A 245,759-nucleotide genomic window follows, 5' to 3' on the forward strand; every position below is an offset into this window, starting at 1 on the left:
TGTGAGATCATGACCTGAGCCAAAGTCAGATGCGCAACCGACTGAGCCGCCCAGGTGCCCCTTGATTGGATTCTGATGACAATCGTGGGTGGGTTCGGTATTTCCCCTCATTTCCCGTCTGGGTACCCAGAACAATGAATGCAGCCAGGGATTCCCATGAGCAGAAAGATGAAGCATTCAGCCTCCCAGATGACAATCTTGGATCTGGCAATTGGGAGGCAGCTGATTTAGGAGAAGATAAAAATAATGAAGAACTGGGAGTCTTAATATCAGCAAAGTACGGATAGTAAACTATCAGAAAGATATTGAGGACATTGTAGATTTGGCTTCAGTGAGGTAGGAGGATCATGGTGCAGAAGGTAATATGGCTGGAGATGATGATGATGATGATGATGATGATGATGATGATGATAATGATTCACCTGATTCTGAAAGTCCAAATGACTCTGAAAGTGGTTCACAGAGAAAGAAGAATCTGCTGAAGAACTCCAAGCTAACTGAGCACCCGGATGAAGTGAAGGATCCCCAACAAAACTAAAAGATAACCTACTCAATGGGAGAAGATATTTGCAAATGACATATCCAATAAAGTGTTAGTATCCAAAATATATAAAGATACTTTATATAAACTCAACACCACAAAGCAAATAATCCAATTAAAAATGGGTGGAAGAGGGATGCCTGGCTGGCTCAGTCAGTAGAGCATGCAACTCTTGATCTCAAGGTTGTGAGTTCAAGCCCCACATTGGGTACAGAGATTACTCAAAAATAATTAATTTTTAAAATAGGCAGAAGACATGAATAGACATTTCTCCAAAGACATACAGATGGCCCACAAACACATGAAAAGATGCTCAACATCACTCATTATCAGGGAAATGCAAATCAAAACCACAATGAGATGGGCTGCCTGGGTGGCTCAGTCGGTTAAGCATCTGACTCTTGGTCTCGGCTCAGGTCATGACCTCACAGTTCATGAGTTCCAGCCCCGTGTCGGGCTCTGCTCTGACAGTGTAGAGATTGTCCCTTCTTGGGATTCTCTCTCTCTCACTCTGCCCCTCCCCCACGTGCTCTCTCTCTCTCTCTCTCTCTCTCTCTAAATAAATAAATAAACTTAAAAAAAATGAGATATCACATCACACCTGCAGAATGACTAAAATCAAAAGGACAAGAAACAAGTGCTGGAGAGGATGTGGAGAAAAAGAAACACTTATGCACTGTTGGTGGGAGTGCAAACTGGTACAGCCACTGTGGAAAACAGTATGGAGGTTCTTCAAAAAATTAAAAATGGAATTACCATATGATCTAGTAATTACACTACTGGATATTTACCCAAAGAACATGAAAACATTCAAAAAGATATATGTACCTCTATGTTTATTGCAGCATTATTTACAACAGTCAAATCATGGAAATAGCCCGATTGTCCATCAATACGTGAATGGATAAGAAGATGTGATAGAGTCACCTGGGTGGCTCAGTTGGTTGAGCATCTGGCTCTTGATCTCTCTTCAGGTCACGGTCTCATGGTCATGGGATCAAGCCCTGTGTCGGGCTCCACGCTGATGGCTGGAGCTGCTTGGGATTCTCTTTCTCTCTGTCTCTCTCAAAATAAATAATAAACATTAAAAAAGAGAGAGAGAGATGTGGTGTGTGTGTGTGTGTGTGTGTGTGTGTGTGTGTGTGTGTGTGTAACTCAGCCATAAAAAAGAGTAAAGTCTTGCCATTTGCAACACCATGGATGGATCTAGAGAGTATAATGCTACGTGATATAAACCAGAGAAAGACAAATACCATATGATTTCATTCATATGTGGAATTTAAGAAACAAAACAAAGGAACAAAGAAAAAGGAGACAAACCCAAAAACAGGCTGTTAACCATAGAGAACAAATTGGCAGCTGCCAGAGGGGAGGTGGGTGAAGGATGAGTAAAATAAATGAAAGGGATTAAGAAGGTTCTTATGATGGGGTGCCTGGGTGGCTCAGTGGGTTAAGTGTCCAGCTCTTGATTTCGGCTCAGGTCATGATCTCATGGTTCGAGGGATCAAGCCCTGTGTTGGGCTCTGTGCTGGCAGGGAAGAGCCTGCTTGGGATTCTCTCTCTCTCGCTCTCTCTCTCTGCCCTTCCCCCATGCATGTGCACGCGCTCTCTCTCTCTCTCTCTCTCTCTCTCAAATAAACTTACAAAAAAAAGTATACCTATCGTGATGAGCACTGAATAATGTATAGATATAGAACTGTTGAATCACTCTATTGTACACCTGAAACTAATATAACGCTGTATGTTAACTATACTGGAATCAAAATGAATATAAATAAAAGCCTTATTATAATGGACAGTGGGGGACTATACAGCACAGACTTTTACATTATAATTACTTAAAAGAGTGCCTGCAGATACTATGGGTTACACTTGTATGGGTATGACTATAACCATTTTGACAGAGTAAGGGTTGTAGAAGATAATAAATACAATACTCAATTTTCTTTCTTATTGGCACCATCAAACTTCTTTGTTATTAAAAAATGTCTAAGTTTATTTATTTTGAGAGAGACAGAGACAGCATGAGTAGGGGGGAGGGAGGGGGAGCAGAGAGAATCCCAAGCAGGCTCCGTACCATCATGCAGAGCCTGATGTGGGGCTCGAACTCACGACACCGTGAGGTCATGACCTGAGATGAAACCAAGAGCCTGCTGCTTAACCCACTGAGCCACCCAGGTACCCCAGCACCGTCAAATTTCCAATCCCATCCTTTTACAACCTTTCAAATACAGTTACAGGGAGGACATTTTATAGTTCGTGGTAACTGTTTCACCTTTTTGGTTCCTGTATATTTTTCTCTTATAAAATCTTATCTGATACTGTGATATGTTCATGAAAAATATTCTTGTATTATTCTTTGTAATAGTAGTACTATTCATCATGGATATTTCTACTGCCAATAGCAATCTAAATTATTGTTGGCATAAGATTAGGTACTGGCCTTTGAACCAAAGCAACACGAAAGGAAATACTTTCACATCTGTTAGGATGGGATGGCAACTGTCATACATTTGGAATGTTACGATCCCAAGCAATCTTTACATAATATGAATTACATAGTGTATTATATTTTTCATGAAACTTGGCCCGATTGGACATAAAAAAAAATTACTTCTCTGATCAATTGGTCTTCTATATGTAAAACTGGATTTTTTAAAAAGGGAATATGTGACCAAAGTTAATTTTCTTCCTAAGGCCTAGATAAAGAGAAAGCAGTTTCCCATTTTTTTAAAAAAAATTTTTTTTTCAACGTTTATTTATTTTTGGGACAGAGAGAGACAGAGCATGAACGGGGGAGGGGCAGAGAGAGAGGGAGACACAGAATGGGAAACAGGCTCCAGGCTCTGAGCCATCAGCCCAGAGCCCGACGCGGGGCTCGAACTCACGGACCGCGAGATCGTGACCTGGCTGAAGTCGGACGCTTAACCGACTGCGCCACCCAGGCGCCCCATCAGCAGTTTCCCATTTTTATTTTATTTTATTTTTTTTTTTCAACGTTTATTTATTTTTGGGACAGAGAGAGACAGAGCATGAACGGGGGAGGGGCAGAGAGAGAGGGAGACACAGAATCGGAAACCGGCTCCAGGCTCTGAGCCGTCAGCCCAGAGCCCGACGCGGGGCTCGAACTCATGGACCGTGAGATCGTGACCTGGCTGAAGTCGGACGCTTAACCGACTGCGCCACCCAGGCGCCCCTCCCATTTTTAAAAAAGAAGAGAAAAAAATTCTTTCATGGCTAATATTTTTCAGGAGTCTAGGTCAGTTGTTTTACAGAATGTCCCTCGATATTTGTCCAACTATTTTTGCGATGATTATATTAATTTTGGGAGAAGTACTGTATAGATGATGATGTGTGTACCACATCAGGAGGCTTGGGATAAGTTTGATCATTTAGTTAAAATGGTGTCCGCCTGATTTCTTTATTGTCAAGTGTATCTCTTTGTAATTAGTGATCTGTGGGTCCATACTTTGGTACTGCCTCATCAACCTTCATCTGTGGGCCTACCTGACCTCTCTCCAGGCTTCAATTTCTTCCAACATCTGATCAACGTCCATAGGCAACCTTCAGAACCATCTTCACACCACACCCTGCCTCCGGGACCAGCCAACACCTGCTTTTGAGATTAGCCCCTTGTGGTCGACCAGCTACTGAGCTCCCAGATTTGCCAGAATTATTCCACCCACGTGGCCTGCCGCCTAATTAACCTGCATCTGGGGGCCTCCTTCCCTACCTCCCTCCCAGCTTCTATTTCCGCCGCGACGGTGTGGCTCTGGACGGCTGGGGCATTTCCTCCGCCGGTGGGCAGAGGACCAGCGCCAAGGCACTGGGAGCCTCTCGATGCCAACCCCGCACCACGGCTGTGCCCTCTTCCAGGACGAGCAGAAGCCTCCCAAGACTGACAGAACCAAACCCTGAACTCAGTGGAAGCCGCCTCAGCCCAGGAGAAAACCCCGAAGCTGGCCCTTCTGGATCTGCAAGCCCCGCCCACACACACTCTGGGTTTTGCCGGAAAACCGGATCCTAGAGGAGCAGGTGAACCTCGTCAGGAAGATGGGGTGCACCTGCCTGAGCTCCGGGGGCCGGGCTGCGCAGCGTCTCTTCCAGAGACTCCCCCTCCTGCCCCCTAGCAGCCTCCGGAGCCCACGGCTTTCGAGGGGTCCTTCTGCACCGGCTGGCGTGGGGGCTTCTGCCAGAGTCTCTACACGCAGCCGCTAGGCAGCTTTTTAACCACCCTGCAGCCCTCTCCCAAGCCCTAGGCTAGATAGAAGCAATAATGCTTTTTGCAGGGGGAAAAAAAAAAAAAATTCTTTATTGGACGGTTCCTAGTTAGTGTATAAAAAAACACAAGTGAGGGGCGCCTGGGTGGCTCAGTGAGTTAAGCGTTGGAGTCTTTAATTTCCGCTCAGGTCATGATCTCATGGTTTATGAGATCCGTCCCCGAATCGGACTCTGCGCTCTCAGCTTGGATTCTCTCCCTCCCTCTCTCTGCCCCTCTCCCACTTGTGCTGCTCCTCTCTCTAAACAAACAAACAAACAAACAAACATTAAAAAAAAGGAAAACAATATGGCTTTAGAAAAACCACACCCACAAGTGATTTGGGGGTCCTTCGTTTTGTATCTCGCAAGGCTACTGAATGCCTTTATCAGTTCTAACAGTTTTTTGGTGGTCTTTAGGGTTTTCTATATATAAAGTCATGTTATCTGAAAACAGTTTTAAGGGTAGAGGAAGATCATCTGAATCAGGTATTCTCAGGATAATTTTACCTTCTTAAGTATTATTGAAGACTCTAAAGAGCCATGTGGGTTATCTCTGTGGATATTTTCACATCATTAAAACTGAGAGATTTAGGGGGTGCTTGGGTGGCTCGGTTAAGGTTTTGACTCTTGATTTCCACTCAGGTCATGATTTCACAGTTGTTGAGTTCGAGCCTCACATTGGACTCTGCATTAACAGTGTGGAGGCTGCTTGGGATTCTCCCTCTCTCCCTCTCTCTCAGCCCCTCCCCCACTCACTCTCTATCCCTCTCTCAAAATAAAAATAAACGGAAAAAACTGAGAGATTTAAAAAGTACTTATGAATACATTTTAAAGTAATGCTAATAAACCAAATAGGACATCAATGTAAGTAGCTTTTTAAATGACAAATAATTATATTTTAAGAATTTATGAGGGGTGCCTGGGTGGCTCAGTCAGTTAAGTGTCCGACTTCAGCTCAGGTCATAATCTCGCGGTTTGTGAGTTGGAGCCCCGCGGCGGGCTCTGTGCTAACAGCTGGGAGCCTGGAACCTGCTTCGGATTCTGTGTCTCCCTCTCTCTCTGTTCCTCCCCCGCTCGTACTCTGTGCCTTTCTCTGTCTCTCAAAATTAAATAAACATTTTTAAAAAAATTAAAAAAAAACAATTATGAGAACAGTGAGATCGTTTTACATTTTTGCAAATCTCTTTAACTTCTGGTTTAAGAGAAGACCACTGTATTCTCACATCTGCTTCTGCATTCAAACTGCTGCCTGTGCTATCTTGGTTGAAGCATATGAAGACGGAGCCTCACACACATATGTAGCTGGAAAGGAAGTAGTTTTATAGCCTTTCCATATATTTGTGATTTAAAAAATTTTTGTGGGGGGGCGCCTGGGTGGCTCAGTTGGTTGGGCGACAACTTCGGCTCGGGTCATGATCTCACGGTTTGTGAGTTCGAGCCCCACGTCTGTCTCTGTGCTGACAGCTTGGAGCCTGGGGCCTGCTTCGGATTCTGTGTCTCCCTCTCTCTCTCTGCCCCCCCCCCGACTCATGCTCTGTCTGTCTCAGAAGTAAATACATATTAAAACTTTTTAAAAACTTAAAAAAAATTTTTTTAATGTTTATTTATGTTGAGAGACAGAGCGTACGCACATGCACAATTGGGGGAGGGGCAGAGAGAGAGAGACTCCCAAGCAGGGTCCCCACTCAGCGTGGAGCACAACGCAGAGCTCTATCCTACAACCGTGTGATCGTGACCTGCACTGAAATTAAGAGTCAGAAGGTTGGGGCGCCTGGGTGGCGCAGTAGGCTGAGCGTCCGACTTCAGCCAGGTCACGATCTCGCGGTCCATGAGTTCGAGCCCCGCGTCGGGCTCTGGGCTGATGGCTCAGAGCCTGGAGCCTGTTTCGGATTCTGTGTCTCCCTCTCTCTCTGCCCCTCCCCCGTTCATGCTCTGTCTCTCTCTGTCCCAAAAATAAATAAACGTTGGAAAAAAAAAGAGTCAGAAGGTTAACCAACTGAGCCACCCAAGAACTCCATTCTTTTTTTTTAATTCTTCTATTTTATGAATATTCTCTTTTTGTTTAGTGTTTATTTATTTTTAAGACACAGAGAGAGACAGAATGTGAGTGGGGGAGGGCAGAGAGAGAGGGAGACACAGAATCCGAAACAGGCTCCAGGCTCTGAGCTGTCAGCACAGAGCCTGATGTGGGGCTTGAACTCACCAGCTGTGAGATCATGACCTGAGCCGAAGTCAGACGCTTAACCGACTAAGCCACCAAGGCACCACCAGAGATTTTGGATTATTGATTCAATCTCCTTACTTGTTACAGGTCTAATCTGACTTTCTGGTTTTTTTTAGTTTTGGTAGTTTATGTGTGTCTATGAATTTGTCCATTTTATCTAGATTATCCACTTTGTTGACACATAGTTATTCATACCATTCTCTTACAATCCTTTTTAGTTTTGTACAGTTAGGAGTAATATCCCTTCTTTCACTTCTGATTTTAGTAATTTGATTCCTCTCTGTCTTCTATTTTAGTTAATTTACCTATAGATTTATTTATTTTGTTGATCTTTCCAAAACATTAACTTTTGGTTTCGGTGATTCCCTATTTTTTTTTTTTCTATCTTGTTCCTCTCTGCTTTCACTTTTATTATTTTCTGTTACATTTGAGTTTAGTTTACTTTTTTTTTTTTTTGTTTGTTTACTTATTTATTTCGAGGAGGCGAGGGGCAGAGAGAGAGGGAGAAAGAATCTCAAGCTGGCTCCTCACCATCATCGTGGAACTGGACACGGGGGTCAAACCCATGAACTGTGAGACCGTGACCTGAGCTGAAACCAAGAGTCCACGCTTAACCGAATGAGCCACCCAGATACGCTGAGTTTAGTTGACTTTTATTTTCTAGTTTCTTAGGCAGTGGAGTGAGATTGTTCATTTAAGATATTTATTCTTTTTGGGGCGCCTGGGTGGCTCAGTCGGTTAAGCCTCCGACTTCAGCTCAGGTCACGATCTCGTGGTCCGTGAGTTCGAGCCCCGCGTCGGGCTCTGGGCTGATGGCTCAGAGCCTGGAGCCTGTTTCCGATTCTGTGTCTCCCTCTCTCTCTGCCCCTCCCCCGTTCATGCTCTGTCTCTCTCTGTCCCAAAAATAAAATAAACGTTAAAAAAAAATTTTTTTTAAAAGATGTTTATTCTTTTTATGTGTAGGCATTTACTGCTATAATTTCTCTCTGTGCATTGCTTTCAGTGATCCCCACAGGTTTTGATATGTTGTGTATATATATGTATACACACAAGCGCGTGTGTGTTTCAATAGACTTTATTTGTTACAACAGTTTTAGCCTCACAGCAAAATTGAGTGGAAAAGTACAGAGAGGCCCCATATACCCCCTGCCACCACCCCCACCCCCACAGTCTTCTCCCCTATCAACGTCCCACATCAAAGTCATATGGTTTGTACAATCCATAAACCTGCACTGACACATCATTATCACCCAAAGTCTACAGTTTACATTAGGGTTCACTTTTGGTGTTGTACATTTTTTGGGTTGGGAATGACATGTAGCCACCATGAAAGTGTACAGAACGATTTCGCTGCCCTGAGAATCCTCTGTCCGCCACCTATTCCTCTCTCCCTTCCCACTGACCCCTAGAAACCACTTATCTTTTTTACTTTCTCCAGTGTTCTTTTCATTCATCTTGAGGTAGTATCTGATTTCCCTCGTGATTTCTTCTTTAATCCATTGGCTATTTAAGATTACATCACGGGGCGCCTGGGTGGCTCAGTCAGTAAAACGTCTGACTTCTGCTCAGGTCATGATCTCGCGGTTTGTGAGTTTGAGCCCCAGGTCGGGCTCTGGGCTGTTTGCTCGGAGCCTGGAGTCTGCTTCGGATTCTGCATCTTCCCCTCTCTCTGCCCCTCCCATGCTCATGCTCTGTCTCTGTCTCTCAATAATAAATAAATGTTAAAAAAAAATTTTTTTTTAATTTTTTTTTCAACGTTTATTTATTTTTGGGACAGAGAGAGACAGAGCATGAACGGGGGAGGGGCAGAGAGAGAGGGAGACACAGAATCGGAAACAGGCTCCAGGCTCTGAGCCATCAGCCCAGAGCCCGACGCGGGGCTCGAACTCACGGACCACGAGATCGTGACCTGGCTGAAGTCGGACGCTTAACCGACTGTGCCACCCAGGCGCCCCCCCAAAAAATTTTTTAATAATAAAAAAAGATGGTATCTCTTACTTTTCACGTATCTATGAATTTTCCAGTTTTCTCTTTGTGACTGATGTCTAGTTTCATTTCATTGTGTCAGTGAAGATACTTTGTATGATTTCAGTCTTATGGAGTTTATTGAGACTTGTTTGGGAACCTAAAGTATAGTCCATGCTGAAGAATATTCTATGTACAATAGAGAAGAATGAGTATTCTGCTGTTGCTCAGCAGAGTGTCCTATTATTGGATGAAGTCTGTTGGGTTTAGTTGATTTATAGTGAGTTTTAAGCCCGCTGTTTCCTTACTGATCTTTCATCTAGAAGATCTATCCATCATTGAAAGTAGGGTAGTGAAATCTCAACTATTACTGTGGAAGTTCTATTTCTTCCTTCAATTTTTCATTGAGTGTCATTGCATGCTTTACATATTTGGGGCCTCTTTGGTTTGGTACATATGTTTATAATTGTTATAGCCTCTTAATTGATTCTTTTATTAATACATCATGTCTTTGTCTCTTATAATGAAGAAAAAATGTGTATGTAACAAAAATATAGAGAGAATGTCTTTCTTTATATATATATATTTTTTCTTTATATATATATAAATGTATATTTATAAATATATAAATGTATATATATATATATGTACATATATATATATATTTATTTATCCTGAGAGAGACAGAGACAGTGTGAGTGTAGGAGGGGCAGAGAGAGAGGGAGACAGAGAATCCCAAGCAGGCTCTGCACTCTCAGCATGGAGCCCGATGCGGGGCTCAGACTCACCAAAGTGTGAGATTATGACCTGAGCTGAAAGCAAGAGTCAGAGGCTTAACTGACTGAGCCACCCAGGCACCCCTAGTGGTGTCTTTCTTAAGCCTCTTTTGACTTCTGGTCCATTTTGTCTGAAACTAGTAGAACTACTCCAGCTACTTTTTTAGTTACTATTTGCATGGAATATAATTTTCCCATTTTTTCACTTTCAACATATTACTGTTTTTGACCTAAAGTTAGTCTTTTGGTAGCCAGTGCACATAGGAACATGGGTCACGTGGTAGGACCAATAAATAAAGAATAATAAAAAGCAAAAATAAATAAATAAATAAAGTGAGTCTTCTGGGGGGTACCTGGCTGCCTCAGTTGGAGGAGCACGTGACTCTTGATCTCAGGGTCACGAGTTCGAGCCCCACATTGGGTGTAGAGATTACTTAAATAAATATTTTAAAAAATAAAGTGAGCGTTTTGGAGGCAGTGTATCCTTAATTATTGAGATCCATACTTGACTTTATTTTTTTCTCTATTCCTTAAGCTTTCCAAAATTGATATCATCCCCTTAATAAGATAAATTCCTTAGTCTAAATTCCTTTACTTACCATCTCCAGTTGCCATCATTTATCATTTTGTTTCAGGATTCTTTTTTTTTTTTAATTATTTTTTAATGTTTATTTATTTTTGAGAGAGAGAGAGAGAGAGAGAGAGAGAGCACGAGCTGAGGAGGGCCAGAGAGAGAGGGAGACACAGAATCTGAAGCAGGTTCCAGGCTCTGAGCTGTCCGCACAAAGCCCGACGCAGGACTCAAACTCACAAACTGTGAGATCACGACCTCAGCCAAAGTTGAACACTTAACCGACTGAGCCACCCAGGCGCCCTGTTTCAGGATTCTGGTTAATAAAACAGCAAACATTTAGACAGTATGCATTATGTGCGTGGCACTGCCCTGAGAGCTTTCCTATGTTATTTCCATTAATTCTCACAACAACCGTATGAGGGTGGCACGATTTTTATGGGAAAACTGAGGCAAGGGGCTAAGAAATTTGCCCAAATCATAGGGCCATTAAGTGGCAGTCAGGATTTAAACCCACTCATTTCTGCTACCTCTCAGAGAAGCCAATTCTAAAGCTATTAGGAAAAAAATAAGCAAGATTACCCAAGAAAAAAATTTAAAACTACAATAATTAAACTTGTGCATTATTTTTTTAAGTATATTTATCAAAAGTTGCATGCTCTATTGACTGAGCCAGCCAGGTGCCCCAAACCTCTGCCTTATTAAAAAAAAAATATATCATTGAGGGGTTCCTGAGTGGCTCAGCTGGTTAAGCGCTTAGTCCAACTTCAGCCTAGATAGTGGTCTTGCCGTTCCTGAGTTTCAGCCCCGCATAGGGCTCTGTGCTGACAGCCTGTTTCAGATTCTGTGTCTCCCTGTCTCTCTGCCCCTCCCCCACTCACGCTCTGTCTGTCTCTCAAACATAAACATTAAAAAACATGTAAACAAGAAGGGAAAAGCTTTAAAAAATTAAAATAAAATAAACTATCATTGAGACAGAATTAAAAATCCCAATAGAAGCCCAAACCCACCTGAGAACTTGTTATATAATAAAGGTGGCTTTCTGTAACAGCCTAGAAAAAGCAGATTTCAGTAAATGGTATTGGAATACTGGCTAATTGGATCCTGCTTCATACCTTACCATAAAATAAACTGTAGGTGGATCAAAAGATCTAAACACAAAAAAGTGGAACCAAAAATACCAGACAAAAGCATGGCAACGTAATCTTGGAATGGGGAAGGCCTCAGTACAACAAATCCCTAAAAACCATACAAAAATAATAAGTTCTACCTAAAATAAATGTATGCTGTACAAAATAATACAAAATAATAAATTCTACCTAAAATAAATTCATGCTAAAGACCACATACGCAGTCAAAGCCTAAACTGGGTAAGACAGATTTAAGTCACGGACTAAGGACTGATTTCCTTAAGGCAGAGAGAATTCTTAAAGGTCATTAAGACCAACCACCTAATAAGGAAAAGGGGCAATGGATAGGGAACAATAGCTTACGGCAAAAGAAAATACAAGCGGCTCTTAAATAAGATGTTCACCCTCAATCATAAAATAAAATCGAAGCCACTTTTTAATTTATCAGTCTGGCAAAATTACAGTATTATTACTGTATTGGTTAAAAAAATACTGTATTGGCTTTAGCAACTATGTAGGGTTGGGTCTCGTCTTGCTTTAAAAAGATAAGAGGGGCGCCTGGGTGGCGCAGTCGGTTAAGCGTCTGACTTCAGCCAGGTCACGATCTCGCGGTCCGGGAGTTCGAGCCCCGCGTCAGGCTCTGGGCTGATGGCTCAGAGCCTGGAGCCTGTTTCCGATTCTGTGTCTCCCTCTCTCTCTGCCCCTCCCCCGTTCATGCTCTGTCTCTCTCTGTCCCAAAAATAAATAAACGTTGAAAAAAAAAATTTAAAAAGATAAGAAAAATCAAAGCCAAATGATTTGTCTCAGGTGTAGGTTACTGACTAGTTCCTAATTTGTTGGACTCCAAAACTCATGTCCTTAATCAATGAGCAGCGCTGCTTCCCATACACATTAAGAATTAAAAAGAATTAAAAGAAGGTAACACTTGAGAATTTAGATTAGGGTTTCTCAATATCACTGCCATGGACATTTTGGGCAAGGTAATTTGTTGCAGTGGGGAGGGTTGTCCCGTGCATGGTAGAATGTTTAGCGGCATCCTTGACATCTATCCACTAAATACCAGTAACACCTATCCTCCACAGCCCCCTACCTGCCAATTTTGACAGCCCCAAATGTCTCCACACATTGCCAAATGATCCCTGGTAAAATTTCCCCGGTTGAGAACTGCTGCCTTAAATATTCCTACCTTCTAATGTAACCTAAGAGATCAAGAAAACAATATTATGCCCAAAGGTAGTCACTGTTGTAATACTGAGAAGCAGAAACATCCAGGGGTGCAATATGGATGAAAGATTTAAAAAAACTATAGCATATCTAGCCAGCGTATTACAGAGTTGTTCACAATGCCCATATGATGATGGAAACTAGAGAATCAAAAATTGATCCTTTAAAAATAATGGCTACAGGGGCGCCTGGGTGGCTTCGTCTGTTAAGCGTCCGACTCTTGATTTCAGCTCAGGTCGTGATCTCAGGGGTTTGTGAGTTTGAGCCCCACATTAGGCTCCATGCACTGACAGTGTGGAACCTGCTTGGGATTCTCTCCCTCTCTCTCTGTGACCCTCCTGCACACACTCTTGCTCTCTCTCTCTCTCTAAATAAATAAATAAACTTAGACATGGAGGAAATGTTAATGCATGTTGCTAAGCAAAAGTGGCCAGGCTGAAAGGCTACATACTGTAGGACTCCAACTACACGACATTCCGGAAAAGGCAAAACTAGGGAGACAGCAAAAAGATCTGTGGTTGCCAGGAGTTACAAGTGGCAGGAGGGATGGGTGAATCTACTCTGTATGACATGTAATGGTGGGCACATGTCATTATAGATTTGTCCAAATTACAAAGAATGTACAATGTCAACATTAGTACATTAGTGAACCCTAATGTAAACTATACTTCCGGTGATGACAATAATCGACATCGGGTCATACGTTAGTAGGACTATATTACTTTGGCGGGGGGTTGTTGATAGTGGGGGAGGCTGTGCATGCGTGGAGCCAGAGTATATGGGAAGTCTCTGAACTTGCTCAATTTTGCTGTGAACCCACAACTGCTCTAAGAAAGTCTATTTTAAAAAATAAAAATCTTCAGGCTTTAAAACGTGTCTGACCTGTTCAAACTTTAGAGAAAAAACATAATCTTCCCATTATTTATTCAGCTTCTTAGACATGCGATTAAGGACTAGAATGATCTTCCTTTGGCAAAATATGGTTCCATCACCACTGATAACCCAAATTAACGGTGCTGAGTGGTGACTTTAGTAACACATTCTCGTATCAGAGCAGTTAACAGCGAGTGCTAATGGGTCAGCCTTAAATTCAAACCTAGCCGAGGCACTTAACACCTCTGAGTCCCTGGATCCATTACGGAGACCTCTGAACTGTCAATTTCATTTTCTTTTTTAAGTAGGCTCCACACCCAATGTGGGGCTTGAACTCACAACCCTGAGATTAAGAGTCGCATGCTCCACTGACTGAGCCAGCTGGGCCGTCTCCTGTGAACTGTCAATTTCTTACTTGCAAAATGAGGTTGTTATCTTAAAAAATGGTAGTCACCTAAAAATGCCTGGGACATAGGGGTCCAAATGTCAAGGGAAAACTAAAACCACAATTGTGTTCTCATGAAAAAACTTACATATACGAATCTCAACTAAGTCCAAAATGTATTTTGGCAGTAGTAGGATACGTAATTTTAAGATTCAAACTTCTGGCGTCCAAATTTTCTATAATAAACATGTATTGTTCATACACAGGAGACATTTGTTTTTAGAGAGAGCAAGCAAGTGCACCAGGCTCCATGCTCAGCAAGGAGCCCAACCTGGGGCTCGAACTCCTGACCCTGGGATCATGACTTGAGCCAAAATCGAGTCGGATGCTTAACCAACTGAGCCACCACGCTGCCCCAGGGAACAAACATTTTAAAAACCATAGCACAAAAACTGTAGAAAAGAATATTTTATTGAAACAGTTTCTCAATTAACAATGGACCAAAGTACAATTTGACTCAAACCTGTCCAACCAGCCTCAACCGCTAGTGAAAGAACTCAAACATACAGGATGGGGTGGGACCCTTAAGTCTCATATCTGCCAATGTGGCAAAAAAAAAAAAAAAAAAAAAAGGAAAAAAGACAAAGGACAGACACAACCAGGTTCCCCCTTGCCCTGGGAGCTGGGTGGCGCTGTGGCTCCTGCTCCAGACGAATACTGGAGGACAGGCTCCCCAACATCGGCATGATGGGTAAAGAGCCTCCATCGTAGCAGAGCAATGCAAGAAAGGCAGGCCAGCCCACACCCTCTTCCTTCACCCACACGGCCTGCCTCAAAGAGGGTGAGGTGGCATTTTTACATTCACGCCATGGTCTCTCCTTCTCCCAGGGTCTTGGGATAGGGGCTCACAGTAGAAAGCACATTTTGGTCAGCCCAGGGGGCCAAGGGACCAGGGAAAGGCCATATCTAGGAGGGCAGAAGACAGGAGAGCAGAGAGGGCCAGGAGTCACAGGGACACGGAGGGACAGGAAAAGGGAAGATGCAGACTCTGACAGTGCTCGCAGGATGCTGGCATCCCACGCTGGTCACTCCACACGCTTTCCTGTGTCTGAGAGGCCATAAGTGGGAGCTCCCGGGTTTTCAGACGTCTCTCCCACAGAGGCGGCTGGCTTCCCTTCTTCACGTTCTTGCTGCCTACTCTGGCCACCGCGGGTGGGGATGGATCTAGCTTTACTGCAGCCAGTCCAGATGGAAAGGCTGGGGCAAGAGGCAGACAGCTGCCTTACTCACAACCGGAAGCCAAGGAAACCAGGGGAAGAGTCGTCACCGGGGATGGGGCCTTTTAGGGAAAGACAAGACCTTGGAGGAGGAAAGAGCATAGATAGGCACTCAGAAACCAGACCTGGTAACCAAGGCTCTGTAGACACTGGCCCCTGTAGGGGCGGACTTGGTAGTGGAAGAGGGAAGCAGGGAGGAGGACAGAGAAGACTGGAGACTCTCTAATAGCCCAGGGCATCCCTCTCCCACCTGCCAGGTCCATCGACCCCATCAACAGCCAATCTCTCACCTACCCACAGGCAAAGAATTAAGACATAATAGTGATTTTCCCCAAACGAGGGCCTGGATGGGTAAGGAACCAGGGGTGGGACTGGGAAATAAAACAATTTCAGTTTTTACCACAGAACCACTGCCGAAGGAACTGGTGAGCTGTCCCTTCCTCCCCCTTCTCCACACCTCCAATCAAGGTGAGAGAAAAGGAACCGAAGCCTCTGAAGGCAGGAGCAACCCCTCCCCCGACCCTCGATGTTTAATAAATAGAGGAGGTAGGAGAAGGGGGAGGGGTGAGAGGGGGAGCTGGGGGGTTGGTTATAATTCATCATTCTTCAAAGTCCGCTTCTGTCCTGTCGGCTGCTCCTTCTGTTCCGGTTCTGCTGGGAGTGGGGAAGAGCGAAGGAATGCCAGCAGGTGAGACGAAGGTAACTGGCCCCGTTCTGGGCAGATCCTCCCTGCTGGGCCCTACTAGGCTTCCCGGGTGCCCCCAGCCCCATGCTCACCTGCTCCAGGACCTTCTAACTCCAGAGGTTCGGTGTCTGCCTGTTCAGATCCTGCTTTTGGGAGGAAGAGGTTAGCCTCTGCAGAAGGGAGGAAGGGACTAATGAAAGGGTTGGCAAACTTTTTCTACAAAAAGACAGATGGTGAATGTTTTAGGGGTTGTGGGCTACAGCCGGCTTCTTTGCACAGACATGCTTGTGTGAATATGTAAGAACCTAAAAACGTAAGGGCTGTTCACAGCTTGTGGACCTTCTAGAAATAGGCTGTGCCTGCAAGTCTGCCGACCCCTAGGCTTAGCAATATCCATATTCCCAATCACTTTCTTCAACTCACCAGTCTCTTTCTCAGGTTCTGAAATGGGCTTCGCATCTTCAGTCTGGCCTGGAGGAAAACCAGGGGTAAAATGTAGTCCCAGGAGGGAAAGGAGGCCTTCTTCCTGCCCAGTGGCACCTGGAGCCAGGCACCCTGCCCTCACCTGGTGGGGGGATGACCTTCTCTGCTTGGTCACTGGCACTGGCATTGAGGGGAGGCTCTGCCCGGGTTGCATTCTTGTCCTTGGGTCGGGGCCGGGGCTTGGTAAACTTGGCCTTGTTGAGCAGATACTGCACCTCACGGTCCAGGGCCATCATCTTGGCCTCGATGTCTTTTGAGAGCAACACGGGTTTCTCTGTGGCGGGAAGCTTGGCCTGCTCGGCCGTGGTCGCATTCTTCCAGGCCTGTGGGTGAGCCCAGGACAGGCTCAGAGCTAGCCCTGGAGAGGGTAGGTTATCTCTGGCCCGGATGAAATACACCCCAGACCGGCCCCAGGCTCTTCCCTCAGATGGCAAACCACTCCACTACTCCTGGCTGTCAGCCCCACGATGGTAAGCAGACTCTTCAGAATGGCATCTGAGGCTCCCCACAAAGGAGTCCCAAACTCATAGCCATGTCTGTGGCTTACAATACTAGGGACCAACTACAGCTGAAGCTCTTGATTATTCCCTGGTCTCTCCACTTCTGAGCTCTGGCTCAATATCACTCTCCACACACCCAAAAGGAAGAGTTTCGGCCTCCCGTGACAAGTTTTCCCTGGCTCACCTTCTGAGCGCAGCTCAAGCCCCAGCTGCTTGGAGCAGCTGCTCTAACCTCATGGGGATGGGCTCTGCTGCTCCTGCAGCCTGACAAAACTCATGGCCGTGACCCTTGCTTGGGGCTAATCAGACATGGCCTCAAATGTAAATGCCTTCTGCCTTCCCGACTGGCTGCCGGGCCAGGAGGCAGCAGCTGCTGAGCCCCGGTTTCTCGGCATCTCCTCTCTGCCCAGCATAGCACACCTTGCCAGGTGAGCATCCCAGTAAGTGTTGATGCAGGGATTACCCAGGTCTCGTTGATGACTTTCTCCAGCGTTGTCATCTCCACCTCAGTGAAGATCTGCTCCATCTCTGGGATGAGCCGGGCGCCCCTGTAAGCCAGGAAGGAGACGGTGAGCCCAGGGGAGAGAGGGATCTGGGGTGTGGGCATGGGGCATGGGAAGCTGATGGACCTCCAGGCTTGGCAGGACCGAATAAGGAAGAACATCGAAAGGGCTGCTCACTTGAGGAACATGCTGGAATGGTTGAGGAGATTATCAAGGGCAGCCAGCCGTTCAGGCCACTTCTTGCGCTCTTCTACCCGAAAAAACAACCCGTGGCATAGCTTCCTCAGCTCAGTCAGCTTCTCCTTCAGCATCTGACGGATGCAGGGTGGGAGTGGGCAGAGGGGGTTGAAGGGATGAGAGCCTGGCCCTGGAGCCGACCCCGCGTCCTTCTCCTGGCCTCACACCCCAGCTCTCCTCACCTTCTCTGACCTTCTGCCTGTAAAGAGCAAAGCGAGGGCTCCCATCCCACCCACCACATCCTGGGAAGCCGCTTACCACTGTGGTGGCCCCGAAGCCCTCGTCCTCCAGCCAGGCAGAGGCAGCGCCGAGTTTCCCAGAGATCTCCTCGCGCTGCTCCTCTGTGGACACTTCCTGGTACTCGGGTTGGTACAGTTTGTCCTAGAGAGGTGCACATGGGCCCAAGCATGCACCGAACCCCAAGAGCAGGGCTCACAGAGGCAGACCCTCCTCAGACACAGGTCCCGGGGCAGCTGTGTCTCCCAGCCCACCAACCTGGGTCTCAAAAATAAAAGCTTCCAAGCTGTTGGCAGCCTTCTCCCGTTCCTGCTTCTCTAGGTCTCGGGATGTCAAGTCTTGAAGTCTGTGGGATAAGAAAAGCAAGCATGAGGGAGAGAGCATGTTGACCTCAGACCCTGGGGCAGACGGCTCTCCCTCCCATGGGTGCCACTGCCCTTACCACCCTGTGCGTGCATGCTCACACAGACACACACACACACACACGCGCGCTGTGCACAAACCTCTACTCACTTTTGCACTGAGTGGGCCAGCTCATCCTCGGGCAAGTCAGGCAGGTCCAGAACCACCAGCTCCACCCCAATCTCCTCTACCATTCTTTGCTTCCGGGCAGGCTTCTGCTTCTTTTCTTCCTCTGGGGCTGGAGGGGCAGCCTCAGACCCTGCCTCCTTTTTCTCACTTGGCTTCTGGTGGGGGAAAGAAACGAGGAGGTCAGGGGAAGCTCAGGTCCTTCTATTCCCCACAGGCAGGCATCTATTCCCTTCGCCTCCGGCTCACCTGGGCCTCAGGCTTTTCCTCGTTTTCTTTTTCTGTGGCCTTTTCTTCCTCAGGAACTGCAGCCTCCTTCGGCTCAGTGGGTGGGGGCGGAGAGGTGTCCTCCACTGGGGCCTCCGCCTCCTCCTTGAGCTCTGCTTGCTCTCCAGGCTCATCCTTGCTCCCCTCAGCAGGGCTCTCCTCTTCCTCCTGGGAAACAAGAGGTCCCCAGCAGAGCCTATGGATGAATCGCTCAGCCGGCAACGCCAAATCCCCCAGGCTCTGCTGCGAAGGGGCCTGCTGCTCCCAGCACAGCCTGGGGACAGGCAGATGACCATACGGTAACAGGCTGTCCAGACTACGGCAGGCAGTCTGGTTGGAGGAGCAGTGCTTCGAGATGGAGGGAATGTGCCCTGGAGCCCGAGCACAGGGACAGCTCAGGGTCCAGAGGAGGGTATGGTTCACTCGGCAAAGGCCCGGGGAAAGCGGGGAGGGCGGGGGTCTAGTCAGTCCTAGGCAGCTGGAATGCCTGCCCCAATCCCTCCCTGCCTCTGTTGCTACTACCCGGCCCCATTCACCATCCTCCAAGCTCCCCTGGCTCCGTGCTGGCCTTACCTGGACAGTGTCTGTACCATTCTCTTTAGTGTCTGGTGTGGTACCACCTCCAAACAGGCTGGAGATGGTGTTGCCAAGTTCTAGGAGAAAAACCCAAAGACTCAAAGGGGCCACAGCAGTGACACCACCTCCTTGCCCAAGGGCAAGGCCTGCCCGCCTCCCCCAAAGGCACACAAGTACATCCTCTCTCACACATACACGCGCACGCACACACACACACTCATCTTACTGGTCAAGGTAGATTCCTCCTCTGGGCTGTCCTCCACCAATGTCTCAAACACAGACTCCACCTAGAAACAGGGATTCGAGGTGACGAGACGCACACGCTAACCCACCTCGTCCCCACAAACGTCCTGCCACAGTGGGTGTCTACTCACACACATCCACGTGACCCGTGGCGGTGCTGGCCTATTCCCTCACCCGCCTTCTTCTAAGGGATCTTGAATCAAGTCATCACTAACCCCCTGGATTATGAGCCCTCCTGAGGACTGGGTCATAGCTCCTTCTTTCCCTCACGGCCTTGCACTTCTCCGCTTGACAACAGAATGGGCCGTGATTTCCCACGGTACCTTCTAAAAGATGTTAACCCCCAGAACTACTTTTTTTTTTTTTTAAGTAGGCTTCATGTCCAGCGTGGAGCCCAGCACAGGGCCTGAACCCACAACTGCGAGATCAAGACATGAGCTGAAACCAAGAGTTGGACTCAACTGACTGAACAACCCTGGCGCCCCCCCCCCCACCCCTAACCGCCCAGCCCCGAACCATTCTTTGAGAACGGATTACTTGGCCATTCTACAGATCCTGAAATTTACAACATCTGTAACTTTTTATAGGCCCTGACCCACCAGGTCCCTGGTTAGCTGTGTTTAGAGCCAGGACTTATCCACCTCCATAAACCTTTCTCGCTTATCATGTTCTAATACCAGGTGGAACTGCTCTGCATAAGGCTGGTGGGGCCTGGACCCTTGCCCTGTACCCACAGTCTCATTCTGCTCTCACCCTGATGAGGCTGAGCACGCCACTCTCATCCAGGTTGAAGTGAGCCTTGATGCCCTTAGACTCGTAGTCGGGATACTTCTTGAAGCTCTCACCCACACCTTTCAGCTTCACTGTGGTCAAATTCTGGGAGCCAAATACCCTGGTTGGGGAGGAGAAAGCAAGTCCAGGGAACTCAGCCAGCCAGCCTCCAGCCTTTGACTACAAGGCCTCCCAGCACGAAATGTTGGGCCCTCCAGAGAAAATGCTCACCCCAATCCTGACTGCGCAGCCCGCTTCCCCCTGTCAGCCCCGTGGCCCCAGATCCTCCCTTCTTGAGCCCCCACCTCGCCCCACCCTCTCACCGAAGATCCTCAGGCCCCAGGAAGCCCAGGTCACCATAGTTGATGTGGAAGTTAAAGTCATGGTTGTAGCGGTTAAAGGTGATGACTTTGCGTTGAGGGTAGGGCCCCATTCGGGAGAAGAGAACACGCTTATTGTGCTTCAGGCTGCGAACCCCAGGCTCCTCCTCCACCTCCCTTGTGAACTCCACCTACACGGCAGGCAGAGAGGAAGCACACTGGAGAGCCAGAGCAGATTCTGGGGTAAGGGTACGTGGAGACCGTCAACTGGCAGAAAACAAGGGTACAGGCTACGGCAGACGAGAGAAACCACCCTCGGTGAGGTGATCAGACAGGCCTACTCACCAGGATGGGGTAGATCACCGCATCTCGCACTACAAATGGCTTCACCTTGAAGGCTTTACTGAGTGCGGCTGCCTGGTACACAGCCCCCATAGCAGCTGCTTCGTCTGCGTTGATGTTCTTCCCCAGTTCCTCCCTGCAAAAGTCCTGCGCTTCAGCACGTCTACTCTGGAGCACCCAGCCTGGTCGCCCTCTCCGCAGCCCTGGCCCTAATGCCTCAGCACCCACACTCACTTGCCCACAGCCTTCAACAGCACCTCCTGAACTTTGGGGACCCGAGTGGCCCCACCAACCAGGATCACCTGCTCAACCTCATCCTACAGACAGAGAATGGGAAATGGAACAGCACATCATCAGCCCTCCTCGGCACTGACACATCTGGTGACATTCCCGCCCCCTCCCCCCCTGCCACCTAACCACTTTCTATCCCACATGCCCCCCACCCCACGCCCACATCTCACTACCCCCTCACCAAATTCATTTCGGCACTCTGGAGGGCCTGCTGCACAGGCCCGGGCACCCGCTCAAATAAATCTGCACACAACTCTTCAAACTCCGCACGGGTCACTTTCGCCTTGAAGTCCACATCATCCATCAGGCCCTCGATCTAGGAGGAGGATGGGGCAAGTCAGAGCACCCACCCAGGTCCTCCTCTTTGGGGGAGCAGGTCAGAAATCGAGGGAATTGGACTTTGGGAGAAAGGTAGGAGGCCTGGGAAGAGGGATGGGCCACACCGCACACCAGGGGCCTAGCTCAGGATGGAGAATATTTGCCCTCGACCAGCCATGAGTGGGCACCTGTGCCATGTGATCAGCGTTGGCACTCAGGACGGTTTTGAGTCGATTCGCCTCCCGTAGCAGCTTGGCCATGGCACGGGGGTTCTCCCGCACATCCTTAGCTCCCTGGCCCTTCCGCTGCTTGTTGAAAAGCCTTGCCAGGTGCTCACGCAGCCGGAGTTCCATCTCCAAGCCCCCCAGGGTGCGGTCAAATCTATCCAGGAAAAAGAGACAGAAAAGCGTGAGGAACACACAGTGTCCCTTCATCGACCTAGGAACCTCACCTTCCTCCCACGTGGCTGACACCTCAGTGGCAATTCACGTGCGTATCCAATCCACAGTACTTACTGGGCATTGACTATCTGTTTGTCTCTGGAGATGCAATTAACAGCAAACAGACAGGGAACCTGCTGTCAAGGAGCTTACAGTCTAGCATCGAACAATTACACGAAAAAAAATGCCAACCACCCCGAGTCATAAGGGAGACAGACAACAGCGTTAGAAGACGTAGAAGGGAAATGCCCCCTCTATTTACAGATGCCATAGAAAGTTCTGTGGAGATGTGATGCCTGAGCTGAAACCTGCAGGATTGAGTGGAGTTAATGGATTGAAGAGAAAACAATCCTAGATGAAAGGAACAGTGTGCATAAAGACCCTGAGGTGAGAAACAGCCCAATGAATAAGTTCCAAAGGACAGGCATGGTAGAACTCAAAAAGCAAAGGCTCTGGGTAGAGACAAAAGGGAGGAGTCAGAGCTCTCACAGGCCACAATAAAGGTCTGGAACCACTGAGGTTTTTTTTTTTTTCCTTTGAAAGAGAAAGCTGGCGAGAATGCGGGCACGTGCGAGAGCAGGGGAGAGGGGCAGAGAGAGAATCTTAAGCAGGCTCCAGAGCCAAAATCAAGAGTCCGACGTTCAACCGACTAAGCCATCCAGGCACCCTGCCACTGAAGGCTTTTAAAGAAATAGACTATACTCAGGTTGGCATTTTGAAAACAACCTTCTGGCTACAACGTGGAGAGAGAACTAGAGGGGGGCCACAGTGAAGACAGGGAGACCTTCTATCGTAACCCTGTAGGTGAGAGATGATGGAAGCTGGGACTAGAGTGGTGGAGGAAGAGCCGCACAGAAAAGAACGGCTCAGAAAATCAGACCACGTCACCAGTAAGTATGCTGAAAGTGACAAGAACAAACAAATGACCACATCTGACACTGCGCATGGTTGGTAGCCCCACGGATTTCCTAAGTAATAGCTCTCGGTAAGTTCCCTGCCTTTCAATCTTCCCAAACTGTCCCCTTCTCTCTCCATCTTTGTCCGGTTCTTCCAAGAGGTACCCTACAGTGACCGATGCTTCCGGAGAACATTCATGCAGGGAGCAGGAAAAGGAGGCAGCTGCCCCTCCAAGAAGAAACCCCCGACCCGAGGGTGTCTCAGCAAGTACCCACTTACCCCACTCCCCGGATCTGCAGCTGTGGCTGCATCCCCGCCTCCTTAGTCTTCACCATCTGGTAGGTGACAATGGTGCACACGGTGCTGCCAGAGCCCATGTCATAGAACATGACGTTCTGTGGAGACACCAAGACAACTGTCACGGAAACCTTCTCTAACTCCAAGGTGCTGTATCGACTCTCCACTGAAAGCCGAAAAGCCCCAACGCTGGCCGAGAGGGGCCTGGTGTTGCATTTTGTCAAGGGCTAGTCGTGCAAACGAGATGCAAAACAGAGTCAAGTGGTCTCCGTCGTCACAGCCAGCCAGCCTCCAAGTCCGGTGAGAAGTTCCTCCCCAGCTCACCTGGGCAGTGGTGTTGATATCTTTCCGGCGGAAGACGCCGTAGCTGAGGGCGGTGGCGGTGTTGTCATTGATGAGCTGTAGCACTTTGAGGCCAGCCATGCGAGCCGCCTGCAGCACAGCTCGGCGCTCGGCCTGATTGAAGAAGGCTGGCACGGTGATCACTGCATCCTTGATGGGCTGCTCTACAGAGGGCAACAGACCAGGGTTCCCACCAGCTCCATACTCAGACGACCCTTTCCGAGTTTTGCTACTAGTGACCTTCTGGGCCAAGTAACTCTTTGCTGTGTGGGGCTATTCTGTGCATTGTAGGATCTCGGGCAGCATCCCTGGCTTCTGCTCATTAGATGCCAGTAGCAGCTCCCCAGTTGTGACAACCAAAGATGTCTTCAAATATGGCTGGCTGTTCCCTGGGAGGCAAAACTGTCCCACTGAGACCCTAGGGAACCTGGCCACCGCTGGCCCCACCTCAGCCACTCACCTGCAAAATCTTCAGCCAGGGAACGTGAGTAATTGAGAACCATGCCGAGTACCTCCTCGGGTGAGAACTGTAGCTGCCTGTGGGGAGGGGATGAGTTAAAGGCAAGGACAACCATGAGCAGGGGAGCCCATCAGGCCCACTGAGCCCACTGTCCCCAGCACAACACTCACGGACTGATCTGGAAGTGCACAGTCTGCCTCTGTGGGTCGAAGCCTAGCTCATGCTCTGGAAAACGGGCTCTGTAAAGGGCCACATGGGGGTTTCCCTCCTGCTTCCCCAAGAGGTGCTGGAAGTAACGCAGTGTCGCCTTTGGATTCTTGATGGCCTGAGAACAGATAAATAAGGAATATGGCGTGAGGTTCCCAAGTCCACCATCACCTACCTCTCACATCAGAGGCTGGTAAGAGAACAGGCTCTGGGGTCTGACATCTCTTTTCTGCCCATCGCTTATGGGAAGGGGGTGGGCTGTTAGCTCACCATGCTTGCTGCACTGTCTCCAAAGAATCTTTCATTTTCTTTCAGGGTCACAGTCACTGGGGTTTTCCTCCGGGATTCCCTGAAAAAAAAGAGACACAGGGCCCAGGTGCCTACAGCAGGATGTGGATTCAGGAGCCTCAACACCCCAAAGACAATCACTTAGACACCAGCCTGTTGTGGGCCCTAGCAAGAACACACACGGGCTTGGAGCACAGACTTCCCTCTTCCCCCACCCCTGACACTGGGGCCGCCCTCACTTGTTCAAGACAATTTCCATGGGCACTCCGGGTTTGACGATGGCCACCTTCATGGACTCGCTGCCCAGGTCCACAGACATCACTGCCAGCGTGTCTGAAAAAGAAAGAGATTTGTTGATTACCCCCTGTTCCCCAACACTCCTGAGTCCCCTCTAACCAAAGCACTTCACCCTCCAAAGAGAAGGAAAGATAGCAAAGATAAAACCGTAGGTTCAGCAACTCAAGAGTCCAACTTCCAACTAAAAGCCTCCTCTCCCACCATAGTTCATTCATCAATTCTTCTTTTGAGCCCACTACTGGGGTACATACCACTCAGTGCCAACAGATCTGCCAAGAGCACAGCCATCAAGGCCCAACAGGCTAGCCTCCTCGGCCTCTGCCTCCTGACGGTGGCTGCCATTGTGCCTCTGAGGGAGGAGAAAAACAACACTTGTAACCGGATGCCCTGAGTGAAGAAGACAGAAACTCATCCCAGTACAGAGAAGCTTTAAGATTCATACTCCACCGTCACCAGGGGGCAAAGGGGCCTACATCCCCCTGCCCGCCCTCCTGATAAGGACCCAGCACTCTAATCACACAAAGGGTCCTGGGCTCCATCCACCACATCCCTAAACAGGGAAGGTACCGGGACAGGAGAAAGGAGACCAGAGCCTTCCGTCCACGGCATAGGCTGTAACTGGCTCACCCTAGCACTGTCCCTGCTGTTAGACACCTGGGGTGCGGCCAGGGATCCCCGCCCAGGGCTCAACTGCCTCCCTACACCTGGAGCTCCCCCGCTGGCGGGGAAAGCCAGGCCGGGCCTGGACGGGAACTGAGAAGTGGTGACGTTGGAGGCTGGGATGTTAGAAGGGCCTGTCTCCTCCTCGGTATCCTTTCGGGTTGTCCCGCCCGCCGCCCGTTCTCCATCCCAACCCCCCGCCCCGCTGCCTACACAGACGCCGTGCCTGCAACGGTAAGATTCCTCGCCGGGCAGGTACCGAGTCCCCCGAGTTCACCTAAGCGTCACCTGGCGAAGGCGGCGGCTCCCACCCCCGGAAACGCGGCCCGGCCCTCCCCTAAAGCGTGGGGGCGCCCCGGGACCGAGCTGCGGGGTCAAGCGCACCGGCGTCCGTGCGGCCCTTGCTCCCGCTACCGACCCGCCCCCGGAGCTAGCACGTTGCCTCTCCTAGGAGGGGTGGCCGGCTCCCATCGCCATCCCCAACCCCGTTACCGCTTGCCTGCGCTCCTGCGGCCCCAGCTCTGGGACAAACGCGGCGGCGGACGTACCCACGAGGCCGGCAGGGCGCCCCCAAGCCCGCGCCCTTCACAACTCCCCTCGGTTTGCAAACTGTTACATTAGCCACCAATCTCTCCGCGGCGTCTCGCGCACCAGCCGGCCCCGGACGCGGCGCGCGCTCATTGGAGCCTCGGCCGCCCGGCCCTGCGCCGCGCGCTGGGCCCCGCCCCCATCGCCGCGGCGCGCTCTCCCATTGGGCCACGTCCTAGGCCCGCCCCCTCCTCCGTCGCCGGCTTCAGCCCGGAGGCTGCCGAGGGGCCAGTCCGCCAGTTGTGGGTGGGAAACGGCCGACGCCGGCCCTGGATTGGGCCACGTCATGGGGCCCGAGGCGCGCCCCGGTGCGTTCCGGGACCTTTCCGGCCTCGGCGCTGGATGCCGGACTCCCGGTGTCGGGAGTGACTCGTGCCCGGTGCAAGTGAGCACCCGGACAGTCCCGCAGTCGGTCCCCTTACTCCGGTCACCAGGGGAGCCCCGGCCGAGGAGCAGGAATGACCGGCATCACCTCCGCAGCCACGCGGAAGAGGCTCTCGCTTGCTGGTTGGTATTGAACTGCTTAGGCTTCGGATAGAAATCCAGAATGGCTACGCTTCAGGCTTGGTCCACCCCCACCTTCGTTTCACCTTAAAGACACCAAGACAGATCTTCGCTGGTGGGACAGAGATAACAGAACTTGGCCTGGACCCCTTACTCTTAAGACCCATTTTTCTGAGACAGAATATTCCAAAATGGAAAGCGCTGCACGCAAAAGACACTTTTGTCTATGAGGCTGTGATCAACTGAGCATAAATGCATCACCTCATGTTTCCGTTCCTTTAAATCTTGTATATCTTCTTTTTTCCTGCTTCTGTCAGAATTAAAGTATCTCGGGCAGGTTTGGCGCTCCTCCCTCCCTTCTGTGTACTTCATAGCCTAATGGAAGTGTGCACAGCGCTTGGAGAGCTCACTTTTCTTTTTTCAACCTGCCCCACCCCCACCCCCGTTTTATTGACCTGAGCGCACTTTTCTTAAATGTGGAAAATCGGTCTCCTGTATCCTCCCTCTTCCGAAATCGACTTCTAGCCTCCCTTCGCAGAAGGTTCCCTAGAAGGTCCTGGCTGTAACGGCCAGGACTTGTTTAAGGAACTCTTACCTGTTCCTTTCCCTACATTTTTCATGATGCTTAGGGAGGCAGGGTAGTCAGGTGTCTGTACTTGGAAGATAAACACATCTACTGGTAGTATCAGGGAGAGGTCTATTTTTCTTCCCTTTGTGGACTGTTCAGTCTTCGCATAGAGCCCTTGGTAGAAAGAAGGAGAAATAAATCCCTTTGATACCATGCTCAGTCTCACTCTTTCTGGAATTATCTACTGTTAACAGTGTGGTGTGTAACCTTCCAGGACTCCTCCTGGGCATTTACGGACATTTGTTGAAATCTGTAGTTTTTGCTTTCTTTTTAAATGATAAAATGTTGTATAATGAAGTTTGTTTGCAGCTTGCATTTTCTCCCCCCTTTTTTTTTTTTTAATTTTTTTTTTCAACATTTATTTATTTTTGGGACAGAGAGAGACAGAGCATGAACGGGGGAGGGGCAGAGAGAGAGGGAGACACAGAATCGGAGACAGGCTCCAGGCTCTGAGCCATCAGCCCAGAGCCTGACGCGGGGCTCGAACTCCCGGACCGCGAGATTGTGACCTGGCTGAAGTCGGACGCTTAACCGACTGCGCCACCCAGGCGCCCCTTCTCCCCCTTTTTTTTGAAAGTAATAATATCACGGAGCGTTTTCCGGATCAGTGTGTAAAGATTCACCTCATTGTTTACTGCTGTAGAACATTCCATAGCACGGGGATTGGCCAGCCACAGTGATGGATATCTAAGTTGTCATTTCAGTTCTATGAGACATGCTAAGTTGTCATTTCAGTTCCACAGAGAAAGATTTTGTTACTGTATGACTGACCCAACTTTTGGGTAGCAGTCTGGTAGGATAGATTCCATTTCAAACAGATTATTCATTTCTAATATTTATTGGGCCTCTGTCAGTTATAAGCATTGCACTAGGTGTGGGATTCCAGAGATGGGGATGACCATGTCCTTGCCTTTGGAAAAGTCGGTCTGTTGGGAAACATGTTTACGGTTTCAGTGCACTTATTTATTTATTTTTTTTTAGTTTTTTATTTTTTGAGAGCGAGAGGGGAAGGGGCAGAGAGAGGGGGAGAGGATCTGAAGCGGGCTCTGAGTCAACAGCAGAGAGTCCAATGTGGGGCTCGAACTCATGAACCTCGAGATCATGCCCTGAGCTGAAGTTGGACGTCCAACCGACTGAGCCACCCAGGCGCCTCTCAGTGTACTTATTAAAAACCTATTGAATGTGTGCAAATTGGGACACTAAGAAGGTCAGTTTGATCTGCTCCTAAATGAGCTCCCATCCTCGGGTTATCCTTGGTGGGAGTACAGTTTTGCTGCACCTACGGTTTCGACTTGGGTATCTGTCCCCTTGGGAGGTGCGGCAGGTGCGAGTGCTCTGGAGAGTCACTTGTTTTGTTTTCTGACCAGAGAGGACCCTAGTGTTTCACAAGAACAAGTTGTAAAATGATGGGAAAATGTTAAGGTAAAACACCTGATTTAGATTGATGAAGGCAGCTGAATTCACTAGTTCTCACTTAGAACAGCATGTTAATAACATTTGAGGACTACGTCACTTCCCCCACCCTGAGCAGAAACCCTAAAGTTGCCATCTGGCAGGACATGTGCAACTGTCAGAAGATTAAAGTGAACACGTTAGCAGGAGCATGTGCATACGTTATAAACCATGCATGTTACATCATGTACTAAGGACAGTGTTAATCAGGACAAACATCCTGGTTCAGGAGAATTTTAAAAATTAGTTGTCGGGGCGCCTGGGTGGCTCAGTCGGTTAAGCGTCCGACTTCAGCTCAGGTCACGATCTCACGGTCCGTGAGTTCGAGCCCCGCGTCGGGCTCTGGGCTGATGGCTCAGAGCCTGGAGCCTGCTTCCGATTCCGTGTCTCCCTCTCTCTCTGCCCCTCCCCCGTTCATGCTCTGTCTCTGTCTCAAAAATAAATAAACGTTAAAAAAATAAATAAATAAATAAAATTAGTTGTCATTCAGCAACTTCCATCTTAGGTTTAGGTAATGTTTATATATATTCACTAAGAGACTGTTTGTAATAGTTTTATTCATAACAGCCCCAAATTGAATATTACCTAAATGCCTATCAATAGTTGGATGGGTAGGGGTGCCTTGGTGGCTTAGTCGGTTAAGCATCCAACTCTTGATTTCAGCTCAGGTCATGATCTCATGGTTCGTGAGATCAAGCTCCATGTTGAGCTATGCACTGACAGCTCAGAGCCTGCTTGGGATTCTCTCTCTCTCTCTCTCTCTCTCTCTCTCTCTCTCAAAATAAAAAAATAGTTGGATCGGTAAATAAATTGTGGTGAATTCACACAATATAACTCTATACAGCAATGAAAACGGTCTATGATTACAGTCTGCGACTTAACTAAAGCCCACAAAGCTAATACTGAGTGAAAGAAGCCAGAAGCTAAAGGGTACATACTTTATGATTTCAGTTATATAAAATTTAAAACCAGGCAAAACTAAGCTATGGTGATAGAGGTGGAGACGGTGCTTACCCTTGTGGGGTGCTAGTGTTTAGAAGAGGACATAACATGCTTCTTGGGGGTGCTTGCTGTGCTCTGGTTACCATGCTGGTTGCAATGGCCTTGTGAAAATTTAATGGGCCATGGTATGTATGCTTTTCTATATATGTTATACCTTAATAAAGTTTTTAGAAGTTATTTTAGAAAATTTTTAGAAGTTATTTTGTGTCACTCAAAAGACTAGAAGGTTTGATTTTGCTGGAACCCTGAGACAGGGGAAACTCACTTTTAGCAGGAGAGGCTGTACCTAGATAAGTTTTTTTTTTGTTTTTGTTTTTATTTTCTATTTCTTCACCAATGGTTTTAGAATTACGAAAGAAATGTGATTGAAGAAAACTGAAGAACATAGGAAAAACAAATAGTAAAATAAAAATCACCCACAATTCCATTTTTTAAATTAAACACTTAGCATTCTGATGTATATGCACACACTTTAAACTTTAATGGAGATAATATTTTGTGACTGCAATTCCGTTAATTTTCCTATGTCATTTTTCCTCTACAGAATTTTCAGTGGCTATTTTTATAGATTTGTATAAAGAACTACAATAATTTTATTTACCAACATTAGTATTTGACAATTATGTTGCTTCCTTTTTTCCCTTCTATTATAAAATTGCAGTAGACACTTTTATTGACAGATATTTATGCAGATCTGTCCCCTATAATCTACTTAGGATAAATTCCTAGAAGTGCCTATGCAGGCTTAAATTCCTCTTAGGCATTTGATACATATTGCCGAGTTGCCCTCCAGAAAAGTTTACCATATGCACTACCAACAGCAGTGAATGACAGCCCCTGTATCTTTAATAATACTGTTAAGGATACAGGGGTGCCTGGGTGGCTCAGTTGATTAAGCATCTGACTCTTGATTTCGACTCTGATCATGATCTCACTGTTCATGAATTTGAGCCCCACACTGAGGAATGCAGAGCCTGCTTGGGATTCTCTCTTTCAAAATAAATAAAACTAAAAAACATTGGAAAAAAAAAAATACTGATGCAATTCTCCAGTCCTGGTATTATGAATTTGAATTGGATGGAGTGAGGAGTGGATGAGGAGACAAAGTACTGGGGACATTTCCCAGTTTGCATTGAGATGGGAATGATTATGTGTCCAGAGAAAGCAAGGCTTTTTGTGTTCTTGAATTCTGTGATTTCACGAACACCTAGAAAATCACTCAGATTTATGAACAAATTTATGGAATTGACTTCTAAAAACAAAAATTTAAATCAAGCACCCAGAGGTGCCTTGGTGGCTCAGTCAGTTGAGTGTCCGACTTCGGCTCAGGTCATGATGCCACGGCTTGTGGGTTCGAGCTGACAGCTCAGAGCCTGGAGCCTGCTTCGGATTCTGTGTTTACCTGCCCATCCCCTGCTCATGCTCTGTGTCTCTTTCTCTCTCTCAAAAATAAATAAATATTATTTAAAAAATAAATCAAGGGGCGCCTGGGTGGCGCAGTCGGTTAAGCGTCCGACTTCAGCCAGGTCACGATCTCACCGTCCGTGAGTTCGAGCCCCGCGTCGGGCTCTGGGCTGATGGCTCAGAGCCTGGAGCCTGTTTCTGATTCTGTGTCTCCCTCTCTCTCTGCCCCTCCCCCGTTCATGCTCTGTCTCTCTCTGTTCCAAAAATAAATAAACGTTGAAAAAAAATTTTTTTTAAATAAATCAAGCACCCAGAATATGGGGCTTCAGAGTTGGATAGACCTGGGTTTGCCTGTAAGCACTACTTCCTACCTGTGTGACTCTAGGCAAGTTGTTTAGCTTTCCTGAGCCTCAATTTCCACATCATTAAAAGCGACATGCTGGTACATGCCTCACAAGGTTGATGTACAAGGGGGTAAAGTGCTTAGTAGAGTGCTTGGAACATCCTAAGCACCAAGTACATGTTAGTTAACCACTTGTTTTTATTATTACTCTGGAGAAATACAACTTAAAAATGGGCACTACTGCAGTTGTTAAAAGCTTGGTTAAGTGCTTTGCCAAGTTCATGGGGAATTTCCCTTCCCTTTTTTTTTTTTTTTTTTTTGGCCAGATTTTCACAATCAATAATGAGCTAATTGCTTCCTCCTGTTTCCCTGTAACTTTGGAACCTGTATGGGGAGACCTCTGAGTTTGTTGCTGAAGCGGAAACTTTAGCTGTCCTGTTGCTAAGGTGGAAACTTTTGATAGCCTTTTAGGGGTTAAGAGAAAAAAACCCAGACTTTTCAGTAGTCTAAAAAATGGTTTTCTACCCAGAGAGCCTCATGAGGCAGGAAAAAAACAACAAAAAAACAAAACCTGATAGAAAATAAAAGTTTGAAGCCAAAACAAGAAAAGTTCCTGTTTTGCTCCACTGAGTATGACTGTTTTATACATCATGGGCAGCATTTTGCTAATGCAGAAAAGAGAGGCCATTGCTAGGCAATCCTGGATTCTGAGTTGCGATCCCTTTAATTTCAAGCTAAAGACTTGAATTGCTTCTTTAGTCCCTTCAGAACTCAAAGTTCTCCAAATGCAGAACTGTAACAATTAGTACATCATTTTCTGTGTAGTTTCTCTGCTTATCTTCCTCACTATACTGAAGTTCCTGGATTCAGACAAGTATAACAAAAAGACAAATCCTGGTGTATGTTCTGACAAGTACAGCCTAGCTTCACACTCCAGAAAAGCATCTAATTAAAGGTTAGGGAACTGAAGAACTTTGATGTGCTTGCCCAGAGAGTTACTTGAACCTCATAGAGACTCCCGTTTCTCACCGGAGATAATGCTACTTCTGCAGATGGTTGCTAGGAAAGTCCATAAAAAGTGAAAGCACTCTGTTAGGTATAATTAATTGTATGAAATTCAGGGCTGGTTACTGGCAGTCATTCCTATGTCTGTCTCCCATGGTGGTGGTTGAGCTCCCTAAAGGGCAAGAACCACCTCTTGTTCATATTTATATTCTGGGCATTTAGTACAATTGCAGGGATAGTGAGTACTTGATACATGTTTGTCTAAAGGAGGAAGGGAAGGAAGGCAGTGAGTCTGAAGAAGTGCAATGGGTCACCAATCCCTGCCTTTGTACCCTCATCAATAAGACCAAATGGGCATAGGCCTTCCCAGGTTCAAATAGGAAGTAGGAAAACTCTGGACCTCTGCCGTTAGACAGTAGGGGGAGCACCTAAGTCAACAACAAAGATGCCACTCTGCTGTTCACGTCTCTATATTTCACATTGCTTGTTTTCTTTTCTTGAAAAGTGACCTATGTACAACCTTGTGTTCATTTCAAGTGTACGTGGTGTTTATATACATTACAAAATGGTTACCACATAGATCCAGTAAACCATCTGTGGCCATACAAAGTTTGTGCAATATTATCGGCTGTATTCCCTATGTTGTACATTACATCCCTGTCTTTTTTTTTTTTGTAAATACCTCTTAATCCCCTTTATCTATTTCACCCATCCTTCACCCCTTGTCCTCACATCACTGCTTTTTTTTTTTTTACTGTAAACTCTGCATCCAACATGAGGCTTGAACTCATGACCCTGAGATCAAGAGTCACATGCTCCACCAACTGAGCCAGCTAGGTGCCCCCCACATCACTTCTTTTAACATGTTATTCATAGTCTTAACGATTGACGTAACACACTTGCAAAAATTCCGATGAGTAGTACAAAATATACTCAGCAGGTGAAAGTGGGTCCAGGCTACTCCCCATTTATACTTCTGCACATGGGTTTAGATGTTGAAACTGTGAAAGAGGAAAGAAATCTGAGCTAGAAGTCAGGAAATCTATGTGCTATACGGTTTCTTCCCCTCACTTATCTCTTTAGCAAATGGACACTACCTTTCCCGTCAACCAGATTGAGGAGAGGCGGGGGGAAGAGGAAAATCATCCACATTTATTCCTTCAACCAAACACGAAGCCTCTACCGGGCTCTGTTAGGACTGGTCATGGTAAACAAAACACAGCCCCCGCGTTCTGGGATCTCCAGCTGGTGGGAATAAAGATAAAATTTTCTGGAAATAAAAGTCTGTGGGGGAGAGAGATGCAAAAACAAACTTCACAGATACCACATGGTCACTTTTTCATATGTCTGTATGATCTCAAAATGACTGTCACTCCTGTACAGAGCTCCTTGTGACGCCAAACTGTTCACCTACAGTTTTCCCCAGGAACACTTGCTTTAGCCACAGATGTAAATGGTGGGTGGCCATGGAATATCTTAGACACTTGCCACTTGTTAAACCACTCAGCTCCCAGAGCTGCCACTTCCAGGCCTTTTCCCACGTTCGGCTTATGTCCCATACCCTCCCACTATGGAAAGGGAAAAAAAGCCCACGTTCTTGAGAGTTCCTGTCCCACAAGTATTTCCTAGCTTCGTTAAGAAACAGATTTTACATGTCTAATTCATGCCACACCGACAGAGGGACACAAAAATGAACGTAAGACACTGATTGTGGTGCGCAATCCGTATCTCGTTGCAGACACAAACTTCTAACTTTATGTCTCCGCTCCTACAGCTGAAAAGCCAGTTTCGTATACATTGGCTTATTCATGCCTCAAAACCGTCGTAGGAGATCATAATCCGCTTGAGCACAGTGGGTTACAATTAACGCGTGTGATAGTCCTCATCTTGATCCTTCAGTGCCCACGAATTTAATAAAGGAGGAAACTGATGCTCAAAGAGGTGAAGGGTCCAGCACTTCAGAAGCACTTCAGCCAGTGCAGGTACAGAGCCGGTAAACAGGCCAACTGCGGGGCGAGGGACCGGCGGGGAGTCCTACCTCACGCGGCCCCGCCCACTCCCCCCGCCGCGGGAAGCTGTCACCTGGCCGCCAGGGCGCATGTGCACTCAGGCCCCAGGAAGCTGTCGGTTCACGTGATCCTTCCGCCCCTCTCACATGACCTCTCTCCCAGAGGCGGGGACCTTCGGCCAAGATGGCGGCCTACCTGCAGTGGCGGCGTTTCGTTTTCTTCGACAAGGAGCTGGTGAAGGAGCCGCTGGGCAACGATGGTGCTGCTCCCGCGGCTGCACCTGCCTCAGGACCCGCTGCGTCTAAGTTCCTTTGCCTTCCTCCTGGCATCACTGTCTGCGACTCAGGCCGAGGGAGCCTCGTCTTTGGAGATATCCTTCCTCTGGAGCTGTCTGTTCCCTCCCCGGATCCCTGAAGAGATCCAGCTGGGATGGAATCTGTCGGTCAGAGGGGTTCGTGTTACGTGACACTTTCCTTTACGTGGGCGCCCAGTGGCTCCTTCTGTGGCCTGAGGGAAGAAAGGAGGAAGTCCATTCTGTAACTTGTTGCCAACTGAGCAGTCGTGGGCAAGGCAACCTCTTCGGGCTTCCATTTACTTCTCTGTGAAAGAGGTGTAAGATACCAGTTTGGCAAGGCTATTTTTAAGATCTATCTAAACAGCGTATGCAGGTTGGCTTTACAAGATGAATGTGTAAGGTGGCATGATCTCTCCTGCCCAAATTGTGGGCAAGGAGATACCTGAGACTAGAAGTTTGCTGCTTTGTTCTTCATATTGTTGCTACTAAACTCTGGTCTCCGTTTTCACTGTTTTTAAGATGGAGAACTTTTAGGAGATAATATGTGGAGAAATTCTTGAAAATTTGAGAGAGATTAAATAATATATGTTAGTAGTTATCTGGGATGTGGTCTAAATAGAAGTCTCTCTCCTTGGAAAGGAGGTTCCTTGACTATTCTACACATATGGAAGGCCAAATCTGGTTCTTGCCCCGCTCTCTACAGCTTACAGGCTTCCAAGCCTACAAACTACGGGTGACACACCTATATCAGCTGAAGCAGCACAATATTTTGGCATCTGTTGGTGAAGATGAAGAAGGCATTAACCCCCTGGTGAGTCCCAGAAAGGAAGTGGGAAAGACCCAGGCCCTGGGAATGGTTGTTGGAGGGTGACTAGTATTCACATATCTGAGGTCTGTTCACAGGTAAAAATCTGGAACCTGGAAAAGAGAGATGGTGGCAATCCACTCTGCACTCGCATCTTCCCTGCCATCCCAGGAACAGAGCCAACTGTTGTGTCTTGTTTGACTGTCCATGAAAATCTCAACTTTATGGCCATTGGTAAGCAGAAGAAGGCAAAACTAACACTTCGTGGTTTTTATAGATTTTCTTCAGAGTTGCTTCTGCAGCTCGTCTTCGTTGTTTTAATGAGACCACTTTATTCTGAACTAAGGCCTTTGAGATAGTAAAGTTTGGAGTGGGAAAGCATTTAGTTTTGTTCTTTGAAAAAGAGCCTGTGTGCACCGATTTTTATGTTAACCATTGGAAGAGTTAGCTATAAGGAGAAAGCTTGTTACTTCTTTTTTTAAGTTTATTTATTTTGAGAGTGAGAACGAGTCAGGTAGAGGGGCAGAGAGAGAGAGAGGGAAAGAGAGAGAATCTCAAGCAGGTTCCATGCTGTCAGCACAGAGCCCGACGCAGGGCTCAATCCCACAAACCATCAGGTTATGACTTGAGCCGAAATCAAGAGTCAAATGCTTAACTGACTGAGCCACCCAAGCACCCTGAAAGCTTGTACTTCTAACAAGTGCCTTAAATGGTCTTTTTCCCCTTCTGTGCTCCCTGATCTTTTCAGCCTCAATGAAGTGCTGTTTCCTGGTCCCCTACAGGTTTCACAGATGGCAGTGTTACATTGAACAAAGGAGACATCACACGGGACCGGCATAGCAAGACCCAGATTCTGCACAAGGGCAACTATCCTGTTACTGGACTGGCGTTTCGCCAAGCGGGAAAGACCACTCATTTGTTTGTTGTGACAACTGAGAACGTTCAGGTATGATGGGGGCCTGCACTGTTAGGGGCAGGCAAGAAAGGGGCCTACGATAAGGAAATGATGAGAGGTAGGGTTCTTAAACTCTTCATCATGTAGCCTTGAGTCATTTGCCCAGCTTAATATTTTGTTTTTTCACTTAAGAGGCAAGGAAGAGTCAGAGTTAGGAAAAGAACAATGGGCTTGTAGTGAAAGATCTGCTTTTCTCCCCCTAACTTGTTAAGTAACATCGGACAAGTTATTTTACTTTGTTGGTGTCTGATGCTCTTAATTTCTAACAGTCTACTCTCAAGTATGGTCTTGGTAAAAGTTCAAAATTATTGCATTTCTTGTAGTGGCAGTTTTCCTGTAGTTAGTGACCATACACACAGAGGGAGAAAATGTGGGTGATGGTAATGGACAAAGCAAGGAGCCAGGGAAAGTGTTAGGGTGCTAAGAGTCAAAAAGAAAGAGAGCCAGTATGGAGATGGGAATACCTTTGGGAAGGCTTAGATGCCCCCTCCTGAAAGGGAGCCTGTTAACGCCTTTCTTCTTGCAGTCCTATATAGTTTCTGGAAAGGACTACCCTCGTGTGGAGTTGGACACCCATGGTTGTGGCCTGCGCTGCTCAGCTCTAAGCGACCCTTCTCAGGACCTGCAGTTCATAGTGGCTGGAGACGAATGTGTCTACTTGTACCAGCCTGATGAACGTGGGCCCTGCTTTGCCTTCGAGGGCCATAAACTCATTGCTCACTGGTTTAGAGGCTACCTTGTCATTGTCTCCCGTGACCGGAAGGTTTCTCCCAAGTAAGGACTCCAGGGGGAAGGGAAAGGGAGAAGGCTGCACTTGTTTGCCAGAATTAGCATGATTTTAAAATCCTAATACCCCAATCCTGTCAGTCTGCTACTTTGGTTTTCTGTACATTGTCCTCACACTTAGATTCAGTTGTAACATTTTTACTGAAAGAATGTATTTTTGCTACAGGTATTTGCTAAGTGCCCTAGAACGCCCCAGGGAATTTTTGACCTGTTTTTGTTTTTTTTACTCTTCAGTCAAAACACACTGGGTGGCGGAACAAGGAAATCAACAGTGGAGAAGCTATAAAGGGCTGGGGAATGCAGGACACAGTATTTTTATTCTGAGCCACCTGAAAAGGGGTGGCAGGCTCTTCCTCATGTTGGAAATGATCCGTGTCAGTGTTTATCTTCAGTCAGCACTAAGCGCAGTATCTCACATATACCAGGGGCTAATTATATGAATGTGTGTTTGGCTGTTCTTAATTTTTTAAGCCACCCCTTATGTTAATGGTAGGATCCTGAAAGGTGCGATCAGGTCTATGTGTTCTCTTCCTACAACTGCCCATGCAATGCTGCATTTATGGGATATGCTGCTAGAGGGGCCACAGGGTGATTTGTTCTGGGCAGAGTAGGCAGCACCAAAGTTGTCATGGAAAGAGGAGCTGGTGCAAATAGCCGGTGCTTTTTCTTTCCCACACAGGTCAGAGTTTACCAGTAGGGACTCCCAGAGCTCCGACAAGCAGATCCTCAACATCTACGACCTGTGCAACAAGTTCATAGCCTATAGTGCCGTCTTTGAGGACGTAGTGGACGTTCTTGCTGAGTGGGGCTCCCTGTACGTGCTGACGCGGGATGGGCGGGTCCACGCGCTGCAGGAGAAGGACACACAGACCAAACTGGAGGCAAGGCCACCAGATTTCCAGAGCTGGCCACGGGCACCCAGACGCAGGTGTAGGAACAGGCTCCTCTTGGAGGCCAAGTCACGTTGGCCAGGGTGTTTCCTTCCCTTTGGGGCACAGCCTTACCTAGCTCCTTTAGGGCCGAATTACAAGGTAAATGGCCTGGGATGAGGTTTTAAGAGTAAAGTAATGGCTGAGAGCCTGAGTCCACTCTCAGGGTCCATTCGTCTGCAGAGAGCCTTGGAAAGTAAGGCCATGTTGGACTTCGGGGTATCTGAGAGGTCTTGCCCTGTCTAGGATCTAGGCAGATCAGAAATCCAGGACCGTCTGGCTTGTGTGTTGTAGCTGCTTTCTGGTAGGGTGTCTCCTCAGGACTGCTTCTAGTAATTTTCTAATCTCTCTCCCCTTGCAGATGCTGTTTAAGAAGAACCTATTTGAGATGGCCATTAACCTGGCCAAGAGCCAGCACCTAGATAGTGATGGGTTGGCCCAGATCTTCATGCAGTATGGGGACCATCTCTACAGCAAGGGCAACCACGATGGGGCTGTTCAACAGTATATCCGGTTAGTATTGGGTGCTTTAGGATATAGCTCTGAATGCAGCCAGATAGACTAACACCTGGGCTTGGGTTAGGGGAGTGGACCCCACCAAAAGGAGCCATCCTTTTTCCCTGCAGAAACTGTGATGGCCTGGGTGAGAAGTTGGTACAGTTCACTGTAAAGGGAACATTTAGGGTCAAATATTACGTGACCAGGGTGCAGTGGAGCTGATGCGTATCTCTTGTTTTAAACTTTATTTTGTTTTTACCTGTGTATCTATATTTTTTAAGTAGGCTTCACACCCAATGTGAGGCTTGAACTCACAACCCAGAGATCAAGAGTTACATGCTCTACTGACAGAGCCAGCCAGGCACCCGTTCTTGTTTAGGCTGGCCTTTGTTAATATTCATTTTTGAGGCACCTGGCTGGCACAGTTGGTAGAGCACACGACTCTTGATTTCAGCATCATGAGTTCAAGTCCCACATTGGGCACAAAGCTTAGTTTAAAAAAAAATTTTGACCTGATTCGTTTGTTTGTTTGTTTGTTTCTTTTGAGAGACACAGCACAAGTGAGGGAGGGGCAGAGAGAGATGAGGACAGAGGATCTGAAGCGGGCTCTGCACTGGCAGCAGAGAGCCCGATGAGGGGCTCAAACTCATGAACGATGAGATCATGACCTGAGCTAAAGGCAGACACTTAACCGACTGAGCTACCCAGACGCCCCTTGATTTGATTCTTTAAAGGGAAAGGGTATTCATCTCTTGGCTTCTACAGTTTCTTCCCTTGAAGAAACCCTAATTCTTGAAATTTTCTGCCCTACTAAGAGGTGGTGTGAACCTGTCTGGCCTCTCTACCTTTCTAGAATTCCTATCTTCAGCCAAGTTTAAGAACCAGTGCTGTGTTAGCCTTGCATCTCATGTGGTCTACAGTCTAGTAGCATTGATATCATCCAGGTCTTGTTAGAAATACAGATTCACAGGCCTCCCCCTAGACGTGCTGAGGATCTGCAAGTGATGCCTAGGCATATGAAAGAGAAGTACGCTGATCCAGATGCTGTTTGATGCACGTGTCTCTCTAGAACCATTGGAAAGTTGGAGCCATCCTATGTGATCCGCAAGTTTCTGGATGCCCAGCGCATCCACAACCTGACCGCCTACCTACAGACCCTGCACCGGCAGTCCCTGGCCAATGCTGACCACACTACCCTGCTGCTCAACTGCTATACCAAGCTCAAGGACAGTTCGAAGCTAGAGGAGTTCATCAAGGTGCAGGGTGGTGGTGGTGGTTGTAGATTCCCCGAGGGCCCCACTGAGCGGGAGGTGGCTTTACCAGGGTTTGCCCCTTTTTCAGCAGATGCAGGGAGAAGAAAGGGCTCACCTTATTTGGGGACCAGGACCCTCTGGTCTATAAACTGGGAAGAGGAATAGCCTTTCCTGCTAGTTCTCTCCTGTCTCCCTCTTGTTTTATGATGCTTGAACTTTTGAGGGTATGTAAGCTCAGGGAATTAACAGTGGTGGGCCCCTGGGTCCCCAGAGGTGTCCCTGTAATAGTAGGGGAAGAGGAAGACTTTAGCTCTTAAAAACTTACTGAGAAGTAGGAGGACCTAGTGTTTTAAAACCATGGACTTTCTTTAATTTTTTTTTTTTGTCTCCAACCCTCCCGGCCTCAACTTTATTGTTATCTTAAGAATCTGTCAGGGGCACCTGGCTGGCTCAGTTGGTAGAACATGCAAATCTAGATCTCCAGGTCGTGAGTTCAAGCCCCACATTGGGCCTAGAGTTTGTGTTAAAAAAAAAAAAAAAAAAAAAGAATCTGGTCTCAGATGCAGGTTTCCTCTCCCTTCCCCAACCACAGCCTTTCTGTGAATGATTTTGTCTGACGTCTCCCTGGCAGACCAAGAGTGAGAGTGAAGTCCACTTTGATGTGGAGACAGCCATCAAGGTCCTCCGGCAGGCTGGCTACTACTCCCATGCCCTCTACTTGGCGGAGAACCATGCACATCATGAGTGGTACTTAAAGATTCAGCTAGAGGACATTAAAGTAAGTGAGACTCTTGACCCAGACAGAGACCTGTTCTTTTTCCAGGACATCCCCGGAATGATGAAAGTACTTCCCGGTGGGAAGGCAGGAGCATGCGCTTACTCTGCCCTTACCTCTCCACAGAATTATCAGGAAGCCCTTCGGTACATCGGCAAGCTGCCTTTTGAGCAGGCAGAGAGCAACATGAAACGCTATGGCAAGATCCTCATGCACCACATACCAGAGCAGACGACCCAGTTGCTGAAGGGACTGTGTACCGACTATCAGCCTAGCCTCGAAGGCCGAGGTGACAGGGAGGCTCCAGGCTGCAGGGTGAGACGTCAAGGAGAATGGCTTTTGGACAACGGGGATCACTTCCGGGGCCTCATGGATACCGCACCCACTCACTCGGCCTCCTCTCTCCTCCCTTGCCATCCTAGGCCAACTCAGAGGAGTTCATCCCCATCTTTGCCAACAACCCTCGAGAGTTGAAAGCTTTCCTAGAACACATGAGTGAAGTACAGCCAGACTCCCCGCAGGGCATCTATGACACACTCCTTGAGCTGCGGCTACAGAACTGGGCCCATGAGAAAGATCCACAGGTGAGGCCTGGCGAAAGCTGCAGCAGATGCTGGAGAAAAGACAGCCCTTCCATCTTTTGTGGTTGCCTTTTGCTGCATTCTTTAGACCAGTGACCCCTCACCCTTGGGGGCTAACTGGTTCCTCTGTGAAGAGGCCATCGAAGAGGCAGTTGACTTGCCTTGTCACAAGAGAGCTTTGTGATTTTTTTCCCCCTTATGCCCAGCAACTCTACCCTCCTTCCCTAGGTCAAAGAGAAGCTTCATGCAGAGGCCATCTCCCTGCTGAAGAGCGGCCGCTTCTGCGACGTCTTTGACAAGGCCCTGGTCCTCTGCCAGATGCACGACTTCCAGGATGGGGTCCTTTACCTCTATGAGCAGGGGAAGCTGTAAGATTTGGGGCAACTTCAGGGAAGGGGGAGGATCCGGTTTTCCAGGGACAGCCACTGAGGTGCGCCTTGCCCCGGCCCCAGGTTCCAGCAGATCATGCACTACCACATGCAGCATGAGCAGTACCGGCAGGTGATTGCTGTGTGCGAGCGCCACGGGGAGCAGGAGCCGTCCCTGTGGGAGCAGGCACTCAGCTACTTTGCCCGCAAGGAGGAGGACTGCAAGGAGTATGTGGCGGCCGTGCTCAAGCACATCGAGAGCAAGAACCTCATGCCACCGCTTCTAGGTACTTCAGAGGGCGGTAGGGAGGGGTGCAGGCTGCCCACAGCTCTGGGGCAGGGGCGCTTCCATTCTATCGAGAGGGTGCTGCTCGGTTCACTGTCTTGTTTCCTTCCGGGCCCAATCTCAGTGGTGCAGACTCTGGCCCACAACTCCACAGCCACCCTGTCTGTCATCCGGGACTACCTGGTCCAAAAACTACAGAAACAGAGCCAGCAGATTGCACAGGACGAGCTCCGGGTGCGACGGTACCGAGAGGAGACCACCCGCATCCGCCAGGAGATCCAGGAGCTCAAGGCGAGGTACTTGGCGACTAGATATGTGGAGGGGGGATAATCTTGTTCTTCACTGGGTGTCATTAAATACTTTTCGTAGAGGATTGTATGAAAATGCGTTCAAACTTTGCATTTCTGAAGATCTGTTTTAATGGAAGAATTCCAAAGAATGGTTTATTCCATAGATCGTTATTTATTAGGTTTTTGGAGGATGTTAACTTGCAGCAGGTGTTTTTCTTTTTATGAGTCTGTATTTTTTTCTAAAGACACTTTTTTTTTTTTTTTTTTTAAGAGAGGGAAAGAGAGAGAGGGCGAGAGCAGGGGAGGGCTGTGAGATCATGACCTGAGCTAAAATCAGGAGTCAGATGGCAAGCACTGATCTTAACACAGACAAAAAAAAGCCCTGCCATGTGGAGCTTACAACATAGAGGTAGGCAGGCGCTGAATACATTCAACAAAATATTATGGTATTTCAGATGGTGATAAGGTCTAAGGAGAAAACTAGTTTAGGAAGGGGAGTGGGGTGCTGTGTGTGTGTGCACGCTCGTTTATAAGATGGCCAGGAAAGTCTTCACTGGAAGGATCACGTCTAAGTAAAGATCTGAAAGGTACAAGTTCCCCAGCTGTGGAACGAATGTCACGGGGATGAAAGGTACAGCACAGGGAACGTAGTCGGTGTGGTAATGGTGCTGTGTGGTGACAGATGGTAGGTACACTTGTGGTGAGCGTAGTGCAACACACAGACTTGTCAATCACTGTGTTGTACACCCAAGAATAATGTAACGTATGTCAATTATACTTCAATTAAAAACAACAACAACAACAAAAAAACGGCGCCTGGGTAGCTCACTCGGGTTAAGTGTCTGACTTCAGCTCAGGTCATGATCTCAAGGTTCGCGGGTTTGAGTCCCGTGTCAGGCTCGCTGCTGTCAGCTCGGAGCCTGCTTCGGATCCTCTGTCCCCTTCTCTCCCTGCCCCTCCCCCACTCGTGTGTGTGTGCTCCCTCTGTCTCAAAAATAAACAAACATGAAAAATTTTTAAAAACCGTGAAAGAGGGGCGCCTGGGTGGCGCAGTCGGTTAAGCGTCCGACTTCAGCCAGGTCACGATCTCGCCGTCCGTGAGTTCGAGCCCCGCGTCGGGCTCTGGGCTGATGGCTCGGAGCCTGGAGCCTGTTTCCGATTCTGTGTCTCCCTCTCTCTCTGCCCTTCCCCCGTTCGTGCTCTGTCTCTCTCTGTTCCAAAAATAAATAAACGTTGAAAAAAAAAATTAAAAAAAAAAAAAAAAAAAAAAAAAAACCGTGAAAGACAATTTAGTGGTGGTTGTGAAAACTGAACCGGTTAGCCGGACTTGCTGGAAGCACGCTGAGACTCTGCAGGCCCGGGCGGCATCCTCATTTCACTCCCTTTTGGTGGTTAAGAGCAAGACCTTGTAGTCCCTCGACAGGGACCCCTCATCGACTCCAGCCACCTTCTCTCTGCACCCGGCTCTTGGCTCTGCCCCCACTCTTTGCCACTCCTTTCTGGTCTCCCTTGCCTGCAGTCCGAAGATTTTCCAGAAGACCAAGTGCAGCATCTGTAACAGTGCCTTGGAGCTGCCCTCGGTCCACTTTCTCTGCGGCCACTCCTTCCACCAGCACTGCTTTGAGAGTTACTCGGAAAGTGATGCCGACTGCCCCACCTGCCTCCCTGAAAACCGGAAGGTCATGGATATGATCCGGGCCCAGGAACAGAAACGCGATCTCCATGATCAGTTCCAGCACCAGGTGGGCATGAGTGGGTAGATGACTGCCCCACTCACGGAGAGTCACGGGAGCATTCGCTTCTTTTCTTTCCTCCTCCTCAGGACAGGACACCTGCAGTTCTGATTCTTCTCTCCTCTTTCCCTGCAGCTCAAGTGCTCCAACGATAGCTTCTCTGTGATTGCTGACTACTTCGGCCGAGGGGTTTTCAACAAATTGACTCTGCTGACCGACCCTCCCACGGCCAGGCTGACTGCAAGCCTGGAGGCTGGGCTGCAGCGGGACTTGCTCCTGCACTCCAGGAGGGGCACTTAAACAGCTCAGGGGAAGGGGTGTGATAGTGGAGGCACAGTAGTAGGGACATGGGGGACAGAGGCAGGGCTGTTGCACAGGAGTCGGGCAGACATGCCCAGGACTCCACCCTGATCTGATGCCATAGCCCTCAGGACTAAAGAGGACTTTTTCTCCCTTCTTCGGCCAGCCCGCCATTCCTCCTGTTGACTTTTTGAGCAGTGTGGATCATTCCAGACCAGCGGGGGAGGGTACCTCAGCAACCTCTGAGTGTGGACAATAGCTGCTTTGTTCTCTATCCAAGGGCACCAGGCTGTGCTTGGGTCCTTGCTCCCAGAGTCTATAAATAAAAGAATATAATGGTTTGGGGGTTGAAGGTTTTGTTCTGGGGACTTCCTGGTGATTCTTAATTGTGCAAGATGTACTTTCCCTCTGCTCTTGTAGAACTCCAATTCCCTCCTTGCAGGGTTCTTTGAAGATTATGTTGACAAGACCTCATTCCAGTAATGGGTGGGGCTGGTGGCCTCCAGTAGACCAGTTTACTGAAGAGCCTCAGTGACGAAAGGCCTGGTACCTGAGCTCCAGGAGCAACCTGGACCAAGGCCCCCAGACTAGCACCTGCTCTGTAGTCTGGCTGGTCTCAGTGGCTCTTGTTTGCACAAAATATTCAAGCAGGAGGCAGATTCTGGTGGGAATCCTGGGGTTTGAGCCTGCCTTCATTATGCATAGGTTGGTGTCTTGCCGGATTTAGTACCAAGTGATAAACAAGATAGAAGGGCCTTGGTTGAAACGCTTTTTTTCCTACCTCTTGGAAGCTGCCCATTGAAGTTTGTGTGGCTACGTGTCTGCCTACAAATGTGTTGGAAGACTGCTCTTACGTGTTACTCAGCTGAAGAGTAACTCGGACATTGTGCTTTAGAGTTTAGGTAGTATGTGGAAAAGGGAGAGTACACTGTATTTGCAGTGGCTACAAATACAGACTTCGGGGCCGCTGACCTAAGTTTGAATCCTAGTTTGATTTAGGTTGTCTCTTACCTCCTCTGAACCTGTTTCTTCGTCTGTACATTAGGAATGACAACATCGCGTATAGCTGTTGTGAAGGCCTGAGGCGCGAATGGGTGTCCAGTTCCTTGGTGGTAGTTAGCACGTGGGCACTCAGTGCATGGTTATTAATACAAGCACTTTCTCCAGCACTTTTCCCACTAACAATTACGTGCCATTTATAACGGCACTCCCACTTGGGTTGTCTTTTTTTTCACGTTTGTTTATTTTTTGAGAGACACACAGTGTGAGCAGGGGGAGGGGCAGAGAGAGGGAGACACAGAATCCATAATAGGCTCCAGGCTCTGTGCTGTCAGCAGAGTCCAACGTGAGACTCCAACCCACGAACTGGGAGATCACGACCTGAGCCAAGAGCTAAAGTGAGACACTTACCCGACTGAGCCACCCAGGCGCCCCCCTTCTTGGGGCATGACCTTTGATCTCTGAGCCAGTCTCCTCAGTTAAGAAATAGGAGTGTTGCCGATTTCAGGGCTGTGGCAGAGCGAAGTTTTAATAGAACAAAGGAAGCACCGCATCAGTTTCACTAATGATGCCACAGCCAAGGAGATAAAGCTGTAGAATTCTGGGTGACCAACTTTCTGCAGCATCCTCTTATCTGGAGGTGTTGAATCTAGTGGAAGGGGCATGGAAGTTACCCAAGGACGCTTTACTTCACACGCAGCATTTTAGAGTTAATACTTTTCCTCTCGGGCCCTGCTAACTTTGGCTTGGCCCTTTGGGTGGCGTCGGAGGGCTGCTCTGCGGGTAAATCTGGGGAGCATCTCTTAGTCATTGACTATCAGTACTCCCGGCTCAGAACGAGGTATATGTAAAAGTAATAATGAATGGTTAATAGGCCCGGGTCTCCAGCAAGAAAGACGGGCGCACAGGGTCCCCAGGGTCCCCACCAGCCGGGTGGAGTAGGGGCGGTAACAGAAGGGTAAGGTCAGGTCTGTCGCAATCCTTCTAATTCCCGCCCCGAGGGTGGTCCTCCCCTCCGGGGGCGGGCGCCGGAAGTGACGGAGAGCCCGGAGTCTGAGGCTGCAGGAGGAGTTCGCACCCCGCGTGCACCTGGTGCCCGTTGGCCGGGACCTCCGGCTTCCCTGTACTCCCGGGGACCCTGGCGGCACCTCCCGGACCTACCTCCTGAGCACAGCCATGTCTGACAATGGCAACGCGGCCGCGACGGCGGTGAGTATTTGAGCCGGTGATCCTCGCAACTTCGGCATTCCGGACTAGCCGGGCAACGATTGGCCCCAGGTTGCCACCCTCCGTCGTCTATTGGCCCGAGCGACTATCCATCATTTTTTTTTTTTTCCCGAAATAGTTTTTTAAAGGACCAGTAGCTGGGTTGCCCTTAGGAAGGACGGGAGATCAGGGAGCTGTGGGGCGGGATTAAGAGTGGAGGGATAGTCTGGAACGAAACCCCCATCCCTGCGAGGATCTGGGTGGGGTTCCGCCGGTCCTGGTATCCACTCTAGACTTAGTGAACAGCCCAGATAAGTTCGTCTACACAAGATCGGGACCCTTTTATACGAGACAGGGCCGAGGCAGCATTCGGCCACTTTAGGAATGTGTTCCACTTCGGATCCTGAGAGGAGAGTGTACCCCAAGTCTTCCACTTGCACACACACATCTTGGAAGTGCGCCTTCTCCCCTTTTTCCGTTTTAGCGGTCACTCAGCCCTGGCCTACTCAGGAGTCCCCAGCTGAGACACACCTTAGGGTTACGATGGTGGGTGGGGCGCCACCCTTGCGCCTTCCTCTCCCAAGCTCGGCGCCGGAGCTGTGGGCTTGTGTAGATGCAGACTACAGCCAGTGGAGGCCACTGCTAGCCTGAGATAAAGAGATGGGCAGGGGCCCCTGGGTGGTTCAATCGGTTAAGCGTCCGACTTCAGCCGGTTCGTGAGTTCGAGCTCCACATCGGGCTCTCTGCTGTCATCACAGAGCCTGCTTCTGATCCTTTGCCCCTGTCATTCTCTCTGCCCTTCCCCCCAGTGCTCTGTCTCTCTCTCAAACATTTTAAAAAATGCTTATCTCCCGTTGTCCAGCCTGCTGGTGAGGAGAGGCATTTTTTGCCATTGCACACATTCTTCTCTTTTTAAATTCTTTTTTTAATGTTTATTTTTGAGAGGGGGGGCGGTGGACAGAGAGAGAAGGAGACTGAATCTGAAGCAGCCTCCAGGCTGTCAGCACAGAGCCAGATGTGGGGCTGGAACCCACCAACCGAGGGGTCATGACCTGAACAGAAGTCGGAGGCTTAACCGACTGAGCCACTCAGGCACCCCTACCATTGCACACATTCTTGAGCATTAGGAGTAGGAAAATTTTCGACTAGGAGTAGGAAAATTCTAGCTCCACAACTTTTTGCCCATTATTAGCTGTGTGACTCTGGGCAAGTCATTTCACTCCTCAGTTGCTTCCATAACATGGTGCTGGAGATCCTGCCCTGTCTAGCTGATAGGTTGTCATGAAAATTAAAAGCAATAGGATACATGTTCAATAAATAACTTTTTTTTCCAATTTTTGAAAAACGTTTATTTATTTTTGAGAGAGAGAGAGAGCATGAGCAGGGGAGGATAGAGAGAGAGGGAGACAGGATCTGAAGCAGGCTCCAGGCTCTGAGCTGTCAGCACGGAGCCTGATGGGGGCTTGAGCTCCCACACCGTGAGATCATGACCTGAGCCTGTCAGAGGCTTAACCAACTGAGCTACCCAGGCGCCCCCAATAAGTAACTTTTTAATGGAATAAAATATGCTGTGCAGAATCGATGCAGGGATTGTTTGAACCCAGCAGTTTCTGAGACCATGGATTTCTTTCTCTGGGCTCCTAGTGGCCCAGATATTTAGGGGCCATATTTAGCATTTCAGGCCTAGCCTAATTTGCTCAGGGTCCCTAGGGTTTATTTATGGGAGATGTGACAGCAATGCAATAGACTAGGGTCCAGGAGCAGCCAGCTGTCACATCCCCAACAACAGAGGCCCCAGAATCCTGCCTGCAAAACAACTCCATGGGTTAAAGATCTCAGAATAGGGAAAGTTGACATTATCTGCAGTGGCTACTCTTTGGTCTAGAAAGAAATAGGACCTGAGACTGAGGAACGCAATTCTACCTACTAGGCACTGAACACCTTTGTCCAGGGTGCCCTGGCAGGAGGAAGAGGCATGTCCCTTTGAGTTCCTAGCTTGGTCACTGACCTCCTGATATTTCCGCTTGGTGAGACCAGAGGCAGCACTCTAGGTGAATGGACAGTAGGCAGCTCAGCCTTTCAGTCTTATAAACATCAGCGGCACCGGGGCGCCTGGGTGGCTCCATTGGTTAAGCGTCCGACTTCGGCTCAGGTCACGATCTCACAGTCTGTGAGTTTGAGCCCCGCATCGGGCTCTGGGCTGACAGCTCGGAGCTTGGAGCCTGCTTCCGATTCTGTGTCTCCCTCTCTCTCTGTCCCTCCCCCACTCATGCTCCGTCTCTCTCCCTCTCTCAAAAATAAATAAATATTAAAAAAAAAAAAATTAAACATCAGCGGCAGAAAATCCTGGAGTCCAAACCTCTTCATTTTATAGATGAACAAACTGATACTAATGGGATGGTATGCTCAAGGTCACCTGGACTCTACAGAAGATCTGTTTGATCCCAGTCCTTTATGTGTACATTCCAGCCAGATTAGGGAATCCATGGTGTGGCACCTGTGGGGTAGCTCTCAGTATCTAGGTGGCACTGAAACTTTCTCCTGTGCCTGCTGTATTATGGATACTGAGCTTGTCCTCAGTGACTCAGCGCAAGTTCCCTCGAGGCCCCGGCTGCCCTGCCCCTGCCTACTGCAGGGCCCACCCTCCCTGTGGCCAGGCTGATGGGCCTTATCTCTTTACCCACCTGGCTGTGTGCAGCACTCCCAGCACCTTAGCCGGGATGGGCTTCTGGACCCAGTGTCCGGTTATTGCAGCAACAGCAACAGCGGGTCCTGCTATTGCTTCCCTCAGGTCTCTGTTTCTCTGGATCCGTGAAGAGGGCAAAAGGTGCTGAGGCAGGTAAAGGGACCAGTCTTGGAGTGCTTTCCCACTCCAGGGCTCAGCTGGCCACAGGCCAGGGGCTGGCTGAGGTTCTTTTCTTCCAAGCCAGGGATTCTGGTTCTTGGACAAGGTGTTGAGGCACACAAGGAACAGAAGGGACTGTGACTTGGGGACTTTTTCTGCAGGAAGAAAACAGCCCAAAGATGAGAGTGATTCGCGTGGGTACCCGAAAAAGCCAGGTGAGTACGGTTACTGGGCAGAGCAAGTTTGTCACAAGAGTTCTGTGCTCCACAGTATTGCAAGCTGGGGGGCCGAGAGGGTTAGGAATGGAGGAAACGGGGTGGGGGTGGGGGGCTGGGTGTTAAATCCCACGCAGAATGGTATATTGCGTTCTGTGGAGAGATAGTCCCCGGGCTGAGCAGATCAGGCCAGGCCCCTCTCCTTCCTACGTGGGCATTCAGCCACCTCTCTGACCCCAATTCCTTCCGAGTCTCCCAAACCCTGTGAGGGTGTGAGCTCGGGGCAGTGCCAGGGAAGGATAGGACTAATCTGAGTGTTTGCCTCCAGCTGGCTCGCATACAGACAGACAGTGTGGTGGCAGTGCTGAAAACCTTATACCCAGGCCTGCAGTTTGAAATCGGTGAGTCTTCTGGACAGGAATGGAAGCTAAAGGGAAGCCCTTTCCCCCCAGAGGGGAAAACACAACACTGCTGGCTTTCCCTGGGCCCAAAGCTTGGTCCCAGTGCCTTTAAGAATTCTTAGCTGTTCCCCCCCCCCCCAAAAGAATTCTTAGCTGTTCCCCCCTCCCCGCCAAAAAAGAGAATTCTTAGCTGTCCCCATTTTGGAGGGCCATTTCCTCCTCTGAATACCTCTAGCTTTGACTCCCTGGGCTAACCTGGCATTTTGCATCTTCTGCTTTGGGTCTTTTTATGAGTGTGTCTGATCTTCCTAGATCATACATTCCTAGAGGGCAAGGAATTGGGCGGGGGTGGGGGGGGGTGCCTGTGTCCATTAGGAGTCTTAGTACAGTGCTGGGCTCAGTAGGGGCTCATTAAATGCCGATCGATGAGCACGTGACTGATTCTCTCCTCAGTTGCTATGTCCACCACAGGGGACAAGATTCTTGATACTGCGCTCTCTAAGGTAACGTATTCCCCCCAATCCCTTTCCCTCCCTTCTCTTTCCTTCCCCCAAAAGATTCACTCTGAGGCTTTTTCTTGACCGGCAGATTGGCGAGAAGAGCCTGTTTACCAAGGAGCTGGAACACGCGCTGGAAAAGAATGAGTATGTGAAAGACGGGAGAGCATGGTTCCGTCCCAGTCTCTCACTGGGACCCCAGTGCACATCAGAGCTGGATATCAGCTAGACTGGGGGGCTTCAACCCTTGGCTAGAAGGAAGCTCATATGTGGGTTTTTCAGACCTCACAAAAGGGGAGTGTCCTGGTTCCTAGCCATCTGGCTGCCTGGAGGGCAGGATTGGCTGGGGCATTGGGGACAGGAGGGAGGGTGGGGAGGAGCGGGTCTCAGGGTCCTGAGGTCTTAGACGTGCCTGCTTCCTAATGTGCTCTAAGCACACCACTGAAGTAGAGGCAGGTGTAGGTAGAGGAGGGGTGGGGGCCTGCTGCTGGGATCCCTTCTCCTAGCCTCCCTCTCCCGTCTCTTTAGAGTGGACTTAGTCGTTCACTCCCTGAAGGACCTGCCCACTGTGCTTCCTCCTGGCTTCACCATTGGAGCCATCTGCAAGTAAGAACGCTGCGAGTCACGGGGGATGGGCAGGGGGGTAGGCATCATGTTGACCTTTGCTTTTCCCTTTGGGACGCTACCCTCTGCCTCTACGGCTCTCTCCTCTGCCCTGAGGGGTGTCAGGCATGGCCAAAAACAGAAAATGTCAGTTAGTTGGCTATCAAGAGACCCTGGAAGTGACCTTAACCGAGATCTCTTTCTCATTCTGTGACTTTTCCTCCATCTCCAGGCGGGAGAACCCCTATGATGCCGTTGTCTTTCACCCAAAATTTGTTGGGAAGACCCTAGAAACCTTGCCAGAGAAGAGGTGAGTGGGGCCCCGATAGACATCCCGGTGGGACATGCACAGAAGACGGAGGGCTAAGAGGAGGAGGAAAGGAACCATGCCTTTCTTGGGTTAAATCTCATTTTACACCCTCTCTCTGAACAGTGTGGTGGGAACCAGCTCCCTGCGGAGGGCGGCCCAGCTGCAGAGAAAGTTCCCACACCTGGAGTTCAAGAGCATTGTATCCTTTCAGAGGAGGGAGGGGGCAGTAGCCAGGGAGGAAGATGGGGTCCATGGGGCCACTTCCAGAGGAAGTGGACCATGGACCAGCAGGTCTGTCCTCCACTGTCTGCCCTATTTGTCCATCTACCCATCCATCCATCCATCCATCCATCCCTAATCCTTTTATGTTTTCTTAGCCCCAGGCCAGTGCCTGGCCCTGGGGATAGTGGTGAGACCAACGATGTCCTTGCTTATAGAGTTTTACATTTTTGCCTGGAGACAAACAAGCATTGATAATACAGAGTGATACTGAACATTGATTACTGGGGAACAGGGGAGGTGGAGGGTGCTTCCATTTTTGTTTCATATTCTACTATATTTTGATGTTCTAAATATATCGAATGTTTCATAAAGCTGATTTTCAAAATAGTACATGTTGAGTGCTCCAGTGCACGAAGTAGGGAATTCTCTAGAAGCTTCTAGCTGGAGTATTGATAAACACAGACTTGGGGGTCAGGGAATGCTTCCCAGAGATCTTGTAATCTCAGGCAAGTTCTTCAACCTGTCTGTATCATTTTCCTCATCTGTAAAATGGAAATAATTATAATACCTACCTCATAGCATTGTGAAAATTAAGTAGAGGTATGCAAAGCACTTTAGATCAGTGTCTGGTATGTAGTAATTAAGTAAACGTTAGCTGTTATCAGTAAGCTGAAAACTAAAGGTGAGATGTTAGTTGGATCCAGAAGGACTCAGGCATGGGGAGCAGCAGCATGAGGCTCCAAACTGCCCGGCGCTTGTGGTCCTTAGCGTCTCTGCACAGCGGGGAAATCTCAACACACGCCTTCGGAAGCTGGATGAATTTCAGGAGTTCAGTGCCATCATCCTGGCTGCAGCTGGCCTGCAGCGCATGGGCTGGCAGCACCGGGTGGGACAGGTAAGGGGCTGTCCCTTCTCCATCCCCAGTTAATCTTCCCCCTGTTCCTGCCTGTATTCTCTTTCTGAACACCCTGCCTCTAACGGTATGCGCTGGAAGTGAGTCCCAGGCTGGGAAGATTGGGGATCAGAGGACAGACCCCCACTTTTGCCTACCTAGGCTTTCTGTGTGGTAGGGAAGCCCCATCTCACTACTGTCTGCTTTTAGTACCCCCAGTTCCACCCTTTTGAGTGCCTATTCTGCCCCTGCAGATACTCCACCCAGAGGAGTGCATGTATGCTGTGGGTCAGGTATGTTTGACCCGGGAAGCCATGTGTTGATGTGCTCTTTTGTTCTCAACCAAAAAGCTGGTCTTGCAACCTTGTGCATAAACATTTCTAGGGAGGGGGAGGGCTTGCGAGATTTCTGGGCTAAAAGAGACCCCAGGGAGCAGGTGGAGGTGGGCTGGTTCCCATCCTCAGCTCCATTGGTTGAGAAAAGATTAGGCCTGATGTCTTAGGCTGTTTTTCCCTCAGGGGGCCCTGGGCGTGGAAGTCCGAGCCAAGGACCAGGACATCCTGGATCTGGTGGGTGTATTGCATGATCCTGAGACCCTGCTTCGCTGCATTGCCGAGCGAGCCTTCCTGAGGCACCTGGTAGGACCTGTGTTCCGGGGATTGGAGGGGTGGGGACTTGAGGAGTTGGGAATAGTCATGGGGGAGATTTCTCAAATTGATGCTCTTTATTTCATGGTAATTCATTCTTGAATGTATAGGCAGGACTGGGCCCCTGCCTGTTTCACTTATGTCTTCAGAAGTCTATCTCTGAGGGTTCTGGTGACAGAGTCCTTGGAGACGCAAGAGTCCTTGGAGTTCACCGGGCAACTTCTCATTGCAGGAAGGAGGCTGCAGTGTGCCAGTGGCCGTGCATACAGCTGTGAAGGATGGGCAAGTAAGCACTGTGACATTTGTCCCCGTGCACGTCAAGTTGTCCACAAGAGCCCAGGTTTCTAACCAGTTCTCTCAGAATATGCTGAGATAACCGTTTTCTTTCCCAGCTGTACCTGACAGGAGGAGTCTGGAGTCTAGACGGCTCAGATAGCATGCAAGAGACCATGCAGGCCACCATTTGTGTCACTGCCCAGGTGCCAAAGCTGGAGGGTGAGGGAGAGGATGAGAAACAAACCTGCATGTTACCTCCTCTTTTGTGCTCACCAAATTCCCCCTCCTTCCCTCACCTAGCATGAAGATGGCCCAGAGGATGATCCACAGCTGGTGGGGATCACTGCCCGGAACATTCCACGACAAGCCCAGCTGGCTGCTGAGAACCTGGGCATCAGCCTGGCCAGCTTGTTGCTGAACAAAGGAGCCAAGAACATCCTGGATGTTGCACGACAGCTAAACGATGCCCACTAACTGGTCTGTGGGGCACAATTGCCTGGGTTGCTATAATGCAGTGCCTGCATCCCAGCCCTAGTGCCCCGGTCTCACTGCTAACTGGGGAGTGATTACCCCAGGGGATTGAACTGCAAGGTCAGAGACTCCCAGGGACTTGCCTCACTTTGGGGCTGTGTGAGTGCCTTGCCTCCTCAGTAGGTGGGGGTTTCATCTCTTTAGAGAAAAAGTTCAAGCCACAGCCTTTGAATGTAACCAACTCAACTAATAAACCAGCTCTGAAGGCGACTTTGCTTTTGGTGGGGTTGCAGTCAAGGATCAACAGAAAACCTTTCATTCTAGAGGCTGGGACGTCTGTCCAAAGTTCTTCTGGGACATTTTTGGTTTCTGCCACCTTAGTTATTTCAAACAACAAATGGTCTCCCAGGGAACACCAAGAAAGCCGTGATCAGACAGACCTAGGACTTGCCCCTCTCTGGCTAACCCGTGTGTCTATCAGGTGAGCCACGTATCAGATAGCCCCCCTCCCCCACCAGCCCCCACGACCTCAGGAAGATAGGCGTCTACAAAGTCAACCCTACAACTCGTACAGAACGACCACAGACATTGCGTTTTTAAAAAACAATCCTTTAATAAACAAAATTAGTCCATCTGAAACTCCCCAATATGTAAGGTACTAGTCTTGGATGGGTTATAGCTGCAAAATTCCAGTTCCGAAGCTATCGGAGGCTCAGTGCAGACGGGGACTCACGGGCCGGTGCTGGTACGAGGCGCGTGGCCCGGTAGAGTAGTCGCCGGAAGCGAAGTGGGGCGAGCGGCGGAGCCAGAGGGCCCGGCGGCGGTCACACCGCGGGCGCGCGCACACCTCCTGCGGTCCCCACGGCCCGCAAACCCGGGCTCCCCGCCCATTCCCCGCCGCGGGCCGGCCCCCCGGGTGAAGGAGGCGGGAGCCGGGGGGGGGGCTGCCAGGACGAACGGCGATCGGTCTTTCCCGCACCGCGTGCGATAGAGTCCCGGCCCTGGCGCGCGCCTCAGCCCTGCGTCAGAGCTGCGAGCTGCTCTTCCAGAAGGCACCGCGGCCTCACCGCAGCCCACCGGCTGTTCCGGGGCCGGCGCGGCTGAGTCACGGGCGCCGCGGAGGGCAGGTGCGCGCCCCCTCCCAGCCGCAGCTCTCTGGTCTCTGCGCCAGGCGAGCGGGGCCGCCCCTCGGCCCGAGACACCGAGAGCGAGGACCCGCGAGCCCGCGCGGGGGAGGGGTGGGCCGGGCGGCGGCGGCGACGACGACAACGCGGGAGGGGGAGCCGAGCGCCGCGGCCTCCCGCCCCGAGCCCGACGTGGCTCAGCTCTTTCCGTGAGGGCTGTGGTGGCCCTTAAAAGGGCCTTTGTGGTGGCATGGGGGGCCGGCTGCGACGCGGGCTCCCCTCAGTACTCCTGAGAGGCCTGGGTGGCCTTCTTGCCGCCCGCCGGCGCCTTCGGCCCCACGGTGGCGCTGGTTTTCTTGGGCAGCAGCACGGCCTGGATGTTGGGCAGGACGCCTCCCTGGGCGATCGTCACGCCGCCCAGCAGCTTGTTGAGCTCCTCGTCGTTGCGGATGGCCAGCTGCAGGTGGCGGGGGATGATCCGCGTCTTCTTGTTGTCGCGGGCCGCGTTGCCCGCCAGCTCCAGGATCTCCGCGGTGAGGTACTCCAGCACGGCCGCCAGGTACACAGGCGCGCCGGCGCCAACCCGTTCGGCGTAGTGGCCCTTCCGCAGCAGCCGGTGCACGCGGCCCACTGGAAACTGGAGGCCGGCGCGCGACGAGCGCGATTTGGCCTTGGCTCGGGCCTTGCCACCCGTCTTGCCACGGCCCGACATGCTGCGCGAGGTAGAGAAGCGGTAAAGAAGGACGCCTACCAAAAGGCCAACGAACAGCCGCCCGCCGCAGTCCAACTGCTGCCGCGCGCGCCCAGGGGCCGCCCTTATAAGCCCCCAGGGCACACCCCCGCGCCCTCCTGATTGGCCCTTTTCTCTAATACCCGCCTCCGGTTGGTTGCAGTTAACCCTTCAGTGACGTGCCACGACTGAGCGAGCGCGCCCGCCGATTGGTCGAATTTGAAAACCTTTTGCCCGGGGAAAAAGGCGAGGAGGAGTGGTAGCACGCAGCCAGCCAGCCACTCCCTGATGTAGCCAATCTATGTGAAGGGCGCCAGATTTAAACGCTCCAGCTGGAGCCCAGAACCGGAAGACAAAGAGGGTGGAGTCTGAGCCACCTCAAGAGCCTCTGGGAAATCTTTGCGGGCCTAGGAGTTTTAACGGCAAGGGGTCAACGCCACTGCCTCCCCTTCCAGGTTCGGTCACCCTCTTTTTTCTCCCTCCTCCCATCCTGCAAAGGTAAAGTTGAAGAGGGAATAAATAAGACTCGCCCGCCACCCCAATTCTATCCCACACCAGAGAGCAGGTAAGTCCAATCTTACGGCCTTTCCTGCTACCTGAAGTAGCGGGACTTCAATATTTATTCAACATATTCTATCCAGTCTCCGTTCTTTGTTCACTTCCCGATACCCTGAAAGAAAAAGGACGGGGCCGAGAGAGAGGCATCCTCTTGAAGGAGGTGCCTCCACCCACCCTCCCAATCTACCCTAAAATGCCCATATAGGAAATACACCTACCGGAACAACAAGAAAAAGACAACACTTTATTGTCACCATTGGAAGCACCTGGCCCCCCAGTCTGCTCTTACTGATCAGAATACTTAATTTATAGTCAGATATCAAGTGATCTTCAAGCCCGTGTCCCTATCCCCAGCCAGGGTTCTATTCTCAGGCCCAACATATTCCTTCAGAGTCAGAGTTGTGGATAACTGCATAAAAGCTGCAGTATCCCACCTTTGGAGGCTGCAAAGACGGGATGGAGAGGGAGAGTGGCAGGTTGAAGGAAGCCATAGCCAAAATCCAATCCACAGTCGTTAGATGTCAATAATCACAGCAGAAAGGAAATGCTAAGTACAAAATCTGGAGGAGAATGAAAGGTGGGAGAGGCCTGGCCAGGAGGCATTTCGCGTCCAGAAAGAGGTGGGCCTGAGTCAGGAACCCTGCAGACCGTGCAGTACAGGGCAATGATCAGGGGACTCAGACATCGTAGAAGAGCCGGACAAGCTGGTACCGAATGGAGAAGGTGACAGCACTGCCGAGGATCTGTGAGGGGAAACACACTTGAGTCAGAACCCTGGAAAAAGGGACACAAGGCAGTGTTAAGCCCTTCCCCAACCACACCTGGAGCAGCAGCAGCAGCAGGGTCAGGTTCCTCTCATGCATGGGCCCGAAGACCTTAAGTACCAAGTTGATGAGGGTCATGTTGTTACACTCTGTGAAGGCACCGTCCTCATTCTCATTCTGGTGCACGGTCACTAGCTGGAGACTCTCTGCTACCTGGAAGGATCAGAGGTGGAGAGAACATCAACCATGCTTCAGCAATGGGGATCTGCTTCATGCTTCCAAACTCCCCTTGGATCTGATGCAGGCCTAGGTTCCCCAGTCCCTGAATTCCAGATGGCGGCTTAGAGCCTTACCTCCTTGTTACCCTGTTACCTTTAGAATAAAGGTGCCCAAGAAAGAGAGGCTCTTGGTCTTGAACTTGGAATAGCTCATCTCCAGTTTGCCTGTCTTGGTATTGAGTCTGCAGGGGGAAGAGAGCTTTATGTGACTGGGCCACTACAAGAACTCTCCTCACTGTGGCCAATTAATAGGAAGAGCACTGAATGTGGAAACCAACCTAAGATCTTCTGGCTCTGCTTACTACTGTGTGATCAGAGCTGATCAGATTATGGAGGTAAACGTGCTCTGTAATTTATAAGTGCTAACCACATGGCCAGAGTTAGCCCTTCTTTGGGCCCACTCCCTTTGCACAGCATATGTGTAAGGCTGGCTTTTCTGCATCCCAAGTGAGAAAGCTATGATGTCCCTTTCAAGCCCCAAAGTGGCTACCTGGGCATACGGTGGCGAGGGCAGGGTATGATATGCAGGAGCTGAGGCAGTGAGTAGAGGAAGTTGAACACCTGGGGCATGAAGAAGAGTAGCATGGTCTTGCTGAAGTGTCCCAAGATGCCCACCACGGCAAAGGTCATGCCAGCAAAGTAACAGAAGGTATCTCCCACAAACACCCGTGATGGGTACCTGTGTGGGGGAGAGGATCTGAGCCAGGGGCAGGAGGCACTACCAATCTTTTCTCGCACATCACGTACCCTGGGCCCTGGGCTAGCCCTGACTCTAGTTCTGGCCCAGAGGAGACTCCAGCACTTTCAGCAACTGTCCAGAACCCAAAGCCCTGAGTTCATTTCTTTCTGGGGGCTCTATAGCACTTGTCCCTAACTATGATTGGATAGAGAGTAATTGAAGAATATTACCGACTAAAGACCCGGAAAACACTCACTGCAGGTGTGTACAGGTGTAGCCTCTCCAGCAGGAGGTGGGTCAAGATCAGGACCATACTTGCTACATATTCAAATAGTTATTACCCCTAGCCGCAGGCCTACTTACCAGTTATGGTAGAGCAATCCCAAAGTGGTGAAAAAAAAGGGTATCATGAAGTAGAGGGAAAAGACATGATCATCCCGATAATCACCTTTGGAAGCAGGGGAAAAAGAAAGCACAAGTTGATAGGTATTTCCCCTGCATACCTTGGTCCTATTTTTATCTGTCTCTTAAGTTCTGTTCCAAGCTGTATTCTCCACCTCTTCCCAGTCACATTCAAGAACACACTACCCCTTTTATGTCACCCAGGCAACTCCTAATATTCCACCTTGTTCATGAACCCCTCCTAAATGAGTTACTGTCTTCAATTGGGTTTAGATCATTCACACCGAGGTTTGATATATCAGCTTTACTTCCTGTGTGACTTTGATCATGACCATTTAAATTTTCTAACCCTCAGTTTCCTCAAATGTAAAATACGGTTGATGAGAATACGTGCCACATGTTACAAAGCTTAAATGAGATCATGTTTTAAAAGTGATTGGTTTTGGGGCGCCTGGGTGGCTCAGTCAGTTGAGTGTACGACTTTGGCCCAGGTCATGATTTCGTGGTTCACAAGTTTGAGCCCCACATTGAGCTTTGTGCTGACAGCTCACAGCCTGGAGTCTGCTTCAGATTCTGTGTCTCCCTCTCTCTGCCCCTCCCCAGCTTGCACTCTCTGTCTCTAAAAAATAAATAAAAACATTAAAAAAAAATTTTTAAGTTGTTAGTTTTTTTTTTTTCTGAAGTTTATTTATTTTGAGAGAACCAACAGGGAAACAGCAGACAGAAAGAGAGAGAGAGAATCCCAAGTAGGCTCTGCACCGTCAGCACAGAGCCTGATGCCAGGCTCCATCCCGTGAACTGTGAGATCATGACCTGAGCCAAAATGGAGTCAGACGCTTAACCTACTGAGCTACCTAGATGCCCCTAAAAGTAGTTAGCTTTATTATTTTTTTTTAATTATTATTTTTTAACGTTTATTTATTTTTGAGACAGAGAGAGACACAGCATGAACGGGGGAGGGATAGAGAGAGAGGGAGACACAGAGTCATAAGCAAGCTCCAGGCTCTGAGCCATCAGCCCAGAGCCCGACGCGGGGCTCGAACTCGCGGACCACGAGATCGTGACCTGAGCCGAAGTCGGAAGCTTAACCGACTGAGCCACCCAGGCGCCCCAAAAGTAGTTAGTTTTAAAAGGCACTTACTGATATCCATCAGCCAAAGACCACCAGAAACACACCTGTAGTCAAAGCTGGGTTTACTGACTTATAATAAGGGAGACATTAGAGACCACACATCACAGGCAACCAGGGGATGTCTCAGTAAGAGGCGCCTATTATAGGATTTAAGTAATTCTGGGCAAAGCAAGGAGGCAGAGCTTTGCCCTAGACTGGGTGCTGTCAGTAGAAGTGATTCTGTGATTGAGTATCTTAATTTTATCTAAGAATTAGCAGGAACTGAGTTATCAGAAAGCAGCAGCAACTGCCCATGTTGGCCAGAAGAGGGAGGTCTTAGTCATTTTTATTAATGCACAGTGTTCTTGCAGTTTGTCTATATTCAGACATGGTTATGGAGGAATCTGGTTTTTGTTTTACTGTGTCATGGTCACAGAGTGACCCTTGTCTGATTCCGAGGTTCTGTGAAATTGCTTACGTTCAATAGGAGAAGACCATAACCTACCTATTAGTGCCAACCCAGCTATAAAGGACAGGGCAGCTATTTTTCTCACATTTAATAAATATGAATATATTGCTTTTTCCCCTAACCTCCCCAAAGCCAGATATCAGGCAAGTTCCTCAACACTCAGACTTCTCTCCCTACTCCCCAATCCCACCTACCTTCCAGCTCCACCAGATTGAAGACAATGATAGAAGCAGAAATGACTAGCGACTGGCCAGCCTCTAGGCCATTAATTCCTGCTAGGATATTGATGGCATTGGTACAGAACACGGCCAGCAGCCCCATGTAGACGTAGTACAGGATCCCTGGGGGAAGAAGACAGGAGTGTGCCACTCATAGAAATGAGGGTTTAAAGGTATTCTTCAGAGACGAGTGGCGAGGAAAAAGTACAGAAGCAACAGAAAGGATCTGAGAAGACACAGGGACAAGACAGGGATACTTAGGGGAGAATCTGGAGCATCAGGAAGGATGCTCTGCTAGGTATCTCCCAGCGTAAGGTGCCCTAAAGTAGAGGCCACAGGGTCAGCAGCGGCAGGGTTACTCACCCAAGTCCAGATGCAGGCCAAGAATCGGACGGAAGGGCTTGGGTACCACAACGGTCGTGTTGCCAAAGTTGGTGAAATAGACCATGAGAAGAGGTAGTGAGGCAGCTGTAGGCAGCAGCAGTTTATGGCGCCAGCGCAGATTCAGTACATCGTCCGCGAAGCCCAGGAAAATCATGCAGCAGATGGCAAGGAGCGCACCTATCAGGGCCACAAACTGGGGGAGGCTCGGGCAGGTCACAGCTCAAGCCTACTCCCACTTTGCCTTTCAAAAATTCCTGTCTTTGCGCACGTTCCTCAGCCCCTCAACCCAAACCCAAATAACCCCGACTCCCTCAAGTAGCTGCCAGCCCCCAGCCAACAAGCAACCGCCCCCACTCACCCACTTACTTCATGGTGCGGGAAGGCTTTACACTGCTCCTCCACAAAGCAGTTCAGGAAAGGGAAAGGGATGAAGCAGAAGAGGATGATAAGGAAAACAGCACCGCTGATCACTCCCTGGGACTCTGGGCTGTGGCCCAGCAGCAAAAGGGGTGGGCGGGGGGGGGGGGGGGAGGAAAGGGGGCGTGGTCACTCACTAGTGCAGGCATCACAGCAATCTAATGGGGAAGGGGGGAAGGGCACCAGTGCTGGAGTGCCTGATACACACGAGGGTCCCCCAAACCACTACATCCCTTCCCGATGTTAACTAGCTCTGCCCTTCACCTCCCGGAGCCCGGAGCTCTCTGCGGAGTTAGCGTTCCGTCTCCGCGCTCAGGCACCCCAGTTCCCGCCGCTGCCCGGCCCACCCTTTTCCTCTGCCCTTGCCTCCCGCCCGGGACCAGAGTGCCGCCGCTCACATTTGCTGCTGGCCGATTTTGTTGAGGTCCTGGCCACAGAGGCGCGCGGCGATGAAGTGGCCACGGAAGGCGGGGATGAGGGTGACTGTGGCCACAAATCCCAGCAGCGAGCCGAACAAATTCACCAGCAGCGGCATCGGCAACTCGGAGAAGGCCCACATGATGACCAGCCAGGGGGCCCGCTCCGCCGCCTCCGCAGCTAAAGGGCAAGCTGGGCGGGAGCCCTCGGCCCTCAGCAGGGGGAAGTGGCTGCGTCTTCCCACAGCCGCCTGAGCGAAACCCAACAACTCCGACTTGAGCCGCCCTCGGGACTCCGGCGGGCCTCTATAGAGCAACCTCGCCTGTGGCCCCACTGCATTTGCCTTCCCACGGTTTCCTCCCGGATCTTGCTCGCAGAGCAACCAGCGTTGTGGGAGGCGGTGGCGGCCATTTTTAATGCGGGCACGAGAGCGGGAACCGGAGTGTTATTTTAAACTTCACCCTTTTATTCAAGAGTTGAGTCACCACGAGGGTATTGGGAAAGTAATTAAAAAGACAAACAAGAGTGGATACTTTCCTAAGACCATATTAAAGGTGTACAGCCCAAAGCGGAAAAATTCCCTGCCCGGTTCCAAAATGAACACCTCCTTGTCCCACGTGTCTGACGCCGCTTTCTGTTGGTTCCACGTCAGTTTTAGGCCGGCCGGCCGCCTCAGGTCACATTTAAAGGGCCAGTACCCCGCGTTTCCTCTGGGGTACCTCTGGAGCCGGGAAGATGGCTCCTGGAGGCAAGGGGAAGGGCAGGAGGGACGAGGATGAGGAGGAGCACCCCTGCTCCTGGTAGAAAACTTGTTGCCAACGTAGTCGGAAGCCAAGGTAAAAGCAGCTTGGCTCCTGGAAACACAACTACAGTTTGGAAGATGATGTAAATTCTAAAGCCCAGACACTTGAAAACTCCCTCCCACTCCATGTTTTTCTTGTCCTTGATTCAGGTACTCTTCTTTCAAAGTCCCACCCGCCTTCTACCCCCACCGAAGCTGTTAGTTGCCGGGCAACCCAGCGGGGCACTTAACCACTGAAGGGACTGAGAGTGCCCTCAGGTCTTGAATTCAACCTGGTACTTGACTTTCCTTAGTCCTGGAACACTGCATTGTGCCAAGCTCCCAAACCTAAGAGGTGGAGCTGGAAGGTGGCATTGGAAAGAGCTAAGGAAGCAGGAGGCTGAGCCCCACACGTGGTTTCCTGTGGGCCTGAGGAACTGCCAGTCAGGTTTCTTCCTCTAGGTTACCATGCCTTTTCCTTGGCACCTATTTCCTTGCAGATAACGGTTCCCCCGTTTCTTCCCTTTCATTCACCAGCAGGCTTTCAGTGGAAAATGATTTACATTCCACAGAGAGGAAATCACCACCAGGGTGTACAAAGACAACTCAAGTATCCCCTCACTTTGTCCATTCTCAAAAATGGTGCTCACCAGGAGTCAGAGGCAGGTTGACTTTTGGGGCCAAAGATGGTCTCTCCTGTCTCTCTAAACCAGGTGTGAAATGTCCCTTCGACTTGAAGGCAGCTGTAATTAGCAAGAAAAAACTCATCTCTGTATAAAATATATTTTATATATATAAAGTAATCCCAGTAATGTACTTGATAGTATTCCACCAGATTGTAAGTACTTGTTATTCCACTGGTAGTGTCTCTCTCTCTCTCTCTCTCTCTCTCTCTGTGCGTGTGTGTGTGTGTGTGTGTGTGTGTGTGTATCGGTGCCTCTTAGACTGGAAACTCCCCAGAGGTGAGTGTTTTCTGTTCTAAGGGGATCCCCATGGGGCTAAGGACACACAGATATCTGTATACAAGGCATCATCACACACAATGAGTCTGGGTCTTCAAAGAGGGTCAAATCACAATAGGAGCACACAGAGCAATTAGGGGGAGGTGAGAGGATGTTGAAGAGTAGCATCTCCAAAGATTTCAGTCGGTGGCAAGGGTGGAAGGGCCTCCCAAATAGGGAAAGTGAGACTCCAGGAGCAGGTGGAAAGGAGGAGCTTGTGGGAGCCTCAGAGGAGGCAGCATTTAGTTATCTTGTTGATCAGGAGCAGGTTGAGACTCCCTGGAGGTTTGAGGGAGAGTGTATCTATTTCCTTTTTTATTAGGAGTTCAGTCCTAATAAATCTTCCTTCCCAACCTGGCATTGGGAACATTTGACTCTTTCTTCTCTAGAGATCATTAGCCAACCCCCCCCCCCCCCCGCCGCAACCCCCACTGGAACAGGGTTGGTTGGGGGGGGGGGCTTGTTCAACGTCAAGACACTAGGGATTTTTCATCCAATATACATGTTTACCATCAGAAAATGGTTACTTGGGTACTTACATTATAATCTCAACATTTTTGTACCCATGATGGTAAATGCCCAGTTGATTATCAGACTAGTTAGGAGAAACAAACACAGGACTTGGCCACACTTGAAATTTTGTGGCTTTCCTGGTTAAAGTTCAAAGCATTTGCCTGAACGCTGAAGCTGGTCCTAGAATTTACAGATAAGGTGAGTTGTCAGTAGCTTCTGCTGGTTTCTTGGGCTAAGGAGACATCTCAGATGCATGTCTCCTACTAGGGAGCCCTGAGCACCTCCCAGTGAGCAAGGCCAATCTATTGTTAAGTCTGATTCCCTGTCAAAGCCTGCCCCAAAAATGTTTTATAGTGCCTACAAAGTCCATGAGACAGCTTTGGATAGTCTGGGCAATGACACTTGCAGGATCCAGGCTCTTTCCAGGCAGCTGAGCTACGTTTTCCTTTTCTTCCCATCTCTCCCCTATCAGTATATCAAAAGTTGTTAGCTGAAAGCAAGCCCCAAGATCTCCCATTCCATTGAGATGAAATGAGTTTTCTTTAAAAATTTTTTTTAACGTTTATTTATTTTTGAGACAGAGAGAGACAGAGCTTGAATGGGAGAAGGTCAGAAAGAGAGGGGGAGACACAGAATCTGAAACAGGCTCCGGGCTCTGAGCTGTCAGCACAGACCCCGACGTGGGGCTTGAACCCACAGACTGCGAGATCATGACCTGAGCTGAAGTCGGATGCTTAACCAACTGAGCCACCCAGGCGCCCCAAAATGAGTTTTCAAAAGATGGAAACAGTATAGAAATTCTTAGTGTTGACATGCATAATGGAATATTTTCTGTTAGACTTTTTTAAATGACAGGGGCGCCTGGTGGCTCAGTCGGTTAAGCGGCCAACTCTTGATTTTGGCTTCGGTCATGGTCTTACAGTTCGTGAGTTCGAGCCCCACTTTGGGCTCTGTACCGGCCGTGCGGAGCCTGCCTGGGATTCTTTCTTCCCTTCCTTTCATGTCTTTTCCTCACCTAATGATTAGAAACATTCTAGGGGCACCTGGCTGGCTCAAGCTGAAGAGCATGCGACTCTTATCTTGAGGGCATGAGTTTGAGCCTCACGTTGAGTGATTACTAAAAAAAATAAAAATTAAATACAAATTAAAAATTTAATAAACTTAAAAAAAACCACATTCTAGGAATCTTTCATTATTTTTGGTGTCCAGTGATGACGCATGCATGGGCAGGACGACAGCAAGGTTAGTCCATTACCAACCATCCCCCCATCATTTCTTACAATGAATTCCCAGCATCCCAGGCTACCCCACCACCTCCATTGGCTCAGGAACCCTGTTGCTGACCTGCCAGATTCTGCCTAACTCTGCAGCCCTGCACTTTAGAAGGCATTGTTTATTCCCAGATACTCCTTCTTTGGACTACTGACTGGATTTGGGAGGGAGATTAATACCTACCCTGTTACCCTGTGTGCTGAACACTTTGCCATATGTACATGGAGAAGGGCCTCTTGGGGAATGGGGCTTCCTTTTAATTCTGTTGCAAGAGTTTCCTTCCTCTCCCTCCAGAAGGAAATGACAAGCTCCTGTCCCATAGGGATGGAATCTACTCCCTTAAATCCAGGAAAAGGGATCGATCCTGAGGCCAGAGTGTACCTATAGCATCATTTTGTGTGTGTGTGCACTTGTTGGGGTATCACATATTTGGATGGCATCACATGTTTTGGCTGAATCTATTGATAGTCCAGTGCTACGCTGCCAGCTCCCTTCTCATTACCACCTCTTCTACACGTGCTCCATGGGCAAGAGCTGTTACTATGGAAATATATTATTTTTAAAAACAGAAGCAGCCCCAGGCTTGGGAAATATCTCCAGAACAAACCCACGCGAGCAAGGAGGTTAATAGGGTGTTCCTGGGTCCTAGGTGCTAGGAGAAGGGAGGTGGTGGTGGTGGAGGGAGATTAATATTCCATGTTCTATTCTCAGACTCTACTAGGTTCAAGTTCTTTCTGGTCGGTGTCTCCTGGACCTCCGCCAGGCACTTCTATGTAGGAGGGATGCTCTGCACCTATTTACTCACCCAGGGCCTAGCTTAGGCCAAGAAATGGGAACCAAAGAAGCTGCTGCACCTAGGGGTGTTGGGAGAAGAAGCCGACGCCATCCACGGAGGTCATGTCCTTAACCCCACATGCGTCCAAACTATAGAAATCTAAGTGCGTAAGGGAAATCAGAGGAGATACCTCAAGTGAGCGAAGTTGCTCTTGCTGTGAGCTCGGGGCGGGGGGGGGGGGGGGGGGGGGAGGGAGTACCCCTTTTTCAGTATGGGGCGGGGTGGTCAAAGATCCCGCCTATTTTCAACCCCGGAACCTCCTCCCCTCGGCGTAGTCCTCCCGCCCTCCTCTAAGCGCTTGGGCGCCGGGCTCGCCAAGCCCCGCCCAGCGCGGGTGCGGCTCCTTTAAGGGCGGGTGGGGGCGGGGCGCCGGCCGTGTTGTCAATGTCGGCTTTGCGCACGCAGCCCTTCCGGAGCCGGTGCCGGTCCGCGAGCCCCCACGTCTCTGCAGAAGAGTCCCCGCCCGGGTCCAGAAGGGCCCACGCCGTGGGAGGAGTCGGGCGCTGGCAGGCGACTAACCCAGGTCGGACTGCCGGACCAACTGAGGAGGGATCCGGATCACGCAGAGAGGGACCCCGGCGCTGCGAGCCCCCAGGACTCCTCTCATCGATCTGTGGCATCCACTAGTTCCGAACACCCATCCCCGCAGAGCCCCCAAGCCCGCGCGCTCAGCCCCGGGGGAGCCCGCCCCCGCCCCGCGGCCCGCCCGGGCCATGCTCCCCCGGGGCAGCGGCTGAGCCCGTGCCGGGGCCCGGACCGGAGCCCGTGCGGAGCATGGATCCGGGCTGGGGGCAGCAGGACGTGGGCTGGGCGGCCCTGCTGATCCTCTTCGCCGCCTCGCTGCTCACGGTGTTTGGCTGGCTGCTACAGTATGCCCGGGGCTTGTGGCTGGCACGGGCCCGCGGGGGCCGGGGGCCGGGACCCGCCTTAGCTGCCGAGCCCGCGGGCTCCCTTCGGGAGCTGGGCGTGTGGCGCTCGCTGCTGCGGCTGCGGCCGACTCGGGCTGGTGCCCCCGAGGAGCCAGGCGTCCGGGGCCTCCTGGCGTCGCTCTTCGCCTTCAAGTCTTTCCGAGAGAACTGGCAACGGGCTTGGGTGCGAGCGCTGAACGAGCAGGCCTGCAGGGACGGGGTGAGTTGGACAGGAGCACCTAGGTGGTTCCCTCAGCCTTTCCTTCCAGGGCGGGGAGGGAGGGACTGCTCTTGCCTGGAGGGCCAGATGGGGGTGGGGATCAACTGGAGAACCCTACGGCTTCTCTTCCCCTCTGGGATCACAGAAAAGGGTGCAGGTGAGGCTGGAGGTTGTAGAAATCTAGCTATGTCCCAGATCCTCTATTCTGTGGTCAAGGTACTCTCTGGCTGCAAACCCAAGCACAAGTTGCTGTTTTCATAGCAACGCTAATCCCTGGGCCCGAGGGCACTTCCGTGTAGCCTGGGTGCTGGTTGTGTCGGGGAGCAAGGATAGAAGGGAAACAGGTGCACCTGCAGAAGAAATTTGCCTGGTCCTCATGCCACCACACCCAGTTAACATTTCATGCCCCAAATCCCTGGTTTGATCAGGCAGATAGATCCCCAAGGAGCCTGAAATATACACCCCCCCCCCAGGCCCTTAGTAATTTCACTGATACAGTCTAACACACCCTTCTTTTTGCTGACCTGCAGTGTATATATTGAGGAAAAGGTGTTAAGGTGGAGAGCAGATTGACAGTCCATGCCCCTCAAAGTAGATGAGTCTGGAACTGCCTCTTGAGGGTCAGTCACAAACCAGCCCAGCCTACTTCCTCCCATTGCACCATGGGCATCTGGTCTCCCAGGAAGTAGGGCAGGAAGCGTGGTCATAAGACTGAGGTGGGGTGGGAGGTAGAGGCCTCCGTGTCATGGGGCCCTCTCCCATCCCGGCCCAGTATTCTGTCTTCACTCTCACAGCCCATCAGCCCCCTACCCAGAAGGTTCTCCATTTCCAGCTCCCACTAGGGCTTTGCTCCACTAGCTCCCCAGATGCCTGGAAACAAAAGTGGCCACGTAAGAAGTTGCTCAGTCTCCTCTGTCCAGCTAGCCAGCAGAAAACCAGATGGCATCTGTTAGTCTACATCTTGAACTCATGCCTCCACCCACTTCTCCCTGTACCTTGTCCCTTGGTCAGGAGAGACTCCCCAGGACAGCTGACTCAGCTGGACATTGGCCTCCCTTGCAGGGGGTGGGGAGATTGGGGTTCCTAGCATCCATCTCCCCATCTCCCTGGGCCTGGCCTTCAAACAAGCCAGCTACAGGCACAGAGAAGTTGGTGTTCTCTGGTGTGCCAGGCACACGGGCCCTGTGAATCTGTTTCCTCCCATCCCAAGACCCGAGGAACGGCTGCCAGCTCAGTGGGTGCCCCTTCTTCAGTTCTCCTTCCCATCCTGCTTTCTGGATGGGACTGCAGTAGGCTGTTTCCACTGCTGTGTAAGAATCAGGAAGCTCTTTCAAGACCCAAGCTAAGCAGCTTTCTGCTGCCTAATACCACCCTGCCGTCTGCCTTGGGGAATTAGCCAGGCCTCTGGAAGCTTGAGCTCTCTGAGCTTGCTTTTCTTGCCAGTGCCTCTGGTAAAGTTCCCCACACCCATGTGGAGCTAGTCCTCAACCCCAAGAATATAGATAGTGTCATACTCTTGAGCCTCTGCATCCTGTGTATGTAGACGTAGGCTTAGCCTCATTTCTCCAGCTCTTATCTTGAATAAGTGGCCCTATTGCTTTTACCTTTAGCTCAGCCGAGTCACTCTCTCCCTCATTATACGTAGGTGGCAACCAACACCTTTATTATTTTTTTTTCCCGGTGCGCACCTTTCTTTGGGGGTAGGTTGAGGAATGAAGAGAAAGGTGGGAGGAGAAGAGGGAGGCTCCTAGTATTCCAGGAGGAATCTAGGGTCTTCAGCTCAAAGTGATCTGGTCTTTGAGGCGGTCTAGCTCCTCCATCCTTCCTAGCAACTGCAGGCCCCAGAGAGGTGTGGTTCAAGGGGAACACTCCCTGTCCTAAAACCCTGAGCCAAGAAGGGGCCAGAAGCCAGCCTGCAGCTGAGGACTCCGCAGTGCCAGGACCCAGCCAGCAACCCAGCAGGCCAGCCCTGTGGGGGGCAGCTCCGGAGACCTGACCCTGTGTCCACATTACTTACTCCCTCAGAGTTCCATCCAAATCGCCTTTGAGGAGGTGCCCCAACTGCCACCCAGAGCCAGCATTAGTCATGTGACCTGCGTAGACCAATCAGAGCGCACCATGGTAAGGGGCTGCCGGGCACTGCCTTCTATAGGCCCCAAGGGGGGCTGGTCCCAAGAGTTCCCTTTAGTCTGAGGGTTCTTGGCCTGAAGTCTGTGAATGCCTTAGGAATGCAAGGATTGGCTTCAGGAGGTCTGAGAATCCCATTAAAGTTGCACGCGAAATGTAGCACACGTGTGTGTATATCTGCATTTTTCTGGAGAGAGGAGTCTTTGACTTTAATTCTTCTATGGGCTTGTGACCCCAGAAGGGTGAAGTCCCAAGAAAAACCCAGTGGGGAGGGCTCTCTACAGGGCAGCGCAAAGCAAGGTTGGGCACCTTCCTCCATGCCTGACCCTCCTGGCCTCCGTGCTTCGCTTGTCTCAGGTGCTGCATTGCCAGCTCTCTGCTGAGGAGGTGATGTTCCCAGTCTCCGTGACCCAGCAGTCCCCCGCTGCCGTCTCCATGGAGACCTACCACGTCACTCTGACACTGCCACCAACACAGGTGGAAGGGGATGTGGGAAACTGAGGTGGGCAGGGGGCGGTTCAGGGCCTCAGCCTTTCAGTTTGGTTCCCTCTGGGACAGAATTTGGGAAGGGAGGGTCCTAGGGAGTAGGAGCAGTTGGAGGTGTGAGGCAAGTCAAGCCAGTCCCTTTGTCCCTCCTCCGCAGTTGGACGTCAGCCTGGAGGAAATCCCCGATGAGGGGCTGCTTGTGTCCTGGGCCTTCACTGATCGTCCGGATCTCAGCCTGACGGTGCTTCCCAAGCTGCAGGCCAGGGAGGTAAGGGGGCAGGGCTCGGCGGAAGAGGCAGAGCAAGGAGGGGGTGCAAAGCTGGGGGCCCCACCTCCTTATTCTCCTTTTCTCCCTACAGAGAGGCGAGGAGCAAGTAGAGCTCTCCACCATCGAGGAATTGATCGAGGATGCCATCGTCAGCACTCAGCCAGCCATGATGGTCAACCTCAGGGCTTGCTCTGCCCCTGGAGGCCCGGTAAGTAGGCCCTCGAAGCAAATAGTCCGTATGCGTATCGTCCCCAGCGTGCTATGTCAGGGATCCTCGCTCGTTTTACCTCCTTCTGCCCTTAGGTATCCAGTGAGAAGCCACCCACGGTGCCCCAGGCGCAGCCAGCCATCTCCAGACCTATCCGGTTGTTCCTACGGCAGCTTCGAGCATCTCACCTGGGAGGTGAATTGGAAGGTGAGAGCTAGAAGCAGCTGGGGGCCTGCCAGGGCTATGGGTGCAGGTGCCCCCTGCCCTTCTTCCACGGGTGTCGTTTCATCATTCCTCAGTGGCTTCCCATCTTTGAGCATCTTCTCATTTCTCGTTCCTCCCAGGCACTGGGGAGCTATGCTGTGTAGCCGAGCTCGACAACCCTGCACAACAGAAGTGGACCAAGCCCACAAGTGCCGGTCCCGACGTGGAGTGGACTGACGACCTGGCACTGTAAGGAGTGACTCCTCCAACCCCACCCCTGCTCCTATGGGCAGACTGAAGATCAGACCCTTCCCGCATAGCCTTAGCACGAATCAGCTCTGCTTTCACTGAACTTTGGTGTGAGCCCCCATCGTATGCCAGGCCCCGGCCTAGGTCCTGCGGATACAGACGTGACCAAGATACACCCCCACCCCTGAGTCGATTGCAGGCTCCAGGCAGACACAGATGTATGTGAAGACGATGGTATAAGGGCTCCAGTCAAGATTTACACAGAATGCCGTGGGCGTGCTTAGGTGTGGGGAGATTAATTCCCATGGGGAATAAAGATCAGAGTAGGCTTCATGGAGAAGGTGGCATTTAAACCGCACCTTAGAGCAAGAAGAGGGTCTCAACAGAGTGTGAGAGAGAAGTGTTTTTGGCAGAGGAAACCGCTTGAGCAAAGGGAAGGGGGTGGTTTGACATGGAGAGACAGGGAGGGCAAATGGGGCAGGATCAGGGAGGATCTGAATGCCTAGCATACTATTCACTGAGCAGAGTTCTGTCCCGTTCTCTTGGGAAGAGTATTTGTTTTTGTTTTTAATTGTTTTAAGATTTTTAAACATTAATTTTAGTTTTTTAAATTTACATCCAAATCAGTTAGCATCTATACTTTTTTAAAGATTTACTTTTTTTAAAATTTTATTTATTTAACTACTCTCTACACCCAAAGTGGGGTTCGAACTCATGACCCCGAGATCAGGAGTCACATGCTCTTCTGACTGAGCCAGCCAGGCACCCTGGGAAGAGACAGTAATTTGGAGGGCAGGCTCCATTGGAGCCCTTATTCCACGGGCCTGTGGCCTGTGATCAGTTCAAGGGTGGATTCAGTTTACTAATCTTCCCCTTCCCTGCCCCACCTCCTCTTGGCCACAGGGATCTGGGCCCCCAGAGTCGGGAGCTGACCCTCAAAGTGCTGAGGAACAGCAGCTCTGGAGACAGTGAGTATGGGGCAGGAAGGAGCCCCTCTGGATGGGTGCTCAGTGGGGCCCGGTCGTGGGCCCAGCTCACAGTGCTCCCCCTTTCCCCAGCTGAACTCTTGGGCCAGGTCACGCTGCCTGTGGGCTCCCCTTCCAGACCGCTGTCCCGAAGACAGGTATGCCCGCTCACCCTAGGGCCGGGGAAAGCCCTGGGACCAGCGGCCACCATCGCAGTGGAGGTGAGAAGCTGAGCCTGGGGAGAAGACGGGAGGACACTGGGGAAGCGCAGTTTTTGAGGCGCCGCCTCTTTGCTCTTCTACCCCTCGGCAGCTTCAGTATGAGGAGGGCTCCCCCCGGAACCTAGGTACACCTGCTCCCTCCACTCCACGCCCCAGCATCACTCCCACCAAGAAGATCGAGCTGGACCGGACCATCATGCCTGATGGCACCATCGTGACCACAGTCACCACCGTCCAGTCCCGGCCTCGTGTAGAAGGGAAACTAGGTAAAGAGAAGGGAGCCCAGCTTGAGCCAGGGGTCCCTGGCTGCAGACCCATGCAGGACAGGGAAGGGCAAGGGAAGACCTAATTCCAGCTCCTCCTGCTTTCCAGCCACACCTTCCTCATCATCTTTCTCTCTCAAGCCTTCTCTTCCATCCCTCCTTTTCCCCGCTGTTCCTATCCAGCTTTAGCGCCGGGTCGGCCAGGCCCTCCTCTACAAGACTCTTGTACTTCGCTCTCTTGCCGTCCCTTCCCCCCTGGCCCCGGTTGCCTACCTGCGCCTCCTTCTACCCTCGACCTCCTAGCATCCTTGGGATCCTCCAACAAACCCAGTGGCCTCTGTTGTACTTCTCCCACTCCCAGGGGCCCTCCAGGACATTTCTCCCAGCTCCAGAGGTCTCTTGGGGTTCCCCCCCACCCCCAGGGGACCCCTGTGCCATCTCTGTGCACTCTGCATTTTCAAGGTGTCTCCCGATACCCTCAGTGGGTCCCATGCCATTGCCCCACACTCCCCTTGCTTCCCGTGCTGTCTTTTTGCCCCCGTGGCATCTTGTTAATCACCCATGTGATTAATTGTCCCTTCGTCACCCCTGCCCTCTGAGTCAGCCAAAGTGTGCATGTCAATAAAGACGGTAGGGGGTGGGGGCCACTTTAAGGCACCTCCTGGCTCACTGACCCTCCCCCACCCACCAGACTCCCCCTCCTGCTCCCCGTCCAAGGTGGAGGTGACCGAGAAGACTACGACTGTGCTGAGTGAGAGCAGCGGCCCCAGCAGTGCCTCCCACAGCAGCAGCCGTGAGTGGGGGATCGGGAAGTATGAGTGGCGGTTGGCACTGGAGCCCCAGAGTCAGAAACCATTTTGGGTGGGGCACAGGAGTCCGAGTCCAAGAAGGAGCCATGGAGGAGTCATGTTACCAATCCTCTGTACCCCCAGCAGGGGAGAGCCACCTTTCCAACGGCTTGGACCCTGTAGCAGAGACGGCGATTCGCCAGCTGACGGAGCCCAGCGGGCGGGCAGCCAAAAAGACACCCACCAAGCGTAGCACTCTCATCATCTCTGGCGTTTCCAAGGTAACAGGGCTCTGAGGAGAGGAGCTGGGATAGGGAGAAAGCCCTAATGGGTCAGTCCTGCCCATTAAAATGTGTCCCTCCTGCCAGGTGCCCATTGCTCAGGACGAGTTGGCACTGTCTCTGGGCTATGCGGCATCCCTGGAGGCCTCAATGCAGGATGATGCGGGAACCAGTGGAGGTCCCTCCTCACCTCCCCCAGACCCACCGGCCATGTCTCCAGGACCCCTAGATCCCCTCTCCAGCCCCACGAGCGTCCAGGAAGCAGATGAGACAACACGTTCGGACATTTCTGAGAGGCCATCTGTGGATGATGTTGAGTCAGAAACAGGGTCTACTGGCGCCCTGGAGACCCGCAGCCTCAAGGATCACAAAGGTGGGGAAATATTGGCATGTCCTCTCCACTTCTTTTTTTTATTTAAAAAAAAAATTGTTTATTTTTGAGAGGGAGAGAGAGAGAAACAGAGAGAGGGAGCAGGGGACGGGCAGAGAGAGAGAGGGAGACAGAGGATCCAAAACAGGCTCTGCCCTGACAGCAGAGAGCCCAGTGTGGGGCTTGAACCCACAAACCTCGAGATCATGACCTGAGCCAAAGTTGGACGCTTAACCGGCTGAGCCACTCAGCCGCCCCTTCAATTTTTTTTTTTAATGTTTACTTATCCCCCTCCCCTTTTATGCCCAGTATCGTGACGTGGGTCCTACTGGACGCTTACGGGAATGGGATTCCCAACCCAGTTTGCCTTCTCCTTCCTCCCCTAAGGGATCGCTACATTTCCCAGCCTATTTCAACCAAGCCAGCGTAGAGAAGGGGCATTTACTGCCTTGGGTCCTGGCCTGGATCTGACAGGCACAGGTGACTGGGAGGGATGCCAAAGGACTTCCCTTTACCTCTGTTCTTCTTTCTTCCTGGGTCTAAGCACACCCCTTCTTTCCTTTCTTCTTTTTTTTTCTCTCCCCGCCACCCCCGCCGACTTCCATTCTGTACTCGCTTTCCTCTGAGTATAAGGAATCCTACGCCCAGTCAAACCTAGAAGTGTCCTTCTAGCAGTGACACAGCCCGTGGATAGTCGTGGTGTTTTCTAACTTCTAAGGACGAGAGGCTTTGCCCCCAAACATCTTTATCCCTCTGCCAACGAGTCCGTCAACCACACATGTATTTTAACTATGATGTAAGCCTGCATCACTTCTTGGGATAATGAGATTCCTAAGTCCAAAGCCTGCTGTGTAAACACTTGTCTCATTATACTGGTCCCAAATTTACCTCCTTGAAGTTTTCCAGATGCAGCTTCCTGCTCGCATCCCGGAATTTGGCCACCCACCTTATCCTTTCATGATTTTTATGGGCTTTTAGAAATGCCCTCTGCTCCGTCTTTTCTTTCCAGAGTAAAGAGGTCCATTTGTCAGTCTGTCCTTACAGGGAAGCAGCCCTGTGACATTCCTCCTCAGCGGCAACAGTTAGGCTTGCCCACAGAATCCCATGAGCGCCACCATTTTTTCCTCAGGAAAGATAAGAGGCATTGTTTTGTCTCTACTTTCTTTCCTAAGGAAGCCTGGCTTCTAGGCGAAGGAAAGGTTCTGTTCTGTATCTTTGACCCCTCCGTGCTTGGTCCTTTCTCTGCTCCCCACCTCACCCCACGCCTGTCGTAAACCCTCTGCCTGCCTCAGCCTCCCCTCTTCCCCCACAGTGAGCTTCCTGCGCAGTGGCACGAAGCTTATCTTCCGCCGGAGGCCTCGACAGAAGGAAGCTGGTCTGAGCCAATCACACGACGACCTCTCCAACACGACGGCCACCCCCAGTGTCCGAAAGAAGGCTGGCAGCTTTTCTCGCCGCCTTATCAAGCGCTTTTCCTTCAAATCCAAACCCAAGGCCAATGGCAACCCCAGCCCCCAGCTCTGAGGGCCCTCCTCACCTTTTGAGCGAGGAGAGGGCAGGAGTCCTCTCAGCCCACCCTCCACATCCTCTTCCATTCCCCTTCCTGGATTCCCAACAGCCTGGGCCAGGGAAGCCCTCTGGGTTCCAGGAAGCCCTGTCCACCCTGGGCTGTGGGGCCAGTTGGAAGGGTGCTTACAACGGGAAGCATGAGAGAGGCGGGCACCTGTTGCTGAGAACACAGAAAAGGGAGTGGGTGGCTGGGAGCAAGAGGAGGGCTCTGCCCCTGCACTTGTGGGCATTCCTCGGAACCGGTTGTGCTGTCGACATTGGCCCCTCAGAGGAGTCCCAGGGTGCTCAGCTCCTCAGCTGGTCCTTCCTCCCCTATTTATTCTCTTTTCTATTTATATGTGTGGTCCAGGACCCTCAGTGCACAGACAAGAGAGGGCATCTCTCCCAGGTGACCCTTCTTTCCTGTCCCAGGAAGGTAGGCAATTCCCTTTGGGACAGGACTCCCATGTCTCCCTCAGGTCCCCACTCTGACCAGCACCAGTGTCTGCCTCTGAGGACATTGGCAGCTCACAGAAAGCCGGGCCGGTGCCCGGGCTGGGGGGCAGGTACTCCCCACCTCCCTGCCCCCCCTCCTGCTCCTCGTCCCTCCCTCCCTTTATTACCGTTTTTGTACTTGATGCCTTCTCTGCGAGCAGTGGCTCTGTTGGAAGGAGGGAGCCCAGAGCTGGGTGGGAGCCTTCCCCAGAGCGATGGCTCCAGGGGCTTTACTAAAGACTGATGATGATGATGGAGTGAGAGCAGGGCTGCACCCTCCGCGTGTTGGGAGATGATGATGTCCATTGCTGTGTGATGGCTTGGAATTTAATTTATTAAATTAAAGTCAAATTGGAGTTTATAAACTGGACCACTGGTTATCCTTTGCAAGGTGAGTGGGCAGCGAGGCTGTGGGATGGGTGGGGTGAGAGGGTCGGAGACAGGGGCCCAGACAGTGAGGTGGAGTAGGCGACCCACGTGTTGGGGCTGCTAAGAAGTTCCCGTGGGGAGGAAGGGACCTAGAGAGGATGAGGGAAGGATGAGGGACCTAGAGAGGGTGAGGATGTGGAGGGTGGGCTGAGAGGACCTAGAGAGGATGAGGGAACGGGCCTTTGAGGGACGATATTGTAGCAAAAGAAGTCCATCAGAGAAGAAAAAATCAATTAGGACAGGCATCTTCACTCCCCTTTCTTGAATAGGCTGTTGCTTCCCTGATAGAACAGAAACCTAGGCAGGGACTCTGGCTCTAGACTGCCTAGATTTGAATCTCAGCTGCTGTAATTACCTGCGTGACCCTGGGCAAGTTACGTTACCTCAGAATGCCTCAGTTTTTTCATCTGTGTAATGGGAACCGTGATAGTAGCTATGGCTTGGTTGTGGCCGAGAAGCAAATGCGTCGAGCGCTCACAGTTCTGCTGGCATATGGTCGGTGCTGAATAAGTGTAACTGTTGCCTCAGAAGAGACAGATTGGGAGGGGGAAGTCTTATAAGGGTTTCATCACAATGAAAAGTCTTTCATTCCTAAGTTTGGGCAAGGTTCAGGGAGCTAGGGATACTAGCAAAATCTACACCCCTGGTCCCTGTTCTCTGGGACCTTCCACAGGACTTGAACTGGGTAAGCTGCTACAGGGTGTCAGACAGAGCCCTGGACCAGGGACAGAAAGCCTGAGTGTGCCACAGACACACCAAGTGACCTTGGGACAGACCACTTCTCCTTTCTGGAACTCCACTTCCTCATCTCTAAAATGAGGAGTGGCCTAGATAACCATTCAGGTCACCTCCAGCCTCACCATTCTGACCTACATCACTGGGGGGTTAGGGCACATGCCTTTGGGTAGGCAGCACGGGACTGGCAATATTCCCCACGTTCCTGTCCATACTAGTCACAGAATATGGGATATTTAGAAAGAGTGGTAGAATATGGATATTTAGCTAATTTGTATACAGTGATACGCTCAACTCTAGGTCAGGAGAACTCAAAGAGATTTATCTATTTCGCCTGATCTAAAAAGTGCAACTCTTAGTGGTCCACACAGGAGCAGCTTGCTTACCAGGATGCCAAGGTAGCCAGACACACTGATCTCGAATTTTTACAAGAAATTTTTGTCACTGGGGCGGTGGGGGGGGGGGGGGTGGCGAGCGTTCAGATTCCCACTGCACCTGCGGATTGAGTGGATGCTAACTGGAAGTTGTACTCAGCTTCTAGTGTTGAGCTACCCAGAGCTCAGTGGAATCATCTATTTTATGGTAAAGAACCTGATCACATTTCAAAGATACAGGTGTTTTTACATGAACACAAAAGAAATACAAAACATCACTTGATAACTTTATTCATTTTACACTTTCGGAAGAGAGCCACAGCTCTTGAGGAGTATGAATTATGCTTTAAGTTTTTGTGGCAGCTCTTAAAGACCAAATCTGAGGATGTGTCTGAATTATCCGGCCAAAATTGTAGCTTGTTTTCAAGAGAAGCAGATTGAGATGGAAGTAAACTATGCTAGACAGCAAGACACAGTCTCAAATTTTGAAGACATATGTGTGGATTCCAGAGCTATCCTGAAATTTTTGCTCTGTAAAAATTGTTTTGAGTCTACATAGTTCTGTGAATGAACTTTTTCTTCATGCAATTGCTAAATTAAAGCTAAGAACCATCTTCAGTGGTGTAAATTTGAATTAAAGTAAGGTTGGCATTTTGTGAAGTATTACTCTATGCGCTTTTTTTTTTTTTTTAAACGTTTATTTATTTTTGAGACAGAGAGAGGCAGAGCATGAACGGGGGAGGGTCAGAGAGAGAGGGAGACACAGAATCGGAAGCAGGCTCCAGGCTCTGGGCCATCATCAGCCCAGAGCCCAACGCGGGGCTCGAACTCACGGACCGTGAGATCGTGACCTGAGCTGAAGTCGGACGCTTAACCGACTGAGCCACCCAGGCGCCCCTACTCTATGCGCTTTTGAAGGAATGAAGTTGATAAAATATATTTTTGTTACTTCTGGATTGTATTTTAAAAGTCCTATTTTAAAATAGGGACAATAATATAATTCGCTGTTGTTAGTAACAAACTTCATGCACAAATTTCAGATTTTACTATGATGCTTATTTTTAATAGTATCTCCTATTGAACATTTAATGTGTTTCCTGATGATATGAATTATATAGACTTATTTTTAGGTTAGGAAATACAGAAAAATGTACCAAAATAAATATCAACCCCAATGAACTTTACTAAGGTACCCTATTTAACAAATATGTCTTGAGCCCTTAATGTTTCAGCCACTAGACTAAGTGATGGAGTATGAAGGTGAAGAACACATACAATCCCTGCCCTCCCTTACTGGAAGACTTCTTGGAAAAAGAAGCATATTCACTGAGACCAGAAGAATGAGTAGGCGTTAGTCAAATACATGCCAGACTGGGGAGAAGGGAAAGACGGTACCAGGCAGAGGAAACAAGTACAAAGCAGAAAAAGTAAAAGGCAGCTAGGTGTGGTAGAGAAACCGAAAGTAACTCGGGGCGGGAGAACAGAAATAGAGGACTAGGACTCAAGACACCATCGAAGTACACAGGACTCAGAAGCTGAAGGTTCTAGAAAGCCTCAGTATAGTTTGGGCGGGGAGGCGGGGGAGGGGGGGGGAGGGGGCGGTGTGTGCCCCGAGGCCACAGAATGCCTTTTAGCGTTTAAAGCAGGGTGGTGGTTTGATTAGGTCTCCGTGGGGAATGGCTTAGAGGAAAACAAGAGTGCACGCAATGGAACCAGTTAGTGTAGACATCCCGGCTCGACGTCGTTAATAGACTAGAGAGGGAGCGGAGAAGGACCGGGAGGAGGGGCAGAGGGGGCTGAATTCGAGAGCTCCGGCGTGTGTTTAAGGACGTAGAATTCAACTTGGAGGAGGGTCGGACGTGATGCACGGGAGAAGAATCAGGGATGACTACCGGGTTTCTGACTTAGAGTGGGTGGATAACATGGTTGCTTACCGAGCCAGGGAACAGGAGAGGTGGGGGGCGGGGGGAGAGAAGACGGCTCAGGAATGCCGATATTTAAGAAATCGGAGTAAGAGAACGAAGGATAGAGGTAGGACCCTAATTTGGGCCGGGCGGGGCTTACAGCCGCGCGCACCCAGCCTCACGCGCCGCCACCGCCGCCTCCTCCTACTCCCCCTCCCTGTGCTCGCGGGCAGCTTAACACAGTAACCCACGCGACGAAGGAGATGCCACTCGGGGCGCAGCTGGAGCCCCGCGCAGGCCCAGTGGGTGCCGAGCGCGGAGCCTGCGCAGTTGGGGGAATTCGGGGCCCCGGGATCCTCGCCCGCACCTCGCCTGGAACCCAGCGGCTGCAGCAAAGCTGCCGTCCCCGAAGCCCGCCGCTCCTTGCTCCCGCCCCTTCCGTATTTTGGTCGCGCACGGGTTCCGTCAGTCGTAGCGGCCATTGGCTGCTAGAGGTATCCGAGAGCGATGATTGGCTCTCGGTGGCCGTCGCTCAAGCGCCCTTCCGGAGATGGTCGGAGGTGGGAAGAGCTGGAGAGACCCGGGAGCGGAGGGACGGTAAATTGGCTTCCGGCTTGCCTGGGCGACTTTGGGGACGCTCTGAGTAGGCTGCTCAAGCCAGGCTCTTCCCTAGTCACCTTGGCGAGGCTTCGTCTTGTAGCTCGGCCACGCCAGTCGGCCTGGCGCCTGCAGCGCCCCTGGCCCTTAGTCCCTAACCCCAACTCGAACCTCCCTGCTTTCTCGTGTGGGGCTTGGCTGCTGCTGAGACGTGGTCACCGCCATGCCTTAATGCGGGAAGCACTACGAGAAACCTGCGGGGCTGCCAGGAGGGTCTCCTTTCTTCTCTTCGAACTCTCCCGGTGTTTCAGGGGCCTGATCCCGGCCGCTCAGGACAAGTCTTCCCCGCTTCGCCTGTGCACTGGGATTTCTTTCTGTCCCGACCTCCCTCATCGGGTGCTTTGTTTCGGCAGTTGTCTTCACACGTCAGAGTCATCTCTTCGGGCAGATTGTGAGTCCTTAGGAGGTTCAGGACATCAGTCCTTTCTTTTCTTGACTATCGTTCAGGGTTAATTTGATGCCTTGCGTTAAAATATATACTCAAGTATTTGCTGGTTGTTTCTTACTGTGACCCCTGATGAAAAGAAGTGTTGGGAATCCGTCGGGTTGTCCTTTTGTTGACCTTTTTGTAGAATTCTGCTTAGATCATCTCACCGTCAGAAGCAAGGATACAAATAGCTGACGCTTGTTGAGTTCTAGGGGTGTGTTATGCTAAGCATTTTAATCTACATTATCTAGTTTAGTCCATAAATCAATTCAGTGAGACAAGTTTAATGATTCCTCTGCTATATGGGAAACTGAGGCTTAAGTAACTTGCCTAGGGCCCCACAGCTAGTAAATGTTGGAGCTTTCTAACCAGTTTTGTTGACTCTAACATCAGCTGTGATGTTAGTATCCTGTTTTACATTTAGAGAAACAGGTTCAGAGAAGCTAGGTGATTTATCCAAAATAACATAATAAGTCATAGATTCACGTAAACATTAAAAGAGCTTGTATTAGGATGTACTGGCCCTGAAGTTAGAACTGAACAGGGCACAGGCCAGGCTTTCTAGGAGCTCACAGTTTATTGGAGGAAACTGACAAAATAGCTACTTAATGAAACATGTTTGGGGTATTGTGTATACAGATATGAGGTCTGTGGAGAGGGAGGAATCAGACAAGGAGTGATAAGATGGCAGATGTAGAAAGAAAATGGAACCAAATTCCCTGGCTTGGAATTCTGTCTCCATCACTTCCTAGCTTGTGGCTTTGGGTAAATTATTTAACCTATCAGGGCCCATTTCCTCATTTGTGAAGTGGGATAATAGTGGTACTTCCCTCAATAGGTAGGTGGTTGTATTAGTGAGTTTTTATATACATAAGATTCTTAGAACAGTGCTTTGTCTACAGTAGGTACTTAATGTTACATTATTCTAGGCAGAGTAAAATCATTGAGACAGGGAACTTGAACCCAGGTTTTCTGACAACTTGTCCATTGCCCTCGCCAGTATACAAGTTGCCTCACTTTGCTCACAGAAAGAGGAGTGGTGAGCAGATTGTCACTGTCCCACTGTTCCCCAGGCTAGAAACAAGTAGGACACAGGCAAAGAAAGTAAAGGAAGCTGGGGGACGACAAAAGAGGAATTCAGGGGGGCGCTTCGGTGGCTCAGTCAGTTAAGTGTTTGACTTTGGCTCAGGTCATGATCTCACGGGTTTGTGAGTTTGAGCCCCACGTCGGGCTCTGTGCTGACAGCTCAGAGCCTGGAGCCTGCTTCTGATTCTGTGTCTCCCTCTCTCTCTGCCCCTTTCCCACTCGCTCTCTCAAAAATAAATTAAAAAAAAAAGAGGGATTCGGGGAGCTTTGCCTAAGGTTCAGGTCGTTCTCGATATCTAGATAACCCATCTCCTGGGTCTTGCCCACCAGTCAACAACAGATGTGTGTTTAGAGCATTTGTGCTCAGCACTGTACTGGACATAGTATAAGGACACAGATGGGTGTGATGCGGTTTCTGCCCAGAAGCAGCTAAGATTGTCCCATTGGGTAAATGAGAATAGAACACATCAAATTACCATGAGTGACCATGGGCAGCATACAAATAGGGTCGAGATTTTCTGGCATTATCTATGCCAGACATAGAACCAAGAGGCAAGCATAATCTGAGGGGTGGGTAGTTTTGGAAAGCTTCCTGGAATGTGATCAGATGCTGACATTTATTGAGTGTCTGGGGAGTACAGAGCTCTGTGCCAATGTTGGGAATAGGCAATGAAGGGGTGATGGTCCCTGCCCTGAGAAGCTCCTAGTCTGGGGGAGACAGACCTTCCATTCCACTGTAGCAGCACCATAGTGAAGGTGTGCACAGTGCTGTGGGGACAGCAGGTAGATATTCCAGCTGCACCTGGATGAATTGGGAAAGAACTCATCAAGGAGGGGACATTGGGCTTGAAGGGTAGGTAGAAGTTTCTCAGGCGGAGAGCTTGAGGAGAACGTGATGTGTTTAAGATAAAGTTCATTGAATCAGAGAGGAAGAGGAACGAATGAATGGGAGAGGAAGCCAGAGCAGCAGCATGGTGTAGAGGAGGAGGGTGTGATCATTGGGTTAGAGTCTGGGCGCTCTCACTTTGAAATGAACTTTGGAAGAGAAGTTTCCACAGGGCTGACTCATGGTAGGCCCTCAATAAGGGTTAGTTTCTTTACCCAGTTCCTGGAGAAGTAAGTTGAGGCCAGTTGAAGAGCTTTGCATGCGGTACTAGGTGGACTTGAATCCCGTAGGCAGAGAGTTAGAGGAGGTTTGGGATGTTGTGTCTGCCTTAGGAAGGTGTTCCCTACTTTTCCTACCCCAATGTTATAAAAACAGTGAACATTTTCTCCTGATAAGGTTCACTGTTAGTCTCGAGCAGCCCAGCAGCCCCATGGACATCCCAGAGTGTCCGAGGTGACTGGCTTCTCGGAGGAGGGGCAAAAGCCTTGGATTAAAAAGGGGTTTCTCTGATAAGCAGTTGGGTATAAGAGGTTCTTGAACTTGTAGTCATGAAGGATTTCACGTGTTTTGTTTTTTCTGTGTTTTTTTTTTTTTTTTTCTTCTCCATGTGTATTAAGTAAAGGCCTTTCCCAGAGTTCCCAGCTCTATCAGGTAGACCAGTGCCTTGCTCCCTTCTAGGGCAGCGACAATCAGTTAACATCCGCCCAGAGGTGACACACCAGGCAGAGTCAAGGCCTCTTAGTGTCCTCTCTTGTCCCTGGACTTTTGCTTTCACTGTTGTCCTCTGTCATTCTGTTTCCTTTTAATGAGGGAAACTATTCTTTAATTGTTCCACAAACTGTGCTTCTGGAACTGCCTGCATCAGAACTGGGGTGCCGAGGTAAAAGGGCAGATTTCTAAGCTTAACCCCAGCCTACCTGAATCTGAATCTCTGGCAGGGTGGCTAGAGAACCCTGCAATTGAATTCATATTAAAGGTGGAGAACCTGCAGGTTCTTATTCAGCTTTCTTCAACAGGCATTTATTATAGGCCTAAGCATGACTAGCACTGTAAATACCCAAGGTACGATATCAGCTAGACAGATAAGGCCTCTTTTGTTCAAATGGAATCTGTACTTGACCCTTGAACAACGTGGAGGTTGGGGTGCCAACCCTTATGCAATCAAAAATCCATGTATAACTTTTGACTCCCCCAAAGCTTAACTACTAATAGCTCTACTGTCGGTTAAGCATCTGACTCTTGGTTTTGGCTCAGGTCATGATCTCACGGGTCGTGAGTTTGAGCCCCGCATCGAGCTCTGTGCTGACAGTGCGGAGCCTGTTGCTCTTAATAATTAAATTATTCTCTCTTTTAATAAATAAACTTAAAAAAATATTGTCTTATGTAAAAACAACAACACTGCAGATGTTACATGTATTACTAACACTAGATGTCAAAAATGAAAAGATGACAGTCTGTAGGTGTGTGTGTAAGTTTTGATAAATTTTAACTTAATAAAAAATTTTTTTAAATAATCTCTACACCCAGTGTGGGGCTCAAACTCATGACCCGGAGATCAAGAATTATATGCTCCACTGACTGAGCCAGCCTGGTGCCCTGATAAATTTTAACTTTTTTAATAGATGTGTATATACTTTATGGTATTAAATAATGAAAGACTGGTGTCTACATATATTTTATGTGTTTGTGACCTACCTTTTTCTTATTTTTTTAAGAGACAGTGTGAGCAGGGGAGGGGCAGAGAGAGAGGGAGATAGAGAATATGAAGCAGGCTCCAGGCTCTGAGCTGTCAGCACAGAGCCTGATGCGGGGCTTAAACTCAAGAACCGCGAGATCATGACCTGAGCCAAAGTCAGACCCTTCACTGACTGAGCCACCCAGACACCCCTAATTTTTTTAAATATTTCTAGGCTACACAGTTCATTTGCAAAGTTTTTCAAATTGTTGCAAACATCCCAAAATTTTCCAATGTATTTGAAAAGTATTTTAAAAGTCTGCATATAAATGGACCCGCACACTTCAAATCTCTGTTCAAGGATTAAATAGACATTTTAGTTCAGAGAATGTCAGGGGAGTGGTGAGTAACCGCTGGATAGATTAGGCAAAGGCTGATAGTATGGCAGTTTGAAAGTCTGGTGGGGATTTAGGACATGATGCAGTGAAAAATAAAGAGCTTCTGGGCTCATCTGTAAGCTGTGTGGAAAGAATATGGACTTTGGAGTCAGCCTGACCTGACCCTACCACACCAGTAGTGTGTGACCTTGAGCAAACCAGTTAACCTCTCTGAGCCAGAGGTTCGTATTTGTAAATGAAGTAAAAAATAGTACTTACCTCATAGGGTAGTGTTGGTAATTCAGTGACATAATATAATATGCTTAGTATGATGCTTGACATATAGTTAAGTGTGAAATTAACAACAAAAGGTTTTGCTATCCCCGTTTTGAAGATGAGGATGTTCAGGAACAGAAGGGTTAAGTTACTTGGCCAAGGTCACACGGCTAGTAGGTGGCGGACACAGGAGTCTAGATTTGAAGTCTCTTCCTTGTCCAGAGCCATCTCTTTGAACCTGTGCGTTGTTCTGCATCCCATTGGAATAATTAATTCCTTCTTGGCCAGTTGCTCTGAAGCTTCAAGAGAAATGGGCCTTTAAAGTTCTTAGCTCAGTGCCTGGCACACGCTCAATAATGTTAGTGTGTTTTTCCCTTCCCAAGAACGCCAGACAGCTTCCAGGGGTTTGAGGAACTGCTACTCCATCCTTATTGAAAAAGCACAGGGTTTCTCAGAGGTCACGGGAGAAGGCGCCTGCTGCCGCCTCTAGGCAGCCTGTCAGCCCAGCCGTTCACCCCCTGGTGGCGTTTGGGTGGAATCCTTGCAGCTGTGGGTTTCTTTCCCCTCTAGGGTGAAGGCCATGCCACCCCCTGGGAAAGTTCCCCGAAAGGAGAATCTGGGGCTACAGTGTGAGTGGGGGTCCTGCTCCTTTGTGTGCTCAGCCATGGAGGAGTTCTGCGAGCATGTCACTCAGCACCTCCGGCAGCACCTGCACGGCTCCGGGGAGGAGGAGGATGAGGAGGAGGACCCACTTGGTAAGGGGGCAGGACAGGAGGGGGAAGGAGCTCAAGGAAGGTGGAACGTCTGACTTTCCTTTCCTAATTGTGCTTGTTTTGCTTATAAAAGCATCGTAGATGGGAATGCAAACTGGCGCAGCCGCTCTGGAAAACGGTGTGGAGGTTCCTCAAAAAATTAAAATAGATCTACCCTGTGACCCAGCAATAGCACTGCTAGGAATTTACCCAAGGGATACAGGAGTACTGATGCATAGGGGCACTTGTACCCCAATGTTTCTAGCAGCACTCTCAACAATAGCCAAATTGTGGAAAGAGCCTAAATGTCCATCAAGTGATGAATGGATAAAGAAATTGTGGTTTATATACACAATGGAGTACTACTTGGCAATGAGAAAGAATGAAATATGGCCATTTGCAGCAACGTGGATGGAACTGGAGAGTGTTATGCTAAGTGAAATAGTCATACAGAGAAAGAGAGATACCATATGTTTTCACTCTTATGTGGATCCTGAGAAACTTAACAGAAGACCATGGGGGAGGGGAAGGGGAAAAAAAAGGGAGGGAGGCAAACCATAAGAGACTCTTAAAAACTGAGAATAAACTGAGGGTTGATGGGGGGGTGGGAGGGAGGGGAAAGTGGGTGATGGACATTGAGGAGGGCACCTGTTGGGATGAGCACTGGGTGTTTTATGGAAACCAGTCTGACAATAAATTTCATATTAAAAAAAAAGCATTGTAGACTCATCATAGAGAATTCATTCAACAAGGAAATGTGGGACGAATCTGAATCCGCCATCCTGCCATCAAAAGGCAATTAATGACATTACTTTAGTGAATGTTCTTTTGACGTCTCTCTGCATGCAATAATAAATTAGATAAAGATGATTTTCTTTTTTAAAAAGGATCATATTATTATTATACAAGCTGTCGACAACCTGCTTTTCTGCTTCTCTGGTAATGCTTCTCAATTTTTTTTTTTTTTTCCCACTGCAACTACTAGATAGGCATGCATTTTACTTCCCAACCCCTGATAAAAAGTTAAAAAAATACTTGAAACAATACTTGCTTTTATTAAATGTTCTCTCAAGTATTCTTATTCTTTTTCATTAAAAAAAAAAAAAAAATGGGGGGGAGTGCCTGGCCGGCCCAGTGGGTAGAGCACGTGACTCTTGATCTCAGGGTCGTGAGTTCAAGCCCCACGTTGGGCCTGGAGCCTACTTAAAAAAATAAAAATTGGTTTGCGCCTCCCTAAATTGATGTATTCAGTCACTAACAGGTCACAAAACAGTTTTTAAAATTCTGTTCTACAGAAAGTACAGAGGCAGCTCTCCTTCCCCAACCTCAGATTCTGTTTTAAGTCTAGTGACTATGAAGCATAAGTGATAGTTTCAGAAGTCAAACAGTACGTACACAAAAGAGAAATTAGGGGGTTATTATATATTTCAAAGTAGCTCCTTTTAAAAACAAGTAAGCCCCTGTAAAGCATTGAAAATGTGCTTCGAGAGAGATGCATGAGAGCCAGGCATTGGACTGCCGCAGCTGATGGCTTTCCCGGAGAGGGTGGATCTCGGGCAGAATTTGGAGGAAAGAAGGACCTGCGGTCCGACGGGAAGGAGTGAGGGGTGTCCAGCTGGCAGCGCACGCCAGCCACACTGTGAATTTGTGGCTCTGGACCTTGCACACACCCTTCCCTCTGCCTCGACCACACTTCTCCATCTAGCTCACAGATGCTCGCCCTTCGGATCTCAACGCAGCGACACTTCCGAGTCCTCCATGCCTACATCAAATGGGCTCTGTTTAATTATGTTGCAGTAACCCGCACCCCCTGCCCCCTTCATACAACTCGGAGCTGGCTGCAGTTTTAGATTTATACGTGGGATTACTTAACTAACGTTTCCTCTCCCTGACTGAAAAGCTATCGTGAGGGCCAGGACTGGGACTCTTTACTCATCACCCCCCCCCCCCCCCCCCCCCCCGTGCCTGGTGCACGATTGGTCGTTGTTAAATGCTGGTATTTGCCGAATGAACTGTGGTAATTTGGTCAGAGTCCAGCCTGCTCGCTCGCCGCTAAGTGTCATAGGTAGAAGGAGAGCTGAGCTTTGGAAACTATCAGACTTTTCCCCCTAAACCCCTTTCTGCAGAAGAAGAATTCTCCTGCTTGTGGCAGGAGTGTGGCTTTTGCTCTATGGACAGTTCTGCTGACCTCATCCGCCACGTCTACTTCCACTGCTACCACACCAAGCTGAAGCAGTGGGGGCTGCAGGCTCTGCAGAGCCAGGCCGACCTCAGCCCCTGCATCCTGGACTTCCAGAGCCGCAACATCATCCCTGACATCCCTGACCACTTCCTGTGTCTGTGGGAGCACTGTGAGGTCAGCGGGCAGTGCTGGGCGTAGGGGTGGAAGGAAGTTGGGGATCTTAGCTCAAGATGCCTTGACCCTCTCAGGGATGCCCTGCGTCTGCCAGGGTTCCTGCTACTATGTCATTTCATTTCCGGGTGGCCCCCATGCTCAAACTTTCTCAGGCCCACCAAGTTAGTTTGAGAGAGCACCAAGAAACCCCCTTTGGGCACGTCGGTGTAAAAGTCCCTCTAGCCACCCTCGGTCCTAACCCCAAGTTGCCCCTGGCACAGAGTTCCTTCGACAACCCCGAGTGGTTCTATCGGCACGTGGAAGCACACAGCCTGTGCTGTGAATACCAAGCGGTCGGCAAAGACAACCAGGTGGTGCTGTGTGGCTGGAAAGGTAGGGCCACTCCTTAACGTCTTGTCCTTAAAGAATCCCTGGGGGTGGTAAGGGGTTGGGGCGGCGGGGTATGGGACCAGTCCCCCTGGGTAAGGTCGGCTGCTGGCCGGAGACTTGATGTCAGAACTGCCTCTGGGCGTTTGAGCCTGACTGGGCTTTCCTTCCCAGGCTGTACCTGCACCTTCAAGGACTGCCGTAAGCTTCGAGAGCACCTCCGCAGCCACACCCAGGAGAAGGTGGTGGCCTGCCCCACCTGCGGGGGCATGTTTGCCAACAACACCAAGTTCTTAGATCACATCCGTCGCCAGACCGCGTTGGATCGTAAGCAATCAGAGAAGAAGGGGAGTGGGTGCAGGCCGTCCTTGCGGTGGGGGTAAGGGGCATGTTCCCGGGAGAGGGGGCCACCGAAGGCCTCTGCAGCCTGGCTACATCTACCTCTTGGACTCAGTCACCTGCCACAGTGTGACAGGAGAGTCATTAGGTGCTCTTACTGTTCAGTGCTTACTGTGTGCCGCATCTCTTCCCAGTGAATCCTCGCAACCCCATGAGGTATGCTGCTCCTCCCCCTTTCTGCAGGTGAAGAAACCGAGGGCCAGGTTAACTCACTTACCTGAGGTCGCACAGCTAGTTAGGGGTCAAGCAGGGATTCTCATTCAGGTTCTCGACTGCAAGCGCCATGCTCTTTCCATGGTCTGTGTCCATCCCTGGTTCCTGAGCTCCCCCTTTCTTGGGTGGTTCTCCTCTCCCGGGCTTGCTCTCCTGTCTGTGCCTCTCCGCCATCCTCCGCAGCCCAGGCTCTCTTCTGCCTGCCCCACTGTAGAGCAACGCTTCCAGTGCTCTCACTGTTCCAAGAGATTTGCCACGGAGCGGCTGTTGCGGGACCATATGCGTAACCATGGTGAGCGGCCGGCGCCCCCAACCTCCTTGCCCACCCTCCAGGTATCCGCTAGGCCCCCGATCACAGCCTCCTCTCTGCTCCTCTCAGTGAATCACTATAAGTGTCCTCTGTGTGATATGACCTGCCCGCTGCCATCGTCCCTCCGAAACCACATGCGCTTTCGCCACAGCGAGGACCGGCCTTTTAAGTGTGACTGTTGTGAATACAGGTAAGGGGAACCAGGGGCCAGAAATCGGAGAACCCGAGGTCCAGGGTCCCCCGTGCCCTCCCACTGCTCCTGACCTCTCCTGGCAGCTGCAAGAATCTGATTGACCTGCGGAAGCACCTGGACACCCATAGCAAGGAGCCAGCCTACAGGTGTGACTTCGAGAGCTGCGGCTTCAGCGCGCGATCCCTCTGCTCTATCAAGTCCCATTACCGAAAAGTGCATGAGGTGAGTTGGGCGGTCGGTGGGAGAGGGCAAGTGCAGGTGTGGGGGAGCCCAGGATGCAGAGCTGGCCTCACTCTCCCTCCCCTCCCATCAGGGAGACTCAGAGCCAAGATACAAATGTCACGTATGTGACAAATGCTTCACGAGGGGCAACAACCTCACCGTGCACCTTCGAGAGAAGCACCAGTTCAAGTGGCCCTCAGGGCACCCCCGTTTTCGGTATGTCTCTGAACCCTGCCCCGTAGGTTCGCAGACCTTCCCCCCCCCCACCCCCGATAACCTTTTCAACAAGTTAACCTTGAATTTGAGGATAATTGAATGTCCACCGTCTCCGTTGAGGTTCGGGGAACCCTGAGAATCAGTGGTGGAGCAAAGATGAGTTTTGTGACCTTTGAATGGAAGACACAGTGCCAAAGCCCTACAGCCAGAACTGGAGCCTAAGGGCCCTCATCCGTAGCCCCAAGGCCATCTCCTGAATCCTGTGACACTCCCACCCTCCAACACAGATCATTTCTTTTTCCCCCTCTGCACCCCCTCCCTCCCTCCCCCCTCCCTCCCTCTCAAGTGTCTACATCAAATTTTCCATTTCGAGTAATGCTCCCTCCCTCTTGTCATTTCTTCTGCGTATTCCAATAAAGACCCCTCTTGGTCTCCAACTCCTGTCACTTAACATCCCAGGGCTTCTCCCATCCCTCGTGTTTGTCCCGTAGCTTGCCGGTCTCTGGACATTTCTGCGTCCCCCTGCGCATGTTTGCTGCCCCCCATGCTCCCGCTTCCCCAGGTACAAGGAGCATGAAGATGGCTACATGCGGCTGCAGCTGGTTCGCTATGAGAGTGTGGAGCTGACACAGCAGCTGCTGCGGCAGCCGCAGGACGGATTGGACCCGGGAGCATCGCTGAGTGAGAGCAGCCTGCAGGGCATCATTCTTGAAGCAGTGCCAGGGGAGCCGGGACCCCAGGAAGCGGCCGAAGAGGAAGAGGAGGGTGGGAGCAGTGACGGCATGGCCCTCTCAGCCTCTCAGGACACTCCCAGCCCCGTCATCCATGTGGTGAACCAGACCAACGCCCAAGGCGAGCAAGAGGTTGTCTACTATGTGCTGTCCGAGGCCCCGGGAGAGCCCCCCCCAGCCCCCGAGCCCCCCTCAGGGAACGTCATGGAAAAGCTTCAGGGAATAGCTGAGGAGCCACAAGTCCAGATGGTGTGAGGGCTGCAGAGCCTGACCATTCCTACCCCAGACCCTGGCGTGTGAGCCAGGCTGGTGGCAGTGCCCCTAGTGGGCAGCCCCTGCCAACGGATGCCTTTAAGGGTGGTGCCAAGAGCTGTGTGGTGCACTCTGGACCTGGCTTGCGTCGTTCAGCGGATCCAAAGGACTTCCTTTTCTGCCAGACGGCGCTTTGTGGGGACCTGAGAAGTTTGGGTTCCTTGAGGGGGATGCGCTGGTTGTGTGTGTCCTTGTAGAGGGGCTGGTATCAGGCTTACCCATAACCCCCTAGTCACTCTGAAACAGTGAGTAAAAGCCCCCGTCAACTCGCACCCATTCCCGTCCTTAGGTCCAGGGGTGACACAAAACCGGTTCCTGCGAGGGCCTTTTCCTTACAACCAGCCAAGGCAGCATGAACCAGGCAGCCATCTCCCTCTAAAGGGCTCCTGCGATCGCAAGGACTTTCATGGTTACCCTCAGGGATGGGATTGGAGGCACTGAGTGTGTGTGTAACGGTTGTTTCGGTAATAAAAGAAACACGGGCTCTTACTCATGTCTTCCTTATGCTTGGTGGCTCTCAACCAGATAGGAGATGCAGCTGCCCAGAAGAGGAGTTGACTCATTAGGCTTGTTCTCCTTTTAGTGACTGGGGTTTGTTTTTGTTTGTGTCTTTACTCTTGCTCCCCTCCCCCTCCCCCCTTGGTGAAACTTCTCCATTTCTTCTCAGAGCATCTGCTGTCTCCATGGAGGTCTCAGGCGTAGACTGTGAGCGGGCAGTAGTAACACTCCCTCTAGAATGCACGATCGGCTGGGAGACAGGAAGGTAGGGCACCTGGCCACGGCCATCCCGTCTGAGTCCTGGTTAGAATCCAGTGTCTCTGGGGCAGGGTCTCTACCTGTGAGGCTGAGGAGGAAGCTGGGATGGGTGGTGGATTTGGAGGCCCTAGGGAATGGCAGGTACTGTAGGTTTAAAGACCAGGTTAGAAAATTGTGTCTGAATGTACAGTTTCCTGGGGAAAGGGTCTGTTTTTCACTAGATTCTCAAAGAGGTTGAAACCCTCCAAAAAGAAGAACCATTTCGCTTGGCCTGTCTAGCCACTTCTCGGCACGCTGTGTCCATTCTTGGGGTCGCTGCCACTCTTGAGGTCAAGGGAATACTCTCAGGGGTATTCGTGGGCAGAAAGCTGCCCCCAAAGGATTTCTGCACCTTTTTGAGAGGACCGAACTTAATTCTTACCTCAAAAACAGCATGTGCCTGTTGCAGGAAGAATTTAGGAAAGAACAAGCTTTTCGTTAATTCCAGCTGCCGTTTACCGAGTTCCTTCTTTAGTCCGGGCGCCGTGGCAGGTGGTAAAGATACAGTAAATGATGAGTAAAACCCAGAGATGAGTGAAACTCTCTGCCCTGAAGAGACTTGGAGTACAGAGACAAGACCAAAGTAAGTGGAGGGTCGGAAGCCTGCCAGAGTTCACTGAGGAGGCTCAGAGGAGGAGGAGACCGCATTACGTGGGCGAGGGATCAGGAAAGGCTTCATCAAGGAAGTGATTAGAGCTACAGGGTACAAAGAGGTGGACACATTGTTCCAGGTAGAGGAAACCAGGTCTCTACACCTGAAGGAGGACTCCGTGGCCTGCAGCACAGGGCAGTACGCCACGGGGAGAGACGAGACCAGGAAGGAAGGCCGGGCCACCCAAAAGGATCCACGTGAGGTTTTAGGACGGTGATTCTGCCAGTGATGAGGAATACAGATTGGAACAGTGAGAAGTTAGGGGGCTGCCGGGAAGAATTCAGGCAAGAAACAATGAGGGCTTTAAGGTTATGCCCGTGTGGATGTTCACGTTGCCTCTACGAGAGCACCTTCGAGGAAATGGCAGTGTGGAGAAGAGAGGAAATGTGAATGAAAAATGTGCTCAAGCAAGGCCATCTCATTCCCAGGCTCACTCCTCTAGGGTCTTGTACTGATTTTGCCACCCACGCCCTGTCCTTCCCCTAAACAAGTATAATCCACTAACCCCAGCAGGCCTTCAGTTCGTCGAAGACAAGCGAGGCTTCTTTGGGCTAAGTACCCTCAGTTTCTTCTATATCTTCTCACATCACTTAATTCGGGGCCCCTTCCACGCCACCTCCTCTGGGCCTGTGTTTTTGGTGGTTACACATTGTGAAGCCACTGCCCTCTAGAACCCCTGTCTTTCCATACTTTGTGCTGCCCAAACCATGCTCCTTCCGAGGTATGCACTTGTTACCTTGGTCTTAACAGCAGGCCCTCCTGTTTGTCCTTATTAAATTTTGTCTTGTGAGATTGACACCTGTCCCCAAGAGGTGGATTAAAAGGTTGAATAAAACAGGGCCAAAGACAAACCCCAAAGGCAAGTCCTTAGAGACCTTTCTCCTAACCATGACCAGATGAAGACTTTGAAGACTCCAAACCTTGAAAACACACGGTGGTGCCCCACTTTCCATATACGATTCAAATACAGTGGATCCTTGAACAATGCGGGGGGTGGGGGCACCAACTCCCCCCATGTAATTGAAAATCCATGTGTAACTTTTGACTCCCCTAAAACTTAACTGGTGATAGCCTGCCGTTAACCAGAAGCCTCATCATTAACGTAAGAAGTTGATTAACACATGTTTTGTATATGTATTAGATGCTGTGTATTCTTACAATAAAATAAGCTAACAAAAAAAAATTTTTTTTTAAACGTTTTTATTCATTTTTGAGACAGAGAGAGACAGAGCATGAGCAGGGGAGGGGCAGAGCGAGAGGGAGACACAGAATCCGAAGCGGGCTTCAGGCTCCGAGCTGTCAGCACAGAGCCCGACGCGGGCTCGAACCCACGGACCGTGAGATCATGACCTGAGCCGAAGTCAGATGCTCAACCGACTGAGCCACCCAGGCACCCCCTTGCTGGTGCTCTAAGCAGTGGCTCAGGCTGCCCCCTCCAGCATCCCTGATGCCGTCCTTTCCTCAGTTGAGCAGTATCTTGAGGATCAAGCCAATCCCTTATGTAAAGTACCTCCCTTACCAGTCTTGACTGTTACACCCACACCAGATCTCATGCTCTGTACCATGGGGACAGCGGAAGAGGTTCTGGCTTGCTACCTCGTGAATCCAGTTCTTCGGGGGAAGGGGATTCTGGGCTCAGCATGCATAGGTTAGAAAGCACCGGAGCTAGCGTGAGGGGTTATTGAATCGAAGCAACTAGAGGCCTATGGAAGGATATCAGAGGCTGGGGCTGGGTCAGCGCAGGACTTTGGAGGTAGGGCGATGACACTGCTAATTTGATTACCTTAGGGTTTCATCCAGAGTCAGCCCATACGTCAGACATCATGGTGTCTGAAGATTAAGGAGACAACCTACCTTACTGTCCCCTAAAGAGTGGGGGTACAAAGAGAAGGCCGGCGGCCCAGGAGTGTAGAAGCGAATGCTTCTTTTCTCTTACTTGGGGCAAGTCCACAGTCTCAGAGAAGAGCACAGGAGAGCTGACTAAGGTATAGAAGAGAAATGATTCCCCAAGATGAGGAGAGGGAGGAATGGTCATGGGGAATCAGGTCATTTCCGTAAGGTTACGACCTATCGAATATAGGTATAGTGAATGGTAGATGAATGGATGAATTTTGCTCAAGGGAAGGAATCCCATGATGCACTTCGGGAATAAGGAGCACAGCCGTCCTGTTCAACAGCAGGAGTTGAGGCTGAGAGGCAAGGTTGGTGGATGTTGGCAACTCTTCACGCTTAATAGCTTTGCATTTCTTGACCGGGCAAGGAATAGAGAGGACAAGTAGATAAATGACACTTGGGGAAGGAATGGAGACACCCCTTTTGAGCAAGGGAAGGAGGGATGAATGGGAGGGGTGAGAAAGCTTTCACATCTGGTTGTCTCTATTTCCTTGAGGAAGTAGGAATTAAAGTTTTGAGGAGAGTGATAAGAATCGCCATTAAAGGATAAAAGAGTGAGATCAGCTGATGGTCGAAGGCCAAGATCAGGCACTGGCAAATTCACCACAACCAGGTACTTTTTTGTAGCAGATACCAGCACCCCTGGAGCAAAAGCAGAAGACAGACCGCTGGGTTGACCCACAGCCAGGACGTGGATGGCGTCGGGCCAAGGAACAGGGTAATTAGAGCAGCTGGAGAAGACTGGACAGGGAGCCCCTGAGAGACCAGAAGGTAGCGGTTAGGATCAAAGCACTGGAGGTTTCAGGGCACCTGGCTGGCTCAGTCGATAAAGCATGCAACTCTTGATCTCAGGGTCATGAGTTCAAGCCCCATGTTGGGCATAGAGCTTACTTAAAAAAAAAAAAAGCCAAAACACAAAGCATTAGAGGTTCCGATGAGGCTTCTGAAGATTAGAGGGCAGAGGGGAATGCTTGTGGTCAGAAAGGGGACATTTTTAAATGGAGCTATTCAGAGTCCACAGTACATCTAAAAGAAGTAGGCTGCTGTGAGGCGCCTGGGTAGCTCAGTTGGTTGGGTGACCGACTTCGGATCAGGTCATGATCTTGCAGTTTGTGAGTTCGAGCCCCGCGTCGGGCTCTGTGCTGACAGCTCGGAGCCTGGAGCCTGCTTCGGATTCTGTGTCTCCCCCCTCTCTCTATCCCTCCCCTGCTCACACTCTGTGTCTCTCTGTCTCTTAATAATAAATAAACGTTAAAAGAAAGAAAGAAAGAAGTAGGCTGCAGAGCGGAGACATGTCACAGGAGTGGAAGAGTCCAAGGGAAACACCCACCTGCAGAGGCCTTTGTGCCCCCTCCAGTGGAGTGGGTCCTATCTCATAAGGGGAACCGACGCCAGAGAACCACTGGGTGACACCCGCTCAAGGCTGGTTCCATGCAAAGGACACACATAACCAAGAGGTGTGGTGGAGGTTCAAGTTGTAAGGGAAGAAACGAGCTGAGACTAAGAGGAGGGGGGTGTGTGGGATCAGAAGGAAAAAGAGAGACTCTTGGGTAGTGACCCTTGACATTTTGCAGCTTTGGAGGTCCCCTCATTTTCTTCTTAGCAAAAGGGAGTGGTACAACATAGCAGGGGAGAGATGGAGAGGTATGTGTTACACTTTAAAAAAATATTTACTTTTGAGACCGAAAGCGAGGGGGCATGCAGAGAGAGGGGGGGACAGAGGATCTGGAGTGGGCTCCATGCTGATAGGCGAGAGCTGAGAGCCGAGAGCCTGACACAGGGATTGGGGCTTGAATGATGCGGGTCTCAAGGGGTCTTGGGGCTTGAACTCTGAGACCATGACCTGAGCCAGTCTGATGCTTAACTGACTGACCCCTTACTTACTACACTTTTTTTTTTTTTAATTTTTTTTTTCAACGTTTATTTATTTTTGGGACAGAGAGAGACAGAGCATGAACGGGGGAGGGGCAGAGAGAGAGGGAGACACAGAATCGGAAACAGGCTCCAAGCTCTGAGCCATCAGCCCAGAGCCTGACGCGGGGCTCGAACTCACAGACCGCGAGATCGTGACCTGGCTGAAGTCGGACGCTTAACCGACTGCGCCACCCAGGCGCCCCTACACTTTTTTTTTTAAAGTTTATTTATTTATTTTGCGAGAGAGAGAGAAGCAGAGCACGTGAATGGGGGCGAGGCAGAGAAAGAGGGAGGGAGAGAGAATCCCAAGCAGGCCCATGCTGTCAGTGCAGAGCCCCACACGGGGCTTGAACTCGGGACTGGTACGATCCTGACCTGATCGGAAGTCAGACGCTTAGCCAACTCAGCCACGCAAGTCCCCCTGTATTTTTATAATTTTAAAAGAATAAAGATCCTTTAGAAAGCAACAGCAGGGGCTCTGCCTAGCAGGTACCCCCCTCCACCGTCCAGATGCGAGCCTACGCCCATCTTTGCTTCCTGCCTTGGGTAGGGGAGGGCTCGGGTCAGCCTCCCTCTTAATCCACCCCTCATTCCCAGTCCTGAGCTGCATTTCCCCCAGTGGCCAGCAGAGGGTCCTTCTATTGATAAATACATTTTAAAACCATTCTTGCCGAAGACGAGAGACTAGTGCCGTGGGCAAAGGAGGCCCCGCGGATGAGTGGCCTGGGGTGGTGGGAACAGAACTGAGTTGGTTCCAGAGTCCCCAGTCCAGTTCCTCCCCCAGTCCCATAGGACACTGCTACCCCCCTTTTGCCATAGGTACATAAAGCTCCTTACCAACTGCTTCTCCCACAAATCCCTGCCCAGAGCACCCGTCTGCTAGATTAACTCCTGGCACTAAGCTGAGACAGGAGTTTTCTGCTTCTGCCTTGTTCCTCGTAAGCCAATTATCATCAACCCTTACCTTTCTGGGTCTAAGGAGCCTGCCCTGTTTGGAGGCTCCCTCTTGGGAAGGGGGGAAGGGTCTGGGATGGGAATTGGGGAGGTCTCAGAGAAAGAAAAGGATCAGCCTCAGGGAATGGAGGAGGACTATTTGGGGAAGAGGGAGCAGGTCCACTCTGAGGGAAAGTCCTTGGTAGGTGATAGGGGGGTTGTTCTGGGAATGATGAGGTCTGGACTGAGGAATGAAGGGTCTCTTGAGCAATGGTTCTCAAAGTGTGGTCTCTAGACCAGCAGTATCAGCATCACCTACGGACTTATTAGAGATGCCAATTCTCTGGCCCCACTGCGGATGCTGAGTCAGAAAGTCTGGGGGTAGGGCTAACAATTTGTTTTAACAAGCCCGCCAGATGATTCTGACATGGATCCCTGGAGCCGTCACATCAACTCATACTTGTACTTGACATTTCTGAGCGTCAGTTTCCTTATCTGAAACACGGGAGGATAATATTGACCTCATAAAATTGTCATGCGGACTGGTTAGACCATTCAGGCAGCTGATAGCTATTGAGTACTTTCTGTGTCCAAGTTCTAGGAATCCAGGGGAGAAAGATACAGACCTAGCTCTTTTCAGAGGTCACGTGGTTATGCCAGGTGCCTAGCACATAGTAGGCATTCAATAAATGTAGTTTCCCTCCTTTGCCAAGAAAATGGGAGCTTCTTCTGGGGGAAATAAAATGAACCATGGTAAGTCTGGCCTGGAGAGTAAGGATGTATGATCTATTCTTGAGAATAAACACTAAGGTCTTGGACACTTGAACCTCATGAGACTCTTTTGAGGCTGATCTGCAGGAATTTTAATCATCTCTATTTCATGGATGAAGCTCAGAGAGGTGGAGAAAGTTGCTTAAGAACACAGAATGAATCAAAGCATCAAAATCAGAAAGCAGATAACTGACTCCAGATTCAGGACATGGAAGATGTGTTCACAAAATGGGGAGAGGGTGCCCTAGAGAATGGGAAGGTCTGTTTCTAGGGAAGAGGGAGGACTTTCATGGGTCCGTGGCACGTGTTCAAACCCAGGAGATGGAAGGTTCAATTAGGGCAGGGGCTCTCGACTTCCTACCCAGTGGGGTCCACCGGGGAGCTTTTTCAAAACACTAAGAGCTGAGTCCTGAGATCAGGACCGACTGGTTTGTGGTACTATCTAGACATATTTTCTAGACATCCCCCAAGTGATGTTTAACACGTAGCCAAGGCTGAGGACCACGGCTCTGGGGCATGGGGTGTAAATCCTATGGTGTGGAAAGCTGATGGAACACTTGGAAATGTTGGTCTCTGAAGCTGGGGAAGCCTGTCCCGAGGAAAGGGGGACACGGTGTTCCTAAGAAAGGGGAGAACATTTTCCTGAGAGTTGGAAAGTTGTACGCCAGGGAAAGGAGGGGAGTGTCATTAAGATGTGGTTATCTTGGGAGAATGGAAGAGCCTGTCTAGAAAACAGGAGGGAGGGAGGGAGTCCATTTGAGAATAGGGTTCTGAAAGGCCCCATAGCAGGTGGGTAAAAGCAAAAACTTCAGGATTCAAGCCCTGTTCTGCTGCTGACTAGATGTGTCCTCTTGGGCACATTGCTTAACCAACATCCTTATGCTTCTTTCTTTCTCTCTCTCTCTCTTTCTTTCTTTCTTCTTTCTTTCTTTCTTTCTCTTTCTTTTCTTTCCTTCCTTCCTTCCTTCCTTCTCTTCTTTCCTTCTTTTAAATTTATTATTTTTTAAAATTTACATCCAAGTAAGTTAACGTATAGTGCAATAATGATTTCAGGAGTAGAATCCAGTGATTCATCCCATATGTGTAACACCCAGTGCTCATCCCAACAAGTGTCCTCCTTAATGCCTCTTGCCCAATTACCCCTCCCCCCCCCCACTCAAAACCCCTTCAGCAACCTCAGTTTGTTCTCTGTATTTAAGAGTCTCTTATAGGGGCGCCTGGGTGGCGCAGTCGGTTAAGCGTCCGACTTCAGCCAGGTCACGATCTCGCGGTCCGCGAGTTCGAGCCCCGCGTCGGGCTCTGGGCTGATGGCTCAGAGCCTGGAGCCTGTTTCCGATTCTGTGTCTCCCTCTCTCTCTGCCCCTCCCCCGTTCATGCTCTGTCTCTCTCTGTCCCAAAAATAAATAAACGTTGAAAAAAAAAAAAAAAAGAGTCTCTTATGGTTTGTCCCCTTCCTTGTTTTTATATTATTTTTACTTCGCTTCCCTTCCCTTATGTTCGTCTGTTTTGTATCTTAAATTCCACATGTGAGTGAAGTCATATGATATTTGTCTTTCTCTGACTAACTTCGCTTATTATAATGCACTCCAGTTCCAACCACGTTGTCGCATGTTTCTTTATTTCTAAAGAGAGGTTGTAATGCCTGCCGCACGAGGACATTGTGAGAATGAAGTCAGATAACGCCAGGTCCATAATGATCGCTCAATGAATGCAACCATTGGCGATGGGGAGTCTATACTAGGGCATTGGAGTTAACTTGGAGAACGGAGGGTCCATCTGGAGAAGGAGAACGTTGGTCCTGAGGAACGGCAGTGATGTAGGGCATGGGGGGGGGGGGGGGGGGGGGGAAGGTAAGGAGGGCTGGATCTGAAACCCACTGAACCTTACAGTTACAGGGTGGAGCCTGGTGATGTCTTGAAGAGGCTGCCAGCCTCGGGGCGCTCATGCGCTGGAGAGGCTGGAGGAGGGGCTGATGAGCAGGGGAGAGGTTTGACTGCTAGTAACCTCTCAACTGCTGCAGTAAGAAGGTGGCTGCAGCACCAGCAGCCTCCCCTCCCATCTGTCTTTGCCCTGTGACAGGTGGGAACTTAAAAGCTCAGGTCACACGTCTCAACTGGCTAACCTACTTACCCCTAGAAGACTGGGTCTGGGGCAAGCAGGGACCAAGAGGAGCAAGAGTAAGGAGCAAAGCAGGGGAAAGCCCCAGAGTGTTCTGGAGACCTGCATTTGAAGGCTTGTGGGGCGAGGGAGAGAACGCACATGTGTGCTAGGAGAGGCAGAAGGCGGTGTCTGTGAGCCCTGTACATGCCCTGGCGAATATGTGCTTGTGTATAAGGCTTGTGCCTGTCTTAAAGGCCTGAATTTGCCTGGGAGAATAAAGATGTCTGAAGCAGGTTGAGCTCTAAGTACCACCTTAACCTTGGAGCTCCTTTCAAGCTCTCCCAAGGCATCCGCTCTCCTTCCCTTCTTAACTAGTTTCCTCCAGCTTAGAGAGGGAAAGTGGGGGTGGTGTGGGGAAAGGGGAGGAGGATATCCCAAGACTAGCTTTCAAAGCCTTTTATCTAGTTTGGGGAATCCCTCGGGGAAGCCTGAGCTCAAGGGCCAGAACCGAGGGAAACTGATGGCGTGTGTGTGTGTGTGTGTGTGTGTGTGTGTGTGTGCGCGCGCGCGCGCGCGCGTGCAGTCTGACAGCTTTCACAATCCCTTGAGAGAGATGGCATCTGCACCCCAATGCCCACCCCCCACCCCATATACGCACCACCGTCATCTAGTATGTAATCCAGGGACTTGTCCCCACTGCACGACTTCAGCTCCTTTCCTGTCTTCAAGTTGGCCTTTCGCCGCCAACCCCCCCAGTCCCGGGGCCACACCTGCGCTGGCTCCGGCCTCCGCGTCGCCGGCACCGCCGTCCCCTTCGCCTTGCTCGCCCCCCGCCGGCTGCGGGGCCGCGCGGGCCCTTTAAGAACAGCGGGACCGGCGAGCAGTAGCTGGGAGCAGAGCGCAGTCGCCCGGCGGGCTCGGGAGGACACAGCGCCCGGGACCGGGCTCCGGGAACCGGGTGTGCGCAGCCCAGCCGAGTCGGGGCGCGCCCCCCTCGCCCCTCCCCATCCTTGTCATCTCTCGGCGGACTGGGGCCCGGGCCCTCCCCAGTCGCCCGCCCCGCCCCGGCCCCGCCCCGGCCCGCGCCGCCGGGACCGGGAGCCGGGCCGCGGTGCCGCAGCCGGAGGCAGGTGAGAAGGGCCCGGAGTCTCCATCCCCGGCCCGCGGCAGCGCCAAGCTTCTCGGTCCGCACCGGCCCGGGGGCGCATCAAGGTGACTAGGCACGCGGGAGATGGGGAGGGGGGAGCCCGCCGCGGGAGGCTAGTTGGCGCGGCGGTGGAGGGGGGAGGTCTTGGGTGCGGGTGTTGCGGCCGCCGGGGCCCCGGGGCGCCGGCGGGAGGGGCGGGCCGGGCGTCGCGCCCGGGGATGGGGAGGGGGATGCTGCGGGAGGCCCAGAGCCTCCTCTTCCTCCGCCTTCCCCCCGGTCCTCCCTGCGCGCACCCGGCTACCCAGACCAGCTAGCGGGCAGCCTCCGCGGGCCGCCCCTTCCCTCCTCCCCGCTCCCCAACCCTCCAGTCCCCAGGGGCTGCTGGCCTGCGGGGTAAGGAGATTAGAGCCACCGCGGGGAGGGGGGAGCGGGTGAGGGCTTGTAGGGGTCGGGCTGCGGCCAGGCTGGAGCCGGAGCTGGGGCTGGCCGGACCGAGGAGAGGTCGGAACCGAGCGTTGCTGCGCCGGGAGTGGGGGGCAGGAGGGGGCAGACGCTCTGGCGGTGGGGAGTGGGGTGCTCTCCGTAGCAGATCTGCCCAGAGAAAGAGGCGGGGAGTGGGGGCGGGGGAGCATTAGAAGGCGAGGGAGGTTTGAGCCAAGGCTTGGGGGTCTCCGCCGAACCGAGCAGGCCCTCTCCCTGCAGGCCGGCGGCGTGATGGCGGAGAAGGCGCTGGAGGCCGGGGGCTGTGGACTAGGACCCGGGGCCGTGGCCATGGCCGTGGCGCTGGAGGACGGGGCGGAGCCCCCGATGCTGACCACGCACCTGAAGAAGGTGGAGAACCACATCACCGAAGCCCAGCGCTTCTCCCACCTACCCAAGCGCTCAGCAGTGGACATCGAGTTCGTGGAGCTGTCCTATTCCGTGCGGGAGGGGCCCTGCTGGCGCAAACGGGGTAAGGGAGCAGTCTGGTGGGGAGCTGTGGAGCCCCCAGGAGTTGCCTCGTGGAGAGCAGGAGGTCTGGGAGTCCCCTGTTCCTCACCAATGGGCCCTGCGGGAGCACTGAAATCTCAACCCGCTGGCTACGCACACAGTTGAGGCGGCGGGTCTGTGCTCCCCCCACACCCGCGAGCACGGTGTGGGACTCTAGGTTCGACTGGCTACTGGAGCTTTCTCCCTCTAAGTTGACATGATGACCTCCGGGGGTTCAGTGACTCTTGCGGAGTTTTCCTTCTTTATTTTTAGGTAGAATTCCTGCCTTTGAGGGCTGGGGCGAGGAAGTGGGGGGCTGTGTTGCACAGGTTCTCCCCAGCGGTTAGCAACATCCTTGTACCCACAGAACACTGCTAATCCTAAAAGATGTTCTCATTCCTGTCATCTTACTCCATGCTTGCTGAAGTCCTCCAAGGCAGGGAGGGTGAGGGTTTAGCAAGAGAGATGACATCCTCACGTCACTAATAAGGAAACTGAGGTCCAGGGAAGTTGAGTAACTTGTCCAGTGCCACACCGCTCATACGTGGCAGAGCCGGGACCAGAAGCCAGGTTTTCCTGCTCTCTGCGTATTGTTTTTCCCCGTCTCGTAACTTCCCTGGTACACCAACTCCCATCCCCTCCTCTTTTCTCTCATCAGCACAGGTGGGGAAGGGCTGGGGCTCTGAGTTCCTTGGAACCCTCGCCATCGCCTGGATCCCTTGCCCCTGGCCGGCCACGGGCAGCTTGAGCTGGGAATAGAGAAGCTGAGGGGTTTATTTTGTTTTTGTTTTCCCCCAGAGCTGGGTGTGGACGAGGGGTGGAGCTGGGACATTGTTCTCTGAGATTTAAGAATAAGTTTGGGGTGCTTCTGAGCAGGACCAAGCATGAGCTGTCTCTGTACTCCCCACCCTCACTCCCATGAGTGACCAAAAGGTCACAGGGCCTGAGCCAATGGCAACTGAGGCCTCTGGGCCCCCTGCCCGGTGCCCCGTCCCTGAGCAGCCTCTCCGCCCCGAGACCAGCTCTGGGCAAAATGAAGAGATAGCCATTATGTCCTTAGCCCTCTCGTTTCCTCGGTTTCAAGGAGATGTGTAGATAAGAAAGAAATGTAGTTAGATGGACCGGTTGCTTCAACCCACCCACCCGTCACAAATTGGCACCTCTGACCAGGTCCTTTCTCCTTTGACCTTGCCAGCCCCATACTCTCCACTGTCCGCTTTGCTGTCTCTTCTGTCCCTTGCCCTTTTCTTTGTCTTCTGTCCTCCTCTCTTTGACTTGCCTTTGAGTCCCCTTGTCTGGAGGACAGAAAGCAATTAGAGAAATTAGAGGTGGGCAGAGAGGAAAAAGAGAGAGGGATGTGGAGAGAGGGTAGTTTCTGCCTTTCCCAGGTAAGGATTTGCCGCCCTTTTCCCCTAATTATTACGGTGTTTCTTGTTTTCAAAACACTTTCCTATTAGTTATTATTAAACACCTCACTTAACATTCACAATAACCCTGTTATGCCTTGGGAGGAGATGTTACTGTCCTGATTTTGACAGGACTTGACAGAATTGCAAGAGAGTTACTGACTGAGGCAGGACTAGAACTCTGATGTGTCTTTATGTCAAGGCCTGGCAGGCCCTTCCCATGAAGAGCAGCCATGGAACAGCAGGGGTTCAAAGACTGGGTTCCTAGCCACCTGTCCACTGGAAGATGACCTTGGGCCATCTGCTTACCCTCTCTTGGCCTCACTTTCCTCATCTGTGAATAGGGGTGATAAGAAATGTCATTGCACAGGCTTAGCTGAGACATTATCTGTGGAAATGCTTTGTGAAAGGCAAGTGTAAGATGATATTTGTATTAGGCATCAGTGTCCAATCTAGTGCTTGGCTGTGATTAAATGAGAGGAAGGTTCTTCATTGCCAGTCTCCTCCCCTGCAAAAGAAATCATTTCCTGTGAGTGGTTCTGAAAGGCATTTGCTAGAGTATACAACCACAGGTCTTTCGGATTGATGGTCATAATGACTGAGGCAGAGGGATAGAACCTGTGACTTGCCCTCTCCCAGTGAAGAACTTGCTGTGTGACCTTGGGTGAGTCACTGGATGTCCCTGGGCCCCAGTTGGCTCGTCCATGTTGCTGTAGCAGCAACCTGGGTAATGAGTTTATAAACGGGAAAGCACTATCCAGTCCGTCGGTGCGATCAGGACCGCAGAGTGGACAGCAGCTGAGCCTCCTTCTGAATGGATGCGTCCAGAGGGATAGCTGGGTGCTGTGGAGGGAGAGTGAAAGATCACATCCCTTCGCTGTCTCTGCTAAGGAGGTATTGTGGAGAGGGAGTGGGGCTCAGTGGGGGTCGGAGGAGGGTGGTAATGAACAAAATCTCCAGTGGGAGATTGGTGTTTCTGCCTCACTGAGGCAGGTCTGCAAGCATACGAGGCAAGGCTGGTCTCATGGGCTTCCTCCTTCCTCTCTACCTTGTTTTCCCGGGTGACTCCCTGTAGTCTCTGACCTCTGCTTCCTGGATTGTGTTCTGTATATTCTCTCACGTGGCAGAGCTCCTCCTTCCAAGGATTGGCGAGCCTCTGACTTTCCTCTCCATTTTTGAGTGCTGAGCATCCTTCAAGACTTAGCTCAATTGCCACTTCTTCCAGGAAGCCATTCTTGATATTTCCCTTGCCCCTCCACCCTCCTCAGTTCCATTTTCTGCATTCTCATTGTGCATTATTTGTGCTTCTATTATAACCCTTATTTTATCTTTCCTTAGATCCACAGACGTTCCCACCATTTTTACCTAGACTATGACTTTCTTTCTTTCTTTTTTTTTTTTCAATGTTTTTTATTTATTTTTGAGACAGAGAGAGACAGAGCATGAGCGGGGAAGGGGCAGAGAGAGAGGGAGACACAGAATCTGAAGCAGGCTCCAGGCTCTGAGCTGTCAGCCCAGAGCCTGACGCAGGGCCCGAACTCACAGACTGTGAGATCATGACCTGAGCTGAAGTCGGACGCTCAACCAACTGAGCCACCCAGGCGCCCCAGACTATGACTTTCTTGAAAGCAGGAAATGTGTCTTCTTCATTTTTTTTTTTTTTTTTTTGTCCAGTGTCTGGTACAGAGCTTGGAATGTAGTGGATATCAATAAACATTTGTCAAATGGAATTAATGATAAAATGTCATTTTTTAAATATACTCTATGTGCCAAGCACTGTGTCATATGCCTTTACATATATTATCTCATTGACTCTTTACAACAACCCTATGAGATAGGTACTATCATCCTCATTTTACAGATGAGGGACCTGGAGCTCAGAGAGGTTAAGCAACTTGCCTGAGGTCTCACAGCTGGTAAGTGTGGAGCCAGAATTTGAACCTAGATCCACCTGACTCCAAATCGGTGCTCTTAATGCATCTGCTGCCTCCCAACGAGTGAATGAATGATATGTTACTGGGCCACGTTAGGGGCTGCAGAGACAAGCCTAGGGGGCCAAGGGAGCACAAAGAAGGCTTTTCCAGAATGAAGCAAAAGCTCTGAGAACACTCACTCCGGGAACACTTACTCCGGGAGCACCTGGTACCTGCCAGACAGTCTCCTGAGGTTACAAAGATGAGCAAGCCACAGACTCTGCCCCCAAGCAGCTCACAGACTAAGAGGCTGGGTGGGGAGGGGGTGAGAGACAGGCGCGTCAAATAGCCACCATGCTGGCATATGCAAAGCGCTATGGGAACACCGAGGACATTCGACCAGCTCCCTCGGGCTGATCATTGGGAAAATCTTCCTGGAGGCAGTGAGGGTCACTGCTGTGTGTATAGAAGGGGAGCAGGGTCGTCTATAAGCTTGACCCCGCTCTCCGCGACCATCCATGAGGTGTGGAGGTTTTTCATAGCCTACCGAAGAGTATGGTCACCTCTGATGCTTCGACATTAGGAGTGGCCATTTCTAGGGGACCAGGATGAGAGGGTGTGAATACTGTTGCTGCTCTGAAGGTCGATCCTCCATCCGAATCAGTTTACCCTGAGTAGGGACTGCCTATTTCAATAAAAGCCATGGCTGCTGCTAAGAGTTTGGGGCTCCTCTGTCCACTGCAACCCTGATCAGAAGTGCCTCCCTCCCTCACTGCAGGTTATAAGACCCTCCTCAAGTGCCTGTCGGGTAAATTCTGCCGCCGGGAGCTGATCGGCATCATGGGCCCCTCGGGGGCTGGCAAGTCCACATTCATGAACATCCTGGCAGGGTACAGGTGAGGACGCGGCTGGGGCGGAAGCGGGGAAAGGGGCCGGGAGGACGGATCCGGATCCCCGGGAGAGCCCAGAAGGGGATCTGAAGTGGCCTTGACCCCCCCACCCGCGACCAATGTTCCTCCAGGGAGTCTGGCATGAAGGGGCAGATCCTGGTCAACGGGAGGCCGCGGGAACTGAGGACCTTCCGCAAGATGTCCTGTTACATCATGCAGGAAGACATGCTGCTCCCACACCTGACGGTGTTGGAAGCCATGATGGTGAGGGCTGGATGGCCGCCTCCTCCTCCCAGCCCCCCCCCCCCCCCCCCCCCCGCTTCTGTCCGCCGCCCCCATCCTCAAGGGGTCGAGGCAGGGCCCCCCTCCCACACACATCTGACCCGCCTACTCTCTGGGCCTCAGGTCTCTGCTAACCTGAAGCTGAGTGAGAAGCAAGAGGTGAAGAAGGAACTGGTGAGTGGGGAAGAGACAAGGGTGAGAAGAGGATGGCTGCCCTGTGTGTGTTTCTGAGTCCTAGAGCCCCGAGTTGGGGGGGGGCGGGGGGGGCCAGTGGACTTAAGGGAAGACCTCTTTAAGTTGGGGTGGTGTGGGGGTGGGGAGGAGCGGAGAATCTGAAGCTGACCTGGGATGGGGGTGGGGCCTGGGCCAGGTGACGGAGATCCTGACAGCACTGGGCCTGATGTCCTGCTCCCACACGAGGACGGCCCTGCTCTCCGGTGGGCAGAGGAAGCGCCTGGCCATCGCCCTGGAGCTGGTCAACAACCCGCCGGTCATGTTCTTTGACGAACCCACCAGGTAGTTCTCCCCCTCGTCCCCCAGCAGGATGCCCCCTCCTCTCAGCCCTGAGCCCCGGGGGAATCTTGCTCCACTGCTGGAGACCAGAGTCCGCTTTCGCAGCCTCCTGGGGCCAAGATAAGGGCTTACTCCTCGTCCGTCCCTGCCAATGCTATTGCCGTAGCAGCCCCATCCTTCATGCAGGCAGAAATCCCACGTCCTCCTTGACTGATGCCTCCCTCTCCTTCTCTTCCCCACAGCCAATCAGTCACCAAATCCTGCCGATTCTACCTCCTTTCTCCGTCTCTCAGATTTGCCCCACCCCCATCCCTAGTGCTCCTGCTTAAGTTCAGGACATCAGCAGCTCTCGCCCGCATTTCTGCAACCGACTCCTATCTCTTTACCTCCAGTCTCTTCCAGCCAATCCTTCCTCCAAAGTGCAGCCAGAGAGAGCTTTCTAAAAGACAAGTCTGGCAATTCTCACTCCCTTGCTTGAAAACACACCCAACGGTTCCCATTTGCCCTCCTAATAAAATCAGAGGACTTACAAGGTCCTGGTCTGAACCTACTTCTCCAGCCTCACATCTTGCTTCATGCCGTCTTATATTTTATGCTCTAATAACACTGAATTGCTTATAATTCCCTGGGCCGGACATGTGTTTCCTGCCTCTAAGCTTTGCACATGCTGTGTCTTGTGCCTGGCATGCCCTTCGCCTCCATGCCTGCCCTTCCACCAGAGCTGGCGTAGCTCCTTCTTCTTCCACATGCACTCGGCAAACTTCTCTGACTACCCTCCAACCCCTGTATGGCAGACCTGAACCCTCCCCTCTTTGTCACGCCACGTTCCACATTATCTCAGGTGATCTGTGCGCCTATCTTTCCCTCCCTCTGGACCAGAGTCTGTCTTAGTTATCCATCACCGTAATCCCAGTGCCTGGCCTTCAACAGGTGCTCCCTGGATATTTGCGTGTTGAACTGAGCGGTGCTCTGGGCCTCTTGGTAACTCCAAACGCCTGAATCGTCCAGTATGTACAGGCTACGGGGATGGCCAGAGTGACTCCCTTCCTTGCCAGCTCCATCCCCTTCATAGCAGCTGCCCCACCCCAAACACTCCCTTCTTTGGCTCTGCCCACCTCACCCCACCCCACCCCCTTTCTCTGGACAGTGGTCTGGACAGCGCCTCCTGTTTCCAAGTGGTGTCCCTCATGAAGTCCCTGGCCCAGGGGGGCCGTACCATCATCTGCACCATCCACCAGCCCAGCGCCAAGCTCTTTGAGATGTTTGACAAGGTGAGTGTCTCTGGGCCTCACACGTGCCTGGCCTGCAATGGGGAGAGAGCAGGGCATCAGTAGAGGTGCTGGTGGGGCCTGCCGGGTCCTCTGGCTGTGTTTTCCTCACCTTTCTCTTTCTGCCTCAGCTCTACATCCTGAGCCAGGGTCAGTGCATCTTCAAGGGCGTGGTCACCAACCTGATCCCCTACCTGAAGGGGCTCGGCTTGCACTGCCCCACTTACCACAACCCGGCTGATTTCAGTGAGTGATGACGCTGGGCCAAACCTGGGGGATCGGGTCATGCACCCGGGCCTCCTTGGGGGCAGAGGCCTCACTGTCACTGGCCTTCCCCACACACCCATGGAGGGGCTGGCTTGCCCTTGGGAACCAAGGATGCATCTTAGCTAAGCGCTCCCCTCTGTGCCTCCTAGTCATCGAAGTGGCCTCTGGAGAGTACGGAGACCTCAACCCCATGCTGTTCAGGGCTGTGCAGAATGGGCTCTGTACCATGGCTGAGAAGAAGAGCATCCCAGAGAAGAATGAGGTCCCCACCCCTTGCCCCCCTTGCCCTCAGGTGAGTAGGGGTGGGGACGGCAGAGAAGGAAAAGTGGGGGAGGGGGGATGGGACAATGGACAACGGCCCTGCCAAAGAGGCTTTCCCCCAGAGGCATCACAACCACTGGGTTCTAGGAAGAACCCAGAACTTGGAGTAGACCTACTATTAACAGCTGTGTGACCTTGGGCACGTTGCTCGACCTCTGAGCTTGGGCGTTCTCGTTCATTTATTTGTTCAGCAAGTTCTTACTGAGCATCTGTGTGTTGTCCTCGGTGCCGGCACGGTGCCACCTGGTAAGCAAAACCAATGCTGTCTCTTGCCTCATGGCCAAAACGTGTCCTACTGTCATCTGCAGCCTGGGGGTGATGACACTTACCTCCAGGGTTATTGGCAGGACTAACTAGATCATCACGCAAATGTCTTTGCACCGTAGGTCCACCCAGGAGAATGCGGAGCTAGTGCTCAAAAGTCCCAAACTCCCCAGGGGCTTGCAAGTGAGGGTTTTTAAGGCCAAAACTTGGGGCAAGGGTCTCTTGAGAAGGTGGATGGCGTTGACTGGAGACCCATAAGGTCATGCCAGCAGGTGCTGTGGTGCTCTTTCGTCCGGAGCAGATGGAGATCTTTCCCACCTCAAGAGAGTTGGAATCTGAAAAATCTTTGTTCTCTATGTTAGAGATTTCATTCGGTCCATCTGGTGCTTATATCTTTAGGGTAGTGATAATTAACCACTTGTGAGCTGGTGGCGTTGCGCTCCTACAATCCCTTGGTTGGTCCAGCTGTGCCTGGAGGCCATATGACCTCTGGTTAATTCTTTCTTCTGAACTGATAAGATGGATGCTGGCCTCAAAACCCAGAAGGATTCCTTACTGTTGCTGCCGTCATTATTATCATTGCTAGATATGATTGTCATTATGCCCTTGGGGTAAAGGTTTCTTGATGGAGTAAAGAAGAGGAGTGACTGATCTCCTAGTAGCCCCCACAGGTGTCCTTGACCTCCTTGCTCTCTCCGGCCTCCCACATTTTTACTTGTTCCTTCTCTCTCTCTCTCTCTCTCTCTCTCTCTCTCGGAATCTCACTCCAGTTCATGACTCTGAGGCCAGCTTCCAGGCACGCCCCTCAATGGTGGGGAATTTTCCATCAGTACACCTGAAGGACCCCTGCCCTGAGGAAGGGCTCAGGGGTTTTCCCATCACTGAGCTGGATGTGCAGTGAGTGGGTGGGACAGGCTCACCTAAGCCAATGTCCTCTCCCCAGGAAGTGGATCCCATTGAAAGCCACACCTTTGCCACCAGCACCCTTACACAGTTCTGCATCCTTTTCAAGAGGACCTTCTTGTCCATCCTCAGGGACACGGTGAGGCATCAAGTTGGGGGAGAAGAGGCTGGTAGAGGCCTGGCTTTGGGGGGCATAGGATCTCAGCAGCTGGGAGGGGAATGTCCCCCCTCCCCCCAGCCCCCACCGCCGGCAGTCTCCCAGTACCCCTGTGTGTCTGTGTGTCCATGAGGGCAGCTCTGAGTTCCTACCCCAGTGTGGCTGCTCATCCCTGGCCTGCGGCCCATCCCCTCTCCTCACCCAGGTCCTGACCCACCTGCGGTTTGTGTCCCACGTGGTAATCGGCGTGCTCATTGGTCTCCTTTACCTGCACATCGGTAACGATGCCAGCAAGGTCTTCAACAACACCGGCTGCCTCTTCTTCTCCATGCTGTTCCTCATGTTTGCTGCCCTTATGCCAACTGTGCTCACCTGTGAGCTGAGCTGCCCTGGGCCGGGGCGGGGGTGGGGGTGGGGGGGAGGCTGGGGGCACAGGGGGTCAGGGTATCAGACAGCTGTGCCTAATCTGCCTGTGTCCTCAGTCCCCTTAGAGATGGCAGTCTTCATGAGGGAGCATCTCAACTACTGGTACAGCCTCAAAGCATATTATCTGGCCAAGACCATGGCCGACGTGCCCTTTCAGGTAAGCCTCTTCCTCCCTCCTATCTGGCTCCTTCCTCACTTGCTTGCTGGTCTCCCTCAACCCTGTCCCCTGCCATCCTTTCTTGTCCCTTTCACTTAGCAAATAGGCGGGGAGTCCCTGCTGTGTACCAGGCGCTGGGATCCAGCAATGAATAAGACAGATGTAATCCTGACCTTGTGGAACTTATGTCCTTGTGGGAACGACCGATGACAGACAGACAGTGATAAGAATAATAACCCCGTGAATGACTCTGTAAATCTTATCCACGGCAGTGGGGGCTGGTGGAGTCCCTGGGGCCTTAGTGCTACTTGGTAGCCGGGAGACGTTGAGCTAGCCCCTGTCTCTCTCTGCTTCCACGTCCCCATCTATAAAGTGGGTGACGAGAGTATCTACCTCAGGGTTGTTTTTGAGGATTAAATGAGTTAATACGTGTAAAGTACTTGGAATAGGGCTTGGCAGGGGTGCCTGGGTGGCTCCGTCAGTTAAACCTCCGACTTTGGCTCAGGTCGTGGTCTCCCGGTTCACGGGCTCAAGCCCCACATCAGGCTCTGTGCTGACGGCTCAGAGCCTGGAGCCTGCTTCGGATTCTGTGACTCCCTCTCTCTCTGCCCCTCCCCTGCTCACACTCTGTCTCTCGAAAGTAAACATTAAAATAAAAAAAAAAAAAAAAAAAAAAAAGAACAGTGCTTGGCATGCACTAAAGTGCCCACTAAATGTTAGCCAGTTTGGGTGTTGTTTTTTTTTTTTTTTTTTTTTTGCCACTGCCACTCTTTTCCAAGCTCCAGGGCCACCAATAATCCCGAGGGCATCTTTGTGCAGACTGGACGAAGATGCCCCTTCCTCAGGGCGGCTGCTGCCCCGCGCCAGGGTGCATGGCTTTGTGGGGAGAGCACAGCTGGATCTCGGCCTCTGGTGGCCTCTTGATTGGGCGCCCCTGTGCAGGGAACAGCCTGCCGTACCGTACTTGTGGGTTTGGACTCCGCCTCCCGGAGCTGATAGCTCAGAGGGGGACAAAGTGTGCTTCCGATGTAGAGTTAATCAACAATACAAAGAGTAAGCTGATCCAGGTTTCGGAGCTCAGATATGGAGAAGTCGCCATGCCTGAACTGGTCAGAGTGGGGCTAATGGAAATGGTGACACCGGAGGAAGAGAATAGGTTCATATAGCCAGGAAGGAAGGGGTCATGGGTCAGCCCCTGGGGGGGGGCGGGCAGCAGACAGAGTGCGGGGACAGGACTAAGCACGGACGCTCGAGGAAGAGCTGTTCTAGGGCTTCTACCGTGCCCCTGGCTCGCGGTCCACTGCCCAGGCCTGTGTCCCCTCCCCAGGTGGTGTGCCCGGTGGTATACTGCAGCATTATGTACTGGATGACAGGCCAGCCAGCTGAAACCAGTCGCTTCCTGCTCTTCTCAGCCCTGGCCACTGCCACCGCCTTGGTGGCCCAGTCTTTGGGGCTGCTGATTGGAGCCGCCTCCAATTCCCTACAGGTGGGAGGGCCGGCACTTGGGGATCTTGAGGGGTGGTGGACAGGATCTGGTGGGAGGAAACAGGGGCTGGCATAGGAATGGATCTGTGGGAAACCCCAGGGCCACCTCAGTCCTGAGTCTATCCTGGTCACTCCTGTGATGGCCCGGTCCCCTTCCCTCCCCTCCAGGTGGCCACCTTTGTGGGCCCAGTTACCGCCATCCCTGTCCTCTTGTTCTCCGGTTTCTTTGTCAGCTTCAAGACCATCCCCACTTACCTGCAGTGGAGCTCCTACCTCTCCTATGTCAGGTCAGTGCCCCTTCCCTCACCATCTGTCCCTGCTCCCCCCACCCCCACCCTCCGGCAGGAGCCCAGGCCCCAGGGCTGAGAGAGTTGCAACTGGGCCCTGGCGGTTTGCCCAGGGAACAGTGACCTATGCTCTGTATCCTGCTCTGATGTCCCCACGTGCCTAGGTATGGCTTCGAGGGTGTGATTCTGACCATCTATGGCATGGATCGAGAAGATCTGACCTGCCTGGAGGAGCACTGCCCTTTCCAGAATCCACAGAGTATCCTCCGAGCATTGGATGTGGAGGACGCCAAGCTCTACATGGACTTCCTGGTCTTGGGCATCTTCTTCCTGGCCTTGCGGCTGCTGGCGTACCTTGTGCTCCGTTACCGGGTCAAGTCAGAGAGATAGAGCCTTGCCCTGGCCTGCGCCCCAGCCCCCGCAGCGGAAGCCCCCAGCCCCAGCCCTCTGGGACTGTTTTAACCTCGTAGACTTTGGCACTGGTTGCTGGTGCAGCCATCCTCCCCTCTCTCAGCTGCTCCACAGGCTGGCTGCTGGACTGCGCTCCCGGCCGTGGCCGTGGCAACCGGGGCTCCAGCCCTCCCCGCCATGCCCAGGAGTCTTCCCCAGCTGATGCAGTTTGTAGCTTCCTCCCTAGTCCCTCCAACATCTGCATGCAAAGACCACTAGGAGGCTGCCGCCCTCCTTCCCGCCCTCGGCACCCTCCTCTGTTGTCTGCCTGGGAGCCCCAGGGTCTCCAGGCCCCCACTTACAACTGACCAAAGTGGCCTCCTCTGGGGGTCCCCGCCACACAAGTGTTTGTAAACTGGACTGTTCTGAGGTTCAGGTTCCAGGGCTGGGCCCTGGTGGGGCCCCCTGGAAGTCCCATTTGGACACTGGAACGGAGCAGGGAAGGCTCTGGAAGTCTGTTCCTCCTCCTCACCTTCTCCCCACCCCCAGACCTGGCCGCCTTGGACAATCTGCTGGGACAGAAGCTGGGTTTTCTGTCTGGGTCGCCCCTCCCAATCCTGGGGATTGGAGAGGCCTGGGGCCACGGGACGCCCCGTTTACCCTTCCCCGTCCCCTTTGGTGGGGGTAGGGTCTGGTGGCACCTCTGCAATAATGTTTGTGTTTCTCTCTCACCTGCCACTGGAACTGGAGAATGCACTTTATTCTGGGGCATGAGTAGGAGAAGACCAAGCTTCCTTTCTTGCTTCTCCTGCCCGGTCCTGCAAAACTCCCTACCCTCTCCAGAGTTAAACGGGCACATACATGCGAACAGGCAATCTCAGACCTACACACACTCGCTGTCCGCCGTGGCTCCGAGGAGCGCTGGTGGCAGTGGTGGCGGTGGGAGCTGTGGGAAGGGCAGTGCCGGCCTCCTCCTGGGCATGCCGCTTGGACTGTAAGGATGAGGCTGGTGCTGCCCGGGGTGTCTCCAGGATCTGCAGGTGTCTACCCCCGAGTCTTCCTTCCCCTCCAAGTCAGGGGCGGCACAAGGCACTATCTCTCTGGAGTTCAGGAGCCAACACAAGCACAAGCACGGGCATCAGTTGGCCTTGGCCGCCTGCCACCCCATGCCCCCTCTCTTGTGCGTCAGGCTGGTATTCTCACTCTCTGACCCCTTCCCCAGCCGCTTGCTGCTCATTCAAACTCCCGTCTGGGTCTCTCCACACCCTTCCCATCAGCCAAGGCGGCCCCTGGGCACCAGAGCGACAGACACAGAACATGTCTGGCTGTTGTGGTAGGTCCAGGCTCATGCTGCTTCTGATTTCCCCTTCCCCCAGGGCTCTTTCCCGCCCCCCTGATTTCTGTACACATACCACTCTTCCTTCTCTTGTCCTGCCACGGATTCCCACCATCACCCAGAGATGCCAGTTGTATTTGTGGGGTTTCACCCATTATTAATAAAACCTATATTTATACAGTATGCGGTGTAGAAATGTGTACGGGCGTGGCACCCAGGACCACGGGCTGTGAGGGGTCTTCGAAGCGCTTGAAAGGAGTCTGCGCGCTTTAGGGAGTGTGTGGCAGTAGGTGGTAAGCCAAGCTAGTACATGTCAAGGTAGCGAACGTATAGCATATAAAGTACCTGTATTATGCTTTATATGTTACAAATGCTTTGTGTTCATTATCTCAAGAAAGTCCGATGCCGACTCTGCATCGTCCCCCATGATAACCCATTTTGCAGATGAGACAACTGAGACATGGGCTAAGTAACTTGCCCAGGGACCCTTAGCTAATGGAGGTGAAGCCAGATCTGGGAACCGGGTCTTCTGCCTCCAGACTCCTCATTCTTGACACTGGCCAATGATGATGATTAGGGCGGACCTGCATGCTCTGTGTGGGTGCCTTGTGTCTGTTGCATGGGTGTGTTCTCGCCAAGTGATACATGTCCCTCTCTTCAGAATTCACTGAGCCCCGGTTGTGCCTGGCGGGGCGGGGGAGGGCATCTAGTCAGTGGTCATAAAGAGCAGTGAGAAGCAGGAAAGACCCCGGAGCCTAAGCGCTAGGATGAGAATACCAGGTACCTCACCGAACTTACCCCAGCTTTCTCTTTTTCTCCCTCTCTTCTCTCCTGCCCCCCACCCCCCAGCCCCGTCCCTGAGCCACACTTAACCGGGGCCCAGCCATCAGCCATCAGGACTGGACGTGGGTTGGTGGTCTGAGGTTTTCAGTAGACAACTGCCCAGAAGTCCTTGGAGGTTGGTGGCAAGGTGACCCAAGAAGCAGCACATTGTCTCACCCTCTTCCTTCCTGATCCTGAAGCTTGGGGACTGAAGGAAGGGACTGACATTGACCCTGCCAGCTGCTAGGACTACCTTGCATGTGCTACATGCCGAGCTAAGTGTCCCGGGCCAGATGAGGGTCTAGTCTATTACTGGTTGGGTGCCTGCCTGTAAATGGACTTTTTTTTTTTTTAATTTTTTAAATGTTTATTTACTTTTGAGAGAGAGAGAGAGAGAGAGAGAGAGAGGCAGAGCATGAGTGGGGGAGGGGGAGAGAGAGAGGGAGACACAGACTCCAAAGCAGGCTCCAGGCGCCGAGCTGTCAGCACAGAGCCCGATGCAGGGCTCGAACCCATGAACTGTGAGATCATGGCCTGAGCAGAAACCAAGAGTCGGACGCTTAAGTGACTGAGCTACCCAGGCACCCCTGGAGATGGACGTTATCGTGAGGGGTTCAGAGTGGTGGTGGGAAGTGGGAAGAGGTCAGAGTCCTAGCTTCTGGAACCCTAGCTAGCTTTAGGGGCCATGCTGGGTGCTGCCCTTTCCCTGGAGTAATGCCTGCAGGTGGCTTATTAAAATCAGAGGGCACAAAATCCCACCATTAAGCCGTCTTTCTTAAGATTCTTCATCTTTACTTTCTCTTTCAAAATGTAAATACTCCGAAAAGAGTAAAACATTTATAAACTCACACACTGGTAAGAGCCCTTGGGAGCTACAGGAGACGAACAGCCATCCAGAGCCAGCAAGGGCCACTCAGGCCCAGAGAACATTTTGTAGAGTGGCTCATGTCTTTGCAAAGAAAGCTCTTTCGATTCTTACAGTAACCCCATGAGGCTGCTGGGATGAGTATTATCATTTCCTCCTTTCACAGAGAAGAAAACCAAGGCTTGGAGAGGCAACTTGAGCAAGCTCTCCAGATCCTGTCCTCTTGCCACTGTGAGCCACCTACGATTTCTCCCACCGGTCCCATCAACCTGCAGGGCTGTGCCCTCTGCCCGTCCAAGCATGCTTAGGAATGGGCCTGCTCTCCCTGAGTGCCATCCTCCCCGGACTCAGAGATCATTTCCTTCAATGCAGCCACCTTCTGTGCCAGGGCCCGTGCAAGGGGCTGGAGGGCAGAGATGATTAAGGCAGTTCTCCATGCTATGGGTCCACAGCACCTGGTGCCCCACCCTGAGGTTGGACGACAGAGCACATGCCCACAGCGTGACTCAGGGTACTTCTGTCCGCGAGATGCCGGTCAAATGATATGTTATTAATAAAGCCGACATGGCTGTCATACCCACCGGGGGTGGGGGAGGGGAATGGTTTGCTCTCAGCCGTGTCCAGTAACTGCAGCCTGCAGCCGGGGGCCCTTCTGCCTCGCACGGCTAGGTAAGTGGAGTGAAGCTGGAAGAGTCCCCCAGGTCTGAAATGTCACCCCTGAGACCACATTCACAGCGTTGTCCCCCCCCCCCCCCCATTCTTCTCCCCTTTCAGAGCTTCTCTTAATATGAAAATGTGCCATTTCCCCTGCTGTTCTGGAATGCCCTGCCCTTCCCTTCCTGGACTTACTCGAGATCCGATTCAAATGTCACCTTCTCTGTCAGAGGCAGTTAGTAACTTCCTGCCCCAGCCTTTCCAAAGGCTTCTGTCTGCCTCCGATGGACCATCATTTGGGCTAGCCGGAGGGGAGAGGCTATGGTCTGGACCCTGCGTGCCTTGTTCCGGTCGCTCAGAACTAACCCCATACCATGTATTCAGTGAATGAACATAGGCCTATGTGTGTTAATGAAATGTCAACACTGTCTTCAGTCCGGATGGACAGTAGGGATCACAAAGCCCTCTTCCCAGCCTTGCCTCAAGGTGCCTCTCTATGGCTTCCCTGTTGCACACCTCTGTTCCGTGCACATCGCACACCTACGTTTGCATGTGGAGGCGGGCCCTGGCTGTGGGCGGTGGGTGGCTGCTCTATCAGCTCCGTGAGTCCTGGGTGTGCCCTGTGTGGAGCCACAGGGATGAGAGTGAGGGCTTTGAGGACCAGGAAGCCCCAGGGCGAGGCCATGACAGGGCGCCAGACGAGAAGAGCAGGTTGGGGCGGGAGCGTATCCCTCATTCTTACTCCTTTCTTGATCAAAGTGACCAGAAGCCATACACAGAGGTCTGGGGGCTGAAGAGGGCCCGGTACAGAGGGAGGGCCCGCTAAGGCCTTGACTCGGCTGTCTGCCAGGAGGTAGGCTGAGGAGGTGAAGAGGCCCAGAGGGAAGAAATGCCCCGGGGACGGGTAGGTGCCTCAGGAGGGGTGAGGCCGGAAGATCTAGGCCGGGAACTCTCATTCCCGGCCCTTCCACTTCCTAACTGGGTCAACCTGCGGGAGTCATCCCACCCTCTGAGCTGCAGTTCCTCGGTCCGTACAATGGGCACAACAGCAAGCCCCGCCCGAGAGGGGAGAAGTAATTGGATGGCACCGGCGCCTGGTAACCTGCAGAGGGCAGTCAGGGCGGCGGCGGCGGCGGGGCCAGCCGGGATCGAGGCCCGGAGCCGCGGAGTGCGGGCGCGAAGGGGGGCGGGTGACGCACCGGGACGTCCCCGCCCCGGGTCTGCTCGCCGCGGCGCCGGGCTCCGGGCACCGTCCCCTTCCTCCGCGGGCCGCCGGGGTCCGGGCCGTCCTCCCCGCGGCCCGCGACCGGGGCCTGCTGCCGGGGCGGGCCGGGCTCCGCGCACGCGGGGCGGGGCGGACGGGACGCGCCGAGCGGGGGCCTCTGGGAGGAAGCGGGAGCCGCCGGAGGCCCGCGGGTGAAGGCCCGGGCGGCGCCGAAGCCCCGCGCCCCGCGGCTGGGCCGCTGCTTCGGGGAGGTCAAGCCCGGGACCCGGAGGAGCGAGCGGGTGCGCTGAGCGGTGGGCTTGCCGGCAGCCTCCCCCCTTGGGCTCCGAGGCCAGCGGGAACTGGGAGAGCTGTTTGGGACCCAGTTTGGAGGGCGGGGAGGAGCTCTGAGCACAGCCCCCGTACTGTTTCTGCTGTGCCCGCTGCTTGGAAATGATCTTTGGAAATTGCCCTCACCGCCGCCCCGCCTGCTCGGCGGCGAGCCCCATCTTGAGGCAGTGGCCCTGGATCTGACTTTCTCCCACTGAGCTAGTTTCCTTCTCAGCTTTCCAGGGCCTTCTCTTAACCCTTCTCCAGCCCCTGGGACCTCGGCTCTGGCCCGGGCCGCTCCACCGGTGGGCCTTGCTGGTGGGTGGGCCCAAGCCCATTTCCCCTGCCCTGAACGTGTCCTGCCCTTAAGGAGCCACATCTCAGGGCAGACCAGGTACCATATTAGCAGCACGCTCCATTTAAGGGGCATCAGGGTCCCAGGAGAGGGGACCTTGGAGCAGGGTCTTAAAAAATTGGGTAGGATTGCGGCAGGGGAGAAAGGCCATTTCAAGCCCAAGAAAATGTATGAACAGTTAGGACAGTTGAGAGCAAGAATTTGGTGAGCCTGGCTACTGAGGTAGGGGTTGGGGGCAAACTGAAAAATAGCTTGTGTGGGCCAGGTGTTTGGGACTCTTTACATAACCCAGGATTGTAGGGAGGTGATTGGCGGCTGAGATGAGGGATTAGGCTGAGATGAGGGTGGGGTGAGACTGAAGGCAGAGAGCAGGGAAGGAGAAGGAGAAGGGGGTCCTCAGAAGTCGGCAGAGGATCTGAGGTAGCACAGAGGCAATGCCATAGGAACAGGCTGGCAAAACGCTGGCACGAGGAGTCGGTAGGGCTGTTTCAAGTGTGTGAAGGGAGAAAGTGTTTCAAGACCCAAGAGGTCAGGTGCGAAGTATAAATGGTGTGCTTGGAAAGAAAGTAATAAAGTAACTAAAAGGGGTGGGGGGGGCGGTGAGGAGTGTATGGGGGAAGCATGAAGCACAGGCAGGATGGCCATATGGAGATGTCAAGTAGGAAGTCATCCATTCATTTATTATTTATGCCAGCCTCAAAGGCGGCTTACATAAAAGTCATAGAATAGATAAAGTGATGAAATCATTAAAACTCAGCCAACAGGACCTGAGAGCTGGGGAAAGTGGATAATTGTTACTTGAAAACGTCGGCTCAGAAAAGCGGTTGAAAATGAACACAGGACTCATCTGAGCCTGCTGGCAGCCAAGCGAAAACGACCCCTAAATAAAGTAGTTCACCAGGCTGGAACTCGAGAGAAAGGCACTCGTGAAGGCTCAGGGGTAGTAGGAGATGAAACGGAATCCCTCGAGTAGGGGGTGTAGGGGAGGGAGTCGATCTGAAGCCAGGTCAAGGCTTTGGCAATGCTGACATTTAAGGGAAGGCTGATGCTCCCTGAGGAGAAAGGCCTTTCTGTGGCCTGCACGGGGAGATGGGAGTGGGGAGGTGTGTGTGTGTGTGTGCGTGTGGTCCATTCACAGAAGTCTTCTTACAGGGGAACAGGATAGAAGGTGGCGTGCTAAGTCCCCCGGGCTCTGACCTTCTTTCCTACCATGTGGTGGGTTTGCCACTTGCCCAGGGCCTCTCGGGGCCCTGGTCTGGGAAGAATACTCCAGTCAGCAGGTGAGCAGGAAGAAGCAGTTTCTGTTTCTATATTCCTCTTCAGGGTCCAGATGGTGTCTCCAAGAGGGCAGGGATCCGGACACCAGGTGTGCTAGCCCTAACTGTGCTTCAGGAGCTGTTGGCCTTGGGCAAGCCACCTCACCTCCCTGAGCTTCCTTTTTCCCATCCTAAAATAAGGGAGTCAAGCTAGATGACCTTTGAGGGTCCCTGTAGCTATAGGAGTCTAGGATCCCTTGTCTGGTTTCGTTTTGCGTTCAGCAGATATTTCTTAAGTATGTGCTATGTGCCAGACCCTGTAAGTATGTACTTATGAACCAAAACAGACGGAGTCCCTGCTCTCATGGAGGGGGTGGGGCAGAAATGTCTGTTAATCAAATAATCACACAACAAGATATAAAATTGCATGGTAACTGCTACAGAGGGGCAGAACACGATGTTATGTGAACAAATGATGGGGGATTTAATGTAGACATGGAGTCTGTGTATTGGTGGGAAAATGTGGGTGGGATCTGGGTGCTATTTCTTCCTTCCCCTTTCCCTCTGTAGATGGACGAACCCCCTTCCTGATCCACTGGAGTTGGCCCCATAAAGGGGAGCGTCCCCTTGGGCTCTCTAGGTGAGGCCTCCATGCCATGCCTTAGAACGCATCTGGGCATAGCTGAGTAGCCTGGGAAGGGGCAGGACTTGGAGAGATCTTGATCCCTCGGGAGTGAGATTGGTTTTCTGAGGATGGGGAGGGTACAGAGTCAGCTACCAGGCCTGAGATGAAGTTGGTTTACATGATCTACAGTACAAGCGACGGTGGGCAGCCAGAGGGAGGATCTGTGGGAAGTGGGTGGAGACTGGCAGTGGCCAGCCTGAGCTCCAGGCAGGCAGTCAGCAGAGTGGTGGTGGTGGGGGGGGGTGGGGTGGCGGGGGTAGAGGGTGAGTGGAACAAAGACCTCAGTCCCCGGGAAGGGTGTGAGAGTCTGATAAGGCTCTCGACTTGGGTATCCAGGGTCAGGCCTGGATCTCAGGAAGCTCGAAGTCCAGCAATTCAGACGGGCCTGGGTTCTGAGCCTGTGCAGAGGCTGAGCCCAGTAGCCGAGCCCCAGCTCAACCCTTCTTGCTCTCAGGGCCTTTATACGTCACCATGGAAGCTCAGCAGGCAGTGGTCCTCCATCCAGAAGGCATGGACAGCTGTTCCAGGACATCTCTGCATCTGGTAAAGAGACTGGCTGCTCAGTCAGCCTGAGGAGAGGGGCTGAATGGGATCCTAGTGATGGGGATTGATGGGGGGCGAGGGTGGGGGGGAGTTGGGTCTGGAGGGAGAAGCAGGCAGGAAGAAGGAGGCAGAGAGGATCCATCAACTCCCCTCACCCCATCGTCCACCTGTCCATGTATCCCTTCCTGCAACACTTGTGCAGTATACTCTTAGCACACTTAGCGTGTACAAAGCACTTGTGGGGGGGATATATCACATCCGCCCTCAACAAACCGGGGGTCTGACATTCAGGTGGAGATTGTGCACAACCATACAACCAGTCAACCCAGGTTTGGTGTCACTTGTCTCACGGCTCACCACTCTCTGCCATGGGCGTTCCAAACTCTCTGGACAGTCTGTTGTCTGAGGGTGTCCTCTATGCACAGCATTGTTCTGGGTCTCGGTATCCTGGTCCTGTGATTTGATTCTGCTGCCTGACCCTACCACCTCCCTGGCCAGCCCTAAGCTCCTGTATCTTCCAGCCCCTCTCCTTGACCCATTCCCCTCGCCTTCCCATCCAGAAGCTGTCCAGCACTATCGCCGGAATCTGACCGAGTGGTTCAGCCGGCTGCCCAGAGAAGAGCGCCAGTTCGGCCCGACTTTTGCCCTAGACACGGTCCATGTAGACCCTGTGATCCGCGAGAGCAGCCCAGATGAGCTGTTTCGCCCAACGGCAGAGCTGGCCCTGGAGCATCAGCCGCCCCTAGCCGGTCTCCCCACACTGGCTCTGTCCCAGCTCTTTGACCCAGATGCCTGTGGGCGCCAGGTGCAGACAGTGGTGCTCTATGGGACAGTGGGCACGGGGAAGAGCACACTGGTGCGCAAGATGGTCTTGGACTGGTGTTATGGGCAGCTGCCAGCCTTCGAGCTGCTCATCCCCTTCTCCTGCGAGGATCTGTCATCCCTGGGCCCTGCCCCTGCCTCCTTGTGCCAACTTGTGGCTCAGCGCTACACGCCCCTGAAGGAGATTCTGCCCCTGCTGGCTGCTGCTGGGTCCCGCCTGCTCTTTGTGCTCCATGGCTTGGAGCATCTCAACCTCGACTTCCGGTTAGCCGGAACAGGGCTTTGCAGTGACCCCGAGGAGCCAGAGGCGCCAGCTGCCATCATTGTCAACCTGCTGCGCAAATACATGCTGCCCGAGGTGAGTGGCCCCCTGCCTCACCACTGCTGCCCCTAACTTGCCTCCTAAAGACTTGTGTGTCCCGAGCCCTCGTGTTTTATTGGTGTGGGGGCATAGGTTCTTGGTTAGTTCAAACCTGCCCCTCCACTTCCCAGCTGTGTGTCTTTAAGCCAGTCAGTAACTTCCCCAAGCTCTGTTCCTTCTCTCCTAGAGCTATACTCATCAACTGAGACACTGCATAGGAAGTACTTTAACACGGTGCCCTGGATCCTAGTGGAGGCTCAGTAATTGTTAGTTATAATTATTATAGTCGCCATCATTTTCTTTTTCTTTTTCTTTTTTTTTTTTTTTAAGTTTTTATTTATTTGAGAAAGAGAGGGGGAAGACAGGGAGAGAGCGAATCCCAAGCAGGCTCTGCGCTGACTTGGGGCTTGAACCAATGAACCATAAGACCGTGACCTGAGCCGAAGTTGGATGCTTAACCAGCTGAGCCACCCTGGTGCCCTGTGGGCATTATCATTTCCATCCTGGGACACTCAGTCTTCAGGGGCTCTCTGGAGAGTGAGGCCATCAGGACACAAAGGTCCTGCTTCACTCTCAACCGTGCTGTTCCCAGGCCAGCATTCTGGTGACCACCCGGCCCTCCGCCATCGGCCGAATCCCCAGCAAGTATGTGGGCCGCTATGGCCAGATCTGTGGCTTCTCAGATACCAACCTGCAGAAGCTCTACTTCCAGCTCCGCCTCAACCAGCCAGACTGTGAGTACGGGGCTGGGGGTGCAGGGATCTCGGCCACGCCAGCTCAGCGTGACAATCTGGTGCAGATGCTCTCCCGGAACCTGGAGGGGCACCACCAGATCGCCGCCGCCTGCTTCCTGCCCTCCTATTGCTGGCTTGTCTGTGCCACCTTGCACTTCCTGCACGCTCCCACGCCGGCCGGACAGACCCTCACGAGCATTTACACCAGCTTCCTGCGTCTGAACTTCAGTGGGGAGATGCTGGACAGCACTGACCCCTCCAAGCTGTCCCTAATGGCCTATGCAGCCCGAACCATGGGCAAGTTGGCCTACGAGGGGGTGTCCTCCCGCAAGACCTATTTCTCTGAAGAGGATGTCCGTGGCTGCCTGGAAGCTGGCATGAAGACTGAAGAAGAGTTCCAGCTGCTACATGTCTTCCGCCGGGACGCCCTGAGGTTTTTTCTGGCCCCGTGTGTGGAACCAGGGCGCCAGGGCACCTTTGTGTTCACCGTGCCTGCCATGCAGGAATACCTGGCCGCCCTCTACATCGTGCTGGGTTTGCGGAAGACGACCCTGCAGCGGGTGGGCAAGGAAGTGGCCGAGCTCGTGGGCCGCGTCGGGGAGGACGTCAGTCTGGTCCTGGGCATTGTGGCCAAGCTTCTACCCCTGCGAGCCCTGCCTCTGCTCTTCAACCTGCTCAAGGTAACGGCCCAGCACCCCGGGCTCTCAGCCCCCCTATCCCCCGTTCACCCCCTTGCTCCTCTCCCAGAAGGAAACCGCTACTTCCTGTGTAGCTGTGAATCTTCTTCTTGACTCTGGTTTCAGATTTGGGCAATCTGGCTTTTAGTGGGATTGAGACATAAGGGAAGGGGGAGCAGGAAACCACAGACTGGGGAAGGCTTGATGGCTGGGAGGAGGATGCGAGGGCCAAGACACTTTAGTCACAATCCTATGACCCTAATGACGGTTTTCTTTTTGCCTCTCTTCTGGTCTTTGTCGGTGGGAAGCAGGAATCGTGCTATAGTCCAGGGTCTGGCCTCTTCTTTGCAGGCCCAGAAACTCCAATGTATCTGTTCCCTTGGAGGTGGTTAGACTCCGGGAATGATGACTCACTCTAACTAAATCACCAGAGACAAGTTTATAAAGCAGATGCCATTTTATTCATTTATACCAGGAGGAGAAATGGCATTGATAATTGGCTTAGGATAGCGCAGGCCTGCTCCAGAGTCCAAATTACAGGCCCAAGGACTGTGCTGTGAGCAGGGCAGACGTGCTAAGTTTTTGAGGGGAAGAAGGATCCACCTTCTGGTGATGGCTACCAGGTGCCTTGTGAATGAAATCTTATTATTATTATTATTTTTTTTTTTTAATTTTTTTTTCAATGTTTATTTATTTTTGAGACAGAGAGAGACAGAGCATGAACAGGGGAGGGGCAGAGACAGAAGGAGACACAGAATCCGAAACAAGCTGCAGGCTCTGAGCGGTCAGCACAGAGCCCGACGCGGGGCTTGAACTCACGGACCGTGAGATCATGACCTGAGCCGAAGTCCCGAAGTCGGACGCTTAACCGACCAAGCCACCCAGGCGCCCCAGAATGAAATCTTATTATGATCCCTTTGTAGAATCCTAAGAAAATCATAAGAGACCGAGGCTCAGAGAGGCTAAGTGACTTGCCCAAGGTCACCCAGATAGTAAGTGGGATAGCTGGGATCTGGGTCTAGGTTTAGGAGTCTGAACCCTGTGCTCTCTCTGCCAAACTTTACTGGTGTGTGATAGATATTTCTGTTAAGCTTTGGTGCCTTGCTAGGTAACCCTGGTCCTCTCTAGGAATGCATCAGTAACTCTTCTTTGGGAGGTAGAACCCTGGTCAGTGCTGGCAAAATTTTAACAGGTTTTCCTCTTTATAGGCACCGGAGCATAATGTTTAGGAGCAGGGATTCAGTAATTCAGCTATATGGGATTAAATCCAGGTTCTGCCACTTACTAGCTGTGTGATCTTGGGCAAGTTACTTAACTGCTATGTGCCTCCAAGTCTTACCTGTTAAATGGGGATAACAGAATCTATAGCATTTGGCCTAATATGAGGAGTAAACGTATTCATCCTCAGGATCTGGTACATCATAAGTGCTATTTATTGTTTGTTAGACAGAAAAACAGGCTCGGGAAGCCCACCCTTTCCCACACCATAGGCTCAGAAGGGAAGGTAATGGCCATTGCTCAGGCCAGCCCAGCCCTTTGAGGATGTGTTTGCCTTATCTGGGTTACAGTGAGAGGCTGTGGTCTCCTGACAGGATTCCAGAAACTCCGGCCCTCTGGGAGGGAGGGCTGCCGAGCAGAATGCTGGTCTGATTTGTTTCTTCACGAGCCTATTGACTCAGCTTCGCAGGGTGACATTTTCTCATGTTGTCACCATGTGACTGGTGAGGGAGGAGCGCTATAACCTCCATGGCAGAGACCTCACCTGTAAAAAGGGAAAAAAGAAACCAAACCAGCCGTTAGAGGAGGTGCCACAAAACAACCTCGTGGCTCCTTGCCAGAGCCACGGGCCCTCCTTGCCTTGCACCAAGGCAAGGACGGGAGACGATGTCCCAAACCTCCTAAATGTTAATTTCCCCAACAAACATTTGAGTGCCTGCTGTGTACCAGGCAACGTGTTAGGTTCTGGGGAAGAAACAATTAACGAAACCCCAGATTTCTGCCCTTTCTGGTCCTCCAGTGGGAACACAAACATGTCCCTGTGACCGTGTGATTTAAAACTATGGTTTGGCACCTGGGTGGCTCAGTTGGTCAAGCGTCCGACATCAGCTCAGGTCATGATCTCACAGTGTGCCAGTTCGAGCCCCCCCATCGGGCTTTGCCACTGTCAGCACAGAGCCTCCTCCTGATCTTCTACTCCCCCCTCTCTCTGTCCCTCCCCGACTTGCGTGCTCTCTCTCAAAAATAAACAGAACATTAGAAAAAATGAAAACTAAAAAAATAAATAAATAAATGAGATTATGGTAAGTGCCTGGAAAGCAAAGTTGCAGGTGCTGTGAAAATGTGTTAAGTGCGGGACCTGATGGGTGTGTGTGTGTGTGTGTGTGTGTGTGAAACACTTCTCTGCAGGAAGGGCATTTAACCTGACCCTGGAGCATAGCCAAGGAGAAGAATTGGGGAGGGGAGTCACCCCAGAAAGAAAATACAGCTTTGAAGGAATGGAACCGTGGTACTGTCGAAAAATAATAATAATGACAAAAGCCGAAAGGACAGAAGCAGAGCGCGTGAGCGGAAGAAGTCTGTAGCCGAAGGCAGTGTGGCTGGCAGGGCCTTGAAGGAGCAAGAGCGACATCAGTCTTTGTTGCTGGGGTGACCGTGATGATGTGGAAGATGAGGATATCTTCGTAGCAGCACCTAGCCTGGTACCAAACCAAATGCAAAATAGATATAAATTCCTTCCCGCCACCGGGCTTGCAAATGTATGGGGTGTCTGGGAGAAAGAATTTCCTAATGTCAGGAATGTAGGACACAAGTATCGAGAGGTGACTGTGGAAAGGTCAAATTGGGGCCAAATTATGACAAGTTTTCTATTCCGCGTGGGCAGTGGGGAGCCACGGCGGGTGCTGCCGTGGGGGAGTAGTATGATCAGACAAATCGTGCTGGGGGTTTAAGAGAGATGGTGAGGCCGGATGGGCAGGGAGAATGCACCTTCCGCTGAGCTTTGAAGGCCGAGCGGGCACACGGGAGGCTGCAGCACCGTCCCTGTGTCCCCTCCCAGGTGGTTCCAAGAGTGTTTGGGCGCGTGGTGGGTAAGAGCCGCGAGGCGGTGGCCCAGGCCATGGTGCTGGAGATGTTCCGAGAGGAGGACTACTACAACGACGATGTCCTGGACCAGATGGGTGCCAGTATCCTGGGCGTGGAAGGCCCCCGGCGCCATCCAGACGAGCCTCCCGACGATGAGGTCTTTGAGCTCTTCCCCATGTTCATGGGAGGGCTTCTGTCCGCGCACAACCGGGCCGTGCTGGCTCAGCTCGGCTGCCCCATCAAGAACCTGGATGCCCTGGAGAACGCCCAGGCCATCAAGAAGAAGCTGGGCAAGCTGGGCCGGCAGGTGCTGCCCCCATCCGAGCTCCTGGACCACCTGTTCTTCCACTATGAGTTCCAGAATCAGCGCTTCTCTGCTGAGGTGCTCAGCTCCCTGCGCCAGCTCAACCTGGCCGGTGTGCGCATGACACCCCTCAAGTGCACAGTGGTGGCAGCTGTGCTGGGCAGCGGAAGGCACGCCCTGGATGAGGTGAACTTGGCCTCCTGTCAGCTGGATCCTGCCGGGCTGCGCACACTCAGGCCTGTCTTCCTGCGTGCCCGGAAGCTGGGGTGAGGACCCGCCTTCAAGCATGGGCCGGAAGTCAGGAGAGGGTTAGGGGTGAAGAGGTGGGAAGAGAAGGTGCTGGGGAGACCAAAGGTAGTGAGGAAGGACCAGGGGGCGGGACGAGGAAGTCTGGGGTGCGTGGAGGTGACAAGCAATAGGAGGGAGGGCTGCGTGGGCTTTGAGAGGCAGGATGGTGAGAAAAGGGCATGGTGGGTGGGCGGGCTCCGTGCTGAACTCCTCCCTTGCTTCTCACCTCCCCTCTGGCCACTTTCCGTCCCAGCTTGCAACTCAACAGCCTGGGCCCCGAGGCCTGCAGCGACCTCCGAGACCTGCTGCTGCACGACCAGTGCCAGATCACCACCCTGCGGTGAGTGTTTCGGGACGTGTGGGGGAGGGCTGGAGGGAGGCTCTGGCCATCCTGCTGGCAGGCTAAGGTCAAGGGTGAGCCTCCCCCCTCAACACACCTGGCGCTGGCCCACCCCTGGTGTGGTGAAGGGGGTGGGGGCCTAGACCCCCGTCCTGCCGCCCAGGTCCAGTACAAGCAGTGGGGTGGAGGAAAGCTGCCACTGGGAATAGGTGCCTCTCTGGTGGCTAAAATCAGCGTGGGTCCGGGGGAATAATAGCCAGGCCGGTTGCCTGGCAACAGTGCCGCTGATGCTCTCCCAGGATTTTCCCTGTCGCCTCACAAGGATGACCCTAATGCTGGGCACTCAGCAGATGCTTCCAAAGCGCTGACTGGTTTACTAGGAACCCAGAAGCCTGGTTGGAGTAAGAGGAGGTGAATGAAGAGGGGGAGGGCAAGGGGCAGGGCGGTCTGGGGAGGAGGTGAAAAAAGGAAGGAGAAGAAAAGTGGTAAGGATGAAGAGAGGTGGGTCAGCAGAAGAGAATGGAAGGAAGGAGGAGAAGCCAGCCCCCACCCTGCTCTGCCTCCTGTGCGCTCTACCACACCCGTTTCTTGGTGCTCTTCTCCCCCGCCCGCACACCTTTGTGTCCAGGCTCCCCCCACCCCAGGCTGTGTATCATTTTGGTCCAAGTCCCGCCGCCCAGCGCAGGGCATCTGCCGTGGGCCCTCATAACGTTGGGGTGCTTGTGGCCGCAGGCTGTCCAACAACCCGCTGACGGCGGCCGGTGTGGCCCTGCTGCTGGAGGGGCTGGCCGGAAACACCTCCCTGACACACCTGTCCCTGCTGCATACGGGCCTTGGGGACGAGGGCCTGGAGCTGCTGGCCACCCAGCTGGACCGTAATCAACAGCTGCAGGAGCTGAACGTGGCCTACAATGGTGCTGGTGACACAGCGGCCCTGGCCCTGGCCCAAGCTGCCCAGGACCACCCCTCCCTGGAGCTGCTGCAGTGAGTCTTGTCCTCGGTGCCATCCCCCCACCCCAGCCCTTCAGTCTCCCTCCTGTCTCCACTGCATTCTTCCTGCCCTAGGGCCTACCCTTTACCCCTGCCTTCTCACTGGTCCTCACGGACCCGCTTCGGAACCGACCCATGCCTTACCCCGCCCCGATTCCCTACTACCGTTTCTCTTCGAGTCCTAGTGGTTCCATCCCTACCGTCCCGGGTCCTGCTGAGTTTAGATGTCATCTGCACCTCCTGTTGGCCACCCCCCTCCATCTCTGGCTCATCTCACACACCCCATCACATTCCACAGCCAGGGGAGGAGTCGTGAGGACCCCCCAGGCTCTGTCCCGTCCACCCTCTGCCCTCCTTCTCAGAGCCCCGCTGAATGGCATCTTCTATTTTCTCTCCTTCTAGCCTTTACTTCAATGAGCTGAGCTCAGAGGGCCGCCAGGCCCTGCGGGATGTGGGGAGCACTGCTAAAGGTGGTGCCCGGGTCGTGGTATCGCTGACAGAGGGGACAGCAGTGTCTGAGTACTGGTCGGTGATCCTTAGTGAAGTCCAGCGGAACCTCAACAGCTGGGATCGCAGTCGTGTCCGGCGCCACCTTGAGCTGCTGCTTCGAGATCTGGAAGACAGCCGAGGGGACACCCTTAACCCCTGGCGCAAGGCCCAGCTGCTGCGAGTGGAGGGTGAGGTCAGGGCCCTCCTGGAGCAGCTGGGAGGCCCTGGAAGCTGAAGCAGTGGCGGCAGTCACCGAGCTATGTGACCCCTGGCCCCAAGACCCTTCCCTCTGTGGCCTCCTGGTTTGCACTACTACTTCCAGAAAGATCCCTGTGGGGCTGGAGGTAAAGGATAGGGCACAACTGTGCCAGTTGCTCTCCCGGGGCGTGTCCAACCATTGCTCCCCCAAGTCTGGAATTGCCAGGGTCATGGAACGTGCCTCCTTCCATTCAGCTAGGGCTGAGAAAGACTCTTCATGTGGCATCTTGGCAGCCAGTCGCCCCGTGGCACCACCAACCTTACCTCCATCCTCTCGAGGAGCTTCCGAGTGTGCCACCAGGGGGCGCACTTCTCCTGCCCGCCTCACAGGCGGTGTTGCCATCAGATGCGTTGGAGGGCCTCCACCTTCTGCCTTTCTGCTCATCAGAGGACACGGAGGATGCCCGGAGCCGCTTTCCTCTCTTGTCGGTGCCTTCTCCTCACCTTCACGCCCCCTTTCTCACAATCGTACTTATGCTCAGTGGCTCCGAGGGGCCTGTGCACTGCCCTGCTTCTATTAAAAAGCTGTGTCTTCTACCTACTACGGCCTCCTTCTTGCCTGACGCTTTCAAGAAGGGGCGCTGTTTTCGGACCACTTTCTGTTGCAGGTGGTTCTTGGACGCTAGGTTCAGAGGCAGCGAGGGCTGGGGGTTGTCTAGGAACAAGATACTGGGGTGGGAGGAAGTCATGCGGGGCGATAGGACTTGTATCACCTTTTCAAACATACCTATCCCAGGCTTGGCATTATCATGAAAAGCAACCTACCTTTGTCTGCCCAGAGCAGAAGCTGGGACCGAAGCAGTCTCCAGAGAAAGTTGGGGCCCAGGAATGGGGGCAGGAGGAACACACATACTTCCCCCTGGGGGATAAGACTCCTCCCGTTAACCATTACCTCACTGCTCCTAAGGCAGTGTCTTTAAGGAGGCGGGACGTGGCAGGTTAGGTGGGAGGGTCAGCTGTTTTTCATGGACCTTGTCCCTACCCTGAGCACTGGGTCACTGATCCAACTATGGAAGCAGCTGCAGGTAGGAGACTGGGAGAAATCCTCTGCTGGGGACTTGAGAGGGCAGTTGAGAGGGCAGATTGGGAGGCCAAGGCTTTGGGACCAGGGTGTACTTGATGTTGGGGCTTGGTGCCCAGAGGCAAATAGATGGCAAGTTAGAAGAGAAGAGGTGAGTGGATAGGTCTGTCTTCCTGGTCCACGCCCTGTCCTGATATGCTCAGATTTCTGAGGGAAGAGAGAAGAAGGGAAGGTCTTTCTGGAGCAGAATGGAGGGGGCAAGTTCTAAATTTGGGGGTTCGCCCAAGTTCTTTCAGTTAATGACCGTGGAAGAGGAGTGGGGTGGGGAGGGAATGCGCCCCTCCTCTCCTCATCCCTTCTTTGCCCAGCAGATCTTCAGGACACAGCCTCGTTAACTCTGTAAGTGCCATGCTGGGAAGGATTGGGGCAAGGGGCGGAGGAGATCCAAGGTGGGGAAGGCCTTCATTTGCACCTCAAGTAGAAACCGGGACCAGAGTCCTGATATCAGCTTGCTCCTACCTGTGTCCCTTGCCTCCTTGCAGGAAGTTTGAGTTTAACCCAAAGCAGGGCATTGATAATCCTGTCCTCTCTCTGGCTGAAGACCTTGACCCCTCCGGTAACCCCCTCGCCCTGGGCAACCATTCCCTTTCCCCAGAGATACCACAGCTCCTCTCCGGCCTCCCGTCTCCTTGGTAACCACTCCACTGGGCCTCCCTCTGATAGCAGCCTGGTGGGGAGTAACTGCGTGGAGGTAGGAGGGGTTTGGGTGTTTTGTCCAAGCCACTCTTCCCACATTTGGGTATTTGGCCCCACTGCCCAATACTTAACTGGGTAGGAGCCTGCCCAGTGCCCTATCACAAGGGTAGCGTCTGCCAGGCACAAGGCGACTTGTATTTGGGCCCCCTCTTCCTCCCCCTTTTCTGTTGCCCACATCCCCTTCCAGATCTCTGGAGCCTGGAACGGCCTCGCTTCTGTCTGCTGAGCAAAGAGGAGGGCAGGAGTTTTGGCTTCCACCTGAGACAGGATCTGGGCAAGGCTGTGCCTGTGGTGTGCAGGGTGGAGCCAGGCACCTCTGCCCAGCACCAGGGTCTTCGGGAAGGGGACCGGATCCTAGGGGTGAACGACCACGTTGTGGAATGTGAAGACTATGCTGTGGTGAGGTTGGGCTGGGGCTTCCCTGTGGCGTAGAACATCCCTTAGCACCTCAAGGAGAGAGAAAGTCACTTCCCTGGATAGATGGGGGCAGTCCCTAAGCCTCAACCTCCCCTACCTTCCAGGATTTAGGGCTGCCCAGGTTGGGATGATCCGGAGAGTTGGTTCCAGGGGGTATAGCTCAGGGGGAGAGCATTTGGCTGCAGACAACTGGTTCCAGGGAGGGGGCGCTGGCAAGAGGGGCCGCTCCCAACCTCCCCCTGCATGCCCTCTCTTTAGGTGGTGCGCCGTATCCGGGCCAGCGGTCCGCGGGTGTTGCTGACAGTTTTGGCGCAACACGTGTATGACATGGTTCAAGCTCGGCAGGGGAACAGTGCCCACCTGTCTCCTACTCTCGGCCCAGGGGTCCGGCCCCGACTGTGTCACATAGTGAAAGATGAGGGCGGCTTTGGCTTCAGTGTCACCTACAGTGAGCCCCGAGGCTCGGGAGGGAGGTCAAGAGCGGGATCTCAGCCCAGTCCTGGGCAGGTGGCAGATGGAAACTTACTTGTTTTTTTTTTCCGGCTTCCAGGTTATCAGGCTCCTTTCTGGTTGGTGCTGAGCACTGGAGGAGCAGCTGAGCGGGCCGGGGTGCCTCCTGGGGCCCGACTGCTAGAAGTGAATGGGGTCAGCGTGGAGAAGTTCACTTATAACCAACTCAGCAGGAAGGTATGGCCGGCTGTCTTCCCCCATTCGGGCCTCACCCCTCTGGGCCCGGGGGCCATGCCTCAGGCAGCAGATTCCTCCCCCTCACACTCATCTTCTCATCTGACCTTGTACCTCCTGCCATCCTTCCCTTCACAGTTCCTGCTAGGCTCTTCTCTCCCCCACCCTTAATGCCTCCTTCCTGGGGCTTGGAGGAGGGCCTGGCTCTGCCCTCCCTACCCAGCTGGTTGATGCCAATGCCCTGCTGGGCCCCTACAGCTTTGGCAGAGTGGAGAGCAAGTGACCCTGCTGGTGGCCGGGCCAGAGGTGGAGGAACAGTGTCGCCGGCTGGGAATGCCCCTGGCTGCGCCCTTAGCAGAGGGCTGGGCACTGCCCACCAAGCCTCGCTCTCTGCACCTACAGAAGGGGCCCCGGGGCTTTGGGTTCCTGCTCCGGGAGGAGAAAGGTCTTGACGGCCAACCCGGTGAGTGGTAGTCCCGGAGGCGGGTAGGGAAGGTGTGTGTTAAACCTGTTCACATTCGACTCTCAGTGCATATAAGTGGTATCCCTGGCTGAACCCCAGCCCTGAGCCTCCTCCTACTGTGTCCCCCCCCCCCCGGGGTCAGTCCCTCAGTGTGCCCACAGTGGCCTGGGCTGGCACTGGGGTTAGCAGGGAAGGGGCCATGAGGATGTTTACGTCCTAGGACAGTTCCTGTGGGAGGTAGACCCAGGACTGCCAGCTGAGAAAGCCGGGATGCAGGCTGGGGACCGGCTGGTGGCTGTGGCTGGGGAAAGTGTGGAGGGGCTGGGCCACGAGGAGACAGTGTCCAGGATCCGCGCGCAGGGCTCCTCTGTCTCCCTCACTGTTGTCGACCGTAAGGCTGACCGCTTCTTCAGCATGGTGCGAGCTGAGGGCCGGGGGCTGGAGTGGGGGCAGGAATGGAGCAGGGCTCCGGTAGGGGGGAGAAGCAAAAAAGAAAGGTTTGTTCTGGCTGCCTCCTTCCAGGTTCGCCTGTCCCCACTTCTCTTCTTGGAGAGCACAGAGGCTCCTGCCTCTCCCCAGGAAAACTGCTCGGCCTCTCTGGTTGAAACCAAGGACCTACCAGTTGAAGACACAGCCATGCCTCTTGTCCCGTGTGGCTCCCGCCAGTGCTTCCTGTACCCTGGGCCTGGCGGTGGCTACGGCTTCCGGCTTACCTGTGTGGCCAGTGAGCCTCGTCTCTTCGTCTCTCAGGTGACTTATGCCCTATGGATCTTTCCAGTCCTTTGCCTCCTAATGAGCCGTCATCTGCTTCCCTCCCAAGGTCTTAGAGCATCCAGCAACTTTTCCACGGTGTCCCATGTTCTGTAACCCCCCTCTTCACCAGGTGACCCTAGGAAGCTCAGCTGCCCGGGCGGGGCTGCAAACGGGAGATGTGATTCTGGAGGTGAATGGGTATCCCATGGGTGGAGAGAATGACCTGGAAAAGCTTCAGCAGCTGGTTGAGGCTGAGCCACCCCTCTGCCTGAAGCTGGCCGCCAGGTCCTGCCGGGGCTTCGAAGCCTGCGATCGCCCAGGGTTTGGAGAGGTAAGGAAGTAGGGACAGACGGGCAGCGAGCAGCCAGAGAAAGAGCCCAAGAGGAGGGCTACAGGGTGAAGCAGTGTGAGGCATGCAGGTTGGGACTTTAGACCATGGTAGGTGGGGACAGAAGGACCCAGGGAACAAGCCACATCCCTGGCCGGTCCAGTGGGGGTGGGGGCAGGGAAAAGGAACACTTCTGATCCTTCAATGACCTTCTGTCTTCTCTCTCTCTGCTCAGGACGGGGCTCTAGCCTCAGAGATGCTGTAGTCCTCCTCTGCTGGACAAAGATCTGCCCATTGGCCTTCCCGTCTTCACTCTCTGGCTTGTGATGGTAGGAGCTGAGAAGCTCTCTTTAAGCCAGAACTGCAGCTCTAGGATTCCGGACACCCCCAATCACAGGATTGCCCAAGGTCTCCCTCCCTTCCTCCCAGAAGAGGGTGTGGCCAGAGGCCTCCGGCAGGCCCACTAGGGGGCCTAGGAGCATCGGGTTGTGTCCCTGGGATGAACTTCCCGCCCGAAACGAAGAATGGTGTGATTTCGTGATTTGTAATAAATTAGACCCTTTCCCAGCACAGAGCTCCTAAAACCCTTGGAATTTCCGAAGTAGTAAGATGACAAAGGTGTCTTCTGTTACTCGTACCAAGCCCCTTTCAACCACATCTGACTTTGTTAATTAAGGAAGTGATTTTTGGAAAGCACCTAGGGTTGGGGGACTGGTTGCCAGGGGAACCTACCACGTGATTAGAGAGGGTTGGAACTTTCAGCCCCGCCCCGCCCCACCCCACCCCCACCCTGGACCTCCCGGGAGGGGAGAGGCACTGGAGGTTGAATTAATCACCAATGACCAATGGTTTCACTGCTCGTGCCTCCATAGTGAAGCCTCCATTAAAAAAACCCCAAAAGGACGGGGTTCAGGGAGCCTGGAGGTGCTGGCCGGGTGGTGTACCCAGAGGGGGCATGGAGCTCCCACGTTCATGCCTTGTCCCGTTCCTACTTTCATCTGGCCGTTCCTGACTTGTGTCCTTTATAAAAAACCGGCAATCTAGCGATTAAAAGGTTTCTCTTGAGTTCTGTGAGCCGCTCTGGCAAATATTGGAACCCAAGGGGGGGGGGCGGGGTCGTGGGAACCTTTGTGTTTTGGCCAGCTGGTCAGAAGCACAGATGACAACCGCTGGCTTTTGAAGTGGGGCCGGTCTTGCGGGGCTGAGCCTGAGGGATCTGATGCTCTCTTCACGTCAGTAGTGACAGAACTGAGTTAACTTGTAAGGCACCCGGCTGGTGTCCACAGAACTGTTAGGGGATTTCTTGGTGTGGGAAACCAACCCCCTGCCCCCCCCCCCCCCCACATTTGACCAGAGGTGAAATAGTACTGGGAGGGTTGTAGTAAAATAGAGGAGAATCCCAGGGTTTTCCCTTTTTAGGTGGGCTGTGGGCTGGCTAGGATTGAAGCCATCTGGAACTTGCCCTAGGCATGACGCCAGGAGACTCAGGTATATTGCAAGAATTTGGAGACAAGTTACACCTTCCTCTGCAACCTGAGGATTGTGCGGGCTGGTGGCTGGTCACTGTTAGTCTATTATAGAAATGGCCTTTCTCCTACAAATCTGGCTGCCTGTGTTCGTGGGGGGGTTCCGGGACGGTGGTTTGGAGGGACCAAAAAAGCTCCAGACCCAAGGCATGGGACCCAGTTTCTCTAAAAGAGAGTTGAGACCTTACCGAATTTCTTTCCTCTCGTTCAGTCTTCGGAGTAATGGGTCAGCCCAGAACCAAGCTGCCCCGTAAGAGGTCCTCACCTCTGCCAAAAAGCCACAGCCCACAGTTCTGCTGAGTTCCACATGGAGACAGCTTTATTGCTGGAGCCTCCCAGAGCCCCAGAGGCTAGAGGCTTACAGCTTCACAGATCCAGGGGGTTGAGTCCAAACTGGCGGAGCCGCTCCTTGTATTTGGTATGAAGTCTCAGCACGGCCCCATCCCACTGAGGCTTCACTGCTCTCAGCTTGGCCAAGAGTTGGTCCAGGCTGCCCTGCAGACACCAAGCTTCAGGCCCCAGGAAGGGAGAGGGCAGCGGGAGGGGTGCCCCAGGCTAGTCTGTAAGCTCTCCTTTGCCAGTGGCTTCATTGAGCTTTTACACTTAGTGGGCATGGTTGCATCCCCTGGTTGTCTGCCCTCAAGACAGAGCAGATTTTGGGGCGCCTGGGTGGCGCAGTCGGTTAAGCGTCCGACTTCAGCCAGGTCACGATCTCGCGGTCCGTGAGTTCGAGCCCCGCGTCAGGCTCTGGGCTGATGGCTCAGAGCCTGGAGCCTGTTTCCGATTCTGTGTCTCCCCCTCTCTCTGCCCCTCCCCCGTTCATGCTCTGTCTCTCTCTGTCCCAAAAATAAATAAACGTTGAAAAAAAAAAAAAAGAGCAGATTTCCTTGTGGAGATGCTTCTTCTCCTTCCCCCGGTCTGTCACTGTCATACTAGTTGGGGTTTGGGGGGATGGGGGAGTGCTGGGTACTGGGGTGGTTGGGATTCAAACAGGGGTGCTTACGTGTAAGATTTCCTCGTACTTGGCCTCCATGTCTGCCACGTGTGCCCGAAGCTGAGCCAGAGTCTGGTCCCGCTCTCTGAGGGCCTGCTCTGCCCCTTCCCGTGCGGCCTCAGCCTCCCCCTGGCACGTCTCTGTGGGGCCGGGCAGAAGGAGAAAGAGGATTGGGTAGTGACACTCTACCTGTGAACAGAGTCTCCAAAGGTACCTAAAAAGCGGAACTTAAATGGGATCATTCCAGACTCCCCCAGTATCACCAATTTTCCCGCAGTCCGTATAAAGAGCGGACATATACCTCTAAGGTACAGTAGAGAGAGTAGTGGCATTGGGACAAGAGATGTGGGTCCAGAGTTTGGTTGTCGCTTATTGACTACCTGTGTAACCTCAGGCATGTCTCTCTCTGAGCCTAAGGTTCTTCATCTTTAAAGACAGAATGATCCAAACCTTACAGGCTTACTGTGAGTTGAATGCAAGCATATAGGGGGACATGTATAGTATATACAGGAGGTGCTCCATAAATGCTGATCGAATTTAAATTCCAGACAAGGCAAGGATGAGGAAGGGCATTCAGGGTCTGCATGGCAGATAAGCAACTCTTGGGTATCTGAGACTATTTTAGGTTAAACTGAGGCTATTTTAGGTTAAAAAAACTTTGAGACCACAATTGTGAAAGATCTTATGTGCACGCTAACATAGCTCAACTGCATCCTGTAACCAAGAGAGAAAGGAAAAACTTCCTGTTTTTTACATTTTTGCTTATCTGGAAGGTTTATTCCTTTATGTAGCAAGTACTTATGTAGGACTGAGCATGCATGAGGCATTGAAGATATGGACGTAAGTCTAGTATCTTTCCTCAGTTTCATTGCGAAAATCAGCTGAGAGGGAGTATGTTTTGCCCATGACAGACATGGCAGTGGTGGGGAGAAAGATCTGGATTTGGAGAGACCATTGAGAGAGGAAGCTGGGGTAAGAGACTTAGGTCTTTTTTTAGTTACAACCTAAGAGGTTTTTGCCATCTTGAACCCTCTGCTCCAATCCTCCATGGTGGGAGAGTTGATGGGGAAAAGGATAAGAGAGGGCGCATGGGTGGCTCAGTCGGTTAAGTGTCCAACTTTGGCTCAGGTCATGATCTTGCGGCCCAGAGTTCGAGCCCCGCTTCGGGCTCTGTGCTGACAGCTCGGAGCCTGGAGCCTGCTTTGGATTCTGTGTCTCCCTCTCTCTCTACCCCTCCCCCGCTCGCTCTCTGTCTCTTAAAAATGAATAAATGTTAAAAAAAATTTTTTTTTTTTTTAAAAGGAAAAGGGTAAGAGAGCCTAGATAGCAGTCTTCTAGAGAAGGACTTTTTTTTTTTTTTTTTTTTTTTTTTTTAATGTTTATTTTTGAGAGAGAGCACAAGCAGGGCAGGGGCAGACGGAGACGGGGACAAAGGATCCAAAGTGGGCTCCATGCTAACAGCAGTGAGCCTGATGCGGGGCTCAAACCAACGAACCGTAAGATCATGACCTGAGCCGTCATCAGATGCTCAACAGACTGAGTCGCCCAGGGTTCCCTAGAGAAGGACCATCGTAAGTCCACCCCTGCAGACTTGGACCTTGTCAGTGCCCCTTGGAGAGATAGGGGTTAGGGAGTGGAAGCCTACCCAGCTGCTCCCGAAGGCCCCTCACTTCTTCTTCCAGCTGCCTGCTGCGGGTCTCCATTTCCTTCCGCAGGACTTGGCACTGACGACTCATCTCTGTGGTGGGGACAGAGGGTCCCAGGTGTGGTTGGAGTGGTGGAGAAAGGAAGGGACATTGTGGGCGGGGAGGGCCTTCTTGGTCCAGTGGGACAGGAGCATAAAGGCCGCCTTGGTGGTTCTTGTGATTCTGAGAGGCTGGCCGACCCCGAAAAGCTGGGGAAGAGCTAGGAAACCAAGCCCCTTCCCCCATTCCAACTCAGTACCTAGACTGTAGCCCTTCTCCCCACTCACTCCCATGGGATGAATGAGATAAAGGCCATGACTGCATTTTTTAATCCACAAAGCACATGGCATCAGGCATCCAGGAAGGTTCCTGCCTGGGATCCCGGGAGGCTGTCCTTCGTTTCCTTCAGGACCCTGCCCAATTCATGCTGAGCTGGGAAGGTTAAAGTTGGGCATGGCAGACGGACATCTTTCTTGTTTCACTTCCTTGTATCCTCTGGCCCTCTTGGCTGTCCTTTTCCAGGCCCCTGTCTCCTGCCCACCTGCCTGACCAACCACACACACCTGCATAGACGGCCTTCCCCTCACTTCGGGCCTCTTCCAACTCAGCCTCTAGCACTCGCAGCCTCCACCTCAGCTGGTCTTCAGAAGCCTTGGCTCGGCGGGCCTCGTCCCTCCTCAGAGCTGTGAAAAGTCCCAGAGCTGTCCTCACGACTGGCTGGGGGTCCCACGTGGCCCTGTGGGCTTGATGGACCGTGCCCACCTCTGGGAACCTGGTGGCAGGCTTCCAGCCTTTCATTTTCCCTCTGGATTGGTCGGTTTGTCCCTGGAATGCCATGAGCTTTTCCTTACTAAGGGAAACCCCCCTCTATGTTCTGCTTATAAAAACTAGCTATCATCACCAACCCTCCCGGCCCAACCCTTCCTCGCAACGTCAGTTCTTCCTCCACCAGAGGATTGGCAGGGGTCGCCTCAGCCTCCCGCAAACAGCTCTAAGCCTCCGAGCCTCTGACGATGTGAAATGCACCCCCCCCCCCCCCCCCGCCCACCTCTGTTGTCCTGAGCTTCCATTTTCTTACCCAAGTGGTCTTGGAGCAACTCCTTTTCCAGCACTGCCAGCCTGTGTGCGGATTTGGCTTCCACATCTGCCCTGGCAAGTTGGCAAAGCCTCGGCTTGGTCTCCTTGAACCTTTAGGACCTTATCATGATCTCAGCCTCCCTCACTTCTCCCCATCCTCATCCCACGCCCTGAACTTTCTTCCTGCAGGAGATCTGAGGACCTTTCAAGGAGGGATTTCTGATGGCAGGGACCTCTGAGTTCCCTGCTGTGTCCTGGCAGCCCAGCCCAGGGTAGGTACTCAGAATATGTGTGATGAATATATAGGGAAGGCACAAAGCCAGAAGGGCAGCACAGAGTGGGTATATGCTGGTTTCCCCAATTTCCCAGCTCCATGGAACGTGGAGGGAAGATATCGGGGGAGAGGGTCCTGAAGGCTCTATCTTGTCATGCAGAGGGCTGAATTCCCTCTGGAGCACCTCTGCTTGGTGTCCAAGCCAGAGAATGGAGAAGCAGGAGGCGCTCACCTCCATCCACCCTGACTCACCAGCACCCACATTCTTTTTCTTCTTCTGTGACCCAGCTTTCATCCCTTTTCCTTTGGTCTTAGATGGCATCTCCTTGCTGTCCTGGGGAAGGAGAGGACTTGTATTTAAGACTGCACATGGGGATGCTTTCCTGACCCCTAGACTGAACCAGGAGTCCCAGGAGAGTTAGAGCTCTAGTCTCCGAGCATGTCTCTTATACCTTCCAGAAGCTTCTGTTCTTGGTCTCCTTGGACCTTTGGGCAAGCCTGGGGTAGGGGGAAGGTAGAGCTGTTTCTTTCTACCAGTAAGGTTCTATGTACAGAAATCATTCCCCTCTACCCTCTTTTGGAGAAAATAAACCTCAGTACTTGTCTCTTCCCTCTTCCCGTCATCCTTACCCTGCCTCGTCCTACCTGTAGGATCCTCTCTTGCTTCTGTTGTATTTCCCTGTAGGGTGACCCACTCATGGAGAGGGGCAGAGAAATGGCCCAACCAGCTAGGAGCCTGAGGAGGAGCCTGGGTTCTGGGAGCCAATCCAGGGTGATAAATTTCCTTTGAGGGCAGGACTGAGAACTGGAAGGTTGGGTTTCGGGAGGCTGAGTGTTGTCCAGGTAACTGGGAAACATGGAGTCAGAGACAGGTGGAATGGGCCAAGTACAAAGCTTAAAATAGCAAGGTCCCAGAGGGTCAATTCTTCAATTCTCTCCTTATCCCTAAACTCTAAATGTAGTTTGAGGAGAAAGGGCTTTGGAGCCCGGTAACTATGCTTCATTTCCATGTAGCACCGCCTGAGGTTTGGAGACTTACAAGTTACAGATTTACACATCTGATATGGTGCTGTTATGCTGAGCGGAAAAGAGCTCATAGTAGCCATTTGGGGCAATTTACATCCCTAGGGCTGATCAGCAAATGACATTATTAGTCTTAGGGAAGGCATTCTGTAGCATACAAGGGAAAGAAATGCAGGAGAAGGGAGTTGAGAGAGTTTCTCACATCGGAGAAAGGAGACACAGAAGAAAGATAGACCCACGGACTCCAAGCTGCTGACATAGAGGCTACAAATGTAGAAGAAAGGATACTGGTTAGAGACAAGAGCCATGGGTTCTAGTCCCCCCTCCAGTTATGTAAACTTGGCAAGCCATTTAATTTTGCTCAGCTTCAGTTTCCTGGTCTTTAAATCTTTGATTCTGTAAATCCTGTAAGGCCTGGGTTTCAACTGGGCATTCACAGGGCTATCTTCCCTTGTGGAGACTTAATTTATTGATCTTCCCCTATTCCCTTATGAGGCTGGTTTTCAGAGACAGGTGCTCAGAAACTACTTTGCTGGGCTCTCTGTGGTATTGGGTTTGTCGGGGCTCCCTCTAGTGGACTTGCTCGGCGTCCCCCCCCCCCCCCCCCCAGGCTCCTAAATTTTTCTACTTAAATTATTGATGGTGCCTCCCTCTTGGGGATACTTTCTAGCATCTTGCTGGAGTCATGAATGGCTGGAAAAACGACTTTGGGGGAAGGAGTATGGTGAGCGACCTGCCCTTGTGAGGCAGGCTCTACCCTCCTTCCAGCCCTGCTGCTATTCTGGAGCCTTGTCATCTGTTTGCCACCTGGATCTCTGGGCACCATTCTGGCTAGAATGAAAACAGCAAAAACGTCAGGGATTTCCCCCTTGTGGATTAAGGAACCTGCAGACTTTTTTAGCTATTTCTCTCTATCTCTGTCCCCCTCCACACTTCTGTTCAATTGCCTGTTGTCAGTTTGCATTTATTCTTCCCCCAGAACCGTTTCCCCCTGCATTGGAATGCAGTAGAGTTTCTTGCACTGGTCCTCCTCATCTAGAAGCCTCGTTGGGGTTATTTGTCACGGAATGATCAGTTTCTCTGTTATGCTGATGCATTGGATGACATTTTGAGGACAGAGTTTACAGAATACAAACGACATATCACGCCTTGGAAGAGCATTTACTTTTCAAATATGTTCAGTCAACCAACCGACATTCAGGTGCAGAATGAGGATGTGGTCTGGGTGAAGGTGAAATGTAATAAAAGTGCCTCATGTCACATGATGTGATGGTACAAACTGAGCCAGCTCTAGAATAACCGAGAATGACACTGTGATCAACAATCCAATCCCATCTTGAGTACACTTTGAAAATAAGCCAAATAAAAATTATTAAACAAAAAAAAAGGCGAAGCTTTCCTTCTTTTTTCATTAACGTTAAAAAAATTTTTTTTAATGTTGATTTATTTTTGAGAGAGAGAGATAAAGACACACACAGAGCTTGAGTGGGGGAGGGGCAGAGAGAGAGAGGGAGACACGGAATCTGAAGCAGGCTCCAGGCTCTGAGCTGTCAGCACAGAGTCCGACAGGGGGCTTGAGCCCGTGAACCGTGAGATCACGATCTGAGCGGAAGTCGGATGCTTAACCAAATGCCCCTGATTTCTTTTTAAAATTCATTTATTTTCTGAGAGAGAGAGAGAGAGAGAGAGACCGAGAGTGCGAGTGGGAGAGGGACAGAGAAAGAGGGAGACTCCCAAGCAGGCTCTGGTGCTGCCAGTACAGCGTCCACGCGGGGGTTCAAAGTCACCAACCTGTGGGATCATGACCTGAGCTGAAGTTGTCGCTCAACTGACCGAGCCACCCAGGTGCCCCACTCATTAACTTCAGTTTAGAAGTGAAAATAGGAACTATCACCAGACAGAACTCTGTCCATCTGGGAGTGTTTAAGGGATATAGAGGAGAGAACTGTCACTCTGCTTTATTCAAATATGCGAGGTAGGTCATTTGTATATTTAAAGAAATATGTCTTCTTCAGCAGAAACAAAGTACAAACTATACAATTTGTACAAACAATACAATTTGATGATGGAGGGGGGAAATACCTTGTGTACCTACACTGTGTTAGATACTGTGGAAGACCAAAGTCAACAAGACAGTATGGCATGAATTAATGTATGGTAGCTGTAAGAATAAATGGTTATGGAAATTTAGAGGAGGAAAGGGTTATTTCTAGCTGGAATGTCTGGTTATTTCTAGCTGAATTCTGAAGAATGGATTGAACTTCAGTAGCACACTTTGGGCAGAGGGAATGCTCTGAGCAATGTGGATGGAAAAAAAAAAAAAGAATTGTGGTATTTTGTGATTTGGTCAGTCACCCAGCATAGTATATGCATTGATATTATATAAAACTGCAACGTAGTTTGGAGTTAGATCATGACTGTTAACTTCATTCAGGAGACCATTAGCAGTGTTTAAAGGTTTCTTTCTTTTCTTTTCTAAAAAAATTTTTAATGTTTATTTTTGAGAGAAAGAGAGAGAGGGAGACACGGAATCTGAAGCAGGCTCCAGGCTCTGAGCTGTCAGCACAGAGCCCGACGCGGAGCCCAAACCCACGGGCCGTGAGATCATGACCTGAGCTGAAGTCAGACACACTTAATCGACTGAGCCACCTAGGCGCCCCTTAAAGTTTTTTTTCTGATGCTGTCAGAACTATAGTTCAGGAAGACTGGTCTGGTGGCAGAAAGGATTGGAGGTGGCAGGGAAACCAGTGAAGAAAAGGTTTTAATAGATCAGGGGAGAGAAAGGGAGGGCCTGCAGCTAGGGTGGTAGATGGGAAGTTTTGACAATTATCTAAGAGCCGTGCTTAGATTTTCCTTTGGGAGATTTCTTCTCTTTCTAATTCTACTGATAGAAAACGATAATGCTGACTCCTTAATCAATCTTAGATAAAGGCCACTGAATTGCAGAATAAGGAGGTCTGACGGATAGGTCTTTGAGTCCAGAGATATTCCCCCCCCCCCCTTACAGGGGCACACAATAAACTCAATTCCTTAATCAGTCAAGGGCTTTGTGGAGGACCCAGGTGGGAGGATCTAAGAGGGAACTGAGTACTTACGGACACACTAGAGCCTGCAAGCTCCCAAAGAAGAGGCTCAGAATTAACAAATTAGGTCAGGGCACTTCCTTCTTCAGGAAGAAAGTTCCCTTTTTTCATAGTTTTTCCAACGAAGCTTTTAGATTAGAGAAGTGGAAATGACTGGGAACTGCTTTTGTTTCATGAGAGAGGTACTCCTCGGGCTAGGGCTCGCAGCTGTCTTTCTGTGGTCAAGGGCTGGTGCTGGGGATGCTAACCTGCGGTGCAATGCGCTGAGCCCGGGTAATCTTAAGCACATACCCAATTCCCAGAAAAGGAACTAGTGTTCAGAAGCCAAAAAAGGGGGAAATGTTTTGTTTTCAGAAGGTCAAAGGGCCTGGAAGAAGAGCTTGCGGCCTAAGTGTCTTAAGCCTTTCTGGAGTGTTCGTAATCAGGCTGGAACAGTCAGTCTGCAGCATTCGCATTCCTGTCCCTCGGTGCCGACTTAATGAGTTTAAAACACCAAAAGGGTGGGGAAATAACTTCCGTTCTTCTCCCACAATGTTTAGAAGCAAATGACTTTAAGCTCAATTTCCTTATTTATCAGGTATGTGGCGGAAGACTTGACGTTAAGTTTCTTTCTACGGCTAGCTGTCCTAATTTAAATACCCCAATCACCCCTCAAAGAGAGCCAACCTAACAACCCGCAAGGAACATGGAGGGCTCGGCTTCTGTCTAACGCGCAGACTCCACCCCAGACCCCGCCCCTTCCTTTCCCGGATTCTCCAGCAGAGGGCGCAGGCGCAAAGGTTCTGTCTGGGCCCGCCCCCGGGGGCAGGGGAGGGGTAGGCGGCGCGGAAACTTGGCCTCGGCTTTCCGGGAGCTGTGGCTCGGGAGGGGGTGGCGCAGGAAGGGTCGCTACCCAGTCGGGACCGGGCCGCCGGCTTCCCGGAGCGCCGTGCGCTCCTCCCGTCCCCGGGCTTGCGCTCTCGGAAGGGGCGCGCCCGCGCGAACCTCGCTCCCGTCACCGCCCACTCCTCCTCCCCGCGGCCGCCCCTCCCTCCGCCCGGACAGCCGGCGGCGGCTGCGGCGGCGGCGGCGGCCGGGAGAGGCCCCTCCTTCACGCCCTCCTTCTTTCCCTCGCTCGCAGCGGAGCGGAGCCGGCGGACGCGGCTGGGCCCCCAACCCTCCCCGGGCCATGGCCGGCAACGTGAAAAAGAGCTCTGGGGCCGGGGGCGGCGGCAGCTCCGGGGGCTCGGGCTCGGGCGGCCTGATTGGGCTCATGAAGGACGCCTTCCAGCCGCACCACCACCACCACCACCACCTCAGCCCCCACCCGCCCGGCACCGTGGACAAGAAGATGGTGGAGAAGTGCTGGAAGCTCATGGACAAGGTGAAAGGCCTGCCCAGGACCCGCGGGAGCAGGGGTGGGCGTGGGCGGAGGGGGCCGAGGGAGGGGAAGGAAGGGACAGAGGAAGCTGGGGGAGGGGACGGGTCATGCGGGGCTGGGGAGGCGAGGAGCTGGGGTGACCCGGCCGAAGGGTGGGGGACGCGGGGGTGAGGAAGAGATCGGGAAGGTGGGGGTCGGCGGTGGGGGAAGGGCTGCGGTTGGGAGTTGGGGAACGTTGAGATAGTGTTTGGGGGTGGCGAGACAAAGATGGGGTGGGGGCTGGGGTGAGGGTTAACTGGGAAGCCACCAGGGCGGAAGTATAATGGGGGGGTGCAGAGTTTGGGGCTCTGCAGGGTCTGGGGATGTGGGTCACGGAATTGGCCCCAGGAGGTAGGAGGGAGGGGGAGGGCGAAGAAGAGCGTGCAATTTACCGGCTGGGGCTGTTAGCTGGATGAGCAGTCGAGCTCTGAGTCGGGAATTAACGTTTATGGGCTCTGGTTGAGAGACCTGGGGTCAGACAACTCCGTAGGCAAACTGCGCTCGGGGAGAGCCCATAGTTTTTTCTCATTAAGATATTAACACCAAGGTAAAAGAAATCAGGATGTTTAAATGGCCGAGGAAGGAACTTTCCTCCACCTCTAGCGCTGGGGCAAATTTTTATTCTCCAAAACATTGGATGTGATCCATTGCTGGTGCTGAGATTAAACCACAAGTTCTGGTTAGAAACATTATCTTCTGAAAGATGTATTAACTGAGCGTGCTAAGCAGCAGATTCTGACTTCTTCCAGATTCTGACTGCTTCCAGAACTTCCTCCTCATGCTGCTTTTAGCTGGGTTCTACTTTTTTCGTGGCCGACCTGACTCCTTGTTACAGGACCTGACTTTTAAGCTTGTTCAATGAGCTTCTTTGCTTACCTTTTTTAAAGCAAGCTTGAAAAATATCGCTTTTATATTTAGCCATTAAGTGTGGCATTTGGGAGAAGTTCACCTCATTATAGTGTCTATAATATAGTAGTCCAGAGTCCTTAAAAGTGTTTAAGCATTTTGAGAGCACCCAATACAGTGTTTTCTTAGTATTTTTCACGCTCATTAATTAATAACTTATTTTTGGAAAATTTCATATTGTCAGTGAAAAGTAACTGGAAGTATCTGGCATATTGTAAGAGAATGGTGTTACTTCCTCCAGAGGAAAATTGGTTTTCTCTGGTTCCTCTCTAGGTCTAGGTTCCTCTTCTGTAAAGTTCTTCATGGATTGTTTTGGACTAAAACAGCTAATAAGAATGATTATGAAACACTTGGCAAATATAAACGTGCTGTATAAATGCTTAATAAGTCCCGTGCGTGCATTAACACTCCTGAAGTGCATACAAGTGGTTTCAGAGCCACTTTTTCAGGGCTGGTGTTTCTCATGTTAAATAATTGGTATTGTAGTTAATGATACAAGTGTTTTCATATTTATTACATTGGCGGTGTAGTTTTAATTTCATTATTTAGAAATTGTAATAAAACCATTACAGAAAGTTAGGCATGTAAAGGAAACTTTAAATTCATTGACACCGTTAAAAAAGTTTTTTTTTTTCTTAAATGTTTACTTATTTTTGAGAGAGACAGAATGCAAGTGGGAGAGGGGCAGAGAGCAAGGGAGACAGAATCTGAAGCAGGCTGCAGGCTCTGAGCTGTCAGCACAGAGCCCTATGCGGGGCATGAACTCAAACCACAAGATCTTGAGATCGTGACCTGAGCCGAAGTCGGAAGTTGGACCCTCAACCGACTGAGCCACCCAGGTGCCCCTCATTGACACCTTTTTAAAAAAATACCAAATGTATTCAAGATCTGAAGTTTGTAGGTTTGCATTTTAGGGATTTACAGCTGAGGACTGAAAAGGTTCCCCTGGATTAAAAAAAAGAATTGTATGTTTAATTAGTTTCTCGTGTAAGATACATGTATGCAATATACCCAAACTTGTATGGATTAGAGACCTTTCCTTAAAAATAGTAAACTTTTCCTCAAACTTTTGAATCTCTATAAGGTAGTTCAAATAAGATCCTTTTTAAGTTTTTTTCCTTCATTTTTTTTTTTTTCCAACGTTTATTTTTGGGACAGAGAGAGACAGAGCATGAACGGGGGAGGGGCAGAGAGAGAGGGAGACACAGAATCGGAAACAGGCTTCAGGCTCTGAGCCATCAGCCCAGAGCCCGACGCGGGGCTCGAACTCACGGACCGCGAGATCGTGACCTGGCTGAAGTCCGACTGCGCCACCCAGGCGCCCCTCCTTCATTTCTTTAAAGTGTGTGTATAGCGATGTGATTTTTTTCTGCAGAATGTTTAGTTGTATGGGGAGAATAGGACTCATTTTGAGTGCTTTTCAGGTTTTGATAGCTTCAAGGGAAGTAGGTGCCCAGCTTTTCCTTTCTAGTGTTGGGAGAGAGGGATGTTTTATTCTTGTGTTGCTTGTCTTAGAAGGTGATTTTTAGTAATGTCTGTGCCCCGTATCACAAATTACTAGTCTTGTTTCTGGTGTATTAGGCTGATAGGTTCATATTGCTCTCCAGATTTCCTGAGTACTTTCATAAGTATTGGATTGAACTGTTTCTTTTATGCTTGCATATTTTTTTCCACGTTTTTATTTGTTAGAGTCTTAAATAAATGTCACTAACCCTTCTTCATGTGGTATGATGTAAGTGGTAAAGAACTTACTGTCAAATCGACAATTGCCCCACACATTTATTGAATTCGGTTCTGAGTCTCTTTCTCATACCTGTTCTATCCTTGTTGAAGCTAGGTGAATATTATTCTAGCTTATCAGTGATCAGTGTCTTGACTTCGTGCTGGGAACTGTTAGTCTCTTCCCCTCCCCCAGTATTGAATGTGTGCAGATGGAGAAGTTGGCATAAGTCATGGGTTCTGGTCAACATAGGCCCAATTTACTAATCCATTGTGGAACTTAAACTCATTGTCGGAAAAATCCTTGTGCTGGGACACTTGTTATTAAACAAGAAACATGGTCAACCTCTATTTTGCCAGCTGAGTATATTGTAATAAATACTTGTGTAAATACTTGTGTGTGAAGAAAGTGGCTGGGAAGAGAGGATTGGGCAGGGGAGTGGAGAGAAAAATCCTATAAATTGCCTTAAATGTAAACTTAGAAGTAGTAAGGTATCTAGTGAGACTCAAAATTCCATTATGAAGTAGAGCAGGAGTTGGCAATCTGTTTTTGTCAAGGGACAGTAAATATTTTAGGCTTTGCTGGACACATACTCAGTCTTGTATTCTTTGTTACTGTTTCACAACTCTTTAAAAAAGTAAAAGCCATTCCTTGCTTGCAGGTGGACAAAAAGAAAGGGCTGGAGGTTGTAGTTTGTCTGCCCCTGAAGCAGAGCAACATACTGGCTATATTTTAGGTCTATGTTATGTTTTTATTTCGGATTAGCTTATATCATTAAAACATTAAGGTGTTGATATTTTTTAATGAGATATAATTTATAAGAGAATTTATAGTTCCCTTACGATTTTAAGGGAAAAAGCTTCCCTTTAAGGCATGAGTTTAAAAAAAGTATTTTCAAAAGGTGATCCTTCTGCTACCTGCCTTCTTCTGTTTGTCCCACCTCTGTCCCACCACCCCCCAAAAAATACCTTGAGTAACTTCCTGTATTTGGGAAGTAAGATGCACTAATTAGAATTTATGATTCAGTGTATTTCATTGGACTACATCCTCCTTTCCTTCCTTCTTCCTTCCTTCCTTCCTTTGCACACTAAGTCCCAGGCATACTGCTAGGTGTAAATTCTTACACTCCAGATTACATTACAGTGATGAGTGACTACGTAAGTATGTAAACAGTGATAGGAGATCTCTTAAGTTTAAACTTATTTTTTCTGTACATATTACTTCTGTACCCATCTTAACCTCTTGAGATTGTAAATTCCGTGAGGACAGCACAGCGACTATAATCTGCTTATCTCCTGCAGTGTCCGGTCATGAGGACTTATACAATAGTAAGAGCTTTGTAAATATTTAAATTGCTTTGTGTGTTCTGAAGGAATAACTGAAAAGAAAACGTGTGGGGGTGGGAATAAATTTTAATTACATTAAACTTATTTCTTGCAGTAGCCCTTTGGCGGTATCATCTCTTTTATAGATGGAGACACTTGGGCTCAGAGATGTTACATAATTTAATTTAGTTAATGGTGGAGCCTGACTTGGAATCCAGGATAACCCACCTCCTTAGGCTTGGTTATTTCCTCCATACAGTACCTTCTTAGGTGTACCACAAAGCGTCAGTAACAGAAACCATTCAGCAAGTGACCTGTGTGGTTACAATAGTCCTCACGACACACGTTCATTAACGCACCCAAGCAAAGTAGACATTCTCTTGAATAATAAGGTAGCATTTAATACCATCCAGTGAAATGTCTGTTATCTGCTTTCAAGTTCAGTGTTTGCATTTCTTCAAATTAATGTCTACTGGTTACTTTGCATGGTGGTCACAGAGGCTTGTACACTTCATTTTCCTCTTCTACTTAATTTGTGTTATCTGCGGTAGTATTTATCACTTTTTCATCCGTTTCTCCCTTCGCTAGAGCTCTTCAGGACCCAAGCTCTGTCTTAATATCAGTTCCTGGGCCTAACATGTGGTACTTGCTGAATGAAGTGCAGACATTTAACAAAATAAAATGAGATCAAAACATAGTCCCTTCTCATTTTTTGTATGATTGATTAGGGGGGCATCAGGTAAGGAATCCCCCCCCTTTTTTTAATGTTTATTTATTTTGAGAGAGAGAAAGCAGAAGTGGGGAAGGGCAGAGGGACAGAGAGAATCCCAAGCAGACTCTGTGTTGTCAGTGGGGAGCCAGACTCGGGGCTCCATGTCACAAAGTGTGAGATCGTGACCTGAGTCGAGATCAAGAGTTGGAAGCTTAACTGACTGAGCTACCCAGGAGCCCTAGGAATCTTCTTGAGTGCTGAATTAAAGTATCATTTACTTAAAGTAGTTTTACCTTTTTCGATTCTAAAGGTAATATACGGTCAGGTAATATACGGCCATTGTAAAACATGATTGTGTTGTTTTTATGCTATTAACTCCCCAAAAGGATGTAAAATTCTTCATAATTTTTTATGAAATGAGCTCACTTGAGCATTTCATGTGATTCATGGTAGAAATTTTGAAAGGTATATAGAATAAAAGTGGGGTTGGGCCAGGGGAGAAGAGAATTTGTTCTGTTCATTTTGCAGCTTTGGCTGAAGTTTTTGGTAATTCTTGCTATAGTAAACCTTGTTTTTTTTTTTTTTTTTTTTTTAAACATACAGTGTAGACTTGGCTTCAGGAGTAGAACCCAGTGATGTACCAGTTACATATAATGACCAGTGCTCATCCTGAAAAGTGCCCTCCTTCATGCCCATCACCCATTGACCCCGCCCCCATCAACCCTCAGTTTGTTCTCTGCATTTAAGAGTCTCTTATGGTATGCCTCCCTCTCTGTTTTTATCTTATTTTTCCTTCCCTTCCTTTCTGATCATCTGTTCAGTTTCTCCGATTCCACATGTGAGTGAAATCATGTGATAATCTTTCTCTGACTTATTTCGCTTAGCATAATACCCTCTAGTTCCATCTGTGTTGTTGCACATGGCAAGATTTCATTCTTTTTCACTGTCGGGTAGTATTCCATTGTGTTTATATTATGTACCACATCTTCTTAATCTATTCATCAGTTGATGGACATTTGGGCTCTTTCCATAATTTGGCTATTGTTGATAGCTCTGCTATAAACATCGGGGTACATGTGCCCCTTCGAATCAGCATTGTTGTATCCTTCGGCTAAATTCCTAGTAGTGCGATTGCTGGGTCGAAGATAGTTCTATTTTTAATTTTTTGAGGAACCTCCGCACTGTTTTCCAGAGTGGCCGCACCAGTTTGCATCCCCACAATAGTGTTCCCTTTGCTCCACAACAGCTGTTGTTTCCTGAGTTGTTAATTTTTGCCATTCTGACCGGTATGAGGTGGTATCTCATTTTGGTTTTGGTTCGTATTTCCCTGATGGCATGTTGAGCATCTTTTCATGTGTTCTGTTTGCCATCTGGATGTCTTTGGAAAAGTGTTCGTGTCTTCCGCCCAGTTCTTCACTGGATTATTTGATTTTCGGTAGTAAACCTGTTTTTAGTATGTTGTTGGTATGTTTTTAGTATACATACACTAAACCTGACATGGGCATGGCAACCATGGGCAAATTGATCTATTCCTCTTTCATTGGAGTTTGTGTTATATTCGAACATAACATAATAACGTTTATGCCGTGAAAAAAACCCCATTTCCCTAATGATTAACCTAGATCATTAAAAGAAAAACAAATTAAGTATTAGTTTGGAAGCTAAGCCTAAGCTTCAATCACATTTTTTAATGAAGCTGTTAATTATGATCTACGTTAGGTTTGTTGAAAGTAGGGGGATTATGACAAGCAAGTCATTGTGAAATGTTTTCATGATTAGCACATTTTGTGCTGGAAGGAAATAGGTGGGAGTAGTCAACCAGGAGCACTGGAAGCCAGCCTCAGCTCTGTCCCCACAATGTTCCTTCCTGCAGCAGCTTCCAAAAGGAGGAGGGGAAAAGGGTGCAAATTTCAAGCCCTGGGAAGATTTGGTGCTACTCTCATAGATGCTCCCGCGATTCCTTCAGAAGAAATCCACAGATGACTCTGGGTCTCCTGTCTGCAGCTTTTGGGATGGATGACGAGTCTTTCTTAGCAGACTCTGCTTCCTGGACACCCTGTCAGAACCATCTCTGGTCACTGCCTTTCCTCTGGCTCTGGGATCAGCCATGAGGAAGTCTTAAAATGAGACCTGCTTATTGGTAGTTCAGTGAATGGGATGGGATCCTAATTCCTGCCTCTTCCTTCCTTAGACCTGCTTTGCATAGGTGTAACATTCTTTATGAAAAACAGTTTAATGCAGAACAAAATGTCTCCCTTTACTCTCATACCTTCAAGTGACTACCTCTCCAGAGGTACCTGGCATCTATAGCTTACAGTCCATCCTTATCCCTTTCCCTAAGTGGCTCTGAGAAGGTTGGATGGACACCTTTTGCCCTTGAAAGATTTATCAACTTGAGCAAGTTACTGACTTCTTAGCATTTACTCCCTAAGACTGATAGCTGAGTTCTAATCATTCCTTATATTGTAGGCCAGTTTGCAGTTTCACATCTGATACATCAAAAATCTCAAAACAGTGTGTTTTAGGAGAATGAAACTGAGATTCAGAGAGATTAAATAACCGAAGTCACCCACCCATCTAATACTTTTGTTTTTTTCTGTGGATCTTGAACTGGTATTCAGATTCTGTTAAGTGATTCTTATAAACAAGTGCTTCTCATACTTTAACATGAATTCAGACCATCTGGGGATCTTGTTAAAAATGTAGAGGCTGAATAGATCTGGGGTGGGGCCCACGATTCTGTAGTCCTGACCAGCTCTCAGGTGATGTCCATGCATTTGGCAAAGGGACTGTGCTTGAAGTACCAAACCTCCATACCACAATTGCTTTTATTTTAGGTAAGCTTGCTGGATTTTTTTTTTTTTTTTTTTTTTTTGGAAGAAATGGCAATAGGATATCTTGTTTATGTTGAAGATTTTAATTATTATGTTCTTAAATTTCAAAAGTAATTTATACTCAGAATTAAACATTTTTAAACCAAAGTGGGATTCTTTTTAATTAAAAGAGTATTTTTTAAGTTTATTTATTTTGAGACAGAGAGAGAGGAAGGGGATCAGAGAGAGGAAGAGAGAGAATCTCAAGCAGGCTCTGTGCTGTCAGCGCAGATCCTGACTCAGGTCTTGATCTCATGAACTGTGAGATCATGACCTGAGCCAAAACCGAGTCAGTTGCTTAACTGACTGAGCCACCCACGTACCTCAAAAGTGGGACTTTAAACAAAAATGGTTCTAGAATTTTTTTTTTTTTTTTTTTTTAACGTTTATTTATTTTTGGGACAGAGAGAGACAGAGCATGAACGGGGGAGGGGCAGAGAGAGAGGGAGACACAGAATCGGAAACAGGCTCCAGGCTCTGAGCCATCAGCCCAGAGCCCGACGCGGGGCTCGAACTCACGGACCGCGAGATCGTGACCTGGCTGAAGTCGGACGCTTAACCGACTGCGCCACCCAGGCGCCCCTAGAATTTTTTTTTTTTATTTGCTAAATTGTGGAGATTTTCCATGTTAATACCATATATAGGTCTTCCTGAATTTTAAGGATTGTATAAGATTTCATAATTAAATACGTTTACTGAATTCATATTAACAATCTTTTGTTTGTTTTATTGTTTCTTTAGAGAGCGTGCAGGGGAGGCACAGAGAGAGGGGAAAGAGAATCTTAAACAGGTTCCATGCTCAGTATCGAGCCCCTGTGTGGGGCTCAGTCTCATGACTGTGAGATCATGACTTGAGCAGAAATCAAAAGTCAGATGCTTAACTGACTGTGCCACCCAGGCACAGTATTGATAATCTTCTAGGTTATTTCTGATTTTAAGTATTAGAAACTGTGCTGTAGTGACTATCCATCTTGTGGTTTCTGAATATTTCTTTAGAATAAACTCCCAGAAATGAAATGTGCCGCGTCAATGGACTCGCACGTCAAAGTTTTAAAAATATATATGTGAGCACATTGCCCTCCAAAAAGTTTGCCTCCGACCACAATCTTTGTCTAGTTTGTTGATTTAAATGATTCCTGGGGCACCTGGGTGGCTCAGTCGGGTAAGCGTCCGACTCTTGGTTTCGACTCAGGTGATGATCTCATGGTTCAGGGACTCTGATAGCGTGGAGCCTGCTTGGGGTTCTCTTTCTCCCTCTCTCTGCCCCTCCCCTGCTTGCTCTCTCTCTTTCTCTCTCAAAATAAATAAACATTAAAAAATATATATGATTCCTTGTTACCTTAGGTGAAAATTATGGTGGATCTGATCGCAATGACACTTTTCCTGAACTCAAGCTATATGCCTGGTGCTGGGGAGTTAAAGATGAATCCGTGTACTCAGACTCTGGTGATATAACTGGAGTCGTACAAAGGCTCTGGGAAACCTCTGTGGGAATCATTAGGCAAACCATGACTTAGTCCCTGAGGACACGAGAAAGGGGACTGGGAATGGGGAGGGCTTTAGAGCAAATTGGTGCCTCTGCGGTATCCTGAGCCACAGTTACATCTCAATTGGGCCTGACATCCAAAAGCGATGCTAAAATCGTCTAATTTCTAGCTCATGCTGAGTATTTGGTTTGAAGTTGCACCAGTAAGTTCGGATAGAGATTTTTTTTTCCTTTTAAAAATAGGATATGTGTATAAAAACTGCATGTTTAAACTATCAGTACATGTAAAGAAACATGTAGTTTCTTTAATATCGTACATTGTGTTGGATGTATTTTTTTTGTGTGTGCAGTTAATGTGATAAATGAAAGTAATGAGATTGGTAATTAGTTATAAGTGGCATAGTGTCTTTAATAAATAGTGTTGGGTGGTATTTGAGAAGTGTTAGGTAGTAATTACAGTTCAAATCCCTGAATGGAGTTTTGATAAATCAATAATGGAGAATAGTAATTAGAAGTAAAAGGCTTTTTTCTTGGGGCCGTTATCTAGTGATGATATGTTTCTTAAAAAAAAAAAAAAGTATAGGTTTCTGATTTCTCTTTAAAAAATATTTAAAAGCTTCACTGTACATTTATACTTGTAAAACTTAAATCTCTTCAAGTTTCTGTGTTGATGAGTTTCTAAAACTTGAAGCTTTAATAAGAAACACTTAACAAGGCTTTAGAAATTAATTGATCACTCTCATTTATAGAGGCAGAAATTCAGATCCAGAGAGGTGAATAAACTTGCCTAATGTCAACAGAGCCAGTTAATGTTGGTCATCAGACTAGAACCCAGGTTCCCAGACCTGGTGTCCTCCCTGCTACATCTCCTGCTCCCTTGAGCAATATGGAGCCTTTTAAAACTGTAGTCAGATTTTACATGTTTTATGTTGAATTCAACATACTGAATACTCATTTAAAAAAAAAAATTTTTACGTTTATTTCTGAGACAGAGACAGAGCATGAGTGGGGGAGGGGCAGAGAGAGAGGGAGAGAGAATCAGAAGCAGGTCCCAGGCTCTGAGCTGTCAGCACAGAGCCCGACGTGTGGCTCCTACTCACAGACGATGAGATCATGACCTGAGCTGAAGTCGGTCGCTCAACTGACTGAGCCACCCAGGCGCCCCTGAATACTCATTTTTAAAGTATAAAGCTTAATCACGTTAAAATATTTTAATGTTTATTTTTGAGAGCATGAGCAGGGGAAGGGCAGAGAGAGAGGGGACACAGAATCCGAAGCAGGCTCTAGGCTCTGAGCTGTCAGCACACAGCTCGATGCGGGGCTGGAACCCACGAACTGTGAGATGACCTGAGCCGAAGTTGGACGCTTAGCCAGCTGAGCCACCCAGGCACCCCTATCATGTTTTAACATATAAAAATGTTTGAAAAAACTTCCATGGATAAGTTGAGGTCTATAGAGATAAAAATACTTAGTCATTCATAGTTCTATATGCTTAGAGTTTTCTGCCTAATTAGAAATTCACATTCCTTAGCGTTAGAAAGGAGTCTGTGTTCAGAGTAGAATTAGGTTTAGGCACTGTTCTTGGTACCTTTTCTCTTTTTATAAATTTAGCTATTTCCAAGCATAATTTTATTCCTCTTTATTGTGACCATAGCACTTTCCAAATTTTTTTTCTATTGACCATTGAGCCTTGGCAGAAGCAAAGGGAGGAGCGAGGCCAATGAGAAAGCTATTATGAATGGGCTGTATGGCAGCTGTACAAGGATGCTGTTGCTTTCCCAGAGCTAAGCACGTTTCTTTTTGGCGTTTTTTTGAGTGACGCTGTAAATGCACAGGCAGAAGTAAACAAAAGGAAGCCATTTTTGCTATTGCAAGACTTGGAAGGCAAAATAAAGTTGGCCAAATGGAGGACACACCAAGCAGGAAAATATTTTATCTTTTTAGAAATTTGGGGGGGAATGTGTTTTAAGCTCAGAGTGTCCATTTATGCTTTAACTATGACTGCTAATTTAAAGTTCACTAAGTAGTAAAGGCAGGTTGTTAGCTTTTGAAGTTTGGTGACTATTGACTTGAATTATTCACAAAGCCTTTTTTGAACTTTTTCCCTAGGGATTATACATATTTAGGGTGTTTCTCTTTCTAGAAGATTTTAACATCAAAAGAGTAGGTCTCTATGTTTTCTTTATGTCTGCATTAGTGTTAAAAACTCAAGAGCTAGTGGTGGAATGCTGATTTCCCTGGTCATTGGAGGATTCATCTCAAAAAGATCTTGAGAAAAGCAGACATTTAATCTACAAATGATCTTTACAAGGTCACATTTGAACGAGGGACAAAAAATACTTGTGGAAGGTACATGGTACCAGCTTGAAAATGCAAGCAAATAAATGTTTTGGAGACATTTAAAAAAAAAATTTTTTTTTTTTTTTAACGTTTATTTATTTTTGAGACAGAGAGAGACAGAGCATGAACAGGGGAGGGTCAGAGAGAGAGGGAGACACAGAATCTGAAACAGGCTCCAGGCTCTGAGCGGTCAGCACAGAGCCTGACGCGGGGCTCGAACTCACGGACTGTGAGATTGTGACCTGAGCCGAAGTCGGCCACCTAACTGACTGAGCCACTCAGGCGCCCCTTGGAGACATTTTTTAACGCATGATATTTTAAATCTGGTATGTTATGAGAAGTGATATATTTTTCAATTAATTGTCATAAACATTTATTGATTGCATATTATAGGTTGGACATCGTATGTAAGACTAAGCAATTTTATTTTCATTTTGTTAGAAGGAAGCATGTCTTTTTTCCAGAGGTATTAGGCAAATACTGCATTTTAACCTAAATTCTGTGAAGTTAATGCATTTACTTTTCTTGTTTTTCTTTTTTTTTTTTTTTACATTTATTTATTTATTTTGAGAGAGACAGAGACAGTGTGAGTGGGGGAGAGGCAGAGAGAGAGGGAGACAGAGAATCCCAAGCAGGCTGTGCACTGTCAGTGCGGAGCCCGATGTAGGGCTCGAACTCATGAAACTGAGATCATGACCTGAGCCGAAATCAAGAGTTGGACGCTTAACCGACAGAGCTAACTAGGGACCCCAGTGCCCTTATCTTTAAATAGGGAGAACATGTGGGTTGGTGTGTATCGCCCTGGATATAAATGGTAACTCTTATTGGGAGCTCTGCTGGATTTGTGCCTTTGGAGGAGTGGTGGTTACTGTAGCTTTTGCAGATCGTAGGTTACCCTGTTCTTGGGTGGCCTGCTGCCTTTTCTCTATCCTTTGGTCATCAGTTAGAGAGCATGCAGGATTAGGAAGTTGGAGTGGCATGAACCAAGATGGTAGAAATAATGGTACCAGTTTCTGGGAGTCATCAAAGGGTGATGTGTTATCTATCACTCATCTTCGGTATGTAATTCCTGCCTACCCTGAAGATAAGCCTGGTCAAGTAGTATGGAAATGGGGAGGGGAACTAACATATTGAGTGCCTAGGGGCGCCTGGGTGGCGCAGTCGGTTAAGCGTCCGACTTCAGCCAGGTCATGATCTCGCGGTCCGTGAGTTCGAGCCCCGCGTCAGGCTCTGGGCTGATGGCTCGGAGCCTGGAGCCTGTTTCCGATTCTGTGTCTCCCTCTCTCTCTGCCCCTCCCCCGTTCATGCTCTGTCTCTCTCTGTCCCAAAAATAAATAAACATTGAAAAAAAAAAATTAAAAAAAAAAACACAACATATTGAGTGCCTACTTTATTGGAAGTTATACAGGCCTTTCATAAGTGTTTATTGTGAGTAGGTATTATCTCTGTTTTTGCAGATATTTTTTTAATTTTAACTGAAAGCTTAAACATTTTTAATTTTTTAAAAATTTCATTGAAAATTTAAAAAGCCTGTATTTTAGGCTTTATTGTAATGTCTCCTTGTTAATTCCCTACCTCTTCCACATCTCTCTCTTGCTCTCTCTACTTTGCTGTCTCCATTTTAGTCTCACTGATGTTTTTATTCTTCAAACAAATCTAGACCTGTTTCACTTTTGGACTTAAAGATGACCCGTCCTCTGGGCTCCTCTTCTGTTGATACTACCTGGCTAGCTCCTTTGTGTAATTTCAACTTTTAGTCCAGATTCATCTCAGGGAAGCTTTCCCTGTTCACTGGCCTAGAGGAGTTGTTCAGCATATTCTTACTATATTACTCTAATTCTTTGCATTGACTGTGATATTTTTATTTATATTGAAGTATAATTGACATGGAACATTCTGTTAGTTTCAGGTGTATAACATGATTCTGTATTTGTATACATTACCGAACGATCACCACAATAAGTATAGTTACCATCTGTCACCATACAGAATTACAAACCTGTCCTCACAAAAATTTTTTTCTTACAATGAGAACTTGTGCGATTTACTCTCTTAGCAATTCTCAAGTATGCAGTACAGTATTATTGACTGTCGTCCCCAAGCTGTATATTACATTCCCATGACTGAAGTTTATACTTTTTGATTCCCTTCGCTCATTTTGCTGACCTCCCAATCCCCCCTCCCCTCTGGCAACCATGAATTTTTTTCTCTGTATCTATGAGTTTTATTTGTTTGTTTTATTTTTTAGATTCTACATGTAAGTGAAATCATACGGTATTTGTCTTTCTCTGCCTTATTTCACAGCAGAATACCTTCAGGGTCCATCCATGTTGTCAAAGACGGTGAGATTTTATTTCTTTTTATGGCTGAGCAGTAGTCTCTTGTGCATATATACCACATCTTTTCAAGTTCTTAGTTCAGGATTACACTTTTTATTTTATTTTTTAAACATGTTTGTTTAATTATTTTGAGAGGGAAAGAGTGCGAGCAGAGGAGGGGCAGAGAGAGGAAGAGAGAGAGATTCCCGGTTGGCAGTGCAGAGCCTGATGCTGGGCTCAATCCCACGACCCATGAGATCATGACCTGAGTTTAAATCACAAGTCAGACACTTAACTGACTGAGCCACCCAGGCACCCCCTACCATGTCGTCTTTATCCATTTATCCATCAGCGGACACTTAGATTGTTTTCGTATGTCGGCTCTCGTAAATCATGCTGCAGTGAGCATAGGGGTACATGTATCTTTTCAAATTAGTTTTTTGTTGTCTTCAGATAAATATCTGGAAGTGGAATTATTGGATTCTATGGTAGTTCTATTTTTAATTAAAACAATTTTTTTTAAGTTAGAGTGAGCGAGCAGGGAAGGGCAGAGAGAGAGGGAGAGAGGAAATCTCAAGCAGGCTCTGCACTGTCAGCACAAAGCCTGATGCAGGGCTTGAACTCATGAACTGTGAGATCATGACCTGAGCCAAAACCAAGAGTCAGATGCTCAGCTGACTGAGCCACCTAAGCACACCTCTATTTTTTTTTTTTTAATTTTTTTTTTCAACGTTTTTATTTATTTTTGGGACAGAGAGAGAGCATGAACGGGGGAGGGGCAGAGAGAGAGGGAGACACAGAATCGGAAACAGGCTCCAGGCTCTGAGCCATCAGCCCAGAGCCTGACGCGGGGCTCGAACTCACGGACCGCGAGATCGTGACCTGGCTGAAGTCGGACGCTTAACCGACTGCGCCACCCAGGCGCCCAGCACACCTCTATTTTTAATTAAAAAAAAAAAAAAAAAAAAAAATTTTTTTTAATGTTTATTTATTTTTGAGACAGAGACAGAGCATGAACGGGGGAGGGGCAGAGAGACAGGGAGACACAGAATCGGAAGCAGGCTCCAGGCTCTGAGCTGTCAGCACAGAGCCCGATGCGGGGCTCGAACTCACGGACTGTGAGATCACGACCTGAGCCGAAGTCGGATGCTTAACCGACTGAGCCACCCAGGCGCCCCATGTTTTTAACTTTTTAAGGAACCTCCATACTATTTTCCATATGACTGCGCCAATTGACATTCCCACCAAGAGTGCATGAGAGTTCCCTTTTCTCTACATCCTTGTCAACACTTCTTTTTGATACTAGACATTCTGACAGGAATATGGTGGTATCTCATTGTGGGTTTGATTTGCATTTCCCTGATGATTAGTGATGTTGATCATGTGCCTGTTGGTCATCTGTATGTCTTCTGGGGAAAAATGTCTATTGAGACTTTTGCCCACGTGAAAATCAAGAGTTTTAAAAAAGTTTTTTTGTTGAGTTATAGATGTTCTTTATGTGTTTTGCATGTTAACCCCTTACCAGATACATGATTTGCAAATATCATCTCCCATTCAGTAGGTTGCCTTTTCATTTTGTTGATGGCTTCCTTTGCTGTGCAGGAACTTTTTAGTTTGATGTTGTACCATTTATTTTTGCTTTTTTGCCCTTGCTTTTGGAGTTTGATCCAAAAAATCCTCATCAAGACCCATATCCAGGAGCTTGCCACCTGTATTTTCTTCTGGGAGTTTTATGGTTTCAGGTCTTAGAACTTTGTATTTTTTTACTTCTTTTTTATAGTTTATTGCCTGATTGCTCTCTGATTCAGGCATGTTGTCTTTTCACTTCTTTATCCCAGTGCTTGGCATATATTTATTGAATACGTGCACTGAGAAAAGGCAAAACCATCAGGAACAGCCTTCAGCTTACTGCCTTCATATCTCTGAGTTTATCTCTGAACCTGCCCTCCCTGCCTTTCTTCTGTTTTAGAGGAAGGGGGTATCCTTTCTTTTAATGGTGTTTAGTGTTTCTAGCTGTGTGGTAGATCTCATTCCCTGTTGTTTGCCAGAAACCTTAGCTTTTCGTTTATCTTTTTCTCTTCTGATTCTTTCTACATATAAATCATGTCCAATTTTCTCTGAAAATAAAACCCTTTAGTTATAGACCTCTTGTACTCTTTGTTGGGTCTTGATCTCTCAGTCTTATTGTCAGACTCTCCTACATCCCTCCATGGACTAACCTAAGGAAGCTCTCATTTTAGTTGTTTTTATTATAAATATACTGTAAAAATATATTCTGAATTATAAACAACTGACTTACAAATGAGGTTTTGGAATGTAACACTTGTAAATTGGAGACTGTTTTATTAATATGAGTTCTTGCTGTTAGCATATAGTTGTCTTCTGAGGTAGAGTTTTTTTTTTTTTTTTCTTGGCTATGTTGTTCCCTTTTGGCTTAAACCTTTGATAGGATGAGCACCTTCCTAAAACACTGTTAAAATATTCATACATCAGATATTTATATTGATGCAGCTTGTGTTTATTTGGCAGGGTTATATGGGACTATTTTTCAAGAGTTCAGGAAATGGTGTACAGAGAATAGAACACCTACCTGGCTTTAAAAATGTTATCGACTTACTCATCGTTTGAAGAGTCATTGATGATTAGTTATTAAATGGGAATTTTACAGTTATTCTAGATGGACCTCATGTTTCCACTTCTGGGGCATCTATCCTGAGGAAATAATCTAACGTACAGAAGAGTACCATGCCCAGTGATGTCCATCACAGTGATACTTGGAGCGGTAAAGACTTGAAAACAATGTAAATGTTAAAACAAATGGGGGGGGGGGGATGTTTGAGATACGTTATGGTATATCCATAGAATGGAATCATTTAAACATCACAGAAAGGTTTATAATGAGCTTTTGTTGACTCGAGGAAGAAATCGGTGTTTTTAAGTGTGAAATAAAAAGCAAGATGTTACACTTCTCTCCTCCGACTGGTACACAATGTTAGGTAAGTTTCAAACCAAATATTGCTGATAATTAGAAAAACCAGAAGACCCTCAAGAGCTGTGAAGGCAGTAAGGAATTATGAGGCCAGGTTCTGGAAGATAAGGAAAGCTTTGAGAAGTTTGCCTGATGTTTGAGGCTACCTTGCCCATGAGGTCATGGCTGATTCTGGAAGTGACCGTTGAAAGGCTGAGCAGACTTTTCAAGATATGGATGTCGAGGAAAAAAAATTGGAATTAGAGCCTGCCAAGGTAGAGAGCCTTGGGAAACTCTAGGTTTTGGGGTTGGGTCCCTCAGGGCCTAAATTGTAGGAGTAAGGGTGAAACGGAAGTAGACTAGTCTTTATAGGGACTAAAGTCCAGTTTTTCAATCTGTTCAATTCTGGATTACATGAAGGTGGTCTGGGATTCCTAATGTCCCCAGCCTGTTTGTCTGCCAGAAGCAAAAGTAAACCCTTTCTGAATAAGATCATCCATGGCCTCAGGTTGTCTCTCTAATTCTTTTTTATAATTTTTTTGCTGTTTATTTCTGAGAAACAGAGACAGTGTGCGAGTGGGGGAAGGGCAGAGAGAGAGGGAGACACAGAATTCAAAGCAGGCTCCACGCTGTCAGCACAAAGCCCGATGTGGGGCTCGAACCCATGAACTCTGAGTTCATGACCTGAGCTGAAGTTGGATGCCCAACCGACTGAGCCACCCAGGCGCCCCTCTATAATTTTTAAAAAATGTTTATTTATTGAGAGAGAGAGAGAGTGAGCGAGTGTGCACACGAGCGGGGGAGGGGCAGAGAGTGTGGGAAAGAGAGAATCCCAAGCAGGTTCTGTACTGTCAGCGCAGAGCCCAATGTGGGGCTTGATCTCACAAACCGTGGGATCGTGACCTGAGTTGAAATTGAAATCAGGAGTTGGACACTTAACTGACTGAGTCACCCATGTGCCCCTCTATCATTTTTTTGTATACAGAGTCCAACATCCAGTAAAAAATAGACGTATGAAAAGACAAAATGCAACTGGAAACCAAAAGGAAAAATTGACAATAGAAATATACCCATAGGACAAGCAGAGATATTTGAGTTATCAGTCATGAACTTAATAAATCTGTGATTAATGTGTTAGAATAATTAAAGATAAAATTGGTACCGTTGAGATTTGAAATAATGAATTAGAAATTCTGAAACCGAAAAACACAAGAACTGATGATTAGGAACTCAGTGAATGGGTTTAATAGCATAGATACAAGTGAAGAGACAATTAGGAAAGTGAAAGATAAAAAAAATTCAGACGAAAGCACTGAGAGGCAGGATGGAGAAGACCGAAGAGTGTATGACAAATGGAATATGATGAAAAGGTCTTTATGTATGAGTAATTGAAGTCCCAGAAAGAGAGGAGAAAGGAAATGTCACAGTAGCAATTACAGGTGTGCCTTGTTTTATTGTGCTTTGCAGATACTGCATTTTTTTTTTTTTTTTTTACAAATTGGGTTTGTGGCAACCCTTTACTCCATTATTCCAACAGCATTTGCTCACTTTGTGTCTCTGTCATATGGTAAATTCCCCCAATATTTCAGACTTTGCTTATTTACGTTTGTTACGGTGATCAGTGATCTTTGATATTCCTATTCTAGTTTTGGGGCACCACGAACCACACCCATGTGAAATGGTAAACTTTTTTTTTTTTTTTTTTAAATAAGCTCTATGCCCAATGTGGGGCTTGAACTCATGACCCTAAAATCAAGAGTTGTGTGTTGTGCTGAGCCAGCCAGGCGCTCCTAAAATGGTGAACTTAATTGGTAAATGTGGTATGTGTTCTGACTACTCCACTGACCAGATTCCTCCTCTCTCTCCCTCTCATATGGCCTATTTCCTGAGATACAACAATATTGAAATTAGGTCATTTAATGACCCTGTAATGGCCTCTTAAGTGTTCGGGTAAAAGGAAGAGTGGCAGGTCTCTCACTTTAAATTGAAAACTAGAAATGATTAAGCTTAGCGAGGAAGTCATATCTAAAGCTGAGATAGGCTGAAATCTGTGCCTCTTGCACCAGTTAGCCAAGTTGAGTGCAAAGGAAAAGTTACTGAAGGAAATTAAAAGTGCTACCTACTCCAGTGAACACACAAATGATAAAAGGAAAACAGTCTTACTGCAGATGTGGAGAAACTTTGAGTGGTCTGGATAGAAGACCAAACCAGCCCCAACATTCCCTTCAGCCAATAAGAGGGTGGGGGAAGCTGCAGAAGAGAAGTTTGAAGCCGGCAGAGGCTGGCTCTTGAGGTTTAAGGGAAGACGCTGTCTCCATAACACAGAAATGCAAGTTGAGGCAGCAAATGCTGGTGTAGAAAGAAGCTGCAGCAGGCCATCCAGAAGATCTAGCTTAGATAGTGAATGTGGCTGCATTAAACAAGTTTTAGTGTAGATGAAACAGCCTTCTATCAGATGAAGATACCGTCTAGGACTTTCATCACTAGAGAGAAATCAGTGCCTGGCTTCAAATCTTCACAGGGCAGGCCGACTCTCTTGTTGAGGGGCTAATGCAGCTGGTGACTAAGTTGAAGCCACTGCTCATTTACTACTCCAAAATCCTAGGGCCCTTAAGAATGATGCTAAATCTACTCTGCTTGTGCTCTGTGAATGGAACAACAAAGCCTTGATGATAGCACAACTGTTTACAACATGGTTTACTGAATATTTTAAGCCTACTGTTGAGACCTAGTGCTCAGAGTAAAAAAAAAAAAAAAAAAAAAATTTCAGGGGTGCCTGGGTGGCTCAGTTAAGCATCCGACTTTGGCTCAGATCATGATCTCACAGTTCATGAGTTCAAGCCCCGCATCGGGCTCTGGGCTAACAGCTCAGAACCTGGAGCCTGCTTCAGGTTCCGTGTCTCCCTCTCTCTCTCTCTCTCTCTGCCCCTTCCCCACTTGGTTTTTCTCTCTCAAAAGTAAATACTAAAAAAAATTATTTCAAAATATTACTGTTCATTGACATTGCACCTGGTCACCCAGGAGGTCTGATGGACATGATGTATAAGGTTAATGTTATTTTCATGCCTGCTAACACCGCATTTAATTAACACCGATTTTCAGGTTTTACTACTCAAGAAATACATTTCATAAGTCTATAGCTGCCCCAGATAGTGATTCCTCTATGGATCTGAGCAGAGTCCATTGAAAACCCCTGGAAAGGATTTACCATTCTAGATGACATTGAGAACATTCTTGATTCATGGGAAGAAGTCAAAATATCAACATTAACAGGAGTCTGGAAGAAGTTGATTGTAACCCTCATGTAGACTTTGAGGGGTTCAGGACCTCAGGGCAGGAAGTAGCTGCAGGTGTGATAGAAATAACAAGAGAACTAGTTGCAGAAGCAGAGCCCAAAGATGGGACTGCGTGGCTGTAATCTCAGGATCAAACTTGAACAGATGAGGAGTTACATTTTACAGGGGAGCGAAGAAACTGGTTTCTTGAGATAGAATCTCCTGGGGAAGATGCTGTGAAGGCTGTTGAAATGGTAGCAAAGGATTTAGAATGTGACATAAACTTAGTTAATAAAGCAGTGGAAGGATTTGAGAGGACTGAAAGATTTTGAAAGAATTTCTACTGTGGGCGTAATGCTATCAAAGAACATCTCATGGTACAGAGAACTCAATCATGAAAGGAAGAGTCCATCGAAGCAGCAGACTTCACTGTTGTCTTAATTTAAGAAGTTGCCATAGCCACCCAACCTTCAGCAGCCACCACCCTGGTCAGTCAGCCGTCAGCATTGAGTCAGGACCCTCCACCATCAAAAAGGTTACAACTCATTAAAAGCTTAGGGGATGGTTGGCGTTTTTTAGCAAGAAAGTATTTTTTAATTAAGGTATGTACGTTTTTTAAGACCTAATACTATTATACTGTTAATAGACTATAGTAGAGTATAAACATGAGTTTTATGTGTACTGGGAATCCAGAATACTCATTTGACTCATTTTATTGAGATGGGTGCTTTATTGTGGTGGTCTGGAATCGAGCCTGCAGTCTCTCTGGGGTATGCCTGTATAGCTTGGATATAGGTACATTTAGACATATTCTGTGTATTTCAGATATATTCTTTGATTCTGTACATGTGTTTTTACTCTTTGTACGGTATCTCGTGAACAAGTTCTTATAAAGTGGTAGAATTTAAGTAGCTTTTGTATGTGTGTGGTTAGTGCTTTTTATCCTGTTTAAAAAAGTTTTCTCTCTCATGAAGTAATGAAGATAATTTTCTTCTATTATCTTTTCAAGCTTTATAGATATGCCTTTCACATTTAGGTCTATAACCCACATAGTTCTTTGGTGTTTTGTTTTTGGTTTTTTTGCTTATTTATTTATTTATTTTGGGGATAGTGTAAGGTGAGGGTTTAGTTTGATTTTATTGTTTTTCTATGTGGATACTCAGTTGTTGCACTACTATTTTTGGAAAACACCACTCCTTTGTGATAAGTAAAGGGTCTGTATATGTGTGGGTCTATTTCTAAGCTTTTCTGTTCCACTAATTTATTTGTTTTTCCCAGACACAGAAAAATCCATGTAAGTGGCGAAGTACAAAATAAGATGGTAGGAATAAATACAAATTTATCGGTCATTGTAACAAATATAAAATGTACTAAACTCACTAGTTAAAAAACAAAGATTGTTACATTGAGTTTTAAAAATACAGCTACCTGCTCTCTAAAAGAAACCTATATAAAACATCAGGACTCAGAAAAGTTGAAAGTAGAAGATGGGAAAAAGAATTATCAGGCAAATTCTGGAGGTCATTTATATGGCAAGGAATGGTGTCTCAGTTCAGCTGCATGCTTTACTGGGTTCAGGGCCGCTGTGCTCCCTCACCCCAGTGGTTGTTAAACTCTGGCCTCTGCATTACTTCCCAGGGTAGCCATGTGTTTGATTTTATATAGAGAGGGGGAGGGGCAGAGAGACAGGGAGACACAGAATCCAAAGCAGGCTCCAGGCTCCGAGCTGTCAGCACGGAGCCGAATGCGGGGCTTAAATGATGAACCGCAAGATCATGACCTGAGCCGAAGTCAGACGCTCAACTGACTGAGCCATCCAGACGCCCCTAGCCTGCTGTGTAATTTCTGAACCATTAGTCTCTTGTACGGTTTTAAGAACCCACCCTTCCAGGGGAACCACTAAAAATGGAAAATCATTGTCCATAGGCAGGGGTGTTACAGATCATCTCTTAGGGTCTTGTGCATTTTTTTTATATTTCTGCAATCGAACACATATTTTGTAACTTTTTTTTTTTTTTAACTTGAAAAAGGATATTGTCCTTAAGATCCTCCCAGTAATAGCCCTTCTTTTCCATTTGTTGCAGGTGGTGCGGTTGTGTCAGAACCCAAAGCTGGCGCTAAAGAATAGCCCACCTTATATCTTAGACCTGCTGCCAGATACCTACCAGCATCTGCGCACTATCTTGTCAAGATATGAGGGGAAGATGGAGACACTTGGAGAAAATGAGTATTTTAGGGTGTTCATGGAGAATTTGATGAAGAAAACTAAGCAGACCATAAGCCTCTTCAAGGAGGGGAAAGAAAGAATGTATGAGGAGAATTCTCAGCCTAGGTAATGGCAAATACCACACAAATATTTATTCAGGTCTGTGACTGCCTGAATGGGTAACACACAGAAGTAATTGAATTGGTTTTAATATTTATGTCAACGAGAATGCAGAGTTGACATTTGATTTAAAAGTGTGCTGTTATTATGTTTATTTTTGAGAGAAAGAGAGGGAGAGACAGTGTGAGCGGGGAAGAGGCAGAGAGAGAGGGAGACACACGATCCAAAACAGGCTCTAGACTTCCGAGCACAGAGCCCAACGTGGGGCTTGAACTCACAAACCGTGAGATTATGACCAGTTGGAAATATTAATTCATCTAGAACAAGTAATAAAAATGTAAATTCTACTTGAACTTTTTAGGTAGTAAATTACTCTCAAGGAGTGACATGAATTAGGAAGGACGGGATTAAGTTAGCATGTGTGATGACTGAAGCAGTAACTTACTAAATGGTATCCTTGTAGCCTACCTGCCACTCCTTTGACTCTGTTGGCTTAGATTCCAGGAACCCTCATCTCTCACTTAAAATTATACCCACATCATTATTCGTATTACCTTTACTATGACAAATTACTCAGGTTTGGTCCAGAGTACCAGTCTTTTCTTGTTAAAAAGATCTCTGGCGATTGAATTCAATCTGTGGGAACCTTTGTAACTCCTAGGTTTATAGGAACGCGAACTTTGTTCCTTTAAAATATTTAAATTTTATGACTTTTGTTAAAATAAAACCCTGACTATGTGGGCTATAGCTAACTGGTGACTTTGTATTGCGAAGTTTTTAAAAAATAATTTTCCTTTATTAGGTACCAGAACTTAAAATTTAATTTTAACATCTACAGTGAACTAGGTTCTAATTGTAGGAGGTGAAAAGGGGAGTTAAGCTCTCAATTGAGGTACTGTGTTAGATCACTTAATAGAGATATGTACAAAATGCTGTGTGAACACAGTTTGGCCTAGCAGCATCAGAGAATTTGGCACAGAGGAAGTGTTATTTGAGCTAGGTTTTAGGAGGGCAAGTAGAAATTTCCTAGTCAGTGAAATGAAGAAAAGGCCTTTAACACAGGGGCATGAAAACATAGGCTCTGTATGTTGAAGGAAAGGGAGCAGTCTACTTTAGCTAGAATTGGGGAAGATAAGTGAGCTGGGAGTACAGGGTGAAGTCAGGTGGTAACTGTTCTATTACTTCTAGACAGTCCCCTATAGATCATACATACGCTGCCATGATTTTTAAGATTTTTTTAAAGAGCACTGTTACAGTGAAATTATAGATTTTCCAGTCTTAGAGCATACTGAATATTTAACTTTTTTTGTCAATGTTTGTTTATTTTTGAGAGACAGAGACAGAGCATGAGTGGGGGAGGGGCAGAGAGAGAGGGAGACACAGAATCTGAAGCAGGCTCCATCCAGGCTCCAAGCTGTTGGCACAGAGCCCGACATGGGGCTCGAACCCATGAACCGTGAGATCATGACCTGAGCCGAGGTCGGACGCTTAACCGACGGAGCCACCCAGGCGCCCGTTAACTTTTTTTTTAAACAATGAAATGTTCATCTCCGAGTGGCAGTATGGTGTACTAGTTAAGAGGATGGACTCTGAAGCCTGTGTTTGAATTTTAACTTGGCACTGAGCTCTTTGATCCCTCAGTTTCTTCATCTGTAAAATGAGATAATAGTAGTACTTTCCTTGTAAGGTTGTTGGGAATTATTGAGTAAAGGTTGAGAGCTTAGGACAGTGATTGGCACAGTGAAAGTGATAAGTGTATTAGCTCTAATTTTAATCATCTTCCTCATTTTCTTCACTCTAAACATAGCTTATTGTACAAGGCCGAGTATTCGTGACACTGCCAGATCCTAATGAAGTATATAGACCGATTTGTCCTAACTGAATGGCCTCATACTATTGTTTCAAGTTCTGTTGCAATTTTTTTTTTAAGCCAAAGTCCATGAGGTTTTTACTTTTTCCTTTTTTTGTTTAAACAATGTGCACCACGATGGTTCAACAAGGAAGCAAATGCTATGAATACGAAAGCTGCAGTTGGCAGTATACCCCATCTAGAACCCAGGGAAGGTGAATTAGACAGAAGTGGTAGTCATTCTAGTTAAACAATCAGGTAACATCATGACGAGTCGGTTTGCAGCATCAAAACTGTCCATTTAAGTTTCTTTCTTAATGATCAGAGGTCCCACGTTGTCTCAAGTCTCTTCATTGCGTTTGTGTGAATCCATCACAGACTGGGAATTTTTTGGACCTCCAGCAATGGCAGTACACGAGCTTTTATTTCCCAAATCTTCCATGTCAAAAGCATGCACTACCTTAGGGTTGTCTTTCTGGATGTGAGGGTTCACCATAGATTTGTGGGATGATCTTTTTTTAATGTTTATTTATTTTGGGGCGGGAGAGAGGGACAGAGTGCGAGCAGGGGAAGGGCAGAGTGAGAGGGAGACACAGAATCCGAAGCAGGCTGCAGGCTCTGAGCTCCAGATCCCGACGCGGGGCTCGAACCCACAGACTGTGAACTCATGGCCTTGAGCCGAAATCGGACGCTTAGCTGACTGAGCCACCCAGGCGCCCCTTGTTGGATGATCTTTAATGTAAAATCTTTTGTGAGCCAGATAATCCAGTCGCAGCTGTACTGGCAGCAATAGTAACTGCTGCCATCCATTCAACTCGCTGGAAGTCAGACACGTGGTGCCGCTGCTTGCAAAGCGTGTGCACGGGACACTAAGCACAAACGGGCTGTCGCGGAGGGTCCTCGTTTGCCTTTTTTTTTTTTTTTTTTTTTTACTTTACTGTTAGTGTGCCTGATACTTTACCCCAGTATTCCTGGGGAATATCAGTTTTATTCCCCATAATATAAAGTTTTTAATATACTATGGGTTTAATACAGCAAGATTTGTACAAGTTATATGTAAACTGAGAATAAATTTCAGTTGAGATTCAGTTTTTTTTTTAATGAAGGAAAATGGCTTTACTGTATGACCTTTGTGATCTGTATTTTGGTTTCTTAGAGGCTTTTTTTCCTAATCAGTTTTGGGTTTTTTTTGTTTTTAGTTTATTTTGAGAAAGAGAGAGAGAACGAGCGGGGGAAAGGCAGAGAGACGATGGGGGACAGAGGATCAAAAGCGGGCTCTGTGGGGGAAAGGCAGAGAAAAGGTGGGACACAGAGGAGGCAAAACAGGCTCTGTGTTGACAACAACAAGCCTAATGTGGGGCTTGAACTCCCGAACTGTGAGATCATGACCCGAGCCGAAGTCAGATGCTCAGCTGAGCCACCCAGGCGCTCCTTCCTAATCGGTTTTTAATTTTTTTTAAAGTTTATTTATTTTGAAAGAGAAAGCATGAGGGAGAGAGAATCCCAAGCAGGCTCTGCACTGTCAGCGAAAAGCCTAATGCAGGCTCCAACCGACGAACTGTGAGATCATGACCCGAGCGGAAGTTGGATGCTTAACCGACTGAGCTACCCAGCGTCCCCCAATCAGTTTTCACATTGAGATGTTAACATATCATAAAGTCCACCCTTTTAAAGCATGTAATTCAGTGGTTTTTTTAGTATGTTCACAAAATTGTGTCACGTCCCCAGTGTCTAATTTCAGAATGTTTCCATTCCGTCAACAAGAAACATCATACTCATTAGCAGTCACTCTCCATTCCCCACTCCTGCTCCGTACCCCTGAACCCCTGACAATCACAATCCTTTCTGTCTCTAAAGATGTGCCTGTTGTAGGTGTTTTACATAAGTGGAGTTCTAAAACATGTGGCCTTTTTTGTTTGGCTTTCATAGCGCATGTTTTCACAACTCATTCATGTTATAGTGTGGGTCAGTACTTCATTCATTTTTAATGGCTACATAAGATCTGCTTGTATGGGTATATCACATTTTGATTACAGACAGCTTCATTTCCACGTGACTATAATGAGTAATGCTGCTATGAACATCTGTGTGCAAGTTGTTGTGTGGCCATGTTTTCTTGGGTATATACCTGAGAGTAGAATTGCCGAGTCATATGGTAACTTTTTTGAGAGAAAGAGAATGCACTAGTAGGGGAGAGGAAGAGGGAGAGAGATAATCTTAAACAGGCTCCAAGCCTAACCTCAGGCTCCGTGAAGCTCCACGAAACTTGGTCATCTCATGACTGAGATCCTGACCTGAGCCAAAATCAAGAGTTGATTGCTCAACCATCTGAGACACCCAGGCACCCTCTACGTTTAACTTTTTGAGGAACTACAAGACTGTTTACCACAGCAGCATTTCACATTCCCCCAACAACGTACAAGGGTTTCGGTTTCTTACCAACACTTGTTATTGTTTTTGTTTCTGATTATAGCCATCCTACTAGGTATGAAGTAGGTATCATTGTGGTTTTGATTTGCATTTCCTTAATGAGTAATAATGTGAACATGTTTTCATGTGTTTATTGGCTGTTTGTATGTCTTTTTGGGGGGAATGTCTATTAAAATCCTTTGCCCATTTTGGGTTGTTTTTCTTTATATCGTAGAGTTGTAAGGGTTCTTGACATATTCTGGATACTAGACCCTTATCAGATATATGATTTACAAAATTTTATTTCCATTCTGTGGGTTGTCTTTTACTTTCTTGTTAGTATCAGTTGAAGTACAAACGATTTTAATTTTGTTTTTTTATTTAAAAAAATTTTTTTTTAATTTTTTTTTTTAAATTTTTTAATTTTTTTTTAATGTTTGTTTATTTTTGAGACAGAGAGAGACAGAGCATGAATGGGGGAGGGTCAGAGAGAGAGGGAGACACAGAATCTGAAGCAGGCTCCGGGCTCTGAGCTGTCAGCACAGAGCCTGACCCGGGGCTTGAACTCACGGACCATGAGATCATGACCTGAGCCGAAGTCGGACACTTAACCGACTGAGCCACCCAGATGCCCCCAAACGATTTTAATTTTGATGTCCACGATTTTTTCTTTGGTTACTTGTGCTTTTGATGTCATGGCTAAGAAACCATTGCTTAATTCAGTGTCATGAAGATTATGCCTGTGATTATTCTGAGTTAACTTCTGTATATGGTCTAAAGGTAAGGGTCCAACTTTATTCTTTTGCAGGTGGGTATCCTTTAGTGCCAGCACTGTTTATTGAAAAGAACACTCTTTCTGGGGCACCTGGGTGGCCCAGTCGGTTGAGCATCTGACTTTGGCTCAGGTCATGATCTCATGGTTCGTGGGTTCAAGCCCCATGTCGGGCTCTGTGCTGACAGCTCAGAGCCTGGAGCCTGCTTTGAATTCTGTGTCTTCCACTCTCTCTCTGTCCCTTCCCCTGCTGGTGCTCTGTCTCAAAAATAAATAAACATTAAAAAAAATAAAAAGAGAAAAAGAACACTCTTCCCCATTGAATTGGTTTGATGCACTTGTCAAAAGTCAATTTACCATATGTAAATTTTTATTTTTAGATGTAAATTTTGTATGTAAATTTAAATTTTTATTTCTGGATTCTTTCTGTTCTTTCCATTGGGTATGTGTCTTTCCTTATGCCAGTATCTACACCATTGGTTTTTTTCCTTTAAAAAAAAAATTTTTTTTTAATGTTTATTTATTTTTGAAAGAGAGAAAGAGAGACAGTGTGTGAGCAGGGGAGGGGCAGAGAGAGAGGGAGACACAGAATCCCAAGTAGGCTCCAGGCTCTGAGCTGTCAGCACAGAGCTGGATGTGGGGCTTGAAACCACGAACAGTGAGATCATGACCTGAGCTGAAGTTGGAAGCTTAACCCACTGAGCCACTCAGGTGCCCCCCTACACCATCTTGATTACTGTAGCTTTGTAGTAAAGCTTTGAAATCAGGAAGTGTGCTTTGTTCTTTTTCAAGATTGTTTTGGTTATTTGAGGTACCTTGAGATTCTTTATGGGTTTTAGGATCAGCTCATCAATTTCTACAAAAAGAGTGGCTGTAATTTTGCATTGGACTGGAAGATCAATTTGGGAAGTATTGCTATGTTAACAATACTAAGTCTTCCAATCTATGAACATGGGATATCCTTCCATTTATTTAGGTTTTTTTTTTAAAAGTCTTCGAACATTGTTTTGTGGTTTCCAGTGTACAAGTTTTTCACCTTGGCTTAATTTGTTCCTAAGTATTTTATTCTTTCTGATGCTATTAAAAATGGAATTGCTCTTCTCATTTCACTTTTGGATACTTTAATGCTGGTTTATAGAGCACAATTGATTTTTATGTATTGATTTTATATCCTGCAACTCTGCAGAACTCATTTATTGATTCTAGTAGGGTTTTTTTAAGTTATTTTTTTTAATGTTTATTTTTGAGAGAGAGAGAGAGAGAGAGAGATAGTGGGGAGGGGCAGAGAGAAAGAGGGAGAGACAGAATCTGAAGCAGGCTCCAGGCTCTGAGCTGTCAGCACAGAGCCTGACGTGGGGCTCGAACTCACGAGCCGTGAGATCATGACCTGAGCCGAAGTCGGACGCTTAACTGACTGAGCCACCCAGGCGCCCCTGTTCTAGTAGTTTTGTAGTGGATTCCTTAGGATTTTCTACAAACAAGATCATGTCATGTGCAAATAGAGGAAATTTTACTACTTTATGGATAACTTTTATTTCTTTTTCTTGCCTACTTGTGTTGTCTAGAACCTCATGTTGAATAGAATTTATGTTGAATAGAAGTGGTAAGAGCAGACATCCTTGTCTTGTTCCTGTTCCTGATAGTAGGAGGAAAGCTTTCAGTCTTTCACCATTGAGTATGATGTTTAGCTGTGGGATTTTCAGAGATGTCCTTTATCAGGTTATGAAAGTTTTCTTCTATTCCTTGTTTAGTGGGTTGTTTTTTTTTTTTTTTTCTTTTTTTTTTAAATCATGAAAGGAAGTTAACAAGCCTTTCATGCTTCATTCCTGGTTTTTCTTCTTTGGAGAGGGAAATCTGTGGACTTGTAAAATTCTAGAAAAAGTGAGTATGTTAAATTGCATTAAGGGCAAGAATGCAAGTAAGCCTGAGGAGTAACTGAAACCAGGGTTGGAAATGTGCTGGGATTCTATCTGCATTCTCTCAATGCAGGTTAATGTCTGAATTAAAGGAAAATCTGACCTCTGCTACATCCAGGATTTACATCTTAAGGGTTTCTGCTGTAGCAGACCATCTGACTCTTAGTTTCCGTTTTGATCTGACTTGCTAGAGATCAGTTGATTATCCCTGAACCAGTCAACTCCAAAGAAAAGGCAAGTGCTGGGATTCATCCAGTGTGGGCCAGGTGTCACCTCTAGATGAACCTGTGGCTTGGGGAGCATACTTATTCCCCTCAAGCTGTATGCACAAGGGAGTTTGTTCTTAGACTGAAAGTTGAAGAGCTGATCCCTTCAATATGCTCTGCATAAGTATATCTATCAATATTTAATATAGTTGCTTCCTGTCTTTGTTTTAGAGCGGATATTGGATGAAGTAACTTCCCTAAAGAGAAATTTCCCTTGTTTTTCTTAGACTTCATAAAAACGATTTAAGCAAAAGCTATAAGCTGCTTTTTTGTCTTTGATCTGTAACCCTGGTTTTTGCACCTGTTTTCTTTCTTGCACAGGATGTTATAGCAGAAGCTGAATGGGATATTGAGATGCAGCTAATTTTAAAACATTACTGTTTTGTTGTATGTACTTTGGAAGTAAGGCTAAACTTTGTTTTAACTGTCCTGCCTTTTTAGTTATAAAGTTAGTATGCCAAATCTCACTGGTAGATGATGGCAGCTTAGATCTTTGTGTTGAGAAGTTTGGGCTTGGTGAGGAAAGATTCCCTCTCAGATTAGGAATGCATTTCTCTCGATTGGGAAGGGGGCAGCACCTCCTTTTCAATGCTGGGCAGAGAAGATGATGAATTGAACACAAAGTTGTGATGGCAGAGAAGGTAAGAAGTAGATAGAACTTGATATGTTTTCAGGCTGGCATAACATGAGTTGTTAATGATGGGCTAGGTTTCTGGTTTGAGAAACGGGATAGATGGTGCAATGGGAAGCCATAGAGAAGTAGAAAAGGGGAAGGACCTGACCTGGTTGTTACTTTACAGTGATAACTGCTGGCTGCTCTGTGGGAAACAGATTAGGCCTGTGGGGGTAGCAGTGATGGGAGGAGAGGCGTACGTGACAAGGTTGTTGCTGTCAGCCACATGGGAGGTGAGACATCCTGGTCTGGGGAGAAAAGTGGACAGACAGGAGATGGATTGGAGCTAGAATCGAAAAGAATTGCTAGTGAATTGGACAAGAGGAGAGCTAGAAAAGATGACAGAGAAGGATCGATGATGACCTATAGATTTCTGTCATTAACTCTGTCAGTGGCGGCAGCATTTACTAAACTGGGGAATTTGGAGTCTAGGTGTGGGAAGAACTAAATCGGGAGTGGGGAGAATCAAGAGTTCCTTTTGGACTTGTTTACTTTTGAGCTATTTTTATGAGCGATCTAAGGCAATAAGTCAACCAGGCAATTAGCTGTGTTGGACGTTGGAATTCAGAGGGAGAGGTGTAGATTACAGTTAGAAATTTAGTGGCTTTCAGAATAATATTTAAAGCCATGAGAGTAGACAGAATCATCTAAGGGGAGAGGAGTTGATGGTGGAGACTGAGAAAGAAAGAAAGGAGAGAGGATAGATTGCAGTAGCCAGCAAAGAAAAATTTAAAAACACACAAAAAAACCCTTTCTCTAAATAGAAAGTTGACAGGGGGCACTTAGGTGACTCAGTCATTTAAGCGCCTGACTCTTGATTTCAGCTCAGATCATGATCTCAAGGTTACTGAGATCAAGCCCTGTGTCAGGCTCTCCCCTGACAGCAGGGAGCCCACTTGTGATTCTCTCTCCCCCTCTTCCTCTGCTCCTCACTTGTTTGTGCAACACACATGCCTGCCCTTGCTCTCAAATAAACAAAAAAGGGCAAATAGAAATACTAAAAAATAATTCTAGTTTGCTAGTCCTAAAATAATTTTCCTTTGGACTAAAAAAATTGGCAAAAAAATGGAAAATTGGCTTTAGTGTTTCAAAGGAGGGTGCAGGAAATTGAGTGCATCCCTATCTGGTTGTGGTAGGAATGAAATTGGTTCAGCCTTTCTGGGGGCTGGTTTATATACAAAGATTTAAACTTTTGCTCAGCAGTTCCACTTTTATTTATTTAAAAAAAAAATTTTTTTTTTTACATTTATTTATTTTTGAGAAACAGAGTGAGGCAAAGTGTGAGTAGGGGAGGGGCAGAGAGAGAAGGAGACACAGGATCTGAAGCAGGCCCCAGGCTCTGAGCAAGAGGTCAGCACAGAACCCGACTTGGGGCTTGAACCCACAAACTGTGAGATCATGACCTGAGCCGAAGTCGGAGGCTCAACTGACTGAGCCACCCAGGTGCCCCCAGTTCCACTTTTAGAGATTTATCAAAAGAAGTGTGAAGGGATTTGAATTAAAATATAAAACCATGAAACTCTGAAAAGAAAATCTAGGCAGTAAACTCATTGGTTTCCTGAGGCAAGAGAAACAAAAGCAAAAATAACCACTTTGAGAAGACCTCAAATTAAAAAGTTTTTGCACAGTGAAGGAAGCCATCAACAAAACAAAAAGGCAACCCACTGAGTGGGAGAAGATATTTGCAAATGATATGTCCAATATGGGGTTAATAATCAAAATATATAAAGAATTGCTACAACTCAATACCAAAAACAAATAACCTGACTAACAATGGGCAGAGGACCCGGATAGATATTTTTGTGTTATCAAGAGTTAGAATAAGCTACCCAAGTACGTGTAGCTAGTTAAGTGCCAGAGCTTCTTTTTTTTTTTTTTTTTTTTTAAGCTACTCTCCCAAATGTTTATTACTAATGACTTTGGTTTTCTTTGAATGTAAAGGAAAGGTAACTATATTCCATTCCATACTATACAAATGATCCCCTTGGAGACCCCACTTTTCAAGTATCTTCTGAAATAGTAAACCACATAGACTTAGAGAAGTTAAAACATTTTTTTAACAGGCATGTCTTTTGAACACAAAAATATTCAGCAGTGCCATTTATCACAGGATTATGTCCTTACATAACAAGAGAAGGTCACTCAAATACTTCTAATTGGACATAAGCTTGATTATGCAAATAGAAGGAATATGAAGATCTCTTCCCTTGCCTCCCCTCAAAGAATCTGTGGTAACTTTTATGAAACCAGAACATTATAGCGAAGTAGGCAGTGAATGTCAAGTAGAATGTGTAAAAGCCTTTTTCTAATCACTTTGCTCTAATAGTGCCAACCAAGGCTTGCTCTAAAACCATAATACTTGTGAAGTGTACAACTGCATTTAAATGAGAACATCTTAAAGAACAAGCTCAAAAGCTGGCTGCAAGAATGCCTTTTTTGCCAGGCTGTTGTGTACAAAGTAGCAAATGCTTGCTAGGGATACCTAACTATGTGAATTCTCATCCTGGCAACTTCTTTTTCTCCTTATACTTACTGTGTGTTGAAATACATGTTTTTCGTTTTGTTTTGTTTTTTTCCGAAAGCTTAAATCCAGTGTTTTAAATTTGCCAAAGAAGTGGACTAAGAAGACTTCGTTAGCATTTTTCTTTCCTCTTTGTTTAAACCCTCCCCCACCTCCTTTTACATGCAAAACACTCACCCAGCTTTAGTGTCTAATAAAATACACCTAGATGGTTGAAATCCAAGTTTAAGTACTTAGAGTTAGTATTTCTTAACTTGTTTCCATTCTTATTCTTAGGGCCTCTTCCCCCAGTTAGTTACATTTGATGTTTATTTTTGAGAGAGCGAGCGAGAGAAAGAGTGAGCGCGCGTGCGCAAGTGAGTGCGAGCGCTTGCAAGTGGGGGAGAAGCAGAGAGGGAGACTGAATCTGAAGCAGGCTCCAGAAACTGAGCTGTCAGCACAGAGCCCGACTCAGGGCTCCAGCCGGGAGATCATGGTCTGAGCCAAAGTCGGCCGTCCAACCCCAACTGAGCCACCCAGGCGCCGCCTCCCTCCGCCCCCAGTTATTTATATTTAGAATAGTTGACTTGTATAATCTTGGTGAAGTTGAACCAGATAATAGTGATCCTTTTCTTTGATTCTCCTGTTCTGATTTCAAACAGCATGATTGAAAAGGGATTTAGGAGAGAGAATCTTCCATTGTTATTTGTGTTAACAGTGAGTGAAATTCTCCACACGAACTTTGCGCAGGGGTCTTCAGGCCTGTGTATGTGTGAATATTGTCTATTTTACTTTTTAATCACTGGATCAAGGTTTTGTAGATTAAATCTTTACTTGCAGATCCTGAATGATTATTAAGGCCCTGTTTTATAGCACAGTTTGTCAGCCATTTCCGCTCAGCGGCACACTTACGTATCAGGAAACATGGCATGTTGAGCCGTGATGTTTTGGCACAGTAGAATTAGGTGCTAAGCGGGCTGACGGTATGTGTGAGCTGGATTGCCCAGATTGGAGTCCTCTGCCATCAGCCGTGTGTAATGGCCTTAGACAAGTTACTGGTCTTTGCCTCAGTATCTCACTTAAAGGTGTTCTCATAGGATTATATTATAATGTTATAATCATGTTATATTAAGTTAATATTATATTATATATAATTATATTTATTATAATTACATATCACAGTCATAATAAATATTATATAATATGTTATTATGAGTTATATTATATAAGTTATATATTGTAAGTTATATTATTTTTATTATATTATAAATATTGTATTTATAATATATCCTATTATATTAGCTGTCATATTATAATAAGTTAATATTTAGAAAACTCTTAGAAAAATGCCTGTACACAGAAAACAGACCTAAGTATTTGCTTTCTTAAAAAAAAATTAGATACACAGTCCTCAAATTATGGGAAGGAGAAAAGTATTCAATGTCCTATCCATTGAATTATAGACTTGAAAATGGTTAAAATAATTTTATGTCATGTGTATTTTACCATAATTTTTTCAGAAGAAATCTCATAATTCAAAAACTACTGAAGTCACTTTTGAAAACTTGACTCTCAGTAGACTCCAGATGAATGTCAGGCTGGAATTCATGCATGGAAGGATGACAGGTACACAGATCCCCCTGTTCTCGTGGTGTCCTGTGGAGAGAAGTGCTTAGGTTGGGGCATGTGACTGAGCTCCAGGAAAGAGACCCTACCTCCCCAACCCACTCCTGAGCTCTCTTTACGGGGTTGAGTGTGATGAGTAAGGTAAAAAGTGGGATTTGGGGAACCACCTGTTTCCAGGAACTGCTGAGAACCAGCTGCCTGGTACCTAGAGACTGTGAGAGCCCTTGGGAAGATGTTTAGGAGAAACTCTTCCTGTCAGGGAAGGAGGAGCCCTTGGTCTTTGTTAGCTCATTGCTAAGCTCGTTGCCAGAGAGCATAGGATGATCAGTCAGGAGCCAGAGTCAGTTATCTACGTGAGATGATGGTGGCTGGGACTAAAGTGGTAACTGGACTGTGATGGAGATAAAGATGACTCTATAGGGGCACCTGTGTGGCTCAGGTGGTTGGGCATGTGGCTCTGGATTTCGGTTCAGGTCATGATCTCGATCTCGGGGTCATGAGATTGAGCCCTGCGTCAGGTTCCATGCTGGGTGAGGAGCCTGCTTAAGATTCTCTCCCTCCCTCTCCGTCTCCGCCCCCCCACGCTTATGCGCACACTCTTTCCCTCTCAAAAAAAAGATGGCTCTATAAAGGGAACCTTTTTTGTTTTTGTTATTTCTGTATGCAGTTGTTAACAGTGAATTGTGGTAATAGATTTGTGATGCTAAACTATCCTTGCATTGCTTGGATCAACCCTAGTTTGTAATGATGTATAAATGCTTCATTGGATTCTATTTAACGATCGTTTACAATTTTTTCGTCTATGTCAGTAAGAGAAACTAGCATAGAATTTTTTTCTCATGGTCTTTTGACTATTGAAGTAATCAAAATGAGTTATTCTCTTTCTGTATTTGTGACCGTTTGCAAAAATAGTTTTTGTGGGGAATATTCAGTAAAAATTCTTCTGTAGTACTGTTATGGTCTAATGTGCATGCTTGTGCATACATGCATGCATAACTATGTCTGTGTGTGAGGGCTGGGGAGGGGGTTTTTGACGCCTACTCTGTTTAGGGGTTGTGGTTTACTCAAGGTTTGAAATGAAAGTCCATTTCCCCTAAACTTAACACGTTTAAGAACAGTGCTCGCCATATAGTAGGCATTCACTGTTTATGGAATGAGTAAATTAGTAAAGGTTATTGGAATAGATTTCATTGTATTCTGTTATTAAAATACCTTCTATATTTTTATTTGTGTCTAATTGTGTTAGATTTTAAAAGCTGGTGCATTCTGAAGATTTTATTTTACCAATTCATCATGATAGGTTTAAGATTTCAGCTTTCAAATATCTTACATTCTACTCAAGACACATTTATGATTTTTTTCTTTATTTTTCTTCATTTGTGAACATACCTCTGCACTTTGACAATGTTGACGTTTTATCATATGTGTCTTACTTTACCAAATTTAATGAACACAGTAAATATGGTTTACTTTTGCATGGTGGCTCTAATATACAGGTTCCATATGATTTTCCTGTTGGGAAATATGAATGGGTGGTAGAACCCCTAAAATTTTAGAACGTAGGGAGATGCACTAGGATGCTAAATGGATTTTCATCAAGTCTATAAAAGATACTGAGAAACAAAGTCTGGGTCCAAAGAGATGGCATTAATTTCTGCCTTATGTGAGAACAAGTAGAAAATCATGATTTTCTTAGAAAGGTGGCTCACTTGGGACACCGGTTGCCCATTGTTTCAAGACAACCTTCCACATGGATTTGTTCTGCTTTTTATAAAAGAAGTCTGCCACTCATGTTCCGACTTCATCCCACCTTCCCCCACACTCCTCCCAAAGGGAGACACACGCTCCACGTTTTTTCAAAACGCCATCATTTCAGTTGGATTGTCCTGTGTGAGGGAAGGAACAGACAGGCCGTTCCATTCCCAGTCGTGTCAACAATCCTGTGCACATCTGCTTCCCTGCCTCTTTCTCAGGCGGCTGGCTAGATGTTGCCGTGTTAATATCTTTCGGACACCTCACACTCAACGTGTCAGAACACAGAATGTGCCCTTTTCACTAAGCAGACCAGCAGCTGCTTTTTTGTTCCTAGCATTGGTATCACATAGTGGTGGTAGGCCTGAACTGCTAGGAATGGTTATAGGCTTTTTCTTTCAGGCTTGGGTTTTTCATCTGTAAAATGGGGATAATGGTTTAGTCTATCTGGCAGGATTGTAAATGAGAATTAACTAAATAGTAAGATACATAAAGTGCCTGACACATAGAAAGCCTTTAATAAAAGTGTTAGCTTTTATTACTATAAAATATTAATATATATTTATTACTATAAAAATGGGAATAACCCTATCCCAGTTGCTCAGGCTCAGAGTTTCCTGTTCACCATCTCTTCTATTCAGTCATCTCTTCTTGATTTTACTTCTGCAGTATCTCTCAAATTGGTCTTTCAAAAATACATACGTATACATGTATGTGTGTGCGTGTGTATGTATATATAAATATAGATTTCCTTTTTTTTTTTTTTTCTTTTAAGTAATCTCCACACCCGACCCAGGGCTTGAATTCATGACCCCAAGATTAAGAGTTGCAAGCTCTACCTACTGAGCCAGCCAGGCACCCTAAATTGGTCTTACTTTACTGCCCATGTTCAGGCTCCCATTACCTTTCTACTGCAGTATATCCTAACTGATGTTCCTGCTTTTGTCATTTCTCCTCTAATTCACTCTTCAATGCTGCTGTTATTTATGGCCTTAAAACCCATTAAATATGACTCCTGATTGCAGACCTTTAATGACTTCCCACTGCATTTGTCCTGTCTCCCACCCAGCTTGCTATATCTCCATTTTGAGTTTTGCCCGCGTTTTCAGTTTTATCGCAGCCTCCCACGGTGGTGATACATTCCAGCCATCCCGGTCGGGTTTACCAGTCTCTGAGCTCCTCTGTGGAGTCTTGGTTCACTCCCTCGGCCTGGAATCCCTTTCTTTCCCATCGTTGGAAGTTTTATGGATTCTGTAAAGCCCAAGAGGTCTCCTAAATTTTACTAGTTTTAATTTGTGGTTCTCCCACCCATGTTCTTATGGCACTGGGTTTTTACTTGACTTTAGTACTTACTAGAGTCTTCCTAAGTGTGCAAGTCTGCTTTGCTAACTAGACAGTAGCGTCGAGGAAGACGTTCTTTCCTATGTCGTAGGAGTTGTCTTTGTTGATGGTTTCTTTTTTTAAAATTTTTTTTTTTTTTCAACGTTCATTTATTTTTGGGACAGAGAGAGACAGAGCATGAACGTGGGGGGGGGGGGCAGAGAGAGAGGGAGACACAGAATCGGAAACAGGCTCCAGGCTCTGGGCCATCAGCCCAGAGCCTGACGCGGGGCTCGAACTCCCAGACCGCGAGATCGTGACCTGGCTGAAGTCGGACGCTTAATCGACTGTGCCACCCAGGCGCCCCTGTTGATGGTTTCTTAATAAAGTATGTTAAGTTTGATAAAATACTGCTAATACTATATACTACATATATACTATATATACACCTTTACATATATAAACTGTATACTAAATACTAATTCGTAATACTAATAGCTAAAATACTAATACCAGAGTTGTACAGAGATACAGAATTGTGAGCTTGAGGATTATATTTCATGGAAAATACATTGAAGAGAATGGCAATGATGAAGATTTCTCTAGTTTTGATCCCTTAGAAGCATTAGGTTCAGATAGTTATAGAAAATTCCATGTTCTTTCCCAAGTTTTGAGGATAGCAAAGTTTAGTAGCTACTCTGTATTTGTTGGGAAAAACCATGTATTTAAATGTCTAATGTCGTAATATATTCAGGAGGTAAATAATGCTAACCAGGTAGACTTTCTGCATATTTGATTAGATTCTATTAGAGCTATCTCCTCAGTATAATTTGTTCTGTCTATAATGTATCCATATATTAAAAAAAATTTTTTTTTTTACATTTATTTATTTTTGAGAGACAGAGCACAAATCGGGGAGGGGCAGAGAGAGAATGAGACACAGAATCCAAAGCAGGCTGTAGGCTCTGAGCTGTCAGCACAGAGCCCGACATGGGGCTCGAATTCACTGTGAGATCATGACCTGAACTGAAGTCAGATGCTTAACAGACTGAGCCACCCCGGTGCCCCATATATCCTTATATTTTTAATTTATTTTTTAAGTTTACAGAATGAGCTTTCTGAAAATTGCCTGGTGGTTTTGTCATTTGTTAGTGGGAGGATATGAGAAGCTTTGGAGATTTCTGCATTATGTTACTTACGTGTTTGTGTATTCTTTAAAGAATTGGTATAGAGAAGTAGTAATCAGTTCTCAGGGTTAATATGCTTTTAGCTGCAGACAAATGCTTCAGTGTATATAATAACTTATATAGTTACTTTTCAGAACTTGGTTGAATAAATTCAAAGGTTATTTTGAAATATAGAGAAGTCAGATTTTATTTTTAAAACTCTTTAGGAAATTTATTTGTTTATTCATTTTTTTGAGTGAGAGAATCTCTCTCTTTTTTTTAAATGTATGAAATTTATTGTCAAATTGGTTTCCATATAACACCCAGTGCCCATCCCAACAGGTGCCCTCCTCAGTATCCATCACCCACCCTCCCTCCCCTCCCTCCCACCCCCCCCCCCCCCCATCAGCCCTCAGTTTGTTCTCAGTTTTTAAGAGTCTCTTATGCTTTGGCGAGGGAGAGAGAGAGAGAGAGAATGAATCTCAAGCAGGCTCCATGCTGTCAGCACAGAGCCCAACATGGGGCTCAATCCCACGAACTGTGAGATGACCTGAGCGAAAACCAAGAGTCAGATGTTTAACCGACTGAGCCACCCAGGCACCCCAGAAATAATTATTTTAAAATATTGTCTCTGGTATAAGTGATCACTGTTTCAGATGAGTTAGGAAAGAAAGAATAGATCTGTGAAAAAGTAAATCTTTTCCACTAATAACTATACAGTGGAGAAGCAGACACTCCCAGCATTAACCAAATGGTCAAGCTTAACATCACTAGTGATGTCATGTGGACTTCACATATCCCCTGTTGTGATGAGAAGGGCACCTCACTTCTATGACATTCTTTCTGTAAACTCAAGCACAGTCAAAAATATGAGAATAAAATCAGCTAAACACCTTGAGGGCATGTGCTACAGAATACCTGACCAGTAACCCTCGAAACTCTAAAGGTCACGAAAAACAGACTAAGAAACTATCCCACACTAGAGGAGAGTGTGGATATATGATGATAAATGTTATGTATCCTAGATTAGATCCTGAAACAGATAAGGACATTAATGGAAGAAACAGGTGAGACCTGAATAATGTCTGGGGTTTACTTAATAGGACCATACTGATGAAGGTTTGTTACTTTTGATGAATGTACCATAGTAACATGAGGTGGTAACATTAGGAGAAAGTGAAACTGAATGAGGGGTATATGGGAACATTCTGTACTATCTTTGCAACTTTTCTGTAAATCTAAGATTCCAAAATAAAAAGTTTGTTTAAAAGGTAAAGTTATATTTTCTAATTCCATTCTACAAATTTATTGAATGCCTGTTAAGTGCAAGGCAGTGTGCTCACTACTGCAGGAGATAGTGTGTAAGACACTTTACCTGCTCCTGTCCCTAAGGAGTTGTTATTCTGTTGGGGACTGAGACAGCTGATACAAAGCAGGACATGATGGAGCCTGTGCTAAGTATTTTATTTTTTATTTTATTTTTTTTAGGTTTTATTTATTTTGAGAGAGAGAACAGAGAAGAGTCAGAGAAGGAGAGAGTGAGAATCTTAAGCAGGTTCCACACTGCCAGTGCGGAGCCCGATGTGGGGCTCAGACGCATGAACTGAGAGATCATGATCTGAGCCAAAGTTGAGTCTTAACAGACTGAGCCACCCAGGCGCCCCATGAAGCCTGTGCCAAGAATTAAGATGCTTTGGGGTCTGGGGTTGGAGAGTAAGACATTAAATGAAAGCTGTTAAATATCCCATGCCCACCCCACCCGATACATACACCAAAGAGACAGCATTTAGAATGAACTTTGGGCAGGATTTTAGTAACCACAGGCATTAGAAAGGAAATATATATCATTCCCACCAGCTTGGGCTCACGACCTGCTCTGCCAGTTACTAGCTCTATGACCTTGGGTGAGTCATTTAATATCCCTGTCTTTGTTCTTCATTTGTAAGGTAGGATTAATGATTCATATCTCAAAGCATTGTGAGAATCACAGGAGGGGTATGCATGTAGTTTAGCAAAGCATCTGACACATAATAAGCTCTTAATGTGAACTATTAGAACTAGAGGGAGGCATGTATTGATGTAACACCATTAAGAAAGGTGTGGGGCCCCAGAAGGTATAGAATGTTTGGGAAAATATTGTAGTATATGTTTAGAAGGATGAATTGGGACCATCTTGTAAGTGCTTTAATTTACAAGCTGAGGAGTTTGAACTTTTTTGGTGGTTATTGGGAAGTCTTTGAAAATCTTTGTGTAGGAGGGAGTAAAGAGATTGCGTCTGAGTTTTAAGATTAATTTGTTAGAAGTGTGAGGGGAGTATTAGAGATTCTCACATGGGCTGCTGCCCTCCCAGTCACTTGGTGAATTACATTAGTGTCCCTTTAGCTTTGAATTCTATGAAACCGGTAGTTCAAAATGCTCTGGATGATTAATGTTGTGTGATGGTAGTCTGTTACATGTAACTGGGGATCTCAAAGGCAGGACCACCAATATACAGATACGTTTAATGTGTGTTTAGTATTATAAAAAAAAAAAAAGGTCATTGATATTTTCAGAGATACTGGTTCAGAACTCCTTTTGTAGGTGATGCTTTTGGTTTTGCACCCCCCCCCCCTTTTTAAAGCAGTTTAAGCAGATAAGAGCTAAACAGTACTTTATTGACTTCCTGTGAAGCTTGTTGAAAGAAGTTCCGTTGTATCTATTTTTAAAGCTGATTACTCTGAGCAGAGGATGCTGCTATTGAGTTATAAATGTCATGTCACTATGTTCTCAGTCAGCATTCTTTGGATGACATTAGTGTTTGCATGTAAGGTTTTTGGAGTCCAGTGACTAGGAAAGCAGCATAGTTATCACTGAAATGGTACCAGTACATGAAGTACTTACAAGCATTGATCAATTCACCGTTCAACAGTATAATTAATTTGTCATCATCTCTGTGGAGTCCTTAGCCCACACCATGGCTAAATGTCAAAAAATGGGTTATATTGGCCTCATTTGGGAGAATGTTTTACAACTCCAAAATGATACTGTAGAATGTTGTGTAGCTGTTTATGAATCATTGTATTAAAAGTGTTAATCACTTTGAAATTTACCCACTGGGAAATACAGGTTCATTGGGTCCACAAATACTAAAATACATTTCAGCCTAAATTATTGGGGTTTCCCCCCAGTGTTTTACTATGAAAATTTTCATTCATACAGAAACATTGAAAGAACTTTACACCAATCCTATACCTGTCCCCTAGATTCTACAAGTAACTAAATTATAAAAGGAAAGTCTTGCTTCCTTTGCTTTAAAAATCAAAGAAACTTCTTTCTGAGTCTTTGAACCATTTTCACGTGAGACAGTATTTTGAAATGGCTGAGATGATTTTTGATGTTTCTGTGTTACCTTTTTTTAATGTTTTTAACACTTATTTAACATTTAATATTTATTTTTGAGAGCAAGAGCAACCAAGGGGGATAGAGCGATGGGGGTAGAGGATCCTAAGTAGGCTCCGTGCTGACAGCAGAGAGCCTGATGCAGGGCTTGAACTTAGGGACTATGAGATCATGACCTGAGCTGAAGTCTGATGCTCAACAGACTGAGCCACCCAGGCACCCCTGTGTTATTTCTTCAGAAAGAAAATTGAGTAAAATAATTCACAGATTCTGGCATTTAGCAAGTCTCTAATGTTAGAATGCATAACAATATTTAAAAAAAAATTTTTTTTAAGTTTATTTTGAGAGAGAGCGAGAGCACAGGCAGGGAAGGGACAGAAAGAAAAGGAGAGACAGAATCCCGAGCAGGCTCTGCAACAACCTCACAGAGCCCGATGGCAGGGCTTGAACTCATGAACTTTGAGATCATGACCTGAGCTGAGATCAAGAGTTGGACACTTAACCAACTGTGCCACCCAGGCACCCCCAAATAGGTAACAATATTTAACTCATCACATTAGATTAACAGGCTCTGTGTCGACAGCAGAAAACCCAGCATGGGGCTCGAACTCACGATCCACGAGATCCCAACCTGAGCCAAAGTCGGTCACTTAACCAACTGATCCACCCATGCATCCCCTCCAGGAAATACATTTTAGATCTATAGTCTTTTTAACTATTCTCACATATATTTTCACATACTCCTTTGTAGAAAGAATAGACAGGCCATGCTTGTGAGTTACAGAATTTATTACTATCAAAATGGAGTTTTTTGTTTTTTTTTAAGGACCGTACTTTAAGTTCATGTATTTATTTTGAGAGAGAAAGCGTAAGTAGGGGAGGGGCAGATAGAAGGGAGCAAGGATCCCAAGCAGGCTCCACACTGGCAGTCCAGAGCCCGACATGGGTTTCGAAATCACGAACTGTGAGATCATGACCTGAGCTGAAGTAGACACCTAACCAACTGGGCCACCCAGGCGCCTCCAAAATGGAATTTCAGAAACGTAACCCTAAGTGAGAATATCTTCATGAATACATTGGACTAACTGTATTGTAAGTCATCATTGTTTTCTAAAAGATCTCAGTCTCTTAATACTTATTTCTAAAAAGTCCTTTTCTTCATGAAATAAATTGTTGCTATACTTGGAAGGGATGGAGCATTCTCATTAAAGCAAGAGTGGTACCGTTCTCAGTATTCCTCTTAAATGTTCATAAATTTTAATATAAAGAGTTAATTTATCTCCCCATACTATGTTTTCTTCATTTCCTCTTTCTCTGCAAAGTACTTTGTGGCCATGAGTTCTAAAGATGGCTTGTTTTTCAGTATTTTGTGTAGTAAGTTCATTGGTTGGAATCATTTGAAGAGTTTTCTGTTTATCTCGTGTTCATATAAAGGCTACTTTCCAACACTGTCCTGTTTGATTTATAGAAATGGTGATTGCAATTCCTATCAAGTTGTATTTATCTTTCTACTTTATTTTTATTTATTTTTTTTTTTTTTAATTTTTTTTTTTTCAACGTTTATTTATTTTTGGGATAGAGAGAGACAGAGCATGAACGGGGGAGGGGCAGAGAGAGAGGGAGACACAGAATTGGAAACAGGCTCCAGGCTCTGAGCCATCAGCCCAGAGCCTGACGCGGGGCTCGAACTCACGGGCTGCGAGATCGTGACCTGGCTGAAGTCGGACACTTAACCGACTGCGCCACCCAGGCGCCCCTATCTTTCTACTTTAGAAGCTAAAGCAGGAGCTATATTGCTTCTTTAATCTTTAATATAGCTATGTATTGGTGGCATAGAAATCTTAGTCCCTTATTAACTGAAACTATACACAGAAAATGTAACCATTATTTTAGGCCTCAGGTACAAAGGTATGTTGGCTTGTAGAGTAGGACCTGAGTTAGGGGGAAAGAGCTGACACGGTCTGAACTTTGAAGACAACTGACACTGTATACTGAGTCAGCATTCGATTATTATGGGGAAGTTGTGAGCTAAGAGAAGAGGAGGAGGGAAGCTAGAGGGTAGAATTTGTGGTTACTTAGGTGTAGATGTTTGGTGTCAAAGGTCATAAAAATGGGAACACCTGGGTGGCTCAGTTGGTTGAGCATCCAACTTCGTCTTGGGTCATGATCTCATGGTTTGTGAGTTCGAGTCCCGCTTCGGGCTCTGTGCTGACAACTTGGAGCCTGGACCCTGCTTGGGATTCTCTGTCTGTCTGTCTGTCTCTCTCTCTCTCTCCCCCTTTCTCTCTCTCTCTCTCTCTCTCTCTCTCTCTCTCTCTGCCCCTCCCCCACTTGCTCCCTGTCTCGCTCTCAAAAATAAACATTAAAAAAAAAATGACTTCCTTCAAATACCTCATGAGTTAAAGTAAAACCTGTATTACTTGCTACTGCTGGAACTTAAGAAAAGTTTTGTCTTCAGGGTATTTATAAAAAAATAGAACAGTTGTGTTCCTTTGTGGCTCTTTGGAGAATTGTTAGAACATATTGTATGAATTGAAGTAACTGCTGACAGAATTTTGAAAAGTATTGCTTACCTCGTAATAAGCTAATATCCATCACGCCTCGTGGTTCTAAGATTACATGTTTAGACGGATTCTGCTGATTAAACTCAGCCTTATACACAGCACTCAACCATAAGCCAGCGGCCTTAAAATGTTATTGAACAGAATTTCAACTCAGATCAGTTACAAAATGCTGTGACCCATGGGCTTTTATAGATATTTAATTTCCTTTTAAGAAGTATGATGCTTATGGTGCACAACTCTGGTGGTTTTCAGAAATGTAAGTTGGCTTTTTGGGGATGCATCCTTGAGTAGGAAAGTGTCTCAAATTGATTTTCAGTAACTATTTCAGTCAGCACTTTGAGCTGCTCTTAGGTGCCTGGTGCCATTACATCCTTGTGGTCAATAACTTTCCCTTTTCTTTTCTTTCTCTCTCTTTTTTTTTTTTTTTTTTTTTTGTGTGTGTGGCTTCACAAATTAAAATACTTTCTGCTCATTATGATTTTGGTGTGTATATTTTATCTCTGATCCAGCATCGTGCTGGACCCTTGGTAGATCTCACTGGAACATTCTTTGAAAAGATGCCAACACAGCTCAGTCATCCCAGACTCCCTTCTTGCCCCTGCTTCAGACTTGGCTTAGAAGTCAACTCTCAAAAGAGAGGTTCCTAAGACGACCCTCTCTAAAACATCAACTCTCCATGACTCTCTTCTCATAGGCTGCATTGTTTTTCTTCAAAGCACTTTTCTCCCACCACCTGATGCTCTCCCATGGGAACAGGAATGCCAAAAAGCCAGATTTTGTTTTGTTCATAGCTGCATCCATCCCTAGAGCCTAGCACTAGTAGGCAGTGTTTTCTGAAGGTATAATGAAGGTTAGAAATTGTGGCAGCTGCCCAAAGGGATGTAAATACCCGTTAGAAATGGATTTAGCTCTCGTGTACATAGATAACGATAGTACAAGAGGGGTTCAGATGACATGAGAGCTGCGGTGAACGTGCTGTGGGTATTTGAGCGGTTTATTACTTCTAGCTGGCTGCTTAGGAAATGACATTTAAGCTGTGTCTTATTTCAGACTAGGGAAACTGATAAGCAGAGTGAGAGGTGGGAAGTGAATAAGGGTAGTATGTATGAGAAAAGATGACGTATTCAGTTTGGCTAGAACATACTCGTGAAGAAGTAAGAAATTAGTTAGAGAGGTAGCTTAGATTCAAGTCAGCGGAAAGTCTTCAAATCAAAATTGAGCTTGGGTTTTGTCCCCCTGGCAGTGTGGAAGTTGTTTTTTCCCCTCCTTAAAAAGGCAGTTATATATGTGGCATGATTCACCTTCACAGGAGGAGACTGAAGACTGAAGTCTGTTTTTGTTACTGTATTTAATTTTAATTCCAGTTGGTTAACGTACAGTGTAATAATGGGGTGCCTGGGTGGCTCAGTTGGTTAAGCGTCCGACTTTTGATTTCGGCTCAGGTCATGATCTTGTGGTTTCATGGGTTCGAGCCCTATGTCCATGCTGAATCTGCTTCGGATTCTCCCTCTCTCTTCCCCTCCCCCGCTTGTTTTCTCTCGGTCTCTCTCAAAATAAATTTAAAAAAACCTGTAATATTCGTTTTAAGATGTACAGTTTAGTGATTCTACACTTCATTCATCACCCCGTGCTCATAAGTGCCCTCCTTAATCCCCATCATCTGTTTCACTGTCTCCCACCCTCCTCCCCTCTGCTAACCATCAGAGTTCCCTGTAGTTAAGAGTCTGTTTCTTGGTTTGCCTATCTTATTTCCTTTACTCATATGTTTCTTAAATTACATGTATGAGTGAAATCATACGGTATTTGTCTTTCTCTGCCTGACTTATCTCACTTAGTATTATACTTTCTAGCTCCATGCATGTGGTTGCAAATGGGAAGCTTTCATTTTTTATAGCAGAGTAATAGTTCATTGTGTGTGTATATACACACACATCTTTATCCATCAGTCAGTGGACACTTGGGCTGCTTCCATAATTTGGCTATTATAAATAATGCTGTTATAAACATAGGGGTGCATGTATCTCTTTGAACCAGTGCTTTTGTAATTTTTGGGTAAATACCCAGTAGTGCAATTACTGGATTGTAGGATAGTTCTATTTTTACCTTTTTTTTTTTTTTTTTTTAAAGGCTGAGACCTAATCATAGGACTAGAGACCACTCCCCTCCTCCTCCCCCTCACCCTAACCACATTTTTTTTTGTAATGTTTATTTTTGAGAGAGACCAAGTGTGAGCAGGGGAGGGACAGAGACAGAGGAAGGCACAGAATTTGAAGCAGGCTCCAGGCTCCGGTGCTGTCAGCACAGAGCCCGAAGTGGGGCTCGAACCCACCAACCGGGAGATCATGACCTGAGCCGAAGTCGGACATCAACCGACTGAGTCACCCAGGCGTCCCTATTTTTACCTTTTTGAGGTACCACCGTATGGTTTTCGACAGTGGCTACAGCAGTTCACTTCCTGCCAACTGTGCATGAGGGTTCCTTTTTCTCCCCATCCTCACCAACAATTGTTTCTTGTGTGTTGATTGGAGCCATTCTGACAGGTGTGAGGTGATATCTCTTTGTGGTTTTCATTTGCATTGCCCTGATGTTGAGTGATGTTGAACATCTTTTCACGTGTCTGTTGGCCATCTGTGGAAGACTAAAGTTTGAATTGTGGAGTAGGTGGGGGAGGGTAGCAACGAACTTCAATTAAAATCATGTAGTTTAAAGGTAGGAAGACAACAGTGGTCAGCAAATTGACAAATAGGTCAGATATGGAGAATAAGGGAGGTGGAAGAAGCCAAGATAACTCTAAGCTTTATATATATATATATATATATATATATATATATATATATATTTCAGAAACTCTTTATTTAAAAAAAATTTTTTTAATGTTTATTTTAGAGAGAGAGAGCACGCACATGCGCTCCTGCGTGCAGGCGGGGAAGGGGCAGAGAGAGAGGGAGACAGAGGATCCAAAGTGGGCTCTGTGCTGAGAGTGGAGAGCCCGATGTGAGGCTTGAACCCATGAAACCGTGGTGAGATCATGACCTAAGTCGGAGTTGGATGCTTAACTGACTGAATCACCCGGGCGCCCTTCTAAGGTTTTGAATTTGTGGGAAGTAAGATGGTGTTGTCATTACAGAGAATATGAAGACAGAACAGATTTGAGAAGGAAGATTAATTTAATTTTGAACATGTTGCTTTGAGGTGTTAGCATGTGAATGGAGAAGTATAGTTGGCAGTTGGAAAGTTACCAAATTTTAAGATTTGGGAATCGCTTGCAGAGTGGTTTCTCAAGCTTCTGATTGTGAAGGAAGAGTCAAGAGATTACACGGAGAGAGAAAAGAAAGTAGCCGAGAGCATATTCTTGGGAAATAGCTCTGTTGAGAGAATAGGAAGAAAAGCCAAAGAAAGACAAAGCTAGTAGGAGAACCAAGAGAGGACAACATGAGAGAAACCAAAGAAAGATACTTTCAGGAGGAAATAAGAGTCCTGAAAAAGCTGTTAAAACCTTGCGAGTGTGATATAATATCTTCTTGGTCATATTATACATATATTACTCTGCTGTACTGTTTAGCATAGTTTGTTTTGTTTTTTGTTTTTTTTAATATTTAAGTAACCTATACCCGCAGTGTGGGACTTAAACTCACGACCCTGAGATCAAGAGTTGCATGTTTTCTGTCTGAGCCAGCCAGGTGCCCCAGCATAGTTCTTTACACATAGTAAGTTCTCAACAATTTAGCATAACTTAAGGAAATCCTGGGCTCTCACTTGTTTCTCTTTAAAGATTAACATTTGGCAGAATGTGATCTATGTTTATTGAGGTTCAGTCTACTGTGTCCCGCTGACGACTTGAAAGTAAGGTCATTGGGAATAATTGGTGCTTTGCACGTTTTCTACCAAGTTCTGTGTTGCAGAATTCTTCTGAGATACATTCGTGATATATTCTTTTTTTTTTTTTTTTTTTTTTGAGTTTTTAAAGTTTATTTATTTTTGAGAGAGAGAGTAGGGGAGGGACAGAGAAGGAGGGAGAAACAGGATCCCAAGAGGGATTGATGCGGGACTCAATCGCACAAATTGGGAGATCATGACCAGAGTTGAAATCAAGAGTCAGATGCTAACTGCCCGAGCCACCCAGGCGCCCCTAAAAATTTTATTTTTAAGTACTCTCTATACCCAATGTGAAACTCGGAACCCACGACCCCAAGATCAAGTGTCGCATGTTTTACCAGCTGAGCCAACCAGGCACCCCATTCTGTGATACAGCCTTGATCTTTATGATTTTTGTTACAACTTTGGTAAAATAGTAAAAGTTCTAGCAAGCCATAATGGAAGGATCTCCAAGTGCCAAGAGGAGAACTGCTGATGGAACTCAGGGATTGGATAAGTGCTTGTATCCCTGTCTCACACTTGATCTATTTAGCATATGAATTATTTTAAGACTGTCTTCAAGGAATATATTATCACTTTTGTAGGTGCTTTCAGAAAACAAATAGGAAACTAGAAAGAGAATAACTTGCTACAAGTGCAAGAAGACATATCAGGAAAGTGGAGCGGATTTGTTGAAAAGCTGACTGGAAAGATTTCAGTAGCATTTTGCACAAGAGTCAGGGCTAGAGAGACTTGGTTACTTTGGTGCAGCATTTTATACATTAAAGACAAAGATGGGATCTCCATTATAACATAAAGTAAAGAGAAAAGTCTCTCTCTATTAAAGAGAATTTTTAGATGATCAAATTTGATTATGAATTGACTTGAAATTTTATAAGCCACTCATGACAAGAATAGACTTTTGAATACAGAAATACCAATGATTGAGACAAAGGGAAGGTAGTGCAGACGGTAGCTGGTTTGGTGCTTAACAGTAAAGCGTCTGTCTATATCTTTTATGTGTGACAGCACATTAAAGATAAGAAAGGTAATCTGATTACAGTATACACCTAGGAGTGCCTGGCCGGCTCAGTCGGTGGAGCCTGTGACTCTTTAATTTTAGAGAGAGTGCTAGCAGAGGGGGTGGAGAATCTTAATGTGTGCGGCTCAGTCCCACGACCCTCAGATCATGACCTGAGCCAAAATCAAGAATTGGACGCTTAACCGAATGAGCCACCCAGGTGCCCCAACACAGTGATTACATAACTCAGTACAGTAAGCTGTGTGGCATCTTTATGATTCCATTCATCAAGCAGAGATTAAAGAGGTTATTAGAATAAGTTCCCTGATTGTCAAAGCAGAATAGTAGCATATTCACTTAGAAATTTTTACATGGTTTGGATTTTAGCACTTCAGTTTTGGTAGAGGATGAGGAGTTGTTTTGGTAAAACTTAACCTCTTTAAGGTCTGATTTAAGTGAAAATATTTGTTAGGTCTTAAGATATTTAAATTGAGAATTGTAATTTATTAATTTATTAGTAATTTATTTTTTAATTTGTGTGAGTTACATGATGATTCGTTTTAAAATCCAGAATAGCTTATACAAAGCTATTCTGATTATTTTGCTTTTTTAGCATTTCCTCTCTTTTGTGAGTAGATTAGTAGAGGTTTTCAAGTAAGTACCTTTATTTGAGTCCTCTGTCATCTTCACAACGTGGATTTGTTCATATTAGTGAATACTCAGAGGTATTTGGCTTGAGTTAGATTAAAAGCCTTAAAATATATTCCTGTTAAATTTTTTCTATTTACTATAGGACATCTTTTGAATGGAGGGAATGGGAGTGGATCTAGTGAGTGCCACGGTCTTTGCTCTGTTATATCTGCATCTTTCATATGATGTTAGAGCAAAAACAGTTTCTGAAGCCCTGCTTTGAACACAGATAGTATCACAGAGTATTTCATATGTCAACAGCACATTTCCTTCCTCTCTCCTTTCCTAGTTTTATAATATCTCTGAATAATATTGATCAGAAAGTATATTGGAAGAGGTTCTTCGTAAATGTATATTCATGTTCATATTAATTACACACCTGACATGGTTGATTTCAGTGAATTTAAAATAAAAATAACTTTATGTGTTTAATTATTGCACTTCTGATCATTTGTAGGCGAAACCTAACCAAACTGTCACTGATCTTCAGCCACATGCTGGCGGAACTAAAAGGAATCTTTCCAAGTGGACTCTTTCAAGGAGACACATTTCGGATTACGAAAGCAGACGCTGCAGAATTTTGGAGGAAAGCTTTTGGAGAAAAGTAAGTGCCCAAATAATTTGAACTATGAAAAACTAAAGCATATGTTTTGGCCTTTTGTGTATTTTTAAATTTTTTATCTAATTTTTAACTTTTTTTCCTTTTTTTTTTTTTTTAATGTTTATTTTATGTTGAGAGAGAGAAAGAGTGGGGGAGGAGCAGAGAGGGAGAGAGAGAGAGAATCCCAACCAGGCCCCCTGCTCAGCACGAAGCCCGACACAGGGCTTGATGTCACAAGTGATCTCACAACTGTGAGCTGAAATCAAGAGTCAGATGCTGAACCAACTGAACCACCCAGCTGCCCCAACTTTTTTTAAGTAAACTCTAACCCCAGTGTGGAGCTCGAAATCACAACCCTGAGTCATAAGGTCTTCTGACTGAGCCCCTACTTATTTTTTTATGAATGGAATAATATGGGAAAGCATAGAGAAAAATAACGAACATGAATGTACAGTAGCCTCCCCCCTCCCCCCCCTTATCTGCAGTCTTACTTTCCATGGTCTCAGTTCCCTGCGGTCAACTGTGGTCCAGAAGCAGGTGATCCTCCTGATACTTCATCAGAAGGTCACTAGTAGCCTAACTCTACATCACAGTGCCTACGTGATTCACCTCCCTTCATCACATCACTTAGGCATTTTATCATCTCACATCACCCACCACAAGAAGGGTATGTACCGTAAGATATTGTGAGAGGGAAAGATCAAATTTCCATAACTTCCATTACAGTATATTGTTACAGTTCTATTTGATCAGTTATTGTTCTTAATCTCTCAGTGTGCCTAATTTAGAAATTAAACTTTATCTTAGGTGTGTGTGTATAGGACGAAACATAATATATATAGGGTTTGGTATTTACCTGCATTTGCAGGCATCCACTGAGGGTTTTTGCAAAGTATCCTTTGCAGATAAGGGAGGACGTACTGTATCTGCTTCCCTGCTTTGGTGTAAATAGTTAACTTTTTTTTCTTTTTGGAGAAAATTTCGCAGATTCAATTGAGACCCGTGCTCTTTGTTTGAATATTTATTTTTTTTCTCCCCATCCGTTCTGCTGTTAATGGACATATGTTTCACATTATTTGCTATCACAAACAGCGCTGAGGTGAACAAAATTATATTCACCTTCATAGGCAGGAGCTTCTTCATAGTTCCATGCTAGGAGCAAAATAGCCAAATCAGGGGGTTTCACATCCTCTGCTTTGCCAGATATTGCCCAGTTGCTTTCCAAAGTGGTTATACTAGTTTATATCCCTGTGAGTAGTGTACATAAATTCCAGTAGCTCCACAGTCTGGCTAACACTGGTGATGTGAATTGGGTGTCTTATTTTGCTTTATAGTCCTGATGACATGGGAGACTGAGCATCTTTTCACAAGTGTGACCAGTCAGGATTCTTACTCTAACTTGCCTATTCCTCTTCCTGACTTGTCCTTTTTACTACTCTTTCCCCTCTTGTAAGATACGGATTGTCTGTTAGTTACTTACATTACAAGTATCTTCTAATCTGTAGCTGGTTTTTCCACTTTCCTTATATTGTCTTTTGATGTATAGAAGTTTTAAATTCGACAGACAGATTCATGAATTAAGCTTATGCTCTTAAGTATTGATATAAATGTTCTTGTATGTCCTCTGAAACTTTGGATCAAGGAAATGAAAAGATAGAAAACAATAAAACTTTTTCATCGAATATACAGATCCTAATGTAAATTTCTTTTTAAATGCCACCTTTTTCAAAATATGTGTAAATGTAAAACATAGAATAATTAGTGATTTATTTTTTTTTAAATTTTTTTTTTCCAACGTTTATTTATTTTTGGGACAGAGAGAGACAGAGCATGAACGGGGGAGGGGCAGAGAGAGAGGGAGACACAGAATCGGAAACAGGCTCCAGGCTCTGAGCCATCAGCCCAGAGCCTGACGCGGGGCTCGAACTCACGGACCGCGAGATCGTGACCTGGCTGAAGTCGGACGCTTAACCGACTGCGCCACCCAGGCGCCCCTAATTAGTGATTTAAAAATCTGGGTAAAGAGGATGGGAATAAGTTTAACTTTGTTTCTTTTAACTTAATAACTACATTAGAAAAGAGTTCAAAATGCCACTTGATGTCTTAAAACTTTTCAAAGGCAATGAGCTTGTATTTTGAGAAATAGAAATCCCATAGTATCTGGTGCTTGCCTTATCTGGGGTTTAATCACTTATATTAATAATTTATTCCTCATCCCTGTCAAACTCTGTTGCTCCTGTGCCATAAGCCTATTTCCTCCTGTCTCATCCTTGAGCGTGTGAGTTCCTCAAAGAACTCAGAATGTATTTCATGCTTTGAAAAAGTTATTTTGGGGGCCCCTGGGTGGCTCAGTCGGTTGAGCTTCTGACTTTGGCTCAGGTCATGATCTCGTGGTCCTTGAGTTTGAGCCCCGCGACAGGCTCTGTGCCTACAGCTCAGAGCCCGGAGCCTGTTCAGATTCTGTGTCTTCCTCTCTCTGTGCCCCTCCCCACTCGCGCTTTGTCTCCCTCTGTCTCAAAAATAAATAAACATTGAAAAAACATTAAAAAAAGAAAAGAAAAAGTTATTTTGGGGCGCCTAGGTGGCTCAGTTGGTTAAGTGTCCAACTCTTGGATTTTGGTTCAGGTCATGATCTCACGGTTCGTGGGATCGAGCCCCATGTTGGACTCTGCCCTGACAGCTCGGAGCCTGCTTGTGATTCTCTCCCCTCCTCTCTCTGCCCTTCTCCCGCTCGTGCACGCGCACATGCGTGTGCAGTCTCTCTCAAAATGAATAAATATTTAAAAAAATAAAAAACTTAGTTTAAACGTAAGCTTTCTGTTCATTGAGGCCTGGCCAGAGGTTGCATTTATTATATAAAAAGAGTAATTTCCTCTCTCTTTCCGTGCTTCCCTAAATGGAACAAATGTGTGAAGAAAGATGAGAAAGGGGTTAGTTTGTCACCTTCTGCCAAAGAATAGTGGAAGAAGATGTCTCTGTTACTAATGTACGCATTAGAAAGTTAAGAAATACATCGTTTACTCCCTTTTCTCTTCTCAATCCAAAATATAGCTTAGCTTCTTTAAGAGAATTGAAATTGATTTTAAGACCTCATGTGGCTTTCTTTTCCTTGGTTGTTTTAGCAATGCCCAGAATTGTCTGTTGTCTCACTCAGTGCCTTCCCTCCCCCCCCCACTCCCCACCCAGGACAATAGTCCCTTGGAAGAGTTTCCGACAGGCCCTTCACGAAGTGCATCCCATCAGTTCCGGGCTCGAGGCCATGGCTCTGAAATCCACTATTGATCTGACCTGCAATGATTATATTTCAGTTTTTGAATTTGACATCTTTACAAGACTCTTTCAGGTAGGATACTAAAAACAGAAAACTAACAACTAGTTGTTGCTACTTTTCTGAAGAGAGAGCTCTTTAAAAAAGTAACATTTGAAAGTTTATTGTATAAAAGTATTTTTAGTCTAGAAATTATAAGCAAAAAACCCTCCACTGCCCTGTATTTCTGTTTATTTATTGGTAAAAATAACTATATGATCTGCTTTGTTCACCTCATATTTATTATCTCATTTTGTTAGTGAGTAGTCTTCTTTTGCGTTGTCTTCATGGTTTTGGAATGTCCAGAAAATGGGTATAATATGATCTATTTAATCAGTTTCCTGTTGCTGGACATTACGTGTTTCCAACTTTTTCTCCTATTGTATTGAAATTCTTGACTGTTAATATTGAGAGCTTCGAAAGAGCTCATTGATTTCTTTCCATAAAGATAACGTGCATGTAGCCAAACTTGCATAAGCCTTTGTTTGCAACTTCTTAGTTGCACCTGCGGGTCCTGCTGTTTCTCTGATTTTTTTGTTTGTTGCCATTTAACCTCACTGCTGTCAGCAGAACTGCGTTAGAATGTCTTGAATTTCATTTTATGAAAAAAACCTTTCTGTAAGTGTATATTTGTTTTTTCTTAGTTTTTGTAAGCTCTTATCTCAACCGTGTTTCCCTCAGAGTGACAACATAATTCAAAATTTGTGAGAGTAAATGGAGAATTTATCATTGAGAATCAAGGTTGTTTTCCTTCTGTTTTACATTGCTCTGAAGTTGGTTTTAGGTCTTGAGCTGAGTGGTCTGATTGAACTCTTGTTCCCTTAGCCGTGGTCCTCTTTGCTCAGGAACTGGAACAGTCTTGCTGTAACTCATCCCGGATACATGGCTTTCCTGACGTATGATGAAGTAAAAGCTCGGCTCCAGAAGTTCATTCACAAACCTGGAAGGTCAGTTCCTTGAAGCAAAGAGGTTTATCCTCCTATATTTTATTCTCTTGTGACCTTTGCCAGAGAGGAGGAAATACGATCTTGTGTTAGTTCCCCAGCGGCCACGTTTCTTTACTGGGATTGCTGTCTGTTCACCAAAGGAATTGACGGATTCAGATCTTAGGGTTTGATAAATGCTTTCAAGCCACTTAAAAATTGAGCTTATGTGTTTCTTGCTTTTGCTCTGTAGTCATCGTAGAATCTATTATTGGTGGTCTTTTTGATTTTTGTCTCTGTCTCAGCTTCCACCCGAACACAAGTATGTAAAAGGTTCTGTTCCTCACTGTTCACAGTTACATTTTCCGGCTCAGCTGCACTCGTCTGGGTCAGTGGGCTATCGGGTATGTCACTGCTGACGGGAACATTCTCCAGACAATCCCACACAATAAACCTCTCTTTCAAGCCCTGATTGACGGCTTCAGGGAAGGCTTGTGAGTATCTACTGTTTGTCATCTGCTGGAGTCTAGGAACTTAGGGGTTGTGAAACTTGATCATCAGTGACTTTATTCCAGGGTTCTTTTACAGTTTAAGATTCAAGGAGCATCTTAACAGGTTATATTGTTTTGACCTCCAGGTTCTGTAGGACTTTTGTTTTTATTTAAAAGGAGTCATAGGGGTTGGCAAACTATGGCTCGAAGCTGTTGTTAGCTATGAGGCTGGCTGTTGTGGTACAGCCCGCACCTAAGACAGGTTTTCCCTTTTCAAGTGTTGCTTAAAAAACAACAACCAGCGAAGAATACATGACACAGACTTACGTGGCTTGCAGAGTCAAAAATAGTTACCGTTTGGCCCTTTACTGAAAAAGTTGTCAGCCTCTCAGACGATAGAGCCTGGGGCGTTGTGGCCTAGAGAAAGAGCTATCAGTGTTTGGGAATATCTTCTTGGAACTGTTCTGTTTTTGTTTTGTTTTGTTTTGGTTTGTTTTAAGAGAGAGAGAGTGCAAGTGGGGGAGAGGGGCAGAGGGAAAGAGAGAGAATCTCAAGCATGCTCCATGCTCAACGTGGAGGCTGATGTGGGGCTTGATCCCTCAACCCTGGGATCATGACCTGAGCCAAAATCAAGAGTCAGATGCTCAATCTACTGAGCCACCCAGGCGCCCCTGTATGTTTTTTGAAGTATTAGTAAGATACGTCTTTGTACTTATGCAAAACTACCCTTTTAGAATGAGAGAATTGCTAGATAAAATTTGTCTGTCTTGGTAGCAGTTACAAATTAGCTTTAGTAAAACCCCGAGGCTGGTTACTCTTTTTACAGCTATCTGTTTCCAGATGGACGGAATCAGAATCCTGACCTGACAGGCTTGTGTGAACCAACTCCCCAAGACCACATCAAAGTGACCCAGGTGAATTTTGTTGTATGGTATAACCATAGCTCTGGAGGCGAGCTTTTGTGTGTACTTTACAGAACTGACAGTTCTGTTGTATTAAGTGATTGAAACATTTACATTTATGTATTTTTATCATTTTTTTAATGTTTATTTTTGAGAGAGACAGAGGGCAAGTGGGGGAGGGGCAGAGAGAGAGAGGGAGACAGAATGTGAAACAGGCTTCGGGCTCCGAACTGTCAGCACCGCGCCCAACGTGGGGCCCGAACCCACGACCCTCAAGATCATGACCTGAGTGGAAGGCGGGTGTTTGAGCCACCCGGGCGCCCCAGAACATTTACATTTTAAGCCATTGACTAGATTAGTGAATTTATGTGTGTGTGGTTTCTCTAAGAACTTAAAATGGGACCGAGACCGAGTGCTTTTTTTCTCTTTCAACGAGAGACTATTGACCACTTTCGTACAAGCAAAATTTGTATAGAAAATAAGTCTTTAGTTTTTCTGTTGTTAGTATTTACAGTTACAATCAGTAACAGTACAGTTACAGTTCAACAAATATCTGAATGGGCTGAGTAATCTCTTTAATTTCTTTTTAATCAAAGGAACAATATGAGTTATACTGTGAGATGGGCTCCACATTCCAACTGTGTAAAATATGTGCTGAAAATGATAAGGATGTAAAAATCGAGCCCTGTGGACACCTCATGTGCACGTCCTGTCTTACGTCCTGGCAGGTATGGATCCAAAGCATGCATTTCCCCAGCTGTGTAGTCACTCTGAAGAATTGGGGATTGTGTATCCTTTACAGATAAAAAGGATGACCTGGCTTGTGGGGTAGGTTTTAAATTTTTGATTTCTTTTTTCATCTCTAGGAAATGCATTTGCCAGTGGACAGATCTTGTCAGTACTTTGAGACGTGTCTGTTACCATCTCCTGTTTCCTCCGCAGGAATCAGAAGGCCAGGGCTGTCCTTTCTGCCGATGTGAAATTAAAGGTACTGAGCCCATTGTGGTAGATCCGTTTGACCCTAGAGGAAGTGGCAGCCTGCTGAGGCAAGGAGCCGAGGGAGCTCCCTCCCCAAATTATGATGACGATGACGACGAACGAGCGGATGATTCTCTCTTTATGATGAAGGAATTGGCTGGTGCCAAGGTAAGACTGCAGTGCAAGAGACTGTGACAAACTGCATGGTGAGTTGTGCTCTAAAGCGATAGAGCACCTGCTGACATCGATCTACAAGGGGTCACAGTAGCTTACGTTTACTGAGTATTTGTTATGTGAGAGATACCATGTTAAGCACTTCCCTTATTTTAACTCCTACAGTCCTATACTCCTGTCTCCTCCAATAACCGAGGAGTAGATACTACTTCTCTCGTTTAGCAGATGAAGAAACCAAGTCATGGCAAGGTTAAGGAATTTGCTGACAGTCACACTGCTACTGAGTTGAACCGGGGTCTGTGGCCAGACATTCCACCTTTAAGGCCCATGCCCTGTGTCCTAGACTGGGCTTTACTCATGTAGCTTGTTGGAGAAAATGAGGGGAGTATAAAAAAATGGGACCCTATTTTGCTGCTGTGAGGAGAATGTGGTCTTCTTGCCTTCTTTCCTAATTAATGTCTTGGCATTAGAAGGTTAGATGGCGGGGGGGGCGGGGGGGCTGAGACACTGTTAGTAACCAAATAAATGACAACTGGCGGTAGGAAGTATTATGTAGAAACTAAACAAACTGGAAAGGCCCTGGTAAAGAGAGGAAACATAAAGGCTGGGAAAGGATGGGATCAAATTCTGTAACATGAGTAGGTAGGGTAAAACAGATTTATTCCCGAGTAAGAAGGCAGTCCTTGAAGATTTTAGCCAATATAGGGCAAACAAAAGCTTCTGATACGCTTTAGGTTCTCTAGTTTAGAGTGTTACAGATCATTGGCAGCTTTCTTTCGTATCATCCCCTTACTGCCTGGCATATAGTAGGTGCTCAATAAGTATCGAAAGAATGGATTGATCTCTTAAATGTATCCATTGTGTCTCCTCTCTGTTCTCAGTGCCACTGCCTTATTTCAGGCTGTCCTCCTCATCTCTTCTTCCTGCTTCCAGAACCGTTGGTCTACCGTGCAGACTTGACCACCTCATTCCTTTGCCTCATACTCTTACCACAGACTTCTCATTACTTAATGGGTTAAGCCATTCTCCTTTCCAGGCACTTTGCCCTTATAATCCTTTCTGCTTTATGTTTTATGGTCCAGCAAGGCCAAACCACTCAAAGTCTCTCCATGCTTTTGTCTTGGTAGTTTCTATGTAATTTAGTGGAGATTTCATTTCCTAGGAAACCTTTCCAGACTGTTCCCTGCCTCCTCCACCCCTAGTTCACATGTATTTACACACACATCTAGGTCTGGCCGGGTGTCTCTAGGACGCTGAATATGTCCGCCATAGAACTTACCACCTTGTAATATTTTATAAATGTATTTCCTGGTATGTTATAAATTCCCAGAAAGCAAGAGCCCTGTCTCATTTGTAATTTACTCCTCAAAATCGAGCACTTAGTAATTGTTTTGAATGTTTGGGAATTGAAACCGCTTCAGAACAGGATTGATAAATCTATCTATACTGTATCAATAATGGATAGTTGAGGAAATCTGGAGTGAGGTGTACATTTTTGGTTTTTTGAAGTGGACAGATTTTTTTTGAAGTTTTGGCCTCTTAAAACAGGCTCTTTGGTTCCATTTTAAGAGATTAATTTGGCCTCTAAAGCAGTTTTATATTCTTACATAAATTTCTGTGTGTTCATTCATGAAAATCTATTCGTAACTCCTGGAATATTAGGGAAGCTGAATAAAAGGATAAAGAGGTAAACTTACATGGATGTATTTATTTGAAATTAAAATTACCCCTTTATGAAATTTTATAGATGAGTGATACTGTGGAGAAATAGGCATCACATTCAGTGTTGATGTGGGTACAGATTAGCCCATCTTTTTGGGAGGACAATTTGACATCTATCAAAATGTGTAATGTTTAAACTAGCAATTTTCAGTTTTAGCGATTTATCCTGAATGGGACACCTGGGTGGCTCAGCCAGTTGAATGTCTGACTCTTGTATTCCGCTCAGGTCGTGATCCCAGGGTCGTGGGATCAAGCCCCACGTTGAGCTCTTTGCTCAGTGTGGAGCCTGCTTAAGATTCTTTCTCTTTCCTCCTCCCCTGCTTGCACGAGTGCTCTCTCTCTCTCAAATTAAAAAAAAAAAAAAAGAAAAGAAATACTCAGATAAGCACACAAAGATGTGGATGTAGTTATTCTTACAGCATTATCTGCCACAGTGAAAAATCAGAATGAATTCACATGTCCAGCAGTAAGAAATTATGATACATCCATGTGCTTGTATTCTATTGCTGCTGTAACAAACGACTACAAATTTGGCAGCTGAAAACAACACAAACTATTGTTACCGTTTCCAAGAAGGTGGGAAGTGCAACACATGTGCCGTCAAGCTAAAATCAGGCTGTCAGCAGGTCTGTAGTTCTGTCTGTAGGCTCTAGGGAAAGATCCATTTCCTTTCTTATTTGGATTTGGCAGAGTTTAGTTCCTTGCCAGTTGTGGGGCCAAGATCCCTGTGTCTTTGCTGGCTGTCAGCTCGTGCTCTTCCCAGCTTCCAGTGGTCAGCTGCATTCTTTGGATCCTGGACTCCTTTCCTCCTCCTCCTGCCTTATCTCTCAGAGGTTCTCTGCTTTTAAGGACTCTTGGGATTAGATGGGCCCATCCTGATAATCTAGGGTAATGCCCCCATCTCAAGATCCACACCCTTAATCATATCAGCAAAGTTCCTTTTACCAAGGAAAGTAAGGTATCCACAGTTGCTGGGTTTTAGGGTGTGCATGAACATCTTCGGGCTGGGGGACAGGGAATCCTCATTCTGGCTACCACAGTCCACATAATGGAATCCTCTGCAGAAGGAGTTCAGTTTACATACACTTCAGTGGAAAGCTGTCTCATGTATATATCTATATATAGATTTTAAAGTTATTTATTTTGAGAGAGAAGGAGAGAGTGTGAGCATGGAAGGGGCAGAGAGAGAGAGAATCCCAAGCAGGTTCTTCCGTGTTATCACAGAGCCCCATACAAGGCTCCATCCCGTGAACTGTGAGATCGTGACCTGAGCCGAAACCAACCGAGCCACCCAGGCGCCCCTAATGTATATTGTTTTATTTTATTTATTTATTCATTTAAAAAAAAATTTTTTTTTTCAACGTTTATTTATTTTTGGGACAGAGAGAGACAGAGCATGAACGGGGGAGGGGCAGAGAGAGAGGGAGACACAGAATCGGAAACAGGCTCCAGGCTCTGAGCCATCAGCCCAGAGCCCGACGCGGGGCTCGAACTCACGGACCGCGAGATCGTGACCTGGCTGAAGTCGGACGCTTAACCGACTGCGCCACCCAGGCGCCCCTGTATATTGTTTTAAAAATAACTGTATACTATATATAGTGTCACCTTATTTTTGTAAAAAAAAAAAAAAAAAAAAAAAAAAAAAAAATTGCTTGTAAAAAATTTTCTTAATGTGATCTGTATGAATGATTTTAAATTTATTCATTTAAATAAAAGTATAAATAAAAAGTACACTGTAAAAATTCAAATCAAGAAAAAACAGCTTCGTGTATTATCAGTTGGCTATTCCATAATTTATTTATAGTCTTTCCTGTTTTAAAAAAGATTTTACTTTTAATTAATCTCTACACCGAACATGGGGCTTGACCTCACGACCCTGTGATCAAGAGTTAGATGTTCCATCAACTGAGCCAGGTACCTCAGTTTATGTAGTCTCTCTCTCTCTCTCTCTCTCTCTCTCTCTCTTTTTTTTAATTTATTTTTGAGGAAGAGTGTGTGAGCAGGTGAAGGGCAGAGAGAGAGGGAAAGAGAGACAATCCCAGGCAGGCTCTGTGCTGTCATTGTGGAGCCTAGGTTGGGGCTTGAACTCAGGAACCGTGAGACCATGACCTGAGCCAAACCAAGAGTTGGATGCTTAACTGACTGAGCCACCCAAGCGCCCCCAATTTACGTAGTCTCTCAATGAACATTTTGTATTATTTCGAGACTTTTTATGCAGGCTGGTGTTCTTTTGCAAGTCTGTCTGTATGATAAATTTCAAGCGGTGGGATTGCTGAATGAAAGTGAATGTACATTTAGACTCTGATGGAGGAAAAGATACAGTTAGGGGAGAGGCACAGGGGAGTTTCACAGAGACAGTGCTGTTGCATTTCTTAGATGTACTTACGTAGGTGTTTATTATTCTTTGCATTTGTATGAATAAAATATTTTATGAAAATACTTAATTTTTTTGTGTAGATACTAAAATTTATCCCCGGTTTTTTGGTTGCAAAATCACTCCCAAAGGTAAATGAGACTAGGAGAGTGCCTGTTTCATCATGTCCTGGGTAGCTGCTGTTTTCTGTTGCTGTTTTATTTTGATTCATTTTTAATACAGTGGATCTACTTACTACAAAATCCAAATGATAAATGTGTGTGGGTTTTCTGGTAAGTGTAAAAGAATTGCTAGAAGGCTGACGGAAACCTTGGCTCCCTGCCTCCACCGCCCTCCCTTCAGCTCCTCTGTGTGCCCACTCAGATTTGTTAGTTCTTGAACCCTTCATACCATCTACTTCCACTGCTTTCTTTTGCCTCCTCAGTAGTGGTCTCTGTTCACTTCAGGTGTTGTAGAAAAGGGTTTATTATCTCCCTCCTTCCTCCACCATATCTCCCTGTTACATTTGAGTGGTTTGGGGCCAAATCACTATTCGGTGTGTAAGGATTTTGCTCCCTGACTCTCCAAGTAATACGCGACGATGCAATTGCTGTTGTTTTCTCACATGACCTTCCGCTCTTCTTGGGATAATCGCTTGATTTTTATTTCCTTAGTTTTCCGTCTGTACCTGTCACTGCCAAGGCTTACCAAGCTGTCCAATAGCCACTTAATTCTCTGAATACAGTACATAGTATATAATATAGTGTAGGACCGTATGAGAGTCTTTCACGTTCCAGCCGCAGCCTGGACTTTCTGGGGGTGCTGCAACCCAGCCCCTGGAGCCTTCCTCTCACCCCCGTGAAACCTCCCTGTCGCTCCTTTCTGTGGAAGTGCCTGTGAAACACGTCTCCCATGTTCCCTCTTTCTTGCTTTACTTCCTTGTGTGGGTGGAGTATCTCTTCCAAAAGGTGAGAGGTAAAATTTTTGAGACGTTTGATATCTTACAGTGTCTTTGTTCAACCTTCAGACGGACTGGTCACAGAATAGTAGGTTGAAAAAGACTCAGCTCTCAATGGTTACTGCTTCACTTCGCTTGTAGGTTCTAGTTTGCTATTTGGTGTCCCCTTTCCCTGTCCCCAAGAAACTTTTAGGTTATTTTCCTTATCCTTAATTCCTTGAAAATGTAAGGGCCTTTTTGGTTTATTTATTTGCTTGTTTGTTGTGGGTTTCTTCCTTCATTGGGCTAACTGTGCAGTAAAACCTTCCTATGGATATTTGTGTCCGTTACGTCTCAGAAACATTCTTGTTTCATTTCTCTGATAATTTCTCCCCTGTGTTTTTCTCCTTTTCTGGAACTTTCATAGATGTTGAGATAAAAGAACACTGTAAGGATCAGTTGTGATGGTGAGACATGAATTTAAGAGTATGATTAGCTCAACCTCTGCACTTCAGGAATGAGAACGAGGATAGAGGCGAGAGGGGTTGAAATAGGCTGGCTCAGCTGGTGCAACGAGTGACTCTTGGGGTTGTGAGTTCAAGCCCCATGTGGGGTATAGAGATCACTTAAAAAATAAATCTTCAAGGCAGAGAGGGCCTTTCAGATTGGGAAACAACTTGAACAAAGGTGAGGAGGTAGGAATTCCTGAGTTGAGACATTGGGAAAGTGAGTTAGTGTTGGATGGTGTTTTGAGCGACTGCATATTGAAGGATGGCTAAGCTGGTAATGGTGAGCAAAAGGATTTGGCGAGATAAGAAACCAGAAGTTGGGAGAATTGCTAGAAGCTGGCTTTAATAAATCGGGTCTGGGATTGGTGAGCAGAACGAAAAGGCACATAAAGGTACGAGACTCTTCCATGGAGAAATCCGGATACAGTGACTGGCTAGAAACTAATGGAAAAGTGAGAATTAGCCTGACTAATAACTTCTCACTTTCTTAACCCTTGAGGTGCCTGGCTGCTCCAGCTGCCTCGCTCATGCACCACTGAGTCGGAGCCCCGTTTCCTTAGGCATGAGTACAGCCGGTAGCTGATGATGAGGGCTTTCTTTGCCCTCGTTTACAAACCACTCAGCATTAATGGCAGGACTAAGGGTGTGAACGTTTTTTTTGTTTTTTGTTTTTGTTTTATGTAAGTCCTTGTAATACATATTTGCCCATGTTCCATCTGTATTGCTTCCTGGAAGGGAACACAAATGCCAAGTAGCATTTTGTATGAATTATGCATCTCTTTTGATCACTTACCTGGAAACGCTTATCAGCTGCTCGTCACCCTGCGATAGGCACAGACATGTATTGCTTCCACCAGTTTGGCACCTCATATTTTAAGAACACAGATTGATAGAAAATATTAATCCCTTTGAATTGCTGAATTGAAATAACTTGTTTCTTCAGAAGGACGCAAGATGCTTTTTAGCAATCCTGTTGGTTGTTTTCCTCTTAAAACACCTTTATTTATTTATTTCTATCATAACAACCCATGGAGAATTTATCATCTTTGATCTCTTTCATTGTCCTGTGCCCTTAAATGTATTTTTTTCCCAGGTGACTTGTTGAAAGGTTAACGTCTGCTCCTTTCTTTTTTATATGGGCTCGTATTTGTAACCTTGAAAAGATTTTTTTCTCTCCAGGTGAGGATGTGGAAAATTGTAACACTTGTTTTCGGATGTAAACTAAGAAGCTTTTTGTAGCACAGCCATTTTTAGATCCTTGCCTGTAACTTGCATCTGTATGGTGTTTCTGTGATTGAGAGCGCCCTCTTATGGTGACACAGAACTAATTCAGGAAGTCTGAGCCATTGGCCGTTCTAGTCAGTGTTCATCTAGCACTTGCTGTCTACAGCTTTCAGAGGAGTTGAAAGATGCCACTCCCTCAAAACAAGAATAACCTATTAGGAAATTTTATTTGTGTCAGGTGGAACGTCCTCCCTCTCCATTTTCAGTGGCCCCGCAAGCCTCCCTTCCCCCGGTGCCACCGCGACTTGACCTTCTGCAACAGCGGGTGTCTATTCCTTCAAGTGCTTCTGGGCTTGGAAGTGCTTCTAAGGTAAGACATTATCCGTTTCTACGGTTTTCTGATTCGTTGTTGTGGATTAGTGGGCTTTGTGTGTGTGTGGTGGTGGTTGTTGGGTGTTTTGTTGTTGTTTTTGATTAGTGGGTTTTGATTCATTTGCTTTCATCCTGCGTCCACAGGCAGCTTCTGGCTCCCTTCATAAGGACAAACCATTACCGATACCTCCCACACTTCGAGATCTTCCACCACCGCCCCCTCCAGACCGGCCATACTCTGTTGGAGCAGAAAGCCGGCCTCAGAGACGCCCCTTGCCTTGCACACCAGGCGACTGTCCGTCCAGGGACAAACTGCCCCCTGTTCCCTCTAGCCGCCTTGGGGAATCATGGCTGCCTCGGCCGATCCCCAAAGTACCAGTGGTCGCTCCAAACGCTAGTGACCCCTGGACAGGTAGAGAATTAACCAACCGGCACTCACTTCCATTTTCATTGCCCTCACAAATGGAGCCCAGAACAGATGTGCCTAGGCTTGGAAGCACATTCAGTGTGGATACCTCCGTGGTGAGTCCTGCTGTTGAAATTATTTAGCCTGTTAACAAATATTTGTGGATGGCGTTTCATGGGTCGCACTTTTGTCTACGTTTTGTATAGGATTCAGAAATAATAAAACGTAATCCCTACCCTCAGAAGTATATATACCCTCAAGAAGTGTATTAATAGATCAGATAAGGCATGTTTGTAAATACTGCAATATGTATGTGGGTGCGTGTGTATGTGTGTATATATGTAGGTACGGCTGGATTCGTGTAGTGTAAATAGAAAACACTTCAGTTTTGGAGAAAGGAGAGGTTATTTCCAAATAGAGCAATCATGAGGGCTTTATGGAACGAATGGCATCCGAATTTGAAGTGTTCTTTCCCAAGTGGATAGTTTTAAGGTCAGAGCCACAGTGACACAAATGCTTGAGGTGTGTTGTGGGATTAGAAGTAAGTTAATATGAGTGGAGCAGAAGGTTTGTGTATCAGAGTGGGGAAAAGGTCATGAAAGGAGCGTTAATACTAGATTCGAGGACCTTGAAAATCCCATCAAGGCCAAAAGAATTTGAATTTATTTGGTAGGAAATGAACATCTGAAGGTTTTAAATCAGTGGAGTGACATGAGCAAAATGATGGTTTCAAGAGGTACATGTAGTAGCATTACGTAAAATAGATTGCTAAAAGGATAGATTGAAAAAAGGCTAGTAGTTCATTGAATAAGCATGAGAAAGGGGTCCAGACCTGGGCGTGGGGAGGTGTATCTGTTTTTTGGGGGTTCGTTTATGTATGTAGTCAACAACAAATCTTACCCTTAGAAAGTTTACATTCTGGTGGAGTAAAGACAAAATAAATTCGGTAAGTTAATGAAACGCAGGATGTTGGGTGCTGATGAGTGCTGTGGAGGAAAATAGCTCAAAACGGGGTTGTAGGGATAGCTGGAGTTGGGCTGAGGGGTACGTGGAGGGATGGGGTACAGTTCTGAGCAAAGACCTGGAGCCCGCTGTGCTGATTCTCAGGGAGACCATTCCAGGATGAAGGGGAAGCCAGCGAGTTTGGGAGAGTCTGAGGAATCACAAAGGGGCTTATAGAGCTGATGCTAAGTAAGCAAGAGAGAGAATGGTCTAGTGCACATTTCATTACCCCGTGTTCTCTTGTATATGTGAGCGGTGTTATTTCTTGTGTGCTGTACGGATAGTTGAAGGTTAATTAGTATAACTAAATAGTCATGCTGGCAGTCTCCTTCAGACAAATAAAAAGAGAGAATGGTCTGTGAGTAGTGAAGCTGAGGAATGCTGTGGCCCTTAAATGAACTGCATATTTCTTGGTTGCAAGAGAAGGGAGAGAGTGGCTTACATTTAAGTGGCATCTGTGTGATAGGCAGTCTAATTAGAATAAATTAGACTGGACTTTCTGGTGGCATCATTGTAGACAGAGGTACAGATATTTAAAATTAGAAATGGTATTTGTGGAGACAGCCAGTTTCCTCAAATCTAGAATTGAAACGATAAACCCCATCTCCTTGGCTCTTTTTAGATCTCTGTCTTCCTAACCCTTACGTTTAGACTTTCTTCAGAGCCTGAAAGCAGTCCTACTTTTGGTGGGGTGCAATAACCGTAAGCACAGCGTTGAGAGTGAGGTCTGTGTCTGTGTTACTGTTGTTATTTTGAATAAGTTAAATAAATAAGAGGAGATACTGAGCTGTGTTAAGAAGGTTCTTTTTCACCCCTTTTCTTTCCAGAATATGAATAACAGCCCATTAGCAGGTTCAGAGTTTGAGCACCCCAAAATCAAACCTTCTGCGTCTGCCAGTGCCATTTATTCTCTGGCTGCCAGGTAAGTACTAAAGCTGTATTTCAATTTTTTTTTTTTTAAACATTTACTTATTTTTGAGGGAGGGAGGGAGGGAGGGAGGGAGGGAGAGAGAGAGAGAGAGAGATAGAGAACGAACACACAACAGGGGAAGGGCAGAGAGAGACTGAGACACAGAATCTGAAGCAGGCATCAGACTCTGAGCTGTCAGCACTGAGCCTGATGTGGGGCTCGAATTCACGAACTGTGAGATCATGACCTGAGCTGAAGTTGGATACTTAACGGACTGAGCCACCGAGGTGCCCCTAAAGCTGTATTTCACTGTGGAGTTGGTACTGTTAAAACAGCTCACTCACGGAATTTAGAAAACCCACAGGAGTATAAAGGAAATAAAAATTGATCTGTATTTGTATCAATTCAGAATTATTATATTTTCTGTTTTGGACTAATTTTTTTTCTCTGTGCATGTTCTCTGTCTTATTGGGCTTAACAATTTTATTCATCTTCTCAAAGAAGCAGTCTGGTTTTGTTGACTTTTGTAAAAAACAATTCTTTTCTTAATTCTTATCATTTTTAATTTTAATTCTTAATTCTCCGGTGTCTTCTTTTTGTGTGTGTGGCAAAAAAACACATGAACTGTACCATCTTGTTTATAAGCGTACAGTTCAGTATGAAATGCATTCACTGTATTAAGTACATTGTTAGTATTAAATATTAAATTAGTATTAACTACATTCACAACCATCACAACCATCCATGCTCATAACTCTTCATCTCGTAAAACGGAAACTCTGTATCTGGTAAATAGTAGCTCCCCATCCTTCCCTCCCACAGCCCCTTGCAGCCACCGTTATACTTTATGATTTTGACCACTCTACCACCTGTATAAGTGAAACCATGCAGTATTTGTCTTTTTGTGATTTAATTCACTTATCATAACGTCCTCATTCGTGTTGTACAGTATTGCATAATTTCCTTCGTCTTTAAGGCTGAATAATATTCCCCTTGTATGCAGTACCCACCCCACCCTGTGCCTTATCTGCCACGGGTGCATTTCATGGCCCCCAGTGAATGCCTGAAACCAAGGATAGTACCGAAACGTGTGTATGCTATGTTTTTTCTCTACGTACATACATGATGAAGTTTGATTTATAAATTAGGCACAGTAAGAGATTATCGACAATAACTGATCATAAACCAGGACAATTACAACAGTATGTTATGATACAAGTGCGTGACTGTGGTCTTTCTCCGAATACCGTACTGTACTCACCCTTCTTGGGGTGATGTGAGATGGTAAAATGCCCATGTGACGAGATGAGGTGAGCGACGTAGGCACCGTGATGTAGTGTTAGGCCCCTATTGACCTTCATCAGGAGGAGGATCATCTGCTTCCAGACCGCAATTGGCTGGGGAAGTCAAACCACAGAAAATAAAACTGCAGATAAAGGGTGACTGCTGGACCACATTTTGCCTATCCGTTCATCGGTGGACGGACACTTGGATCGCTTCCACGTTTCAGCTGTTGGCGAAGGGTTTGCCGTGAGCATGGGGGAACAAGTACCCCCAGGGCCCTGCTTCCAGTTCTTGTGAATATGCACCCAGAAGTCGTATTCCTGGATCATAGGATAATTCTTTCTTTAATTTTTTTGAGACCCTGTGACACCATTTCCTGCAGCAGCTCTCGTACCATTTTCATCCCCACCGACAGTGCACAAGGATTCCCGTTTCTCCACATTCTTGCCAACCCCTGGTACTTTGGGGGTTTTTTGATGGTAGTCATTCTAATGAGGTGGTGTCTCATAGTTTTGATTTGCATTTCCCTAATGATTAGTGATATTGAGCATCTTTTGATGTGTTTATTGGTCATTCACATATCCTCTTTGGAAAAATGTCTATTTAAGACATTTGATCATTTTTAATTTTTTATTTAAAAAAATTTTTTTTAACGTTTATTTATTTTTGAGGCAGAGAGAGACAGAGCGTGAACAGGGGAGGGTCAGAGAGAGGGAGACACAGAATCCGAAGCAGGCTCCAGGCTCTGAGCTGTCAGCACAGAGCCCGATGTGGGGCTCGAATTCACGGACCGCGAGATCATGACCTGAGCTGAAGTCGGATGCTTAACTGACTGAGCCACCCAGGCGCCTCGACTCATTTGTAATTTTTTAAATTTTGCTTATTTATTTTGAGAAAGAGAGAGCACAAGCAGGAGAGGGGGAGAGAGAAGGAATCCCAGGCTCCTTGTGCTTGACAGCACAGGAGCTCGAACCCAGTGAACTGTGAGATCTTGTCGTGAGCTGAAACCATCTGAGCCACCCAGGCATCTGCCTGTTTTTTAATTGGATTGTTTGTCCTTTCATTGTTGTCGTCGGGTTTTATAAGTTCTCTCTATATCCTGAAAGTTAATCCTTTATCAGATGTGATCGTGAGTAATTCCCTTCCATTCTGTGGGTTGCTATTTTATGGTGGATAGTTTTTTGATGCATAAAATATTTTAACATTTTTATGAAGTGGGGCATCCAGCTGGCTCAGTCGGTGGAGCATGTGACTCTTGATTTCAGAGTTGTAGGTTCAACCCCCATCTTGGGTGTAGAAATTACTTAAAAAAAAAATTGGTCAGGGGGGTTGGTGTCTGGGTAGCTCAGTCAGTTAAGCATCCAACTTAGCTCAGGTCATGATCTCATGATTGGTGACTTCGAGCCCTGCATCGGGCTCTGTGTCTGGAGCCTGCTTCAGATCCTGTCTCCCTCTCTTTCTCTGCCCCTCCCCTTCTCACGCTCTGTCTCTCAAAACAAATAAATTTGTAAAAAAAAAAAAAAATTAAAAAGTACAGTTACAAACCATTGCTTTCTTTCAGCATTTTAAGAATACCCCATTGTTTCTGTTGGAACTTTAACTCTCAGGCTAATGTTGCTTCTTTACAGGTAGTGTTTCTTTGCATGACTACTTAAGACCTCTTTGTCTTTGGATGCCAGTGCTGTTACTATAATACTTCTAAATAGTTTTCTTTATTCTTCTTAAGGTTTGTAGAGCTTATTGATTTTGTGATTTCATGTTTTAAAACCTGTTTTAGAAAATTTCAAGCCACTCTTTCTTAAAATAGACTGAGCACTGCCATCTCCTTCCCTTCTCCTTCTGTGACCACAGTTACCTGAATGTCCCTCCTTATTGACCGTGCCTCATACAGCTCTTAGGCTCTCTGCTGTTTTCCTTTCCTCTCTACTTTGATCTCAATAGTTTCTACTCTGTTCCGGTTTCCTGATCTTCTCTTACAGTTTCTAACCTGCCCTGAATCCATCTGTTCAGTTTGTATTTTCAGATACTGTGGTTTAAGGTTCTGGAATTTCCACGTGATTTTTATTTTAATTTTTTTAATTTTTTTTTTAACGTTTTATTTATTTTTGAGAGAGAGAGAGAGACAGAGCATGAATGGGGGCGGGTCAGAGAGAGAGGGAGACACAGAATCCGAAACAGGCTCCAGGCTCTGAGCCGTCAGCCCAGAGCCCGACGTGGGGCTCGAACTCACGGACCGTGAGATCATGACCTGAGCCGAAGTCGGACGCTTAACCGACTGCACCACCCAGGCGCCCCTCCACGTGATTTTTAAAAATGTACGGATTCTGGGGCGCCTGGGTGGCGCAGTCGGTTAAGCGTCCGACTTCAGCCAGGTCACGATCTCGCGGTCCGTGAGTTCGAGCCCCGCGTCGGGCTCTGGGCTGACGGCTCAGAGCCTGGAGCCTGTTTCCGATTCTGTGTCTCCCTCTCTCTCTGCCCCTCCCCCGTTCATGCTCTGTCTCTCTCTGTCCCCAAAAAAATAAATAAACGTTGAAAAAAAAATGAAAAAAAAAAATGTACGGATTCTAATTTTGTAATAAAATTCTCCATTCGTCTTTTTGTTACTGAACACGGGAAGAGTAATCTTTCAAAGGCCGTATCTGTTAACTCCACCTTTGTCTCTCCAGGTTAGTGAGATAACCAAAGTATCAGTTGAGCCCTTCAGTTACTACCGTCTGCTCAGTTTCTCAGAATCTGCTGGCCTCTAGACACAGTTCAGAGATTAGCTGCAGCTCCAGGGAAAACTATAGCAGGATTTCACACCTACTTCTCCCCTGTGACCTTCTCTGGGATTTTTGGCCTCCCATGTCTTGGCCATCATGGAACCCCAAATTTCTAGTCCCTTTCTCCCTAGCCTGTTGAAACTGCCTTCACATCTCAAGTTCAGAACCCCTGTATAGGGCTGGCTTTAAGGTATTCTGAGTCTTGGCCCCTTGAGTCTTGGCTGCCAGGCCACCCTCCAGTGCGTCCTTTCATTTGTATTACATCCTGCTTGTATAGCTGTTTCAGGCAGTTAGATGATGTTTGCGACTGGTCGTGTCTGTAGACATGTAAAATGTACGTATGTTTTAAATCAAGGTATGGTTTTAAAGTCTCCCTTTTCTTCACCTTAGCCTTTTATTTTGGGCATTTCTCCCTATCACTAAAAAAGTTCTTTAACAATCCAGTGTGTATAGCAGCATTATTAACAGTAGCCAAACTAGGAAGAGAGCCTAAATGTCCATCACCTGATGAATGGATAAAGAAGATGTGGTAGTACTTATACAACGGAATACTACTCAGCCATCAAAAAGAATGAAATCTTGCCATTTGCAACAATGTGGATGGAGCTAGAATGTATTATGCTAAGCAAGATAAGTCAATCAGAAAGACAAATACCATATGATTTCACTTATATGTGCAATTTAAGAAACAAAGCAGGTGAACATATGGAAGGGGGGAGGTAAGAAGAGAGGGAAACAAACCACAAGAGACTCTTAACGATAGAGAACAAACTGAGGATTGATGGAGGGAGGTGGGTGGCAGATGGGCTAGATGTGCAATGGGCATTAAAAAGGGCACTTGTGATGAGCACTGCATGTTGCGTCTAAGTGATGAATCACTGAATTCTCCTGAAACCAATATTGCAACATATGTTAACTAAAAAAAAAAAAAAAAAAAAAAAGTTTTCAAATAGTCACTTTTAATGGTTATACAGTATCATATAACATTACATATTTAACCATTGCCCTGTTGGATATTTATTTTGTATAAAACCTCTTACCATAATAAATTTGCTTCATTGAACATCTTCAATAACCAGAGATACGTCCAAAGTAGAATTACCAGGACAAGAGATTGTGAGTGTTTTGATGTATTGCCAAGATACTTAATGAGGAAGGAAGTGCAGTTGGATACTTTTATTAACATCATCAACGAAAAGATTCTAATAATTTAAAAAGTTTTTGCTTGCACCTTTAATGACCTTTTTCTCTCTATGGAAGTAATATGCTAAAGAATATTTAGAAAATAGAGATATGTGACACTGAAGAAATGAATGTTATCCATAATCTTAACACCTAGGTTCAGACAGTGGTTAGCAATTTGAATATCTTCGTTGCCATTCTATGTGGGTATGGAATCCTATTGTACATGCGTTTTTTCACTAGGAGGATCTTGAACATCCTAGGACATCATAATATAGTCTCCTAGTACAATGATTTTCAGGTTATTGCAAATGATTACAAAGCAGCAGAACTGACTTAATTGGAACCTTAGTAGGTAAAGTAGATAAGAACAGACTGTGGTAGAAGGAAGTAGGCCTCTGAGGCTTCTGCTTGGAACCTCTAAGCACTGAGGGACCCGGTTGGCTTCAGGTATATTGCTGCGTATGTGGTTCCAAAGTTACTTTATTCAGTACATTCTTATTTGACCGGTTATCACCTATTTTTTCAGTATCATAAATAATGCTCTAGTGAGTATTCTTGATTATTTCCTTAGGGAAAATTCTTAGAAATGGAATTTCTGAGCCCGAGTGTATGCCTGTTTGGTTAAATATTTTTGCTGAATTACACTCTAGAAAAATTGTACCACTGTCTCATTTCTAAAACTATGTGAAAGTACCATTTCCCTGTATCTTCACTAATACTTGATATTTTTTCTTAATCTTGATGGGTTTTTTCCCATCAACAACTTGTTATGAAAAATTTCAAGCATAGAGTCAGGGTGACAGATTTTTACAGTGAACAGCCATATATTCCCCACCCGGGCTCTATTAACATTTTCTTATGCTCACTTACACTTTTTTTTTTTTTTTTTTAATTTACATCCAAGTTAGCATATAGTGCAACAGTAATTTCAGGAGTAGATTCCTTAATGCCCCTTACCCATTTAGCCCATCCCCCCACCCAAAATCCCTCTAGCAGCCCTGTTTGTTCTCTGTATTTAAATTTTTTTTTTTTTCAACGTTTTATTTTTGGGACAGAGAGAGAGAGACAGAGCATGAACGGGGGAGGGGCAGAGAGAGAGGGAGACACAGAATCGGAAACAGGCTCCAGGCTCTGAGCGTCAGCCCAGAGCCTGACGCGGGGCTCGAACTCACGGACCGGACCGCGAGATCGTGACCTGGCTGAAGTCGGACGCTTAACCAACTGCGCCACCCAGGCGCCCCTGTTCTCTGTATTTAAAAGTCTGTTGTGTTTTGTCCACCTCCCTGTTTTTATATTATTTTTGCTTCCCGTCCCTTATGTTCATCTGTTTTGTATCTTAACTTCCTCATATGAGTGAAGTCATATATTTGTCTTTCTCTTGAGAATTACACTTAGCATAATACCTTTTAGTTCCATGTACTTTTTGTTTTTAAATCATCTCTGCACCCAGCATGGGGCTCAAACCTACAATTCTGAGATTAAGAGTTACACGCTGCAACAATTGAGCCAGCCAGGCACCCCTCTATATACTTCTGTCCCTGTCCATCTGTCAGTCTGTCTTACTTCTTGGGCACGTTTCAGAGCAAATTGTAGATACTAATATGCTTCCACCCCAAAACTTCAGCATGCGGAACACAAAGTAATACGTAGACATAAGAAAAACCTGCAGTTAGATTATAGGGACTGTTGCTCTGTCTGAGGTTTCTGTAACATTTAAGTGTTTTATAATAAGCAGCTATTGCTTTTATAGTTGGGAAAAAGAAACACGGAGTAAATACAGACAAATCCAGTAGATGCTCCTTATCGAGTGTTTAGGATGTGCAAAAAAAGTACAAAGAGGAAGGGAGGAGATACACTCTTTAACTCACGTTCCCAGCAGCAGTTGTGTGTATGTGTGTGCGCTTGTGCACATGTGCATGTGTCTTGTTTTGTTGATTTTTTTCCCCTAGTTTTGTCAAGGTTCTTGGGTGGGGGGAGGGAGCAGGAGAAGTTTTGATTCCAGAGCTGCTAGGTGAGAGCTTCGGGTGGAACGGCAAGATCCCCAAAGCAGGAGTCAGAAGATGGGAGATGCCATCTCAGAATTGATGCTAACCTACCACTTGATCTCTCTTTATGTCAGATTTTTGTTTTCTAAAACGAAGAGAAAAGTGATTAAAGTAGGAGATAACCTATGAGGAAGCTTTCAACAAGCTGTATTAGTCTTTGAAACCATAGGTAGATGCTAAGGATTAGCATCTGGCATAGGTTCCTAGCATATTGTCAGAAGGCCACAGCTGCTGCTCGCCTCGTGCCTGGTGAGGGAAAAACTGGCACGCCAGCTCTTGGGCTGGGACCCCAGTTTATTTGGGGACTGAGACGAACTGGCTTCAAGCACTGTTCCCGTGTAGCCCATCTCAGACAACATAGCTGTGTCTGTGGTCAGCTGAAAGCAAAACTTGAAGTTAGTGTGTTTTGTAATAATGAACCTGTCTCGACCAGGAGAAGTAACAGTTCCCTAGGTGGCATGTGTTTTTCCGTCAGAAGTGAGTTGCGGCCTGTCTCGAAGACTCTCATTTCACACTTGCACGTTTTGCAGCTTGTTTATCGTTTTCATTTTCTTTTTCTGTCGTCTTCCTCTCCCAGGCCTCTTCCTGTGCCAAAGCTGCCCCCCGGGGAGCAGGGTGAAAGTGAGGAGGACACGGAGTATATGACCCCCTCCTCCAGGCCTCTAGGACTTCCAAAACCGGATGGGAAATGGCCTTTGGACGCAACCCAGAGTTCACGGTACGTTCACGATAGTCTTCTGGGAATTAAGTTGACACCACTCACCTGCCTAGCTGCTCCCTACGTGATGTTATCCAGCCAGAATGAAAGCAGAAAGACGTGTGGAGCCTACGTACCCCAGCGTTTGGCCCCTCGCACCTAGAAGCAATTCCACTTACGCTTCCTCACTGTCACAGTAGTTACAAAACCACACGTCCATTGTGCATCGTAAGAGTCGCTCTTGTGCCATTTATTAGTGATCCTGGCAAAAGGAAAATGCTATCTTGATAGACTCAGGGTCTAGGATAGTTAAGAATAGACGAGGCTTAATAAGTTTGCAGATAACAGAGTTCTATTTCTGAAGATCATATGCCACTTTCCTTCTGGTTCAGAGCGTGTGATTGTGACCAGCAGATTGATAGCTGTACATATGAAGCAATGTATAATATTCAGTCCCAGGCGGCACCGGCTGTCACAGAGAGCAGCACCTTTGGTGAGTAGCCATTCTGCTACTTTGAAAATCATTGATGTGCCATTGGAATGAGCCTGTCATACTTGGCTATTTGAGACAGCTTGATTCTAGGCAGAAACTTCTTTTAAATAATCTTCTTGGCAAAATATCTTTGATCCAGGGGCAGTAAAACCCTCTCCTCTGTTTTATTTCCTGTTCACGCAGCTAGTTCCCTTTGTACTTTTTCATCCTTCCAGGGCCTAGAGACATTTGGGTTCTGTGGCCTGGGCCCGCAATGCTGGCAGCTCCCTTTTATTTCCTTTGCTTTTTAGCATTGATGAAATTCTTTTGTGTGTGGGTGGTGAATACTCAATTCCCATATCAACTAGCTTACCAAGTTGAAAGTTCAAGAAGGCAGCACACACAGGCCCTTTGGCTGGTCGTGCGAGGTGAAACGCCAGTAGAAATGTTGAATGAATGCTATAAAATGACACTTGAGTCTTTGGCTTCAGTGGCTGTTAACCCTGACAAGGGTAGCCTTTACCACGTTCAGGAGAGCAGGGCCGCAGTGTCGGTGCAGATTGCGTTTTCTCTGTTCTTTTGTCTCCACCCGCGGGGCCTGCCATGGCGGTCAGGCCCAGGGTAGACCATTGGTAGCTTGCGTGCTGGACGTGTGTGAACAAATGAGCTGCGTTAGAAGACGGGCTGTGTGTGTGAGAAGCAGAAGATAACTGCACAAACCGTTCTCTAGGTGAAGGGAATCTGGCCCCGGCCCACGCCAGCACTGGACCCGAGGAGTCTGAAAATGACGAGGATGGCTATGACGTCCCCAAGCCCCCTGTGCCGGCAGTGCTGGCCCGGCGGACTCTGTCCGACATCTCTAACGCCAGCTCTTCATTCGGCTGGTTGTCTCTGGAAGGCGACCCCACCGCAAGTGAGTCTCCAGGCCGACCTGGGTTTGTGCTGAATGGCTGTGTGGCTCCCGGTTTGTATTGCAACAGAGGTGACTGCCTGGTGACAGTGCTTTTGTCACCAGATGTTAAGTCTGTTTTAGTCTACGTGGGAGGAAAGGTGGTCCCGGGGTCTCCATTAGGAAGTTGAACTGTAGTCAGACTCTTTAGGATTCTGCCAGACTTAGAAACAAGGTTGTTCCTTAACCCGTGGCTGCTCCTGGCTGGTGCTAGGTAGGACGTCCGGTTCTTTGGGGTGCGTGTCATGACACCAGTAATGAAGCTTGATGGTTCAGAGCACGCATTCTTGACTTCCGGGCCCTGTCCCATTGGAACGAGGGCGCGCCGGCTCTGGAAGCACACTGAGTGGGCTCGGAGCCAGCTCACATTTGGGCCTTGACTCTCAGGGGCTGCCCTTGCACCTGTGGCTGCCTGGGAGGGCAGCAGCCAGAGTTGCTGTCACTTTGGAAATTGAAGACTGTGCTCAGGACAGCTGGCAAAAAAGATACATCCAGTTGCCCAAACAGGTGGTGATCCCCACCCGCCCAGCCTTGTTTAATGCTTCTCCACTGCAACTTAGTCTTATTTCTGTTGTCCTCTTTGTGGAAGGAGAAGTTTAGTGTCTTTGGCCCTGCCAGAGAAGTTGTTTTAAATAATCTAGGCACTCTGTGTGTGAAAAGTGTATAAAGCGTGATGCGGATGCAGGTGTCTGTGCTCAGGACAGCAGTGTTCCTGTCAGCGGAGCAGGTGCGTGGTATATTTAGAAGGCTGCTCCCGCTGTGAGGAGGAGGCGAAGGCTTTCTGCTAAAACCCTGGAACCGGTAAAACCCGGCCCTTTAAGAGCACGAGTCCCTGCCCAGGTACAGTAGGTCGGTAATACCTTGATCTTAGCACACTGTTATTCCTGCCGTTAAGTGGGGATCTTCCCCCCCCCCCCCCCCGCCAGATTTGCAAATATTTTCTTTCTGATTTCTTCTAGACTTCACTGAGGGTTCCCAAGTTCCCGAAAGGCCTCCCAAACCGTTCCCTCGGAGAATCAACTCTGAACGAAAAGCAGGTAGCTGTCAGCAAGGCGGTGCCGCCCCTGCCCCACCGCAGCTCTCCAGCGAGATCGAGAACCTCATGAGTCAGGGATACTCCTACCAGGACATTCAGAAAGCTTTGGTCATTGCCCACAACAACATCGAAATGGCCAAAAATATCCTCCGGGAATTTGTTTCTATTTCTTCTCCCGCCCACGTCGCCACCTAGCACACCCCCGCCCCGCTGCAGCGTCAGAGGACCAGTGAGCCGGCCGCTCTTACTGGAGTGGCACCTGCAAGGGCAGAGGTGCCTTTGGAGACTTCGCGGTGAGGTCTCGCCCTCTCTGTGGGGTTTCACATCTGTGGTTCCAAGATTTCAAAGCAGTGGAATGAACATGGAGCAGCTAGTGTGTTTTATTATTTTACTTGTTTTGAGAGTGGATTCGAAGGTGTCCTTCAGTCCTCACCTTAGAGTGTGGATTCTTAGTAAATGGTAGCCTACCTGGGGAACAGTCCGGAAAGCAGTAGGAGAAGTATTGTGCTGTAAATCCTCACTGGGGACTTCAGACTTCCCTGGGTTAAGGATGTGGTTGTGTTTCTGTCTGTCTGTGGTTGCGTGTGTCCTGTGATTATAAGATTAACCTGCTGTGTGTGTTAATCCCAGGCAGGGAATTAGCACAAGAGGTTTAGGAAGGAATCATTTAAAGACTTCCATCTACTGTGGTATTCTACCCAACCCCAGTGTGTATTACAACTTCAACACTCCCCAACGGCTTGGATTACCACGTGCATAGCTCAAGTCTTGTATTTTTAGAACACCCTCCCTCTGTCCTTTGTCCTGCTTCCTCCTCCTCCTTGGTGTCTGTCATTGGCAGTGGGCTTGCTGTGACCAGACTTACTGAAGCCGAGTGGCTTATAGGATGTTCCTTATTATGTGTGATGGTTGGTGTTGGTTTGTGTGGTAGATGGGTAGTGGGGGAAAAAGTACTGTTGTTGTATCCTTATAGTCATGTTTGATCTAGCAGCTAACACTGGTCACTCCAAAGCACTGTTTCCATAGGAACATCGACTCTGTTAAAGTACGATGTTTTCATTATCCTAATTCCATAATGACTGATTCGAGATAGAGGCCTTCAGATACATTCCATGCCCTCCCCAGAAGATGGTCTGTGGGAGTCCGTTGCCTTGATGCCAGGTATGTGTTCTCACGTAGGCCGTGGGTTTTTCTGCATCACGGGAAGGGAAGGGCATTTGTTTCCAGCAATGGCTTTCTGACCCGAATACCACAAAACTTTTAGCAAGCTTCACGCACAGGCTCTTTGCCTTGTTCTACATAAGATGCACAAAATAGTGAAGATGTCTCTGTTGGGTTTTTTTTTCCCGGTGAGTTAATTCCAGCTTATACGGGTGTCTCCCTTTGAACATGAGCCAGGTTATATTTTCAGAGGAGAATCTGCTCTTTGCCCTCGAAGGAAAGGGGCTGACACTCATGGTGGTGCAGCATTGCGCTGACAGCCCCAGTCCCGCATCGGGGCCTCCGACAGCTGGGTTTCTCTTGTGCCTGTGGCTTTGGGCATGTAGCACGTCCTTCCGTCTCCTCGTCACCTTAGTCCTGTGTACTCTCTCGTGACTGCGTTCTCCACGGTAATTAGCATTCAGTGTATAAATGACTTTACTGTGGTCGGAGACCGTATGTGAGAAGCCTGACGATTTGTGTAATTGCAGGTTACAAAGGAGATTCAGGGTCCAGCACGGGGCACCCGTTAGTCGGTTCCTGGAGGTGCTGCGAAATGACCCCTGGAGTTGGGTCAGTTCTCTGTCCGGTCTTTGCTGGCTTCCCCAGCAAAGCGGGTGTACCCCCTCACTTGTCAGAAGCACGCCTGCTCTTTGATCAATCTGCCCTCCTCAAAATCTAAATCACGCTTTTGTCTTTAGATCCAGAATCTCTTCAGATCGGTTTTCTTTCTCATCTTGTCATCTGTGGAACTAAAACTTTTTCTAACTCTTCTCTTGGCTCTCAGCTGTTCCTAGACCTGTTGGCTTTATCCTCTTGCCTCCGAACCATTTACATTCCCAGGGTAGAAGGTACAGGACTTCTTGTTGATTGGCTCTGGTTCCCCAATGTCTGCTCCACGTGGCGGAAAACAGCCCAGCCCACTGTCAGGTGCAGGAGGTCCTGATGGTCGTGGCCAGGGGCAGGGAGAGTGGCAGTAACCTAGCGTCTCCTTCTAAAAGCCAGTAAGGATAGGGTTTCGTTTACGGTAACGTTCAGTTTGTATTTTGTTTAAATGCTGAAGACCCAGACGAAAAACTAGAAGAAATGGCAGCATTTTCCATGCCTGCCCACACTGGAAGTTTTCCTTGTCTGCAGACATTGCCCATAGTCTGAAGATGGGTCAAGAGAACAGAACACTGATTCTGCATATCTTTTGCCTGTTCAGTGTATCCAAAATCTTTGGAGAGTATGTCCTTACATATATAGGCTAAGGGCGAGTTCATCCGTTTGTTCCTCGCTGAGCGCCCCTGTAGCTCATGGGGTCAGGCCTCCAACTGGGGTGTCAGATCCCAGTGTTGGACATAACGCTTCATTGATTGGTTTGGTCATTGGCCTGGCAGCTGGGTAGCTATAGGCTTTCAAGCTTCTGAGACCATTCTGTGAGGTTTTCTCTCTTCAGGTCTGTGAGGACAGACCTGGGTCCAAGCCTCAGGTCGCCAAGGTAGTCTCACGAAAATTTTCACGTGGAGGCTTGTCTTGAGGGTATTTCCAAAACTTTAATTTCTTAAATTTTCCTTGGGCTAAGGCACAAATACCACCTTCTTCATCCTCCATTCATATGGCAGTTTTTAATTCTTGGGCTCTGCTCTGAATTTAGAATTGCTCTTTCAGAAGTTGGCTTTGAGTTTTGCCATTTTGGGTAAACCCATCTCCCTTCTCCCTCCGAATTACAAGTGGTTCCTTCTGTGTTAACTTGCTAGGTGGATAAGGTAAAAGTCACTTTGATGTTTTTCTTTTTTCTCAAATGCATTAGGCTATTCTGTTCAGTCCAGTCTCCTTTCCCTCTTTCTGGCTTGCCCTGCACGGCCTGCCTCGCCAGCTGCCCTCTGTGCTCCTTCCACTAAAGTAAAAGATTGCCAGAGCAGAAAAACCTGTGGGTTCTGTGATATACCTCCCTTTAAGAAAATAAGAGGTTGGGCACTTTCCGGTCTCCACGTGCATCTGTTCATTTTTATGTAAGTAATGATCTGCACCTTGGACGGCCATTCTCTTCCACTAGCCCTCCTCCCCCCACTCAACACACTCCGCCATTCTTCTGTGCTCTTCCCATACAGACGACACCAGGGCCCAGGATGGGGGATAGCGCTCGTAGTGTCATTCAGCTGCTTTGTGGGTTAAATTTTTTGGATGGGGGTCGCTATTCTTCAATCTTAAAGTATTTATCTCCTCTATAGAAAATTAAAATATAACTTAGGGTCCAAACAGCAGACCTACAAATGAGTTTTTGTAAATTTGCTAGCAGAGTAGGGACTGTATATTCCCTTCAAGGCACCATGATCAGACTTGACACCTGTGTGTGTGGGTGGTTGGCGATGGTGTTGATGCAGAATATTCTCCTACCTCACCTCATGACAGTCAGGGTTCTAGATCTCCTTCCCAAGCTAAGGAAGTCCCCCCTCCTGCCGTTGGCCTTTCTGACTCTGGTGACTGCTACCCAGGGAACAGTGGTATTCTAACCGTTGGCCTGGCCTGGCGGTTACCAGTTAGGTTGTTCGTTCAGCAAATGTGTATGAGCGATTACCATGTGCCAGAAGCGCCAGCTTCTCCGTGTTCCTCCCTGTCCAGTACTTGCATTTGGCCCTAAAATAGCTCATCCCCAAAAGATGGTGCAGTTTTTATTTACAGCTCTTTTATGTAGATCTACATTTCCTTAAAGAGCTGTCCTGGGTAAAATCAATTCAAGGCTCTTCCGTGAACCCATGTCGTCTTCCTAGAGCTTTGATACTTTCTGGGAGATTCCTCAACGTGTGTCATGGGTACCCACCATCTTTTGTGTATTTCAGTGGAATCTGTTTGGTGGGTTGAGGGGTGTGTTGGCTCAGCTGCACGGTTAGGGCAGTTACGTGTTTAAGTAGAGCATCTGCCCGTAGTTCCTCTCCAGTCTAGTGCCTTCCTTGATCTTCCTACTGAGCTGCTGGAGTTCCTCATCCCCCTTGTTGTGAAGTTTCCTTGTCGCCCTTCGGGGACCTGTTACCACCTCCCATTCTCTTTGGAACTTATTTTCCAGTCTTCCAACACCTTTGCAGCTGATTCTATGTCTTAGAAAGGCTGAAGGTGTGGGAGAGGGGCGGATACCTGTTGTTCGGTCCTGGTCTTCAGCTGATCCTTTGGTCTCCCAAGAGCCAGACGGCCAAATAGATCGAACTCAGTTCTCAGAAACGCCAGCCTTTCCTGGGCTAAGGAGCCTAGGACCCTAGAACTTAGCATCAGAATACGTACGTCACCACTCTCCTGCTAGACTTTGAGGCTTTAGAATTCAATCTGAAGTATTCTAAGTCCACCTACAGCGTTACGGGCACTACTTTGACCTCAGCCTGTGTCCGTTGTCTTTCTTGAGAAGCGCGTAAAGCTACGCAGTGCATGGAGGAGGGTTCGTAGTGAAAGGAAGCCACAGTTTTGTATCTTTGTCCTGTTTCGGAATCCTTCGGATGTCAGAAACAGGGATTCAGGCTAAAGAAAGGAGGGAATCCTAAGGATACAGGGTATTTTATGGACCCCAGTGTGAGAAGTGCAGTTGATTCTTGTATGGGGCTGGGCTGGGACTGTCAGACTTTGCACCCAGTCCTTTCTCCTGCTTGTCAGGCACAGCCCTGGAATAGACAACCCAGTCCCCAAGTCTACACGACGTCCCAGCTCTAGGGATCACCGTACACGGCTTCCCAGTGCCTCTTGATTCATTCAGATTCTCAAGAAAGAACACGATCGGCCCAGCACATTGCCTGGGTGTCTACGCCTGACCGGTTAGCCTTGGCGTGTGGGGCGGCAGCAGTGTGCGCCTTTGGGTGGGAGATGGGGGGAGAAGAGGCTATAGGCAGGATAGATACCCTAAAGGGATTCTAGTAGTAAAACTGCTGTCATACTGCCTTTTTTTAGAGTAGAAAGGTAGGCATGGGACTGTGTCTGGGATGTTGAGAAAACTCTTGGGTTTTGCTTAATTTGGGTTATCGTCGTCTTTATTTCTTTATTTCCTGTTTTCAATCCCTTTATCAGTCTTGGCATCCAAGATTTCTTACCTCCCTCCTCAGGACCCGTTTCTCCTGTTCCAGAGCTAGTCTGTTCTTAGGTGACGTTTCTTTGCCTTCATTCAATCTCAGGTTTTTAGCCTTCTTTCATATTATTTGGAGAGCAGATCACACATCCCGCTGCAGCCACCCATGGACTTCTGGGCTCTCTTCAAGTTTTAGCACCGAAAATACATCCATTCTATGGGCCCGTGGCCCTGGCTCCCCTCCTTCTCGAGGAGAGCCCTGCGGTAATATTCTTGGGCAAGCCTTCCGGGGTACCTCAGAAACTACTTCCCCATAGCCAGCAGGAATATATCATAACCGGGACAGTAGCCAGGATATAAATTAGATGTAGATTCCAGTTTAGAAGAGTTTTGACTGAGAGCTCTTTAGACCAGGAACCCTGGTCTCCCCTGTCCACTTGATTTCTTGGTAGTCCTGTATCAGAGCCTTTTTTAATTTTAATTTTATTTTTCAAAAAACTGCTCGCCTACTAAGTCTTTTGATCTTGCTTACCTCATCCTAGAGCCTGTCCCGTGTTCTTAAGGCATGTTCATAATTACTTGTAACTTTTTTAAACTGTTGGAGTCGTTAGGAATACACAGAAGTAACCTAGTAATCCAAAGATACACATTGAGGCACGTGATGAAGGGTGGGTCGTCAGCCCTTGCGTTTGGTATCCTGGACTGGGCGCCAGAATCAAGGAGCAGAGGGACAGCAGGGCCGGGTGCCTCCCTGTCCTAGGAAATCTGGCGTGGTTCCACAGGGGGGCACAGTGTTTTTTGGGTCTAAGCAGCGGCACCCGCGTAAGAGGCGGTGGGGTGGGCCGGGACGGGAGGAGCAAGCTCTGGCCGGAGGCTCCCTCACATTCAGATGGGAACGGGAAAAGGACGGAAGGGCCAGCTGTCGGCTAAGAGCAACAGCTGTCTGGAGCTCTCCCTGCCGCTTCCCTTGTGTAACGCTCGAGAAAAACGCGGTGGACCGCTCCCTCTGTTTGCCCAGAGCAAAGGCTGAAAGCCAGCCTCCTCTCTCCTACCGCTCAGGCGGCCGAACAGATCAGCGGAGTTCTGGTTGCCCGGCTCTGCGTTCTTGACCCGCTCCTGAAAGAACGTGAGGGGCACCCCTCCACTGCCTCTCACAAGTCCTCTTTGCACGCCCGAGCCCGAGCCGGACCGGAGGGCCAGGGAAGGGGGAAGGCTCGGGCACACGCCCCGGGCAGCTCCTCGGGCCTCACTCCGCCTCCCGCCCAGCCCCGGCGAGGGGGGTGCTGTGTGCCCATGCCCAGTGCGCCAACCTGCTCGCGTGTCGCGTGCCCCGTGTGTCCGTTCCCTCCTCCCTACCTACCTCGGACCCTGCTCGGGGCGAGGTAGCCATGCTCATGGCAGTCTTGAAACCGCAGAGGCAGAGAACCACGTAGGAGTCTGTAGACTGTGTGTTTTCTCTTCCTCGGTTTCTTCCTTCTGCTGTCTGGGTAAGCCTGCAGGCACGTTGCCCGTGAGAGTGGATGCCTCCTGACCTACCGGTCTCCGTGTCTCGGCCTTGACCTCCTGCTGAAACATGTGGTAGGGGCATGGCAGCTACGAGGTACCTCCTCCTACATTTGCTTTCTGGCTGTGGTGACTTGGGATTTTTAACCTTATATATCTTTTTCCTTTATTCAAAACAAAACAATTTTTAGCACACTGAAAAAAAAAAAAAAGCCAAACATTTTTGTGCCTTTCTAAGGCAGCACTGTAACTCAGGCTGCATTTTAGGACTTAATATGGAAACACCAGAGTCTTAGCTCCTCTACCTTGAGTGTCCATCCTTACAGACTGGGGGGAGGAGGAAATGCTCTGTGTGGCTGGAGAGATGTCAGATAGGTGAGGCACGTCTGGGGTCCCCTCTCCCTGCCGTGATGCTCTTTTGGAGTACGTGTTCCCCTGGGATCATTCGGTTGGCTCTAGTCAGGATCGCAGCCGCCAGGTTGAAGGCTCTGTCTCCAGCGAGGAGAGAGGGAGACTGTTCTGGGATTTCCAGGTACGCCCTGGACCATTTCAAGTGTGCCAGCCTCTGGGCCTGCTAGTGACTCAACTGCATGGGAAAGTGTAGGACGGACTCTCCTGAGAACAGACGTGGTGTGTGTCTTTTCTCTTTGCTGGATCCTGAACTGGCCTAGACCTCCTGCCTCTCCCTCAAGACGTGGCTTTCCTTTCATTTGCAGACTTCAGTCTTAAAGCATTAAGCAGCCAGTGCCCTCTGTGGGTCCAGTTTTCCCCTGGGGAAGGCAGCAAGGACCACGTGCCCGGTCCTCAGCATGGTGGTCACGGTCAGTTTCAGCAAAGAAAAAAGGAAAAAAAGTTTTCTGAGAATTTTACTTCTCCCTTTCCCCTTTCAGTTCTTCCCTGCCTTTAATCAAGAATTGGGAGAGAAACCATTCTTTTGAACGTCCTCCCTCTTTAGGATTTTGACATTCTTGGCCTGGGTGGGGCTGAGGAGAACTTGATGCTTCCTCCAGAATAGAGTCCCAATTTGTATATCAGTGTTAAAAATGAAACAAAACGAAAACTTAGAGATTTTTGTGGACTATTTTAAAAATGTGTCATTAATATAAAAAAAAATTTCTATTAGCAGTATTTAATCCTTCTCACCTGTAAAGAATAAGACAGAAGGTAAATATTCTTACAGAGAAGAGCAGAGCTTTAAGATTGGTTTTCATTTGACGTCCCTTTTGTTTTGCCAATGTATTAATGTTTAGAGGTCTGTTATACTAATGTTATTTATTAATTTTTTTTCATTTCCATACACAGTTAACTAAAGAGCTTTTTCAAGCACCCATGTCTGTAAAAAAAAAAAAAAAAAATATTTTTAAATAAAGTTTCTTTTGTTGTAGCAGCCTGGAGTTCTTGCCCTTCCGTGGGGGTGGGAGAGTGAAAGACCAGGCCCGCGCAGTCATCGTGGTGAGTCTGCTGCTACCTCAAGGCAAGTCCGAGCCGCTGGAAAGCCTAGAAAAAAGTTGATAGCTCCTCCTTGCCAACAGCCTGCCGGGCCCTGAGAGCTGCCTTAGAGCGAGGCGGCCTTGCTGCTGAGAAGCAGGGGGCTTATCCTCTGTGGTGGAGCAGGAGCTGTTTGCTCAGAAGCAGAGGGAACCTCTGGGCCCCGCTCCTAAACGTGAAGGGTTTTGTGTTCTGTTCGGTACGATTCCAGTTGTGGAGACCCCAGGCTGCTGTGGTGCCCATGATGAATAAAAAACGGGGTGAGATTTCTGGAACAGTTAAGCTTTATTTTTCTTACATATACATATATATATATACATACATAGAGGAAATTTGCAAATTTACACACAACCTAACGAAACCACATATACATACAGGTGCGCACACAGATACACATTCACACCCCAAAGCTCCAGCCAGGCCAGCTCTCATCCCTAAGTACCATTCTCCCATTAGGGAAGGCCCTTCTTCCAGGGTCTAAGGCCATTAGCTTACTTTATAGGAGTTTGGTGCTTTTAGAGTTGTAGTCTTAATCATCATAAAGGACAGTCTGGACCTCATGGCTGTCCCCTAACCCCACCTTTCAGTCTTACGTGACCCCTTGCCAGGGCAATGGGAGCCAAATTAACGCAGGGGGTTTGGGCACAATGGCCTAACTCTGGAACACTGCCCAGCTTCCTCCCTGCAGGGACAACAAGATCTAAGGAACACCAGTCCTGGCTTCTTCCCAGAGAGAGGTGGGTCACAAAAGGGCCTCCCGTGGCAGGCAGGTAGCTGCTTTGTAATGAATGCTGGGGTACATACTCTCTAGAACCGGTGTGAGCAACATACTTCAGCAGAGAGGGGCCTGGGCTCAGTGTGTCCTCACCTCAGTGACACAACCGAATGAGGACGCCAGCCTTTGGGGCAGAAACCAGCTCCAGATAAACAGATACCTAACTTGGCTGCTGGTAGAAAACAGGTATATACATCCACAATATGTCTACAGAGAAAACGCAGTCTGCAAGAAACTCCTTCCCACTCCCGGGATACTGAGGCCTCACCCAACCGAGACCTCGGTGGGTCGGTCCTTGAAGAGGACCTTCTCCCGACGGCCCTTCCCTCAGAAATGGGGTCTGCAGGCCAGCTGGAGTAGGGACCTTCTCCTACCCCACTTTAGAGGCTTTGGCGATCATCCTGAGTGTTGGGAGAGGGTAAGCAGGGAGCAGGAAGTGTTCCAGGCGGGAAGGGCACTCAGTGTGATGAGCAGGCTAGTGCCTCAGATCGATGTATTTCTCTCCCTAGAAGTAGGTGAAGAGGAGAGAGGTGAGGGGAGCGCGGGGGGACCGCGTTGGCGTCTGGGGTGGGAGCGGTGAAGGGATGAGGGACCGAAGCCAAAGCTGATGGACGAGGCATGGAGGGAAGCGGTGGGAGGGGGCAGGGCAGGAGGGCCTAGGCTCCGAACTGGACTGGCCACACCGCGCTCGGTGACTGAGCCACAGCACTGTTCGGGGAAAGGTGGCAGTGACAGGGCGGAGTGTGTGCTGTCAGTCCCGGGAGCTACCCCTTGTCCACGGTCCCCCAGCCACTCTCCTCGCCCTACCAACCTGGGACTAGTGTTAGGAAGGCAAGACGGGCCTGCTCCCAGTCTCCAGTTAGAGGAGGAGGAAAGGGAGAGAGAGTGAGTGTTCAGGGGACGAGAGCCATTAGCCCCCGCGGCTCCCAATCCCTGGAGAGGCGTCAGGCACTGGCCGCAGGAACTGCCTCCTACCTGGTCTCCTGGAGCCCTCTTGTCACCGGTGCTGCCCTGTAGGAGGCCCATCTCTTCTGGGAGCTTATCTGACTTAACTTCAACTACAAATTCGCTCTTACGAGACGGGGGCAGCGTGCTGGGAGGAGGGAGGGAGGCAAGAAGTTGGCAACTCAGGGGCAAGGGAAGGGAAGGTCGCTGGGAAAGACACTGGACTGGGTGATGGGGCTCTTAGGTGCTGTGGGGCCAGCTCAGGGAAGGGAAACACGCAGTGAATGGAAGGGAGAAGGCGTGGGTGAATGCAGTGGGCAGGAGAGCAGGGAGCACTCACACTCAGCGTCCCCCTCCTGCTCCTAAGGGGTGACCGGGCACTCGAGCAGGCAGGGAATGTGCCCGCGGAGGCAACAAGCTGGGTAGCACGACGGGGGGCGGGGGGATAGAGGGCGCGGGGTACCATGCTTACATCTCCTGTTTGCCCGACCGCCCGCATGGTAGCTTGCCCTTCTTGTAGAAGAAATAGAGAACGGCACCCAGCACGGCCAGGACCAGGACACACACGGTCACGGCCACGATGGCCACGCCCTTGCTTTCAGGCTCCGGCAGCTTCTTCTCTGTCCCACAGAGATGTTCCTAGTCACTCCCGGCCCCAGGTGGCCACGCTTCCACCACTGCCCTACCCAGCCCGAGGCTCCCCGGGCAGGGACAGGGCAGGATAAGGGTGCCCTGGCACAGCCCCGCGGCCCCCCCCGTTCTCGAGCCCAGACTGCCTGCTCACCTGTGGAGGTGCTGTTGGCTCTGGTGTAAGGACTGACAGTGGAGGTGCTGGGGCCAGTGGTTCTGTTTGAGTCTGTGGTTAAACGGATCGAAAGGTGGGTTAAGAAAAGCACAAGCCCGCGCCCGCCACACCCCGCCACACTGAGGACGGACGAGGCCCGTACCCAGCTCCAGGAAAATGGTGGTGGTGTTTCTGCCCAGGAAGTTGGAGGCCACGCACTCTGCACCGGTCTCCAACAGCTCTGGGGTCACGAGGACATTCAGGACACTCAGGACGCTCTGCGGATCTTGGTCTTGTTCATGGGCCTGTAAGGAAGGAGGTGGAGCTCAGGGGCCGGCCCGGTCCCCGCAGCAGAGCCTGGGGCAGGGGTGCGTGAGCAGGGGAAAAGGAGGTGGGCTCACCGTGCCGTCCACGCTCCAGGAGATGGAGGGCCGGGGATGTCCCGACGCTTCACAGGACAGATTCAACACTGTGTTCTCTTTCACCCACATCTTCCTTTCCTTTGATGTCATCCACGGGGACCCTTAGAGAGGGAGGGGGACGGGTGTGGCGGCCAACTCCGCTGGCCTGCGTCCCCCTCCCCGCCAGAGCATCCCGGGGCAGCCGGTGGCCTTTTGTCCTCGAAGAGCTCGAAACCACCCAGCCAGGGGGGGTAGCTTCCCGGGCCGCCCGGTCTCTGCCCAGAGGGCCTCACCAAAAATGGCCACGCGGACCAGCTGAGTGCGGTTCAGGCCCGGGACACTGGGCACGGAGGCCACGCAGCGGTAGCCTCCCCCCGCGTCTCGCTGCAGGTTGTGTAAGCGGAGCACAGGCCCCTTCTCCAGCACCTGGCCTGTCTGGGGTGAGAGAGGGGTCGGTGGGTCACTCACAGCCACACGGCCCCCCACGCCCCACAGCCCCAGGCCCACCTGAGTACCTTTTCTCTCAGCCACTGGAACTCCAGGGCTCGGTTACTCTCTGCCTCACAGGTCAGGGCGAGGCTGCCGCCCTCCCGGCTCTCCGGGGCCGCAGGGCTCACCCGGACATCAGACACATCTGGGGACATGGCAAGGGCGTCAGCCTGGGCAAAATTCCCGCTTGCCCCCCGCCTGCTTCCCACCCCCCCCGGCCGGGGCCCCGGGGCCCTCACAGTTCACCAGCAGCTCCTGTTGCTCGCTCGGCAGCGATGCCATGGTTTCCAGGTCCAGGCCCTGACACTGATAGAGCCCACTGTGCTCCTTCCGGGCGGACTCCAACACCAGGACCCCGTTGTCCTCCGTCGCCTTCTCCTCCATCTCCTGGGTGCTTGGGTTCTGGGGGAGAGCGAGGGGGTGAGCAGCGTGCGCCTCCAGCCACTCTCGCAGCCCGCGTGCACCCAGCGCGGGCGCCCTCCGCACCTGCTTGCTGATGGTGAAGTGGGGGGGTGGGTTGCCGTCAGCCAGACACCGGATTTCCACGCGGTCCCCTTCCTTCAGCACGCCCACGGGCTCCACTTCCAGCCACACTTTCTCCGCCGGGTCTACAGCACAGGGGGGCACGGGGGTGGCGGCCGTCAGCCCATGAGCCGTCCCCGCGCCGGGGAGCGGCCGGACTTTCCCACCCGCCCCAGCCCAGGGCTGTATCGGGACTCACAGAAAACCGGGACGACGACTTCCCTGGACTCCTTCATGTGGTTCCCGCTGGGCAGCCGGTAGTTGAGCTCGCAGTAGAACTGGGCGTCTTTGTCTTCCTTAACCAGCTGGGCCTTCAGAACGCTCTGCAGGGTGTACAGACCGCTCGACTCGACGATCTGGGACGACTGAATGTGGACCCCTGGGCAGGGAGGAAGGGGAGAGAGGCTCGGCCTCGGCCTTGGCCCCGCCTCCACCCCCACCCCCTGGTCGCAGGGGCTGCCGGAGGGGGCTCCCGGAGGGACCCCCGCCTCCGCAGAAGGCCAGGCACCACGGGAGCCGCGACTCTTCACCTCCGAAGTTTTACTGCTCGTTATCCACCTGCTCCAGGGGCACGCGTGCGCGCACACCGGGGCGCGTGCCAGGAATGCCACAGTGACTGACCGATGCCCCTCAGCAAACACTCCAGACGCCCACCCACGGGGTAGTGAACGGCCAGCCTGACTACACCATACCCACGGGGGAGGGGGGGGGGGCAAAATAATCCGGTAGAGCTACACTGACGAAGCTGCAAAGGTTTCCAAGGTTCACCGTCAAAAGAAAAGCGATCTACCACGCAGAACCACCGAGATCAGGGGTTTCCCGACCTCGGTGCTGCCGAAGCGTCGGCGCAGAGAATTCTTTGTGGGGTGGGGCTGCCCCGGGCACTGTAGGCTGCCGACCGTCCCCCAGGTGCCATCACCACCATTCCGTTCGCGACAACCAGAAATACCTCCAGACGGCGCTAAACGTCCCGGAGGGAGGAGCAAAACGACCCCTCTTTGAGAACCACCGATTTAGAGAATAAAAAAATCAAAAGCCTACACGTGCCGAGATGTATCTCTGTATGTGTAAGGACCCAGAAACTGGCCGGAAAGAACGAACACTCAACTGACAGCGGAGATTACTTTCCGGGAGGGGATGTGGGGCAAGAAGGGACTTTTCCTTCTAGATCTCCTGGGTCGTTTGCATTCTCACGAGAACGTTTTCAGGCCTCGCTTGTGTACTTCAAAAAACCAAGGTCCGACGAAAGGCAAGGGGGTGGCACCGTAAGCAGGGCCCTTAAGGGCTGACGGGGCTGCACTCACGTTTCTTCTCCTCCTTCAGGGGCCGCCCATTCTTGTACCAGATGACTTGAGGAACGGGGTACCCATTTCTCCCCACACAGGTAGCAACCTGAGGGGGACAGGCCGTGAGTCTCGCTGCCGCTCAGGCCCCACCAGGCCCCCGCCTGGCTACCCTGGCGTGGCTCACCTCCTCGGGCTCCTCGCTGTTGACTGAAATGCCCAAGGGATTGACCTGGATGGTCGGCTCCTCCGGGGCTTCTACAAGGGAAGGAGAGGAAGGGGCATATGGACCACACCGCTTCCCGCGACCCACGCCGCCCGCGAGGCACGGATGGGGCACTGACTGTAGACGTGGAGCTGGATTCGGTGCTCCTGGGACTGAGGGCGCTTGCCCTGGCACAGGAAGATGCGCTCGTCGTGGGGGGTGACGTGTGCCAGGGCCAGAGTAGTCCCTCTGTCCAGGAGGCTGAGCCGGTGCTGGTACTCTCCGGGTTCGCTCTGGCCCTGGCCCTTGCGCACGCGGAAGATGAGAGTCGGCTTCTCCTTGTGGACCTGAGGAGGGGTGGCGGAGGGGAGGGGAGGGTCCTGGGGCTGCGGGAGGGGGACAGCCTCCCACCCTGCCACCCTGCCACCCTCTCCACGCACTCACAGAAAACCAGTCCACGTGGCTGAAGTTGCCCGGGGAGTGGGAGGGGCCGCACTTCAGAAGGGCTGTCCCGCCAACTTCCACCTCCAGGGGCTCCGGGGTGGGGGGCTCCGCCTCTCCAGGCACACCTGGGGTGCGGGAGGGGACACCCCAGCAGTGGTGTCAGCTCCAGCTGCTCCCCGTGGCCTCCCCTCCCAGCCCGCTCCCTGCAGCTTTTCTTCCGGGAGAGGGCCCTGCCCTCCTGAGCCTCAACCCCCCTCTACCGGCTGCCCCAGGCCGCCCTCTCCCCCAGTTCAGGGGAGTCGAGGGGGACCGTCTCTGGTCATCGCAGGAGGAGACCCTGAGCACCAGGCACCTTCCAGACGAGGCTGGCAGAGGGGCAACCCAGGCGGTGGGCCAAGAGGAAGGCCCCTTTCCTTCCAGGCCCCCTCCACTCCCAGTGAGCTCAGAGTGTGGGAATGCAAGGCATGTGCCAGGCTGGGGCACACAGGCCCCTTTGTGTCCCCACACCGCAGGGAAGACCTCACTACTCTGCCCCCCAAAAAAGCCCTCCCCAAATTTCCCACAAGACGCAGCGAGCCAACCCCGGCCAGAAGCTCCCATCTCAGGCTCCCAAAGCGGTACCTCTGTGGACATCCCACACGCTCAGGGGACCCCCAGCCTGGGAGTCTTGTGAGCACGAAGGGGTCAGAAAGTCCCCCAGGGGTCAGGGTGAGGGCCAGGCAGTGAGCAAGAGTGACGTCAGTGGTGCCAGCGTGCTGCCTGCCCTGTGAGGAGGTGATGTCACTCAATACCATCTGGCTGGCCTCAGGGATGCCTGGGTTGTTGCCCCGGGCTGGCGCCCAGAGAAGGAGGGCAGATGGAGCAGTCTTCAGCCCACAGCAGAGGCCTCGCTCGCGTCCCTGACTCCGTTTCCCCAGAGCGAGAGGAGCGGGGCAGGGTGGGGCTAGATTGGCTGCAGCTGTGGAGCCCAATTTAGCCCTTTCCCCAGAAACACAGTAAGCCTGGGAGGCAGCAGCCTGGGGTACCCCAGGGACACTGTAGGCACCGGGCATGAGGCCAGCGAGCTGGGTATTGCCTAGCCCTCCCCTTCCCCAGCCGGACAGCGGCTGGGACCCGGGAAAGGGAGCCAAGAGAAACACGCGACACCGCTGCAGGCCATACAAGGGCAGCGTGGACCCGGGAGCGCCCGGCTCCCAGGCAGTTCCAGAGAAAAACTCCGAGGTGCAGGGGCGCTCTTCCCACCTGAACGTGGTCCCACTCAGGAAGGCGTAACAATTCTGGGCACTTCCACCCTGGGCACCCTCGAGCCCTCGCTTCTGCCACCTGTGATCCCCTCACCCGGACAGACGCGAGGCGACCCACGCCGCCCCCCCAGCCCCTGCCAACGCCCTTGCTCGGGCGGGAGCCGCCGTCCCTCCCCCGCTCGCTCACCTCCAGCCTGGCTCGGAGCCCAGGCCGGAGAGGAGGCGTCGGCGCGCCCCCTCCCGCTAAGCAAGCCGCCTTTTCCAGCAACAGGCGGGCGCAGAATCCGGGATTTGGGGATGCGCTCCAGCGGCGCCTCCCGCCGCCGCTCCAGCCGCGGGCCCCCAGAGTGGGCACCTGAGGCAAAGCTCTCCCCAGCTCCCCCGAGAGGCTCGGCTCCACCCCCTCCGGCTCCGGGCAGCAGCCTCCTTCCTCCCCGCGTCCTCCTCCCCGGGATACTCTAGGATCTAGGCTGCAAACTGGCCGCGAAGAAGAGTTGCACGCGCGCAAGGCGCCGGGAAGGAGGAGCGCACGCCGGGGCGCAAAGCCCCGACCGGCGCCGCGCCGCCGGCTCCGCTCCCCGGGCGCGCTCCGCCAAAGACCCCTGGCCCGGGCCGCTCGGGGGCGCGGGCCCCCTGCGAAGCCACTCACCCGCGGCGCGGCGACAGCAGCAGCAGGCGGCGAGCAGGAGGGCGCAGACGAGCCCGGACGGCCCCATGCTTCCCGGCCGGAGGGCGAGCGCCTAGTGAGCCAGCCGGCGGCGGCCGGGGGCTGACGTCAGGGGGGCGGGGGAGGGGGCCCGGCCCGCCCCGCCCCGCGCAGCCCCCCGCCCCCGCCGCCGCTCCACGGGGGCGGGCCCGGAGCTGCGCGGAGCCGCGCGCCCGGCTAGGCCGGGCCCGGCGCCCAGCCCCCTTGCCGGCTCGGGTCGGGCGAGGGGGCAGTGACAGGTGTCTCGAGGCCGGGCTGACTGGCCGAGGCGGCGGCTACGGGAGGTCGGCCCGGACGCCCCGAGTCACGCCGGCTCAGAACCGGCGGCGCTCGGCCCCGCTCGGCCCCTACCGGGACGGCCGGGCGGAGGAGCAGCAGACCAGGTCCTCCGGCGCCCCGCCGGGGGCCTCCCGTGCAGGCGCCTCTGCCCGCCTCCTCCTCCACCCCGCCGGACCCCTGCCACCGAGAAACTGGCCGGCCGCGGCGGCTTCCCAGAAATATTGCACCACTGCGGCCGCCGCCGGCCTGACACTACCCCCAAAGCCTCGCACACCCCCAAGCCTCGCAGTGCTGGTCGCTTTGAGGGAAGAGCCCCCGGCCGGGGCCCGCAGACCCGGAGGTACCCGCACTGAGGAGTGGAGACGGTGCCCCGTGGGCTCCCCCTTCGAACCCAAGCCCCCGCAAGTCTGAAGAGCGGAAGAGGGAGGGGGGCTGAATTCACAGGCCCAAGGCTTTCACACGGAACCGAGTCCGGGCCTTGAAAATTCTGCTTTTGCCCTCTTCACTCAATGAGCCCAGCTGGGGCTCAGTTTCCCCTCTCCTGAATAAAGAAAAGAGGGAGAAGGAAGGGTTCATGGGTGCGACGTCTCCAGTTGACCTCTGAAAACCTGTTGCTGTCCTGATGGTTGAAAGGACCCCCTGAAGCAGGGCTTTCCCCGCCCCCCCCCCCCACCGCCCTTCACCGCCACCAACAGCACAACCCCAGGCCCCCTGTGGACTGGCTCCGCAGCTGGGGGTGGAAGCGTGGAGGGGGAATCAGGTCTGATCGCAGGCAGCCCTCCACACAGCAAGCTCCCCCTCTTCCCACACCCAGGTCTTCGGGCCCCTTGAACTCGGGCTCTGGGGAGTGGGATGGGCTCCTGCCTCTTAGAGACCCCAGCATCACATCTGCTGGGACTCCAGGGAGAGGGTCAAATAGAGGTCTGGATTTGGGGTGGAGGCCGGTCTCCTGGCAGAGCAGCCTCTCAGCGGGCTGGGGGAGGAGCAGCGTGAGGCAGCAAACGCTAGAGATGGGCAGGTGACTTGAGAGAATGCTCTGGGCTGGTATTTTGATGACGCAGAGATGACTGGCAAACCACATGAGCCTCGGTTTTTTGGAACCTTGCTGACCCCTCCTCTCCCTTCATCAGTCTCCAGCCAGAAGCAATGCCAAGCCGGCCAGGGCAGGGGCGTGGGGCCTGGAGCCTAGGGGGAGAGGCCAAGCGGAGGACCGGAGGACCGTGGCTCCGCATCCCCCAGGAGTGAATGTATGGACTGGCCCCGGGGCCCGGAGTGGAATGGATGAGTTTGTTCGGCTACGGGGGAAGGAGCAGGAATGGCTGAAGGATGCTGTTTGCCTCCCCCACCCCACAAGCCAGAGCTGGGCCGGGAGCTCCGCTTCCCCGCCCCCACTCCCTTCCCTTCACTTAACACCATTAACTAATCATTCTCCTCTCCGCCTGAAAACAAAGCCAGCTAGCCACCAAGGACAGTCAGTTCGGAATTCTTCTTCCGCCCTGAGCAGAGTGCAGCCAGGTGGGGGTAGAGGAGCTGCCTCAGCGTCGAAGGGGAAATGAGGTTAGAGCCCAGGGTGACATCCTTTCCCAGTGTGGCTCCAGCAAACATGCACAAAGACTGTCCTTTAAGGAAGCCGGCAGCCTGGGGGCGACCTGGGCTGCCAGGGAGTGGGTGGTAGAGGTCAGGGGGCAGGCAGCTTTGGGATGGGCTCATGATGGGGGCACTTTGAGATTCCAAACCAAAGAGAGATCAGGACCTTGGAGAGGATGCAAAGGGGCACGGAAACAAGAAGAAAGGGCAGTGAAGGCAGGAGAACAGGGTAGAGAGAACAGAAGGTGGAGAGTATCAGCCCTCCGGCTCCTCGAAGATGCCAGAAAGTGGAGCTGCAGTAATGGCAGGGAAGAGAGAAGGCAGCAGAGGAAGAACTTTCAGCAAGAGAGGACTGTGACCCAGCTGGAGAGGGATCAAGGAGGCGGTGGCCACGGGCAGAGACACCTGGGCTGCGTTGGAAGCAGCTTTACTCGAATGTAGGCCAAGACAAAAAGAAGCCCAGGACCAGAGTCCTAATTCTTTGTCTATTTCTCTCCAGACGGAAGGGGTAGGAAGGCTGCTTTCCTCCACCCCCATGATAGGCCCAGGCTACTCGGAGATGAGGGGTCCCGCGGTGTAGAATGTCCTCTTCGTGTCTCCCTGGCATGGGTCTGACCACAGGCAGAGAAACTGAGGCTGGGTGGGGTGGTGGCCATGGTCTGGTCTCCAGGGTGGGTGGGGCTTTCGTTTCAGTGTAAGTTAAAGTGGAGAAGAGTGAGGCCCCGGCCGCAGTGTAGCGGATGGGGAGGTAAAAAGACAGGGATGGGCCTGGCCCAAGGGGCCACCGGGGCAAGATTCTAACCTAGGAGTCCTCTCTCAGCACAGTGGGCACGGTGGCCCTTCCACCCAACCCTCTAGTTGAGGGGCTTGACTGGGAGGAAGATTGGAGAAGGGCGGGCTGGGCAGAGGAAGGAAGCTGATAAAGACAAGTTTGCAGCTGCAATGAGGAAGGAACTGGGGGTGGAGGGGGGGCAGCCCAGCAATCTTGGCAATTATGGAGGCTGGGGAACCCCCTGGCCTGGCCAGAGAATAGGGTCCAGTTTGAGTGTTTGGAGGGGAAGGGAGGGGAATTTTTCCAGAATGGGGGTCTGAGTTGGGAGGAGACCGCATTGAGGGCGTGGAAAATAGGGTGGGAAGAGGGTGGGGGGCGGTTGTTGCTGAAGACATCATCAGGCCAGGAAACCGGATACTGGGGGGCTGGGTTGGAAGATGTGGGGGAAGAGATTGAATGGGGGGAAGCAGCCCCTATCCTGGCCGGACGCAGTCTCACATGTCCTTTGCACCTGACCCAGGGCAGGAGGAAGGAGGTGCAGCTTGGATTGAGGTGTGCCCCCAGAAAGGCAGGGGAAGAGGAGGGTGACTTGGGCGTGGGGGATGGGAGGGGCTATTTTTAAACTTGGAAAACCTTGAGTGAGTTCATCTCCACCCTGAGTGCTGGAGGCGGCAAAGGCCCCATTGTACAGGGGTCTAGAGAAGGGGAGCGGGGAGGGGGTGAGTGGCACAATGGCAAGAATTATGTTGGAGCCGGCGGGGCAAGCGGAGGGCGGGGGAGGGGACTCCTCGTCACAGCTGGCCTACTGAACTACGGGTCGGCCTAGGCTGGGGCTTGGAAGGGCGGGGGAGGGTTCCACTCTCACAAAGCCCCCTGTGGGGGAGCTGGGGTCTCTGGCATCCGGTGGTGGTCCATCCTGGGGAGGGGGCTGCGGGTGGGATTCCCACAGCCTGGCTTTCCCAGGGACTGCACGGCCTGTTCCCAGGCTCCCAGCATTCCAGAGACTCCCCTGGGAGCCGCTGGCCTCTCTTCTCGGCCCCCTGTCTGCTGGGAGTGGGGGGAGAGAAGGAGAAAGAGGATGTGGATGCATAGGGACGCTTCCTGGGGACTAGGGACCCTTCCACCAGAATGGAGGGGGGCTGCCCTCCCATCCCAACCCCGCTAAGGCCTCTGAATGGTGACTGTCCTTGTCCTCTCCGACCCCAGGGGCCTCTCCACGTCGGCGGCCCTCCAGCACCCAGGCCTCGGCCCGGGGGAGCCCGCCGGGCGTCCCAGGAGCCGTGCTCTCGGGGTCTCGCCCAGCGGGGGCCGCGGGAGGCGGGGCATCCGGCGCCGCTCGCACCAACCCAAACATTACCTTAAATGCTCAGGCGGCAGCCGCGGGCCGGGGAGGGGCTCTGGGCGGGGGCCCGGGAGCTCTCCGGAAGCCCCAGTCAGTCCCTAGGCCTTTCCCAGAGCGCAGCCGGCAGCCGTGATTCAGTCCAGTACCCCACCCGCCCCCCTCGCGCTGGAAAGTAGGAGCTGGAAGAATTGGGGGAGTGGGTGGAGAGAGCCGAGGCTGCATGGGGAGCCCCAGGGGGCCGCCTCCTGGGCGCGCAGCTACCTCGGATCAAGGAAAGAGTAGGACCCTCCAGCCAGGGTTTCAGCATCGGGACAGGAGTGGGGGTTTCTGGGTCTCTCTCTAGCTCTGCAATACCCACTCCTGTTAGCTGTGATAAGAGGGCCTCCTTGCACATCCCCTTCCCCGCCCCCTCCCCCTCCCCCGAATCCTGGATCTCAGTTCTCTGGCTTCTGAGGCCCCTGCTGCTTCCTCCTCCCATCCTAAATTTGGAGAAGGGAGCAAGTTGGTAGGGTGGGGGGTGGGGGGGGGAGGGCATGGGAGCAGGATGCTGGAGCTTACACCTCTCCCCCTCAGGGAAGTTCACATCCGCTCCCCAAAATACCACCACCTAGAAATGTCCCCAGAGGGCTGTTTAAATTTGACTTTGAGTTGTCCCTGAGAAAAGGCCAGCTAGTCTAACTGCAGAGAGACCTAAGGGGGACCAGGCACACCACCAGGGTCTCCTGGCCTTCTCTTCCAGGCGACTTCTGCATTTTGTTTTCCCCTTCTTCCACACAGATCTCTGAGCCACCTGGGAGGAGCCCTGGAGGTGGGGACCTGTGATCTTGACACAGCTGACCTTGGAGGAGAGGAGAGAGGAGGAAAGAGAAGAGGGGAGGCACGCCTGGAGACTGCTCCCTGCCTCCCTGTGCCACACCCCTGTGGCTGGAGGATGAACACAGAATTTGGAGTCAGGAAAAAGCCCCAGACTAGGTTTAAGACTCGGGCTGCGCTCCCCCCCCCCCCCCCCCCCCGGCATCTTCCCTTTGCGTCCCTGTCAACTTTGGTCTCAAACCACTGACTGTGGGTGGCTTTGAGACAGCCCTGCCACTTCGTTAACTAATCTTGGGCAAGTGACCAAACCAGTGACTGTTCAGAGGGGACACGGCAGTGCTCAGAATGAGGGAAGAAGCCACTCGCATCTAATATATGGTGCTTTACAACTTAGACGTTTCACATCAAGATCATTTTTATCACCAGTATTTATCTTGATCTTTGCAAAAAAATGAAAAAACTGAAGAAGAGTGACATGATCTAGGGGTGCCTGAGTGGCTCAGTTGGTTAAGCATCTCTTTTTTTTTTAAGTTTATTTATTTTGAAAGAGAGAGAGAGAGAGCACGAGCAGGAAAGGAGCAGAGAGAGAGGGAAAGAGAGAATCCCAAGCAGTCTCCGCACCATCAGTGTGGATGGAACCTGATGTAGGGCTCGAACTCACAGACCATGAGATCATGAACTGATCTGAAACTAAGAGCTGATGCTTAATGGACTGAGCCACCAGGTGATCCCCACCCCACCTTTTTTAAGTTTAGCGTCTGACTCTTGATTTCAGCCCAGGTGATGATCTCAAGGTTCATGGGTTTGAGACCCGCTTTGGGCTCTGCACTGCAGTGCAGAGCCTGCTTGGGATTCTCTCTCCTCCTCTCTCTCTGACCCCTCCCCCCCCCAAAATAAATAAATTTTAAAAACTTAAAAAAAAAAGAGTGACATGATCTAAACTCACACAGCCTGTGAGCAATGGGAATACACACACACACACACACACATATATATATATATATATATATCTTACTGTGGTAAAATACACATACCATAAAATTCACCCTTTTAATCATTCCAATTGTGCAATTCAGTGGCATTAAGTACATTCCCAATGTTATCCAATCATCAACACTGCCTACTTCCAGAACTTTCTGATCGCCTCAAGGAACTAAACTTTGAACCAAGACTACTCTAACTCACAAACCAGTGTGCTATACTTGTAACAATTTACAGCTGAATTAAGTAAGCCTATAATGGAAACAAAGGCAGTGGATTGAGGAGCACTGAATTCGGTCGTATAAACAGGGTGTTCAACAGGGATTCAGAAAAGGGAACATCCATGTGAACCTCTGCCTGCACTAGCCAGGAAAGTCTTTCTGGAACGGTGGAGGCTTCTGTGAAGAGTCTGGTTTTAGAGAGGGAACAGTGAGGAGAGATCTTTCCAGGCAGGGCGGGTGGCAGGAGCAAGGGGAGGGCTGGGACTGAAAGGGAGGCTAGGAGATGGGGCAAGTATATCTGCTTTCATTTCCATTATAGGTTTATTTGGAGTGCCTTGAGGAGAGCTTTAGCCACTACTATCACCTGTTGGCATCACCTTTACGTAAACAGCTGGTACCCAAGAAAGAGTGTTACATGGCTAGATATTCAGCAGGGTAGAAGGTGCGTAATGTGTGAGTTTGGACAGATGGGGTGGAGTTAGGTCATAGGGGAAGAACTGGATCTTAAGAGACAGTAGGCAATCGGGAGCCACTGCGGGTTCTTGAGCAATGGCAACCGATGTGATGCGATTGGAACTCAAGATTAGAGGGCCTGTTTCTTCTTTGCCCGAGAGCGCCCCCTGGTGCCCCTAGTTTGAATTGTTTCCCTCATCTTCTGGAGTAGGTGGGAGGAACTGGGACTGAGAAGCAGGACTGATGAGTTGGAGAAGCCAGACTCTAGGGCCACATTCCAATTCATCCTGAGTGATAACAGCAGGGAAGTCAAAATCAAGGAGATGTGTGGACAGAGAGGGCTTGATGTGAAGGAAAAAGGCATTGTGGTGGTTCCCTTGTCCGCCCCATCGTTCTGGGCAGGATATGGGGTGTCAGGTACTACGGTGGAGCTGGAGGTAGGATGATCATTTTTTTTTAATGTTCATTTATTTTTGAGAGAGAGAGACAGAGCACGAGCAGGAGAGGAGCAGAGAGAGAAGGAGACACAGAATCCGAAGCAGGCTCCAGGCTCCCACCCGTCAGCACAGAGCCCCAAGCGGGGCTTGAACCCACGAACCGTGAGATCATGACCTGAGCTGACGTCGGACGCTTAATCGACTGAGCCACCCAGACGCCCTGGTAGGATGATAAGTAAGACAGGATCCATGTTCTTGAGGAACTTCTACTCTACTGAGGGAAACACACAAGTCAACAGTTGACAGGGCAGTTACTGAACCCGGCCTGAGGTTGTCAAAGAAGGCCGCCTAGATGAGTTCACACCTAGCTTCATTTTAACCATGATAGTAGGTAACCAGGGGACGGGGTGTGGCGTGTGCTGTTTAAAGTGTGACCTGGGGGGGGGGGCGGGGGGCGCTTGACTGGGTCGGTTGGTGGAGGCAGCGACCCTCTATCTCGGGGTTGTGAGTTCGAGCCCCACACTGGGTGTAGAGATGACTTCAAGATAAAATCTTTACAGTCTGACCTAGCATGCTGTGTGCAGGTGACCACTGGCAGTTGGTTAGTATCCTGCAAGGGAAGGATGAGTTTCGTGAGGGATGAGGCCAGATTACAGAGGATTTGTAAACTATGGGAAATTATCTAGAGCAACAGGGTGCCTTGTGAAAGCTGCGATCACGGAAGCATCCGCAGACGGGTGTAGATCTATCAGCGCTCAGGCCCCAGAGGGACAGAATGAGAGGCCCCACTTTCTAAGGTCCTGTTTCCCTTCTCAGGTCCATCCTTTCCCCTGTGACTGAGGTTGGAAACATCCAGTCCCTTCTAGGGAGGCAGTCTCCACACACAGGTGTGGTCTTATTTTAATTTTCCACAAGCCGATTTATCTGATCATGAGAGACCCTCGCTATAGTGAAAGATGAGTGTTGGGGGGGGGGCCCTCTTCCCTTATGTCACCCCCATGTGACTGAGACCCTCTTGGGAGCCTCTGTTCCTTCCCATATCCAACTTGAAGTGGGGTTCACTTTTTGAGCCCCCTCTACACAATCCTTAAACCCACACAGCGGAGTACTATGCAGCTGTTAAAAAGAATAATGATTTCTGTACGCTGATAGGAAGTGATGGCCAGAACACGATTTTAAATTAAAAAGCTAGTTATAGAACACTGTACAGACAATGCTATTTTTTGTGTAAGAACGGGTGAACATTTGGGGCGCCTGGGCGGCTCAGTCGGTTGAGCGTCCGACTCTTGATTTCGGCTCGGGTCATGATCTCGAAGTTTGTGAGTTCAAGCCCCACATCGGACCCCACACTGACAGCATGGGATTCTCTCTCTCCCTCTCTTTACCCTAC

The 245,759-nt window shown here is 48.8% G+C and overlaps 13 protein-coding genes and 1 non-coding gene across 69 annotated transcripts; 9 read left to right on the forward strand and 5 right to left on the reverse strand.

Annotated features, from left to right (window-relative positions):
- Positions 1-14,402: 14,402 nt before the first annotated feature.
- On the reverse strand, positions 14,403-26,137 carry HYOU1 (hypoxia up-regulated 1). 22 transcript variants are annotated; one of them, XM_045483101.1, is made up of 26 exons: positions 25,915-26,137; positions 25,007-25,104; positions 24,698-24,791; positions 24,441-24,519; positions 24,134-24,288; positions 23,964-24,040; positions 23,486-23,667; positions 23,144-23,259; positions 21,716-21,908; positions 21,391-21,525; positions 21,153-21,235; positions 20,922-21,054; positions 20,580-20,767; positions 20,239-20,377; positions 19,469-19,529; positions 19,240-19,319; positions 18,649-18,834; positions 18,385-18,557; positions 18,130-18,217; positions 17,893-18,015; positions 17,575-17,708; positions 17,358-17,442; positions 16,477-16,717; positions 16,335-16,382; positions 16,004-16,054; positions 14,403-15,877 (listed from the first exon to the last, which is right to left on the reverse strand). In XM_045483101.1, the coding sequence occupies exons 2-26, from the start codon at positions 25,095-25,097 to the stop codon at positions 15,816-15,818; spliced, it is 2,997 nt and encodes a 998-aa protein (XP_045339057.1). In that variant the 5' UTR covers positions 25,098-25,104; positions 25,915-26,137; the 3' UTR covers positions 14,403-15,815. The 22 variants fall into 22 exon arrangements, with proteins under 22 accessions (XP_045339057.1, XP_045339049.1, XP_045339061.1 ...); XM_045483093.1 differs by having other exon boundaries at positions 16,004-16,057; XM_045483105.1 differs by having other exon boundaries at positions 14,403-15,880; positions 16,004-16,081; positions 25,908-26,097.
- A 158-nt stretch (positions 26,138-26,295) lies between these two features.
- Positions 26,296-44,545, forward strand: VPS11 (VPS11 core subunit of CORVET and HOPS complexes). Of its 5 annotated transcripts, XM_045483108.1 has the most exons (18): positions 26,296-26,510; positions 34,116-34,323; positions 34,513-34,720; positions 35,308-35,456; positions 35,549-35,684; positions 36,233-36,396; positions 36,932-37,179; positions 37,871-38,072; positions 38,482-38,633; positions 39,688-39,874; positions 40,503-40,649; positions 40,773-40,961; positions 41,069-41,230; positions 41,456-41,595; positions 41,680-41,882; positions 42,006-42,177; positions 43,691-43,913; positions 44,040-44,545. In XM_045483108.1, exons 3-18 carry the CDS (start codon positions 34,534-34,536, stop codon positions 44,202-44,204), a joined length of 2,826 nt encoding a protein of 941 aa, XP_045339064.1. In that variant the 5' UTR covers positions 26,296-26,510; positions 34,116-34,323; positions 34,513-34,533; the 3' UTR covers positions 44,205-44,545. The 5 variants fall into 5 exon arrangements, with proteins under 5 accessions (XP_045339064.1, XP_045339063.1, XP_045339065.1 ...); XM_045483109.1 differs by lacking the exon at positions 34,116-34,323 and having other exon boundaries at positions 26,327-26,510; positions 42,036-42,177; XM_045483110.1 differs by lacking the exon at positions 34,116-34,323 and having other exon boundaries at positions 26,330-26,510; positions 34,513-34,801; positions 35,349-35,456.
- Positions 44,546-46,224: 1,679 nt separating this feature from the next.
- On the forward strand, positions 46,225-54,058 carry HMBS (hydroxymethylbilane synthase). 3 transcript variants are annotated; one of them, XM_045483115.1, is made up of 15 exons: positions 46,225-46,412; positions 49,201-49,248; positions 49,416-49,469; positions 49,798-49,870; positions 50,324-50,373; positions 50,459-50,514; positions 50,896-50,973; positions 51,203-51,280; positions 51,404-51,479; positions 52,284-52,397; positions 52,649-52,687; positions 52,913-53,032; positions 53,274-53,327; positions 53,434-53,520; positions 53,618-54,058. In XM_045483115.1, the coding sequence occupies exons 3-15, from the start codon at positions 49,434-49,436 to the stop codon at positions 53,789-53,791; spliced, it is 1,035 nt and encodes a 344-aa protein (XP_045339071.1). In that variant the 5' UTR covers positions 46,225-46,412; positions 49,201-49,248; positions 49,416-49,433; the 3' UTR covers positions 53,792-54,058. The 3 variants fall into 3 exon arrangements, with proteins under 3 accessions (XP_045339071.1, XP_045339073.1, XP_045339070.1); XM_045483117.1 differs by having other exon boundaries at positions 49,201-49,244; XM_045483114.1 differs by lacking the exon at positions 49,201-49,248.
- Positions 54,059-54,376: 318 nt separating this feature from the next.
- Positions 54,377-55,745, reverse strand: LOC123600772 (histone H2AX). The gene has a single exon (XM_045483118.1). The coding sequence runs from the start codon at positions 55,622-55,624 to the stop codon at positions 55,193-55,195; it is 432 nt and encodes a 143-aa protein (XP_045339074.1). The 5' UTR covers positions 55,625-55,745; the 3' UTR covers positions 54,377-55,192.
- Positions 55,746-56,430: 685 nt separating this feature from the next.
- DPAGT1 (dolichyl-phosphate N-acetylglucosaminephosphotransferase 1) lies at positions 56,431-61,726 on the reverse strand. Of its 2 annotated transcripts, none has more exons than XM_045483112.1 (9): positions 61,321-61,726; positions 60,872-60,992; positions 60,485-60,698; positions 60,098-60,244; positions 58,285-58,369; positions 57,733-57,921; positions 57,337-57,424; positions 57,022-57,177; positions 56,431-56,943 (listed from the first exon to the last, which is right to left on the reverse strand). In XM_045483112.1, exons 1-9 carry the CDS (start codon positions 61,479-61,481, stop codon positions 56,878-56,880), a joined length of 1,227 nt encoding a protein of 408 aa, XP_045339068.1. In that variant the 5' UTR covers positions 61,482-61,726; the 3' UTR covers positions 56,431-56,877. The 2 variants fall into 2 exon arrangements, with proteins under 2 accessions (XP_045339068.1, XP_045339069.1); XM_045483113.1 differs by having other exon boundaries at positions 57,020-57,177; positions 60,485-60,605; positions 61,321-61,712.
- Positions 61,727-66,100: 4,374 nt separating this feature from the next.
- On the forward strand, positions 66,101-75,703 carry C2CD2L (C2CD2 like). 2 transcript variants are annotated; one of them, XM_045483119.1, is made up of 14 exons: positions 66,101-66,869; positions 68,895-68,990; positions 69,354-69,473; positions 69,640-69,750; positions 69,842-69,958; positions 70,054-70,165; positions 70,303-70,411; positions 71,315-71,379; positions 71,470-71,597; positions 71,689-71,863; positions 72,552-72,653; positions 72,793-72,929; positions 73,017-73,302; positions 74,612-75,703. In XM_045483119.1, exons 1-14 carry the CDS (start codon positions 66,516-66,518, stop codon positions 74,821-74,823), a joined length of 2,124 nt encoding a protein of 707 aa, XP_045339075.1. In that variant the 5' UTR covers positions 66,101-66,515; the 3' UTR covers positions 74,824-75,703. The 2 variants fall into 2 exon arrangements, with proteins under 2 accessions (XP_045339075.1, XP_045339076.1); XM_045483120.1 differs by having other exon boundaries at positions 72,796-72,929.
- A 2,699-nt stretch (positions 75,704-78,402) lies between these two features.
- On the forward strand, positions 78,403-91,551 carry LOC123600776 (histone H4 transcription factor). 11 transcript variants are annotated; one of them, XR_006713794.1, is made up of 13 exons: positions 79,314-79,381; positions 79,693-79,832; positions 84,739-84,923; positions 87,047-87,276; positions 87,537-87,648; positions 87,817-87,969; positions 88,469-88,546; positions 88,634-88,754; positions 88,841-88,979; positions 89,071-89,195; positions 89,758-90,058; positions 90,906-91,001; positions 91,216-91,551. XR_006713794.1 is itself a non-coding variant. In XM_045483128.1 (12 exons), exons 3-12 carry the CDS (start codon positions 84,749-84,751, stop codon positions 90,945-90,947), a joined length of 1,476 nt encoding a protein of 491 aa, XP_045339084.1. In that variant the 5' UTR covers positions 79,314-79,381; positions 79,693-79,832; positions 84,739-84,748; the 3' UTR covers positions 90,948-91,551. The 11 variants fall into 11 exon arrangements, 9 of the variants coding, with proteins under 9 accessions (XP_045339089.1, XP_045339088.1, XP_045339092.1 ...); XR_006713795.1 differs by having other exon boundaries at positions 91,482-91,551; XM_045483128.1 differs by having other exon boundaries at positions 90,906-91,551.
- An 8,584-nt stretch (positions 91,552-100,135) lies between these two features.
- On the forward strand, positions 100,136-113,860 carry ABCG4 (ATP binding cassette subfamily G member 4). Of its 6 annotated transcripts, none has more exons than XM_045483122.1 (15): positions 100,145-100,508; positions 101,131-101,395; positions 105,510-105,627; positions 105,753-105,885; positions 106,027-106,077; positions 106,274-106,419; positions 107,564-107,687; positions 107,816-107,930; positions 108,101-108,243; positions 109,480-109,578; positions 109,802-109,970; positions 110,079-110,179; positions 111,507-111,665; positions 111,833-111,951; positions 112,116-113,860. In XM_045483122.1, exons 2-15 carry the CDS (start codon positions 101,158-101,160, stop codon positions 112,339-112,341), a joined length of 1,941 nt encoding a protein of 646 aa, XP_045339078.1. In that variant the 5' UTR covers positions 100,145-100,508; positions 101,131-101,157; the 3' UTR covers positions 112,342-113,860. The 6 variants fall into 6 exon arrangements, with proteins under 6 accessions (XP_045339081.1, XP_045339078.1, XP_045339077.1 ...); XM_045483121.1 differs by having other exon boundaries at positions 101,146-101,395; XM_045483123.1 differs by lacking the exon at positions 100,145-100,508 and adding an exon at positions 100,714-100,836 and having other exon boundaries at positions 101,146-101,395.
- Positions 113,861-116,799: 2,939 nt separating this feature from the next.
- On the forward strand, positions 116,800-129,277 carry NLRX1 (NLR family member X1). 7 transcript variants are annotated; one of them, XM_045483142.1, is made up of 10 exons: positions 116,825-116,922; positions 119,060-119,187; positions 119,734-119,803; positions 120,303-120,391; positions 120,952-121,571; positions 122,167-122,988; positions 126,041-126,636; positions 126,912-126,998; positions 127,731-127,982; positions 128,391-129,277. In XM_045483142.1, the coding sequence occupies exons 2-10, from the start codon at positions 119,118-119,120 to the stop codon at positions 128,710-128,712; spliced, it is 2,928 nt and encodes a 975-aa protein (XP_045339098.1). In that variant the 5' UTR covers positions 116,825-116,922; positions 119,060-119,117; the 3' UTR covers positions 128,713-129,277. The 7 variants fall into 7 exon arrangements, 6 of the variants coding, with proteins under 6 accessions (XP_045339093.1, XP_045339098.1, XP_045339097.1 ...); XM_045483141.1 differs by lacking the exon at positions 116,825-116,922 and adding an exon at positions 117,020-117,115; XM_045483139.1 differs by lacking the exon at positions 116,825-116,922 and adding an exon at positions 117,412-117,524.
- Positions 129,278-129,390: 113 nt separating this feature from the next.
- Positions 129,391-134,222, forward strand: PDZD3 (PDZ domain containing 3). Of its 2 annotated transcripts, XM_045483145.1 has the most exons (11): positions 129,391-129,760; positions 130,128-130,155; positions 130,299-130,372; positions 130,700-130,911; positions 131,188-131,377; positions 131,480-131,616; positions 131,872-132,076; positions 132,297-132,493; positions 132,599-132,826; positions 132,960-133,160; positions 133,393-134,222. In XM_045483145.1, exons 1-11 carry the CDS (start codon positions 129,745-129,747, stop codon positions 133,420-133,422), a joined length of 1,518 nt encoding a protein of 505 aa, XP_045339101.1. In that variant the 5' UTR covers positions 129,391-129,744; the 3' UTR covers positions 133,423-134,222. The 2 variants fall into 2 exon arrangements, with proteins under 2 accessions (XP_045339101.1, XP_045339100.1); XM_045483144.1 differs by lacking the exons at positions 129,391-129,760; positions 130,128-130,155 and having other exon boundaries at positions 130,162-130,372.
- A 758-nt stretch (positions 134,223-134,980) lies between these two features.
- On the reverse strand, positions 134,981-139,412 carry CCDC153 (coiled-coil domain containing 153). Of its 2 annotated transcripts, XM_045483146.1 has the most exons (7): positions 139,344-139,412; positions 138,966-139,047; positions 138,441-138,506; positions 137,926-138,045; positions 137,323-137,415; positions 135,687-135,817; positions 134,981-135,178 (listed from the first exon to the last, which is right to left on the reverse strand). In XM_045483146.1, the coding sequence occupies exons 1-7, from the start codon at positions 139,410-139,412 to the stop codon at positions 135,050-135,052; spliced, it is 690 nt and encodes a 229-aa protein (XP_045339102.1). In that variant the 3' UTR covers positions 134,981-135,049. The 2 variants fall into 2 exon arrangements, with proteins under 2 accessions (XP_045339102.1, XP_045339103.1); XM_045483147.1 differs by lacking the exon at positions 137,323-137,415.
- Positions 139,413-143,626: 4,214 nt separating this feature from the next.
- On the forward strand, positions 143,627-229,963 carry CBL (Cbl proto-oncogene). Of its 3 annotated transcripts, none has more exons than XM_045483149.1 (17): positions 143,634-144,182; positions 166,226-166,473; positions 194,682-194,828; positions 198,012-198,168; positions 198,958-199,079; positions 199,412-199,549; positions 200,373-200,460; positions 201,045-201,176; positions 201,391-201,594; positions 208,584-208,715; positions 208,862-209,239; positions 210,953-211,047; positions 218,889-219,029; positions 219,401-219,501; positions 220,211-220,393; positions 221,389-221,466; positions 229,584-229,963. In XM_045483149.1, exons 1-17 carry the CDS (start codon positions 143,988-143,990, stop codon positions 229,622-229,624), a joined length of 2,580 nt encoding a protein of 859 aa, XP_045339105.1. In that variant the 5' UTR covers positions 143,634-143,987; the 3' UTR covers positions 229,625-229,963. The 3 variants fall into 3 exon arrangements, with proteins under 3 accessions (XP_045339104.1, XP_045339105.1, XP_045339106.1); XM_045483150.1 differs by having other exon boundaries at positions 229,587-229,963; XM_045483148.1 differs by lacking the exon at positions 229,584-229,963 and having other exon boundaries at positions 143,627-144,182; positions 221,389-229,582.
- On the forward strand, positions 210,339-210,465 carry LOC123602823. The gene has a single exon (XR_006714591.1). It is a non-coding gene; the product is annotated as a small nucleolar RNA SNORA19 (small nucleolar RNA).
- On the reverse strand, positions 229,953-237,547 carry MCAM (melanoma cell adhesion molecule). 2 transcript variants are annotated; one of them, XM_045483151.1, is made up of 16 exons: positions 237,428-237,547; positions 235,535-235,659; positions 235,230-235,437; positions 235,073-235,143; positions 234,907-234,994; positions 233,802-233,981; positions 233,567-233,688; positions 233,320-233,482; positions 233,107-233,225; positions 232,885-233,026; positions 232,592-232,713; positions 232,354-232,495; positions 232,191-232,262; positions 231,879-232,026; positions 231,437-231,554; positions 229,953-230,966 (listed from the first exon to the last, which is right to left on the reverse strand). In XM_045483151.1, the coding sequence occupies exons 1-16, from the start codon at positions 237,492-237,494 to the stop codon at positions 230,937-230,939; spliced, it is 1,917 nt and encodes a 638-aa protein (XP_045339107.1). In that variant the 5' UTR covers positions 237,495-237,547; the 3' UTR covers positions 229,953-230,936. The 2 variants fall into 2 exon arrangements, with proteins under 2 accessions (XP_045339107.1, XP_045339108.1); XM_045483152.1 differs by lacking the exon at positions 231,437-231,554.
- Positions 237,548-245,759: the final 8,212 nt, after the last annotated feature.

The sequence above is a fragment of the Leopardus geoffroyi genome, chromosome D1 (assembly GCF_018350155.1).
Source record: "Leopardus geoffroyi isolate Oge1 chromosome D1, O.geoffroyi_Oge1_pat1.0, whole genome shotgun sequence".
In the NCBI taxonomy this organism is placed as follows: Eukaryota; Metazoa; Chordata; class Mammalia; order Carnivora; family Felidae; genus Leopardus; species Leopardus geoffroyi.

Excerpts from the sequence above, each read along its gene's own strand:
- LOC123600776 (XM_045483132.1), top strand. The coding sequence starts at position 79,335 with ATGGTCGGAGGTGGGAAGAGCTGGAGAGACCCGGGAGCGGAGGGACG. Across the intron at positions 87,277-87,536 it reads GTCTGTGGGAGCACTGTGAG|AGTTCCTTCGACAACCCCGA; the intron begins GTCAGCGGGCAG and ends CCCCTGGCACAG. Across the intron at positions 87,649-87,816 it reads GGTGCTGTGTGGCTGGAAAG|GCTGTACCTGCACCTTCAAG; the intron begins GTAGGGCCACTC and ends TTTCCTTCCCAG.
- PDZD3 (XM_045483144.1), top strand. The coding sequence starts at position 130,165 with ATGCTGGGAAGGATTGGGGCAAGGGGCGGAGGAGATCCAAGGTGGGGA. Across the intron at positions 132,077-132,296 it reads AGGTCTTGACGGCCAACCCG|GACAGTTCCTGTGGGAGGTA; the intron begins GTGAGTGGTAGT and ends TTTACGTCCTAG. Across the intron at positions 132,827-132,959 it reads CTCGTCTCTTCGTCTCTCAG|GTGACCCTAGGAAGCTCAGC; the intron begins GTGACTTATGCC and ends CCTCTTCACCAG.
- ABCG4 (XM_045483122.1), top strand. The coding sequence starts at position 101,158 with ATGGCGGAGAAGGCGCTGGAGGCCGGGGGCTGTGGACTAGGACCCGGG. Across the intron at positions 106,420-107,563 it reads TTCTTTGACGAACCCACCAG|TGGTCTGGACAGCGCCTCCT; the intron begins GTAGTTCTCCCC and ends TTCTCTGGACAG. Across the intron at positions 109,971-110,078 it reads TATGCCAACTGTGCTCACCT|TCCCCTTAGAGATGGCAGTC; the intron begins GTGAGCTGAGCT and ends CTGTGTCCTCAG.
- CBL (XM_045483148.1), top strand. The coding sequence starts at position 143,988 with ATGGCCGGCAACGTGAAAAAGAGCTCTGGGGCCGGGGGCGGCGGCAGC. Across the intron at positions 144,183-166,225 it reads GCTGGAAGCTCATGGACAAG|GTGGTGCGGTTGTGTCAGAA; the intron begins GTGAAAGGCCTG and ends CATTTGTTGCAG. Across the intron at positions 166,474-194,681 it reads GAGGAGAATTCTCAGCCTAG|GCGAAACCTAACCAAACTGT; the intron begins GTAATGGCAAAT and ends GATCATTTGTAG.
- NLRX1 (XM_045483137.1), top strand. Across the intron at positions 121,572-122,166 it reads GCAAATACATGCTGCCCGAG|GCCAGCATTCTGGTGACCAC; the intron begins GTGAGTGGCCCC and ends TGCTGTTCCCAG. Across the intron at positions 127,983-128,390 it reads CCCTCCCTGGAGCTGCTGCA|CCTTTACTTCAATGAGCTGA; the intron begins GTGAGTCTTGTC and ends CTCTCCTTCTAG.
- MCAM (XM_045483151.1), bottom strand. The coding sequence starts at position 237,494 with ATGGGGCCGTCCGGGCTCGTCTGCGCCCTCCTGCTCGCCGCCTGCTGC. Across the intron at positions 233,982-234,906 it reads CCTGAAGGAGGAGAAGAAAC|GGGTCCACATTCAGTCGTCC; the intron begins GTGAGTGCAGCC and ends CTCCCTGCCCAG. Across the intron at positions 233,483-233,566 it reads ACTTCACCATCAGCAAGCAG|AACCCAAGCACCCAGGAGAT; the intron begins GTGCGGAGGGCG and ends GCTCTCCCCCAG.
- VPS11 (XM_045483107.1), top strand. The coding sequence starts at position 34,534 with ATGGCGGCCTACCTGCAGTGGCGGCGTTTCGTTTTCTTCGACAAGGAG. Across the intron at positions 36,397-36,931 it reads TGACAACTGAGAACGTTCAG|TCCTATATAGTTTCTGGAAA; the intron begins GTATGATGGGGG and ends TTCTTCTTGCAG. Across the intron at positions 43,914-44,039 it reads ATGATCAGTTCCAGCACCAG|CTCAAGTGCTCCAACGATAG; the intron begins GTGGGCATGAGT and ends CTTTCCCTGCAG.
- DPAGT1 (XM_045483112.1), bottom strand. The coding sequence starts at position 61,481 with ATGTGGGCCTTCTCCGAGTTGCCGATGCCGCTGCTGGTGAATTTGTTC. Across the intron at positions 60,699-60,871 it reads AAGCCTTCCCGCACCATGAA|TTTGTGGCCCTGATAGGTGC; the intron begins GTAAGTGGGTGA and ends AGCCTCCCCCAG. Across the intron at positions 57,425-57,732 it reads CCTCGCCACCGTATGCCCAG|ACTCAATACCAAGACAGGCA; the intron begins GTAGCCACTTTG and ends TTCCCCCTGCAG.
- HYOU1 (XM_045483082.1), bottom strand. The coding sequence starts at position 25,097 with ATGGCAGCCACCGTCAGGAGGCAGAGGCCGAGGAGGCTAGCCTGTTGG. Across the intron at positions 21,526-21,715 it reads ACGCTGATCACATGGCACAG|ATCGAGGGCCTGATGGATGA; the intron begins GTGCCCACTCAT and ends TCCTCCTCCTAG. Across the intron at positions 18,558-18,648 it reads AGGAAAAGCCTGAGGCCCAG|AAGCCAAGTGAGAAAAAGGA; the intron begins GTGAGCCGGAGG and ends TTCCCCCACCAG.
- C2CD2L (XM_045483119.1), top strand. The coding sequence starts at position 66,516 with ATGGATCCGGGCTGGGGGCAGCAGGACGTGGGCTGGGCGGCCCTGCTG. Across the intron at positions 66,870-68,894 it reads AGCAGGCCTGCAGGGACGGG|AGTTCCATCCAAATCGCCTT; the intron begins GTGAGTTGGACA and ends TTACTCCCTCAG. Across the intron at positions 69,474-69,639 it reads TGACACTGCCACCAACACAG|TTGGACGTCAGCCTGGAGGA; the intron begins GTGGAAGGGGAT and ends CCTCCTCCGCAG.
- LOC123600772 (XM_045483118.1), bottom strand. The coding sequence starts at position 55,624 with ATGTCGGGCCGTGGCAAGACGGGTGGCAAGGCCCGAGCCAAGGCCAAA.
- CCDC153 (XM_045483146.1), bottom strand. The coding sequence starts at position 139,412 with ATGAGTGGGTCACCCTACAGGGAAATACAACAGAAGCAAGAGAGGATC. Across the intron at positions 138,507-138,965 it reads GAAAAAGAATGTGGGTGCTG|ATGTGGAAGCCAAATCCGCA; the intron begins GTGAGTCAGGGT and ends TTGCCAGGGCAG. Across the intron at positions 135,179-135,686 it reads AGTACGAGGAAATCTTACAC|GGCAGCCTGGACCAACTCTT; the intron begins GTAAGCACCCCT and ends TGGTGTCTGCAG.
- HMBS (XM_045483114.1), top strand. The coding sequence starts at position 46,380 with ATGTCTGACAATGGCAACGCGGCCGCGACGGCG. Across the intron at positions 50,515-50,895 it reads CACGCGCTGGAAAAGAATGA|AGTGGACTTAGTCGTTCACT; the intron begins GTATGTGAAAGA and ends CCGTCTCTTTAG. Across the intron at positions 53,521-53,617 it reads CCATTTGTGTCACTGCCCAG|CATGAAGATGGCCCAGAGGA; the intron begins GTGCCAAAGCTG and ends TCCCTCACCTAG.